The sequence below is a fragment of the Sciurus carolinensis genome, chromosome 9 (genome assembly GCF_902686445.1).
Source record: "Sciurus carolinensis chromosome 9, mSciCar1.2, whole genome shotgun sequence".
Taxonomy (NCBI): domain Eukaryota; kingdom Metazoa; phylum Chordata; class Mammalia; order Rodentia; family Sciuridae; genus Sciurus; species Sciurus carolinensis.
Window position 1 is genome coordinate 2,271,778 of NC_062221.1, and position 260,723 is coordinate 2,532,500.

The 260,723-nt window shown below is 46.1% G+C and overlaps 1 protein-coding gene across 20 annotated transcripts; it reads left to right on the forward strand.

Annotated features, from left to right (window-relative positions):
- The first annotated feature begins 62,471 nt into the window (after positions 1 to 62,471).
- Positions 62,472 to 242,207, forward strand: Mbnl1 (muscleblind like splicing regulator 1). Of its 20 annotated transcripts, XM_047563594.1 has the most exons (11): positions 111,565 to 111,688; positions 112,532 to 112,694; positions 205,063 to 205,233; positions 214,991 to 215,191; positions 223,636 to 223,893; positions 225,032 to 225,085; positions 225,934 to 226,087; positions 232,497 to 232,532; positions 233,218 to 233,312; positions 236,232 to 236,306; positions 238,817 to 242,207. In XM_047563594.1, exons 3-10 carry the CDS (start codon positions 205,165 to 205,167, stop codon positions 236,286 to 236,288), a joined length of 924 nt encoding a protein of 307 aa, XP_047419550.1. In that variant the 5' UTR covers positions 111,565 to 111,688; positions 112,532 to 112,694; positions 205,063 to 205,164; the 3' UTR covers positions 236,289 to 236,306; positions 238,817 to 242,207. The 20 variants fall into 20 exon arrangements, with proteins under 20 accessions (XP_047419552.1, XP_047419551.1, XP_047419537.1 ...); XM_047563596.1 differs by lacking the exons at positions 111,565 to 111,688; positions 112,532 to 112,694 and adding an exon at positions 62,472 to 62,558; XM_047563595.1 differs by lacking the exons at positions 111,565 to 111,688; positions 112,532 to 112,694 and adding an exon at positions 85,074 to 85,293.
- The last annotated feature ends 18,516 nt before the right edge of the window (positions 242,208 to 260,723 follow it).

Genomic DNA, 260,723 nt, shown 5'->3' on the forward strand with positions numbered 1-260,723 from the left:
CAGAGTCTCCTTAGGCTTTTTGTGCGATCATTAGGAAACAGGTGTTTTATTTTTTATGGACTTGCTAAACTGGTTAGTTCTAATTGGTCTCAATTTTGCCACCATTGGAGATGATGTACCCAAGTATGAACCCAAACAGGACAAAAAAAATAGTCCAAAGAGAGAGAGGATCACGACTGCACATCAGAAAACCCGGGTCCATCATGTCTGAAGTCAAAGACCTTAAATGCTCAACTATTATTGATCAATAAAGTCACTTATCAATTCATTTACAACTAAAAGAACATTGTAGAGTACTATTTCCAACATTAAAGAAAGGTAGAGTTTCCGCAGGGGTCACTGTGTGATGTGGCTGATCTTGTTGAAAGTTACTACAATTCCATTTCGCACACATTGGTTTCCTGACACCCTCCCCAGATACCTTGGATGCCACACCCCATTCTTTGGGCAATTGCATTTCAGTAGAAAGAGCCATGAGCTTACAACTTCAAACACCTGAGACTCTTTACTTGAGGGCTTCTGGTTATGGAAGAGGTTTCTGCTCCTATGTCCATAGGCCAAAACCCCTGGGCAGTTTATACCAGCTGGTAGCAGACTTCAACTCAGGGCTATGGAATCGGGTACCCCTCTTCCCTCACACCTCATCTGCCGTGGCGCTCAACCTGCCAGGGTCCCCAGCAGGGCAGAGCTGCTGTGGCCACAGAGGCTGTCTGCTGGATAATGAGCCCTTGCTTGGTTTCCTTCCCCCTCTCCCTCACCTCTCTTAACTCCTGTGGGCTGTGTAGATGGCCTGCACTCCGAGTCAGCTTGGGGCAACCCCACCTCAGACACCACACCGGTGTCCTCCTTCACACCTGCAGGGGCAGGGCTGAGGATTAGCACCCCCAGGACATGAGCTCCCTTGCTCAGACCTCCGTCCCCTGGGCTTCCAGAAACACGTAGCTAACACTGCACCCAGGCTGCGTCTCACCGGTCAGGTAAAGGCAGAGAGGACTTCTTGAGTTGTATCTTTCTTCAATCCTGAGACTCCCAGCCCCTCAGCACCTAGGAGGAGCTCATCCAGGTTAGCACCCTGGCTACTCTCCCCACGCCCCTTCCCAGAGGCCCCAGACAGGGAAGGAAGACAAGTCGCTCCTTGGGAAAGGAGAATCTCTGAACTGCTGAGCCTCTTCCCATGCCTACCTAGAAGAGAAATGGGTGACAAGTACATTTCCCTTAAAATGCACCTGCATTCTGGAACAGTTTTGAGAGTAAATGACTCCAAGACAGCTGAGTACCTCATGCATGCCCAAGGCCCTGGGTCCAGTCCTCAGCCTGAATGAGAATCAAGAAGAAGAGAAGCAGAATCCCAAAGTGAAATGGCCTTGGAGGTTTCCTCCCACCCCCAACAGGACATCAGTGGTTCCAAAGTGACCGCTGTCCTTGGTCAGGTCTTATATTGTAAAGCCACCTTTCCATTTTCCAACCTGTTACTAATACTACCATTTACTTTCACTTTCCTCAAACCAGATTTTTGCTGCCTGAGATAGTAACCAGCTCAGTGATCCTCCAGAAACGTTCCAATTTTAAAAGAGGATGTGCATCACATGATGGAGCGCGTTAACGTAGCAAGTGGATTCTCTCCACCTTCGGAATATGTTTGGAGACAGAGGAACTTTCATAATTTCTGTGGCGTCTCAGGTCCCAGGGTCGATGGGCTGCTCTGGGAAGGAGCCCCTGATGTTTCAGAGGCAGAAGGCCCTGCCTTGGGTCTTGCCGCCAGGATTAGGTGGGCAGAGCTAAGTGGATCTGTCTACACAGCAATCTAGGTTCTGGGATCGAGCGCCCATCCCTCCCCAGATGTGAACCCATCTGTCTGGTCAGAGACGGAGAGCGCCTTTCCTCCTGCCCCTCGATCAGGGAGCCAGTGCCAGAGCGTCTTTCATGCGCTGAACACAGGAATTACCTTCGTACCCCTTACTGCATGATCTGTCCTGTTTCTTTGCTATTTCTTTCTGTTCTATTGAACCAAGAAAATAGAAACATATCTATTAGCACATAAACACACGTTCCTTTTCTATGCCATTGAGATAGAAGTTCTACAAAAATACTACAATCAACTTCGACTCTCAGTCGATGTCAGTGACTCAAGTAACACTCTGATGATTTCTCGTGCGCTCTTAAGCATCTCTGAAAGCAGTAGCCTTTGCCTCAACTGCATAACATGTGCCTGGGGTATGTAACTGAAGAAAACCAGAGGAGGAGAAAGCTAATTGTGTCACCTAGGAATTGACCGTGGCTGCTCAAAAGAAAATGGACTATAGTGACTTAAAATTGGGAGGTTTTATTCTTTCATGAAGGAAGTAAAAAAATAGGCATAGGGGCTCCGTAAAGTCTAGGACTCTGATTCTCTTGTTTTGGGGTCACTATTTTTATTGTATGGTTCCTATTTTCAAAGTCAAAAGATGGTTCATGGAGTGCCAATGTCAAGGTCGCATCCCCGAAGAGAGAAAGGAGTGGAGGCCTTGGGGTTGGCGTTCCTCTGGGAAGCCAAGGGTGGCACGGTGAGCAGGTGACTCATCCTTCCTAAACCCTTGTGTAATGTGGTTGCTTCTAACCAGTACTCTAGGCCACAGCCATCTCTTGGGGGAAAGTTCTGTTTTTTTCTAGGATGCATTTCTGTCTATTTTCCTCTCCAAGCGATACGTGATCTCTGGAGGAGGAAGTATGACCCGAGGACAGTACCTTCAGCCATTGCCTGGCTTCGTGGTGGGTCTGCACTGACATCCACGCTCGCTCACGGCCCGCGACCCACTGGGTGCAGGTCAGCGAGTAGCTGTGGAGCGCGGGTGGTTCCTTGGCTACAGTGACACCGGCTCCCTCTGGCTCACTCTCTCACTTCCTGTCAGCTCCAACTGCGTGCGCAGCCGGGTGCCTTCTCCCGGTCACTCACACAGCTCCCTAAATTCTGCCTGCTGGACAAGCCACCCATCACCCGGCGTCCACCCTACTCGGAAACAGGAGGCTCTGAAGTGACCCAGAAACTCCGCGTGTCTGACCTGTGACACCGCTCTGCCCTGACCAGCGCGGGCTGCGGGCGCGATCGTGTGATGCCCCACGCGTTGGTCTCCTCTGTGAGGCACCAAGAAGGGAAGTAGGTAGGACTCCACTGCCCCTGAAATAGCACCCTGCCTCTCTGGGGCCCCCGCCGGAAGCGGGGAAGGCACGGGCAGCACCTGGCCTCCCGGGAACATGAGCGTGTTTTCCATTTTTACCCTTCTAAACACGTGAACTCATAAGCTTGGCACTAATAGACCTAAAGTAACCATCTGCTGGAGGAAGATTGGAATTTATTACAAAGGGAAGCCATTTGTTATGGCGGGAATGAAAAAGGGAAGGAGATATTCTGCTTCCGATATGCAAATGGGATAATGCAGCAAGAACAGGGCCTCCAGATCCAGGGTATCGCCTTGAACATGGTCTTCCAAACTTTCTCATCTGTTTTCCTCACCCTCCTGCATTTCAATACGGAGGCCTGGAGGATCCGTATCGGAGTTTCCTCTGTGTAGAGAAAATCTCCCCGTGTGGATGAAGGTCTGTGGGGGAGGTCAGAGTCGTAAAAGACTCCAGGACACAGGATGGCGGAAAGAAGCGCGAGAGCCATAAGAGAAAAGGAGAGAATGTGGATCACAGAGCGAGCCCATCGGAAGTGTTTCCAGGTCTTGAGGTCAGACGCCCACACCCACCTGTGATCTGCCAGCAGAGGAAACCCTGAGGCTCAGCCTCCTGCTCACCTCCGGCCTCTGAGGAGCAGAGAGAGAACTTAGGACGGTTGGAACCCAGCATGGGGCTCGCAGGAGGGGCTGGCTTGGCAGGGACATGGTGGCTAATAGAAAGAGCTACAGGTGGACCACCAGATGGGAAGCAAATGAGCCTCCAGCCTGGCAGGAGGAGGCGACAGTGCTGTCCAACACCAGGAGGGCTGGCTCATCCTTGGCTGGGTCCCACCAGACTCTTCCCTGACGCTCGGGTCAGAGGGTGGCACCCCTCCCCAGCCACAAGTGGGCACAGAAGGCCAGGTAGATAAGCTGGGCAGAGGGAGGGCTCCAGAGACAGGCGGAGGGGGAGAGGGGCAGAGGACACTGTGCCGGAGGACAGCCACGCCGCCCTCACCCCTCACCCAGGTACTTAGTCATCACCGCAAGGGAGACAGTCTGACTGCTCAGCTCTCCCTTTCTCCAGAGAAGCCGAGGATTAGTTAGCCAGCAACTGATATGAGTCACTGGTCGGCTAGTGGTGCTGGGTAGAGGCTGTCTTTGCCCATGTGGAATGGCAGGAGGAATTTTGGGGTCAGGGGACTCCTTGCAATTAGAGTTAAAATCCAATCCAGCCATTTGCTCCCTCATTTCAACATTCTGGAAAAAAAGAAATATTAGAGAACATTCTCAAATAAACTGACTTTGCACTGATTTTTAGGAATAACCAAATCTGCTTCCAAGTCCTCACAAGCTGTATTTCGGGCTGAACCCGAGGATGAGGAGGGTGGCACAGCTGGGCTCGGCCACTGACGGAATACGGCCTCCACTCCCCCTTGTCCTCTCAGCCTCCTTCTGCCTCCCCTCGTGTGCACCTTTGGGGGCTATAGAAGCCTGATGAGCCCCGCGTAGGGCACCCAACCCAGGAAGAGACACGAGAGGGTCCTCTGCAGGTCTGGCCCACGGCTCTGCTCCTCCGCAGGAGGACGCTGCTCCAGGCACTAAGCAGCACTGCCCCACCCCTTACTGCTCTCTCTCTGCTTAGTGCATTCTTTTTAGATATGCATGGAAGTAGAGCGTATCTTGACATGTCGCACGTACATGGAGCATAACTGCCCATTGTGTGGCTGTACATGGTGTGGAGTTGCACTGGTCGTGTGTTCATACATGAACATGGGAAAGTGATGTCCGGTTCATCCTACTATCTTTCCCATTCCCATTCCCCAGGTCCCTTCATTCTCCATTGTCTAATCCAATGAACTTCTTTTCTTCCCTACCCACCCCCCAACTATGAATCAGCATCCGCTTATCAGAGAAAACATCCGGCCTTTGGTTTTGGGGGATTGGCTTATCTCACTTAGCATGATAGCCTCCAACTCCATCCATTTACCTGAAAATGTCATAATTTTATTCTTCTTTATGGCTGAATAATATTCCATTGTGTATATGTACCACAGTTTCTTTATCTGTTCATCTATTGAAAGGATCTAGATTGGTTCCATAATCTAACTATTGTGAATTGAGCTGCTATGAACATGGATGTGGCTGCGTCACTGTAGTATGCTGATTTTAAGTCCTTTGGGTATAAACCAAGGAGTGGGATAGCTGGGTCAAATGGTGGGTCCATTCCAAGTTTTCTGAGGAATCTCCACACTGCTTTCCAGAGTGGCTGCACCATCTGCAGTCCCACCAGCAGCGTATGAGTGAACCTTTTCCCCGACATCCTCACCAACACTTATTGGTGCTTGTGTTCTTGATAACTGCCATTCTGACTGAGGTGAGATGGAACCAATAAATGGGCAAAGAAACTGAACAGTACTTCCCAGAAGAAGAAATACAATGGTCAACAAATACATGAAAAAATGCTCAACAGCTCTAGTCATTAGAGAAATGCAGGTTAAAACTACGCTGAGGTTCCCTCTGCCCTTACTTCTGCTTCTCCTTTGAAACGTACCTGGGACCCTCCTGAGGACTCGGGCTGTCAGGGCAGGGTGGCGACGTGTCAGCTACCTAGGGATGTTTGCAGGAAGCGCCTGGGAGAAGGGTCCTGATGTGATTCCACTTTCTAGTCAGGAAAGGCTTTCCCTCCTCTCCTCGCCAGGCCTTCCAGCTGGAGCGTGCGTGCCCACGTGTGGAGAGGGCCAGTGAGCGGGGACCTTGTCCAGCAAGCTTTCTGGAGAGTCACTGGTACTCGAAGACATGAATAAAAGTCATTCTTAAGCTCACATGCATTTGTGTTTCAATGGGACTTGGAGCAGAGAACTTCAGAAATGCTCCCCGTGTGCCTCAGAGACGCGCGGTCCCCACCACCGCCCAAACCCTCATTCCACAGAGTTGAGAAGGCGTGGGTTTCTTTGCGCAGACCCCGCTGCAGCTCCAGAGCGGTGCTCGTTCAGAGTGGGAACGCTCCGGGCATTAGTTCAGCAGGGAAGGAACTCAAAACCGTCAGTGTGTGTTCCAGATGGCGCGACAGACCCACCCTTCTCTGCCCCGCCTCTGCATCGGACCCCTCCAGCTCTACCTCCTGGTTCTCATTTGGTTGGTTGGCTTTTTTTTTTCCCGGAGATAGGGTCTTGCTGAGTCACCCAGGCTAGCCTCAAAGCTGCCATCTTCTTGCCTCAGTCTCCGGGTCCCTGCACTACCACACCTGGCTACGTGCCAAGTCCTCACGTGAGTGTTGACTGTTTAGATGTGAATCATCAGTACTGACTGAGCTAAGAACTACCAAACGGGGTTTGAAGAAGGTGAGATTAGGGGTTTGTATTCTTGTAACTTTTGCTATTATTTTGACATGGTGCATATGCATGCTGGGTGTGCATGCTGTGTGTGTGTGGTGTGTGTGTGTGTGTGTGTGTGTGGTGTGTGTGTGTGTGTGTGTGTGTGTGTGTCCTACTCCAGAGTGAAGTTTGTTCGGCAAGCCGCTGGCGTGGTGATGGAGCTTTGAAACATAAGGCCAGTCCAGTCACAACACTCAGACCTTCATTGCAATCCCATAATAGTTAGCTTAAGCTTTGTCTAAATATTTCTTTAAGCCACAATATCCTATTTCCAGCAGCAGCTCTAAATCCCAAGGCGTGCTATCTGCAGCTTTCCGACTCGGAGCCAGCCCCGGGGGCAGTGGTGGCGAGCTCCTTGGGACCTGGCCACTGTGCGGAGCTCTGAAGGAAGGCTGGCAGAGGAACCGTGACCGAGGCCAGGCCGACGGAACCACTCGGAAACCTCTCTCTGCTCGGCATCCAGCTGGGTTCTGGGCTGGCTTCTCATGGAGCAGCGTCGCCTCTGTGACCTGTCTTTGAAATTACGGTGATGTGCAATTAAGGGGGATGCTGTTTCGGTCATCAGCATGCAGAGACACAATTGGCCATCATTAGGAACGTGTATAGATTCCAGACATTCAAAACATCTGGCCTTGGACGCTTCTCTCCGCTATAACTGACGTGTTAGGCTGCTCAGGGTGAAAGCACACACCGCCTTTCAGTGACATCTGCTTCAAGTTAGGGTTAATTGGTTTCCATTTGTGCTTCTCCCGCTCTCTCTCTCGAGCTCTCGCCCCTCCTTCACGCCCCCATCCCAAATATTTCAGAAGATACAGATCAAGGAAGAAACCCATTTGCATATGAGGCTTTCTATATAAATATCCTACTTTAAAAGAAAAATATTCAATTTACATGAAGCTTCCTGAAATCTTTCACTCTACTATGACCCAATTGCGATAAGTGTCCCTGAAATCGTCATGAAGACAGTGAGTGATTGGTGTGTCCCTGTCTTTGTTTAGTAATCATCCATCATAATATCGTCCTTATCGGTCACTATTTTATTAATCGCCGTAAGGAGCTCTACGGGATCAGCCTTGCCATGGACATGATCTTCCAGATGAAGAAGCAGATGCTGAGAAGCACACGGACTCGTCCAGGGCACGGCTCTAGCTGGGGTCCCCGCCTCAGTGTGTGATAGTGAAGCCCACTCTGTCCCGCAGCTCGGGGGGGTTATAAAGTGCCTGGTGACCAGGCCATCGCACGGCAGCTGATGGTGCTCCCGGAGCCTCAGTGCACAAAGAACTTCCAGAATCAGAAAAGCTAGGCCCACTGTCCTCCTCAGCCCACAGCGACATTTAGCATGGGTTAGGGCTCGCCTTTTATTCCAGGAGCCCTTGTGACGTTCGTGCTGGGACTGAACCCAGGGCTTATGCATGCAAGGCAAGCACTCTGCCAACTGAGCTACATCCCCAGCCCTGTCCATGTGACTTTTCCAAGCCTCTGAACCTCTCTGAATCGGGTGACCAGAGGTATGCTGGGTCTACCCGCTCGGCGTATCTGGTAGGACCGTTGGGAAGAACCGGGGCAGTCTGTGTGGGAATGCTCGGAGCACACTGAAGAACGACTTACCCAAGAGCTAAGTCAAGACCTTACCTCCCTAAAAGCGGGAGCAGACATTACAGAGGGGAGAGTTCCCGGACCTTGGTTCCGGAGGCTCTGCCGCTGCTGGCTCACCTGCACGGAGGACGGGCTGCCCCGCGTAAGGCCTCTGCCCACTTCCCTGGCGAGGGGTGCATGCTGGGCACTGCCCCTCCTCCCCTCCTCATGCAGTCCATGTTGCCACTGCTCTCCTGGGGACCCCGGGGGCACGTGGCCTTGCACTCTGGAACGTCTTACCTTGTCAGCACTGCGCCACGGGGGGTCCAAGGCCCCAGAGCTGCTGCTGGCACTGCCCTGCCTCAGCAGCAGCGATGCAGGCAGACACCACCACCTCCCCCACCTCGGTTTGAGGTCTGCTCAATCTGCTCCTCAAAGACAGATCTCACTCTGAGAAAGACTAGAAAACACGGTCAGACTTTGGTGAAGCAGTCTTTGAAAAATCAGATGTACTAGGTGGATGTTTCTATTTTCATGCATTTAAACCACAGTTATTAAAGAAACACAAAAAGTGCCCCTTCACATGTCAGAAGCTGTAAGGCTGCATAGGACGGTCACTGGACTAGAGCTTCTCGGGAGCAAGCCAGCAAGAAGCGCGGGGAGCTGGAAAGGAAGTTGGCAAAACGACGCTCTTTGTAATTCTGATAAAAGGGGGAGGTTTTTAAAGGCTTATTGGTTGATTCTTTTACCAATATTCTCAGCCAAATCATTGACCTATGACAACAAACTGCCTTTTCTGAATACACAGTCTTCATTAAAAGCTCGGCACTATGGAAAAAGCCCGCCCAACCTTTTTGACTAATTTGTCAGCCATCACACCATGATGACTTAATGTGACAATGGATCCAAACGTTTCAGTAGTTTTGATGATCATATACTCACAACTTAAGCTGCTGTGATCTTGCCTTTAGAGCAGCAACTATACTATGAAACTTTCTACCTATCTTTCTTCCCTCTTCTCTCTCTCTCTCTCTCTCTCACACACACACTTTTGCCCAGTAGCCTATAGACTATTAAAAACAGTGGGACTCAGGTCCTTAGACTCCCACCTACCTCAATTCTTGCAACAATGTAAAATGCTCAAAAGCAGAAGGTCACATGCTGCACTGTTTATAATAGTATATTGGGCAAAAAACAAGAGAGACTCATAACACAAATAATTCAAAGACCATAGTAGCTTGATTGTGACTATATGATCATAAACATTCAAATATTTCCAAAAATATAGATATTTGGAATGATAAGAGTTGCACCTAGGTCTAACTTGGTCTTCATGAAAGTTCTAAAGTTTCTGTGGCAACTTTTAAAGCTTAATTGACAGTCTGTACACTTGGTAACAGGTACTGGAAAGAACAGCATCTTCTGCTATGAATTCACACAGCACTCTGCATAGAGACAGGTTTCCAGAACTGGTCACCTGTCTGTTAGCATGCTTTTAAAAAAAGTCACAGAGGACTCCAGCCTGCTGGGCACACCATAATCCCAGCTACTGCAAAGGCTGGGGCAAGAGGATCACAAGTTCAAGGTCAGCCTTTGCAACTCAATGAGACCCTAAATGACTTAGCAAGACCCTGTCTCAAAATTTTAAAAAAGGACTGGGGAAGTAGCTCAGTGGTAAAGCACCTCTGAGTTCAATCTGCAGTACCAAAATAAATAAATAAATAAATAAGATAAAGTAACAGAGGACGCTGCTTAAAACAGCATGACTCCTTGCCTCATGTGCCTGCAGGATTACATCGTTGACTCAGGAACCCGCACCTTCTTTCTAATTCCTCAACTCGACCACCCACATAACTGCAAGGGAACTGCCGCACCCCCAAATATTGTTCTTTACCCTCCCTGCCCCCAAAAAAAGAACTACAAAAAGCATGTCTTTCTATTGGGCCTCTTAATAAATATTAAGTTTTCCCGGCTCCTCCCAGCAAACTTTCCTTTATATTTCATTGGCTAGAATTGTATCATGTGATCATTTCTATTTCTGCTGCTGGAATGATTTGTAGTTGTCTTAAACTAATTGTACCCTTCGATGGTGAGAGTCCAGACTCCCTTAAAGTAAGTGCTTTCCCAGTACTTCACCAAAATAAAAGTTCTGTGTAGACAAAGAAGGATCAGAGGTGGGAGAAGCAGCGTCTGTCACAAATGCCTCAAAATAAAATGTTCTGGAGGACAATTACAGGAAGAAAATGACAATCAGAAAGAAGAAAACGTAGAGGTGAAATAACCTCAGAGGAAATTTCATGCAGGAATTACTTTAAATTTTTCAGTAAATAAATAATATTGTATTTTCAATTGTCACCAGAAATTATATTGAAAGAAAGCTGGTGCAGCTTAGGAAAAGGAACAAACTGCTTGAAAATTTTAACAGTTATATTAGGGGAAGAGAGAATTATGTAAGTTGACGTTACATAAGTAAATGTTCATAAGCTATGGAATGAGTTTCCATTTGGCATCTAGATGTTATGCTTGGTTAGATAAACAGATGGAAGTTTTCTACTGCAGCTAATGAACGCTCTCTAGGTAGATTCCATGCAGATGTGTTTGTGTCCCCCTGTACTCTAGGAATAACCCTACACTGGCTCTTCAGAAGCAGGAGCAGTAGCCAGGCTAGACTGATTTTGTTTCTAGAACATTCCCTGCAAGACGTCTTTTATGCACACGTGAGCACTTGGCCAGGCTGCCACTGCGCTTCCCGAGCGCCCTCAGAAGCAGAGGTTTTAAAATGAGAGCTTCCTGTCAGATGTCACAATAAGAGGGTGAGTGTGGTCCAGGGAGCAGGGCCACCACCTCGTGCCCTGCCGTCTGCGGACTCCAGTCCAGGTAGATCGCTTTGCCTCCAGAATAGGACACGCTCCCTCTCTGCACCCTCCCAGCGCCAAGGGCACAATCTCATCTGAGCTTCAGACTCCTCGGTCTGGTGTGAACTTCTTATCAGTTTAGACGGCCTTTGCCAGGCTTGGTGGTCACCTACGTGTCAGGGCCGGGAAGATAAGGACGGCCTGGTATAGTGTGAAAGAAAAGCCCACACGTCCTTTGGAGTGAGGGCATCAAGAACGGTGGTCCCTACGGTTCAGCAGCTCATGGCAGGGAACAACGGGACAAAGATGGCCGAAGATGGAGTGCAGCAGGAGGAGGTGCCAGGGAAGAGGCGCAGCGTGTAACAGGCCACGGAGGAGGACTCTCCCGGGCTGGGAAGAGAAATGGTTCAGGAACGGACATATTCATAGATGATTTAGGCTCACCATGACCCACTGCTACCAAACGGATGCACTCTCTTAACAGAGTAACGGCCGGGGGACTGCACTGGACTGGCTCAGCCTTGCCAGGTTGCATGGGTTCAAATTTCACCTTCTTCCAAAGCCATATTTTTAACCACTAACTTTCAGTCTCTTTGTAGCTCCTCAGAAAGATAATAAAGTCTCAGTCACTATTGAAAAGAGCTTTCCGCCACTATTGGTTGAACAGAAAGAAGTAGCTCAAGTCCAAGCTTACTACACAATGACTTTGACCACCAAGGTCCATGAAGGGCCTTCACAGAATAGACTTGGAATCTGGACTCTATCCATAGACAGTTCAAAGATCGGTTGTTTCATGTCGTGGTTACTCTACAGGCACCTTCCTCATTTGTGGTGGCAATATCAGACCTGGTTGTGAAATGAAATTACAAAAACGTTGTGTTAATGGTTCAATGCCTGAGGAAGGGATCGGTTCCCCTCCCCTCTTTGGCTTTCCCCAGGAGGGTCCCTACCTTTTGCATTGTCAGTAACTGCATTCAGAGTCTGACTACACCCTCCTGAAATGTTACAGATGTCTGCGAAAAGAGCCTTTCTTCCTCTCTGCTCTGTGAGCATGCTCAATGTTAGAGACCCTGCACAGGCCTTCAGCTGCATAGATGAGGATTTTTTTAAAAAAAAAAAAGAGGAAAAAACCCAATGACAGGATGGGTCTAAGATCATGTCAAATAACCTATAAATATTGTAAGAAACTGTGGATCAGGGCTCAAAATTTTGGAGTGCTAATCTCCTCTGGGTCCGCTGGCGTAAAATAAAGTTTGGTTTCTTCTACTTTCCAAGTGCCATCTCAGGGTTTCCACAACACATTTACACCTAAAGGTGACTATAAAAAAAACTCCTCTTAACTTGATAGTTCAAGCTGTTAATGGCACTAAGGATGTCATAATCCATGGATCATGTCCCAGACAGATAGTGATAAGTTCACCTGTCAACTTGAAGCTCAGTAAGAAAACGTAGACTGCAGTTTGGTAAACTGGCAAATCAGCTAAAAATCCTTCCAGATTCTGCAAGTGGCTTCTCAACTAGGGAAAGAGTATCTCAGTCAATAACTCCTCATATTTATCCCGGTCTTCCTCTCTAGACTAAGAACTAAACTAATTCTTTCAGGACCCCAAAGCCACAAAGCTTCAGCTCCAGAGAGTCCAACTCATTCATTCACTGCCAGACAAACATGTAATGCAGTTAATCCTTCCCAGCTGAAGGTCTGTGCTGCTTCTGCTTTCTCTGAAAATGTCTGTGGTTTCAGAGGGTCTTTAATGAGATGTATCTCTCTACACTGATATCTCTCTCTGACTTTATGACAAGCAGCGGGTGACAAGGAATTCATCAGACACAAAGAGAAGAAGAACCTAGAAAATAACACCAGGACTTTGACTTACCACTTCCTGGAGTGGGATGTAGATTCATGAAAGAACAAGCTTCAGCTGAGATTGGTCAAGAATATGTGACTAAGTCACAAGTGGCCAAATCAATACAGAATTCAAATTATTATTTAAGAAACAATGCACTTGGGGGTGAGGGCTTCTTTCGGAGTTTTCCCATTTCCTAGTCATTCATCACATGACAACTGATGCTTACATGGTGTACCTGGATTAAGGTAGATCCCAGGAGGAAAAACACCCCAAAGAACTGTTCCAAGGAGGTGCCTTGGGCCCTTCAATTCTTCATTCATACAGCAAGTCTGGATACAAAATTTGGAGGGCTCAGTGCAAAATAAAATCATAGGGCCCTCTATCCAAAGGGTATTAAGAAATTCAGGACAGGAGAACAGCAAAACAAGAGTGCACCCAGGCCTTGAAGTGTGGGTCCTTGTAACAGATTACACAAGTCAGTCCTACACTCAGGAATGCAGTTTCATATTTACTACCTACTGTGCATTTTGAATAATGCAGAGGATGAAATTGTAAACGGGGAGTAACTTGCCTCCAGGGAGTTTACTCTATGGGAGGGAGTTAGGTCCTGTTCAGGGTCTGGAAGTCAAGCATCACTAGTTCCACCAAGGAGGATTCAAGATGGTAGGCCAGAGGAAGCCTGCTCCCAGGCGGGAGTTCTGCCTCCCAGTAAGGTGGGTGAAACAGGGATTTTACTAAAATTCAATATTTGGCAGTCAGCATGTCTTAGAGTCTCAAAAATTTTGGTGAATTGAACAAAAAACAAAGAGTGCATTGAAGCTGAGCTGGTTGCAGCAATGGCAGCAGAAGCAGCACTGGGGGGCGGGGGTCACACAGAGAGAAACGGATTTGGTTTGAAAAACACGAGACCAGAGCAGAGGCCAGAACTCAGCAGATCCAGAGGTTGCACCGTGCACTGGTGCTTGAAAAGTGCTCTGTGTTTCTCAACTGGCCATGGAGAGCTGAGGTGGAGCCAAGAGGCCGCAGCAAACACTGCCACACTGTATCTGCAAGCACCTACCGTGTGGCCCAGGGTGGGAGCAGAAGGGAGGCAACAGGCACAGAGAAGGCTGTACCCTGGGGAGTCAAGTCAGAAAAGTGCAGGGAAGCCCCAGCCCTTTCCTTGGTCACGTGACCAGCTGAGCAGGTGGGTGTGAACACACTGGGGACTAAGCCTGGGGAGCCTGGGAAGGCCATGTTCCTGGACAGCCAAGTGTGTGGAGGGTGGGCTCCTCTGCCGCACGAGTGCAATCCAGAGCCCGGACAGAGTAGCAACTGCCAGGCCCTAGGGGTACGTGGATCCAGTCTCCCCAGAGCACACACCACCCAACAAAGCCCCTGAGGCCTGATTAGACCTCAGCCCCAACACCGGAATTCCCCTGCCGGAGTCTGCAGCGGCTCCACCCTGGGAAAGCGTAGATCTGGTCTGTGCAGATAACACTCCGCTGCCGGTGCCTCCCATCGTGTCCCCCCACACTGCTGAGCAGGAGAGCTGGGAACTATTTCAACCCCTCAGGCTGAGGCCACTCCAGCGGGCAGCTCAGAAAGCAACATAAGAGGAAGGGGACAGAACCCAGTCCTTGCTCTCACTCTTAGTTCATAGATGGAGAAGAGATGAGCCGAGTTTTGTGCAGGATGAGAGCTAGGGGCTTCATTTCATTTTGCTGCATATGGATTTCCAGATTTCCCAGCCCCATTGGTAGAAGAGGCTATCTTTTCTCCATGTACTTTTTTGGCACCTTTGTCTGGTATGAGATAACTGTATTTATGTGGGTTTGTCTCCATGTCTTCTATTCTGTTCCATTGGTCTATGTGTATGTTTTGGTGCAAATACATACCATTTTTGTTATTGTAGCTCTGTAGTATAATTTAAGGTTTCGTACTGTGATACCTCCTGCTTCACTTTTCTTACTAAGGATTGTTTTGGCTATTCTGGGTCTTCTGTTTTTCCAAGTGAATTTTACGGTTCCTTTTTCTATTTCTATGAAGAATGTCATTGGGATTTGAATAGGAATTGCATTAATCTATATAGTGCTTTTGGTAGTATTGCCATTTTGACAATGTTAATTCTGCATATTCAAGAGCATGGGAGATCTTTTTATCTTCTAAGGTCTTCTGCAATTCCTTTTTCTAGTGTTCTGTAGTTTTCATTGTAGAGGTCTTTCACCTCTTGTTAGATTGATTCCCAAATGTTTTTTGAGGCTATTATGAATGGGGTAGTTTTCCTAGTTTCTCTTTCAATAGATTCATTACTGATGTATAGGAATGCAGTTGATTTATGGGTGTTAATTTTATATCCTGCTACTTTGCTGAATTCATTTGTGAGTTCTAGAGGTTTTCTGGCAGAATTTTTTGGGTCTTCCAAGTATAGAATCATGTCATTAGCAAATAGGAATAGTTTGAGTTCTTATTTTCCTATTCATATCCCTTTAATTTCTTTCTTCTAAGTGCTCTGGCTAGAGTTTTCATTGTAAACTCTTTTGTAGCTTCCTATCACATTTACTTTTCTTTAGTGAACCATATTCTTACCATCTTTTAGAACTAGTTGGTTTATATAACTCGTGTCCCACCATTAATGCTGATGCAATTTTTATTTTGTGGATGACAGAGGTGACACCTGTTGATAGCTTTAATGCCAGGTCTAGTTTGTGGTTACTTATTGGTTTTGCTGTTGGCAATTGCTGATCCCACCGTTTCTGTTTTTTGGGGCAATTAACATTGTAGATGTCATAGTAGGAACAAAGTATGTATTTCAGTGCCATATATTTTTCTATCAGTTTCTGCTCTTGTCTGTTCGCCCTCTTCTGGGAGGTGCTGGGAACCTGCAGGGACACTACAGTGTCATAGGGAGAGACTCTGCTGCTGAAATTAACTCAACCAAAACACAGGGCATCTTGCTCCACCTGTAAACCAGTAACACTCAATCTTCAAAGAATAGAGGAGGGAAAAATGCAAACTAATGACCAGGTCCCGAGAAAACATGGCTAGGGGTGGCCCCCAAGTTCCCACCTAGGGACATCCGTGGCCACAACAAAAACAGAATTAACAAAATCTGTGGATACCACAACTATGAGGAGATCTCCATCTAGAACACTCTAGCACACTTTGGCGAGTGACGATTGTGCCCTGAAAAGGCCCACATACGAGAGTGGAAGAAAAATCCTTCCCAAAAGATGCATAAAGTCCAACACAGGAATACAAGAAATATGAAAAAAACAAGTGGAAACAACACCTGCTAAAGTTCATAATTCACTAGTAAATGACCCCAAAGATATTAAAATGGAAAAAATATAAGATAAAGAATTCAAAAAATGATTATAAAATGATCAATGAATTCCAAGAGAACACAGTAAAATAAATGAATGAATTAAGGAAGTTAGTATAAAGTATGATGAGAAATTTATAAGGAGATAGAAACATTGAAATAGAACCAAACAGAAACATTTGAAATGAAAGACACAACAAATCAAAGAAAATATTCAACTGAAAGTCTGTAATAGAGGAGACCATGCTGAAGACAGAATCTTAGCGTTTGAAGACAAAGTGTCCAGTCTTGGACGTTCAGACAGCATTAAAGAAAAGAAATACCATGGTCAAATATACAGGAACTCTGGGCCAACATTAAGAGACTAAATTTAAGAGTCATTGAAATTGAGGAGCGTTATGAGATGCAGGCTAATGGAATGGATAGCCTCTCCAGGGAAATAATAACAGAAATGTTCCCAAGCCTTCAGAATGAGATGAATATCCAGATACAGAAGGCATTCAAAACCCCAAGTAGACAAGATCAAAAAATAACCTTTCCATGATGCATTGTGATTAACGGGCCTAACATGTCAAACAAGGATAGAATTTTAAAAGCCTCAAGTGAATAACGTTTGGTCATATTCCCAGGCAAGCCAATAAGAATCACTTCTGATTTCTCAACACAAACTCTAAATCCAGGAGGGCTTGGAATGATGTGTTCCAAATCTTGAAAGAATCTAACCGTCAACCAAGATTCCTAGATCCAGCAAAGCTATCCTCCAAATTTGAGAAGAAAATAAAAGTCTTCCAAGATAAGCAGAAACTAAAAGAATTCATGACTACTAAACCAGCACTACACAACTACTTAAAAAAATACTCCACGCAGAAGAAATTAAAAAAAGAAAACAGAACTCACAAATGAGCAAATCTCATTTGAAGAGTAGCTAAGCAAATGAGAAACATGACTGAATTAAACATTATAAATAAATCAAAATGACAGGAATGAATAAACATCTGTATAATAAGACTGAATGTAAATGATCTCAACTCTCCAATGAAAAGACATATGCTTGCAGAATTACAAAACAAGACCCAACTATATGTTGTTAGCAAGAGGCCCACTTTATAGTCAAAGACAGCTACAGGCTGAAAGTGAACAAAATAGAAATTAACATAGCATGTGAATGAAGTCCCAAAACAAGCAGGAGTACCTCATGTCTGACAAAACAGACTTCAAACCAAAATCAATCACAAGAGACAAAGATGATCATACTGGTAAGAGGGAAAAATCCAACAAAAAGATAGAGCAATAATAAATATTTATGCCCCAAATATGGGTGCAATTAATTACATAAAAGAGACATTACTCAAATTGAAGCTTCATTTAAACCCCAGTACAATAATATTGGGTGATTTTAATACACCTCTCTCACCAAACTCAGTAAAGATGCTTTGGAGCTGAAAAAAATATTGTATATCAAAAGGTCTTAAAAGACATCTATAGAATATTTCATCCAACAAGAGCTGAATACACTTTTTGCTCAGTGGCCCACAGTCTTTTCCAAAATAGACAATATTTTAGACCACAAAGCAACTCTTATCTAATATAAAAGATTGTTACAATTCCTTGCATCTTATCAGATCATAATAAAATGAAATTAGACATAAATATGTCAAAACTCCTCAGAAACTATATAAACACATGAGAATTGAACAATACAATTTTGAATGATGAAAGGGTAATAGAATAAATCAAGGGAGAAATTTTAAAATTCTTGGATTCAAATGAGAATAGTAATACAACATACCAGAACCTCTGGGACACTATGAAGGCAGTTCTAAGAGGAATATTTATAGCTATGAGTGCCTACATAAGAAAATCAGAAACAACTTAAGTATGCACCTTAAAGAAAAAAGAAGAACAAACAATTCCAAAACCAGTAGAAGAACTAAAATCAATAAACTTGAGAATTTAAAAAATGCAAAGGATCGATGAAACAAATAGTTGTTACTTTGAAAAGTTAAATAAGATTGATAAGCTCTAAGCCAAACTAACCAAAAGAAGAGAGAAAACCCAAATTAATAAAATTAGAGATGAAAAAGGAGAAAACACCACAGACATCACAGAAATCAGCAGATCATTAGGGACTATTTTGACAACTTCTACTCCAATAGATTGGTAAACTAGAAGAAATGAATGCATTTCTAGACAAATACAATCTTCCAAAACTGAATCAAGAGAACATAGAAAACAGAAACAGACCAGTAACTTGTAATGAGATAAAAGCAATAATAAAAATTCTTCCAACAAAGAAAAGACCAGGATCAAATTATTATCAACTTAATTCTACGCAAACTTTAAAGAACTAATGCCAGTACTCTTCAAATTATTCCATGAAAAGAAGGGGGTAGGGATGGAACACATCCAAATTCATTCTATGAAGTTAGTATCATACTCCACCAAAACCAGACAAAGACACATCAAGTAAAGACAACTACAGACCAGTATCCCTGATTAACTTAAATGCAAAAATACTTAATAAAATATTAGCAAATCATCCTCAATAATGTATTAAGAAGATCGTACACCACTACCAATTTGGTTTTAATCCAGAGATGTAAGGATGGCTTAATATATTCAAATCAATCAATGTAAAAATTCATCCCATAAATAGAATGAAGGACAAAAATCACTTAATCAACTCAACTGATGCAACAAAATCCAGCACCCATTCATTACACAAACGCTGAAAAAATTAGGGATAGAAAGAACCTACATCAACATCTAAAAGGTTATTTATGGAAAACCCAAAGCCAACCTCGCAGTAAATGGGGAAAAACCACAAGCATTTCCTTTCAAATCTGGAACAAGACAAGGATGTCCACTCTCACCACTCCTATTGAACACAGTGCTTGAAATTTTAGCCGGAGCAATTAAGCAAAAGGAGGAATCAAAAGGGAAAACAATAGGAGAGGAAGAAGTCAACACAATTCCCAACAATTCACAACAGGCAAACTATAGAACAAGCATAGTGTCTGTCAGTGATAAATAGATAAAGAAGACAATGGAGTTGTATTCAGCCAGAAGGAAAAATGGAATTAGGTCATCTGCAGGAACTAGGGACCATCATGGCAAGCAAAATAAGTCAAACTCAGAAGGTTCAAGGGATGTATGTTTTCTCTCATATATGGAAGGTAGAGAGAAATGTGTGGGGGATCACCTGCAAATCAAAGGGAGACCAGTAGAGGACAGGGAGGGGGGAGGGGGAAGGGGAGGGAGGGGGAGTGCTGGGAGGGATACAAATTATATGGTCAGGCTGTGTATTGTGCAGACGTTCAAATATGTAATAACAAATCCAGTCGTTAAATGTAACTATAATGCACCAATAAAAACGTGGTGGACAAAGAGATACTAACTACGTTTAAAAGGATTGACTCTTCCGCCCTGAAGAAGGATTGAAGAGGGGATTCACGTGAGCTGTGGGAAGGGCGTTCTGCCTGGGTGCAATCCCTCTCTCCTGCTACGCGATGGACGCACCTGTCATCTTTTCCACAAAGTTCTTCAAAGCGTTTGAAAATGATATTCCTTCAGACCAGACGGATTTGCACCTAGGTTTGTCTGGCTCAGCCCGGCTGTCCTTCCTGGATCCTCACCGAGAGATCCTGCTCTGCTCTCTCCCCTCTCCAGACCTGTCTTCCAAATGTCTGGTCAGCGTTTAGCTTTTGTTTAATTTGGTGGCTTGGTCTTTTTTTGTGGCAAGCTCCCTGAGTTCAGGAGCCATTCTTCATTGCTGTCCACTGCTGACTGAGGCCTAGAGTCAGGGTAGCACTTACTAAAGAGCTAATGGATAAATATGGATCAAATTTAAAATCCTAACAGATGTAGACACAAGGAACCAGAAGCTGAAAGGGGAAATGTAAATAAAAAGGTAGCCACGCCTACAAGCTAAAAATTCCAATTTGCTGGAAAGTATTGTTCGACATGGTCCAGGAGATGGAGGGACGGGTCCAGAGAAGTGGATGGGGCCGCACCACCGAGGGCTTGAGGTCCTAACGGAGGACTTTTAATGTAACTAGGGAGGTCACAGGGAAGTTGTTGTAAAATGTTTTAACCCGCTAACTATTTTTGAAAGCAGAACACAAGAAAATAGAAAGTGCAGTCTGTTCTGAACAGAAGAGGCAATTGACTAGAGAACAGACTTAAGTTGAGGCAAGAATCGAACGGAGGAAGGGGACTTGGGGAGAGTGTGGGGTGGCAGAGACGAAGACCAGAAAACACTGAAAATAGTAAGAAGCAGCGGACTTAATCTTCCAGCTTCTCAATCCAGGGAAACGTTTAGAAACTACCTTTCCTCTTTTCTCTAATCTGTTTTTTTTTCTCTCTCTCTTTTTCTTTTTTCTTTTTTTTCCTCTCTAATCTGTTTTGACTTAATAAACTATTAACTACAGTACATTTGCCTAAAGCAGGAACTGAAGTTGAGAAACATTCATGAGTTCAGTCTACACTGACCACACGCAAAGTTTCACTTTCAGTCATGTTAGCGTAGGGCGTGTTTTACGGCACTGTTTCTTCTTTTGCTTTTGTTTTATTTTATTTTTTATTTTTTGGAGTCTTTTTTTAAATGGATATGAAAACATTACCATCACTGGAAGACATACCACCTGTGGATATCTGAGGATGCTCTGAAATGCAAGTGGTGTACAAATAAAATTTAAAGGTTTCCCAAAGTTGGGGACTTAGCAAAAATTGCAAAAGTAAAACATCCATCTTTGGAAAAGGTTTTTTTGTGTAAATTAGATGTATGAGTCAGAAAAACCTAATAAAAGGAATTTCGTGTCATGAAGCAGCTTCTAGCAGGTCTCTCTATGAAATCACCTGCTGATATTGATGATTACCTCAGTACCACTACTATCAAGAGAAGACAGGGTTAGATTAAAGTAGGGAAGAAATGATTTCCGTGCGCTCTGTGATGGGCAGCTCCTCTCGCCTCTTGACACACTGAATGTCGATGTAAAGTTGTCTGATAGAAAAGAGATTGCCAGGAACTTGATCAGAACACGCACTTTAAAATGGAGGAGCTTCTGTTACTGGGCTTATGACTCAGATGTCATTCCTAATAGGGTTATTTTTTGGTTGCTGTTCAGTTTTTAAACTCCTACTAGCTAATCTATGAAGATGAATCATAGCCTGCTTCAGCTCCTTCATCCATTTTGAGACGTTCCTTTAAACTGCCCAAATTATTCATCGAATCAATGTGTATTAGCAATCATTCGTCTATGCTGTCAACAGGCATTGTCTATAACGTGCCAAGAACTGCTCTGAGTGCAGTTGATGAAAAACAGTGATGCGACAATACACCCAAAATAATTTTCAGTGCTCTATCGACTACTTTGAAAATGTATTCAGAGAAAGACTGAATGCAGGGTCAGCCTTGCTATGTAAAGTAAAAGTACTATTAAAAAAATTTTTTTTTCTCTCACATCAAGATAATTACAGATACTATTACTGAAGTTTGGATAAGGAAAATATGTGCCAGGGATAATGTAAACAATATTCATAGATAGCTCTTCATATCTCTAGAGGGGAATACCGCTCTGCTATAGTCTCATGAGGAATGAGATGGAGAATAAATATCCCTTCTAGAAATAAGCTTCTGTACCTACCATGAAATTGCACTGATTTCCATTTTACTGTATTTAACTGCTATTATTTGTATTTCAGAATGCCTTTGCAAAATGTCCCCAAATCTCTCCTCATTTCCTTTTAAAAGAATTGAGGCACAGAATATAGATGGTCTACCTGGCCTTAGAAGAACAAGCCACACACAGATAAAAGAGCAAATCCTTTGAAAGTGCATCTCACATTATGTGCAATTAGAAAGCACTCGACAAACCGATTTTCACAGGTACCAGCATCCACAACAGTACAATCACTTCAGACTAAAAGACAATCTAGGTTCTGGCCGCTTAGTCCACAGTTTGACTAATGTGTCCCACATCTTGGAAAAGCAAATGGGACTTTTGATCAGTAGCATTAACAGCTTCCTGCCTTAGAAAGAAATGTGGAAGGCAGACCATATCAAGTAGAGCCAAATCAACATTTACAAATACAAGTCTAAAGAAAACTTAGGTCCCTTTTCATTTTCTAGTGCTTTACAAGCATATTCAATTTATTTCACATCCAAAATCTGTCTTTCCAATCGAGGACACTCAGGTGCCCCCTGGAGTTTGTTGATACTTTAAGTGCCCCATAAACCAAGGGATTGCTGACATGAAATATGCCTGTGTAACAGCCACACTCTCTTTGCTGGTCTGAAGCATCTGTGCTGTTTAGATCTTGGACACTTTAAGAACAGTTTTGGAGGTTTCCTGTTTGTTTTGATTGGTTGGGTTTTTGCTTTTATTTTTTAATCTATAAAGTGAGTCCCAGCTTCTTATCAAAAGAGAAGATTAAATTGCTAATGCTGCAAAAGAACACTAAAGTTAAGCCCTGTGCTCACGTCCCCGGAAGTCTGAAGGAGGTGGTAAGCGGGGGGTGGGATAAGAGGGAGCCCGCAGAGAGGAACAGACACACTTTGCAAATGATTGCTGTAAAGGACACTCTCTACATGTGCTAACCCGAGGCTTACAGGGCTGCTGCAGTGCCCCTTAAGAGCAATGATGACAAGGTCACATGGCCGAGTAAACAGATGCTGGACTTGCAAGGGGGGGAGTCACCGGATGTGGCTACTTATACTAGAACTTCTTGAAATTTAGCAAATATTGCTGCATAAGAGACCATGTATTGCTGGACTCCATTCCCAAAGCTCTGATTCACAGGTATGCAGTGAAGGCCCTAGAATTCCTAACTAGCGCTCAAGCGCCACTGCTGTCCCCAATGAGCCCATGGAAAGAAGAGCTTGAAATAAAACAGCAGCCAGGTAAGGAATGCAAATGTGAGAAGCTGCACAGTGGAAGGGCAGCGCTTAGAGACCAGAGAAGTGCCCTGGCTGAAGCACTCAAGTTGGAGAAGACAACAACAGCAACAGCAAAATAATAATGACAATGACAACAACAACAACAACAATGACAACAACAACAACAACAATAACAATGACAACAACAATACCAATAACAACAACAACAATAACAACAACAACAATAACAACAACAATAAAAGCAGTTCTGGCTCAAATTGAAGGACGTGACCCAGAACAATCCTGTCTGCCTCTTGAACTTGAAGATCTTTGAGTACTTCTCTATACTACTGAGATTCTCTCTTCTCCAAGTACAAACTGGATCATAACTTCATTGAATTTTATTCCTATATTTCAGTAGCATGAAACTAAGGTTCATGGAGAAAATTAGAATATGTAACAGGAAAACTGCAGTGAAAACTTCAGAGATTGCACTTTTTATAACAATCACACCCACCTAAAGATCTAAAGGTGGGCTGCCACCACTTGGGAGGCTCAGGAGCAGTGGCGAAGGTCACGGGCAGGAGCAGCTTGCAGGGTACACCAGGGGCCGGTGCTCAATGAAGGACAGCCCCACTTCCTGCAGGCCTACTGTGTGCCATGGGCTCTTCTGTGTGCAAGTGGCCCCTTGCACACTTCTCTCTAGTTCTCACAGCTGCTACGAAGGACGCATCCTTAAAACAGTAAAGCGTTTACCTGAAGAAGAGGAAGGAAGCCGAGATCCTGGAAGGCGAGTAACATTTCCGCATCACAGGAGCGAACGTGGTCCTGGGACTGCAGGGTCCTGGGCTGCCCCATGGCCATTCGGTCTCTGCTCTGGGGCTGGCTTTCCCTCTGCTGGAAAACTGAAGCACCTTGCTAAGACTGAGCCTCTCCCCAGTTGCCCATTTCTACCTGGAAAAGGAAATTAACAGATTCCCCTGTCTGACCACCCAAATAACACAGTCGTTACCGTTCCAGAACTCAGCTGTCCTTCGAACATCAAAATGATCTGGAGAGAGTGGAATGAAACGCAGGGTGGAATTTGGGGAACCCACAAATCTAGTTCCATGCACCCATGTCATTCCGCCCTCCCAGGTAACACACCAGGGTGGGGTCATCACAGCTAATCAACAGGAGGATCAATGGCCAATGACACAACTCAAAAGTTAAATGAAGTAAGTTAGTATGGGCGCACAACTGGCGGCAGGGTGAGGTGGCTCAGGGATGCTCCCTGCTCTGCCTTCTAAGCTGCGCCACGGGCAGGAGCACTCAGAACCGTCCCGACTGCTGCTTAACAATGCCCTTCGTTTCTCTCAGCTCTTTATCTTAACACTTCTGCTTGTGTTTCCTGTTCCACGGGTCTCTTCCGCTTTGCACTGCCCTAATCTTTTACTGAGCAAAAAATGTCATTTGTTTCGTGATCCCCTTCTGAGCTGCAGGCTAGCCGGGTCCCAGCATCCTCTAGAGAGCAGATGCTGCTGAGTGGCAGGCTCACGCACTCTGCAACGGCACATGCACCTTTGTATTCCACACTCTAGATCTTTTTATGGTTGATTTCATCTCTCCTGGTAATAAGAACAAATATTACAAAAAAGAATAATAAGTATCACAGGCACTTATTTTAAAAAGGAAAAATATGCTCTCCAAAATCCTGTAAGCCATTAAAAAAACATCCAGACGATATCCTCAGAGTATTTGTCACGGGCCTACAGGTGCAGATGCGCGTGCGTGCACACACAGGTCCCTCCCTGGGTTCTGAACGTTCTCTCCTGAGGTTACATGGTACTCTTTCTCCTGGTCCTTAGGAAACAGTTTTAAAATGTCCTGGTAGTTGCACAGTCTTTCATCACTCGGTCCTTCTCACTTTCTCGTTTGTTGGTGTGGAAGTCCCCTGGAGAAGGAGCCACAGTGGAATTGTCTGTTGAAATTGTCATCCTTCCAAAACAGGACTAATGAGAAGGCCGGGTCGCCATGCACATTTCACCTCACAGTTGTTCACCCAACACTCTGGAGGAAGTGCGGAGCCCGTGCAGCTGTGGCTTTGAGACAGAGTTACCTAAAGTAGCAAAAATGCTGCAGGGCTGGTGCTCGGGGCTGCCTACCCACACCAGAGCTCTGCTGCTTGCTATTATGGAAAGGCTCACCGAGTTCCATTTTGGCATGGTGGGAAGGCGGGCTTTTTCTGTAAACACTTCTCAGGGCAAATGAAAAATACAGGCTTCTGTCTCTTTATGTCCCTATAATAACAAAAAATATTTTTCAGGAGGGTTACTGAGTTCCTGATCTAAAACACACCATGTATGGCAGATTGACAGAGGTTCGCATAGTCACTGAAGCAATTTTAAATGGAAATTGGCTTAAATAGCAACTATTCGAGGGTTCATTTTCAAATTCCTCTATCAGCTCTACATTCACAACTGCTGTATGAATCCAAGCAGTTGCCTTCCAAGTGACCCTCTGTTTTCCAATCTGCAAAATGGAGGCAGTTGAAGAAGATAATTCTTAGGTCCACACTATCACTAAAATCCTGGATCTCTGTGTTCTGAAAGATGACTTCCTTTGGTTTTTAAAATCAAAACATAATAAAGTTGTGTGAGGGGACTTGTCTTTGAGGATCTGAAAGAATTTTCTAAAAATCTTTATTAATTTTTCAGACACGTTGTATATCAATGACATTAAAACTTTAGAAATTAAACAATTGCCTAAGGTATAATGCTCAACAATGACTGTTGATCATATAAAGTATGTACAGGCCCCAAACCTGCTGAGCTAAAAAAAAGAAAAAAGAAAAATCTTGTTGTCAGTGCACTATTGGTTTTGATAAGATAAACATTGCAGTAAGACACAATGAATGAAAATACCCCTTTATTTTGTTTAAGACAGAGGTTCACATGGGAAATGGCACATTATCCAGAATTCCAAGAGTTCAACATTCTTGACAGCACACAAGTGTCTCAGTGCGTCAGTGAGGTTGTACCTTAAGAACCTAGTCTGAGGAGTCCTTCAGCAGTTACAAAGCTCAGGTGTGAAGACAAACCACAGCGTGCATCCTTGCTAGCCGTGCCTCTTTGACGTCTTTCTCACTCCTTTACCTGACTCAGTTTTTGCCCTCTTTGTTTGCCTCTAATAATGCCAATCTGTTGGGTCGGAGCACAGAAGGTCAGCGCTCTCCCTGGTCCTATAGGTGAGCGCACGGTTGAAGTCCTCTGTGTTGTGGACACAGCCGAGGACCCGGAGGTTTGGCCGGAGCAGGGAAGGGTCTGCAGGGACCACCTCCAACACACTGCCACCACGACCCTGCTCACTCCCACTCCGGCTTTCAGGATTGCTCAGACCTTTGCAAGAAATGTCTAAAATAAGTGTGAGGCTGGTGTTCCTCTGGGACTCTGCAGACAGAGACCCTGGCGTGATTAGTCACCTTGGAGGAGTGGTTGTGTTTCACGGCAGGCCACCATGCCTCCAAACCAAGATCTTGCCTTGCACTTTCTGAGCGGTTTTTCTGTGGTGGTGTTACTGGTCACTCCTGTCTTCTGGGAAGCTTGGCCCTCGTGGCGTTTTGGCAAAGTGAACCTAGTTCAGTGTTTTCGGCTCCTGAATTATTTAAAATAAACAAAAAGTTATCACATCAATATTTCCTGGACTTTTCAAATGTACTAACTTTTCTGAAGTTTTTAAAGAGGTCACCTGATTTCAGAAATAAAAATAAACAGGAGGAAAGCATGGTTGTTTACCAAAGTTGTGGCAAAGGATCAAAATGTGTCAATGACCAGCCTGCAAAGCGGGTAGTTGAAATATAACCTGTTTAACATTAACTTTATTGTTACCAACCTCACAAATGCCTTCTCTACAAGCCAGGGCCTTGCAGAAAGCCATAAAAGGGAAGGAATATAATTTTGTTTGCTGGCTCTTACTGAAAAGCTAAAATAGGATAGTAACAGAAATCATATTGGCCAGCTCCGACCAAGGAGTTGTGAAATATCATCTCGGAAGATTGTGAGTTATGGTAAAAATGTTGTAGTTCCCATCCAATTGACTGGTTTGTAGGAGTCAAAACTCTTGTTTAACCAAAAATGATTTAAAGCAGCAGACAGCAATTAAGTAGCTACTCACTACTGAGCTCTAAAAATAACTTACAAAATGCATTATAAACAAGGATATGGAGTTTTTAAAGATAGGTCTCTGATTTGAAAGGTGATGGTCCATTTTTTACTTCCTGCTGAGAATGAGGATTCTTGGGATGATATTTTTCAAGTCTAATAATAGTATCTTTGTAATAATTCACTTCTTTTCCAGTTGATGGACTGAAAGGATAATAAAACCGTGTTATTTATTTCCAAAATCTTTAAAGCACATTTGGGAGAATGGAAGCTAGCAAAAGCACTTCTACAGTAAGAAATGACCTGGCTCCTCCTTGAATCTGGCTGTCTCAGAAGGTGACTCGTTGGCCACGTCCTGAGTGGCTCAACTCTTTGCAGTGCAAGTACATGTGTATACAGATGACACGTTTTACAAAATTCAGATGCATATATGGAATTGTAAGGCAAATCGGGAAAATTCAGATAAAATGTCCCTTAACCAGAACTCGAAAAATTGCCACCAGCTCCGGGAATTTTTGTTGCTGTAATAATGCACACTTGGTTCACCTTTAAAAATAAGTCCTTCAGTATGGAATTATTCTTTATTTCTTTTCTAATTATAATTTTTAATCAATGTAATAGCCAATGCAACATAACAGGAACATAAATCAATTTATTTCTCTGTATTTTTAAAAAGGAAAACTAAGCTTTTTCTGACTTTCTTTCTGAAATTACTTCCTTATTCTGTTGTAAAAAAAAAATTATTCTAGATTTAAGTTCAAATGTGAAACACTTTGTCAAGGTTTGCATGTAATTTTTTTCTCTTCTGCGCTTTGTTCCCCATCAGGACAATTTCTATGGTTCAGGCTCTAGTTCTAAAACAGTTTGAAAGCAGAACCAAGGTTTTTAAGGAATTCAAACACTGACTTTCTGTCTTGACTGGCTTTCCTCCTTTCCTCCACTAGCCGCTCATGCACCTCTCAACAAGCCCACCAGTCAGCAGATCCATACTTGTTTCCTGGCTCCATCAAGTCCTTTCCAGGTTGCTTGAGGGTTGTCCCTGGCCAGGGCAATACAAATGTTAGAGAATGAGTCCCTGGGATATTGAATACAAGCTACCCAGTGCAGTCTTGTGAGTCAGCTGGCTTCTGTCTCCACAGCTGAGCTCCGCCATGTTCAGCGAGGGTTCCGGCAGCGGGTGCGTTTACACACAGCTCTGTGGGGAAGTGCAGGTGATTTAGGATCAGAACAGCAAAGTGTGGCTCTTCTGAACCTGGGAGGGAACACAGACCCACCACCTTCCCCATTTTCACGGTTTGGCTAACCGAAGGCAAGTTCCGGAAGCTATTTGAGGAAGTAGGTTTTTGTTGGTCGGGGACTTCTCTACACTTCTTTTGCATGCTTTCCAGCTCCAAGTTGTGGTGTTCCCTGGTGGCTTTGAACATCTGAAAAGGCAAGAGCTCTTGTTCTCAGTTCTCTATCAACTTCTTCTCTCATTAGCAATTCTCTTGATCATGGTTGCCCATGAATTATTTGTTTTTTTTACCCATTTTATTTCCCAACTTTCTATGAGGAAGATCATTTATTTCTTATCTATTATCAAAGTGTATCTGATGCTCACTCTTCTTAAAAGAATGATGGGATAAGACATAGGAAGAAAAGGTTGCTTTACATTCCACCCAAGAAAATGATTGGCATTGCACCCAGCTGGTCAGAATCTCCACACTCAGTGTTCAGAAGACATCACACTCTTCCACTCTCATCATTTCAAAAGTCTAATGCTGCCCTGAGAAGACTTCTCTTTGGAATGACAGAAAGTTTGGTATCAGGCATCCTCAGGCCTTCCCTCCCCTCACTAGCACCAGAGTTGTCCGAGAGGACGGAGATCAAATGTGACCCAGAAGCAGTAAAAGGTGGCGCCTTTTCAAGTGACCGCCCTTCTCCATGTAGGACCACCTCAGTGTGGATCCTGCATTGACAGATGTTCTGTATTTCAACAAAAGCCACAGAGCTTGACTTTTTGTGGGTGAATTGTCCCAAATTGCAATTATTTCTTTAAATGATGCAGTTAAAATAAAAAATATCTTGGAGCCAATTCAGCCCAGTGGTCAACGTTCTTCAACTTCTGTCTTGAACTGAATAAAGGACAGATGGGCACTGGCCATCTGCAGTTTCTGCTTTCTGTCCTACGTGAAGGCAAGTGTTAGCCAGGACGGAGGGGCTCGGTGGAGACTCACTTCTAACATTCGGTGATCATCATTTGCTACAGAGCACTTTGTGCTTCAGGATTTCTTTGGTGCTAAGAATTGTGCACGCAAACACAGCAGTAATAAATTACTCATTGCAAATCATAGGTATTGCACAGGTCTGAAGAGGTGAAATTGTACAAAAAGTTTGGTTATTCTTTGCAAAGAATTCACAACTTCATTTAAATGGGGGATACGCTTGCAAAAGTAGAAACAGTAGAGGGTGCATCCCCAAAACCAGATGGGCTTCAAAAGTCCAGGAGAGAGCTGGTAAGTGAAGTCTGAATCTGGCAGGGAGGATGGGAGGAAAGGAAAACAAAGAGGCAAGAGACGATGTGGAACCCGATGGGTAGGATTTGGTGACAAACATACATGGAGTTGAGGGGAGGCAGTGAACCCAGTTACCTAAGGTTCCAGGACTGTGTGGTTGAGGGCATGAATTTTCCCTTAATAAAACTTGGGTAAAGGATGGGCTTCACAGGGTCTAGTCTCTGTTCTCTTTTGAACAATGATGCTCTGCATCCTGAAGCTCCGTTGGCTTTCTAACATGACTGGGCCCGCTTTTAACCTCTTCCATTTGGTCTAAAAAGTCCTTTAACATCTGACCCCAAACTCTCCCGTCCTCACTCAGAGCACAGAGGGCCCGGAGTCGGCTTCCGTCTTACCTGTGTTAAACGTCTCGTTGTTTCTGAAACGCCAGGCAAGTGCTGCAGGTACGTTGTCCCCGTCTGCCGTGCCGCCTTCCCTGTCCCCGCCTCGCAAGCCCGGATCCTTCAGGCACTGGTCCTTCAGGCCGCCTGGGAGAAGCTGTTCCCGGTCTGCATGGCCAGCCGGTCACGCTTCCTCTCTTCTCTTATGGACTCGCGTTCATCTTAGATGATAATTTTGGATGCTTAAAACTTCCTAGATTTCTTCCCACCTGTAGTAGAAGACTTTAACAGATGACAAAATATCTCATAGTAGTCCACTAAATTTAGTAGTTTTCTAAATTTTACTGAGTATATATCGTGTATTCAGCTCTCATGCTGTGGTGCTGAAATAGGTGTCTCTTTCAGAATGCTGAGGTTTTAAATTATTTTTAATCTAGTATGAGTATGCAAATAATATTTGAATATAATCAGACAATTTGGTGACTTTTAAAAATAGGTTATTTTGAACTTTAATCTTATTTTTAATAAATAACATTTATTGATGGCTCAAACATAAAAACAGTATTAAGGAGGTGATAAACACTTAAAGTGAAACTGAGTGGTTTATCAATTCTCACACGAAAGACTTGAATCTACTTTGTTTTAAACATAAGTACCTATGCTCTCAGAAGATTTGGAAAACATAGGTTTTCCTGTCACATTTACCATCATTATTATTTTAGAAATTAAATCATCAGGAATGTGTCTCTTTGGAGTTAAAGTAGAGCAGACCTCTGTCTTAAGCAAAACTTCTGGAGGTGTTTATGTTTGTTATGTCATCTGAAGATTTAACATATTTCAGCTTCTTAAATAGTATAAGTTAAAAATAAAGTCATTGAACCATCAGACAAACAAAAGACCCCGTTTGGAGTGTCGCCTTCCCTGCGGTGACTGTGGAAATCAGCCTTTGGCTCGCCGTGCACTTTCCCTACTGTCCAAAAGGGAAAGTGTTTCATGATTACACGACAAGCCTGCTCGCTCCCGTTCTTCTGCCTTTTGGGGACCCACGGTGTATGACTGCCACACCACAGAGCCCCTAGCAGACGTGGTGGGGGACGGAGGGGAAGGACGGGGAAGGTGTCAAGGAGCCGTGGTCATTGTTAGGCCGTCTCGGCTCCGTGAACGGTCACCGTAAACAGATAAACTCCATTGCATAAAAAATATTTCCCCACAAGTCACAAGGAAATTGCTCAACTGAAAACTCCGAGCTCCACGTTCTCTGATCATGTCACCCCCAAGGCTCCTTCAGCCCCGGGCACCGCGGACTCCCTCCCTCCACCTGGGTCCTATGACCACAGCCCGGCCGTGTACAGAATTAGAGTCACCGAATAGGGTGCTGCTTTTTTAGAGCTGATAGTTTCGTTCAGGAAAAATGGAAAGGCTGTCCTATCTTCACTGGCTGAATCACTCTGAGCGATCCTCATCCAAGATGGGGATGCTCGTCGTCAACACTGAGTAAAGCTGCGTTTGCGCGGTAGACACTCAACAATGGTTAGATGCTGATTAGCCGACCGATGGCTTGGCCAGAAGAAAATTGAGGCCACCAAAGCACAGGGAATGGGCAAGGGAGAGAAGGGTAGAAGGAGAAAAGGAGAAAAAAGGGATGTAGCCGCGTCCTTCCAAGGAAGTCCCCGTAGATGCTGTCTCCTGATAGGAAGTGGGCTCTTCCAGGAATATCTAAAATACATACTCACTCACTTACCAAGCGCTAGGAGTGCATATTTATTTAGCAAAATACTTCTTCAGTGGAAAGTTTGCTGTCCTTGTGAAACGTGATGAGATTTGATCCTCCTCGTCTGTTGTGTTGGGAATCTTTAAATTGGACTCAGTGCTTGTCTAAACCACGCTCGGGACCCGGTTCCTGCATGAATTTCTCTTTCTGACAACAGGAGGTGTGGAGTGCATAGACTTGAGGAAAAGGCTAATATTCATTTCTGGCCTCCCAGGAGGCTTCTCAGAGCTGACCTGTGACAGAGCCGTGTTTCCACAGCCGTGAGCTGGCTTTTGAGAAAGCCAAGGAGGTGAGCTCGAAGGGGTATGAGCCTGTTCTCCTGGCACCCTGGTTCTCAGTAGCCATCAGTTGCAAACTTTCAGTCAGGTCTTGCTGGTTCCTGTCTTTCTTTCTTTCTTTTTTTTTTTAAGTTGTCAACAGAACTTTTATTTTATTTATTTATACGTGGTGCTGAGAATTGAACCCAGGAGCTCACACATGCCAGGCAAGTGCTCTACCACTGAGCCACTACTCTAGCTCCTGGTTCCAGTCTTTCAAAGGAAAAGAAGGGAAAGGAAGAGAGACAGGTTGCCCCTGGCCCGCATTCAGTCCCCAGCGGCAGCTCGACCTTGCACTTGCCAACTCCCTGTTTCCAACGCTGCAGCTTCATTCTCTGGTTGACTTTGTGCTAGATACGTCTTGGTTCTCACCCTCATCTCCGACTTTGAACTGGACTAAAACCTTCTCTACTTATTCTCTTTTCCCCAAAGACAGTACGATATATGTGTTCATTTCCTGCAAATGACCTTCGGCCCAAGGTCGTCCAAGGACTCGATTCACACATCCTCCCCTGTACTTACAGCACTGTGGGCCATCCTGTCCTGGGATCTCTTGCTAGTCATCAGGAGGGTGTCTCTGGGGAAGACTGTGGGTGACTATGGAAAGCTCAGAGACACCCCTCTGCCCCTGAGCAGGAGCTAATTTATATCATCCCAAACCATCTCCGTCTCCCAAGCTCATTTTCCACAATTAGGACACAACGTCTGAAGAGATTGGTGGTCCAGCTCTTGCAACCAGGTGGGAATCTGCAGCCCAGGCTTGATCAGTTAACATGTGCAAACACCCGGAATGGGGGTGCGGGCCCTGACAGACGCTCAAGACGAGGCTTTTCCAGGGGTCCGTTGGAGGCCAGGCGGGGAGACTGCAGATGAGCAAAAGGTTCAGAGGGAAGGGGACAAGCCTCTGAGCGCCTTCCCCCCTGACCTGCCCCCACCTGGTGACGGGAGTTTAGGCCTTTCACACGTCGCCTCCGCTCTGCCCAGCCGTGCTGTCCGCTGCCTTTCACGGACCTTGCAGCAGCGTCCAGCACCCTGGACGCTGAGACCTCCCCCAGCTCCTTCGCTTGCTCCCTCAAGTCCTCTCAGGGCCTCCCCGCCGTCTGCTGCTCCAGATCTTCTGTGGTCCTCCGGTCCTTGTCCCTGTCCATCGGGATTTCCATCACGTGCATGGCTGAGACCCAGGAAAGGAGTCTTTTTTTTTTTTTTTTCAAACAAAACAAGAAATCCAGAAATAGTCACTGGTGCTGATTCATCAGCTCACAACGTTGGGACTTCGCTCCCGCGGGTCCCCTTGGCGCTCGAGAGCACAAGGCTTTTGCTCCAGCTTCAGTCATCGTTCAGATTCCAGGCAAGGAGAAGCGGGGTAAAGGACCGGAGGCCCTGACACCAGCTGCACCGGCTGGTTCCTGCGGCCTCCCCAAACTGTACCCCCTGAAGTCTGCTCCTGTCTGCCTGCCAACAGGAGCTGCAGGGAGGACTCACGTTCAGAACTGAGGAGGCCTCACTGGCCTTCACACAATAATGCCCCGCTCCCTAGGAAGGGAGAAGGGAGCAGGAGACAGGAGGGACAAGGAGTCCGCCACAGTGTGCCTCCTTTCTGCTCTAAGCCCTTATTTATCACAGAACAGTTTGGATGGGGAACCTGGTGTGGGGGTTGATTTTACATGCCAAAGTGGCTTGGCCGTGGTGGTGAGGAATCTGGGGGCGCATAGTCTAGGTGTCTCTGTGAAGGTGCTTTTCGGATGTGATTAACATTTGAACCCCTACGCTGAGTATCACAGACGACTCAGCATTATGGGTGAGCCTCCTTCAGTTATCTGGAGGCCTGAAGAGAGAAAGAGCCCGGTCCCCTAGAGGCAGAGGGAATTTCGTCTCCGGGCAGCCTCCAGGCCCCAGGGACATGTACATTCTTCCCCAAGTCTGCAGAATGCTAGTCTGCCTTTGCCTTGTGGGTTTCATACTTGAAGCCCCCACATCAATTCCTTAAAATAAATCTCCATTGAGAGAGAGAGAGAGAGAGAACACTCAGGATTCGTTGGAATAAATCTGGAATATTAAGACTGCGTGCCTTCTAAGGCCTTGAATAGGTGTGTGGATGGTGGGTGGTGGATGGGGGAAGATCTTGGATTTTCTCATTTCTGTTCTCTTATTTCGACTCTTTCTTCATTTCTTGTTACTTGGGCTTTAAAAAAAATGAGATTCCCCATTAAATTGCATTCGACAAAGTTGATCTAATTAAAATAACATACCAACTGATTCTGACATGAAGTATTAGACTCATTTCAAAACATGTTGGAATCTCCAACAGCGGGACCATTCAGGACTGTGGGTGCAGGAACTGAGCCACATAGATGGACTCCTTAGAAAGTGACCTATGTTGCAGGTGACAGGGTCCAAAAGAGTCGCCAACCCAGGCTCTTTAGTGTGAATGCGAGTGGCTCAGTCTAGTTTGGGGAACAGCAGCAGGGGTGGCTCGGCAGTGGTCGTGGGTGACCTGGGCTGGGCCCTGGGGTCAGGGGCTGACAGCATTGTTTGATTTGGTCTGAGGCTTTGCGAACATTCTCCACCCTCACCTGAGGTGGGGAGATGGTCCCACGGGCTAGTCTTGATAGACTCCCTCAGGGGAAGGGCTAAACTTGGCTGTCAATGTGGCGAATGTAGGACCAAGGCAAGCATGGACAGATACCAAGAACTCATGGCCTCTTGGTTGCCTGAAGTTCTTTGCCCACAAGAGAAACTGCATACAAATATGCTAAATATGTAAATGCTACAACTCAAAGGTCAAGTCCAAGGGTCATCAAGTGTTTAAGGTAAATGTATAATATGCCTGTTCTTAAGGATATGTCTTCATTAAATAGGGCTTCATCCAAAAGTTAAGAGATTATTTCCCCTCAGAAGCAAGTTCTTGTTTTTCCAGCTATAAGAGCAACTCGGGGGACGATGTTAAAGCAAAGGAGAATCAGTACACCTTATTTTAGACCATGCTACCCCAAACTTTCCTCATTTTTATTGAGGTACTTGAAAATGTCTTTACAAGGAGGGAAAAAGAGCCATCTTTATCCTAATAAGGTGAAATACAAGTAGAGTTTATTATTGGAACTTACTCTATTATTAATCCAAATTAATTCTCTGTGAAATGTGACCAGTCTATTTTCTGCATATTATTTCTTTTATCCTATAACAACTTTAAAAGAAATGGTTTTGACCAAACATGTTTCAAGATACAGCTTAAAATTCATAATTCAAAGTCTGTAGCAGTGTATGTAGTTAAGCACTTTATTTTCATGATTTATTTTATTTTGTTTTATTTAGCTAATAGGATTTAGTTTAAAGTCTTGGATCTGAATACTTACTACACGTGGGATGTTGGAAAAGCTGCTTAATTTCTGCAAATTCCACAATTCCCTTATATGTTAAACAGGGATAATAATAATAATAGCCTCATTTACTGATAGCTTTTGATTTTCAAGGTTATATAAAAAGCACAACTTCCAATGCTCAGCCAAGTACCTAACACAATGAGAACTGGAGAGTTAGATCGGTGTCAGTTACAATTTTCACATTTTATAACAAAATGATGGCTAGGTTTAAGAGACATAAATTGCTTCTCATTTTAAAATATATGTGAAATCTTGTAAGTGAACGTCATTATAATCACCTATGTGTAGAATGTCTCGTTCACACGTAAAAAATCTGCGGACAGTATTTTCGTCTAAACTGTCTCTCCTCACTCTGACTTAGGGGAGATGTTCACATGAAACAGAGAAGTTGCGTACTTCAGATCAATACCCACAGGACCCGGGAGGCAGTGGGGTCAGGAAAACCAGGAGGCAGAAAGACAGAGGGAGGCCAGGGGCTCCTGGGCTCGGTGAACAGGCTCTGGGTGTTGGGAAGGGAACCACAGAGCTGGTTTCTTTGCACTGGGACTCTGCTCCCTCCCCAGAGGCCTGGCTGCTGGCTGGCCCTGGAATAGAACCCTCAGGGTGGCCTCCAGGGGTTCACAGGAGCTGCTTTCAAAGCACTGAACAGGAATAAACTGCTACTGTGCTTATCGTATTATAATTAGGCATTCAAACTCAGAAAGAAACAAGGGCAGCAAAAGTTCTAAATGACCAGGAAACACCAAAATGAAACCTTCGGTCCACAGCTTAAGGATAAATTTTGAATTGGTAAATGCCTCGGGGTTGAGGCAACTGGTTTTCAGGCACAGGCAAAGGGTGACAAGGGGGACAGCTGACCACGGGGAAGGCAAGGGAGGAGTGGCTAGTGGGACTCCGGCCTGCTGGCAGGCCCAGGGAAGGGGCAGCCACGCTGGGCCAGCTGGCCAGCTGGCAGTGCCTCCAGATCAGCAGCGAGCCGGGCACGCGCTGGCAGTCTGCACTCCCCAGGACCTCGAAGAGCTGTGATCAGTACTCGGGGCCTTCTGCGGGGACAGGAAGTCTGCCTCTCCTGTTTGTGACCTGGCTTTGATCACACCTCGGGTCTCGATCGCAGAGTGCTCACCCATCTGCAGTGAAGTTGCGCACCTTCCTATTCTTCCTTCGCAGTAGCTGGAGTTGAGTTCCTGCCTCGAAGGAAGCGCTCACAGCTCTGGTTTTGTTTTCTGTTTGATTTTCATTCCTGTCCCCTCTGCCGTCACTCGTTCTGATGGAAACTCTTCATCACCCAGCTGGAAGAGTGCTTTGCCCAGTAACTAAGGCAGACTTTAGTCAAATGGCTGTTTTGTGGCGGACAGACCCGAAGCAAGAATTTCATAACAGACCGGACTGAGCCACATAGATGGACTCCTTATCCACATCCATGCGTTGAGTAGTAGGAGTGCAGCTTTCTCGTATGAAGATGTCATGCGCATGATTGTTCTCTTCTTGGTTTCCATTCTAGGGGAATTTCCATGCCATGCACTAGAAAGAACATGAACTCGCCGGCGCAGACCACGTTTCAGTCCTGACTCCTTCTTACACCCATCGTAACATTGAGCAACAGATTTGATCTCTTGCGTTCTCGGTGTTTTTCTTCTCACAGTGAGATGCTGCCCTCAGGATGAGGTGAGAAGTGCCCGGGATAAGCACTCACCAGCTATGCTGACTTGGTCATCCTCGGTATCGCCAACCACGTTTCCTGCATTCCGCAGTCGCTCTAAAATGCTAACAAGGCAGAGTTCATAAAGCGTAGAACTTATAGAAATGTTTGTTACGGTGCTGCTTATTTTCCCTTTCAGAAATCCTGGTACTCCATCCCTTTCTTTAAAATTTTAGTAGTTCATTAACTGCAACATAAGATACCATTCTGGCCCTCCAGGCAACAAATTCAGAGAAAACGTGGGGAAAAGATTCATCAGGTGCTATAAACACAATCAAAAATCAAGAGAAAATTGGATAGCTGGATGAGAAAGCAGATCCATTATTTATATGGCCACCTTACTTTTCAAAAAGCCTTCAGATCTCTCACTTGCTACCCCTAACTGGCCTCGTGGAACAGTTGGATAGAAGGATCTGGTGGCCACAGGCATATTCAACATGGCAGCATGGGAATCGGGTGAGGAGATGGGAATTTGGGATGCAAGAACCTGCCTGATAGTAAATACAGGAAATCACGGCACATTCGGTGATAGAAGTACAAGCATATTCTGCAGAGCAACTTTCTTCAAGTTCCTTTAGTGGACCACACTTCTTCCAGATAAAATGCCGCACAGAACTCTCCTGTAAAAGATTTCAGAGTGATAATTAGGATACAGTTATTTTATAGCTTACAAGTTGGCATAATTGCTCCTATCGTGTTCTCATCTAATGACACCTAGGCATTTGAACCCCAGGGTGACAGAGGACACTGGAGTCTCAGTATCCACTGCAAGTGAACCCAAATTTTGTGGAACTGCTAATAAATTTGGATCCTGAAGATCCCTGAGAATTTATTTGAAAACTACTAGAGTGGAGGATTTAAGGTACAGTTTTGTCCTTAACTCAGTTAAAAATGGGAGCTTTTGAAGGTTTCTTAGTACGGAGGTGAGGGATAGCTCTGCTCTAGAAAGATTAACATCATAAAATGAAGAGGGTGAACTGGAGGAAACACAGTTACTAAAGAGGCCTTTGTTCACAGACTGCTGAAATAATTCAAAAGGGGCTGAACCAGGGCCCGAAATTATGGTGGAGTAAGAATGAGGTATTCACTACCATTCTGCTTTAAACGAGTGCTTTATTCTCTAGTAAGAGACCTTTATTTTAGTTCCACAATTTTAATGGTACTGTAGCTCTTATTACTTCTACATTGAACACATTTTAATAAAATGAAAGTTCTCTGGAAGTTAATTGTTACCTAAGAAATGGAACCTTTTCTAATTACTCTGGAAGGTTGAGTTTTAAAATTGTATTTGGTTGAAAATACTTATCTGAAAAGAACTTTGATTTCATTTTCTTTCTTTCCTTTTTTCTTTTCTTTCTCTTCTTTTCTCTCTCTCTCTCTCTCTCTCTCTCTCTCTCTCTCTCTCTCTCTCTCTCTCTCTTTCTTTCTTTCTTTTTTTCTTCTTTCCTGTCTTTAAGATCTTAGTTCTCTCCTCTGAATCACTTGACCCAAGCCCTCGGGTCACTCTTTCCAGCATGAGCTACATTAGATAAGAAGCACCACATGCCACCCTTCACATGTATACAAATATTCATAACAGTCTTCAGTGAATGAACACCCTGGATCTGTACTTCTATTTTCTGTTACACAAACTTCATAAGGCAGAATTATGTTTTTCCTTAAAATCTTTCCCAAAGTGTAGGCTTTTCACCTGACACAGAAACCAAAGCTTAGAGAAAAGTTTATAATAGTTTTATTGCAAAGTTCTAGGACTTGGGCAAATATCTGGAAGGCACGAGCAGCTCTGTCTAAAGACTTCACAGCACCTGGCTTATCAGTCATCACCAGGAAAACCGACGAGCCACACAAATGAACGTGCCAAGTGGGATGCTCATCACTTGTCACTTACCGCAGATCTATTCTGTTTGCGTCCTTTTAAAGGAAGTTTCCATACTGCATTCCACATCGCCTTGCCAGTGCAATACCAGCGTTATCAACAAAATCTTCTTGATACTCTCTTTCAAATTTCAGATTCCTTCCTGAGTCTTAATTTTCCAATTCTCCCATTTCCTCAGATCTCCCACTTGGTGCCACCCTTTGGCCCTTAGGGAATATCAAACATTAAAGAAATTTTAAAATGTCGTTAGGATTACATGTAATGTAAAAACTGAAAGGAAATGATGGTTTAAAGAACATTGTGACAGCCAAGTGCCAATAAGAAATATTTTAACTCCAACTGGTTGAGGTTGTTGAATGATCATTTTTGATCAAATGGAATATTACTATAATTTCCTGGGACAATCGTAAATTGAATGCTTAAATTTGACTTGAGATGGTTCCTGTTAAAGGGTGTGACAGGCAGGACATAGGGAACGATTCCCTCTAAGTTAAATAAACCCACCGCTCTCTCCAGAGGCAGCCACAGGGAGGGCACCCCCGTGCCCATTTCCCTGGCCGTGGAGAGTCAGTTTCCCCATGGGGACCCTCGGGCCACACTGCACCCTGAGTCACCACATCATGGTCCTTATTTCCTTGTGATTATTTTCCTTAAAATCTTCCTGCCCTCTAGACTTAAGAAAGAATCCTAAGGGAAAGACGTGCTCGGTTTTATAGACACAAAATAGGTCCCAAAATATACCCAGTTTTCTGTCATGACTGAAAAGCACTGAGAACTCAGCGGACCAAGCAACCAAAGACCACCAGGAACGGCTGCCACCCACCCTCGCTGGACCCAGTCCCTGAGGGGTCTGGTGTTGTGCTCGCTGCACACACACACACACAAACATGCGCACACACACCTCTCTCACACACACATACCTCTCTCTCTCTCTCTCACACACACACACACACACACCTCTCACACACATGCACACACACACACCCCTCACACACACACACACACCTCTCTTGCATACACATACCTCTCTCTCTCACACACACACGCACACACATACACCTCACACACACACACACACACACCTCTCTCACACACACACACCCCTCTCTCACACATACTCACACCTCTCTCTCTCTCACATACACACACAGTCACTTCTCTCTCTCTCTCTCTCTCTCTCACACACACACACACACACACACACACACTCAAGCCACCTCTGCCGAGCCCCAGGTCCTATCTCATCATCTCTATCCTGACTCCCTGGTCTCCTCTCCAACACCTCTGAATAAGGACCCTCTGTCCCAAGTAGCCAGTCTTGACCCTGACCATTCCACTGAAGCTCTCTCCTGCGCTTTCTTTCCAATTCAGAGTCATTCTCTGCCTGTGACCACCTGCCACTCAAGTCCTACTTCAGAGAGAAAAGGACACTGAATGTGTGCATCATGTTGTCTTTGAAACTGAAGGTTTATAAGCTTAAAAGTGACCAAGAGACCACAGGATGCCCCATTAATAGCTCTGTCTCATCATTTCCTAATATTTGCTTAATACAAAGCTAGGCCTTCTCTATATGTCCTTCACTACCCTAGTAAGTTACTTTTAAATGCATTTCAAGATTAGACAACTAAAGACCAGAGAGGTTATATAGAGTTTCCAAAGACACAAAGGAGAATATTGTAGATCCAGATCAAAATCAGGTTGTTCCATCTCATAGTGTCCTGCCTTAGAGCAAATAGGACCGTCATGTTTCCTGGTCTCACCTCTCATTGCAAGAAAGTTTCCATTTTCAGAAGCAGCCTGGCATTTTCATAAAAGCTCCCTCTGACAAACTTTGTCCTTACTAATTGCCAAAGCCCTTTTTGTTCCAGGTTCTGTAAACCAAGGAGTATTTGCCTGTTAAGCTGCAAATAGCTCCATATGGAGACCAGCTTGGTGCACAGCTGCCAGCTAGAGACACAGCAACATTTCAGTAATGGACATGGAAAAAATGTAAAAGTTTTGAGGAATGTGTCAGAATTCCAGGCACCGTGACCTGCTTCCTGGGAGATGTTTGGGGAAAGGATATTCACTGAGACACATCAGAGGCAGGGAGGTGCTTCTGAGAGATCTGGTATACCCCGCCTTTTCTACACCCGTCACAGTGATCTGTAGACGTGGGAGAGGGCCGTGGAGGGGAATGGACGTCTCTCTAATGTGCAGAGCAAACAAGCGGGATGGACGACGAAAAGCACAAGGCAGACAAGGGGACACGACAACTGGATGAAATGGCAGAAGGAAATCATGGGCCCCAGAGGTCTTCTCACAAAGCAGTCGTGTCTCACAATGACGAGACAGAGGGCAAGGCTATCCAGTAGAATCTCTCTAATAATGGGATTTTAAAAATCTCAGCTGCCTCCCACTACAAGTGGCCATTGGGAACTTGACATGTAGCTTTTGCTGCTGAGGAGATGATTTTTGTTCTAAATTTTATTTAACTTAAATTTAAATAGCCTCACATGGCTAGTAGATGCTACTAAGACAGTGTGGAAGTCAAAATAGAAATTGAAACCATTTGTGCACCTTTGATTCCTGTCAGATTTAATGAGTTTTTGTTAAGTTTTCAAAGTATTATGAAAGACTCAAGGCTGTATAGCTTGGAATTCTGCTCAGCTTCTACTTGTGACAAGACTAAAGTGAGAGACACAGTCCAGCCTTCCTAGCCTGGATCCCCGAGGTCAGCAACCATAAAGAGTCTAAAATAAAATAACGTCCCTGTATGCATTAAGGAGCTATCCAGAGACACAGGTAAGGCCCCTTTACACAAAATAGCATGGGATAGTAGTGAATTAAGGTAGGTGTTATTCATGGTGGATCCCTTTGGGTCAGGAAAGAATGCTACCCAGTGGCCTAGGAAAACCTGTGCCCCTGACTTGGTCCTTCTTGTTCAGTGGTTGCACGTTGAGAGGAAAGGGAGAAGGAGTAAGAAGAGAGCCCTACCCCATGGTGTCTCCACGGCACTCAGGCTGCCTCGCCACCTCCGGAGCGACCACCGTGGCCGCTTGAGAGCCATCATACTAGATGATTTCTAAGGTCCCTTTCAAACTGGACCCTTTGGATTCTAGGATAATATACCCAGTATCTTCCACAGGGGAAAGGAGAGTCTTGGTTGAATCAAAATTCTAAAATCTTGGAACTCTGATGTAAGGATGACTTTACGACTGCTACAAGCATTTGTGGGAGGAGTTTAGAGATTATTATGTGTGAATTTTTCCCAGGTAAAGCACAATTCAGTTTACTTGCACACCAACCAAGAATCTCTAAAGTAGGGAGCCGCTATGGGCATAGCTTAAATAGTGGTGAGTGTTCCTTCAGTACTTTACGTGATGACACCATATACTCTCCCTCCAAAAGGCTGGGATCACAGGAGGTTCTCAGTGAATGCTCGGTGCATGAAGGTGTGGATTCCTGTCTTGCTCGTAAACATATTTCTGTTTGCACAGCAAGAGTTAGTACCCAACGTCTTCATGCTAAAAAGCTGCTAAACACTTTCCTGTGACAGTGTCTACAGCACAGCATTCATTTTACTTTTTGTTATTCTTTACTTTTAGTGCCAGACCAAAACACTTTGCCAGTGATTAAAGTCAGAGATAAGAATTCATGCCTGCCATGTACGCTTCAGTTATCTGGGGCTCATCTGAGCCACGTCCCTGACTTCACCTCCTTCAGTCTCCACATCCATCTCCAATCTCAGCCCAGCAATTTCCAACAGTTAGTTTATGATTGTTAGGATAGTTCTGTTGGGACTTATTTTGCTCAGGAACTGCAAGCTTTCTTGATCTGTAGGTCTCTAGTTTTCAACAAGTGCAAGAACTTTGTCCGTGAGTTCTGCCCCTTCCCCTCACTCCTCTCATTCTGGGTCTCTAATTACCTGTGAAGTAAACTGCTTCATATTGTCCCTGAGGTCACTGAAGTTTTCTTTTTCTGTGCTTATTTTCTCTGTGCCTCATTCTGAATGGCTTCTATTGCCATGCCTTCATATTTACTGAAATGAATTACTTCTTTTGACTTTATCAAGTGAAATTCTCACTTAAGATTTGATTTTCATCTCTACAGCTTCTGTTTCTTCTCTTTTATACCATTCATGTTTTTACTGGTTCATATCTTCCTTTCTATCCTTGAGGATAGGCGACATATTGATAACAGATCTTTTAAGTTCCCTGTTGCAGACCAACTTTTTGATTCAACTGCCTCTATTGAGTGGTTTTTCTCTAAGTCGGTTACAAGTTTTTAATCTTTTATACATCCAGTAATTCTTTGCTGGGTGCCAAATATTGAAGATTTTAGGTGACGGGGTGCCAGATTTAGTTTCATGTCTTTAAAGGTCATTAGACGATGGCCTTGTTTTAGGGCGTTGATCTTTTAGGCTTCTCGTTAAGTCATTTCAGGGAAGATCCAGAATAAGCGCTGCTCCGGGCTCCCTTTGCTCCTCGCTGTGGGCCTTGCTGAGCACCCTGCGTACTCCACGAGGCTCTCTGCTCAGCCTGCTGGGAACACGCAGCCTCCAGCTCCTGTGAGTTCTGTGCATTCAAGTAAAACTCCCACCTAATGTCTCTCTTCCTAGACGATGTGAGGCTCAAGGGGTTTCTGTGTGCCCCTGGGTATGCGGTAAGCAGCCAGAGAGGCACAGGGATTCCTAGTCAGGTGCTGGGGTCATTCTCCACCTGGCCTCTTTACCTCAGGGATTCCTAGTCAGGTGTTGGGGTGGTTCTCCACCTGGCCTCTTTACCTCAGGTGCTTCGTTCAGTGGCACCTCCTTGCCCTGGGTGACCATCTCTCCAATTCAGTGACTACCTGGCTTATTTTAAGCCACAATTCATTTGTTGATTCCCTCAGTGACTGTCCATCTACTCTGCCTGCAGTTCAGCTCTGGAAACAGAAATGCTCCCCACTTTGCCTAGTTTTCTCCCTGTGTGTGAAGGAGGGTTCGTTATAAACCCTGTTGCTGCTTCTTGGTCAGAAGCAGAAATGCCCAGGTTTCCACACAGACGTTCAGTTCTGCTTGGGTTTCTCTTCAGACCCTTTAGCACGCACGATCCTGGCTGGCCCTGTGCTCGCAAGTGTGCAAAGCACACCATCCCTGAATAGCTGGTTACCTCCTCTTAAACCGTTGCCTTTCTCTCTTCTCAGGAAAACCTAAAATATTCTTGATCTAAGATTTTGATGAATATATGAATGACTTTGGGGACAAGATGTGTTTGTACTTGAGATGGAGAATCAGATGGAGATGATGCAAAGACATAATTAAATCCTGTTGTTATGGTTTGGATGTGAGGTGTCCCCCAAAAGCTCACGTGTGAGACAGTGCAAGAAGATTTAGAGGAGAAATGAGTGGGTTATGAGACCCTTAATCCAATCAGTGATTGGATCAAATTTGCGTTAGTCCCCTGATGGGATTAATTGAGTGGTAACTGAAGGCAGGTAGGGTGTGGCTGGAGGAGGTGGGCATTGGGGTCGTGCCTTTGGGAAATACATTTTGTTTCTGGCAAGCGGAGTCTCTGCTTCTTGATCATTATGTGAGCAGCTTCCCTGTGCCACACTGTCCCGCCATGATGTGAACATCTCAAGCCCCGAGGAGTGGAGCCAGCTGTCTACGGACTGAGACCTCTGAACCTGGGAGCCCCCAGATAAACATTTCCTCCTCTAAAACTGTTTTCCTCAGGTCTTTTAGTTATAGCGGCAAAAAAGCTGACCAAAATACCTGTCCATTCATGGTTCTAATTACTAGTGGTGGTACCTGCAAATCCAGGCTGCCGTGAGAGTGAATTTTAAATGCCAGTGGAAATAAAAGTCTGACATTATTGAGATTTTTGTCATAATTCATTTTAAGATAATTAAGACAGGAAACTCTCCATTGGTTGACCTTGCCTCCTCTTCTAGAAGTTAACTGTGTCTTTAAGTTCTCAATTTAACTCAAGTTATTGACAGGTTTTTGTATGAAGTATTCTTCAAACCTGGTTTTAAATGTGACTATGAAGTTTGGCTGTTCTTACTTCTTACAATTCTGAAAGCACAGATCCACTTGGGCAAAAATGATCAAACTTTTTAACCCAGAAGATACAAACTATAGAACTATTGATCTCAATAGAATCATCATCATGCGGCATTAGTGAACATACAACATAGCACCTTGGTTCTGTTTGAATCAGAAAATTCACAGATTTTTATGGAATGAAAATGTGGCAAGGATTACGTTGTATCAGTGCTTTTATAATGTTGTTCCCATCTTTATAATACAATTCAACTAAAAAATTATTCTAAAGTGAAAAATTAGGATACAGTACGGGTCATAGAGCAAAAATGCCTGAATGATTTCTGCTATTGAGGTAAACATTCACTCAAGGACTCTCACAGTTTAATACTGTTGCATGGTGCACATCTTTCAAGTACAAAGAACCACATATTGCAAAATGCCTTTAAAAGTAAAATTCATAACTTATTCAGATACACAGTAAAGACCCTTCTGCAGCATATTTCAGGATGAAATACTCAGTGGTTTTCCAACTTCAAATCTCCAGCAGCTCTAATGTGGCAGTATGCTTAGACTATTTGGAAAATTGCCTGGAAGGAGTTAGGAAACTATGAATGATCTTGCTCAGGAGGAGATTCTGTGGGTTGGAGCTCTGTAGGGCCCGGGAGTGCAGGGGTTCACCTGCCTGTCTCCCGGTGTCAGGCATAGGGCCTGCTGGTAACCATCTCCCAGGATTGTGCTTGATGGCAGTGCACAATGCTCTCACATTTCAGTCTCTTGGGTACGGTTCAAGATTTTATTGTTTTTTTGACCAAGCTAAAGTAAAACAGATGCAAGTCACTCCAACAAAGATGTGAATTTGGCATGTGAGTGGACAGAGGGTAGAATGAGTGTCTCTTCCTCATTGTTTGCTTAAGCACTGTTAAACACATTCTGTTATTGTGAATGAGGGCTAATGTTTTAGTAGCAGAAACTGCCAAGTTTTGCCAATTTTGAAATTGGTAATAAATTAAACATTAGGAAAAGGGAGAAATGGGAAGAAACATGATACTAAAATCTGGGAAACCTACTAAACAATAAGACAGTTCATGCCCTGACTCACTTATTAAGCAAGTATCTATTAAATGTGTGTGTGTATGTGAATGCATGTGTATAATGTAAATTATGTCGTGCCATGAACATTGCAATAGGTTGAAATGCAGCTGTCACCATCCTAATGCTAAGGGTGAGGTGAAAGGGAAGTATTATTAATACACAACAAAGGAGAATTCACTTATTTTTATTTCTGAATAAATTTGCATTAGTATTTTACAAGAAAAAGAATAATTTCAAAATATGTCATTGTGATCAAAGTTTATAAAAGTCTTTTTGGGGGGGGTACTGGGGATCAAACCCAGGGCCTTGTGCTTACAAGGCAAGCACTTTACCAACTGAGCTATCTCCCCAGCCCCTATAAAAGTCATTTATCCATAAGTATGGGCAATGTTTACTCAGGGTGCCTAGGAAAGGAATCAACAGGCTGTGCCCAGAGGTTTATCATGGGAATTGGCTCGTGTGATGCAAAGGCTCAGAGGGCCCGTGATAGGCTCTCTGCATGCAGGAGACCCAGGAGAGCCAGGTGGGCGGAGTTGCATTGCCAAGGCAAGGAGGACAATGTCCATCACAGGGAGAGGACCTGCCCTCTCTCCCTCTGCCTTTGTGCTCTGGGCACTCAAGAGTTGGGTGACTTCCATCCACACTGGTGAGGGAGGGTGCTCAGGACTCAGTCTACTGATCCAATCTCAGTCTCCTCTGGAAACACCCTGCCAGATACACCAGAAGTACTGTTTGGGCACCCATCTGGGAACGCCTCAGCCCACTCCAGTTGGCACAGGAGATTAACCATCCCAGATGTTTTCAAGGGAGAAAAAACTATGGTTTTACCAAACCAAGACATAGGTTCATAGATTGTGACATCCTTGCTTTTCAAGAAAATCTATATACAGTATGTGCTCAAGCTGAAAGATGCCTGGACTAATTATGAAGAATCTGTGAGAGCTTAAATGGAAAACAAAACTTATTTTCATTCTAACAAAGTATTTCTTCTTTCTATTTTCTATTATATGCTGGACAAATTTTTCAATACTGATGCTTTATCTACAACTTTACCAAAATATAGCAATCTATTATGTTAGTTTTGCTTTTATTCATCATTATTTTTTTTAGTAAAATAGAGAAAAAACTGAACCATAGAAATGTTTCTTATTTTTTCTATTTCCACATAATTTTAAGCAAAAATCATTTTAAACAGAAAATTATGAGAAATTTGAATTCATGATGATTTTAATAAAATATTCTAATGTAAATAAACTAATAAAGGAAAGGGATATTAAAATCATTTATTCATAAAATGACTTACTAATACAACACAGGCAGGCAATCATTTAAGAAATGTATTTTGATGTTCTAAGTTTTCTAACTGAAGACCCTTCTTTCTTATTATCCTTCAAACCAAACAATATTTTATGTTGCTGTAAAGAAAGAACATGATTCAGCAAAAATTCAGTAAGTTTTATTGAGTTTCTTTGTATACATTTGGAATTTTCAATTAACACAGCTTAAATTCTTACACATGAAATAGATTTTGACATATTTTTAGTCCTCAGTCTTGCTGCCTAATAGCAAACATAACTTGACTTTTGGTCAATACTTACCAGTTGAGAATTGTTAATATTTTCCAATTCACTATGTGTTGAATAAAAAATTAGAAATCATTTCCTTAAGAAATAAAAGTAGATGATAATCTGCTTAGTACTCAAATGATACAATAAATACAAATATGATAAAATAAATAATATGATAAAAGAATATAACCTATAGAACAATGTATTGAATATACAAATCATTTAGAGTTTTAAAATTTTTCCATAACCTTTCATAGTTATTGAAGTGTTCACTTTGATAATTTTTTTATTGTTCTCAAAAAAGTCTATGAATGTGAAATGAATAGGCCTCTTGTATATTTCCACCATATATGCAAGTATTATTCCCAAAATGTGTACAATTGGGTTTCCAGTTATATTAAGGAGTTTCTACGAAAGTTTGAAAGAGCCACCAAGTATTTTAGCTCAATTCCATCACAAGTAAACTAAACTGATTATGTGCAAGGCAGAGGACTGTGTGCTGTTTACAGAACTGTTTCAAACAAACCACCCGTGTGTGTTGACAGGTCACATCTGTTATTCTCTTGTCTATTTTACCAAATTCTTGACTAATTCGACCATTGCCTTCCCTGTGCTCCACTTTACATATAATTAGTAAGTATTTAAAGGTAGTTTACCCCAAACTTTCTCATTTTATACTTGCAAAACTAAAGTCAAAAAAGGTCATGTGATTTTTCTTTTAAATGTTAAACCTAGAAAAGTTGAAATAGTAATGAACACATGGAATCTTCACCAAGTTGCATTTCCACAGTGTTTTGTTCTTTCTTCCTGATGATGCACAAGTCCGTATGTGTTCATGCTGAACTTTCGGATCCATCACCTGATGCTTCATCTCACATGTTTTGGAACACACCTCCTAATGAGGACAGGTGACATAGATCAGTGACACTGTGTAACTCTTCTTGCATTAACTAGGAATCACAAAAAGTTGCATTGCTCCCTATTGTTGATCCTAAATTAGATCTCTCCATTAAATAGTGATTTCAAGATCTCCCTGTAATAAAGTTTCATTTTACATTTAAAATTTTAAAATGATCTGGGGGGGGTGATATTTTAAAACTGTGTGAATATTTTGACCTCTGGTTTGCTTGTCTGCGATACCTTGGTCGCCACTACACCTTACATTGAGGGTGATGTCATGATGATCTCCTCACCCCATCCCTCCTTGCAGATTTATTGCTCTCTGCGGGCGACAGCTCCTCTTTTGCACGCCTTCTCATTTCCTTTCCTTTCTCGCCCTTCCCAGGGACCACTCGATCAAGTTGTCCAGAGATCTCTGTCTCACACTCTCCCCTTCAGCATGGAAAGTGCTCTAGTCTTGGTTCACACACCAACATTTTCCATGCTGTATATCCCAGATGTGACTTGAGAGCCACTCCATCCCAATTTCCCCGTGGCCCGCAAGAACTGAGGAATGACTGCAGGAGGGACTGACTCAAAAGAATGGGAACCAACGGAAAGAAAGATTTTGAGTTTAGACTTAATGGCTCTACTGATTAATGGAAGCAGAGGGCTAGGGTTCAGGGTTCAGGTTGAGAGGCGGCTTCTTTATTTATAACTTATTTATCTTTTCAGTTAACAATTTCAAATATAAAAGAAACAGAATGAATAGGAAAATAAACCCCCAAATATGCTTCATTCAGTTTCAACCAATCTTACTGTCTTTTCAAATTTACCACATCTACTGTTCACTGCATGTGTTTCTGGGTCAGTGCAAATGCCCTGCATACGGTACTCTATGCCTATGCATATGCATGTCAGCATGTGTCTTTAACATAAGGTCTGGGCCAGGCAGAATTTTAAGGGGGAGGCCTAGATTTCTGAGGATTGGTGTACCCCCCTCTTCTCCATTGTTCAACCAAATATCAATTTACTTGTTATTACTTTTGCAAGGGCTGGGGTCGTGGCTGTGTAGTAGAGTGCTTGCCTGGCATGCATGAGGCCAGGCACTTTTGCTTTTGCAAAAGTGATTAAGATCTTAAGTCAATGACCTTAACAGAAGAAGATTATTTGGGTGGGACTTATCTAAACATGTGGATACTTTAAATCTAGTCTAGAGATCAGAGACAGAGGAAGTTGGAGATTGGACACCTGAGAGGGACTTGACATGAAAGATGTTCTTCATCACCAACAGGAAGATGGAGGGACGGGGGGGTGGGTCGGGGGGGAGGAACATGGCCTCTAGGAGGTGAGAGCAGCCCTGGTCAAAAACAAGTAATAAAGTGGGGCTACCTCATCCTGTGTCCAAGTTCATACAAGTGAACAAGTAAGTTTCAAAAGGGAAGAGCAGTCCTGTCTGGTGCCTTGCTTTCAGCAATATAAGACCCTGAACAGAACACTCAGCAATGTTATGTGAAATTCATGTCCACAGAAACTGAAGATCATAACTGAAGATCATTGTACTGTTTTACGTCGCAAAGTTTGTGATAAGATGAAACTATAAAAAATTAACAGGAATATATATATGTATATATAATGTAAAACCATATATTTATATGTAAAATATAATAAAATAATAGAAAAACATAGAAGGCTGTGTAGTTTAAACATAGTCACCGTACCACTATGATATCTAACGAAGCCGGCAATCACTACTTACAGGGTCTGCCACGTGAGAGGTCTTAAAGGGGCTGTTGATTTTGGCTCTGCGGTGTGTTAGACTTTCATGAGCCAGTTAGGAAAGTTAAAAAAACAAAAAAGTATAATCTTCTAACTACAGGGGAGCAAATTTACACAACTAACATAAACTTCTGAATCACATCCCAATAAAACTCAGAGTCTGTCTGTATTTCTGAAATTAATTAGTTAAAGAGTTATAATCAAATGACTGTGGAAACTAAATTACTTAGAACATGTTAAATCATGTCATAGTTAACGTCTTCTCTTTGATGAGTATCTGCAATTTTAAATAATTTCAATGAGTCATTTATTCTAAAAGATTTTTAAGAGCGTGTCATTTGTATGACATAGTCTTCATTTCTCCCAAAGGTGCCTTTTCCTTTCTAGTCTATTTTAGAATATCCCAACACTTTCTTCAACCACCCCTGTAATTCAAGTTTTGATTTTTTAGCTGACCCTAGTGAAGAGGTTGCCAATTGTTAATAATTTTTCATTCTGATAGTGAATACACAGTGTTTGTGATATTATTTTCTGAACTTAATTTAGAATTTTGGTTCCAAATTAAAAGGAAACTGGGCATTTTCTAAACAATTTTCTCTTGCTTCTGACAAATTCCTTTGTGAATTTTGACCTCTCAATTGTCCTCAGTACTAAGTTCCCTGGATATTTCTTTTTTTTGTCGGGAGGGCAGGTACTGGGGATTGAACTCGGGAACACTTGACCACTGAGCCACATCCCCATCCCTATTTTGTATTTTATTTAGAGACAGGGTCTCACTGAGTTGCTTAGCAACCCTCTTTTGCTGAGGCTGGCTTTGAACTCATGATCCTCCTGCCTCAGCCTCACCAGCTGCTGGATTACAAGTGTGCACCACCACACCTGGCTTGGATATTTCTTAAATTATGACCCCCCCAATCCTCCGAAGTCTTCATCTGCCCAACTAACTTCCTGCAGTATTGTAGATCCTTCTTTAAAGACTTTCTCCACATCTCATCTCTTTCTAGAAGGCTTTCAAGGTTTTGTGGAAGGAAATTATTGATGCACGTCTCTCACCTAGAGAGTAAGAACCACTCCCACTTAATGCCCGACATCGCATAATTACCTATTTTCAAGACTGCCTCTTGCAAGCCGTGGCGTATACTGGTCTGCAGCAGATTGTGTGTGTGTGTGTGTGAATGGCAGAAGCTGTGGTACTTAAAATTGCTTTGAACGTAGAGTAATCAGCAGAAGCATACAAATTTGGCTTGTTGAACGATTTACGTCTAAACTTAGGAGTCATAGATTTTAATCAAAGTTATTCAAATCACATCCACAGCATTAAGTAGTCTAAATATGTATCATCTGTAAGAATATGTGCTACTGTTCAAACATTTGGAAATGTTGTGACTGTTTTTTCTTTTTTTCATTGCTAGGGATTTGAACCCAGAACCTTGAGCTTGTTGGGCAAGCTCTCTACCACTGAGCTACACCCCCACCCCACCCACAAGTAAGAACTCTGAAGTGTTATCAAATTTCTGGTAGCTCTGTTATAATGTATTTTCCAGTCTGTGAATAATATGAATAAAAAGTCAATTATATAGCATTCTGCTCTATTTTATATAATCTCATGTTTAAAAATGATCTAGATAGAAGACAGATATAGAAATCTAGATGGATGAACAACCAAATTGAATAGTAATAATCCCAAGCCGACTGCAATAGTGGTCTTTCTTGTCTTTCTTACAGTTTTTCCATATTTTCCAAACTTTTATGATGATTGCGTATTACTTATACAACTCACACCTACCAAAAATTTATATATGCATGGTTTGTATCTAAGTACTTATATGAATATGGGTGTGTGTATACTCCCAAAAAAATACTTCCAGGAAGCCAAAGTGTTTTGTATCCTGAAACTCAAGAAATCTTGCAAACCAACCTGATGCAGAATAAGCATTTAGTTTCCCTAGGGTTTGCCAAGGGTTTGAGCTCTGAAGTTTTTGTGAATTTTCAGTCACTGTGAACCATAAGTGACTTCATTTGAAGCCTTTTAAAAGCTGTGTAACTGCTGGTAATTGGCTTCTGGGAAGAAGAGGACGCATTAAGGCCCAATTTCTAAATGTTTTACAACAAAATGGCACGTTGTAAAGCTATCCAATATGACCACCAAAGGCTGTTGGTGGTGACCAGATGAGTGTCTGCACTTGCCCTTGACCCTCAGGATTCACCTTCTGATACTGAACAGGATTAGTTCTTTGAGAAAAACAGCTGCGTCCACAACACAGAGATCAGGGCCCCACCCCCTAAGGAATAGCGCTTCTCTTTTTGATGTTTACAGTCCCACAAACTAGGAGTCCCTGTATTTCTAAGTATGGATCTCATCACAACCCTGAACAAACAAAGTAAGAGCAATGAAGAAGCCCGTGTGTTCCCGTAGGAGAGCCTCCACCGCCCAGAGCTCTGCTGTTCTTTGGAGTTCCTGCACCACGGCAGCTGCAGCGTCCCCAGCAGCTCTGCCTGGCCGTGGCCTCCAGCTGTGGCCACTGCATTGCCTTCTCCAGGGCTCGGTGTGGCCCCTCCCCAGGCACTTCCCTCTGGAGACGTCTTCCCTGACCTGACCCCACTCTGAAACACGTTCCTGTGCTGTAGAGGTTGCATGCTGTTGAAGGAGAACATATCCTTCCTTTGTTTCAGTATAGAAATAACAAACAGAGCCCTCAGTCAGTGGGCAGAAAGAAAACACATTTCACCAGCTGTATAGAACGTTTCTTCTCACAGGCTGGAAACGTTCTTACAGAAAAGGGTGTTTCTTGCAAAAATGTTTTTGGTGAGCATGATTCATTTGTTAAGACAATACTAAGACTCTTATAATTCATATAACTGTTGATTGACATGGTGATGAATGCTCTTGAGTGAGAAGTGTTATATCTTTAAATGACTTTACATTTTTAAAACTAGAAAATGAAGTGTCAATCAAAAAATTAGTCAAGAAGTTATTCAAATATGTTAGATTAAAATGTGCAAACTATTTTGAAGAGTTTTATTTTATATTGATTATCCAAGATTAGAAAGACAATTATTTGTGCTTTATAATTCACTGGTTTCCTTAAACATAATTTTTTGAGGAGCTAATGGGAAGAAACTGAAATGCTTTATGGAAAATAAAGCATACTTTCCCCCTTTGGCATTGACCATAGACAGTATATTTTCTTGAGTCTAAGACTCTTATTTTTTTTTTTTTTCCTATTTGAATAAGTCTCAAATCAGAATTGGTCTTCTAGTTAACCCATACATAATAAAAATGTTTTTAATCATCTGTGCATCTTACATTAGACTCCAAGTGTCCACTGTGTCTGGTGACCTAAAAGTAGAAATGAGAAACTCAACCCCACTGAACGCCACGAGGGTATACCAAGCTTCATCACAGGCAAAGTGCGATGGATGCTTTGGGAGAGAATCCTGCTCAGTGTGAGGTGTTGGGCTGGGGCTGCAGGGCCGGGGCACCGGGGGCACCCAGCTCAGTGCTACAGTGCAGACCTGGCACCCGAACCGTCCCTGGATCAGTCCCCAGCACCACACCCAGAGCAACACAGGGCAGGACGTCTTTCTCCCATGTCACACTCTGAACAAATAGGTGTTTCTGCCCCTGGAACACCTGATGTGTGTCCTTAACTCCATTGGGAGGATTCTAGAAGAGCCATCTCTACCTTGAGGGAGAAGCCAGAAGACCTGTGAGGATCCGAAGCTGCCAGATTGTTTTTACTGAAACTTTTTATTGCATCATTTTCCAATCTCCTCCTCCTCGGGCTCTGAGGTTCTACTGCTGGCTCGATTTCTGCTGGGTTGCTGGCTGCTCACTCTGAACCCTAAGATCTTCCGTTTAGGGCTGAGCCATCTAAAGTTCTGGAACTCTTGAAATGTGGCTGGTGTGGTTGAAGACTGGATTGTTAATTAGTTCAGTTTGAAGTAATCGAAGTCTACATTTAAAAGTAGAAACAGTGTGATTTTCCATATTGCTACATATTGAAATGCTTACCTTCTTATATGTTGGGTTAAGTGTGATTTTTATTAAAATTCATTTCATCTGTTTCTCTTTAATGTAGTAAGTAGAAATTTTTTAAATAAGATATGTAGTTAGCATTATATTTCTATTACAAAATGCCAATTTATATATAAGAAGAAATATTGTTTTTCTTGATATTTTACACTTCAATTGAAATATGCCCCCTCCTCCAAAGTGTCCTACCTGATATAAAAGACTCTTTTGGTTGTGCATGATAGAAATCTAATTCAAAAAGTTTCAGGGAAAAAAAAAAACAAGAATTGATTGGCTCAGTAAATTAAAAGGGAGACAGGGTTCAGGTACAGCTGAAGTCAGGGACTCCAAGGATGCCAGCAGAACTCTGTCTTTTCTCCCTCTCTCTCTCTCTCTCTCAAGTCTGCTTCTTCTCTGTTGGCCTCAATCTTTTGCTGTTCCTCTCATCGAGAGGTCCTTCCTAGTTTCAGCCTACATAGTTTTTGTTTTGTTTTGGGCACCAGGGATTAAATCTAGGGGCACTTCACCACTGAGCTGCATCCCCAGCACTTTTTACATTTTATTTAGAGACAGGGTCTCACAAAGTTGCTTAGGGTCTTGCTAAGTTGCTGAGAATCTGGCTTTGAACTTGCCATCCTCCTGTCTCAGCCTCCCAAGCCATTGAGATTACAGGTATGTGCCCCTATGCCCAGCCAAGCTTCTAAGATTCTTAAAGTTAGCCAATCCCAGCAGAAACAGAGCTTAAAATTTCCAGAAAGTCCAGAATATAAATCTTATTCCAGAAATATCTTCCTGGGGTTCAAATCACATGCTCATCTCAGAGCCAATCACTGTGGCAAAGGAAAAGCATTCAGTTTACCTGCCAGACACTGGTCACGGCTTCCACTGGTGCTGGTGTATGAGAGAGATCAACGCCACTCACCTACACAGACTGTCCTAAGGAAGGCCAATGCCGCAGAGAAAAGTCGATGGACCTGATTGATACAGCAAGAGAGTCGGGGACGGGCACAGACGTGCACAAAGCCTGACTGGCCTCGCTCCAACACTCTTGTTTTCTAAAACCTTTGTTTGGTTGGTTGGTTTGGTTTTCTGTGCTGAGCTCGGAGCCCAGGGCCTTCCTCGTGCAGAGCACGTCCTCTACCACTGAGCTGCACCCCCAGTCCTTTTTATTTTCTGGGTCTCTTCTTCAGAGGACATTTTTCAAGACGCCACTCTTTGCGAGGCCCCTCAGTCGTCTTCTGTGCCAGCCCTTACCTGCCCTCCTGGTTTGTGCCCCACAAATGGCATACCACGTGCCACTCCGTGAACGTGGTGCCCTCCCTCTGCCAACCTGCCTCTTCTAACCTCGTGCACCTACTGGCTTCCACCTCCGCAGGTCCTCTGCAACCTCACCTTCCAGTGCATCTGTCTCAGACTCACGTGCCACTCAATTGCGTGACAGGACGGACACAGACCTTGAGTAAGGTCTTCCTGAGGTGTTACCTTTAAAAGTAACAATTTCAGGTGATTAAATGAAGGAATTATTATGGTTTAGGTCTGAGATTTCCCTCCATTTGCGAGATGATTGGGTTATGAAAGCCTTTATCTACTTAGTGCATTGATCCACTTGAATGGACTAACTGGAGGGTTGTGTAGACAGGTAGGTGTGGCTGGAGGAGGTGGGTCACTGGGAGTGTGCCTTGGGGTTTACACTTTGTCCCTGGTGAGAAAAGCTCTCTCTCTGCTTCCTGACTGCCACCTCCTGAGCTGCTTTCCTCCTCCACATCCGTCCGTCATGATGTTCTGCCTCACCTCGGGCCCAGAGCAATGGAGTCGGCCATCTGTGGACTGAGACCTCTAAGTTGTGAGTACCAAATAAACTGTTCCTCCTGTAAAATCGTTCTTGTCGGGTCTTTGGTCACAGTGGTGAAAAAGCTGACTGACACAAATTGTTTAGTGGTGTTGGCGTGATTAGGGATCGACAAGGTACAACAGAGCACCAGAGGCTGCAAAGGGGGCCAGCCATCACCCCTCCTTGCCCCGACAGGCAAAGGGAGCCATTTCACAGGAACCTACTGAGAGCCGGAGTTGAGGAAGAGGAGCAGAGGGACAGCAGCTGCAGATAAGGAGTCACAGCCCCTTTCAAAACCAAGCGCTAATGGGAAGAAGCAGATTCTCTCTTCTCCATCCAATGATGGTGCCTCCATTGGCCCAAGTCAGCCAGCAGGAAGAGAGCAGGCAGCCTGGTGATAGGCACAGAGGTCAGCTTCTAGACCAAAGGGTAGGGCTGGAGGGCACGTCGGATGGAGAGCCATCTGCCCGGTCCATTGACTCTGTGTTCCACACGCCTCCAAAACTTCCTTCACGACGTAGCTAAAAAATCTCAAACGGACGAATGACTCCTCACGAATCTCCTACATTTCTGTTTCTTTGAATTCATTTTTCTTAATAAGCACAACAAATGTAATTATAGAACTCTTTGTGATTTAACTTATAGAATTTTGTAATATTTTCAAATACGGAAATTCACGAAGTAGAAGAAATCTTTGGTTTGATTGTGTGTCTCAAATTAGATTTTGAAATTGTCAGCACCACCCTTCGGAAGAGGCACGTTCTTCTCGGCCCTTCACCTGGGGTACCAGTGAATACTCAGAGCACCCCACAAAGTTGCTATTCTCAGCTCCTTGTGGAAATGCGGAGACTGAAAGTTAGAGATACTCGAGAATGATTGGAAAATGACTATGTCTTCCATTCTCTAAATTCACAGAGACAAAACAAAAAACATGAATGTTAAAATATTAATGCTAGTTCTTTAATAAGTTAAAAATAAAATCAGTGAACCAGAAGTACTTTTCTCACCACTGAGCTGTGCAGATAGCAGTTGAAATATTGCTACTTCAGTAATTTTAAAGGCTATGATAAAATACCTTGGGAAAGAAATAGCGCTAAAGCCATGATATATTTATTTTATTTTAATTGAAAACTTTTTCCAGAGACATATGCACATTGCTTAATGCTTTCAAGGGATACGTTCGTACAGGTTCTGTATTGCTTATCTGAAATGTTTGGGCCCAGAAGTGTTTCAGATTTCAGATTTCTTGGTATTTTGGAATATCTGCATGCATGTAATAAGATATCTTGGGAGCAGGACTTCAGTGCCCGAAAAGTCTCCCATGATGGAGCACTTCAGATTTTGGATTTTCCTCATATAGATGCTCAACTTGTCATAGAGGAGGAGGAGGAGGAAGAGGAGGAGGGGTGAGGAGGAGGAAGGCATCAAAGAAGAGGGCGGAGAGGTTGGGAACCGCAGTGGTAAATATGGAGGAAATACAGACGCCACGTAATGGTTCTCCAGTTCAGATGATTTTTTAATATCTTTGGAAGGGTAATTTGAAAGTTCTAAACATGAATGACAACAATTATCACATTATTGCCTTTATTGAAAGAGAGGTCGATTTTTAATTAGAAACAAGTTATTTTGTTGTATCAGACATATTAATCTTACATTGTTTTTAACACAATCTAAGATATATTTACTCTTCACATGTGATTAAACTTCTGAATCTGTTTTAATATATTTTTGCAAGAATGTATTGCTTGGCATGTAGAAGAAATTTAACATTTTATTGACTAACCAAGTTCATTCCTAATACTAATGATAACTTAGAAGCAATGAGCACCACAAAGGTTTAGGTTGGGGTCCCCAAAAGCCCCGTCTCACTAAAAGAAACCACAATCCTTTAAGTAAATGGCTGATTTTAGGTCCAGGGCAGGAAATGCACAAAATTAGCCCAGCTATTTTGTTCCAGAAAGCAGGGTATTATCAAAGAATATGAGGGTCATCTCAAAAGGGTGTAGTGGCCGCCGGGAGAGGGCCTGCAGTGGATGCTGGGAGCACCAGCGCATCACCCAAAGCAGAGTGCTCAGGACACACTGAGGCCGCGGCCTCTCCGGCAATCAGGAAGTGGACAACCGTCCAGGGAGCAAGTGTCAGGTAGTTCATAAAACAGGAACAGGAAGGAAGGACACTGCGTGAGGACGTGCTCAGCCTCTGCTTAGTCAGGAAATGCAAATTGAAAATAGTAAGATGCCATTTCCTTACCCATCAGACTGGAAGATCTTTGAAGGTTTCTCCTCACAAATATCTACTCTTGGCAACAGTGTGGGAAAGCAGGAAATATTGGAAGTTCAAACTGGTGAAACAGTTTTGACCTAGAAGTTCGGTAGTAGCAATTAACACTTTAAGGTCTAGACTCTCTGGTCCAACAATTCTCTCCTGTATCCACCTTAGAGATTTGGGCATTCTATTAAAGAGGTCTTTTCTATGGTGTCGATTGGCCATATTGTTTTTAATTCATAAAAAGTAACACAAATTCATTCAATAGAGGAATTTTGTATGTATATGAAATAGCTCAGAAGAATGTCTTGGGAATATCTTCCAGTTATAAATTAAGAAAAAGACTCATAGTGTGGTGCCGTTTACATTAAAATCCCATAAATATTGAATTCTGGGTGGGCAGATAGGTAATTTCGGAGGAAATAGATCTTGAAATATACACACCAAGCTGATAACACTGCTTACCTCAGGAGAGGAAATCACCTCAAAGGGAATTAGAATGACCTTTGGCTCTTTCTTTATTTTTTCATATTACAAAACTCTAAACACGTATTCTTTGTTTTGTATCTTCCAGTGACCTTCTCAGGAAAGTAACGAAGGCCCCGTTTACAGGTGCAGAAACAGGGATAAAAATGATAGCTGGTGTGCCCCAGGCTTAAGTAAAGGTTGAGTTGAAAACTAACTCAGGCTGATCTTAGGGCCTTCATGCAAACTCTCCCCAGATCATAAGGAAAAATGGTTTCGTATTTTTGCACTGATCAGAAGTCTCCAGGGAGCTAGCTGGGTGGAAAGGGGAACTTCCGCAGCCATTGGCATTGGCCAGTTGACTGCATATTGAGGAGACTGGTAAGCAGGGCAGGCCAGACAGGGTGGGCCCAGCAGCAGCCTCTGGGGATGCACACAGGTGCAGACTTCTGTGAGAAGAGGCCAGAGCGCAAGGGCGGAGGCCAGATCTGCCACCCAGAGAGTGCTACCAGGAGGAGGAAGTGGTCTTCAGCCGGCCCTGCGGAGGGAGTCACCGAAGAGGGCTCTGAGCGTCATTTGACTTGGCAGTAAGGAGGTCTTCGGTGATTTCAGCAAGTCCTGATGAATAAAAAGGGCAGAATCCCAAGGCAGAAGCAGGCAGCGTGAGGAAGCCAGGTGGCCCTAGCAGCATGGCGGGTCCTCCACCTTTTGAACACACAACTGCCAGATGACCCAACTCCATTTCTGAGTATATACGCAGAAACACCCAGAGGTGTCTGTTCACCCGAGTCTACGGCAGCACTAATCACAATCGCCAGAAGGTAGGACAGCCCGCAGTTCACCCACAGAGGAACAGAAACACAGTGTGACACGTGGACCACAGAACGCCCTTCAGCCTTGGCAAGCAAGGGATGCCACCACGAGCCAGGTCCTGGCCGGACCAACCCCAAGTGGCAGGTCAGAGCCTACGACAGACAGGAAAGGACACAAGGGACAGCATGGGGACATACTTCACAGCGTCCCTGGAGTCGCCAGAATCAAGACAGAAAGCAGGGCGGTGGTTGCCAGGGCCGAGGGGAGGGGAAACGGCAGGGCGCTCTCCAGCGAGCACTGATTCAGTCCAAAGCCAAAGAAGGTTCTGGAAGAGGCAGTGCCGGTGACTGCACAGCGGGACCAACGTGCCCCAGCTGCACACTCAGGGGCGGTTCAAATGGCCCATGTCACATGATATACATTCTACCACACATACAAAAAAAAGCCTTCAAAAACAGTGTCGACAACTTTCTCAGAGTTCAGAAGAAGGGAAACAGGACTGCGGTCAGTCAGTCGCAGAGAACTTTTTTTTTTTTTTGGCTCCAGGGTGAGAACGTTTTAAGGCGGAGGACAGTGAGCATGTTTTCCATTGGGAAGTGATCATCAGGAAGGCAGAATTGATCGCACACCTACCTTTCGGGGACAAGGGACGCACGCTCTGACACACACAGTCACCTAGCACATTGACATCACGGTCGCCTCCCGTATCCACAGGGAAGCTGTCAGGTGCAGGCGTGAGAAACTGCAGCGTGACGAGCCTCATGTGATCAGGTTTTCCCTATTTTGTTCTCAAACAGGGCTCTTCACCTCAGCATATGAATTTTTTTCTGTCCGCATTAAATCAGGAGCCTTCACCTTTCCCCTCTAAGGAAGTGCTTTCTGGCTTCTCTCTGGCGTACTTGCATTGCGAGCATCGCTGCTCTTGCACCTGGGCCCTCAGTAAGCACAGTGAAGGCTACTTGAACACAAGCATTGCGATGCGCCCGTGGGTCTGTCGATTGCAGTGATGCTGGGTGACTAACGGAGGGGTGGCGCACGCAGCGTGGATGCACTGGACAAGGGGGTTTCATGTTGTCGCTGATGCAGAGCAGGTCGGCCCGAGGTTTCCTCATGTCAGTCAGGGCTGCGTGCCATTTTAAACTTATGAATTATTTCCGCAGCTTTCCGTTCGTGTTTTCAGGCTGTGGCTGCCCACTTGTAACTGGAACCTCAGAAAGGGCAACCACGTCTGAGGAGACACTACAGTACCCTCAGATATTGAGGACTGTACTTCCTGAAGCAAGACTGGGCCTCTGGGCCAGATGAACTTAGTGTTTCATGATACTCACATGCAGTGATAATTAAAATTCATCTAAATGTGCAGAATCTAAGAAGTCTTCATTATGTCAACAATGATTTCTTCAAAACATGTCCTACAATTACCTCACTAAAGAATTCAAATTAAATTTGATGTTGGCAACACTTGGGGATTTGGGTTTTTTGTTGTTCTGGCCTGCATTTTTTTGTTGTTTTCTTTTTGTGGTGTCCTTACGGGGCCGGTTTTCTTAGTTTGGTATATTTCTTTTTACTTCCTATCAATTCACACTGAATTTGAGGTCAGGTGAAATGAAAAATATTCTAATCACTCCCTAATCTATTGCCACTTTGGAAATAGGATTAAATAAAAAGCAAAGAATGCGATACTCCGAGAGCTGGCTGGTTGCTGAAGTCTTGCGGTGGGTGGAGGTTTGCATAACTCTGTCATTCTCGCTATCCACGCCCACCCACTTCCCTACTGACGAGGGAGGGTTGGAAGAGCTGCTGCCACTTGGCGCCCATGGCTTTTATCATCTAGCAGCCTGGGCATGGGAGAAACATGCCTATCTGTATATTTAGACAGACAGACAGCCTTTTATCTGAAGCTGACAACAGCATTTCCTTTGATCAACTGTCTATGATCTTTTTCAACCAACCATTGTCCCTATGGTCTTTTAAATATTTTCATTTACTTCTCAAACTTAACCAGTTAAATGCTCAACATTGCAAGAGCTGCACCTGTTTTTTGCTCTTGTGGCTTGAATTATGATAGATCATGGATAAGGAACAGTTTCAGTTTTGCAGTGCTTTATCTGTATGTAACAGACAACTACGCATGAGAAAGGAAGTTAAGACTTAAAGGTAAAAAACCACCACCAGTTTCCAGGAAAATGGCCACTTACTGCACTTGAACTTGGGTTCTCTCTCTCTCTCTCTCTCTCTCTCTCTCTCTCTCTCTCTCTCTCTCTCTCTCGCACTCCCTCCCCCCCAGATGTTTACAGTCAGATTATCATTTAGTTTACATCCCAGGGACTTTAAATTAACTACATATAAAAGTAAGCGCCTGCCCCATGTATTGGTTTCACAGTTTTCTTCTGCATACGGTTTTTCTTCCGCTTTTTTTTAATATCATTTAACCACATAGGAGATGTTTCCTCATGTACATGAGCACTACTTAACCAAGTATAGATTTTAAGAACTTAACTGTTCTAAAATATGCTTAACAGATAAATATGCATATACATTAATTATTTAGGCACAGATGCACAAATTATAGCCTGTTTCCATGATTCCAAGTGTAGGCTTTGTGAATAATTTACCATTTCCCATAGAATTTATAAAGCAGAATGACTCTGGTGTTTCACAACTTCCTCTTTTGGTGCACTATTCTTTTGCTGAGGAAAAAAAAAAGTAAAGTGACTAGAGAAGAGGTCGGTAGAGAAACAGATCTGGAGGGGCTGGGAGTTCAGCTCACCAATGAAGCAGCAGCTTGATGAGCAGCTCTAGATAAGACGAAGAGGTAAGAAGAAAGCGGCATTTTTCATTTTGTGATTTGAATTATTATTTATATACCCCAAATTTAAATGCTGACCAGTTTACAAAATAGGTTATATAGACCTGATTCTTCTACTCAAGGAAGTAGTAAATGTTTGAAATGAAAAAATTTAATAAATTTACAGTTTCAATTTCACTCACAGCCTTCTGAAAAGCTGGAAAAAATTTAAGATTGTCATTATCTCCAAATACGTTACCTGTAAAGCAAAATATTTTCTTTCTTGTGTGTGAAGAGGCTTCTGGATGAACAATAGAGAACTTTCTTTCTTCCCCTACCATCAGTTTATCCCTAATATGTCTCGATTTTCTCACATGATCTCTTGTTCATTTTGCAGAACCTTCCAGAAAAAAATACATTTTTTTAACCCACCATGAAAATTCATTGAATTATTTCAAATGTAACATTTCAGTTTATTTGTCATATCATCATATGATGATGATACTTAAATTTAGAAAGAGTAATTTGTGAAGATAGCATGATTTTAAAGTCCAAATAAGATAAGTAAATCTAACTTTAGACATGATCTTCCTAATAAGATTCATCAGTATTTATAATACTTAAAAATGGAGTAAGAACGAAAACCAAGATCATTTGAATAGCTGGAGACCAAGCTCGGCTGAAGGGGCTCCCGTCAGTCAGATCCCGGTGGGGACCCAGCAGGACTGTTTCTCCTTGTTTGGACAAGCCCAGGACAATGGCTACTCAGATCAGCTCTGCGTAATACAGCAGTCTTCAAGGGACAGCAATCTTTAAATCTTCCTTTTAAAAGCTGTTGGTTTCTTTATACTTCAGTGAAGACATTACCTGGCATTTCATTGAATGCAGCTTTTAAGAAAAATGGTGTTTTAAGTGAACCGTTCTTATCCTGCAGATGTGGAAGTTGTTCGCCCAAACGCTCTGTCTTTTAAACCTCGTGAGGTGAACACTATGCATTCGCTGTTTGAGATTTGCTAAAGTAAATATCCCAAGTAAGATATGAGAATACTCATTTGACTTGGTTTGCTTTTTAAATTAGACTAATCTCATGACTTTCTGGAGGAAAGTTCTTAATATCCCATCAATGAATGGGTTTACCTTTTAAAACATTTTTGTAAATTTTGTGAAATATGTAATAGAACTAATAGAACACACAGTCCTGTTGGTTGTATTACGTTACCTGGTACCCACTTTTTAAAAAAATCTATTTTCATGTAACATGCTATAACAATAGTTGGTATCTTTCGATTACAGGGACAAGGAAAGCAGATTGGTAGTGTTATAAATTCAGAAAATGAACTATGGACACGACTTTGACATTTTTAGCTAGATAAGAATTTTAAATTGTTGATCATTGTGAGAAATCCATTAAAATTGTGCAACTTCATCTTTACGTTTCACATAGTAATTAAACACTGCTTCCATTAGAACTTATGTTAATTTAGTTCCTCTCTTAACACCCATGTCTCTTTTTTCAAACAATGAAGTATTTCTGAATGGACACAATTTTGGGTATGAGATATTTTGACATCGTGAACTCTTGAGTGTTGTGGGGAAGTTACAGAGAATGGTGTGGCTCTATCTGGGGGACAAACAGCCCTGAGGAAATGGAGCCCAGGGACGGCAGCCTGCGTTGCTCTCCGCTGTAACTCAGGGTTGCAAGTGAAGACCAAGGAGGCCCAGAAAATGCTGTCCTGCAGGAAGGACAGATGTGCTGCTATTCTTGGAAATTGTGAAGGTCTGAGTGAGCAGCCTAGTTGTAGCTTGTTGAAAATGAGTTCAGAATTTGTTCTCTCTTTGTGAAAATTCTATTTACAGAAGGAAAAACTGAGGGATCCTCGGGCGGAGCTTCCAGGACACGCAGGGACGGTTGAGGGGACTTGCTCGTCAAGATTAGCATTGCGTATCTTCTCATGGGCTGTCATTTTAAAAAAGCACTCAGAATCTGGCCCTGAATCCAACATTTTTAAGTGAAACTGGATACATTGTAAATAATTTATTGCTCAAAACCAAATTTTGACTTTTGAACTGTGTAGTTCAGGACATTTCGTGAGAGTATATTCATGCAATGATATGCAGGACAGAAACTTTCTTTGAGTCTTACATAACTTGGAACTGCGCAACTGCTCAGCATCATGGTGAAGCCTGGGGTCTGTCTTAATAAGACATGGCTGGCCTTGGACATGTGGGCCATCTTGCTGGGGGTCTGTGTGACTGCAGAAAGCCAGGGGGCCCCAACTCTCTGTTAGTGGGTGTGTCCTCCTGCTTCCCAGAAGGACCTCCCAGTGTCCCCTGGAAGAAGACCAGCTTACAGAGGGCTCTCTCCCACCCTGACACATAGGCAAATACATTATTTTTCAAACAATGATTTCACTTGGGAACAACCCTGCTATTTGTTTTTGACATAAATGACAAGACTTTCAAAAGAACATTGAAACATTTATTTTTCACTTAGTTGTTTTGTTTTTTTCTTCTTCCCATCGTTTTCCCATTTGCACCAGTGAAGAGGAGGAAGTCGGTTGCCTGAAAGAAAATTTATGGTTTGGGTGCAAACTAGGAATGTTCTGATTTCAAAACCAAAACTCCTCTGAACCTAGATATTGTGGGTCTTTCCACCTTTTAAAAGCAAATTTGTGTCCTCCTATGTCTGTGGAACACCCATCTATTTTAATAAACGTGACTCCAAATAAGTGTCACAGTTACATTTTCATATCCACTCCACTAGAAATACATCCCAAAAAACAGGAAAATTACTGTGCTCACAAAATAGCAGCCATGAGAGCGAATATGCCCTGCAATGATAGATCGGCATCTCACTTTCAAACACAAAGTAGTTTGTGCAAATGTGAAAGATAAGCGCAAGCCATTTTGTGTTCTGAATATTTGTACATAAAAAAATAAATGAAATGCACTTTGGCTTATATATCTGCACTGTAAAAACATAGACTTTTAAATATACTGTTTGCTAATTTTTTAACCTTTAAATGTAGATTATTTGTGTTTGAGAATTATTTTCCATCACTTTCCTGACGGCATTGATGCTTTTTACTATTTTTTTATGAACTAAAATTTGGCACTTAGATTTAGTGTTTTCAAAATTCTTTGCAGTTTTATTTTTTGCCATCATACATGTATACCAAAAATAAGTTTTCACTTAATATTTTGTTATTTTTAACATTACCTAGGTAAATACCAGGTTTGTGTTTTAAAATCAAAATTCAAAGAGAAATGACATTGGAATCATGAGTTAACCCTGGAACCGTGGAAAACAAATTATAAATCAAGTTAGCCTAAAGATGTTGCTCCGTGAACTATTGTAAAATTTCACAGTTCAGTATTATTTTGCTTTAAAAATGTCTTATTATAAGCCTTTACCTTTTTTTAATTAGTAGTAGTTATCACATTCTCAAAATCATTCTCACCTTGGAAACAAATACATAGTAATACGATTTTGAAAAACAGCACCACAGTGTGTTCTGATTCTGGAAAAAAAACATAAAATTACTAGAATTTTATGAATTTACTTTCATTCATTTTATTTTCACTTTGCACAAGAAAAGAATTTAAGCAGTTGCATTTATTCTTTGCCGTGGTGAACAGATCTGAATCAGAGGAGTAGCAGAAACACTCTCCATGAAATTAGGCTGCTTTCTAAATAAACAAATAGAAAAATCCTATATGTATGGTGGCAATGGTTTTTTTTCAAAAAGCTCACCAGAAATTCTTATTAATTTTTCAAAATATTTTTATTTAGGAATAACTCAGGCTCAAAAAGTTGTGGAAAATAAAAGTATAATGAATACCTTTCTGTCCTTGATTAGATGTGCTTGCTCTCATTATTTTACCTCGTTTGATATCTAATTTGCTCTTACTTTTTTTTATCCATTTCTTCCTGTAACAATAATTCTTTTCCCCTGAGCCACTTGAGAGTAAGTTACTATGGCCTCTCACCCTGTGTGCAGCTCCCCAGAACAGAGACGCTTTCTTACAGACCAGTGGCTCATCATTGGCTGCCTCACAAATGTGCAGCACTTTATCTAATATTTGTCCATTTTCCAGTTTTGTTGCTTATCTGTTGATGCCCTTGATAGCGATTTCCCCGCTAGGGGATGATCCTGTCTAGAATCAGTTATCACATTTAGTTGCCACCTCTCTTTTTAAATTTTTAATTGACAAATAAAATTGCATGAATTTCCTGTGCATATCGTATTTGAAACATGTATACATTGTGGAATTTGAGCTAATTAACATAGGCTTTACCCCATCTACTTATTTTTTTTTTGTGGTGGTATAACAATGAAAATCTACTGTCCTAGCATTTTTCAATAATTCCATACATGTTGCTAACCATAGTGGTGATGTAGTACCATAGATCCTGAGTGTCCTGTCCTTTATTCTTTTCTAACGTGGAACATTTCTATATCGTGTCTTTGTTTCTTATGAAATTGAAGATTTTAAAGAACACTGACACTTTTTAATTTACTTTTTAAATTTAAATTTATTTCTAATGGTACATAAAACAGAAGACTCACACACACATGGGCCACCACGTGATGTTTCAAAACATATGTAGGTCATGGACATTGAATAATGTTCCAATCAGGGTGAGCCTGTTTATTTCCTCATGTTTATCTTTTCTTTATGGTGCAAACATCCGTGCTGCTCTTGAAATATACAGTAGAGTACTGTTGCCTGTAGTATTTTCCCATTTTAATAGCACGTTTCTCATTTTGTGCTTGTGAGATTCCCCCATGATTCACTTGCAATTCTGTATTTCTTGTTAGAGCACTGCACAGGTGACATGGCCTCTCATGCTGACACCTGTGGAGGCCCTCGGTGCTCACCTGTCCCGCCTGGTGAGGTGGCCTCTCATGCTGACACCTGTGGAGGCCCTCGGTGCTCACCTGTCCCGCCTGGTGAGGTGGCCTCTCATGCTGACACCTGTGGAGGCCCTCGGTGCTCACCTGTCCCGCCTGGTGAGGTGGCCTCTCATGCTGACACCTGTGGAGGCCCTCGGTGCTCACCTGTCCCGCCTGGTGAGGTGGCCTCTCATGCTGACACCTGTGGAGGCCCACGGTGCTCACCTGTCCTGCCTGGTGACAAGGCCTCTCATGCTGACACCTGTGGAGGCCCACGGTGCTCACCTGTCCTGCCTGGTGACAAGGCCTCTCATGCTGACACCTGCGGAGGCCCTCGGTGCTCACCTGTCCCGCCTGGGAGGATGCCCTTTGCTGGTGCAGACCTTGATGGTCTCGGTAGTGGAATGGCAACTCCTCACCAGCTCGCCCTGGGATTTAGCGTTGACAGCCAGTCTTTCCTATGAAGGTTACAAGATCATGCTCACTCGCGTCATCGCTCCTCTTCTTCCCATTCTACTGTGGACACGAGAGCTGCTCTGCTGTTTGTTTAATGACATTAATCTTATGTTTCTCTGTGCTTCTTGTCTGAACTCCCGAACTCCCAGTTCTTCGACGATTCTTGCTGCCTTAATCATGGGGTGTCAGGCTGCCCACACCAGCCGCCCAGCGCCCCCTGTCCTTCCGTCCTGTGGCCCTGCGGGTTCTGCGGGGAGGAGTGAGCCCCTCTCCTCCAGCTCCAGCCTGGGCTCTGCACTCGTGCTGCTGGTATCAGGGCGTGGCTGTGAGCCCCGAGGTCAGTGCGGAGGCGTCCTGCAGAGTCCCCCGCCACGCCGACCGCTAATCACAGGCCCACGGGCAGCTGGGAAGAGGAATGCGCAACGCCTTCGTGCCCGCCACTCGGTTCTCACTTGCATGCACACACGTGAGCCCGCTGTCCCCTCTCCAGTCCACCCTTGCGGGGTGGCTGCCCTCCCCGTCCGGCGTCCTCCAGGATGCTGACGGCATCATGTGGAGACCCCGTTCACTGGCGCGGCATCGCTAGAGCTCGGTAGACCCGCCTGGGTTAGGTCACCGCCTAGCACGTCTTCTGCAGGGGCGGTCGGGGGTCCCGCACCTCTTCCTGGTCGCACCACCTCCCGGGAACGCTCCGTCCGTAGATCGCCTGGATTCGTTCTTCCCTCTTCTTCCTTTCCTCCTTCCCTCCCTCCGCCTTTCTGGCTTTCTGCTCAGGGTGGCCACGGTGTTAATTTCAAATACAGTTAAGTCTGTTTCGGTTCCTTTCCAGTTTCAGGGCTTTTTCTCCTTACAACTTTTATTGGTTTGCTTTTATTTTTTGAGTAGATCGATTTTTTAAATCTTTCTTTTTAAATTGTGGAGTCAAAGTGCTACTGACTCTAGACATTTTTATTAAAGCTGATATGTTCTAATTTGAATGTTATTGATAGGATTCACAAATGCCTACTTGAGTTATTGATCAAAATTTTATCTTTGTATTTCAATTCTGCGCCGATCTACATTTAGTCTGATGTCCAAATATTTTATATTTAGCTATTTGATATCAAAGAATCTTGAATCTTGATTGCTCTTTGATATTCTAAAAAGTGACCATCAAAAAATAAAGTAGTTATTCATGGTCACACTGAGACTTGGTAAACCTTATAGATTTCAGAGGCTTTTTTAGAGTTAAAGATATATACAGCATCATATTTATAGAAAAAATAATTAAGGAAGTAAGAAAAAAGGAAACTGGACTTTTGCAGTGAACACTGGAAAACTTCTCTGCCTTTTGTATATGGTTATAGAATGTTCCTGTTCACCACCTCCCATGTTCAACTCCAGGAAACATGCTCTGATATTTGTGGTGGGAAGAGAAAGTGGGTCAGGGTCAAAAGTTTAATTTTCAGGTACCAGTCTACACTATCTGACTGTGGGTCCTGAATAAGTCACTTTTCTCTGGCCAAGTGTCGCGCCCCACAACTTAACTCGTAAGAAGTCACATGGCCTTGACTTTCCGCCACTTCTGGTCTGGCCCTCAGCCGCCTCTGCTCACCGGTGCCCCCGGGCACCTCACAATCCCCTGGCCCCAAGCAGAACTCAAGCCCTCGCTCCATCCCCGGTCTGCTCAGTAGAACATCGCCTCGCCCGGGCTATGCAGGTGATTTCTTTCTGCCTTTTTCTCCTCTTTATTCATCTATCAGCAAGATTGGTTCATATCCAAAATAGCTGCAGACGCTGGGCAGACTCTTCCTTGTGCATCGGAGCAGGAGGTAGGATGCTGCCCTCTGGCTGGTTTGTGTGTGGTGCTGGGATTGCACCCCGGGCTCCCACACGCCAGGAAGCCCTCCATCACCCCACCGCACGCCCAACCCTCCTCTCTTCCCTTGTTCAGCCTCCTGGGAAACTTTCTCTTCTCAAATCCTTGCCATGATCCAAGATACAAATCACATCACATGGCTCCGGCTCAAGATCCTTCGGTTGATTTTTATTTTAATTAGGATAGAATTCAAATTCCTCACTGTGACTGTGTCATGGTCTCTGCCTACCTGTGCTCCCTCCCAGCCTACCCTGCGCTCCTTCACTCACCAGGGCCTGGCTCCACTCCTCATTTTGCCCCCAGAGTACCGGGAGCTCATTCCTGCCCCAGGGACTTTGCAAATGCTCACTCCTCTCTGCTTGCCGTGCTCCTCCCACACCTTCTGTGACACAGCCATTTCCTTATTCAGGTCTCTGCCCATATGTTCCTCCTAAGAGGTGGTTCCCATGAACACCACATATTTACAGAGTCCCTAGCCCAGTCACTCTCTACCATTAATACTGCAAAGTTTTTGGCTTTTTTTTTTTAGTTCCAGGAATTGAACCTAGGGGTGCCGTAACCACTTAGTCACATCTCCAGCCCTTTCAATTTTTTATTTTGAGACAGGGTCTCACCAAGTTGCTGAGGCTGGTTTTGAACTTGCGATCCTTCTGCCTCAGTCTCCTGAGCTGCGAGAGTGGCAGGTGTGGCCAGCGTGCCCTGCACGAAGTTGTGATCTCTCTCTCTTTATTCAACAATTGTCTGTTCTTCCTACTGAAGACGCAGGTTCCAGAGACACGGGCTGTGAGGCCTGGGCCCAACTCCAGCTTCTACTCAAACACATGGAGCATAGTTTGTGCTCAATATGAAAATGATGATCAAGTCAAAGACCTTAATGTTTCTGACTCTTGTATGACAATAAAGTGGGCAAAATAAAAGTAACTGCGTCCCAGGCTGTCCCGAGGAGGTCCTGGCCATAGCAGCTCTGCAAATGGCCGTGCCTCTCTCAAGGGGAGACACTGTGTTCACGTCTGAGTCCCCAGAACTGAAACCCAAAAGTGGCTGCTGGAGAAGCACGCGGAGAAGCTCTCTCTGCTCTGTGTCGCCCTCTTCCCCTGAGTAAAAGAGACAAGCGCACTGTGGTTGCCCCTGATGTCTGAGAATCCCAGGGCAGCACTCTGAGCGGCTTGCCCCGCCCTCCTTGCCCTTCCAACCAAGGAAAACAGGCCAGGTGCTTGGGCAGTCCAGGGTCGGGCCTCCTGGAGCCAGATGGAGCCCCCGCCACCCAGCACCCTCCTGAGGAGCCATCCCTGGCTGGGCCGTCTCTGCATGTGGTCCACATGTTGCCTTGTGATGACTTCCTGCAGCTAGTCTCGATTTTGAAGTGGATGGTAAAGCTACTCTGGGAAAACTGGTTTCTCGTACATTCAAAATATCAAGCTCAGAGATGTGAGCATGACCTGGTTCTTGAGATGATCAGACCCTAAATGGTGAGACAATGACAGTCACAGAGTAACAGCATCGCTATTACAGGTTGCACGGGTTTTGGAGTATCGTGTGGCAGGCACCTCACAGGATCAACTAAAGCAGCGTCCTCAATAATCCTGCGAAAGGAGGATTGTTAGTCCCATTTCACAGATTTAACCAAAAAAGGAGAAATCCAGAGAGGCAGTAGTTTGAAAACGGTCACAAGATCCATCCCAGTGCACCTGTCTCTAGGCTGGCTCTTCCCCATGTGATCATGGCGCCTCCACTGTTTGTTTGAGAAGCTAAGAGGCAGATTTGTGGTTCAGATCCTGTTAAGAATTTGTAGATTTAATGGCGCAACCCTGACCCAGAAAAAAGAAACCTACACTCTAGTAGAAGAAAGATCAGAAGTAGATTTTCAGCCACAGCCTGAAAATATCAGGTGTCACATGAAAGAGTGACACAGAGGTACCACAGGGCCAGGGACAGCACACGGCCCTCTAGACGGGCTCCAGTGTCGACCCCCACTTCGGCTCATTAGTGGGAGAAATCTGGGATAAGAAAAGTCCAGAAAAAATTCAGAGAAATGAAAGCCGATGATACTGTTGCCTGAGTTTAACGTGGAACCCTTGCCTTCTGCTCTCCGGTCCCACCCAGAGGGGTTGGCGGCCTGTGGTTCGTCTCAGGAAGTGGGCTGTGCCTCTTGTGAGAGTTTCTGTTTCCATCTGAAGGCAGGCTGCTCCAGACCCGCCTGTCCAGCACTGGGCACGGGCCCCTGCGCCCCAAGTTGGGGAAAGAGCGGCAGAGGAGGTCCAGGAGCCCTCGAGGAGCCTTTAGTTTAGAGGGAGAGGCGATGAGCAATGTCCAAGAGAGACATTTTAAAGGGGCTTTCAATGCAATATGCCCAGAAAACGTAGCGGGATGGAAACTAGAGGAGGGAGGCTTTTCACCGCAGTGGCCTCTGAAAGGGGAAGGTTCCAGCCAAGCCCTGACAATGACAAGATGGAGTGCCCGAGGGCACTCAGACAGGAGCGACCCAGGGAGAGCCATCGCCAGCCCGGGGCAGGAAGGAGTGGCATAGCGCAGGGCAGACCGGAGGGCGCGTCTCAGAAGGAGGCGGCCATGGGGACACGCCATCCTCCCTGACACCAACCTGGAAACTGTCGTGTGAAGAGAGCAGACATAGCTCAACAGGCTTTGTGGAGATAGATTTTTATGTTAGCTGGGTCCTGAAAAGGCAGGTCTACCTTCAGAGGTCAACCACATTGACAAGGCAAGAGCCTGTCGTTTCAGGTCAGCTTTGATCAAAGTGAGAAGGGCTCCAATATTATTTAAATTTGTCACCCTAAGATGTTCAGCAGAATCGCCATGGAGTAATTGACCCTCGTCTTGGCCGGTCAAAGTGTCACACTGACGTCTGGTAGCAGTGTTGCCATGACCTTGATTTCTGCATCCACGAGAGGCGAAAGGACTGGATTCCAGTCCCCGAGACCTCGGATGTTCCTGTGTTCATGCCTCAGGCCCAACATCATGACACCTGGGCCTGTGTCAATATCAGCCTGTTCTGTAAATAGAAGCGACTTTGTCATTATCCACAGTAACTATGAATCTCCTCTGGCATTTTAAAATTATCCCAAGAGATCTGAATGATCCAAATCATTACCTAGTACAGCCCAGCCTTAGTTGGACGTGACTTCTTTGGGGGGTGGAGAGGTCGAGGGAGGTGACTTGGAAGGGACAGCTCTTCTAGAGCTGACCGGAAGGGACATGTTTTAATTGAGTAAATGGACTCACCGTGTTGGTCACACCCCACAAGTTAATGACAACAGATACGGATTCTTCTATTTCTGGTTTGGGTCAAAAGTTGGCAATAGAAAATCTGCCAGGGGCCCTAGGACTGTGTGAGTGAGCGCAGTGACCACAGGTGGAACCGGGAGAGGCACCATCGTGATCCCCAAGGCAAGCAGACGCACACATGGCAACTATGAGCTGGGTTTAGAGTGCTCCTGGTGACCCCAGCTCCTGAAGACTATGCTACTGGTACTGTGGGGATGCAGGTGACTTGGGTGCTGGCTGAGCAAGGCAGTCCACCTGCCACGTAGGTGTGCAGGTACGCCACACCCCAAACTGTCACATACCGCAGAGCGCGAGGCGATGTGGTTCCCAAGGCCAGGAACTGTGAAGGTCTGCAGTGAGTCTCAGAGCAGCAGGGCAGAGTGGGACTGCCAGCCTGCAGACTGACCCTTCCAGTAGGATTGCTGGATCACATGGTTGTCCCATATTTAATTTTGGGGGGACCCCCACACCGATTTCCATGGTGGCTACACCCTCTAACCAGTGGTGTGTGAGGGTTCCCTTTTCTCTACATCCCTGTGAACAACTGTTCTTTATCTTTCCACACTGGCCGTCCTCAGAGGAGTAGTTCATCACTAAGAGTTAGTGTACCCACCACAAAAACAGACGGCTATGTGAGGTGACACAGCTGTTAATAGGCTAGCTCCAGTCCTTCCTCAATGCATCATACTGCACCTTAAGACATCGCGTTGTACACGATAAATACACAGCACTCCTTATGCGGATTAAAAAATAGATTCGAAAGAATTAAAGAGTGGCCTGTGTTTTAGACGTGAGCTAGATTCAGGGAGGGAACGCGTGGATTTGGGGGCTTAGCTGATGGTCTGCTGGCTGCCCCCAGGAGGGGATGCTAAGGATACCTTCTCTGGAGGCTGGGGGCCTCCACCTTATTTGGTTTTGCACAGGAGACACTGGTGACCCCTCGTGCTAGAAGAGAGCCTTTCAAAAGCGTCGCTATTCCCTCTCTGGTTGATGCCACCGTTCCTGCGCCCAGGCTCTGCTCCTGAGCAGTACTCGGCAATGCATCCTCCTTACTCCTTCCCCTGTGCATCCCGAGCAGCTCCCGACTCAGAACGTAAGGGCGTCTCTGTCCTAGAGCGACACTATCTCGTAAAAGGTAGCCGTGTATCTCTTAACACTCGTAATTTGATTTGAATCATGACATTTTTGAAGTGACCTGAAGTTTAAGAGGAGTTTATTTTTTTTTAAAATGGTTTATATTTTAAAATTCACAATTACTTTGCCAACCATACCTCAGATAGAGCGCTAATTTCCAGAATCTATAAAGAACTCAAAAAACTCTACATGAAGAATACAAATAATCCAATCAACAAATGGGCTAAGGAAATGAACAGACACTTCACAGAAGAAGATGTACAAGTAATCACCAGATATATGAAAAAATGTTCAACATCCCTAGTAATAAGGGAAATGCAAATCAAAACTACCCTAAGATTTCATCTCACCCCAATTAGAATGGCGATTATCAAGAATACAAGCAACAATAGGTGTTGGCGAGGATGTGGTGAAAAAGGAACACTCATACTATCTATTAAATAATAACAATAGCCATAATTGATCAAAGACCTCACCTCTGTTAGGACAGTTTTCTTGAAGTCATTCATTATCCTCATTCCATGAAGAGGACATTGAATTCCAGAGGAAACTGCAACTTGAAGCCATCGTTCAGTATCTTGTGCTTAACAGACTCTAAAGTCCATCTTCATTACACAGGAGCGCGGCCCTGGGCAGAGGAGCAGCCTCTTAAACAATGCTGCACTTTCTTACGGCCTGACTCTTCTAAATATTTCGAGGCCACCCAGGCCATGGCACCACCCTGTGAGAGCGCCAGCAGCCGCAGCAGGACAGGCAGAGGCAAGGAGGCAGCCACACCTAGGAATGGGCCCGGGTGCCATGCCTGGCATGGGCACACCTGTTGCCAATGGCCCCAAAGCAGACAGTGTGCTCCTCTTAGTCACCCCGCTGTTCATTTAGTTATGAACTCAGTAGATTTACTTCATTTGGCTTCTTCTTCCATCACAGTGAGGAAAATATCCAAAGTTATGCCACAAATCATCCACGCTCTCCTTCTTCCCAATAAACACTGGGCCTGCCTCCTGTGAATCACAGATTGGTGCCAAGCATGCCCTTTCCCACGAGTTTAAGATGAATGGGCATCTTCCAGTGCCCACATGGCATGCCTGCTACTTAGGGGCCCTGACAAATTACTTACAGTGTCTTGGAGATGGACCTACCAGAAATCCGTAAGCATAAACAGACTTCAAGGGCCTCCCAAGGGGAAAACTGTCCAGGCTAAATCTATAATTTAGACTGTTTTTAGAGAGGCCCAACTGTATAAAGATAGAGGCTCAGTGTGGCCTGCTGTTTTGGGACAGTTAACTTTTTCTTTACTTAATTTCAAAGGCTAAAGGACAAGTAGAAAAGTGTTTTTGCAGGAACGTGGGAATCTGAAGCTGTAGAAGGAAGTTACACTGGGTGTGGGAGTTCTAGACTACTGCTCTACTGCTAGTCTAGAATAATCCCGCACAAGTGTCTTTACCATGCTATCTTTACCAGAATCAAGAAGTCCCTATTACAGGCCCTCAATACATTACTTAAATAAGCATGTAACACCTTATATCCAGGAACAGAAAAGTAACTTTACAACCAGGAAAAAGGATTTTTTGAAGATCATTTAACTGTGGCAGGACAAAAGATAATACAATTGGATTTTCTTTTTCTTCAAATATCAATTCAAAAGCTGACATGTTATACGCCTCCAAAATATCAGAGGCTGGCTTTGTCCATAGATGTCATTGCTTTATAAGATTAAGCCCAGGAAGAGAATAAAAGTACCACCCCAGAGCACAGTGAGGGTGTAGCAATAATATTAGCCACAGATTTCTTCCAACTTTGCCCTTGGGGTTACATGATGGACATCCTGGCCCTTAACAGAAATGAAGTCACTATTTCTGGCAACTAGTAATAGCATTTTGTCCTTACAAATGAAGAGGAACACAGGCAGTGTAGACAGGTAGTCTGAGTACTTAGATGACTCTCACTTCGCTGTAATTCTAGACATCTGAATTCAATCAAACAAAAGGGAGATTAGAAAACTTACGATAATTGTCTACTGAGTTTAGATTCACCACCTATACACTCTTAGTCTTCTCTTTTACCCCACTTGACATGTTTAGATTATTTACTGAACCGATCATCATTTACTAATTCACACTCAGTATCCTTGCTGGATTGTACGCTAAACCGGTCTTTCTAACCTGATGCCTTCGGACTCTCAGGATGGCTAGAATCATGCCAGTGTTGAGTGACTTTGGGAACTAGGTAGGAAAGTTGATAGCAATAAGGTTTGGAATGAAAATTAACCAATATCTGGTGACCCAGTGACCTATGTGCAGAAAAATTTGAAAAAGGAAAAGAATGTTCCACATTGCTTGAAAAGACGTTTATTACTGGGAAGGCTGATGGATCAGGCCCTGTTACCAGCTTCTCATTGCTAACCCCACTGCAAAATATGGCCTTTCAGATGCACCGAGGTGTGGGCAGGAGACCCACCTGGCCCGATGGTGAATTCACAAAGGTCACAAGTGAAGACTTTAACACCGACTTCAAAGTAAATTCAAATGTGGTGTGTCTTGTTCATTTGTTTGTGTTTATGATTTAACTATGTGAATTCATCAAAGGAATTTATAAAATATAGTCAAATTTGCAGAAGAGCATTTGGCTATCTCTTCATGTGAATATACACACAAGCAGTAGCCAGGGCTGGGCTGGGGATCGGTGGAGCGCTTGCCTCGCACGTGTGAGGCACTGGGTTTGATCCTCAGCACCGCATGAGAATAAATAAATACAATAAAGATTGTGTGCATCCACAACTAAAAACATATTTTTTAAAAAGGAGAAGAAGAGGTCCAGGACAAGCTGGATGTCTCAGAGGCTCTGACATTCTCACCGGGGCTCAGAAACACATTTTCTCAGCGAGGGATGAGGTACGAAATTCAAGCAAACGGCAACCTCTGTGTTTTAGAATATGTAGGATTGTCCTCTGTGATCCTGGCCACTTCTCTAGCTTTTGCTTAAGCCCAGAGACTATGAATGCTCACATATATTTTGTTTGCCTGAGAAGCACCATCTCCGATCAGGTGCATGACAAAATATCTTCTTGCTCCACCAATGTAGCTCCCCAGGAGTCCTGTGACTCCCTGGTTTCTAGAAGCACATGAACACCAGCTTATCCAAACCTAACTCTATTTGAGACAGATTTTCCTGCACATAACACTATTTCTACCGAACTGAATAAACTTTACTTGCCAAAGGGAGAAACGGAGCGGGTCAGTGGATTGCCACCGATCCAGAGGAATTTCCATTTTCTAAACTCCGGTGCAACCTTGCGGCATACGGAAATCACCTGAGGGCCTTAAGAAAAGTCAATACATGGGCCACTCCAGAAATTGGTCTAATTGGTCTGGATTGCAGTTCATTGATCCGGAGTGTAGCCAGAGTTGAGAACCACTGTGCTAGTTTCAGTGTTCTCATTTATAGCACAATTATCACCCCCTAGACCTCCTGCGAGGGCTCAAGAGAACGTGGGAAATTGGAGACCTTAATAATTCTGAATTCACCAAGGTCCATTCATCTTTTACCTCAGGAGGGAACTAGGAAGGGAAGGAAGTTAGGGTGGGGAGTCTAGGAAGGTGAGGAGGAGGGCTCCCTGCCCATTAGCAGGACATTAAGGTGGACAAGCTATCCTGTCAAAGCAATCACTTTTGGTGGACTAAGCCTCGTTCTCACCTTAGTGTGAATGACTGTAATCAAATAATCTCCCTTTACCTAATGGACTGGCCGAAGGTCTAGGGGAGGCAAGGAGGAGAATCTGCAAGGTCCTCCGGGATGCACTGGGGCATCCAGGGAGGCTGACTGTCTGGCAGCCCCAGGATCCTGGAAGTGGACTTGGTACTTAGTAGGTTTTCCACAGAGTAGTATAAAAAAATCTGAAAAGGAAATTTTCTCCACACTGCTGGGCAGTGATCTGCTGCTAGTGTTCATCTGACCAAGGCACTTGCCTAATGGCCCGTGGTGGTTTTCTGTGACTATCTTTCTGCTATGAAGCTGTTAACATGCGTGGGATGGTTTTACCACTTGCCAGCTGCTTAGGGTCCGTGAAGAGCAGGCCTGGCCCACCCCGTGGTCCTTGCCATCTGCTTGGCACATGGTAAGCGTGCGGGCTTGTCGGAGTGAACTGAATTGTTACATTTGCTACACTCTTGTCCAGCAGTGTCCCCGCCGTGTGTCCCCCCACCGCTAGACCAGCCTGTGAACACCTGGAGGAGGACTCAGTAATTCCTGCATGCCCAGTGCCAAGCACAGCTTTTGGCATATTTTCAGTGCTCAATAAATACTTGTTAAACAAATTAAGAAGCAAAAGCCAGTGTCCTGATGTCTAAGTTAGGATATTAAAATTAATTTTCGACTATACTACTCAGTTCCCACCCTGGTGAACGAGGCACCCAGGGAGATAAGAAAAAACAGGGACGTACGGAAGGCCGACCGGGGATTACTGGGACAAAAGTCATTTTTCTTCAAAGTCCTGTTGGAACATCTCTTGAGACATGGTTTGAAGGTAATTTCAGGAAACTAGTGCGGTAAGAAGAGTAAGAGGATCCAAGAACTGATGCAGAGAGAGAATGCGCACCATGGAGTGAAGAGAGAAATGGGACCTTAAACTCAAAGACAGGGAGCCGAAGAATGAAATGAGGGGACAGACGCAGGCGCCGCAGACACGGGAAAGAGGAGCCCACCTGCCACCTTGAGGAGTAGAGAGGGAGATGGCCACACTCGTGGTGGGCTTACTTCCCTACCTGGAACAAAATCAGTATGTAGAAATGTTTGGGTCCCAGTACATAACAGCTCCACTCTGACATTAATACCATGAGACCCGTCACTACTATTTTAAAAAGATCACGCAGGAATTCTGGGCTCAGCAACAACACACAATTTTATGAGATCTTGGAAAGGGTTTCACAATATTGCAGGTAATTACTATTTTATAAGCAAAAATAGATAACATGTATTCTTTGATGTTCAGGCGACCTGGTTACCATCTATTTTTGCATTTTATTGATTAAAAGACCATTATTAGAGCCTGTCACAGTGGTGCACACCTGCAATCCCAGCTGCTTGGGAGGCTGAGGCAGGAGGATCACGAGTTCTGGGCCATTCTTAGCAACTTAGCAAGGCCTTAAGCAACTTAGCAAGACTCTGTTTCTAACTGAAATATAAAAAAAGGACTGGGGATATGGGTCAGTGGTTAAGTGCTCCTGGGTTTATTCCCCGGTACCAAAAAAAAAAAAAAAAAAAAAAATCCCAGACATTTTCTTTTCCTAAAAACAGTCCACAGAAGAAGACATGTTTACATCCTGGATAGAATGTTTAGAAGTATGTTACACATTAAGCAGATTGATTTAGGCTCTTGGGATATAGGCTGTGGAACACTGTGAGTCAGGAGGCTCAGTCTCTTAGTAGCCATGAGGCTTTGTCAGGGGTCAGCTCTCCAACCCCATTACTTCACTGTAATGAGTAATATGGGGGTGCCATTTATTTCATAAGGTCAGGTTAAAAGAGTAAATTTAAATTTAAAACTGCTTACGTAGTACAGTATCAACTATGTTAAAAAAAAAAAAAAAAAAAAAAAGCATGGAAAAGCCCAGAGGAAATAAACTGTCTCTGGGACAAGGAATCACTGCTGATTGTCATAAAAATACTGCATCTTAAGTGACACTGAATACTCTACATTCTGTTGACTCTGAATAAGAAATCAGTCCCACACACAGGGTGGCCACCTTCTTCCCTTCCAGCAAGGCATGGCGCTGGCCAGCTAATGCGTCCTCCTCAGCCCCGAGAGGCAAGATTCCAACACCAGCCGTACTCACTGCTAGGAAATAAAATAAAGCCAGTGGAGGGAATGGGGAGGGCAAGTTGCTGTCAAGCAGGACAAAGATGGAGGTGACCACCAGAGGTGACCACCATAGGCAGGGTCCCCTGGCGACTTGCCGCTCCTTGCCCTCGTGGACAGAGCAGCTCCTTCGATTTGCTCTCAGGCTCAGCCGCAGCATACATTCTGGGTTCTGCTGTAGGAATGGACCATCAGCCTCATCCAGCAGTTGGGTGATCTGCTTAGGCTGGGGGTTTGGCTCACAGGTAGAGCGCTTGCCCAGTGTAGCAAGGCCTGGGGTTCAATCTAGCACTGGGGTTATCTGATCCTCTTTATGAAAGGCAAGTCTGGATCCTGTGCTATCCCACCACCTCCTCTAACATAACCATTAACTGAGGTCAAGGTCAAGGGCATAGCCATGCAGTTCTAGTCTGATGAATTTGTTTCTTTTGCTGCACTGTAAATTTCTTGAGCTTGGGTAGTCCTTTGGTTTCTCTTCACCACTGGACATGCGGCCCTCCAGTCAGGCCCCGGGCGCTTAGCCCCAGGATCCTGCTGCTTTGCCTGGTCTTTCCCCAGGCATTGCTCACTTCTGGAGGACCCTGCCTATGGTGGTCACCTCTGGTGGTCACCTCCATCTTTGTCCTGCTTGACAGCAACTTGCCCTCCCCATTCCCTCCACTGGCTTTATTTTATTTCCAAGTGCTTATCTCCATCTGAAATTGCCCAGAGTTTATCTTCTTTATTCTTCACTTGTTTATGGCTTGTCTTGTCCTAGGAGAATGTAAACCCCTTGGGGGAAGGGATCTGTCTGTTCCTTTCTGTCACCACAGGGGATAGAAGGGGACCCAGCTATGGCTGATGCTCAGTAAACACCTGTGAGGTTGAATAGAGTCATTATGTGAAGAAGTGGTTTCTCTTTGGAAAGAGGAAGGAAAAAATGGTGGGGCTTAGGAAGAATAAATGAAAGAGAAAAGAAAAGAAGTAAAATAACCATGCTCCCAGACGTGGACGATGCTCCCAGACGTGGACAGTGCTCCCTGTTGCGGTAAACTTAGCAGTTGCTAGGCCCACCTCTGGGCTTCCTGCTGTCCCCACTGTCTTTCAGGAAAAAGACACAACAATGGTCCGAAGAGTCAGAAGACATCAGTACAGGGTCGATGCTCTCCTCTAGCCTCACAGGGGACAGAGCCAGAGGGTCACCTGCACCTGTGCCTGCTCACACTCGAAGTTCTGAACTTTTAATTCTGAACTGTATTTACTTTCTCTTTCTCCACTGCCAGATCCCCAAGTAATTTAATTGAAGATTAGCTGCAACTTTTAGGTAAAATAGCTTGAATGGAATTTATACTTTAGCTGTTTTAATGTAATGGAATCGATACTTTAGCTGTTTTAATTCTTAAATCATTTTTAGGATAAATATATTGACTTCATATAATATTCCACAGTTATGTGATTTATACAATAAGTGGTATATATTTTGCACATAATATATTGTGTAATATACTATCTATACATAATATAATAGAATACGTGTTACTTATATTGAAATAATGAACATCATTTAAAGGATTTATTTTGCACATGAAATATACTTTCTTGCAGAAAAACAAAATTCATGTAATTCTATCCAGTATACTTAATCATATAGCTGAACAAGTTTGAATTCATACTCTGGAAGAGGATCCTCTCTCTGCCCCTGTTGTGAAATATTTAGCAAGATACACTTAATGCATCTGTTTAAAACTGTTTCTCCATACACGTATGTTTGCAATGCTTCATTGCTTTCTCTAAGTTTCTTCTCTTAACCGTCTATATTTAAGCATGATGAGGAAGCCAGGGACCTGATGCTGAGCCCCAGTTTTGACACTAGGTTTCAAGTCATTATTTCTATCCTGGTCTAATAAAAATGGCATTCCTGGATCAGTGATTCAAGACCTTTTCACATTTCCGTTTTTTAAAAGTATCTTTTTTGTGATATTTTCCCTTAGATGATTTGGGAGAAGGGGGCAGAAAAGGAAATTATATTTGGAAGCAGTGAGCACTTACTGAGCTGTGACTGTGGTGTATAGGACAGAAAGATAAAAGTCACACACACACACTTGCATGGTTGTGGTAAAGACTTGCATTTGACTGAAAAAAGATAAATGCAACCATTTCCTTTATCTGCATTATTGGTAAATGAAGTTGATGTTATCTCTAAAAACCATGTCCCTTACCTGTATTCCTATTGGGATGCACTGGTATAATGAAGACTCGCCTGGACTGACGTATTTCAGGAAAGTGCACACTCTTTCCTCTGTCTGAAAAAGTAGTTTTATTTCATCTGAAATTGTTTTCTATAATTTCCCTTTCTGCCCACAAATGACCTTCTTTTTGTACTTATGGATGTACTTACTCCTGGGCCTGCACTGTAACTACACAGAGTAAGAGAAACCAGAGCACTCTCCTGGCACTGAGGAAATATCAGTGATGTTCTAAATGGGGACTATTAACTTTTTATTACTGCAATGATTTCTTAGCAATTTCCACAATTTGAAATGTGGTTAGGATACCACTGGTAGTTGAAAGTCGGCAACCTGATGTAATATTTTGCCATGATCTAGTGTTTGCTACAGTGCTTCAAAAATTTAAATGTCATCATTTGTATTATATTATCAATGATAATAGATTAGGCTTAGCCAATGGTGATATTGTTTTATGTTACAATTTATTTTGGCTCATTTTGGGGTTCTAGATTTACCATTTTGTTTTAAGAGTTGTTTCCTCAGCCATTCTTTTTCCCTTTATCTAATGTAGAATAACATTCTCTTTTTTCCTTGTTCTTTGCTAGAGTATTTATTTTACCGTTCCTAACAGTCAAGGGTCTTTCTTGTATTTCTTTGTGTTCCATTAGGTGGAGCCGAAATTTTGTCTCAGTTTCAATTTCTCTTTTGTTCCCAGAAAGTTCCTCTCTGGTGCAGTCCTGAAGCAGAAAAATAATTTCCCCTCTTGAACCATTCCCAGGTTCAAAGTCCTGCTGTACACCATGTTGCTGCATAAAGCAAATTTCTGACTCACATAAAAAAAGAACTCTAACTTGGAAGTTGACGGGTCTGAGAACAATTGAAAATTAACTCGTGGACAAGCCCACGGCAGTTCTCCGGGCACCTGAGGAGAGGGATGTGGGCACGACCTGGGGCAGCAAACTGCCAGCAAAGGTGGCCCAGGTGGCTCTGCTGTCCGGAAGTCAGGCCTCTGCTGTCACAGAGAGTGGGCGGCCACAGAAGAAACGGAAGGGCAAGCAGCAAGCACACCAGTAGGCTAAGCCAGGGGCCTGGAAGTCTCCCAAGACGCCTCCCTTCCTCATTCCCCGCATGAGTCACTTCTCCAGTGTGTCCACACCCATGCACCCTTCCCTCACCACCACCCCACACCCCATTACTCCCAGCGGCCACCGCAAGTCTCTCTGCAAGTCCAGACGCCATGGACTGTCCTGACTGTGCAGAGTCTCTAGTTCGTCAGTTTTCAGAGTAAAGCTGCAACCCCTTGAACTGACACGTGTCTACTCTCAGCCTCATCTCCAGCCACTGCCCAGGGGACCCTCCCTCCCTTCTGGAAAGGTTGGCAGAGGCCGGGCATGTGCTCTTTCTGCATCAGGACCCAATTCTCCTTTTATCTTCTATATGCCTTTCAAGGTACCAGATGGCCTCCAAGAGGCCTTCCTGACTCTCCTCAGGGACCTCATGGCCATGCCCCTGCCATCAGCGCCGTCCCTCAGGCAGAATTAACTGGGTTGCCTCTGCCCTCTTGGAAGCATCATCCTGGAGTGCAGGAACTCTCTTATCCATTCTTGCGTCTCTGCTGTAGTGGTGGAAGTGAATGCTCATTAAGAAGAGAGGAAGTCCCCATAGCTTGGGGTGGTTACTGACTGGCAAATAGAAAGTACCCATCCCTGTTCTCTGAGAAAGTGTCCGTGTCCTTTTACTTTGTTTCAACTGTGTGGGGACTTGGGTACTTTTTAATGATTAACACTGAGAAGTGGCACCATTTCATCAACTTATTTCTTCCTTCTGGAAGCCATCCGTACAAAGCATTAACTTAGTGTTTGGTGGATGTAGCCACAGATCAAGACCTCAACTGTTATTAGTCCTTCTGGAAGGTTCTGTCCTTTAGCACCTTTCCTGATGTTTTCCTTTCTTCTCCTTAAGCTGGCCTCTTCCTCTTCCGCATAACCCAGTGGCTCTTCTGGAGGAACACTGTGCCACACTTTGTGTCGAATTACATCCCAAACCTGCAATAAACATTCTCAGAATCATCCTTGGGGAAGTTACCAAAATTCCTTAATTTTAAAGGAAATCCTGCCCCCCAATCTCCAAAACTTCATCACCTCACAGCAGCCCGGGATTCTTTCCATTGGAGGTGAAGCCACGTTGCCTCTTACAGTGAATTAGGATTCGAGGCGGTGTTGTCTTTAGCTTGGGCAACGCCATGGCTTAGTTGCCGGCGGATATTTCAGTGTTTTGGGGAACATTTTATTCTAGGGAGGGCTCTTTGCTTTCTGCACATCTCCCGGCACGGAGTTGGCGCTCCGGGGGCTTTTACCCCCCGAGGGTCACTTGCGAGCTGGCTGGGGAGCCGGTCTGTCTGTGCGTGGGGACCGGCAGCTCTACCCAGGAATTCCGAAGCCGCGCGCAGCGCAGCCGAGTGCAGACAGACGGCCTGGCAGTGCTGCAGGCGTGTTTCCCGCCCGTTCCAGCCGCCAGCTTCCAGCGCTGCGCGGTGCACCGGGGCCCCGCCGCAGCCTCAGGTTTGGGCCTAAGCCGAGTCTAACCTTCAGCCTAACCTTGCGGGCGCCCTCGCGGGGCCGCGTCCGTGGGCCTCTCCGCGAGCCCGCGAGCCGGGGTCCCGCCATCCCGGGGGCGGCCGGCGGCGGGGGCGCGGCGCGTCCGCAGAGCGCGCGGTGCGGGGCGCGGCGGGGCGGGGCGGGGGCGGCGCGCGCCGGGCGCGGGCGCGGGCGCGGGGGGCGCGGGTCGGGGCCGCGCCGTGCGCCGCCGCGTGCGCGCTGAGCTCCGCGGCCGCCGGCTTCCTGGTGGGGCTGGGCGGCGGGGGAGGGGCCGCGGCCGCGGCGGAAACGGAGCCGGCGATAAGAGGCTGCACCGCGACATGCCACAGCCTTTCCACTGCGGCGGGCGGGTCGCGGCGATGCTCGCGTGACGGGCGCTGACAAGTTGCATTTCCGCGCGGCATCCCGGAGTCATGCCTCCCACAATGCCTCGGGCCCCCGCGCGGCATCGGGCTGCCGCCGAGAACATGTGAGAGGTGAGTCCCCGCCGCCGCGCAGTGCGGGGCCGGGGGCCTGGCCGCGCGGGGGGCGCGCTGGCCGGCCGGCCGGGCCCGGGGAGGGGCGCTGCGGGCGCTGTCACCGCGCCGCCGGCCGGGCTGGGCGGCGGGGCCGGCGGGCGGGGGCGAAACAGGTGCGTGGAAGTGGACCGGCCGCTGGACGGCCGGGGAGGCGCGAGCCCGCGGCGCCCCCCGCTCCCGCATCCCTCGGCCCGGGCGGCCGTCCAGCCCGGCTTCCATCTGGGCCAAATATGTGCACGCAGAGGTTAATTCTCTGCCTGCCACCCATAAATTACGCATGACATGTTTAGCTGGGCTGCCTTATATGGAGAGTGCTGTATTTCAGTCCAGTTTGTTGTTGGCCAAGTTTACAGGGCGGAAGACGCCCTGCATGAGAAGGCTGCTGCCGCCGCTTGTTCTTCTGCTGCTGCTTTTTTTTTTCCACCGTTTTGTAGTGCGTCACTCAAAACTGTAAGAAAAGTAAGTATAGAGGCGCTCTGGGTGGAGCCGCCGTTGGTAGATTGCATTGCTTTCATGAAAGGTCGAGAAGAATGAAAAGTAGTTGGTACTTGGGTTCTGGTTTTTAGACAAAAGCAGGACAAATATGTGGCCCCCCTCCACCCACTTTTTTCTTTTCTTTTTTTTTGAACGGAGCCGGAATCTGTTATTGGTAGTAATGTGTCATGTGAGAATACTTTGATTCCGGAGCCTGTAACACGAGCAGGTATGTGGTGAGCTGTGCCTTCCCTTCCCGGCGGGCTCAGGGCGCTTTACAACCAGGGGGTGTTGATACAAGCCCAACTGTGTTCGTCCCGGGGCCTGGAGCCTCTGCCTCTGCGGCGGCTGGGACTCGAGGTGCATTTCCGTGGAGCATGATTAAAGCCGAGGAAGCAGATGCCCTAAAGGTGACTGCCGCTGTGCCTGCCGTGTACCCACCATCGCAGGACGTGGGTTGCAGATGCATCCTCAGCTCTGCCATACTCCAAGGAGTTTCTTAGACAAATTAATAAACCCAGAGAAAAGTCATAATGTAATTAATGTCTTTGGATTTGCAGGCCGTCTGCAACGTGCTTTGAAATACTACACCAGCGGACACTGCGTTCCTCCCTTCTGGGTTTGAACACAGTGTCTGTTTATACAAAGAGGGCATTTAGTACATAACTATTCTATAGCAGGCCAAGCCAGCCCCCCCACGGCCTCTCCCTGTGGGTTCCTGAGTGCTGATGTTGCCCCCTTGTTGCTATTGAGATAAAATACCACCCTGGTGGGTTAAAACGAAAGTTCAACAACTTCAAAATTTATCCCAAGAATATGAAGTTCAATACTGAGACTGTCTTGGACGTGGAGTTATAGCCAGAGCCCCTGATTAGGTTATTTTGTAGCCTGTGAAAGCACATTGCTGTCACTTGGGTCTTTGCTTCCTTGAAGCTGGTGACAACTGTGGCTGTGGACTGTTTTAGGAACCCTGCAATGTTCCCATTCTCCTGCTTTTTTGCATTTGCTGGCAGGTTACAGTTTTACTTGATTGCTGTGTTGTTAGGCCTTCTTTCAAAATGTAGACGTAATTTTTAGTCTCCTTTGTTTAATGCGGGGTTCCTCGCTGAGAACTACAAAAGTTACCTTTTGTGTTTTAGAGAACAGGTTAGGTCAGCGCCAGCAAACCTGTTCATCTGTCTGTAATTATACTGTCACTTAAGACATAATAATCAGGTTTTATTATTACTTAGAGACTCTGGAAAACCTCACATTTGCCTAGTTGAATTTTTTTCTTGTGTAACTAGAACAAATCTCTGTGCAGACGTACCAGTGCCGTGCCCTGTGTGGTTGTGTGCCAAAGAGAAACCGAAGTGCTGTGTGGTTCAGACGATATTGCTGTGTTTACACTTCCATATTTGAGGCAAACTCCGACTCCAAGTTGAATTCATTAAATTCGATTCCAACATTCTGTTCTTCCTCTGGGCACAGAATTCCTATGAAATGAAACACTGGGTTCTTTTCCAGAACAAGAAGAGATTCTTCCAAGGTTTCTCCTTGGGGGAGAAAAGAGTAAACTCGTATTTCTCATTGAGGAAGAGTATGTGACTTTGTTATATAAAATTTCCCGTCTTCACTGTAAGCAAAAAAAAAAAAAAATTGCCCTTGCATTTGTGACTGCCACCATACATTAGGCCTGTATTTGACGTATCTATTTATAGAATCAGAATAGTCTTCCTGTACCTTCTGGCTTTCTGCTTGGTTTTAGATGTGCAGACTAGAGAGCACCTCGGGTCCTGCTTGGAGTAAGTTTGGAAAGAAGAGGTGATTGAATTTCTTATGTGCTAAGAAAATGACATTCAGGTGGGCAGAAGACCTGAGGGTCAGGGGTGCGGAGGCAGGAGGTGAACCATGTTCACTGAATGATGGGTTCAGTATGAAGTCTGGCAGCCATGCCGTGACCACAGAGCTGTTCCCCAGAAAGGTGGTGCAGTGTCTGGCCTAGTGAGCCACAAATGGTCATGGTTTTGGGAATCCAGAAGGTGCCGTCCTGTCAGCCACCACTGGCCACGTGTTCCTGGAGCACTTGAAGTGTGGCTTAGTCAGATTGAGGCTTCCTGTGAGGTAAAATGTGTGGAAAACTTCTTACAGAGGAGAAAACTGGAACCTCTGATGAAGGTTTTTTATTGATTGTAGGTCGTGATGATGATATTTTGGCTGTTGGCCTCAACAGATCTTATCAGGTTAATTTCACCTGTTTCTTTTTACTTTTTTACAGTGGCTACTAGGAAACAGTATGATAAATGTGGCTTACATTATGTTTAGATTGGACAGTGCCATTCTAGAATAAAGCAGGAAAACAGTTTTTTGAGAGAAAGAGTTTGCTGGTCAAAGCATAATGAAATTGACTTATTTTGCAAGATAAAGAATTTATTATTCGTAGAAATGTCTTATTTTTCTTATCTGTTGTAACCAAAATTTGAGAAAACATACTACCTTACATCTATTTTTATTTCCTCCAAACTACTACTTAGTTTAGAGATTTAATGGTGAGGTCGTAATAGCAGAGAAAGGCTTATAATTAGGAGGATGAGTCTTAACACCTCTTAAAGGCCAGAATAGAGTATGATTGCTACTTGGGAACATTTTAGAGACACTATAGTTATCATTGTCCTGGAGTTACCAAACATAAACAAGTCACTAAAATTTATTCTAAAGTAGTGTTTTCAGTAAATAGCAGTTATCTCCAGAAGCTTAATCTGTATTTTCCTCTGCTGTGACTTTCCTTCCTTAGAAAATAAAAACATCGAGTACATCCAAAGGAACTCCTGACCCAGTGTTAGTTAACGCAGGATTCCCAGGAGTGAAAGCCTGTGGCCCGCAGGGGCTCAGGCCTCCTGGAGAGCTAGGAAGGTGATGTCATGGGCTCCGAGAGCCGTTGTGCGCAGGGACATCCTCTTGCTGGTTGGGAGGCGTTCTGGAGACAGCGTCTGGCTGTAAACAGCGCACGGTGGCACAGGTCCTGGAGACATTCCTTTCAGATACTTTCATAACTGAACTCCATTGTGCCTCGCACAGCCAATGTGAAGCCAAAAAAATGTGGTTCCTTCCTAACCATATAAAGTATGCGTGCTGTTATGTTCTTGAAAGACGTCAGAGGGACGGAGGTAGAGGACATGGTGGAAGCAGGAGGCCGGTTCCTTGGGGAGCCCAGAGAGGCTGCTTCCTGGCTTGGTGGCATCTTGAATCCGTCCTCCTCAGCTCGAGGCCTGTTCTCCTTGGCGTCCAGGAGTTGTGTGGAGGATCAGGGGACGATGATCCCATTAACTGTGTATCGTTTCTGATGAGTCATGGGGCATATTCACTGATGGTTGGAGTGTTATTGATTGAAAAGGAGAGGATTCAAGAAGAGCTATTGACATACAGCATTAAATGTCTGTGGACACTTTTATTTTTACATTTGGGGTAGGGAAATTGATTTTTCTGTAGTATTTTTCATATTTCAAAAATGTACATTTATATAAGCATATAGCTATATCCTTGAACACATACCAGAAATAACTAGCTAACACATGATTGTGGTTTTACACATATTTTTAGCTTTTAAAAACAGAAATCCATTACTTCTTTTTCAGATAATCACTCATGTTTCTAGAGAGGTATCTTGTCATATGTGCCTGTGACATCTACAGAATTAATCTCCAAGAGACTTGGTGTAGTGGGCATGTATTTGGCACTTTTTCCATTACTTTTGAGATCTTGCTCAAAGGTTGTTGCGACTATTCTTTGTTAAAAACATTACAGGGATAATTACTCTCAAGATTAAATGTAGACATGTTGGGTAGAATGAAAACTTTTCCACTGAGGTATTTCAAAAAGGTGGAGATGTTTCTAGAAGATACGTGGTTCATGTAGTGTGTCTGCTCCAGGAGAACAGCTGTCACTTCTGTTGATACTGTTTTAAGAAGTGGAGAGAGTGACTTTTGCCTGCCCCAAAGGTACTTACTGAGGTGTGGGGGCGTGCCCCCAGTAGGTGGGAAGACCGTGCTCCGGCATGTGTGGCTGGAGAGCCGGCCTTTGCTAAAGCAGCTGAGTAGTGCTCAGGTCCTCTGTGCTAAATGCTATGATATTATTAAAAAGTGCATAAATATAAATCCAAAGATCACTGCTGATATGCATACAGGTGTCAACTCCATTCTAGTCTCTCCTTAGTTAAAAAGAGACCCCTTATCAGGCATTTTTAAAAAAATTTACATTTGACACTGGATTTTCTCTGCACTTTCATTTTTAAAAATTTGGTTGTTATTAACTAAACATGAACTTGTTTTAAAGAGCTAACAAGATTGTAAGATTAGGGGACAAGCTTAATCTTGTGAAATGAACAGGATAAGGCTGGTTTGAGATATTAATTTAGCTTGTAAAGTTGATTTATAGGTGAGTACATACTGTGAAAAAGTACCCCACTATTCGTGAAAATCTACTGAATTTAGTCCACATAGCACCCCCCCCCCCATTGGCTATCTGCTGAGTTTTGAAATTAGGTGTAAAACAGAAACAACATTTTTGAGTCAGGTCTAGGAAACGTGGCACAGAAAAGTCCCCACACAGAAGAGACAGATCAGTGTGGCTCGGACCCGCAAGTGTGGACGAAAGCAGACAGTTCAGCAGTGAGGCATGCTTAGATTTGCCATTCCTTATTTTCACCTTTACCAAAATCGTGTTCTGTTAAGGAGGATTGGTGACATCTGTCTGCATTTGCCATGTTTACACAAACCATCCACACAGGGTTTCCCTCCATGTTCTTAGACCTTTTATCTAGCAGACATGCATCGTTTCCCAAGTGACCTACACTACAACGTGGACAGAGTTTGTCATTAGGGTTAGTGAAAACCATAAAATCAAAGCTTCCACAGACACTGCATAGTTACACATATCAGGAAAACTAAGTGGGAGGCTGAGGCAAGTAGCAGGTGCTGAGAGTTTGCCCAAGAGAAAGCGGGTCTGAAAGTAACCGGCTCTTATCCCTAGGTGACACTGGTAACTTCAGCGTATGCCCAGAGTCTGCATATTGAAGCTCATCAGTGGGGTGGGGGTCGGGGGAGTGGAGGAGTGTTGGATTGTGCAGAGGGGCATGGGGGGAAAGGAGGGCTGCGGGTGGGAAGTTGGGGGACTGACACAGACATCATCACCCCATGTACATGTGATTACACGAACGGTGTGATAGCATCGTGTACAACCAGGGAAGCGAAAAGTTGTACTCCATTTGTGTACAGTGAAAGAAAATTAAAGTTCATCAGTGAAAATGATACTGAGACATACCAGAGAACAGGGATTTCATTTTGGAAAAGAAGTATGCATCATGAGCAGCAAAGAGAGAAGGACGCGGGCAAAGTTCAAATCAGAAACAGCCTGAGTGTCTAATTTCCACGACTGAATAAAAGTGACCCTAGACCAGAAGGTATAGCTAATGGTTTTGGACACAGGTACAAGTGTCATACCTTGAATTCATATTCATGGTGTCTGGGAACCTTCGTGGCTCTTTAAGGGACCTGTCTGTGAGAAGTGGGATAGCAACGTCTCTAAGCTTTGCACTTACAATGCCTGTATGCAGACATCCTCCTACCATGACTTTGACCTGATAAACTCTTCCAGAAGGTTCTAAAAAGCATGGTAACAGTTCTGTATGCAGTGGGACTGTAAGGCAGTTAGCTGGTCTGTGGTGCAGGCAAGCACATACTGTGCAGGCCGGCAGGGGGTCAGGAGGAGACCTAGCCCTCCGTGGTCATGTGGGATACCCTCAAAGACCTCTTCTGAGCTTGCCTTAGTGTCCGCATCCAGCCTCTCCACAGCCTGTCCACCCTGTCAGAACCTTGCCATCATAGGTCCCATAATCTCTTTATCAGTATGGTGGATGACGGGAGAGATGATACATTAGCATTCTATTTGTTTCTGTCCTGTCCTGTTACAAGAGAACGTCCTTACAGGACATTTCAGACTCCCTGGGTTGGAGGGAGCCTCTCCGTTTCTAGCAGAAACCAGGAGGGCTGTCCAGGGAGGGTGGTGTGCAGGGGAGGGGCCGGGCCTTGCTGCTGGGACAGCCCGAGCTGGTGGCTAGACTCATGATCCCCCCCAGGGGCCCCTCGTGGCCCTCCGTGTTGACCGAATTTTGGATTCACAAAGCAGAGTCGTGACGATCCACCAGTTCCATGAGCACTCCAGGTCTGTTTCCTGACTCCAGTGTTTGTTGGGTACAGGTAGAACCACCGGGACAGACGTCAGGGGCGCGGCTTGTCTGGAAAGCCAGAGCTCCGCAGTGAGCGCAGGCGTGACAGCCGGGCGGCTTTCATCATTTCATTGCTTGGTCTCCAAACGTTTGTTAACTTTTTGTCGTTCGCTTGAATGGAAGACTGGCTTTCAGGGGAAAGGCTTTGCTCTTGCCTGCCTTGGTTTCTCCGTCTGCGGGCTCATAACCACAGACGGGAGTGCTGAGTCCCGCAGGCCTCTCGCTCACCATTGCTCCACCCGGGCTCATTCCGTGTTTGCTGCAGCTGTGAACAGGCCTTTCATCTTGGTCCTAAAGGTTCGGCAGCATGACTGGAGCCGCCCTGCTCGCTTGCAGAGTTCAGAGGCTTTGTTGTTTTCTTATTCCCGCATCAAGTTTTTAACCCAGCGTCTTGCCCCCTGCCCAGATAAATAAAGAACAGAGGCGAGATGACAGCACTTAGGCTCCTGTGCTCTCCTGCCTCAGGCCGAGGCTTCTGCATCCATTTGTGTATTCCACTCATGAGGTGGGCACTGCCAACACCCTGTCGGCACAGACGGGGAAACTGAGGCACAGGTGGGCCTCCGGCCCGAGGTTGTTGACCTAGTGAGTAGCACCGCAAGGAGTTGAACCAGGAGGAACCCACGTTTGTACTTAAAAGAATAGAAGCAGATTTTTAAAAAATGCTGTTTTGGCTGCCGATGGGAGATCGAGGGCATGAACGCTGGGAACTCACACCTGGGGCGGCTCCAGAAGAATGCGTGCAGAGGAGGAGGAGGAGGGAGGCTCCAGAGGGCGCCGAGGCTGGGGAGAGGCCGGAGCAGGGGGAAGGAGGCTGGCGCCGGGCTTCGGAGGCCATTGGGTGGGTTTAGCAAGTGCTGAGCAGGAGCGGACCTTGTCTAGGGACATGACCTCAGGGAGCTGTGTTCTGGTGACTTCGAACAGAGGAGGGATTGGACACACGGATAAAGTCCAGACTGCGGTTGGCAAGCAGGAGGTGGGACCATGTGGATACAGTGGCACAGGAATAAAGCCGAGCGTGCTGGGGACATGCACCAGGCCAATGGTCCAGAGGGTGGAGCTGGGGACGTGCGCCAGGTGAGGGTCCCCAGGATGGAGCTGGGAACATGTGCCAGGTGAGGGTCCCCAGGGTGGAGCTGGGGACGTACCAGGTGAGGGTCCCGAGGGTGGAACTGGGGATGTGTGCCAGGTTAGGGTCCTGAGGGCGGAGCTGGGAACATGTGCCAGGTGAGGGTCCCCAGGGTGGAGCTGGGAACATGTGCCAGGTGAGGGTCCCCAGGGTGGAGCTGGGAACATGTGCCAGGTGAGGGTCCTGAGGGTGGAGCTGGGGACGTACCAGGTGAGGGTCCCGAGGGTGGAGCTGGGGACGTACCAGGTGAGGGTCCCGAGGGTGGAACTGGGGATGTGTGCCAGGTGAGGGTCCTGAGGGCGGAGCTGGGAACATGTGCCAGGTGAGGGTCCTGAGGGTGGAGCTGGGGATGTGTGTCGGGCCGAGGGTCCCGAGGGTGGAGTAGAGGGGAGAGGAACATGGGAAGCTTTGGTTTACTACCAAGGATTTAAAATCATCCTCAGAATTCAGGAAGCTTCCCGTCCATCAGAATTCCTTATTTAGAACCCGATTGCTTTCCCTGGGCCTCACAGCTGTATTGGAATAAAGAATTATATTTAAAATACCAGCTAGAGAAAAACATGAAGTTGTGTCTCATCAGGGGTCCTAACTCGAACGGGTGGAGATGTGTCAGCCCCACGTACTGGCTGTACCAGGTGGGGGTGCTCAAGACCCCATGGGCTATGGACGGCCACCGAATTTCCATCTGGACTCAGTAATTCTGAAGTAAGCGCAGCCTTGTCCTCACGGTCTGTTGCTAGTTGCTGGGGCGTTCTCAGCGTCAGCAGGCAGTTGGGTCCCTTGCTGAAGTCCACGCGGCCTGCCTGTGTGACCTGTCCTCAGTGATAAACAAGGTGGCAGATAGATGCATGATAGAGTGAGTTTGCAATGTGTCAGCGTGGTTGACATTTGTCCTTCTCAGACCTGGCTATTTTAGGGAAGGTATCAGTGTAACTGTGTATTCTTTTTCCTGGAAATAAAAATCCTTGATGATCAGTCACTCTTATAAACAGAGCGATTTGCCTGTGGGAATAACTAAGCCGTTGCATTTGGCCAGTGGCTGTGAAGGGCTGTTTCCCGTGGAGCAGAAGCTCTGTCAGGAGGCTTGGCTTGAGAGACTTGCGTACTTTACAAGTAAATGACTTAGCATAGTTTAAGCAGAAGATGCCACGGTAATGATGGATTATCTTGTATTTAATCATATACAGAGAAATACCCATGAGATCAAGAGAGTGTTCAAGAAAAAGGTCCTATTTATAAATATTTACCCTTTATTATTAGTTTAGATTCTCTGTATCCTTGAAGAGTATTATAGGAATTATAGTATTTATATGTCTGTGAATATATAGCATGTTTATATGGAGCCAAAGAATAAGGCTGAGCTATCTTACTTGCTTTTTTACGCATTGTTAGTACTAAGCAGAAGCCACACTTTGGCACATGCCTGTTTCTGTTGTTAGACTCTTTTTTTCGTATTTGGTCTTTGCCTTGTGAGGTACAGTGAAAATCTGTTCTGTTGCGTTGAGAGGATGCTCAGAAAAATGTTCATTTTTAATCCACTAAGATGAAGCAGCATTAAAATGAGAATTCTTCTTGACCTTCTCTATTATTGCACTAATTTTAACTAGACTAATTGACTCCAAATGACTTCGAGCCATTGTGTGAATTTGACTGCTGCAGCATTCAGGGAAGGCTGGCTGTCGGTTGGGTGGCATTCCCAGGAGCGTGTGGTATTAAGAACCTTGCTGACGATCTTCAAACCAGTGGATGGCTGCAGTGATTGGCAGCAGCAGAGACACCAGGAAGTCTCTGGCCCAGGGATAGGGTCCCTCTGAGGCACCGTCGGACCTTTCCACAAGATGACTTGAAAAGTGCAGAATAGTAGTCCAGACTATTGAAAAATATGTGCCTCAAAGAGAATTCTGCAGAAGGCTTCAGGGCCGGCGGGGGGAGACTTGCTGAACCTTGCATAGCGGAAATGACTATTCAATAAGTAGAGTTTTGAGGACTGGGATTTTTAAGAGCATTTATTGTATTGAGAGCAATTAATATAGGAAGAAGAATATTACAGTCTACTTCTCAGTGATGGATTAAGGTTTACTAAGTGCCCAGGTCTTTTCCTCTCAAAAGTAACTTTATCATGTTAACAATGAGGCCATAGAAGGATCAATGCATCCTTTATGTTCTGCTCAGTAGTCAATTAACAAACATATTTGGAGCACCTGTTAGAGTCTAAGGATTGCAGCAGGTCAGGAGAGGAGGCTCCTGAACTGAGCACAGTTTCTGGCATTTTCTGACATATAATTGAGTTGGGGGAAAAAGACACAGATGTTAACAATGGGGACCACACAATGGAGACCAAAGGAGGAAGCTCAAAGCAGGAAGGAAATTCAAAGAAGTCGGGACTGAATGGCCAGGGCCTCCGAAAGCTCTCCCTGCAGAGATGGAGGCAGCGGTGAGAGCAGGCTGGAGCAGCCAAGCGGGCTGAGGCCTCCGAGCCTCTGCTGCGCTGGTGGGCTGCAGAGGGCAGCTGAGGGGGAGCACCTGGGCAGTGGTCACAGGGGCTCGTGGTACCGACCAGGACACTGAGACGCAGAGGCCCACCTGTTTGCCTGAATTCCCGCAGCTCTGACCTGAAGCCAGGTTCCTTCCCGCCCGGTGATACCCTCCAGAGTGCAATTTGGGAATTGAAAGACTTGACTTTTCAACAACTGACCCAAGTCTAGGAAGTACCAGCTTAATTTAAGTGGGTGTCGGAGTTTCATCTTTTTGCTTTAACCTTGGGATTAAAGACAGCATATAGTGTGGCAAATGCTTATGATCTTTGTTTCTTGGATTTGTAAGAACCCGAACAAACTTAAAACAAAATGGGCTCCTGCTTGAGCCTCAGCTTCTGCGTTTGGCCCCTGGCACCTGCCCTGGGATTCCCCTCAGGGAGGGACCTGGGAGGCTCAGTGGCCAGCACAGCATCCCCGGGCCCCCCTGGGAGGCCCAGCTCCATCTGTGACCTGTCTCTGGATGGTGGGCAACACCTAACAGTGTCAAGGTCGTCAGGGTCGTTAGGCGGCGGGGACAAAGGTCTGCATGTTCTGCACTGAGTGGACATCCCCCAGGTATTTCCCCAGTATTTTCAGCCCACGTTGGGTCGTCTGGGGACGCAGAGCACGGCTGCAGAGGGCCAGCTGCTCGGAGCCTTCATGGCGCTTGAGCTTTCCCAGGACACCAGGGGACTGCAGGGCACAGCCGAGCCCACAGGCCTGGGGTGCCCCATGCTCTCACGGAGCCCCGTTGTCACAGGGGGGTCTGCGCCCTCTGCGAAGGCCCCCATGACACAGCTGTGGCTTTGAAGTTGAGCCCTTCTGAGGACTTGTTCTGCTGAGACCTGTCGCTTGGCCAGCAGATTCCTCTGTTCAGGATGGACACCGGCAGAGTCAGGTGTTGTGCAGAGGAAAGTGGAAGAGCCTGTCTTGCTCTTGGCGTGGCTGCAAAGCGTCTCCTGCAGTGTTGACCAAGCACCAGGCCCGTGTGCTCCTGACCACGTGTGCTTTGGAGGGAAAGGGGGAAGAAGATGTGCCTGTTCTCAGAGTGGTCTCCAGTGCAGTGACAGAAACGTTCACCACTGAGTTAGGGCAAAACAGAGTGGGCACAGAGGAGCCGAGAATAGGCCGTTTGTGGGCAGAGTGTGGAATTTGCCTGAAACCATTCAGGGAAGCATCAACTCTTTAGTCACTTTGTTTTAGAGAAAAGCAAAATTCACCTGCAATTACTAAAATGAAGTGACTCATTGCTTATACTGTTTATTTTTTTCAAAGAAGTTTATCAATAAGCATAAACCAACCATAGTATCATCCTGGACTAGTCAGAAGAGAGAAATTTATTTATTTATTTGTTTATTTACTTTTTTTTTGCGGTGCTGGGGATTGAACCCAGGGCCTTGTGCTTGTGAGGCAGGCACTCTACCAACTGAGCCACCTCCCCAGCCTGAGAAATTTATTTTTGATTTTGGTGCTTATGGAGCAACATGGGGAACTCTAATTCCTCTGAGTTCCTTCCACGTTAACTCCCGATTTAGGGACAGATTCTGACACTCAGTATTGACAGTCAGGTTTCAGAGCCTACAACTTTTTCAGTACAGGAAAGAAAGTCGGTAAGCGGGGTGAGCTGTGCTTGGTGCCCGAGGGTTCCGGGCGAGCCCCTGGGAGGCAGACCTGGGCTCTGTGGGCCAGCCCTGACTCCCGGGGTGGGGTGCAGCTGTGCCTGTCCTTGAGACCACAGGCAGAGGGCTGTTGGTCCCTTGTTGCCAGGATCAGTCGGCCTTCTAAGTTAGACAACTAGCTCATTCCTAACTTCTCAATTTAGAAAACTAGATTTAATAGTAAATATTTGTTTAAAGCCCACTACATGAAAAGTTTCACTATAAGATTGTGATTAAAATATTCAAGAGCAAGTAAGGGTATGTTTTCTGATTTCCCGAAGTTTCTGGCTTAGAGAAAAATGACCCATTTATGGGTGAAGTAAAGCAGAACAGCATGAGACCTCACCATTAGCATTGTGATGTTTAAAAACTGGCTTCTCATCTGGACAGCACCCGTTCTTCACTTAGCTGAGCACAGCTCTTACAGGGGCTCCGAGAGCTGGGCACTGCTCTCTGGCTGGCGGGGAGATAGGGCCTGGGTACCTTCTGGGTCAGGCCCTTTGCTCGGGGTCAAGCAGCCCAGGTGCTTAAGGGCTGAGACGCAGCCAGGGGCCTTGCTGCTTGTGGGTGTGCTGTTGGTTTCCGTTGGTGTGGTAGAGACAGCGTCTAGAAATATCCAGAGCAGTGCAGATTTGAGGCCTGCTCCAAGTTAATTCTGGAAAGACTGAATGAAGGAAGTGCAATGTGAAAGGAAGCTTGTAAAGCATTGTGGTTGTAAAACAGCAGAGACTTGAACAGACTTTGAAGTCTCACCGACTTAGAAGGGAGCCCACGTCAAGTGGCCTGATCTGCCCGTGTGGTTTGCATAGTGTTCTGCTCCCACCTGATACCTCGGCCCTAGCACTCCCAGGATCAGCAAAATCTACTTTTAGACTGAAAATCATCACCACCTGTGAAGTTTCTAATGTCGCTTCTGAGTGACAGAGCACTCTGCCAATTGCTGTGCTGGATGGCTTGCTAACGTGGCAAAATTCCGTGCTTCTTGAGCCCCCAAAGTGCATAGCAAATGCTCCTGCACCCTGTTGAGCTACATTATTATAGGCATCAGGGTAATTGAGTTCATTTCTCTCATTATAAAAAAAATGCAGATCTGTGGCCAACATTAAAATAAGTAAACATGCCATTGAGAATTGATAGCTCTGTGTTCTCTTGGAGATTTCTGGTTGATTTTTCTCACGTACCCCCACATCCTTAGCAGAGTAGTTACAGCAAGCCCATGTGTGTGCATATGAGCACATTTTTGCATTATATACATATGTCCATGTATATTCCATAAATGATTATGAAGTACTGTATAAGTTGTAACTAAGTTTGAAACAGAATAAATGTATGAAGCTACGAGATTCATTCTTCAATTAATGGGCTAATTTATAAATTTGCTGTGAAACACATTTTATCTCATTTTGTGGATCTCTGCATTGAGTGGACTTGTGAACCTACATGTAGGCTGTAGACCCTAAGCAGAACCAAAAAAACTTCTAAGAGACACGTGCAAATTTGAATAAATTTTTCCTGTCCATGATTGTTGAGGCCTGAGATCAAACAGTTGATAGGTCGGTACTGTTGTTCAGGCCTCGGTCTGTGTCTTCACAGATTGATCACCTTTGCATTTTCTTCTGCTGGCGTTCAGTTTTAACCTGTGCACGCAGCAACAGTTCTGGTGTAGTAATTGCTTGATGTTAATGGATTAAAAATATTTTCCCTTAATATATCAAAAAATTTCAGAGATACATTCATAGAGAATGGTAAGTTTAGGAAAGGTTTTATGCTAAGGTGCTAATGTATGGTACTAATGTCAGGAATATTAAGCACCTATATTTCAATTCAGTATTTCTGCGGAAAATGAAATATATTAAATGTGCAGATTATGCGATGTTTATTGAAATATAAAATTGGGTTGTTTTATATTCTGGGTACTGTGGTAGGCATTGGGTAGGCATGAACAGCAAGGGCCGTTAGGAAATGTAGACATCTCTCAAGTTTTAAATTAGCCATTGCAGAAATAACGATGTTTTGTAAGGTCTTGCTGCCATTAAATTTTTGGTCATTAAAAAATGTTACATATAGATGCCAGGAAATATTTATTTTAAAGCCCCTACCAATGTTAGGTGTATTATGTATGCATAAGTGAAATATTTTCCTGTAAAGTAAAATGTCATTTTCTGCTTAGCATTATTACTTTGCAGTTAAGTAAGAGAAATGGCACCACAAAATGGTCCAGAAAGAGGAAGCTCGAGTTTGAGTGGCAGCAAATATTGTGGGTTTCAAAGGTTGGGCGGGTGCAGGAGCCCTGGTGTCGCCACTCAGGAGCATGCGGAACGGAACGCTGTGATAGCCGGGGCTGATGCAGCTGAAAATATCTGCAGCCCTGGAAGCCTGCGAGCTTCAGAAGGTCATCTTGGCGTCCCGGTAGGAGCACTGATTCACAGGCAAGGTCGAGCTGGGCAGCCGGGGGAGAGAGGGCCGAACCCCGTGGTTCAGCAGCCGGGCCTTCTCTTTGGTGATGGCCGTCTTCCCTGAACTGTCTGTAGAGCTTGGCTTGACAGGTGAATTCTGAGTTCTCTTTTCTCTCCCGGAAGTTTAGGTGTTTTACCTCCGGCTTTGTCCTGGTAGCTTTAGTGTTACTTCCGAGTGCCGCCACCCCATAGGGAAGGGCCCCTGGGAGGCACTGTGACCAAGGTCCCTCAGAAGGAGAAGGCGAAGCCAGCGCCGGAGGTGGACTGAGCTTGGGTCTCGCGGCTCCCGGCAGCTGGAGAGACCCGGGAGGAGAAAGATCCCTCTTACTCAACCCAAGTTCTTGGTGCCCCGAGGGCATACCGATTCTCCCCCGGACCTTAGGGTGCGGAGCTGGGTTTCTAACTGCCCTCCGATGCGAATCCCTGAGGACGTGAAGGCTGGATTCTTCAGCTGGTCTCCAGGCCACGGAGCCAGCCTCCTCTCCTGCCCGCCCGCTGCGTGTGGATGCAGAGCAGCCCCTGTGCTCACTCAGTCCTTCCCCCGCCCGCCTGCCTCTGTGGCCCGCATTTCCCCAGCCTGGACTGCCTTCCCTTCTTGTCTCTCAGCGGGGAAAAGTCACTGTCCGGGTCGGGCCGCCGCTCCCTGGTAGAGCACTTGCCTAGGATGTAGGTTCCACCGCCAGCACTGAAAAACCCATTTCTCCAGGTCACCCTAGGGGTGCCTGCCACCTCCATGCCATCTCTGACCTCTCTGCGACCCCACCGGTGTACCCCAGTTGTCCAGGCTACACAGGGAGGGGGATCAATCCAGTTAACACAACCAGCGCACATACCTCGTCTCACCTGCGTACTGCTTTTGGCGTTAATGCTTATTTAATGTATGTGTGGAATGTATTTGATTTTCTCTTGGGAAAATACTGCTCTAAGAGGAAGGGAAAAGAACTGGAGGAACAGCATCTGCACACTTTGTCCCAGGAGAGATGTGGGGACACTGGAACCAGGATTGTAATTTTTTAGCTTGTTTGCACTTTGGGTTTTCATTTTCTGAACCCGCATACCATTGACCATTTTTCGGGGCCACAGGTGGCTCAGGGAACGGGAGTAGGTTTGGCACCTACAGAAAGGAAGCTGTCCCTTGGGCCCGGCTGGCGCTGCGCTCTCCGGCACCGTCCTCTGTGGTTTTAACAGCTTCCAGTGTTGGAGACGGTCATGCCACTCCTCCTTCAGCCATGTCATGGTGGCCGCCGAGGTCCGCGAGCTCACAGCTTCCTGGCCTGGAGGTCCTGAGCTCTCCCAGCTGCGGGCCTTAGAGTGGTGTGCTTTCTGCTCTTGTGCTCAGGTTCCCCTGAGGGAAGCGCCATCCGGGCAGATGCAGGCCCTCAGGCCTCTTCCTCAGCAGCAGCCTTGCAGTCCGCAGCTGGGTCAGAACCCTGACCTGTGAGGAAAAGCTGGTGGCTGTGGTGTTGCGTTTCCCCGTCCCCAAGGGTGCCTGTTGATGCCTAGCGGCTGCCCCTGGATTACAGAGACAGCATGTCCTTCCCTCTGCTCATGAAGGGGACCATCTCATCTCCCTGAGAATCCGCACCCAAAGGCTGCCCTGCACTTACCCACCTCATGCCCAGCAGTGCGCAGGAGACAGTCGGGCCCACCCGCGTGCCCCAGGGCACACCCTCTCGCTCTGATTTTGGCATCTCTTGTATTTATAGTGCTTGTCATTTCCACAGCCTTGGATATGGAACTGCGGCCGTGAAGGTAGTTTTCTGCCTGGAACCCTCCAGACCTGATCTTGAGTCCTGGCTCTCCCATTTCATTAGCTAAGGGGTCTTAGTGAGTCAGTCTCTTCACCAGGCGGTTGATTTGTTCACAGATGATCTGTCATCGTCTCTGAGACTTGTGAAAAACAAAGTATTAGGATGGAAAGAAATTACAGATCAGTCTGTAAGGTGTTGTTTGCTGGGTTGAACAACAGTGGAATGTATGGGTTGTGGAGAAGAAGTTCTGTGCCCGGCTGTCCCAGGAGAACTTCAGAATTCAGGGACCAGAGGATGCCCTTGCCGGAGAGGCCTGGACACCCAGGCGCAGACAGAGCTCACCTTTCTTTCTTCTTTAGTACTGGGGATTGAACCCAGGGACCCTTTACCACTGAGCTACATTCCCAGCCCCTTTTAGTTTTTATTCTGAGATTGCTGAGGCTGGCCTTGAACTTGCAGCCCTCTTGCCTCAGCCTCCCAAGTAGCTGGGATCACAGATGTGTGCCACTGCACCTGGCTCCGAGCTAAGTTTTCAAAAGTTAATCTCTTTAAAGATTAGTACTTAGCAAAAAAGCATGCATTCTTAGTTTTATCCAAAAGAAAATGATTCTTATTGCAAGAAGATTACAGAATTATCCAAGTCTTTTTTCTTCCTACTAACTGGAACGTAGAGGGTTTACTTGAATTTAAATAAAGGACTGGGTTTTTTTCTACATAAAGGAAGGGATTCTACCAATTTCACGTACACACAAACACACACATACATTAATTCTTATGCATTAAATTTTATTTTTCAGATTATCCTTAAGTTCATTTGATAATATTTGAGTGATTAAATAGATATCTTAATTGTTTTTAATTTTTTTGTGGAATAATTTTACTATTATAAGTTAATGTTATTATTTTTTGGTGGTACTGGGATTGAACCCAGGGACTTGTATGCTAGACAGCTGCTCTACCACTGAGCTATACCCCCAGCCCTTATATTATTATTCTTATAAATAGATATGGAGCCTACACATCGCTGTCCGAAGCATTTCTCTCATGTGTATGTATAATAGGTATTTGATTCTGAAATGATTGGAAAATCTGGGTAGTCCGGGATCACTACACAAACGTTCTTCTGATTTGTCTGTGTGTTCGTTTAGATGTACTGGGGGATTTTTTTTTTACCAAGCTGGTTGCTTTTGCAATCTAATTCGTAGGGCACCCTTAGGCCTGGCTCAAGCGGATGCCCTGAGACATGAGGGGTGGCATCATACGGTGCGCAGATTGTAAGCGTGAGGCCAAGGGGCATGCGTGGTTTAGTAGTGAGTATTGGCAGAACTTTCCAGAACATTTTACAGGTGTACTAGTTTTCCAAAGTAGTTAGAGTATAATCAAAGTGCATGCCACTAAATATTTAAGCAAGCCATCTTTGCAAGGAAGAAAGTCTGTTTTTTTGAGGAAATGATGGGTCAGAAGGCTGTAAGCCGTCAGGTGTGACAATAACGTCTAGCTCTGGTTGACGGGGATCCTCGGAGTTGCACAGGGTAAAGAATGACCTCTGGAGTCTGGTAAAAGCCTGAGGTCCGGGTCTCGCGCCTCCGGTGTCTGGTGTCGTTAGTGGCCAGCCCTAAGCGCCGGGCCTCTTGTGGAGCACCAGCCTCCCCGAAGGTCAGCCTAGCCATTGACAGTGGACGGGCAGTGGCTGGAGCTTGCTGGCGGCTGCGTGGGTGCGTTCGGATGGCATGGCAGCCGCTCTCTGGCTGTGAGAGCTCAGAATGCAGAGGGACGGCCCGGGGCCTTAGTCATTGTCTCATTGGAAGGGTGTGGTTGGCTCTCGTGTGTCACAGCCCTTCTGGGATGCACAGACCCCGTGTGCCTTTGAAAGAATTAGGAAGAGGGCCAGTTTTGGCTTTTTTTTTTTTACTATTTAGCAAAGGAAATAAATCCCAAGCGGTCCTATTATTTGGTTCAATGTGTGTCTTCTTTTGTAAAGTAGAAAATCCTAAGAGTAAAATCTTTGATCCCATCTCCTGAGACACATGACTTTATTTATACTCTGACAACATGGTGAATCACTTTGTCAAAATGAGAATAAAACCCCTGGAAATGCCCACATCCTGCCATCCAGCCATTTCAAGTCTTTTAAAAACCGGCTTTCAGATACTTCTGTATTCTGGGAGCTGTTACTCACTCACCGGGAGAGAGGTTTGGAGGGAGCGGAGTCGGGAGGGAGGGACTCTGCCATCTAACAGGCTCAGGGGGTCAGACGAGAGGACAGGGCAGGGTCTGGGATCTTTTAATTGGAGGTGCATGCGGCTTGGGGAAGGACCCAGCGCACGTGGGTAAAGGAGTGCCTCTGGGTGCCCAGCCTTGGGAAGTTACCCATGTCTGGGCACCGTCAGCCTTCCAGAGTTCTCTTGCACCTTAGCAAGTTTGATAATAACTTACATTTATAGCGGCTGTCAGAAACCATTTCCTTTAGTCAGTTAGAATCTAGAGGAGGGGTCATGAGCTGTTTTCTTGCATTTGAAGAAGCAGTGTGTTGGAAGCATTCCTTTTAGTCATGTGACAGTGCCAGCAGAGGTCTCCCAAACGGAGCATGCCCACAGGCACTTGGAACTCACACATTGTGTTTTTATTAATATGAAAATAACAGTAAGCTGTGGATTGTCCATTTTGATGCTCTCAACCCCAAAATTTATTCAGACTTCCAGCTTCTGTTTTTTGGCAAGTAATTATAGAATACAAATGCTGTGATTGTTTTAGCAACCAAAGGCTTTTCTCTGAAATAACAGGAGTTTGAAAACAGGTTACAAATGTTTCCATTGATTAGCTGCCTTATATGAACAAATAGTTGAAAAGATCTTGCAAAATACAGACAGGCTTTAAGTTTCATTTATAAGAAAAAAAAGGCACATCATACTTTTTTGCATGTTCCTACAAGAGAAATTTACAGCGGAGATTTGAAGATGGTGTCTTTTCAAATTACAGCCTAGATTTAACAAAAACAGAAAAGCATTTTATTATTCATTGCTGGTGAGAGCATTTAAGTAAATATGTTCTTGAAAGAAGTTTGCTGTTCTAATTCAGAGTTAATAAGTGAATGCACTTTATGTTCTAAGAGTTATACTATTAAAAGCACTTAAATATGAACATAGTTTTATATATGCAAATGCAGCATTGCCTAAAATCGTAAAAAATCTAAGTTAAAGAAATGGATATATAGTATAATATCCCAGCAGCTAGGGAGCCTGAGGCAGGAGGATCTTGAGTTCAAAACCAGCCTCAGCAAAAGCAAGGTGCTAAGCAACTCAGTGAGACCCTGTCTCTAAATAAATACAAAATAGGACTGGGGAGGTGGCTCAGTGGTTGAGTACCCCTGAGGTTAATCCCTAGCACCCCCCCAAAAAATTACATTTATCTGTTTCTGTTGACATGGAACGATCATTAGAGTGTTTTATATTTATACTTATACTGTAGAATAACAACATGACTTGTTGTTATTAAACATTCCAGGCCCGGTGAAGCATGGGAGGTAATGTGGAGCCTCCCCCAAAGACTGTGAAAGGTGTACCAGGCGAAAGAAACCTGAGCTCAGGGCTTGTCTGACTCCTCAAGACCAGGGAAATGCACCTGAGACCCAGTCACTGTCAGGGAAGCTTGTGTGAATTTGGAACTTTTTTAAAAGAAAAACTCAAGTTAAGCTGATAATTTAATATTTTGTTATTTGGAAGGAAGTCTATTGATATTGGCATACTATGGCGAGTGTGTTTGAAAGTCTTTTAGATCAGACTTACAAGTCAGTAGAAATGCCACACATTTCTAAGACTGAACTGCAGCACCTGTATGTCTGTGTGTTTGTAAACTTTGGAATAAGAAATCCATTAGTGAAATAAAGGAGGGTTTTACTTATTATATGGGAATGAGGGAACGTTTGTGTATTGTGTTGGATCATGAGAAGTCTACTAAGTCATCTTTAAGGATGCATGCAAGTAATTCCACACTACGTTCACTCATAAAGGGTTTTAGTCATTACAGTTATTTTAGATCCTTTCATTTAATGATAAATATTTCTATGCTTTTCTCATATTGATTAATAATTAAGCAACTTATTTTGAGTAATCTTCACTAGAAAAAAAACTAGTAAATTCTTCTTAATCAAGTTTACTATATTAGATTTTAAATCAGACATTTGGAAATTCAAGATCTATTTGTTAGGATCAAGTTTTTGTACTCAGATTTAATTTTTAGTACTGAGAGCAGTTGCAGTAGAAGTTCTGTAAAGTATAGCAACAACTTTAGTCAGATCCTAATAGAGATAACTTTCTAGTTTGGGTGGATTTTAAAAATCATACCTGCCATTCCTTCATATGTTTATTTTATTATTTGTTCATTTTGGTACTAGGAATTGAACCCAGGGGTGCTTTACCTCTGAGCTATATCCCCAGCCCTTTAAATTTTTTAAAAATGCTTTTTGGTTATAGATGAATACAATATTTTTACTTATTTATTATTGTGAGGGGCTGAGGATCAAACCCAGTGCCTCACACGTTCAAGGCAAGCACTCTCCCACTGAGCTACGGCCCAGCCCCTAAAATCTTTTAAATTTTTATTTGGAGTAGGGTCTAGCTAAGTTCCCCAGGTGAGACCGTCCTTAAACCTGTGCTCCTCCTGCCTCAGCCTCCGAGTAGTGAGAGTGTGGGTGCGTGCCACTGCTTCCGGGAGACTTCCTACTCCTCTCTGTTGACTCGAGTCTGCGCAGTGAAAGTGGGACAGGTTATGGTGGTGAAGCTCTTCCCACCACGGGGTCTGGGAACGACGTCGTCTTGGAAGGAAGGCTGGAGTAGTGGGCAGAGCGGCAGGAGGGGAGCAGGTGCCACTGTCCATGTGCGACGGGGAGTCTTTGCTCAGTTCTGGTGGAGCACCTCTCTGGTCACTCCGGAGCTGTGGTGGTATTGCTCGGGAAACCTCAGGGACTCTGCTGCCACATTCTAAGAAGTCACCAGCTCCAGTGGGAAGCAGGGTGACGTTGTTCAGCAGAGACGTGCATGATAAAAGCGAGGATGGCAAGGGAGGCAGTGCACCTGGGCGAGCTGCAGAGTCCCAGCCCACGGTCGGGCGGGCCCTGTGGGGACAACAGGACCCTGGTGAGGGTGCTCCATTTGGCCATCCCAACTCGTTGGGCTCATTTCACACCGAGGGATTCCAGCTGGTTCTTTGTACCATTCTTCCTGAAAATTGGAAGGATGGGGACTTCTGACTTCTGGGATTTGGCTCTTGAGCACCCAACAACTTTTTAAACTCTGGGTTAGTCTGTGCTTTGATTTCTGTTTTTCATTTTGAAATATTGCATGTTTGGGAAGATCAGCTGTGATTACCTGAGGCTAACAAGAGGCCGTCTCTGTGTAGCGCAGAGAGTAACCCAGACCCCGAGGGAGCAGGCTTCTCCTGAAGAACCGAGCGTAGTGGCCCTGTTCTGTCCTCGCTCCTTGGTGTGGACTGGAAGGCCGTGCTGAACATGGCACCTGAACGTCATCGGGAGAATGCAGACGTTCTCTTCTTTTGCCAGAAATAAAGACTGGTTCTGTCCGAAATTTGCAGATAATTATTTAAACGTCTCAAATTTGCAAAGTCACACAAAACTGTTTTGAATTATTCTGTGGATCAGAAAATCTTCTTTCAACTCCACAATCCAGGAGGTATTTAAATGTGGTTCTATTTTAACTCCACTGCCTCCTGCTCCTTCGAGGGAGCGCCTTCCAGCACTGGCTTCGCTTAGTTACCAAGGTGGCATCCCCAACTCATTAAGCTGCGCCCAGACGCTGTAGCTCTTAGGCGGTGCTTACATCCAGTCTTCAGTATCCCAAGCACAACCTCCACTCCCGTCCCAAATGGGAGTGGTTTGCTTCCTCTGGGTGAGATGCCCAGGTGCTCAGCAGCCGCCCGTGCTCAGGGCTCCTGTGCTGCTGTTGCGGTAAGGGGACCAACCTGCCGTGTTTGGCCTGGAAGGACTGGAATGACGAGTAAATGGAGTTGACTGAGGAATCCAGCCTTGCTCAGAGAGGCCGCCTGCTCTTGGAACTGGAGTCCCACCCCCTTTCCCTGCTGTGGCGCGGCGGGTCCCCAGGGTGCTCACATGGGCTGCCTGTGCCCCTTCAGCGTCCTGCAGGGCGCATTGCTGGCCGCCGCCTCGACTCTCCACGAGTGCCATGACTCTCCTTTCTCTTTTACTTCACCTCGATCTCTTCTCAGGTTTTCCATCATTGCGGCCATCCCGTCGTCTTACATCTGTGCTAAAGAAGGCCACGTCCGTGACTGCTCAGGGTGACACTTGTCCTTGGTTCTCCGCACAGTGTGCGTGCTCGTAGGCTATTTCACGTAGCCGTGAGCTCTGGGTTTGGTCAGTGGGGTACAGAGGGCTTGTTGGAGGTGTCCAAAGGTTTGACTCTCACTGGCAGACTGTTAAATTCCCCAGCAATCTCTTTGTGATTGTTTGGGGAAGTTTATTATAATATATTGGTCAGGTCATAAATTTACTTGTTAATAAAGATCTTTAAAGTAGAAATATTTCCTTTAATAATTATTAAAAATAAGACCTGGGCTGTAGCTCTGGGTTCGGTCCTCAGCACCACATAAAAAAATAAAGATATTGTGTTCATCTACAACTAAAATAATATATTTTAAAAAACCCTTTCTTAGGGAACATGTGTTTGTAAGAATTGGCACAATCTGGATATTATCCACACATTTTTGAACATCATCTATATCTGGAACAAAAACTCGTTACTAGTTGAAGTAATGTTTTGAGAATTCAATATTGGCCTAAATTCTGTGAAATCTTAATCTACTAAAATAGTTAAATACTGATTTTAAGTCTTCCCTGAAGTTCTATTCTGGAATAAAGAGAAGGAATACAAGATAATAATCTGATATCAGCAGTTTAGTCAGATCAGCTCATAGGATATAATCTGAATTCCATATGCAAAGTGCCCTACATCAAGGACTGGTGCCCAGAACCTGGGGTCACCAGAGTGGCCACCATCTCACTGCTCGGTGTCTGTACTGACTAATGCTGGGTATTGTGATTCTCGCCTACACTTAGATCCCTTTTACAGTTAAGCAGTATATGATGAACTTACAAGTACATGTCTATAATACTTTCAGTAGCTCATTTTGAAATTAATAGAATTCTTCTGCTGCTGAAAATAAAAGTAACCAAAACACTGATCTGTGAGCATTTTAATAACTAAATATGCCTTATGCTGAGGGGCAGCCTCCAGTAGCCTGTTGCTGGCAGGAAGGAAAAATTATGAGCTCTGGAAAGTAGTTTTGTCCTTGTGCTTAGATAGAACCACCAGGGCAGCGTGCAGATCTCTAGAGTTATGGCTCTTTCCTCACGTTGTTTGGACCCCATGGATCATGATGGTAAGTTTCCTGGGAACTGGGAACACATCCTTAGGTTCACGTTTATTCCTGTTGACATGAGCAAACTTCATTGACCAAACATGTTAAAGGTCTTGGGTTCTCCGATCTGGGGACGGGGTTATTGGGCAGTTCACCCTGATGTCAGGGGGTTGGAGGGACGCAGAGGGAGGCCCAGGCTCTGAATGTAACAATGTTTAGCATAGCAGGCCAGCCTTCAGGGACGGTGGTATCCAGCAGCTTCAGCAAGGGGGAGGGATTGGCCACGTTGCAGGGACTGTGCACGAAGCCACAGGAGAGTGGAGGGCAGCTCCGCCCCTGGGGAGGAGAGGCTGCGAGGGACAGAGCTGGGGTAGTGTCCCCTCGTGCAGAGGGTGCCAGGTGGCCTTGGAGGGTCTGGGAAGGCGCGCTCAGCTCCCTCTGGTGTGGGCCTTGCAGAGCAGTGAAGTGGGGGTGAGGAAGTCGGATGAGGTGAGGGCGAGGAGGAGAAGGGCACCACAGAACCTGGGCGGGGAGGTCAGGAGCTTCGGGGGCCCAGGCCGTGAGCCCGGGGCCTCCCGAGGGATGAGGACAGGGTCCCGAGAAGCAGCCCGCAGGGTGGACGTTGGCGGAAGCTCCCTGCGCGGGAGGCGGAGAAGCAGGGGCGGTGTCGGGTCAGGTCAGCAGCAGGCCGGAGAGGACCGACTCCTTGCCCGGGGCTGCCGTCCACCTTGCAGCCTCTGCCGTGGGAGCTCATTGGCCGAGGACAGTGAGATACGCACCGAGAGGCCTTGGGAGCAAAGAGGTTTAGAGCAGTGACCCTTTGGAAGAGAGGGAGGACTGTCCGAGGCCGGGGAGGACCCTGGGCGGCGAGGGTCCGAAGGACCGCGGAACCGACACCTTCCAGAGGCTGCGTCTGTTTTAAGAGTGCGTGTTCATGCCTGTGTGTCCCTGTGAGTGCGTGTTCATGCCTGCAGGTGGTCATGGTCCTGCTGCAGTAACTGGTCACTAGTCCGCAGGTCCCTGAGTAATGCCAAATGCAGAGCAAAGACTCAGGAAGGCAGACGCAGCTTAGGGCTTTAGGCTGGAACTAGCTCGGGTTCCATAGAAGCATTAGCACCTGAACACGTTTATGATGACAAACTTATTTCTTGACCACTTGGATGAGTTGGTTCCTGTGTCCCTCTCAAAAGTCTTAGTTGAGGGAAAGAGGAAATACTGGGGAATGATATTGGCTAAATTTTATTATTATATTTGTGTGTGTACAAATATTTAACAGTGATCCAACCATTATGTACAACCATAATGCACCAATAAAATATGGGAAAAGAAAAGAAAAAAAATGTTTTAGTCTTGCTATAGTGTTTTCCAAAGCTTTTTGGAAGGTAGGTTTAAATATTTTTTTGAAGTTACCGTTAAGAGCAAAAGTATTAATCTTAAAAGAAAAGAAATGAAGTTTAGTAGATATTCTTATTTCTAATGTATACTCATATTCTATCTATTCTAATTCCCCAAATCATACATATCCAAAATACCAGTATAACATTTTGGCCCACGAAGTACTCCTTTGGAATGTGAGATTTAGTTTTTAAAGCTTGATTTTCTTCATTAGGAACCTTTAACAGGAAAAAAATAATGAGTACTTTAATCTCCCTGACTGTAAAATTTTCTGAAAGTTTTTCATCCTGATTGAAATAGAAAGCAAGTTGCCAGGCATCAGCGCCCTGCCCTGCGAGTGGTCTTGGGTGCCTGGGCACAGGCCCGGCAGCTCCCCGGGCCCTGGACTGGCGCTGGGCCGGCTGCCCGGTGGATTGCTCTCCCAATATTTAATGTTTCTGCGATGGAATCACTTTCTCCCCTGAGTTGACTTGGGATTTGCCAGACGCACTGACAACACTGCGCTCCTTATTTTCGCCACATGACCTCAGCCTCTGCTTTAAAAATGTTGGAATAAAGGATGCTTTTGTTCCCATCTCCCTCCTGTGATATATTGACGAAGTGTCTGCGGGCTGAATGGAATAGTTTTACAGTAGGAGGCTGCTGGCCGCGCAGGGCTGGCCTGGGCTGGAAGGAAGTGAATCCGATAGGTCAGGAGAACGTACCATCTGTAAACACCCCTTTCCTTTTTTATTCACGTGTCAGGACAGCAGGAGCGGGCTGCTCGCGTCCCTGCGCAGAGCCCGGAGCAGCCGGGGAGCGAGCTGCAGTTTTTAAACCCTGCCTTTTAATCCCCGGGCCTGATCTCCCAGTGCTCGGGCTTGTGTTGGGAGCTGTTTTGAAACTAACATGGTTTAGTCCACTAACTGCATGTTGGGTAAATTCAAAACCCACATGCTCGTCCTCTTGCAGTGGAATAAGTCACATCTGATGGACATTTTCTGTGCTTATAGCATAGTAATGAACGTCTGACAGGCGCGACCTTTCATAAGACAACCCACACTATTGGCTTTCTGCCCAGAATATTGCTGCAACACTCTCTGTGATTGGTTATCTCTCTATCATGCATTGCTTCACAAGGGGAAACGGCCCCTTTTTTTAATAAATCTACGATGGCTGGCTGCAATATGCCTCACTGTAAGTATCTGTGTGAGTGTGGCTGTGTGGGAGAGAGGCAGAGTTTGGAAATGACTTAGTCTGGCGTCCCATGGGAGGCTGTGAGACCTCGGACAGCAGTGAAGTGCTACTTAGTAAATCTTGACCTGTCTCTTTTTTCTACAGGTTGGTACTAAGAAGTGCCTTTCCTGACGTCTCTGCTGCTTGGAACCGCTTCTAGAGCAGCCTCTGCTTTTGCCTTGCTTGCTGCCAGCTAGACTGTGACGACAGCACGTCCACCCTCCACCTCTAGCCCAGACACCCCCATTTCTACTTCTAATCAAGAGAAAGGCTCTAAGTATCTGGCATTGCCCTAGGCTGCTTTAGTTTTAAAAGAAAAGTTTGCTGAAAAAGTAAGATATCTTCTGCCAGGAAATCAAGGAGGAAAACAAAATCATTTTCTCGATTTTGCTCTAAACTGCTGCATCTGTCTATGCCAAACTAATCAATACCGATTGCACCACCAACTCCATTGCAAATTCAGCTGCGAGGAGATTCCCTTTCAGACAACTTTGCTGAAAGCAGCTTGGAAATTCAAAGGGTCTGCCACGTTTTCATGCTTGCATTTTGGGCTCCAAATTGGCACTGGGAAGGGGTTACTGAGAGCACAAGGCTGATTCCAGGCCCGACTTTTAAACGTTTATCTACTTACAATCCTAGTATTTCTCTGAAAACCAAAACCTCTTTGAATTAACAGTTTCGTGCTGTGAATTTCTAGTGGGAGATCTTTTCCTTGATATTGACAACACAGTTTTCCATGTACTTTTAAAGCAGGGAGTGGGGGAAATATTTTGGAGGGGAAATTTTCATCATCATTTTACAGTTTTATCAGTTCGATTTTTTTTTTTTTTTTTTTTTTTGGGGTTGTTGCTTTTTTTTTTTTTTTTTTTTTCTTTTTCCGGGGGGGTCGGGTTTGTTGGTTTCACTGAAAAAAATTAACTACCTGTAAAATCTAAACATGGCTGTTAGTGTCACACCAATTCGGGACACAAAATGGCTAACACTGGAAGTATGTAGAGAGTTTCAAAGAGGGACTTGCTCACGTCCAGACACGGAGTGTAAATTCGCACATCCTTCGAAAAGCTGCCAAGTTGAGAATGGACGCGTAATCGCCTGCTTTGATTCATTGAAAGTGAGTAAACATTCTGTTATTTTAAGGATATGCAATAATTGAATACAGTACTCTGACTTTGGAATTGTGCATAGTCCTGTGGTGTGTTCTTATGATGATGTTGGGCTGGGGGACTGTATTAGATGTGATAGCGCCAGACAGGTCTGCTGAGAGCAGATTGGAAATTCCATGTCAAAGGGTCTGCCACGTTTTTGTGCCAAACTTTGTCTGGCCAATTCTGTTGTGAATAACTTTTTTTTTTTTTTTTAATTGGTCCTTTAGCTCCATGACTTTTCCTGGGGCAGAAAGTGTTGACGTATGTTTTACTTCCTAGTGGCAGCGTTAGTGTCTGTTTGGAATGGTAAATGTGCAGATGTGTGCTTCGCATATGCATGCCTTGTACATGTGAGACCCTGGTCACAGCTGAAGGAAGGTGATCTGCTGTGTTGGCACAGGAGCTGCCTGTGGTCAAAGAACGTTTGATTTTTAAATCAGTTAATTGTAGATAGACATTTTATACTTTTTTTTTTTTTTTTTTTTTTACTATTTTGAAAATTTAGATTGTCTTTTTATTTTCTGGGCATATTATTTTAAGGGCAGAAGCCATGTGTTGTGTGGAGAATATAACTAGAAGTGAGTTCCAGAACTTTTGCTACAGTACCTTGTTTGTGGCACAAGCTTTGTTGAATATGAATTTCATAGATAAGTACAATTATTCATTGGATTTTTTTTCAGCCTCAAAAATTCTAGTTTGAAGGAACTTAGCAGTTGATTTTGTATTAGATCCTGATTAGTTTTTATTTGTAACAGTCTCAACCAGAAATGTTAACAGTTAGCTTTTGTGGGCCCTCTAATACTAAGAGATTTACTTACGCGTTTCTTGACATTCAAAAATGTCATTGGATTTGCAATCCAGGTATCATATTTGAAAACGTGTCTCATAAAAGATAGCCTACATGTCTTTATTTTGACATGCAAGATCAAGACTAGAAATGTGTTCTTGGTTCTCTCAACCTGTTTTGATCAAATTGTTTTTGAATGTCAACATTGGTTAATTCATTAAACATTTGAGGAGGGGATCACTATCATATCTACTTACATACAGTCTCAAAGATCCATCTTGCCTTCTAAAAAACACGTAGTGCTTTAATACTACTTTTTAAAACAATGTCAGGGTGAGTTATGAGTTAACTGTTTCAGTCAACTGCTTCTTGATCCACTTTGGGCTGCTTACTCTGCTAAAGTTTTTGCCAGAGATTCCAAGGCTATCATCTTCAGAGCAGAATAACATTGAGACATTCACAACCACAGAAATATCTTGAGATGTTAGATTGTTCTTAACGTCATAACCCTGAGATCAATAAGCAGAGGTTGTAAATTACTCTCCGGCCTTCCCCCTTTCCTTTGACAGGCGTTGACGAAGGGCACGCTGGTTGTACCTTGTGAACACGTATTCCTAAACTGGTGCTGACCGCATTCAGGTGTCGGTAGAGATGAGGTCCCATAAAGCGAGGTCCGGAGGGCTAATTGCTCCTCTCAGTAACCAGCTGTGTCCATAAGTGACCCTGTTTTGACCCAATTACTAGTAAATCCAGTCTCTAATCCTATAGAGGGTTGATGGTGCCTTCGTAGCTGCAAAGTGAAGGACATTAAATTTGGCTGTGACATTGAGTCGTTTCGCAGAAGACCTGCCTCTACAGCGTCTGGAAACATCGTGCAACATTGATATTCAGTTGCTATTTTCCATCTGAAAATATTTTTGTAGTTGCTGCTCACTTGTGGCCACAGAACAGTTCCCCTTTGAGCTGAGCAGCAGCATTGCTCAATGACAGGCTGTGTGGCCGACAGGATCCAACTGCCACATCAGGGCTCTGTTAACTGACAGGCAGTTTCAAGATTTTAAGTTTATTTATGACATGAATTCACTGTAGCAGCTAATCAACATAAACTTTGTCCTTTTTCTTTGTCTAAGAGAAACTGAAATTTATGGTGTCTAAAACGTGGTGAAATATTTTGGGTCTGAGTAAAAGGAGACGAATAAACATGAATTTATTTATGGTGGAGCTTTGTAATCAGGACGAGAGCTCCTTAAATGTTCATGACATAACTACATTAAGAATGAATTAGAACAATTTTACATTTGCAGCGAAGTGTTCATGCCTGAAAGTCCATGTCTTGTATATATAACTGATACCGGTGTGATTTTTTTTTTTATACTGTGTTGGAAAGCCTACCTTTTAGATGGTAGCCTCCCTTGTCTTCAGTTTTGGGGCTAAAATATATCAAAAACATATTTTAAAACAGTTCAAGTTTAAACTGTGTGACTCATGTTTGAAGTTCTGAAATTTGGGAGCCTGATGCGGGTTCTGTGCCAATAACCGCTAGATGGCTTGCATTGTCTCAGTGAACAGAAGGAATTCAGAAAGCTCGTAATATCCTGACTTCTTCTGCAAAATGTGTTCTGTGTGTTCCTGCAATCCGTAGTCCAGCCTCTTCGAGTTCTTGAGCCACGAGATGGAGGTGGCCTGTGTAATCTGCTATTTTTAGAAAGTTAGGAAAGCAAACCAAATACTCTCTGAGAGGACCCTGTGAAATGGCTGTCCCCTTCAGCTGTGCTGTTTCAGGCTTTGGCCGGAATCCTGGCTGACTTACATCCACGGCAGACTTCTCCTTAGGAGAAGAGAATTCGTTTCATTAAAAAACACAAGTCAAACAGAACAAGAAGGTATTTATTTATCCAAAAGAAGTCAGTTGGCATGTTACTCAAGATGATAGGAAGAAAGTTAGCTAATGGTATTTCAGATGCATTCTGGTACGTTTAAGTTGCAAAAAAGCATCAGATTGGATATACTATGGGGAAAATGTAGAAATCTGTAACAATAAATGTGTTGCTAAGTAAAACAGCCATACATGGTGATGAGGAATATACATATACATACATATATATATATATATATATATATGTGGTGTAGCAGAATAATATGAGCAAAAGTTGTAATGAGTCGAGTATTCAAATTAGTATTTAATTACTTAAATTCTCTCCATTAATTTTACTTTTACATTTGGTGTTTTATTTCACAGTACTTAGAGTATGTTCCATCTGAGGCTCGACATGTTTACTTTCTGTAGGTTTGGGTGTTTTAGTGACTTCAGAAATCTAGGACATTTGGAATATGTATTATTTTATGCTGATGAGGACTTTTCCTGCTCATGGCCCATGAAAGCAGTACCAGAAGAAAGAAACAGGAGTAAAACTACCAGTTTCACAAGCCTCCTTAGAATGGCATTATATATCAGAAATAGTGTTTTAGATAATAACTAATTATGAGCCGCCTATTTTCTTTAGTTATGACCTTTCAAACTTAGGGAGTATATAGAAAGAGAACCTATAGGATATTTATGAATGTGATACTGAATTATTTATATTCTTGAAAATTAAGCTTTTATTATGTGATCCACAGACACAGACTTGTTGATTGAATTGTTCTCTTTCAAATCTTCATTCACTTTTCAGGTCCTGGGAATGAGGGAGAATAAACTTTTATGTTTAATTATCTGTCTTCAAAAAAATCTAGCAAAACTAATCTTCCCTTGAAACTTGAGTAATTCTTCTCTTACCAAACTAAACAATTTCCTCTAAGATAGTTTTTCATTTTGCTATTACACATGTCCACATATAAGTGTGCCTGCCTGCCTGCCTGTCCCCTGGTGAGGTGGGCCTCCACACAGCAGAGATCAGGTACCAGTGCAGTGGCCTGGGATCCCAGCACCACGGGCCGAGTCTGGAAGTCTGGCTCTGGGAGCTCACAGGCAGGGGAAGCTTCTCTCTGCTGTCACCTGTGGACCGCGTGGCAGAGCTAAAGGTGAGGAAGTGGTCCCAAAGGTGTCCTCGGTCAGCCTTGGGGTTGCTTCTGTTCTCGCACAGGGTTCTTCCACCCAGAGATGCCCTGTCACGGCCGTTTCTGAGCCACCAGCGTGGTCTTTTCGTCACATTAAACTTGTGTAGAACAAGTTTAACGAGTGACCCTGACAAAAGGGAGCTCCAGACACAACACCCACTTTTGAATTAAAATGTGACTCCAGCAATTGCCTAATTGGATGGCTATTACTGAGGGTGGTCATTTGCTCGTCTTGCCGGGGGCTGCTCCATGTGATATTGAAGCTCTTCTCGGGGCTACCTGCAGCCCTGCAGGCACGCTGCACCGTGCCTCCAGGGGCGAGTTGACATGGTGGCCCCTTGTGCCTGTGTCTGGAGAAGAGCTCACCAGAAGGCCTGGCGTGCCCATGCTGCTCTGGGCACAGGTGGCCCCCCGCCCCCCGCAGAACCCTCCCACCTCTGAAGAGCCCCATGCACACACCAAGGACCTTCCTAGCCAGGTCCTCAGCAGCTGCAGGCCTATGTTCACTGGCTGTTGGTGTTCTTATAGTTAGAAGGGTTTTGAGGAAAGATTTCTAAGTGATTTTAAAGATTTCTAAGTGATTTTTCTAAGTTTTAAAGTTGGCAGACAAACAAAACTCCAGACAGGTTTTGAATGGCACTGCATGAGGACCTAGCTCGACCCCCGGTTCTGCCTCCTCCTGGAGATTCTGGTTCATTGCTTCTACTTTGCTTATTCTCCTTAAACCTTGCTTCTGTTTGGGGTGCCAGGTGCGCCCAAGGCTGAGCAGGACTTGAGCAGTTAGGCTTGGGGTTAGTGGTGCTGCACACATCTAGAGCTGCTGGGGGTTCTCTTCCCATTGAAGAGCTCCCAGCAGTCCATGGAAGAGCTAGAGCAGTCTCATGGAAGAGCTCAGAGCAGTCCCATGGAAGAGCTCCCAGCAGTCCCATGGAAGAGCTCCCAGAAGACCCATGGAGGAGCTCCCAGCAGACCCATGGAGGAGCTCCCGGCAGTCCCATGAAAGAGCTCCCAGCAGACCCATGGAGGAGCTCCCAGCAGTCCCATATAAGAGCTCCCAGCAGTCCCATGGAAGAGCTAGAGCAGTCCCACGGAAGAGCTCAGAGCAGTCCCACGGAGGAACTCAGAGCAGTCCATGGAAGAGCTCAGAGCAGTCTCATGTAGGAACTCAGAGCAGTCCATGGAAGAGCTAGAGCAGTCCATGGAAGAGCTCCCAGTAGTCCCATGGAGGAGCTCAGAGCAATCCATGGAAGAGCTCCCAGCAGACCATGGAAGAGCTAGAGTAGTCCATGGAAGAGCTCCCAGCAGTCCCTTGGTTCAGCTCAGAGCAGTCCCATGGAAGAGCTCCCAGCAGTCCCATGGAAGAGCTCCCAGAAGACCCATGGAGGAGCTCCCAGCAGTCCCATAGAAGAGCTCCCAGCAGTCCCATGGAAGAGCTAGAGCAGTCCCACGGAAGAGCTCAGAGCAGTCCCATGGAGGAGCTAGAGCAGTCCCATGGTAGAGCTCAGAGCAGTCCCACGGAAGAGCTCAGAGCAGTCCCATGGAAGAGCTCAGAGCAGTCCCATGGAAGAGCTCAGAGCAGTCCCATGGAAGAGCTCAGAGCAGTCCCACGGAAGAGCTCAGAGCAGTCCCATGGAAGAGCTAGAGCAGTCCCATGGAAGACCTAGAGCAGTCCCATGGAAGACCTAGAGCAGTCCCATGGAAGAGCTCCCAGCAGTCCCATGGAAGAGCTCAGAGCAGTCCCATGGAAGAGCTAGAGCAGTCCCATGGAAGAGCTCAGAGCAGTCCCATGGAAGAGCTAGAGCAGTCCCATGGTAGAGCTCAGAGCAGTCCCACGGAAGAGCTCAGAGCAGTCCCATGGAAGAGCTCCCAGCAGTCCCATGGAAGAGCTCCCAGCAGTCCCATGGAAGAGCTAGAGCAGTCCCACGGAAGAGCTAGAGCAGTCCCATAGAAGAGCTCAGAGCAGTCCCATGGAAGAGCTCAGAGCAGTCCCATGGAAGTGCTCCCAGCAGTCCCTTGGAACAGGTCAGAGCAGTCCCATGGAAGAGCTCCCAGCAGTCCCATGGAAGAGCTAGAGCAGTCCCACGGAAGAGCTCAGAGCAGTCCATGGAAGAGCTAGAGCAGTCCCATGGAAGAGCTAGAGCAGTCCCATGGAAGAGCTCCCAGCAGTCCATGGAAGAGCTCAGAGCAAACCCATGGAAGAGCTCAGAGCAGTCCATGGAGGAGCTCCCAACAGTCCCATGGAAGAACTCCCAGCAGTCCATGGAAGAGCTCAGAGCAGTTCGTGGGCAGGCTCCTGCCAGAGGTTCTGTATAGGGAAGAGCGTGGCTCCGGTGGCATGTCCGGCTGGAGGTGAGCCCTGAGTGTTTCTGAGACCCGGCATAGGCTCTCAGGGACCTTGTCAGGAAGGGGATCCTGTCATTTCCCTTGCCCCAGAGGATCGTGGCCCAGCATGGCGGCTCCATTACCTTACACGGTGAACAGTGTCTCTGCCTTCCCATAGGTGTAGATAAAGCTGCTTATTTTCTTACAAAAAGATCCTATTGGGGAAAATTTGAGACTTTTTAAAAAAAATTCTTTAAAGAAATACGTTTTATGTTTTTATATAGAACAATTTCCTATGTTGACAGGTAGTTAACGAAGTAGAAATCGCTATCTAAATAGATGACCTTTGACTTAGCACTGCTGCATGATTAGCATGCAGAAGACTTAGTAAAACCAGCTGGGATCCTTGGTAGACATACTTGGTTGTTTGAAGTATGAGGTTATTAGGGTAGTAATTTATGAATTTCACCGTCAGATTAATGATAGCCAGGACTTCTTATTTGAATACTTGGGATACAATAAACTACTATTGAATTTGTCCAAATATTATATTTTTTATACAACTGTCATCAAATGTACATTTACATATAGCATTGTCCTTATTCCTCTGACACAGTTTTTAAAGATTTTCTCTCTGAGATAAAATTTCATTTCTTGTTTTCTGTTGTTTTTTTTTTTGTTGTTGTGGTTGATACTAGGGACTGAACTCAGGGCTGCTCAACCACTGAGCCACATATCCAGCCCTAGTTTGTATTTCATTTAGAGATAGGGTCTCACTGAATTGCTTAGCACCTCGCCTTTGCTGAGGCTGGCTTTGAACTTGAGATCCTCCTGCCTCAGCCTCCTGAGCCACGGGATTACAGGCCTGCGTGGCCATTTCTTGTTTTCTATGGTGCAAGAGTTGGTGTTTTGAAAGTCACTGACAGTTGTTAAACTGTCCAACTCCCTTATCCCTTATGACTTGATTGACAGGCTGTCCCTTGGATGTCTTTGGACCTTGTCCATCTTGAACTTCTGTTTTGCGTTGTTGGAGATTTCCGCAGCTTCCTCGCTGTCCAGTCTCAGAACTGTTGGTTGTGAGCACTCTTTCTTTTCCTCTGCACGGTCACACAGCATTGATTCAGACATGTTGTTTGTAAGGCATTAGATGCAGCATTGAGTAAGAGAGATGCTTCTCCTTCCCCAGCACTGGGCATAAACAATGAGGGGCTTATAGTTCAGTTGTTGTCCTGCCCTGTCTGGTGACTCCATCATCATGAGAACTCAGGTTCCTTAGTTCCACAGGTAGGCTTGCTTCAAAACTGTAAGATGGCTGCTGCAGCCCAGCCATCGTATCCTTGTTCTAGAAAACAGAACAGGAAAGGGCAAGAGGGACCTCAGCCCAGTCCAGTCAGGATCCCTTTCACAAAGGTCCTCTGAGCTTCACAAGCAGGGGTTTGTTCTGGCCTCTCACTGGTTGATTTTGGCAAAAAGCTTGCAGGGAGCAGTGGTCTCTTAACGGCTACCTTCATTAAAATGAGGCCTCTGGAAGGGCAGGTGAAAGGGATGTTTGGGGGTCAGTCAGTGGAGTAAGAGTTAGAGCTGTTTTTCCACTGAAAGCTTCTAGAATCAAACATCTCTGCAGGAAAGCAGCAGGCATGGCAGTGGTTGAAGGGAGACCTCTTCTCAAGAGAACCTTGAGTCTTGTCATGGCGGCAAGCCTGCGGTCACTTCCCGCCTGTCCTGGCTGCGGATCCATTCAACCTGGTGTGTCGCAGCTGGATGGATTTTTACTTTCATAAAAAAATAGAAGGACTTTGTGTTAGTTTCCTGTGCAGGGCCTCCTTGTAAATTTAGTTACACATTTGCAACTTGAGTATAACAGGCACGCCTACCATAAACATGACTGTATGATGCAAGGTTCTGTGCTTACTGTGGTTTCTATTTCTGCTTCTTCCAGAAAATGTTCTTCTTTATTTCTTCTATATAGAGTAAAATAATAAAATGACTTGATATTTACTGAAAGACAGCTGCGTGCGGGCGCCATGCCCAGTGCTCTTGGCTGATGGCGATCCTCGGTCTGTGTGGTGGTCCTCCCACGGACGCTGCTCCCATTTTATGGATGGGTAGCGTGAACTGCAGGGAAGCTGGGGGTCCCGGTTCCCCCAGTAAGACGGGAACTGGAAGCCACAGCTGTGCCTTCCCTTCTCCCTGTGAAGCGCTGCTTTAAACGTACATAGCCGTAGTCTAAGGAGCCACAAAAGTCACGTGGCTTGCTTAGGAGCAAAAATGAATATTCAGGGCATGTTTGCAGCCCAGGACCTCAAGCATCCGTGCCTAGAAGCAGTTACACTTTAAGTCAACAAACTAATCAACAAGTGAACACCAGGAAGGAGGGCCGGGGACCAGCTCTCCATGATCATGAATCTGCAGCCACGTGGGAAGAGAGCCTAGCGAAGTGGCTGAGGTAAGGAGCCGCTCTTCCGCCTAGGTAGCCGCCCCTCTTGTGTACAGAAAAATTCCAAAGTCTTAACTGTTCAGGAGCCATTTTCCCACAGAATCAATGTGGTCACATCATCAGGTCACGCTAGAGAAGCCAGAGTGACCAGAGGGTGCTCAGCTTACTGCCTGGAACAAGCACCTCCGAGAACTCTCCTGTTAGCGAAACCCCGGAGGCGCCCGAGTAGCCTGGGGAGAGCCCACCGCCGTGCATCCTCAGTCCTGCAGTGTCCTCGGCCCCCATGCTCTGGCCAGAGCATTTCCATGGGAACGAAGTGTCTAAAGTTCCAGTTTGCGATTCAGAAATGCACCTGGGCCCAGCTAGGGAAGGGTCCTACCTGGACTCCAGGGATGCTCTCTGCCACTGGTGTGAGGTCCCCAGTGTCAGCTCTGGGCTGCTCCTGCTCCCTGCAGCTGGCCTTCCCCGGCAGATGGTGTCAAGTTCAGTTTCCCCTTCCCGGCCGTTCTATCACAGTGACAGTTGGGATCGCTAATCGACTCCCATGGGGGCAGCAAGGACATTCAGGAGGTGACTACGGGCTAAGCACTCAACTGTTGGAAGACAAACTCAAGTGCTTCCTGTGTCAGGCGTTGGAGGCGCAGGTGTTAGAGCACAGGCCCCGCTCAGGGAGACCAGGGGTCAGGGAGGCGGAGGAACTGAAGCTTCCCAGCAGGAATCCCTGGGTGCCCGGAAGAGGAACTGGAGGCAGGCAGGGGGCCACCACTCTGGGGGTTTGTCCTGCTGTGGGCTTCCTTCGCCAGCCACAACTGCTCATTCTGAGACCCCTAGTGGGGCTAGAAGGATCCCCAGTAAGAGAGATCCCCTCCCACAGGAGCACTGTCCCTGGGTGGCCAGTGGTCAGTTGGGACCCACCTACATTTCAAAGCAGGCACAGTTTTAGGTCCAGCAGAATTCTTCTGAGACTCTCTGGGCTTATTTAACACTATTTGTATTTTAGAAGATGTTAATGTGAGTTTGAGGCTCAATGATTAAGATCCAGGACCCTGGGCTCTCCAGGCCCTGTAGGAACCCAGTGTCTTAAGTTAGAATTTATCTGCCTGCCTAAGATCCAGACCTAAGCACGGAGGCTTCTGGATTACAGAAACACTTACGCTAAGTCCAGTCTCTTCTCAAGTACGGAGGAAGCATCTCTAGCTAACAGGCGACAGTAAATTACATGAAGTAAAACATGGAAAATTAAAATCAGGAAAGCTGGGAAACCTTTCTGTCATTTCCATTTTCTGCACAAAAACAGACACAATCAGCGTTGAGGATCTGCTGGTGACAGATCAATCACATCTGTAATTCATTCTTTCCATGGTACTGCATTCAGACGACGATTTGCTTTCAGATACCTTTGCTCATCTAATATTCTAAAATCTTCCACAGACTGAAAATAAGTCTAGTAACATCTTCCAATCCCAGGAAGCTTTTATAACTCAACAGTGTTAGCTTGCAAAGTGGGCCAAATTAAAAAAAAAAAAAAAAAAAAAAAAAAAAAACAAGAAAAAAGACAGAAAGATTTTAGAGAAAAACACAGCCAAAATTATCTTGCTTGAAATAAGATTCCTTTTTGTAGACGACATTGCTTTTCATAAAACAAGTTCTCGTTTAAGGGAGGCAACCGAGAAATGAACCATGAAGAAAGACATACCTAAAGAAGTCATTATTTATATAAAGAATCTCGTTAAGAAAGATCTGTGTTCTGAATGAACTATTTTTCTTCACATTATCTCATATCTCTTCATGGCTAAGTGGAGGCTAATGAAATCCAAATCTAGCTCTGAGAAAAGATTATCATCATGATTTTATTTATTGAACTTTTTTTTTTTTTTACTCCTGTGAACTTTTACTCCCAGACATCGCCTCCCATGAATCATAGCAGAATAATAAATTGAAAGCAAATGTTCACATAAGAAAACCCAATATATTAAAAAAACAAAAAACAAACCTCAACTTGCATTGCAAAATGTTTTGTGTGGGATCCCCTGAATAGCTCCTGCAGTGCCTTTAAATGATCATGAAAGTACAGTAGTTTAATAGGTACTGGATAGTATAGTGACTTAAGTATACGCAGAATAAGATAAGAAATGCAAATAAATGCAAAGTGAAATTTGCTTTGTTTTTAGAATCTTTATTTGCTGCTCTTGGCTTTTTTCTTTCCTGCTAAGGCTGAATAATGCTAGAGGATAAATCTCATGGGAAATCCACACTTTTCTACTGAAGGTTTATTTAAGAATTTGAGGACATTATAATTTAAAGTATATGCCTCCTCTGCATCTCAGTTGCTGGGGAGTGATCCTTTCTGTCCCCTCTCGTTACCTGCTCCACATCAGACGTTGCAGTGGGCTGAATGACTTAGTCTTGCTGCCTCGGGTGTTGACACCCTAATGGTCGTTCTGAGCTTGCAGTCTTCTGAGAAGTATAATGAAGATTAAAATGACTGTAGAATAATAAAATACTGTTTTAGACTTCTCTAGTCTTTAATTTCAAAACGTTCCATCAGAAAACAAATTTGCCCACGTAAAACACAAGCAGGTATTGAATGTCTGCGTGTGTGCCTGAGGTTTGTCATGAAACGTGCTGGAAACCTCATCTGCTGACCGTGGGAGCAGGTGTCTTGGCTGTGGTGCAGTGTGCTGCGGAAGAATCCGGTGTTTGTGCCGGAGTGGGTCGAACCCTGAGTTTTCTAGGGCGAGAGATTTATGCCAGGCCCATCATCAAATTCTGTGACTCAGTGAGATAAATCCAAGTCACACTGATTTTTAGGTAATAAAAGTATTTGTTGCACAACCACAATTGTCTGAATTTAATTGTACTTTTAAAAATATGCTCATTTATACTTTATCTTAATTCAGAGAACTAGCCCCAAATATTTTCTTAAAAGATTTTCTCACGTAAGATGTGAAGTTCCCATTAAATTTTAAACTAGGCGTCTGACGGCATTGGGTCCGGTTGAATTTTAAGATTTATGCTGTGCGCAGGGAGTGAACACCTTAGGAAGTGGAAGGGGCCCTTCTGGGAAAAACCCACGAGGGTCATGGTTGCAGGATGAGGCCTGGAAGTGAAGTAAAGGAACCAGGTGAGGGGTTTCATTTCACAGCTGTCCTTCTGGGATTGCTTGTTCTTAAAATAGAGTGCCCCTTCTTTCAAGGAAATAGCATAATTGCTATTTACCTGCTGCATATAACCACGGGATTATTTTGTCTGACACTGAGGTGTCATCTTTTGTGAGTTTTAGTGGGCGCTTTCCTTTGTTTCCAGCATTATTATGTATGCTTAGACCCAGTTTGTCAGTCGTATTACATGAAGTTGAACGCAGGTGAGCGCATCCTCCTGCTTCTGTGGCAGTGACTCGTTAACTCTGCCTGTTCTGTGTTGCACTTACATATCTATGATTTCTAATGCTGCATTTCAAAATAAGCTGGGAATAAGACCATTGTAGGTAATTTTTATTCTTTGTGTGTCTGTAATATTCTATGGATACTATGACATGTAGATGCAGTGAGTGGGATTTTTTTTCAGATAAAGTATGAATTTTAATGATGTATTTTAAAAGAACTCATCATTTTTTGAGGTTTTTGTCCTATATATAATTGAAATAACTATATAAACATAAGGATTATTGTTTCCATTTTGTTCATGATATGGCAAAATGAGAATGTTTGTGCTCAGAAAAAACCATGGATTTGAGAAATCCAGGAAATTCCTGGTCTTGGCGAATGTTAGGAGATACTAGTTTGGATTATAATCCTGGACTCCTGCGAGATGTAGCTCAGGCCTTAGCGTATGTGATTTGAAGGGCCCTGGAAATGCATTTTTCTCGGGGCAGTTCTGGATGGAGGGTAGTGTGGAGAAAAGGAGCAGAAAGACCCTGCACCTTCAGCTGGGGCAGGACACTCTCCAGAAAGGTTAAAGCATGTCCCCTTTTAGCCTTTTTCTTGATTGTATCAGTTTAGTCCAACAGCTGGTTAGAAGTGTTTTTCAGAACGTTGCTGTACATAGCTTGACAGTTGGTGTATGAATTGGATTTACTTCGCTTCCAGGGCTGAATGGTGTTCCTTGTCCTGTGATTTCGTCTTGTGCGCCTTTTCTTCCTTGGTCTGCTCTGACTTCAGCTTTCCCTTCTGTTGCCTTTTGGTGTTTTCTGAGGGTCTAGGTTGGTCCCTGCTCTTTTCCTTGGGAGGAAATTCACAATAAAAGCTTAGGAAGCAAACGCATCTTGGTGCCAGGAATAGTGAGATTGTTAGTCCTTTTGCCACTTTTGGAGTTTTAGTCAGAGTAGGCTCTCGAGGATGGTTGCACAGAACTGGTGCAGAGGCGAGTAACAAATGCTTTATGGCGGAGAGTCAGGGCCTGCTTAGGAGCTCACACCTTGGCTCTAGCTGGATCTACTTTTGATCCCCAAAGACTTCCTCCAGATTTGTTTTGGGAAGTGGTTTGCTCCTCTGTGAGCCCAATACCTGCCCTGACAGCTGGCTAGGTTTCAGTAAGGGCCATTGTGTTATGTAAATCACTTGGTGCTGTGTCCTGCTCAGTGTGAACACCCTGTGAGTAGTGGCCATTGGTATTGTTTTGGTCTGAGTGCTGGAATTCAGTGGAGGTTGTTTCCCCTTCAGAGAGAAACTGCCTTAGATTGGAAGGTCACTCATGATTTTGCACATTGCACTATAGGTATGTAGGTGTTATTTGATTGAAACAATTAAAAACAGCTTTGTAGGGTGTATCTAAATACACACTCACACTAGCTCATTTACTCACCAGTTACCGAGAGAATATCTCACAAAGTCTTAACATGTCTATCACTCGACTTTAAGGTAATGAGGTTGGAATGGATAGAATAGCCCCACCTTTGTATTATTGTCTATGTCAGACCCATCTAATGAATGCAGTTATCCATGAGTGGAAAAGTAGTTATAACATCTGGTCCAGATTTAATTTCATTCTAAACTAGTGCCTCTTAGCTCTTTGCTGTTCTACAATAAATAAATCTGCATTTGATATTTCAAATGATATTATTTATGTAAATTTCTTCCCAAAAGACTTACCTAAAACGTTTTTAAACCCTGATGTTTATTCAGTAGAGCACTTGCACGAGGCAGGTTGTATTTCAAAGTCCATTTCTTAATGACTTACACTGTCCTTCTGTTGGTTTTTCACCTTCAAGCGCTTTCTCGGTAAAACCTCTGCCCCGGGCTTCCTCTGAGGTCTGAGGAAAGTGCCCAGACCCTTGTCCTCATCACAGCCTCAGTTTCTTCCTTTCTCTGCCACTTGGAATGCATAGGGATGCAGTTCTAGCCCATTGCAATCACCCCTTTGCATCAAGGGACTTAAATGCGTTTGCTTATTAACTCACAAGTGCGGGACTTTTGTACTGGTTAGAAGTACAAGAGAATCTGCTTTTTTTCCCCCCCCAGAAAGTGAACAGAAGCAAAACAAAACAATCACACAACACCGACAACTCGGGTCCTGCTTCTGTTGGTTCTTCAGACATAGCCCCGCCTGCTTGTTCTGGGGCCAGGTCTGACTTTCCTGCACAGCTCAGGTGCATGCTGTTGCTGTGAGGTCCTAATTCTGAATGTGAGCGCGTTTTGTCTGACTGGGCCGTGTCACGGCCTCCTTAAGAGGTTGGCTGTTTCCCGCTCTGGACTGCTGGGCACCCATTTAGTGTGTGGTGCCGAGTTAACTGCGTTACTTCATGTTCTAGAAGGATCCAGTGTGTGTGCAGAGGAGGGACTTGGGGCTCTTTAATGGAGGTGGCTATTTTAGTTTCTTACCATGTTGAGAAACAATTAGGAGAAAGTGCAGGGGACCTCTGAGGGCAGAGAACATAAAATTTATTTTCAGCCTTTTGGCAATTGCCAAAAATGGTGCAGTAAGACCTTCCTGGAATCAAGTAGTCAATTGGTATTTTGTTAGCAGATGCATAAAACCTAGAATTTCCCCTCTCTGTTTCTTTTAAAAGTCAGAGGAAGCAGCACCATTAGATACTTCCATTTTCTCAAGAAATATTCCCTTGTCTATAAGAATGGTTTCATATTGCTGTTGGATTTGTGAGTGAGGATAATGTGGGTGTTCATATTGGTGTTCACACTTTGGGGTACTGCAGAGGTAGAAAATTAAGCTTCATGATAAAGGTAGCCATCAAATGTGTATTTTTAACTGAGTTTTATTTCATGTTTCATAGTTTAAAATTTTCACATAAATAATGACATTTAAGGTAAGGCAGATACTTACTTTATTTGACATCAATAGTTTGATTTTCCAAACTTTAGTTCTCAATTAATGCAAAAAGTCAACCGTCAGAATGAGATCATGGTACCCTGTTCTACTAATGAATGTTACCTTTTGTTTTAGCACTAAGTTGGCTCTTATCCATGGAAAAGTTTTTATTTCCCATCAGCTCTAAGGTAGGAGCCAAACCAAAGTTAAAGAAACATTTTCCAGCAGACAAGTTTCTGTAGATAATATCTACAGTCGCGCACACGCTTGTGTTCGCTTGCTTCCTTTCTCAGACACATGCACACACTTCTTACGGGTCTGTCATATTAGGAAAAGTTGCTGAAATCGCGATCATCAGAAGTAACATTATGTCAATGAAGGTGTTCCCTACTCATCCCTTCTGTTCACATGAGGGTCCCAAAGCTTGCTTGCTTCACGAGGAATCCAGGAACTCCCCTCTCCTAACACTGATGCCTGGGGGTTTTCTGACCTGTAACTTACTGCCACCTTGGTTTCTTTGGTGAGGTTATGAATTTTGAAGGAGGAAAGAGCATAAGCAATTATGACAAGCTTTTCCTAAATGCCCCTTAAAACCCAGGCCTCAAAAGACCTGTCAGTTCAGAACTTGAGCTGTGAAAATATGGAAGCTCAGCATTCAGAGTGGTGTGTGTGGACCCCATTGTTACAGGTACCTGCTGGACGCCCACCTTGCCCTGGCCTCGTGGCCAGTGAGCGGCAGCCCACGTGGATGGCCACTGTGTGCTGAGCAGCTCCTTGGGCCCTTTTCCAAGCGCCCCCAGAAAGCATGGGGAGGGAAGCAGTCTGTTTATCTCCCTGCCCATGGCTGGCCCCACCCCTCCGCGGCCTTAGAATCTCTAGTCCAGTTGATAAGACCAGACAGATGTTCCTAGGAGCTGCGTGCTCCTGAGTAGCTTTAAAGCATCCGGGCAGGCCCGGAACCCAGCGTTTTGCTGTCATTTCTCAGTCTGCATACAAGGTGTACTTGTCTCCTAAGGATAAAACCATTTGGAGAACTTCACAAGCTCCAGACTCAAATAGGGCTAGCTTTTCTTTCCTCATTAGCACTGTGGGTAACTTCGAAAAACATGATTTGAAAAACAAAATAACCTCACCTATTTAATGAATTATTTTTATGTCTGCTTTAAGTTTTTGATTAAAAATGTATTTTTCTTCTCCAAAGACCATTTTTTCCTATGGCTTCTGTTTCCTAGAAGTGAACTTGATGTATACTGATTGTCTCCATTGAATACATCTTTAATTTTACTGTATCTTCTCTATGTATGATAAGCTAGCCAGTAGATAAAATAAACTGTTAACTTTTTAAAATTATTATAAAACTTTTCAACAGATGTGTAGTTCTAGTGAGTACCTCATATGACTGTTCTATTTTTGTAAAGAATTCATATTTTTACTGATTTTATTTCATTTTGATCTACAAATAACTCCAAGTGAAGTTATCTCCAAATGACTCTAATATATTAGAGTTTCTGATTGTTCCTTATTTGTAGCATGGAACTTGGAAAAAGAAAAGAGCTGTATGTTATAACTTAGGGATATTTTATTTTAGTCATTTGAATTTTTACCTTCTGATTGCAATGGTTTTAAATAAGTTTTCTTACAGAACAAGTAGCAGTCCTCAGGTACAGCAAATTAATACATTAACTTGTGTGTACAAGATGTTTTAAAATATCAACTTGTAACCGTGGTCCTAAACTCCAGGTGCTGTTAGTTTAGAACGTCATGCGTAAATGTGTGTGTTGTTCTAGGAAACAGAAAACTAATGGTCGATGTCAGCCTGTAGTGTGTTTTGACAGCATGAATGAGTCAGGCAAGCAATTTTCCAGACTGTTTAATAGTACAAAGGAAAGGTTTCTAAGGAAGTCATTCTTATGACTAGCTGAAAAATATTTTTTCTTTGTAACTGTTCTAGAGAAAAACAGGTCCCGATGGAAGGAAAAGAGAGATCTCCAGTTACATGCATTCAGAAAGTGACTTGATCACTTCAGTATGTGTATTTTAAGACAGAAACTCCTTAATGAGTGTTGCCTTTAAACTCAAACAACGAATTTTGTATCAGCATTAGAAGTTTTAGTTCAACCATCATGGTAGACCTTTGGAGCTTTTAATCCTTGAACTGTGTGTGTGTGTGTGTGTGTGTGTGTGTGTGTGTGTTTATTCCAGTAGCACAGATAACACTGCCTCATCACTACGACAGAGTGTTTCAAGTTGATGAAATTACTGCAAGTACATTCCAGTGTGTGGTTCAGAACTGCGTTTGAATTAAAATGGGGCTTGATAGATGGAAACTCATTTGTTTTGGGTTTACAGATTCTACTCTAGGTAAGGATGCATTGTCCGGCACAACCCTTCACCCAGAGACATGGTGGTTGGCCCAAGCTCAGTGGATTCAAACTACTGATGAGGGTTCATCATCATTGCACAGATCTTTGGAAAGACAGGCTGCAAATCTCATTCACAGACTGCAGACCAGCTGTCAGATGATGATATTCTGACTTGTGAAGTTGCCCTAATTATTGAGCCCTTTCAGTATCAGGTTGTTGTGCAGCTTGCTAGCCTTGTTTCTATTTGCCCTATTGGAAGTGTATGTAGCCTTTTCAAAGGGACCAGAAAGATGCTGATGGTTCGGTTGTGGTTCCACTCAGGATTTTACCAGTAACTGGTAGAAGCAAAACACCAAGTAGTCAGGCTTTCAAATCCTTCAAGCTGCATTAAAAATGTCAAGAGTGAAAACTCAGGGGTTAGCCTTAGTTCCAGGAACAGTCTGGCCTTTTTTTTCTTGGTCTACATTCAAGATTTGTTTATTCTTTGCATTTTGAAATACAGTTCGCGTGACCTTGGAGGGCGTGGTTTAGTGCTTGGAGGTGGTTTTCTTCTTGCCACGTTCAGCATGGAACTCCAGGGACGTGTTGGAGTTTAGTGCTCGGGGATGGTTTTCTTCTTGCCACGTTCAGCGTGGAACTCCAGGGATGCGCTGGAGTTGGCATTGCACTTGAAGATGTGTCAGAAGTGCTGTCATGTGTTGCTTTCATTTTACGGAGTAGGAAACCAAGGAGTGGGGACGGTAGGGATTAATGATATTCATGAGGATATTGTGGTCGGCAGGACCTTGTGACCAGTTGCTAAGTTGAAGGAAAAAAGTTGGAACTTGCGGGGACATTGGATTAGTTTCATTTCATGAGAATGGAGTCACCGGGCAGGTGGGAGTCCACGCGGAAGGCTTTCTGCTGTAAGCCTTCTCATGTCGCCTTAGATGTGCACTCTGTGTTTTGCTCTTCTCAGGAGAGAGCGTGCATGCGTTTACATCCAGAGTCTGTCACTGAACTTCCTAACATAAAGAATGTGTGGGACATGATTTAAAATCATAATTAAATGCACAGTGCTGGCCATTTTAAGTTCAGCGTGGCCAGCGGATTCCTACAGCATGCCATTGTGATCGTGGCCAAACCTTGCCAGTACCAGCTGGGTCTGCAGTGGACGGAGGGCCTGATTCTTCTCCAGGGAGTCCCTCACCCTGCTGAAGGGGCCTGTTTCTTCCTTCACGTTTCCTTACCCTTCTGTTCCAGAGCATAGATCCTAGCACGCCGGTTCATCAGCTCCTGAGAACGGGCAGCGTCCATTCATCGCCTCTGTCCGCGTGGCGTTTTGAACAGCCTTGGCCTTCATGGAGAGCTTAGTGAGGTCAGGCAGTGCGTCACCTACCAGTGGCTCTGATGTGCGCTTGAGTTCACCTCCACGGGCCGTTGGTTGGACGGCAACACCTGACTCCTCAGGTGTGTTTTCTCTGAGGGATCCGCAGCCTGCGTTGGTGGCAGTGCTCACTCAGTCCCGTTGCTGGGGTGCAGGCGGGGGTCACTGTGTTCTGCTGGCGCATGGGTGTGGAGCAGGCCTTAATCTGGCCCCCTGCTACTTTACGTGTTACCTTGTGCCGGTGGCACCTGAGGACTGGCCAGCCTCCCCGACACAGTGATTGGAGCCTGTGTGGCCCGGGTTTGAGGGCGGTAGACTGGTCTGTGGGTGGCACATCCCCGGGGATGCTGTTGTGGTGCCCATGCCCGTGTGCAGCGTCCTGCAGTTCGGTCCTGTCAGAGGCTGCAGGACATGGCCCTACCAAGGCAGCAGTGTGGACAGAGCAGCAGCGTTCTGTCCTCGGACCCTGTTGAGAACCTGGGGAACAGCTTTGATTAGTGGTGTTGGTTAGGAGAGTTACATCTGAAAGCCGGATTACCACGATGGTTTTGTTTTTAATATAGAACGAAGAATCGTGATGAAGATACGTATTTGTGGAGAGATGTAGTGCCATTACATTTGAATTTCTCCCCACTCTTAGTTGTGGGGAAAGAAAATGTTTTATCTTTCAAAAGTGAGTATAGGGCTGCCAGGCTTCCAGCTAAACTAGAAAAGCGAATCTGAGCTTCCAGAAGGGTAAATGCATAACACCTGCCGATCGTTAACCTGCTCATTATTTTTTCCCTCCAACAAACTTTAGGAGCTCTGTAATATGAGCTATATTTAAAAGAACTGGAAAGTTCTAGAGAGTTAAAGTAAAGGTTCCGGGTTGTGCATTGGTGCCAGCAGTACTGACAATTAAGTATCTGATTGAGAAGAAACCCACATTTATCCACTTTGAAGCAGGATCATCAGGAGGGATTAGACGTTTAGTGCTTGAGGCTCATTAAGGGTTAGAGTGGAGTGATTGTGTATGTAGCTGGTAACATGCAGCAGTCGCCCCTTGAACATGAAGATACTCTGCTGGCCCAGACTCCTGGCTCTGTCCAAGGGGCTCTGCAGTTTATAAAGCCATCTGCTTACAGAGTAAGGCCTATGGTCCCGTTATTCTAGCTCAGCCCTGCTTTTATGTACATAGCATGTTCTCAGAGAAGAGAAGCTTCAGAATGATCTTTTATGGACTCACAGAACAGCTTCCTTGGCCTGAGCAGTGCTTCATGTCTCGAGCCCTGGGTTTTGTTCACCCGCTGTCCGAAAGATGCGCGCCCGAGGACCCTCACGCTGCATTCTCTTGGTTTTTTGGTAACTTATGACTGGTCCAATTTTCTAATCTTGCAAGTTGGGAAATGATTAAAATGCTTTGAGAACTGCAGATTGAGCCTGTTGTTCTTCATAAGACTTTTAAGGGGTTTCCTATCAGTAACTCCGCCTTTGTGTATCTCAGTTCTACTTCCTAATTATATTGTGCACAGTGGCATATTCATTTCAGGAGAAAATGAAGTCAAATCTGCTTTCCAAACCACTGGAAGAGATAGTGGTATTTGTTTTATCCTGAGGATTTTTATTTCTTTTGTTCTTTCTTTTTAAAATCTGGGTGTATCAGATTTCTCCTAACAGAATCTCTTAATCCCTAACCCATAACCAATGCATTCTTATTTCAGAGAAGCCGGGTGATATTACTGTTGTTTAGATGTTTTAAAAACTGTGAGAGCACATGGCTACTGTGTTACTCTACAGCAGAAGAGCACAGGGACCTGAGGGCCACCTCAGAACTCTGCCCTGTGCCCACTGGACCCTTGCGATCCGGCTTTTAACTCCAGCTGCACTTTCTGGAAGCCTTTGAAAGCAGAGGTGATGCCTGGTCACTGTGGATGTTGCCTGCTGATACTGCCCCAGGGGAGGCTCCCAGAAGACATCCCTTGACCCTTGTGGGTTTGAATTAGATGGAGCAGGGAATGCCACCTGACACAACGGCACCCCACCCATGCCAAAACCTTCCTTGCTCCCACCCCAAATTTTAAAAAAATTAATCGCAGTCATTACCGTTGTGAATTAGGTCATTCATTTGATCAAAAACTGATGCCGTCACCTTTCTGAAAGACCATGTCAAAGATAGGAAAAGTAGCATTGCCTCAGAACCCTGAAATTGTTTGACTTAATCTGTTTTCACTTTGAACTAATCAGGATATCACAAAGATAAAAAACACATCTGCATTTTCTTCTCAGTCTCATAACCGTTTGGCTGGAAAAATGTCAATTTAGTTAAGTAACAAAGTGGTTATTTTGTGTACTAGACAGCAGTATCGCTCATTGATTGATTTTTTTCCATTTTTAATCACGAATTCTGTGAGTTTTTCTCCCCTAGGGCAATGGACTGAGAAGAAGTGACTTTTTTCCTGCCATTTATAAGTGTTAAGAGTAGAAATCAATAGTTAAATTGACCTGATAAAAGACTTGTATTCCCTGCCGTTGAGACAGGAAGGCTGGGGAGCAGCGTGCGTGTGCGGGACAGTGAACGCAGTCCGCAAGGACAGGGCTGGTGAGTCGCCTTTGTCCCTGGAGCTCCTTTAAACCAGGATTCCTTAAGTAACAGGCGGAGGGTTCTTGAGAGCCAGACTCCTCGAGGGGTCAGCCAGGGGCTTGCCACCTGCCAGCAGTGGGCCACGCTGGCCCCCTTCCCTGTGAGCAAGCTGGGCGGAACGTGTCTCTGGGTGCCTCTCTTTGACATTATTTTTGTGCTCCATGTGAAAGATGGATGGTACATTTAATTTAAACCTTATCTAAATATATTTATTCATTAGGTGCTTACTAAATGATAAAAAATCAGGAAGTGGTAGGGTCAGTGTATAAATCTGTTTTTTGTGCATGTACGGTGTGTGTCTGACTGTTCTTCTTCAGTGCTGTTGCGTGAGTGACCTGAAGTGGCATATTAGCAAGACCTTTCTTCCGTGCATTTATCTGTACGTGTGCTCACTGAGTCTGAGCAGTTGAAAGGGGTGTGTGGAGAGCGGAGAAACCCTGGCCCTGCGTCAGGCTTTGTCCTCACAAAGGTATTGGTCCACCTTTGGCATGGCACGTGGGTGGAAAGCACAGGACATACGAAAATCATTCGTTTCGGCTGCAGTATCCCTTGCTGGCCCAGGTCAGCCGGTTTCTTCCAGCCGTGCTTTGGTTTTCAGCGTCTATCAGAGATAAAATCCTCCAGTGAGCTTCCCGAGGCGGGCGCAGTGAGCAGGAGTCACTTACTAGTCGCAGTTCACGCGTAGAGCTCTTGAGTGTCAGCTGTCATTCCCGGAGAATGCGCGTTTCCTGGCAGAGCCTCTGAATCACCTGTTCATTCTCCATGTCTTTGCACAGTAGTAACCTTCCTCAGGAGGCTGACGGTTTCAGGGGTGGGTCGACTGGCACTTGTTTGGAGTCCTGTGTGGGCAAAGTCAGCTGCACCTTTTCTTTGCTTACCTGCCTCCCTCCTGCCTGGTGGCCCCACGCTGCATGTGGATGGCTCACTGAGGGCTGTAGGCAGGGTTGCAGGAGCTGACTCAGCCAGTGTCGTCTTGTGGCTGCTTACATGGGCTGCGGAGGAGTATTGACACAAGGGCGATGGGCAGAGGCTGCCACTGGGCTCTTCCTCCCGAGACAGCCTCCCATTAAACCCTTAGCAGCACTCACTTTGTCTTTTTTTTTTTTTTTTGGTACTGGGAATTGAGCCCAGAGACACTGTACCACTGAGTCACATCCTCTATCCTTTTTATTTTTTTATTTTGAGATAGGGTCTCTTAAAGTTGCTGAGTCTGTCCTTGAGCTTGGGATCCTCCTGCCTCCAGCCCTGAGTCACTGGGATCACAGGTGTGGCCCCCACGCCCGGCCATTGTACTCACTGTCTGCAGTTTTCTCTCTCCTTGAAAAAAGCCATACTTCTGTGTGGAATAGCCCTGGAGCGTTTTCTTTGCTGATTTTCCCCACACCGTTTGAGAGGCCCGCCCAGAGCCTTCTTCATCATACCGCGTGCCTGCGCAGAGCCTGGGCGAGGTTCTTCACCCTTCAGCTCCGCGTCCTCACCTGGCAGAAGGGAGAGGGCTGCCTGTCTCCACGTGATGTGAGGTTGGTCTCATTAGAAAAGCCACTCTCCCCGTGTCTCCCAGTGAACACTCCCGGAATGCTGCCTGTCTCTGGGTCTTGGTCACCACGTCCCTCAGTGTCCCTGGGGGTGGCTCGCAGGCCCTCACCCCACCCCCAGGGTGCCCCAGCCACCAGCGCTCAAGTGCTTATTTAAAGTCGTGCCGCGTTCGCACATACCGGGGGCACATCCCCGTGTGCTTTGCACTTTCTCTGGATTACTTATACCATCGAACGCCGCGTGCATGCTAAGTAAATCGTCACCATATTGTATTATTTAGGGAGCAGTGACAAGAAAGTCTGTCCGTTTCCAGGATGGACAGAGTGTCGCTTTCTTGTGTTTTTTCGGAGTTGGTTGAATCCGTGGATGTGGAGCCTAAGGATTCAGAGGCACGACTGTGTGTCTCCTGATCTCTACCAAGTATCTGGGATCTCGCTGAGTCCGGCGGGTCGTCTGTGGAGAAGCAGGGCTCTCACGTGGAGTAGCGTTAGACACGGGGACCTGGGGAGTGGCCTCTTGCACGCTCCTCCGGCGTCTCCTGCCTCGGCTTTCCCTCCCCACGTGAGCTCTGTGAACCTGTGTTTAGCTCTGGTTTGGAGCATCCCCACCTCACCCTCTGCTGAACCCTCTGCTCCTGCAGATCATGCAGGTCACGTAAGTGTGCTTGGAGCAGGAGTCATGGCCTGCAGCTCAGGACCGGAGTTCAAGGCCTGAGCTGTACTGCTTCTGTCCTTATCACTTGGTGAGAGGCCTGACACACAGTGGACCCACCGCAGACGGACATGGTCTGGCTGTGAGTCAAGGATAAGACCTGGACTTTGGCCCTAGAGACCGAGAGAGAGAGAGCTGTGTGCATGCACCTGTAACGTGAACACACAGGTGTGGTGATGACACCTGCGTTGTTACATTTTTTTAGTTCATAATTCATTTTCATGTACGTAAGACTTTTGTGGTAGTACACCGGTTATTTCCATGCTACACGTGTGAACATGCATGTTCCCAGATACGAAAGCATCGAGTTAGGCCAGCCAGACCAGACTGTCGATTGCAGAGCCTCGATCAGTAAGCAAGCTTCGTGACTTCAAGGCAGAAATATAAAGGAAAGCTTGTTACCTTCCCAGGTACTCACTCATTCTCTTTTTCTCTTTGTTTTTATTGTTTTGGTCACTTTTCCATCATAATGGCAATTTTTAAACACACAAAATTAGAGAAAACCCTGAGAGAGCCTCATGTATACGTGAAGTCGTGTGTGCCTGTGCGCAGCTGCTCATCTGCCGGCGTCCGGGTCTCTGCGTCCCTGCACGCCTCCTCAGCATGTGCCCTTCTTTCCTGCACTCCCTCCACCTCCACCTGCCTTGTGTCCCTGGCATTGCTATGCTAATCCAAAGTTCAGCCCCTGCACATTGAGTGTGTAAGTTCTTCAGTAGCAGCATCTCCAGCAGATAAGGACCTGCTTGAGTAACTCTCCAGATCCGTCTGAATCGACAGTTATCACTGTATCACTTGATGCACTTCTCGGTCCACTCTCCCTGCCCTGGAAGGGGACAGCAGTGTCTTTTGTAGCTGTGTCGCTCAGGCCTGCGTCTGAACCAGGTGTGCACATTCTGCTTGGATACGGAGTCTTTTAAGATTCTTTGACTCTGTGTCTCAATTCCTTCTTCTATTTTCCTCTTAATGCTATTATTGGTTAAAAAGTTCAGATTCTTTAGGGCACTGCATGTGGCAATAAAGACATTTTTAATTTATTCCAAAGAACTAAGAATTAGAAAAGAGAATAATGGGAGTTCCCCAACCCCCAAAACAAAAAACAAATTATGGTTTGTTTGTTTTTTTTAAATGAGGTTGAACCTAGGCCCAAACACTGAGCCACATCCCAGTCCTATCTATCTGTCTGTCTGTCTGTCTGTCTATCTATCATCTATCATCTATCTGAGACAGGGTCTTGCTAAATTGCTTAGGGCCTCACTAAGTTTCTGAGGTTGGCTTTAAACTTGTGATCCTCCTGCCTAAGCCTCCTGAGCTCCTGCACCACCACACCCAGCAAATTCTGTGGGTTTTAAGATTTTAATTGTATTTTTTTGAATTTAGAAAATGCATTCTTTACAGGTGTGTGAGCATCTTGAGTACCTGGCCAATATGAGCAGGAAGGGTCAGGCTGCTTTTTGCCTCAGCTCTGTGGTTGAGATAAGGAACATAATACCTATAAGTCTGGGTTAGGACCGTGTTGTGGCTTTACTAGGCACGTGGTTCTGTGCTGTGAATTTTAGGATACATTATTTAAATGATCACTATAATTCTAGAAGTCTCCTGAATGTTTTCTGTAGTGCAGAAACACACCTCTTACTTGAGTTTAGATGCTATAATAGCAGCATTGAAATTATTTGGGATTATAGAGAAGACAAATTCTTGGTATGAAATTAAGCTATATTTTACATTTGAAAATTAGAAAATAGGGAAAGCTTTATTTAGGTTGTACTCATAAAGCCTTGGTAGTGCATTTTATGATGTCACAGAGAAGTGACTGGGAGGAAAGAGGTCTTTAAAAGGATTGATGTTCTGCTTGCTTTTCTAGAGTACCTTATCAGGAAATTTGAAAGGAGAAGAAAAATCTAAACCCCTTAATTGTGGCATCTAAGGATTAGACTGAATTTAACTTTGAAGATTAACTAATGGTTATTTTTCTATGTCCATTGAAAGAGTAGTTGCATTTTTGACTTGGGGAAATAGCTTCATCTGAATAGCACAAAAGTTGACGAAAAAGTTTGCTAATGCATAAATATTGACTATTTTAATCTGTTGAGAACGGAAGGCTAGCACCAAGGAGATGGTAGTAAAGTTCTAAAAAGAGCCCCTGAAAAGTAAACGTTATGCAGATGAAAGAGTAGCAGGGGAAAAACTGACAGGGTCCAATAACAGGAAGATTAGTCATTTCTGGAAGGAAGGGGGCGGGGGAGGCGTGCCTTCAGCAGGAATGCGGCCTGGAAGTGCCTGTCCCCAGAGGCCCAGGAGGGCTCTCTTCAGAGCTACGCTGGCTTTAAACAAAGAACTCGGCAGCATTTAATATCAAATTATAAAGTTTATAATAATAATAAAGAGAACAAAAACGGAGAAGTCTTTCTCTCAGGGATTAAGAAAGCCCGTAAAAACAAAAGAATGATGTTTACCCCTTTGCGGAGCGGCTTTGGCTCCGCTCAGACAGCTGTGTCACATGTGGACAAAGGAACCGTATTTCTTTCAAAACAAGCTGAAGTTCCATCCTTTTCAAGTGTCGGATAGAGATAAAAGTGCTCTGGATGTCCCGGACATGTGTTCCCCTCAGGCCGAGGCATTTCCACTGAGAGAGCAGGTTCATCTGAACACCGAAAATATTTTAAGAATTATTTGTGTAAATTCTTACAAACATGAATTTTAGGTCTGTGTATGATGCAAAAGGTCACGTGGCTCCCTGTAACTGAAAACAAGAAGGTAAACAGCGAACGTGTCTGTGGACTCCCTTAACCTCCAGGAGCCGCCTGAGTTATTAGGGACATGCAGGAAACAAACTTTGCTGGACACCTTTCAACCACTCTGTTCTCAGGGGTCAAATGGAATGATAAAACACCTGCCTCCAAACTACCTAGTGGGAACGAGCTGGACCTTGGGCATGTGGGCATTCCTGACAGGGAGGAGGTGGCCATCCCCGTGAGGAGCTGTCCTGCAACCTGAAAGGTGTGTTTGGCTGGTCTTTGGAGAAGGCACAGCTGCAGAGGAAGCCCCCAGGGTGCCTTGGTTGCCCGCAGTGCCCTGTGGTCCACACCTGACAGATGGGACACGCTTCACTTCTCTCGACTGTCCTTGAGCAACTCTGGTAAACAGCAGGTTTTGTAAAATATGTTTTAAATACAGTAAATAATGTTAGGCTTATATAAGCAGGACACAAGGACAAAATTTCCTTTTTCTATCAGGAGGTAGCAAATGACTTGTGCATGTTGAAATAAAGATATCAAATTAATGTAGAATCCCAAGATCTGGAGTATAACTTTCTGTCATTGAGTTCACGGAAATGCAGTTGGCAGTGAGCGTCATCTGATGTGAACTGCAACACTTCCATGGTTCACGTACACAGAATCTGCTAGGTAAATTCCAACTCCTGCACACAATAGCCAGGTAACACAAACACCAAGTACTGCTTTGGAAAAGCCCTGTTTCTCTATTTCGCACTTCCTACTCTCTTTCTCTCTCTGTCCCCTCCCCAGGCATAACTGAGCGGGAAATGTTTATTTTCCAAGCTACAGAAAAACGTTATCTCAGCCACTGAAAGTCCTTCCTTTTCCTGGTTTGGAAAGACAAGGTCGTACCGAGTTTTATTTAGAGCATAAGGCTGTGAGGACAGGTCGACTCAGGAACATGAGGTGCACACCTAGAGCTGTTCACTTCCAGGTCGCCAGTCTGTGTGAGGTGGCTTAGCGTTAGTCCAGGTTGGCAGAGTGTTTAGTCTGCAACAGAAGCCCAGGCGCACACGACCTCACCTGGTCTGACCCACGTGCACCTAGGGTTTGTGTTTGTTAATTTATTTCCAGATAAGGCCATGTTCAAAGAATTAAATAAAAAGTAGACTCAGAGCTGATGAGAAAGAAGTTGTTATTTATCCACAGAGGCTTCTTTGATGGTGCTTTAAAGTTTTTAAATGATTGGGTACTTGAGTGTCGTTAATTGTGCTGTCGTTAGAATCAGCGAGGAAGGACTTGAATTGCCAGGATAAGTGGAGAAGTCAGTCTCGTCTGTATCTGTCTCTATCTTCTCTGTGTTTGACTCCATCTGTATATATTTGGATGACTGCGTAGATGAGTCATGAATTTTCCTAGTGTACCCCTTAGTAATGCCAAGGTCGTAAACATTGTTTGTTATGATCCATCTTCTATAAAAGCCTATGGGGTTACTTTGATTTTCTTACCCAAAGATGTCAGGATGTGCTTTTTAGAATTCTTGCATAATTTCAGTCTAAATTCAGTGTGGAGATTGGAGATGGAGAGAGATTTAAACCTGCTGTCAGCCAGAAAGTAAATCAAGCTTCTGCTGAGCACTGGGCAGCACCACTACCCGAGGAGTTCTGCAGAGTGGCAGTTGTCTGTAGGTTGGGTACAGACGGGCATCTTCCTTCTGCAGGAACCTTTGATTACACGTACAGTGGTAGCGCTTGGCCAAGTGCTGTATTTCTTAAAGCTATGGCTAAATTTTCACAGGGAAAGTGCCTTTGCCATAGGTATGTATACCCTCTGAAGTTTTCATTGATTTGTTGTTTTTGTGCTCATTTTTATTGTTAGACTTCAAATAACTGAAGATTGACAAAATTAGTCCATAAAGTTAGGTTTGCTGCCAAATTAAAGAGACAGGTTGGTTTCCCATTCTTCCTTGGCTTCTCCATCTTAGGTTTTGGACCCTGGCTGCTTGTTTTAACTGTCCAGTGGCTTTGTGTCCTCAAGGGGTCCTTCAAGGAAGGCCATTTCAGCTGCTGAATATGCAAGGAGGTACTTTGGTCCAAGGATAGTTCCAGACTGTGTCTCATGAGATGACCCTTGGATTTCTGAAGCTCTCTCTGAACGCATAATTTTTGTCTAAGCATATCATTAAATTCATTTGCCAAGATGGGAATGACTGGCAGCCCCCAGACAGAAGGACAGGCTGGTGGAGGTAATGATATTACTTCCTCGTTGGTGCCTCTGGAGAGCATGGAAATGTGAGGAAACTGAATTTGCCCTTGATGTTCCAGAATCTGAGAATCACATAAAATATTTGTGAATTCCTTAAGCTAGTAAACATCGTTAAGAGAAATGTGCCTCTATGAGCTGATGCACAAATTTTGTATTTTAAAATTTTGAGAAGGAGGTGGTGATTTCAGGTCCTCAGCCCACCAGGATTCTGGCAGCCTGACCCTTCTCATTCCCTTTCTTGAAGAGCTCTGACCCTTGGTCAGCTTTCCAGAGGCGAAAGCAGGTGAGCACAGAGCCACTCATCAGGAGCTGCGTTTCCTGGCTCCAGATTTTACCTTTGCATTTGTCAGTTGTGTGACCTTGGACAACCTGCTAATGCTCTGTGCCTCAAATTGATCAGATGTACCCCATGCAAAGGTGTGTCTCTGCCTTGGTGGACTTTTGTGATTCTTAAATAAGATAACGCCCATAAAGGACTTGCCGACCTTCAGGACAGGATAGTCCCTGTAGTACAAAAGCTACTAGTAAATCTTAATGTCAACGTTCTGTAATAACTGTCTTGTCAAAGATAAACTTGCAAATGAGCAAGTGAATAAAAGCCAGAACTAATGCTGTACTTCTAATGCGACGATGTAGGACTCCAGCCCTGGAACCGTACAACGGGGTCGATGGCTCTGTGACCTTGAGGTTACGTAACCCAGCAGAGCCTTGGTTTCCTGAGTTCCAGAATGGGCCAGACCTCCTCTTGGGTGGTGTGGTGAAGATCAGATGGGGCAGCACTTGGAGAGCCCGGGAGCAGCACAGGCAGCCCGAGCTGGGCTTGTGAGCGCCGCTGCTCCTCACGCAGGGGTGAGGGAGAGAGAGCAGCTTGAAGGCCTCTCTGCGGATCGGCATATGTGGGGATTTTCGTTTTCCTAATGAGGCTTATCCACTATGCAGGCGACACATGCCTGGTGCTGAGGATTCTCTAATAAATGATTAGGAAAACGTTAATCTTTTTTTTTTTCACTTATCCTCTGGTGAGCTACTTAAGTTACAGAAAAAAAAAAAAGAAAACAAAACCCCTCTTGGTACTTTTTATCCCCGTCGGATTCAGCTAAGTGAAGCAGAAGCGTTCTTCATGTTGTTACCGCTGAGCTCTGCTGTCCAGCAGCATGCTGACCCCTTGCTAATGCTGGATGCCACTGAGGAGAAAAACAGCGGATCAATAACATCAGATGGAAATGAAATGTGGGAGCGAAGGGCTCATTGCTTGTTCTGTGAAATGCAGGTCATGAGACCTGATATTTCCCCTTCTGTTGAGTGTTGTACAGATTAGGAGAACATTAGCATTTGCAAAGAAAAAAAATGATTCCGTGCCAGGAAGGCAGATAGGATACTATGCAAGAGGTGGCTGAAATGACTTGATGGCAGTCATTTTATTATTTAATAGGGTAAACACTTTCTTTGATTAGCAGGAAAATTTGGGGCAACTCATTTGCTTCTTGAGAGTGGGGAGGGGGAAGAAGAACTTAAAAGACAGCGTCAGCTAGGCTTCCTTACAGTAAGGCACACTTTAAACTTGGAAGCCTGCTCTCCCATGGAAGCAGAGACAGGACAGCTCCGCCTTGTGTGCGGAGCAGACTCTTAAGTAGGATCACAGGAAAACTCCCGTTTTGACACTCTGGGAAAGGTGCGGGTGACGGGAAGCTCCGCGCAGGTGGTACCCAGAAGGCTTTGGCTGGCAGCTGCCAGGAGGTGGGTCTGTGCTGCGGGTCCTGCTGGGACAGGAGAGTGGCTGACCCGGCGCCGCCCTCACTCCTGGAGCTCAGCAGTTCTCAGGGATGTGGTTAGGGGCCTTCGGCATCCCTCCACGGCACCAGCTGTGGTTAGGGCCCTTGGGCATCCCTACACACACCAGCTCCGGAAGAAGCCGAGTCTCCTCCACTGGAGGCAGTGCTGCCCTGGCCGAGGGGTGCTGGTGAGTCACTGGGCAGTGTTGAGTAGGGTGCTGAGAAACCCACGGGGTAGGCACTCTCTTCAGGACCCCGGCAGCACCCATGGGCACCTGGCCTCTGGTGCTCTGCCCACCAGGGCCTGTGCTTTAGAGAGGAGTCGTGGCTTTTCACGTTAGGGACCTGATCTGTAAACTCGTGTAAGTGTCCCATAAATGAAGTCCAGGTCTTCTGCCAGCTTCCCTACTGGAAAACGCGAAGAGTTGGTCGGCGACTCCAGTGCATGGAGTTTTCCATGTGATTTCTTAGTCAGTCATCAATCTCTGCTCTTGTTCTCTTACTTGACTCGCAGTGTTAAAAAATGCCTATTGTCTGAAAGCAGTAACCTGTTCTTTATAAATGAGCTCATTCTTTTTTCACATTAGGAGATTGTACAATTTTAAATTATTTTATATGTATGACTGTTGCCAGGAATACTGTTTTCAGTTCAGATGATGTAAGAAAATTAGTATGAAATACACTCGTATTACTCAGATAGTTGCACAGGATACACCTTTGACATTAGTAGTAAATTTTTTGCGGCTAATACATTCATGTACCAATATAAGTTGTTTTCTCATAGGTTCCTTTTTTTAATAAAATTAATACTTTGAACTATCAAAGATCTTATGCTTATAATTTCAAAGTAGAGCCCCTTTTTGACAAAACAATATGTGATTAGAAATATCTGTCTACATGTATGTATAGGTGATCTTCCTTGCGATTTGTATCAGACACAAGTACATACCAATTAATAGCTCACAGGTGTGTTTCATTAAAAAAAATCAGAGGAAATAGAAATTTTAAGTTTTCCACGAGGATGTAGACCAAATTATCCTACAAGAATTGTTCTCTGAGAGATAGCTATTTCATGAAAACCATGACAACCACCTTCGGGTGCTTTGAGTGAATCCTAAAGGCTCTGACAAGCTATGCAGGAGACTTATTGAACCTCATTTTGACTTCTGAGGAATCCGTTTGGCCCCAGGCCCCTCTGCACACACTCACTCCTCTGAGTGCCTTCTCCACGTGAGACAACCATAAGAATTCCCAGGACTTAATGTCACAAGGCAGACTGGGCACTGAGGGTACAACTGAGCCCAGTTTTTAAAAATTCCTCCCCTTGTGGAGGTTAAGAGTGGTTAGGGCAATTTCCATTTAGATAATTGGCTCTTAGGTAAGATATTTTCTTAACAATTTGATTTTTATTTAAAAAGAAACTAATACTGATTTTTTTTCGATTGCACTAAATGACATGCTGTATGGTATTTATGAGTTTGTAAATCAATGAATGAACTCCACTTGAGATCACCAACATTTATTTACACATTTAAAAAAAATATTATGTTTTAGTTGTAGGTGGACACAATCTCTTTTTATTTTTTTGTGGTGCCGAGGATGGAACCCAGGGCCTCACGCATGCTAGGCGAGCTCGCTACCACTGAGCCACAACCCCAGCCCTTACTTACATTTTTGAGGCTTGTTTTAGTTTGTTGTCTAGATTGCTTAAAACTGGTTTTCTGAAATGGGATTTTGGATGAGGACATAGGTGCAGAAGTACAAAAGACAGGTTTTTTTTGTTTGTTCATTTTTTTATTTCAGTTCAATTGATTACGTAATAAGAGGCAGCTTCCAGTTCACTTCTGCCACAGGGCTAGCCTCATCTTCCCCTGTCCCCACCTAGCACGTAGATAGGATGATGTTTTAAAATTTAAAGTTTTAGTTCAAAGCCATGTAAACTTAATTGAAAAAATTGTTTTTAAAGGGAAAGTCAGATTCTTTATCCTTTCCGGTTATGAAAATCCCAGTTCCTTTAGATTTAAGATACTAAGTGCTCAAGCAGTACTTAGGGTGTTGTAGTCTTTTCATTTGGTAACTCTCTGACACTTAGTTATCAGACATCATGGACTATGCCCCAGAAGGAGCTTCACCTATTTCCTACGTTGCCAACAACATATATTTTGACAGTGGGGGAAGGACGTTGACTTTTCTCAAAAAACGGTTATCTCGAGCAATCATGAAATCATTTGAGACATTCGGCACCAGGTAGAGCAGATTAGTTTAGTCACCTTGGATCTGAAGAAAACACAGGTCGCTCCGTGAAGTCGAGGTGCCACACATGACTGCAGTCAGGCCTTGGGGTTTCTTCTCTCCTGTTTCTGAAGCAAGTCTCAAACGCTGCGAGGCTGATTCTCTGCTAGTCTGCAAGAAGCGAGCGTCCCTGGATGGTCCTGACCCTCTTCATCTGATGCTCTTTGGGTCATGAAAGTCCTGCTGGAGTTTATTTAGTTTCTCACTTGATTTCCTCCAGCTCACCAAAGCAGAATTGCCATAGGATCTGTCCTTGAGCTGCCCGGGGTTCCCTGTTGGGTGGTCTCCCGAGCCTGGAGTCGCAGGGCTGGGAGTGGCTTGGGCCAGCTCTGGTCTCTGCAGGAGGCCTCGGGAGGGTCTCAAGGTCTCTCTGCCTCCTGGCCTCTAGGCCTCCCCTTCTTTCTGCACCCCTCCTCGTCTCATCTCCACACCCCTCGGCCACCTGCCCGTCTTCACACCCCTCCCCTTCCCCAGCCCTCTCATCTCATCCTTGTAGCAAGTGCTGTATTTGCTAAATTTCGTGTCCTGCTTTTCCACACAAGTTCTGTCCGTCTTTCCACAGTCTCCCCTAATTCCAGAGGGGTTCGCTCTGGTCTCGAGGCCTGGGGGCTGTGCCCGGGCCTGTTTTACTGGTGAATCTCTGACGTGGAGGTTGTGACGACAGGCCGTGGTCCGCTGTGTCACTGGCACGTTCTGATCTCTGGCCAGCAGGTGCTGCGTGCGGCGCGTCCTTCCTTCTTTTAGGGCCAGCTCTCCACCCCTCCTTGCGCCTTCTGGCTTCCTCGGGGTGGGACGCGCAGTGGCCTCCGTGTGTTTCTTGCTGTTCTCCCTCCCCCGGGTCTTGTGCTGCGGTCCTGGCTCCGCTTCTTTGGCCCTCTCTGTCGACAGCACCTTAGTCTGGATGGTGCCCTCGGCCCTGCGGGTGGCTGCTCCCTCCCCTGCTGGGTGCCCAGTGCCCCCTGCCCCCTGCACTTGCTTCCATCATGGAGGCTTCCCCAGCTCTGGCTGTGGCTAGCGGTCCTGCTGCCAGAACCCCGAAACTGTCCAGCCTCGACCCTCGGCCAGCAGCGGGTGTCCAGGCTTCTCCAGCCCTCAGAGCCGGGCAGGAAGAGCGTGGCTGTGGACACAGACCTCAGGAAACCCCGCAGAGGATACGTGCAGGTAAGACCAGATTCTCTAGCTGCTGTCCCAGAAGCTGGTCCCCGAGCTGCATTTACCGTGAGTGGATTTTAGGGCTTCAGGAGTGTGCTCTGTGTGATCCTACAGCCGAAGTCGTTCCCTGATCACAGCCCTAGATTGGGCATTGCTTATTAAAAGCACCTCGTTTACAAAATGTGTGTGATACTTGCAAATTCCGTTTTATTTATAATGAAAGTGGCATTGAACGGACTTTTAAATTATTTTACTCTGGTGTTTGAATTGGAATCTGTCGAGCACCTTTTTCTATCAGAATCAGCATTCTGTATCTAGCAAGAAAGTTTGTGTAAAGATTTAAAACGGTCAAAATTTAAATAGAATCTTCAAAATTTTACCCAACGCTTGTACTTCTAGTGACTTCTTTAACATTTAACACCAAAAACATTAAGTGAATATATCCTCAGATTCTTTAAATGTAAATCCCCAAATCCATAATTAATTGAAAGGGAATTTAGAAGAGCAGCTCTGCCCTTGGTGGTGTGGGGACACGTTTTCCTCCTTCATCAGATGGCCGCCTAGCGTTCCAAGGGCAGTGGCCTCTTTTCTTTTGGGCCTCACTTTCTGTTTTAAGGATGATTCCACCCACCCCTGCTTCTCAGGGGAAGAAGATCATGCGTGTGGTTGTGAGTCACCTGGGTGCAGGGTCTGTGTTGGGGCTGGTGCCGACCTCGCGTGGCGTGGAGAGGCAGGCCAGCACCTTAGAGGGGGCGACTCCCGTCCCCGCTGTCACCTCCACTCTGTGCCAGCCGTGACTTACGCACAGCTCCTTGCCCTCCGCCCTGCCTCTGTTCACAGGTGGTCATCCGTGAAGGGACGGCAACACTCCTTTTCTAATAGCGGATCATTGGTGGCCTCCCTGTTAACTCCCCTCTTCTTCTTTAACGTCTTTGCTTTCTTTTCAGTATGAACGTAATCCCTTCACTGATTCCCTGTAGCGGGAGAATCAAGGCTTTTAACTTAATGCCACCAAAAACCCTTAAACCTCAGTGCCCCAAACTGCAACTTGGTATTTAAAAGGAAAAGACAGTATTCACCCACAGCTACACAGAATGAAAAATACCTATGTTTGGTATTTATTTAGGATGATTTATAATAATGAACCTTATTTTCATTGATGTTTAACAATTTCAAACTAGGTCTGTATTCTAAAATGAGCAAAAGAACAGTATCCTCATGATCTAAACGTCATAGATTTTGGTGTTTTCACACTTTTTTCTGCGTAGAGCATGCGGTTTCAGGGCCCCGGTGTTGACAGCCAACATTTTCCCCCACAAGATTCTACGTGTACGTAGAGAAAGGAGAGGCAGCGTCCACATACAGGAACTCAGTATTAAGCTCTTGTGATACACAATTGAACCTCTTTAATGATAATGATTGATCTTGTCCCAAGTTCAGTGTTGCTTCTGCTTCTTAAAATGTGGGAATATGTGAAAATGCTGTGCTGCTTTCTCTTACTTGAATACATTAGGAGAGCGGAGGCTTGGAGCTTTGTAACTCTTCATGCACGATGGGACCTATTCAGAATTCATAATTCCAAGTCTGGTGACTGTCACCAAACTGACATCTGCAGGTAAACCTTCAGGCATACGTTTTCCACTAGAATCATATTCCCATAATCCCAGCCAAGGTCCCAAATGTAGCTAGGAAAACCCAAATGTTCCTTGGGTCCCTTGGCAGCTGACAGGCACCCAGGCTTGGTAAGACCCTGGACAGGGCTCAGAAGCTAGGGGCTGGTCACTACCTGCTTTGGCATAGCCAGTGATCCCAACTAAGGCCACTAGTGCTGGGCAGCCAGAGTAGGACCAGTGTAAGGCAGTAGCTGGCCAGTGTCCTGCTGTTCTGGCACACAGTCCCCAAAGAGAGTACCACAGCTGTACCCAGACCACTGTCCCCAGGCCTGCACTGGGTAGTGGGGGCACATGAGCCAGGGGATACTTATTTTTTAGAACCAAAAATATTCAATGAAGTCCTTTATTTATATTTGGGAATATCCAAGCTTTATTCCCTCTAGATCTCAAAGGATAATGAAATGGAATGTTTTGATATCTTTACCATGCATTAAAATGGGTAATTGGTTTCATATGTAAAAACAGAAAAGTGAAATTTTAATGCTTTTATTCTTAACATTTATAATGAGCTCACAATTTTTAAAAAAATGTAACCTTTTTTCCTGTTTTAAAAGGACGAGGCGTGGTCCCAGGCCAGGGCTCCCATGTTCTGGGCTGTCCCCTGCCTTTCCCTTTTGGTTTCTCCAGAACCTTTCCGGTCCCTTGGGGTGGGAAACTGAGTGGATGGAAGAATGTAAACTCTCATTTTAGGAAATTCAATTGAAAAGAGTAACTTCAGTGCTTCTGGAGTTATCGTTTGTAATACTTAGAAAGAATCCAAGTACTTGTTCTTCGGAAACCGAGAAGTAGGAGCTAGTTCTCAAAGTAAGGCGGCGGTATTCCCGAGTGCGACCTCCCGCGCCCTGTGTCCTCTCAGGCTGCGCCCCTGCCCCTCGGGGCTGCTGTGCTGGGGACCAGGAGCCCACTGCTTACAGAGCTGCTGAGGAAGGTCCAGAGTTGGCCCTTGATGACTTCTCACCTGGTTGTAGTAGTTAAGTTCTCTTCCCACTGGGCACGTCCATGCAGGAAAGAGCACAGGTCAGCTCCGCCCGGGCCAGAGCGGCAGGCGGGAAAGACAGGTCTGGGGATGGGACTCCAGGCTGAGGTTTCTGAGGGTTATGGGATGTGTACTCTTCAAATCCAAGGCATTCCTGTTTATCATGCATTCTTATGTGGAAATAAAAGCTGAATCGATTAACAATTAAAGCAGTCTCTAGTTACAGTAGTTTACTGACTGCCTGCTGCTCCGGCCCCGTTATCTATTCACTCTGCACCACACACCCTGAGGTAGTGGTGTTATTCCACCCTAACAAACGAGGAAACCGAGGCCCGAGGTTGGGTGGCCCGGCCCAGCCGCACACCTGGATTTAGCCCAGGGAGAGGCCGGAGGTCCTTGCCGTGTGGCCCCTGGGTGGCGAGCGCCCCTTCCTGGGTTCGGTCCTCACTCCTGCAGCCTGCGGCCCCCAGGAGCTCCTCCCGCCCCTCCCAGCTCACTCAGGGCTGCAGTCCCACCTGTTGACCTGGGGGTCCACTCGTGTCCTCCCTCGGCTCTCGATCCACCCTCTCTACACACGCATCGTGTCGTCTGTCAGGGTCTCACGACGACTTAATCTGACGTGCCGAGACGGAGCAGCACAGGGGCTGGGATGTGGAAGCAGCCAGGCAGGGGCTGGCGTGACACAGTCACACAGCTGGACAGCGCTGGGTCCAAATTCAGACTCAGATCTGATCGGAAAACCGAATAAAACTACAGCAAACACGCACACACACACATTCACACACTCAAACAGGCCCTGTTCCACAAACGGTAGAAATAGCAGAGAACGCTGTGGAGCCCAGGGTACCTCATCTCCGTGACGACTGGGCTTGGGGACCTGGCAGAAGTAAAGTGGTCAGTGTGGCCTGCTGATGTCGGAGTGAAGTATTCTCAATCATTTGTGAATGCTGCAAGCAGATGACATATTCAAAGAAGTAAAAGCTGTAGGAATCCACTTACGTTCATTTTTACATGCAGTGAAAAATATTTCTGGCACTAGAAACTCAATTTTGGTGCCAGAGACTTGAGGAAAAATATATTTGTAAATATGTCACTGATATACTGATGAATGCTTGTATTACTGTAGACTTATAAAGAGGTCATCAAAGCGTGGTGGTAGACCCGCACCCTTGTAAAGTCTGTGACAGGTGAGCACCGAGGGAGGAGCTGCGTGGATGTGGTCAGGTGCGCCCCAGAGCCGACGTCCCTGTGGGGTGTGGTTGGGGCAGCTTGTGAGGTTGGTGCTCACTGTTAAGTTTCACTACTCTTTTTAAGTTTATTCCTGGAAATAATAAATAAAAGCATCTTTCAGTCAAGGGCTGCACCACACGTAGAAGATACACCCCAGAAGAACGGCACTTTATTTGGTGTTGATTCAGCTGGAACCACACAGCAAACACGCATGACCCTTTGGAGCCTGGGCTGCCTCTCAGCGGACCACGCTGGGTAGGGTGAGTCAGGCTGCCAGGCAGAACCAGGAGGGCACCTGGTTCCAGAAGGTGACTGTGACTGGCCAGGCAGGTGCTCCTGTGAAGTGATACCTACCAAGGTCTCTTCCAGCCAAGCATATTAGCGCCTGGTGTTCAAATCCTGGCGAGTGTGTGCTGGCACCTGACAACGGTCTAGAAAACTTAGAGGAGGGCAAAAATCTAACCAAATGTTCCCGCGAACATTTGTGTCTTCTTAATTTGAAAGATGCCATATGTCGCAGATGTACTTCTGTGAGATGAAGATAGTGTGGAACTTTCCAGAGTATCTCAAGCACAAACTCTTATCAAGCGCTAAGTCATTGCACATTTAAAATTTTGTGTTATAAACAGCACACCTGGATGCGAAGGTGAACAAAAGGTTGAGTTTGAAAAGAAAAATGATCAGTAGCCCCTGTACTTTATTCTGTGGAGAGTGGGATCCCCCTTTGCTTTTTATTTTCGAAGGTGCCCCCACGTGGGCCCCCGCGCCTGCTCTCTCTGGGCACACGGACATGCCGCACCTGGGAGATTCGCTCAAACAGGTATTGGCTTTTTCTGTGAGTTTTGCCAGAACAGGAGTCACCAGGTAACGGCTTCTCCGTGTTCTCCGCTCTCCGGGCAGTGCCCGAGAGCTCCCGGCTGGGCATCCTGTCTGCCAATGGAAACCTTGTCTTGCCTTGCTAGGTTTTCCCGTTTCTTATTTCCCGAGGTGTGCTTTTTGTTTATTTTGGCACTCTGCGAATTTTGATCGGGCACTCATTTCGAGGCACCAAAGCAGTGCGAGTTAACTACGGATGTTGAACTCAGGGTAAAGTCTTTTCCACGTGAAGTCACTGAAGTACCCGGTATCGGCTCCTTTGCTCCCACCCTCGTCCTGCGCGTGTTGGTGACGGTTTAGTATGTCCTACCTCGCTCTAAAAAGCACGAGGGCAGTGGTGCAAGTGAAATCGCCTTCCTGAGGAGGATGTGTCGTTAGACGGAGGGGTCATTGCCAAGGGAGAAGAGGTCCTGAAGTGAGCCCCTCTGGACTTCCTGTGGGGACCCTGGCTTTCCAGGTCTGAATTTTCAGAAGAGACTGGCGGTTAAGAAAGGGGCACATGAAGCAGGCAAAGAAGTATTTAAAACACTGTTTTTACTTGGGTGGACGACTGTGCCCCCAAGCCGCCCGCCGGGCCGGAGGACCCGAGGTCCCCTCAGGATTTGCAGACGCAGCTTCCCACCGTTTCCGGGTGGCGTTGCAAACTGCTATCAGCCTTCTGGGTCTGAGCGCCAGCCCTGGGGCCCGGTAGCAGGTCGGACCCCGGCGCCTCCGTTCGCCTCAGTCCGTTCCTTGAGTTCCGTGCGCCCGGGGTTCTAATCTGTGTGGTGGGCCTGACGCCGGGCAGGACGGGGGCCCTCGGGGCGGGTCCGGGGAGCACCAGCTTCCAGAAGCGGCCTTTCCCCCGGCTGTTCCTCATGCCCCCAGCGGACCTGGTTGTTAGCCTCCTGCTTTATGGTGCGGGGCTGGTGGGAAGCAGCAGTTCCAGAGAGGTGAAACTAGAAGTCGAGAAGGTCTTCGTCACCAAGAAGTCCCATGGGAGGCGCCAAATCCGCGTGGCAGGGTGCGTGCTCGGCGCTCAGGCTCGGGTGGGGAGGAGGGGCCCATCTGGAAGCTGGGGGCCGCCCTCGGTCCTGTCCACCTGCCTTGCTCTGTATTCCCTGGGAATGCACGCCCGGGGCCCGAGCAGGCCACACTAGGGTCTGGACACGTCCCCGTTGTGCCATGGCTCCCGAGAGGAGCGTGTGGGGTTAATGCAGGAGCTGCATGACCTAGGAGCAAACGGGACCAGGCACAGGATGACCCCTCGGCCTCTTTCCCGGGCTCACTCCAGCGTCAGTTTTTCCCTGAGGCCTTGCGCTGCCGTGTCCTGCGGCCCTGCTTTGAAGTCTACCCGGGCTCTCTGAAGCCACCATTATCATCTCCATCAAAATGAAGGCTGCCCAGGACCAAGCAGGGAGCTCCTCCAAGTGAAGGCAGAAGTCGCCGTTTGCCTGACTGCTGACTTGGGTTGGAGGGCATCCTGTCCGGGCTGCCACGCGTCTGCCCACAGCCCCGCAGCTGGGTCTGGAGGCTGCCATTGGGAGACGGAGCTCCTGCCCCCTGGATGTGATTTTAACTTTGGAACTACGCTGACGTGGTTATGAACAGACATAACAAAATAGTAGGAACCACTGCATTGAGCTCACTCCACAAACACAGCCCTTTCGAAAGGATATCTCAACTCAGAGGGAAGTTTAGTTTACATTACATAATTCATTCTAAAACCAAAATTACTTTTTGAAATATTTTCACTAGATTGAAAGTAGTATTTAAAAAAGAGTTTGATGACTTAAACAGAACTAATTGACCCTTTATTTAAAAAAAGAATTTATTGAACTGAAATTCAGTTAGTTTATCCTTTTAATTATTTTTATGTTGCAATTTTCCATTTCAGAGATACTTTAAATTTAGGATTTGCATTTAAATCGAGAGATAGGCCATTTTCTGCTCACAGCTCCAATATGCTAACCCTTATGTCAGGTTAGTTTCCACTTAAGGTTTTTAATGTATTTGGTACTTTTGATGGAAGTCAGGTGTTTTAAAGCAAAGAAGACTGAAAGCCACGTAAGGAGACAGTGGGCAAAGCCTGGGTGGGGAACCAGTCACTTTCCGTTAGTTTCCTGTCTACTCACGATGTCACCTGTGTGTCCTGTGCCCTTTGAAGCATGCCCACCATCTTGCCTCCCTGGGCTGAATGGGGAGTTCCTTTTGGTAACTCTTCATCTCCCTGAACCCCTTCATGTACATGGAAAGCAGTAACAGGAAATGCATGTTTGGAAGCATACCATGAAAAGTCAGCCTTTCCCTGGAGTCTGCTTCTGAGTCCCATAATTGTTTGTGGCTTTCATGAACTTTAAAATTGAAAGTGTGATTATTTTATAATTGGTGATATAACATTTAATCTACTTAGAAGAATACTGGAATGGAGAAAGATTCCTTCAAGCTATGTCATAGATATTAGAAATGAAGATATTTAAAATTTAGTCCACAAGAGTTTCACATGTATTTCCCAAGTGAGAAAGTATATGTAATTGGAGGAAAAAGTAGGGAACAGAAAACCCAACCATCTGCCCCTTCTGGAGAAAATGTATTTTTAACAAACACTGCAGAATACAAAATGTACTTTATCAACAAAAATAAGTTTTTTCCTCGAATACCTGGATAATTCAGTGTATATTTATTAAGAAATAAGTGTACAATAATGAAGATGTGTGAGTGAATGAACGGTAGCACACTCCTCTTCCCATTCATCGTTTTAGGGAGCAGTCAGTACTGCACAGAAGTCATTGCAAGAACCTGGGTGAAATTCCCCATCTTCCTTCCGTGTGGTCAGAGACTTGTTAGCACGGGGTCAGAATTTTCAGTGAGGAAATGTTGAATTACCTCCATTTACAGAGCTTTGGGGAATAAGGACACGAGAAGACCCCATCATCAACAGGGCCGTTCCAAAGCCGAGCATTGATCCTTGGGGTCACCTCCGAGACAAGGTAGTCGAAGTGCGTGAAGGCGATTACATGGTTTAGAAGACCGATGTGCTGCTTGTCCCCACCTTCACTTGGTTTGATGGTAGTTCTTACGAAAGGAGGACTGAGCAGTCAGTACCTCGGGATGTTTGCCTGCGTGCAGCAGGAGAGCGCCAAGACCTGCAGGGGGCTCAGTCTGCGGCCACGGCCCTCCCCTCTCAGCTCTGCGCCCGCTCCAGAAGGTGGAGAAAGCGGGTGAAGTGCATTGCACAGGAAGGGCTTGTGAGGTGTCGGGAAGTCCAGCGAGGTCAGTAGACCTGAGCGCCCACCGGGAGCAGGAGCCGGTGCAGAAATGAGCAGAGGTGAGACTTGAAGGGAGAGGAAGCGCCTTGGCTGAGAGGGAGAGGACCTCTCAGCCCCCTGGGGCGAGGCCTGTCCTGTGCTGGGCGGGGCGTGTTCACATGCTTGAGCAAGAGTTGTGCAGGGTGGCTGCACTTTTTTCTCGCTGTGCATTTATTTGTCTTAGCGCAGAGCGAGTTTTTGAATTGTTACCTTCGCTGTCTTGTTTTGTAGTCAAAAAAAGTACATAAGCAACATCAAAGAAAACAGGCGGACATCAGGGTCTTCGTTTAGTGAACACAACGGCAGGAAGCTTGCCGCTGCGTATTTAGTAAATGATAGCTGAGTGTAAGAGTGCATTCGAGTCACGTTAAAAAATGAGGACAAAGAGAACGCAGGAGCATGGACGGCCTCCTCCAGGGCTTGCCATCGTGTCCACTCTTGACTGTGGAACGCTTTGACTCTTTACAAAACTCAGAGGAATCAACCGAACCTGAGAGGCTGGGGTCGTTTCTGATTGACCTGCTTGTCCTCTTGACAGCAGGAGGTGAGGCAGTTGCTACTTTTTGCAGTAGTCCATCTTGAACAGTGAAATCACAGCCCAAGGTGGCAGGAGAATTGAGATGTTTGAAAAATGCCAGCACCTTAAAAAGTGGGCAGAGTGGACGTTGTATCCCAGGCTGCTGTTTTGTCACTCGGTTCTCAGTGTGTAGGCGGGAAAGTGGAAAATGGTTGAGCTTTCCAGTTTGGACAATTACAGGTAGTGTTGTCCTTTGCCCAGGGTACAAGGTCCTCTTTACTTTAAGGGAGAATAAGCACGGGAAGTAAGACTGGTTTGGTTCAGAGTTGCTGAATTCACAGGAAAACCTTGGAGGTCATTGGTCTGGGACAGATAATGCCGTTCCAGAAGGTTCCATCAGAAGACATGATCTGAAGAGGAGTGCTCGTGCACCTCCATGTGACCGCAGCTAGAAGAGAAATCAGTGACCGCGCCTGAGCAAGTGTGTCCACGGTGGGAACGTGAAAGGCGTCTGATTAGGAGAGGGGAGAGAAGGCACCCAGGAAGGAAGGGAGGAAGGAAGGAGGACGGGGGCGGCTAGGGTGGCAGGTGAGCAGACCAGATTCCAGGAGCGTGAGTCACGGGCGGCTGGGCGTCTGCGGGAGCCAGCAGGCTGAGACAGCTCTCCGAGGAAGTCCAGCGGTGAGGGGAAGAGGAGCGGGCGCCTGGAGAAGGCAGCAGGGAGAGGACTGTCAGAGGACAGGGGACTCGGCCTCTGCTCAAAGGCAGGCGCAGCCGTCAGTGGAGAGGGGAAGGGGAGTCACTAGAGTGGGGATGGTGGCCGCAGCGCTGCTTCAGAGATGTTGGGAAAGGGCCAGCACAGTGGGCCCAAGAACCTGGGCTTGAAAGGAAGGTGGGCCAGACCCCCTGGGACGCGGGTGAGGACGGAGCCGCCCAGCCCTGGGATCCCCGCTGACCTCACCTCCGGGTGCCTGCCTTTCTCGTCCCTGTGTCCACATCCTTCAAGTCCTCCAGCTCGCTGCCCACAGGGCTTCCCTCCTTGACGGTGAGCTCTGAGGACAGTTCTTCCACCTAGGTGCCCGCTAGGTGCTCCCTGTTGGTGAGACGGAGGTATTTCAGCAACCTGCAAGGCTAGTCTTGCCAGCAGATGGGTTCTGCAGCCCTGCCTAGCTGTCCAGTGAAAGGCCAGGGACGGCTAGTGACCTAGCTGGACCTCCAAAGCCGTCCTGAAGCAAATCCGCTCCACACCAAAGGGAAGGTTATTCTATCAGACTCTTTAAGCCCCCTGTTTAAGAAAGTTCCAGTCTAAAAAAATGTAACTGAGAGCTCAGGACTGGGTCCTTCTGAAGCCAGGTGTATGATTTTCAACCATGATTCATTGTGGACGGTGGAAATGCTTGACCAAACACGAAAGTAAGAAAAAAGTCTTGCAGAACAAATAGCCTCTAAGTGCTATTCATATCCACCAGGTCAATTAGACTGTGTCCTCAACTCTGATCTGACCACACTCTGGTTGGTACAAGTCCCTTGTCTGGAAGAGTTGAATTAAATTGCTGATTCTTTCAAAGCAACCGACTCTAAGTAAAAATCTAAAAAATAAAGGTTGCCTTTTCCTTGAATTTGCTGTCCACTTTTTTCTATAAATTCAGTTTGTTCAGTTTTATTAAAAGTGTCATTTCATGGAATATGTTTTCCCAATCTTGACAGTACATAGTCTAACAATTTTAAAGACACATATTTGTGTGTAAAGTGGGAAGGATCATAAAGGGGGAGGCTTGGAAGTCAGGCCACTGGAGTTAAAGTTCTGGCTTCAGGAACCAATAGCTGTGGAATCACGTGAGAGTTACCGTAAACTGTAGGTGTCACACCTGTAAATCAGAGGTCCTTCCCAGAAGTGATCTTGGGAAATTTAAAGACATGAAGCCTTTCAGACACGCCAGCAGTTCTTGGACATGCTCAGCCTCCTTAGATGTTCTTCCTGCCTCCCGATTGTGTTGTAGGAATGCAGAAGCCCGGGCTACGTACCCGGCTCCCCGTGTGCACTTGATCTCTGCTCACCCACTTTACTATTTACATAAATGACTAATAATCCATTTTTCCCCCCAAAATTAGGTTTCATAGACGTAGAAACTATGAACCTATGAAACTATGAACTTTCATTCTTCTAGGTTCAGTACCAGGTTTAAAGTGAACATTGTAACTTTTTTTAAATTCCCGAGTGATGTAAAGCTATGCAGTCTGCAATTTTAGACACTAGATTTTATTCCTTTTATTTAATACTTAGTTTTATTTCTCTTCAAAATAAGTAGAGAAGGTAAAAATAGGGTGAGACAGGACATTCAGGTCGACTGAAATGTGGCTGAGGACAGCTTCTTGCGTTCTTTCCTGGTTTTTATTGATGAGCGTCGTTCTCACTTGAAACACTGATCATTTCAAGTATGCAGTTGCACAATTCCTTCTAGAAACTTCCGGGAAAGCACGAGGAGGTCTCTTATTGACTTTGGAATTGTCAGATGAAGCCTTCTCTTGGGCCCCCTTCCACCGTTCCTCAGGCCTCCCGGGAGTTCCTGGGACCCATCTCCTCCCTCACACTTGCCCTCCCATTTGGTCATTGCACACAGCTTTCCATCCTTGATTTCTTGGTTGTGGACTCGGAGCCGGGCACTGCTCTCTGGGGCCTCTCTCCCCCTCCTGCTTCCTCGGCTGGGGTCCCCACCGCACCCCGCACTGGTTCCTGTCACAGGCACTCACTCACCCGAGTCCTCGGGATGCGGCCAGCACTGTGACTGGCAGCTCTCCCCACCGGTGGTGGCTGGGACATTCTGTAAATGCCCACTTGAGATGTGTGGGTGATCTCGTTCATGAGCAGCTGTGTGGTTTTTGAAAAATGTTGGGGTCTTATCCTTGTTTCTTGGGGAGGTGCATAGACACACTTTCTGGATCATGTAGTATATTTTTAATGAAGCTTGAATTGACTTTATGATGGATAATATACAAAAGTAGAGAAATAACATTTGATTAGCATCATTTTAAAAATCTAAGCATAGACAGGCTTAAACTGCGTCCATCAGATGGAAAGTCTCCCCCTTGATGCTGGAGTGTCTGGGTAATCTGTGGTCGGTTAGCAGGAGGCACCCCGCTCTCTGGCTTTGCCCACCGGGGTTTTCTGCTTTCTTCTGTAGGGTATGTGGTGCTCTCCTTCATGCAGCCCCCCAGGATCCGCACTCGCTCCTCCTTCCTGCAGCAGGACCTGCGTGGCTGAGACTGTCCAGAGAGGGAAGGGGAAGAACACGGGCCAGTCACCTCTGCTCCAGTCAGGCTTCATTTATGCCTCCGTTCCCTTGGCTCTGGTTTTAGGGCACCAGCTGGGTGCAGCAGAGGCTGGGGAGGAGTCCTGGAGGGCACTCGGCAGACTGGACCCAGCCAGGCTGTGTCTCGCCTGCTTTTCCGTGTTCTTCTTCTTCTTGTCAGAACATCGGTGGCTAGGTGTCTACGATGAAGTAGACGCTGCTAGGTGAATGCAAGTGTAGGTCACGCAACACCACAGCTGTTCACGGACTTCTGCTGAATTTAGGCATACTCATTGCTAAAGAGGATGTCCCAGCAGATGCTAACGTCGTTCTGGGTTTATGGTCCAGTTTGAGGATCTGAGAGATGTTACAACACAGTGCACATCAGCATAGGACCCCAAGTCCGGCCTGCATACACAGGTGTAGACAGGATCTGCAGCCCACCCGTTGCCCTCCAAAATCCCCACCCAGCCCTCCTGGCCTCAGAGTGCCCGCAGGACTGTGCTGTGTTAATGGGTGAGGTGTTAGAAGAGATGAGAACATAAAGTTCTCCTGCTTTAGGTGAGCTCTAGGAGGTGTCCACAGAAAATCAGGGCTTGGTCTCCCAGTCCCTGTGGAAGAGGTAAATCTGTTGCTACCTATGTTCAGATGTATTGAGGGAGAAAGATGGAGACAGAATTATTGGTGAAAGTGTAATCGCGAGCCAGGTGGTGGATTGAGCACTGAACACAGTTGTTTTTTGTTCACGGCAGATCTCTGGCCAGTCTTTCTGTAGGAGGCTTTTGTGATAAATGGATTACTCTTCTATTGCCCCTGGCCGCAGAGCAGGGACGTCAGCGATCTGCAGTAGAAGACTGCTCTCATCACGGGTTAGTGACAGGTCGGGGTTCCACGGCCTGTTTCTGTGTTCAAGTGGCTTCATTCTTTAAAAGCTCAAAGCAGATATCTTTGTACGTCACTCTAATTTTACATTTTTTACCATATGAAAAATACGTCCGAAGGCTTTGGTTTATAAGGAATAAAAATGGGCATCTGTTGCTGGAAGAGAAGTCCACTGAGCACACTTACCCTCAGTTTAGGATTCTCTTTTCAGACGTAAATACTTCTTACGCCCATTTTATAGGTGAGGACTTGGGATTCAGAGTGGTTAAATGATTCTCCCCAAGTCTCTGCCTTTAGAGGAATGTTCACAGCGGTTTTCTGAGTGGATTGTCATCATTTCCTGAAACTGCCTCATGGCACTTGGAACTGGTGGAGGCAGGAGTTCTATGACCTTTGCCCTCGGGTGTGGGCACTTGTCCCTGGATCCACATGCACTTACTGAGAGGGCGTGAGCAGACGATCAGCTGACGTTATGGGGAGAAAACAAAGCGAGACCTAGGCCCTGCGCACGTGTCTGAGAGGTGAACCGCGTCCAGGTGTGGGTCGGGGCTCCAGAGCTGATGCCGGGGTCCAGCTGCCACTGGGCCTCACTGGTGTCCATGCGCTCCTCCCAGGGATCCGATGGGCGAGTGTGCCTACTGCCGGACACCTGTGTCCACATCCCAGTTTCATTTTGCTTTATAAATTTAAGCCCCAGAGATGGTATAATTAGGACATGGTTAAATATTTAAATTCTAAAATAAAATAAAAATCAGTGATTATAAAATTTGCCGTGGATTTAATCAAATGAAGTAAAGCATTTTAAACTTTGGTTTATTACTATGTGTTTGGTAGTCGTGGAAATGGACACTAAATTTGCATTTTAGTTTTAGCCTAAAATATTTGTTATTTAAGTTATTGTAAAGTGTAAAAACATTGAGGTTTTATAAGATCACAGAATTAGCACTTCTTCCATGTTTCATTTCCTTTCATTGTCAAATGAGCTTTCAGTAAGGAAAAGGCAGTGTTTAATTCGTGTGTAACCTGTGTGCTGCTGCTAGGCTGAGCCGTGCTGGTAGGTGGAGCCCAAAACAGGTGAAGTGCACTCTCTCTCCGCGATCACCGTTGCACTGTGGGAAAGTGGACATTCTGGAACTCACTACAAGTCTGACATTTTCATCTGCTCTTTGGCTAGCTGTGCTTTGGGGAGCACCTGCCGCGCCTGGTGAATCGGTCCCCAGCCTCACAGTCGTGGTCAGTACTGCCCTGCAGCCCGCCAGGGCAGAGGACAGCCTGCCTTTTTAGAAGAAAGGCACACAGATGGCTCCTGGCCTCTGCTGCACAAGGCTGTTTCTCACGGGAGGAAGCGAGAGTTCTAGAGTGGCGCGCAGGGACGGGCTTTTGGTTTCCCTTTGACCCGTGTGCTTGGCGATGCAGCCCAGTAGAACACCGGGTGGTGACGGTCCTGGGCAGTCGTCACCCACCTCAGATGTCCCGCGAAGTCGGCTGGCTCCCCGGCGTGCGCTTCTCCTTAGCCGTGGTCTTTGTCGCCACAGCGCTGGGAGAATGTGGGCCTCGGTTCCCTTCCAAGACCACCCCTCACAGTTGTCATGTGCTGCCAGCAGCACAAACAGGTGACCCCTCCTGGCCAGTCCCTGCCCCTCAGTGATCTGGGTCCTAGAACATGTCCCAGAGGGGAGGAGGCTGCTCGGAAAGGCCACACCACGAACCTGCCTTGCCTGTGCGCCTGTCCCCCACCGCCCGCCCGGCTCGGATTCCCAGGCTGGGAAACCCACATGTGCCCGAATCACAGGGGCAGCCGAGCCCCTGGCAGGGCCGGGCGGTTCCGTGCACCCCGTCTGGTGAATTGTGATTATTCATAGGGACTACACTGATGGAGCTGCCCTCACACCTTTGACCTCATTGTAGAAATGATTTGATTTTGTCTAATCATGGAAGTGCAGTTCTTTTGTTCTCTGTGCCAGGGGTGGTTGTGTGTGCATGTGTGTGTGTGTGTGTGTGTGTGTGTGCGCGCGCGCATGTGTGTGTGGTGTGCATGTGTGCGCACGCTCTCTCATGCCCTCAGGTGTGTCATTCAAAGCCATCGGGGCTCCTGTGTCTGTTTTGGGTCAGTGGGAGGATGGCAGCCGGGCATGAGCCGACCTGAGCGGATCCCCCGCGTCCCCACCTCTCCTGGAGTGACCCTCACGCGCTACCCCGAGATCTTCAGCCTTGAACTCCTGTCCTACCCTGTTTGGGCTCATGCCTGTCTCCAGGCTGCCGCCGCATGGCTGCAGAGACCCCGCCAGGACCCGAGGAGTGGTGGAGGTGGTCAGTGGTGTTCTTAATGACCACTGGTGATGGTGCTGCGGAAGGAGGCCGGGCCCAGCTCTCAGAAGGCCACGATTGCCGTCGGGCAGCCTCTGCCACCCGGCCAGACGTCCCGCACCGGGGGCTGCTTTTCTTACCTCCAAAATAAGGGAGCGTTTGCCTGGATGGCTCCAGATGTCTATTTTGAGGTTTGTAGAAAAGAAGGTAATCACGTGAGAGGCGAGCAGAACAGGGCTCGCTTTCCATGCTTCCTGGTGCTCTGTTCCTGCCTCCGCACTGGACTTTGGAGGAGCAGGGAGGTCAAGCCGAGGAGTGGCCACAGTGCCCAGGTGCCTGTGCGCTGGGTGGGGCAGCGGCAGGAGGGGCACCAGGGCTCCTAGAGGCCCCTAGGTTTCCCACCTCGTTCTCCTAAGTGTGGGTGCCCCCAGGACCCTGACTGCAGACGGGTGTAGGGTGGGCAAGGCTCCTGAGGAGGGAGATCCAGGCCCAGAGAGGACACTCAGCCATCCCAGCAGAGCTGCCGAGAGGTGCGTGTGAGGTTGGCTGGTGTCCTGTGTCATCTGCTCGTCAGGGTGTGAATGGAGGCAGAGCAAGGGGGGACCCGTGGGGTCCGTGGTGCAGAAGTCACCTGGGCAGTGGGGAGGAAGAGGACAGCTCAGCGCAGGCGAAGGTGTCCTGTCCTCGAGGGCAGTAGGGTCGGCAAGGAGCCTCTCGAATCCCGAATCTGGGTGGACTGCCCGGGGGTAGGCTGACTGGCATGGGGTGGGAGCCAAGCGTGAGTCAAGGAGGCGTCCTCACGCGGACACGACTTCTAGGCTGAGGAGCTGCGAGCCACGTCGAAGAGCTGCGCCCCCGCTTGTAAACAGTCGTCCTCTTTGGTTGCTGGTATAATTTAAGGTTAAAATGTGTCGGTATTTAAACACACATTTATTGATGACTTCTTAGGATTTGTACATCCCTGAGCTACAAACAAAGAAAGCAGTAAGTGATCAAGTAGGAGAAAAGAGGGGGCGACAGTCACCTTCCAGTATTTAAATGACTCCCTAGGAGAAAGGTTAGGAGAGAGGGCAAATGATACTTGGGATGTAGGCATGTAGGTCTGTATTGCATCCACTTCAGAGCGAATATCTTCACCTCACTGGTCTTTCCTTAAATACGTCTGTTTCCTTTGCCCTTCAGGTGAATGAATTGAGATATCTAAGTGATATCTTATTTTTTCTTCTATTCATAACAATAAAACATATTTTGCTGCTTTTCCAGTGGTGGATTGCACAAGAAAGTATGAGCTAAGTCTTTTCCCTCAAAGAAACTAAAGGATCCACATCAGTTAATCTCTGATTTCATAAAAGCCATCTTAAACTAATAAATGCACATTAGAGAAAGATACCGGTTGCTTAAAAGTACATTAACAAGTATATTTGATTGATTTCCTTTGAAGGGAAAACAGTTTGACTCCCCGAGAGAGCAGCTTTGCTACTTATGAACGGTGACTAATAATTTCCCTGGAGGTCAGACCCTGCATCCTCAGAATAACCCCGTTTAGGCTCACGCACCTGTTCTGTCATTTGACTTCAGCTCCATGTATACACAAGAAGAGGTTTTCGCTGCAGTCTTTGCTGACATTAGCAGGAACTATATATATTTTTTGACCTGGTCACTTGCTTGGGCAGGACAAATTACATTTCAAGTTTCAAATCATTTGATTTATAAAAGGCCTCCAAACCAATTTGATGACCGACAGATTGCTGCACTAAATCTGAAAATACAGTCGCATCTCTCTCTGTCCTGTAGTTTTTGTTTAGTGTTATTCAAGACCACATTTTGGTTGTTACTTATCATGAGGTGCGTGCTTGGTTCCTGCCTGTCCCAGTGGGGTGGGTCCTGTGGAATCTGAGGAAGGGGCAGAACACCTTGATCCCGTGGTGTCAAAGCTGACATGGCCACGGGTTTCAGACCACCTGAGCGGGGTCACTGGATGTGGACTTGGGAGGGGATGCCCACGCTGTGGCCAGCCGGGGCGAGCTGGCTCCAGAAGCCCCCTGAGGGTCCACATTACAGAGCAGGGTCTTGCCTCTGGGCCCGGAGGGGGAGCGAGGTGACAGTCCCGGGACGTCCTGGGACGGCTCTAGATCCCCCAGTGGCAGTGGCGAGTGGGACTGCCACCTCAGCTTGGGTGCTGCGGGCTCCTGGGTCGGCGGAAGGTTCCTCAGTGACTCAGGTTCAGCTGTGCCTGTCTTACAGACCTGCCTCGCCTCATCAGCAGCTCTGCCAGCCCGCCTGAGAACGCAGGCCAGGGCACACCCGGAACGTGGTCCCAAGGGGTCGGGAGGTCTTGATCGGACTGCCCTCGAAGCTGCTGGCCACTTTCCTCTTGCTTGGCCTCTTCAGGTCTCGGGTGGAGCCCTTGCCTTTTCATGGCAGCCGAGCACCAGGCCTGGGTCCTGCTGACGTCCATGGCTCGCTCTGCCTTGTGCCTGAACCACTGTTCTGTCCTCTTGTGGCATCTGCCCCGCCAGATCTTGAGTGGCTCTGCAGCTGCCCTTAGGTCAGTGGCCTGCCTTTTGTCCTCACCCGCGTGTCTTCCACACTTACTGGAGGCAGAGGCAGCTTCTCGTGATACCACTGGAGCCCGAGTGCCTCGTCCCAGACCGACTGGTTCGGATCAGTGATGGCTGAAGTCACAGACCTGTGCGGTCATGATCTCGAGGAACCACGTTCTGGTGTTTTCCACTGAAGGAATCCCGCAGGAGTGATCCCCCTGCCTGGGACCCCCCGCCTTGCCCATGTCTGTCCTTCAGCTCATCCCAGGAATTGCCCTAACCAGCCTCCCCTGCCCCCCGCCTGGCCAGGGGTTCTTCTCCTGTCCTTTAGTGACCCCCACTGTGTTGTGTTAGCCCCTCACTCAGTGTCTTCCACATTTCTTACAACTACTGGTGTTTGTTCCCCAAATTTTATTTTGAAAGATTTCACCCCCTCAAAAAGTTGCCCGGGCTGTTGAAGCAGTGGCGCCCGCCGTCTCCGTTCTCGTGTTTGTACTTCGCCGTGCTGGGGATTGACCGCCCAGGCCTCCACCACTGAACCGCACCCGCCCGGTTAGATTTCCAGTGTGCGATACGTACACACAAACGCATCTGAGTTCACACTGTTTTCTGATTCACTGCAGTGGTGAGTGGCATACACGTTCCTTTTTGCCAGTCATCTTTGCCCAGAGCCTGCTCTCCTGAGGTCAGTTATACTCAACCATTTTTGACAATTTACTTCTTGATTCATCCCTTCATCAAATAATTATTACATAGCTGTGTGTACATGACAGCGAAGCTGAGCCTGGACGGTCTCAGTGTACAGACAGCCTGGCTGTAGGAGAGTGTGTGTGTGTGTGTGTGTGTCTGTGTGTGTGTGTGAGAGAGAGAGAGATTATAATTTGATCAGAAGAGAGATAAAATGTGACCCTTCAACCCAGTCAGAGGGGCCGTGTGCCAGATCTCAGAGCACCACCACGCACCCTGCTCAGTGACGCCGTTCGTCACTCAGGAGGCGACCTCTGTCTTCTCTGCGCTGGGCTTGGAGGCTCTAGGGCTCGGAGTGGGAACGGATGACAGATGAGTCTCCTTACCGTTAAAGACTACTCTTTCACAGGAGAGGAAAGATGTGCAGTGCCTGGGCTGTGTTTACCGATGGGTACTGTGGAAACCCTGGGGAGAGAGGCCGGGGTCCTCCAGGGTCCTCCTGGTGACCTTGGCAGGGATGTGCAGTGCCTAGGCCCATAGAGAGAACCCTCATTCGAGACCTGGACATCGTTATTCCTCAAGTCCAAGAAGCCTGAGCAACTGCAGGGTCTTCCAGGAGCTGGCTGTAGCTCCCCGTAGGGCAGGGCTGTGGGCTGAGGAGCAGTTAGGAAGAAAGAGGGTCCAGGGCTGCGGGCCTCCTGAGGGCAGCTGGGGACACAGCCGAAAGGTCCTGGTCAGCAGCGGGCCACAGCAGGTGCATTTCAGTGTCCTATCCTGAACGCACTAAGAAGGACTGATCTTGATGGTTCTAATTTGGGGAGTGTACACCCATCTTTGGTAGGAGCTAACTCAAAAACATTTCAAAGACACACTTAGGTAATTATTAGCCATTTAATAAATTAAACAAATTATTTTTCTTACCTAAGAACTTTATTTTCTTTTAGGTATTTTTCTCCTAAAAAACATGATATCTAAAAGTTGTATATATGTATATGTAATATGTATTTTACATGTATATAAATATATCTTTTATGTATATCTTAAAAATATAAATATGCATATATATATATTTGATTATTTCTCACAGCACGGAGCACCTAGTCTCTGCAGCTAATACTGCCAGGAGAAAGAAGAAAGGAGTTGCTATAATTAGACACCTGGCTTTGTGGGGTACTGGATATCATTTAAATCATTTTATTTCTTGCTGCGAACTCTTTTCTTTTGAGTAAGTGAGTAGGAATTAATCAATGAAAACACGACAGTGATTCTGGAGAATTTATAATTGGTGTAATGTTTTTGTTTATTGGACCAATTAAGCCTGATTGACTTGCAGATCGCAGCACTGACAAAGCGCCCTGCTCACAGTTTCAGTGCCTTTGCTAATGCTGAGCAGATCCCCCCGGGGGCCCAGGGGCTGCAGGATCCTGGCAGAGCCAGCCTTAGTGGGGTCGCTTGTGCAGATGCTCGGTTATTAGACTTAGAGAGCTTCCTGGCTGGATCAGTTGCAGATTGTTTTACACACCCACAATCGGGTAGCATGATTTACATTTTAAGGTTGTGGGCTAGGAGGAGCATCAGTTTCATTTCTGAAGGACACAGTGTTATTAGATGTCCATGTTTTCCAGGGTTCCTCAGCAGCAGGACCGTGGCCTTTGGGGTCTGACCAGGCCCGGCCGTGGGGGTCCCCCCTTGCAGGAGAACGCTAGGCAGCGGCCCTGCCCTCCTCCAGCTACGCGCTCAGCAGTTTCTCCTGACCTCCTCTGTGTCTCCCCAGGTGTCCAGATGTCCTCTGGTGGGCAGGAGTGCCCCTGCAGGAGCCCTGTAGTTGTAGACATGTAAGAATTAGAAAAAGAAAGAAGGTGGTCCGTCCCCCTTCCCATGAACTAACTGCATTCATTCACTTTTGTATTTATGTCGAAATAGAGATAGTATTTGGATTAAGTGCTCAAACTTAGGGGCTATTTCATAGAATGAACAAATTCAAGCTCTCTGTGGAATTGTCTACACTTGACATGTATGTGAAGGTTTCATATTTTTAAAACTAAAGGAGATAGTCAGGAAAATGAACCATAGAAATATGTTTCAAATGAAATAGATGATGTCACGACAGTGTTCTAGGTTTTTACATGATAATAGCATAAATAGGACCAAACCTATGAAAACATGGTCAAAAGATAGTCCTTTTCAGTCATGGTTTACAATATTACACTTTTTGTTTTACAGTTGTATTTTTATTCACGAATTTAATATTCTTATTTTATTTTTTGCTTCTTAGGAGTCATGAGTAGCATTTGAGAACAGCATTGAGGGATGTGAATTGAAGGCGCTAGGACTTTGTAAAGACCCTGGGCACCAGGGGACGTGGTTCGTTCTAAGCCGAGTGTACAGACTGTGCCCAGCCTGTAGGGTGAGGGTGTGGTGGTGGCTTAGCAGGGGCTCTGTGCCGCTTCCCCCGGGTAAACACAAGCGTGCCATTGATTGTTCTAGCTGTTAGGAGGGCCAGTTCAGGGAAGGCCGCTGCTTCTGCAAAGACGCCGGAGGCGGCAGGCCAGTCCGCAGACCCAGTGACACTGGGCTTGGTCTCCGCCCAACCTCCAGCTACCTTGAACTTCTTCTCTTCCAGGAGTCACTCCCAGGAGGTGAGGCAGGGGCTCTGGGTGCAGGGTTTCCTCTGTTTGTAAAGCGGCAGCCCCCTGAGGCCTGGTGTGGGTCGGCCTGCCCGGGAGGCAGAACCGAGAGGTGCCTGAGCCCACGAGACAGGCGGCCGGTTCTGGACCTGGAGGCCAGGCGGCCTCTGCTGAAGGGTCCTCTCAGTCCGCGCTCAGCAGGCACCTGCAGGGCTCCGGCTGGTTCTGCCCCCCGGGGATGACAGTCGGGTCAGGCTGCCCTCACATGTCACCGTCTTCCATACTCTTCCTGAAGCCAGGGAGGAGTGAGGGCAACTCCTCGCAGAGCCCAGGGCAGGGAGCGTGGCCTCACAGGTAGCTCCAGCCCAGTTCCACCAAGGCCTTATCGGAAGCAGCGTGTGGGCCTGGGGAAGTTTTGTTCCCATGTATGCATCAATTTAAGATGCCCGTTCTTCCTGCTCAGTGCCCGGAATCCAGTTTCTTCCTTCTTCAGTATGATCACCGGAGCTCTGGAGTGGAGGCTCAGTGGCAGTGTGTCTTGCTTTCAGCCCAGTTGCAGTCTTTGTTTAGCAGGGCCTGCGTCTTTTCTACTTAAAATTCCTGAAGACAGGACATCTGTACACAATGTAGCTATAGTGTGACTTACAATAACGTTGTGTTTTTGTTATCTCAGCAAGAGATCACTTGCAAAGGGACAATGCACCCTTTGTAATGACCGGTCAGCCCTGTGTGGCTTGACACGGGAAGTTCACGGGCGGCACATAGAGCAAGATAGGTTCCTTCAGGTCAAGTTCGTCTAGAAGTCCACCGCTGTTGGAACCGGTGTGAAAGCTGAAACCTGCCTGCCCGCCCGCTCAGGTGATGTGTTCATCACCAGCATCCTCGGAATGGGACAGCAACACCGTGACTCTGCTTCACGTTAATGACTCCAGTAGAGGACACATTTGATCTGGAGATTAAAAAAGTCTACCTACCTGTAAAACATTGTGTTTGTGACATATTTATAGCTTCAGACTACTTTCTGAAGCCAGTCCTGCTAACACAATTTAGCTTCTCAAAAAAATATTTTGAACTGGAGACCAAGTTTTGATGAGAGCCTGTGACTGTGACCTGCAGGTTGGGGAAGGAGTCAGACCCAGCGAGAGAGGCTGCAGGAGAATGGAAATTGGTTATTACAGCAGAGAAAAGGAATCCCATTTGTTATTTTTTGACTCGTCTGGCCTTTTACTGGCATTACCACTTTTGGAGTTTTAAGTCAAGATCCAGGACAGACCGTGTTGGGACTTGGGTGACAGACGTGCCCCCTGGACAGGGACTGCTCCGCATGCACAGTGATCTGCCTTCCATCAGGCCGAGCCCCTGGTTCACCACTGACCCCTCCTTGAGGAATCTCTTCAGATAGTTTTATAGGGCCCACCCTGGAATGGCTGCAGATGGCCGATATAGAAACCATTTAAGGATGCTAGGTATTGGGAATAAATGCAGGCCGTGTCTTTAATGAACTTGGTACCCACGACAAGTATACTGAGATAAGTTTCCAGTGAGTTGCCAAAGACTTGAAAGTACAACGGATATGTGGCCTAACTACTTTCTGATGATTTCTCTAGGTTTGTGATCATTTTCTCTATATATAGATAGAGATGACATGCGTCTGCATACGTGGATGTATATGTAGCTCTCTCTCTGTAAGTTAATTTTGGCACTCAGACATATAAAGGAGGAGACTGTAAATGCCAGGACCCGGCAGCCTGTGTGAGGACCAGCCGGCAGGGAGGCCCGGCCTGCTGCCCCTGGGAGGAACACAGCCTCTCATCCCACGAGCCTTCAGCTCTTCCTGGGCAGAATGGGATGGTTGTCTCCCGTTCTGCCTTGTTTGTCGCTAAGATTCTGTGACCTGTTGACAGCACGACTAAAATGAAAAGGAAACAGCAGTTGTAGAGCTCACAGTGCAGCTGAAACGCTGCATCCAGGCTGCCCGCCGTAGCCAGAGGTTTTGTTGCTGTTTGAATATTGAGAAATGGCTTTCTGACCTTGAATTTAATTAGTATCAAAAGTGTCTTTTTCTGGAGTTAAAGACAATGCATTTCTGATTTAAGACGTAACTTTTAGAGCAAGTGAGTGTCATCACTTGTGAGTTTTACAGGTTGATTTTCACAGCACTTGATTTCCTTCCATTTCAACCCATTTGTCTTATTTTGCTGTGAGTCATCCTGCCGAGCTCTGGAATAGCAGGTGATACCCCTCAGCACCCGAGAAGCTGCCAGGCACGTTGCTATCTGAATGTATATGCTATGGAAAATGAACTGAGTCAGGCGGTAATGCCTCACTTACTCTAGAGTGGCCCTCATTGGAAGATTAATGCAAGAATTTTTTAGTTCATTGTTATATTTTGGAAATGTAGTGACCTGATGCTTTGGGGGATAGATTATAACAGGTGCAGAACTGCCAGTTAAATACACGGACCTAAGGAGGAGCCAGGTATCAGCCAGTTAGGAGGCGAGCGGACTTCTGAATGTCACCTTCTTTGATTGTTTTATTATTTGTTATGGAAACAAGTGACTTCAAATTAATTGCTTACTGATGACTCTTATTTTGGATGAAGAACAAAGGCAGATTTTCCTCTAGATACCATCTCACTTAACTGCCTTTAACAGTGACAGGGTAATTTTCAAAATGTTAGGTATTGGTTGTTTGATATAGCCAAGAGGATAAAATGATAGTGTTCATGATTCTGTAATGAATTAAAGATATGTCATATCTACTTAATTAAAGTTGTAAATTCCAAAGTGAGAATACATCATACATAATCTGTATTTTGTATTTTAAGTGATTTAATTACTTTAGTGAAGTAGTGATTTAATATGAAACTTGTGCACACTTCTGTATTTTTAAACAGGTCTTAAGTGAACAATTTCAAACATAAACATAAGTGAAATGAATACCATAATCTACTTTTGACAATTTTCAATATTTATTAATCTTATTGCTTCCATCCTCCCACTTCTTTCTGTTCTGCGTGAGGGTAAACTTGAGTATTTTAAAGTAAATTCTAATGGCATATCATTTCTAGGGTAAATGTTTCAATATTTGTCTTTTATACATAAACCTATTTTGAAAATGAGACTCTCTTTATCTTTTCTGTTTTGGAAACATTTAATCTTAGAAATAACAATACATTTGAATTGGAAAGAGCCTCACTATATAATATAGCAAGAATATTTATAAACTCAGCTCTTATTTTAAATTTACTGTGCACAGTGTTGTATTATTTATGGGTTATCTGATTTTTAAAATTCTAGTAAAAGGCATGATTTGGGTCGGGGTTTGGGTGGAGACAGGCCATTTTCAGATTCGTAGAGTGGACGCCAGCCGTGACCCAGTGAGAGCAAGCTGTTCTGAGCGTCTGCTGATGGAGAACGTCAGTCCCGCTCTCCCACCCTGGGATCAGTGTCGGCCACCAGCTTCTCCCAGCAGCGCCATGAAGCCTCTCTCCAGCTCTGTTAAAATCCACCATGTGGCCAGACCACCATGGATGAAACCCAGGTGGCTGAAACACGCCCTGGCATTTACCTTACGTGCCGTGGTTTCCGCCTGGGAGCCAGGAACACTGGAAAATGAAGGAAGCTGAATGAAAATGGGCAGGACAGAGAAAGTGATGTGTTAGTCATGGAAAAACTCCTATCGAGAGAGTGACAGCGTTCATAGTTGGAAGCAGAGGAGGGCTTCAGAGACCGTGCACTGTGGTGGACGGCCACTCCAGCTCCACACAGCCACAGGCTGTGCTCCCCGGTCAGCAGGGGACTCGTGAATGGGGGTTTCTCCCACTGGACGAGGAGATGGTGACTTCATCATGTTACCGTATGGTACCTTTTTCTTGTATTTATGTATTTAGAAAGAAGTTTTCTTCTAAGGACTTGAGGCTGTTCATTCCCTTTTCAGAACAGTTGCATTCTGTAGTAAATAAATACTGGTTTGCCTAAAAGCAACTTTTTTCTTCCTCATATAAGATACTGACACTAAAGGCTTCTCTCGGCAACCTGTTTATAGCTATCCGCACAATCGAGTTTAGAGAACTGCAGATTCATTCCATTGAAATCATAAATGCACTGCAATCTGTAGATTATGTTAGTCAAGATAAATACCACTGATTGCCACTGAATTATGCATACAAATATTTACAACGTCCTGTGTAATGAACTCGTAAAAATAAACAATAATTATAATAATAGAGATCTTGTTCTTAAATTTCCATATTTTTTCTCCAATTTCAAACGAAATATTGTCCAGCTGGCTCATGCTGTTGTATAACTTAATAAGAATAAAAATACTCTTATTTTTTGAGATGGCAGCATTAGCCGTATTCACTTTCCTTGAGGCTTCATACGCTCCAAGTTCAGACATCAATCTTTGGTCTCCTGGAGAAATTTCTACATATTCTTGTACTGGGAGGTGTCTCTGTGCAAAGCTCACCTGTCAGGCTGGTGTCCCGTGGTGTTAATCCAGCTAGGGGACATATTACTGTGTGCATAAATCAGCGGTGTGAAGGATAATATGAAATTTCATTTCACAAAAGAAGATTTTTAAATTTCAGAAACAATTCTTAGTGACTGAAGTCTTTAAGATTTAAAATGTAGGGTCTTTTCTGAGTATTTGACTCAGATGTCTTAGCATGTTCGCCTACTGAGGAAGTGACTGTGAACTGCCTTGCTCTCCGCTTGTCCTCTTGTCTCAGTCCTCACTGCTGTGGACCCTTCTGCACTTGGGGGACTCTGGAATTCTTTGAGGGTGCTGTGGGGGGTGCGGTCCCTGGCTGAGCTGAGGCTGGCTGAGAGGCAGGACTTGCTGACTAGCAGCGCCCGGATGCTATCCACTGTCTGATTGCGTGTGGACGCCCGCCTGTGGGATCCAGCGTGGAGGAGAGCCACGGCCCCGGGACACTTTGTTGGCTGTTGGTGCCTCTAGGCTATGGGCTGCGTGGGGAGGCGGGAGTCCCGTCCTGGGCCTGCTGCAGCCCTAGCAGTGGCCCGGCTGTGCCGCCATCGTCTTGGGAGCTCTGCCTCCTGCTCCAGTGTCTTCTGCTTGCCTTTCCCTCTTGTCCCACCTCTTCCCTGTTCCTCCCTCTCCCCATGAACTCACAGTGTGATTCGGAGTGGGACTGGCGGGTGGTGGTTCACAGGCCCTTCTTGTTACTTTAATCCAAAACCCCAGATAAGTCATGGCAGCGAGGGGGACACAGCTGCGGCAGCAGGGGTTCCAGACAGTTCAAAGCCGTCCGCGGGGATTGTGGTGGTTCTTTTCTTCAAAGGTGTCCTTGGTTTTGAAACTGCTCCACTATCCTTACTCAGTTTATGCCCAGATACGATGCGTGTTCCTGCGCGTGGGCCTGGTCCTTGTGCTTATGTGGGTCTTTGCATCTGGGTGGATTTGGAACTGTCTTTTACTCAACCATCTGCAGAGACCTGAAGGTGTAAATAGTGAAGAGGAAGCAGTGAGTTCAGAACCCAGAGAATGGCCACAGAGCTGTCAAGGTCAAACCCTGACACCTCCACATGGCCACAGACCATTGGCAAATTCCCATTTGTGCTTCCGTTATGTTATTTGGGGGTGATAATAGTGCCTGCTGTATAGAATTGTAAAACCTTAAATGAGCTATCACATGCAAAGCACTTAGAACAGTCCCTATAACACATTGTATGACAATAAATGTCATTGTGGTCATGTGTCCAGACACAAATGATGGATGGAATTTAAATCTAGATTGTGACACACATCAGTATATTTGGAGGCCATGCATTTGTGGTTCAGAATCTCTGGCATTTATTCATTTAGAATTCTTTAACATGGAACAAATGAGTTAATTTCTATAGTGCCCTGAATTTTTCTAGTGATTGACCTGTCCCATGAGTCAGGTTGTTGTGTGATGCAGGGTACGGCCTGCAATGATAGGCACACAGAATATTACAAATACTGTGTCTGTGAGCCAGGAGCGGTGGCGCACGCCTGTGATCCCAACTGGGGAGGCTGAGGCAGGAGCATCGCAAGTTCCAGGCCAGCCTCAGCAACTTAGTGAGACCCTGTCTCAAAATAACACTTAAAAAAAAACAGTCTGGGACTTATCTCACTGGTAAAGTGCCCCCAGGTTAAATCCCTAGTACCGTACACATACAGAAAGATTACCAAATCTATGTTCCATTTATCCAAATGAGAGATAGTAGCATATTCTTTTATATATCAGTTTTAATTGTGTTGTTTTGTGATACCTAAATTCATATTTTACTATATGAAATAGGTACAATAAAATGCAAATATGCTTTAATGCTGTTACCACTCTAAATTGGTTTCCATGTTTACTAGTGTATTCCTGCCTGATATTTATGACATAGCTACATAGCTTTTTGCAAAAATGTTTTTAAATGTGCCTTTATCATTGCTTTTGCCTGTGAAATGCATGTTTATAGGAGACTGGAAGGGTATCAGCTGCACTCTGATGTATAAAATGCTTATTGTGCATGCTTGTCATGTATCCAGTAACCTAAAACCAGGTTGGAAACAATGACAATTAAGTGTAACAGCTTGTTATGTAAGGTTGTCACTGCCATTTCTGATAGTTAGCCTTAAGTTTTTCCATTGAAGCCAAAATCCATGCTGGAAGTAGAAATCCTGTATGTTTAGCTCTCTGCTAATTCTTCAAGTGGTTATTTCTGAAAAATTTCTGGCAACCAAGGACCATGAATATTGGGTAATTCCAGCATTTTCCCTTGCAATAGAAGCTACCCCTGTGTGTGTAGCAGATTCTTTGAGAGGTTCAAGTGTAAGACTGTTTTAACATTTCTTCAAATTATTGTTTTGATTGAAGTTTATATTTTTGGCAAATACTGTTTCCTTTTCTGGTACCTTTCCAAATTGCTCAGAATTATCTTTATTAAATTTATCAGAACACAGATTTTTCTAAATAACATTAACATTTAATAATTGCTGAAAATACATATGGTTGGAAAGACTTTCAGATCATTAATTGATTACTAGGTATAAGCCTAAACAGGTATTGAAAGGACTCTCCTGGATCATGTCCCTAAAGCCTTAATTGACTATATCCAGAGCAGTGTGAGCTCAAAGAAATGAGAGTCAGATAGGTACTTTAATGTGTTCTGCTGACCTCTTCCTTTGAGAGTTACCATGGTATATTTTAGTGTAGTCTTTACACATTTTCCGCGTTGTATTTATTTTCAATCATTTCTGTTCATGCACACCAAACCTGTGTGTATTCCTCTGCATGTATCTGCAAGCATTGACTGACTCTTTTTCCCTCTGAATATTGATGTGTTTTTGTTTAACATCCCAGGCAGATTCTGTGAATCATCAAAATATGCACAAGACAATCCCAAGTGAAGATATTTTTGTTTTATTTTTAATAGCAAGTTCTTATACTACAGTTTTTGAGAAATAAATCACAAATAAAATTGGACATGGTAGATGGAATAGAATAAAGTCTGTGCTTCAGAAAACTCTTCCTTGTTTTTAGACAAGTCCTAATGGCAAAAAAAAAACCCCATGCATCTTTTCCCAAACTAGGGTTGGGGAATTAGTGTTTTCATTATACCAAGTTTACATGCATATTACATTTATGTAAATGGAGCTCTGAACTCCGACCACACTTGAAGTTATATGTAACAAAGCCTGGATTGGAAATGACCACATCTGTGCTTGGGGACAGTGTGCAGATATGGGTGTACGTGAGGGTGGCAGAAGTTCATGAACTTGAACTTGTTGGGGCTGGCTGTAAACTTCAGTCTGCTGCAGAGAAACCCCAGGGCCCATGGAACTGCTGTGTGTCTTTATTTGCTAGAAAGTAAACAGTAAGAACATTTTACCCATAAGTGCACACTGTTCTGTCAAGAACATTCCCATTTACTGTTTATTTTAAATTTTAATATAACATAAGCATGTGGGAGTACTTTGGATGGCGGTGGGGTGAAATCCCAATATTGAGCAGAACAGGTAAAGGTGTCTTGTGTTGTTGGCTGGAAACCCGCTGGCTAGGAAGCTCATGTTGGTGATGATCTGGTATATTCCATAGTGAGCAAATTTCTCTGAATTGATAGCTCTGTGAAAATTGTCCTTCATTTAATTTGCAAATAATTTTTTCCATTCACTTTTGTTAATTTCCACATCTGTTTCTGTGAAAGGTTTGTTTTCATCTCTGATTAAAAAATATTGATGTGGTTTGGGTTTGTGACTTAGGGTAAGAAAAGGCTGTTTGTCACGTGATTGACTCTGTGGCAGCGTGAGGACAGGGTGCTTACTTGATGCCAAGCAGTCCTGTGCCACTTCTCCCTTCCATTTCCAGCCACTACTTCGACATCCCTACCTGCTTAGTGCACGGGGCTGATTCCAGGGCTGTGTCAGGTGCTCGGTGTGTTTGTCCATAGATTTGGAAACAACCTCGGCGTAACTGAGTAGTCATAGCACGCTCCTCGGTTACCCAGGGAGGGTATATTTAGACTTGTTTAGTAAGCAGAGGTGGTAGTGTTTACCCGCGTAAGCAGACACACCTGAGAAGCAGCGTGACTTTAAGCCCACTTGGCGGTGGCAGGGGCCACATGAGAGCTAGCGGCCCACCTTCCTGCGCCTCTGCGTGGAAACAAGCTCAGTGCTGCTCACAGGTGATTTATTAAGGCAGAGGAAACACTTTTCTTTCCTGAAGTCATGATGTGGGATCGTAGGAGTGCAGTGTGAATCTGGATGGAGCCCTGTCCCTTGTCATGAGGTCAGGACACAGTGCTGTGTGTACAGGGGACCAGAGCTGGGACAGCCCCCAGGTGTGAGCAAGAGAAACTAGAGAGGGAGTGGACGGCCGCCTCCCCTGCCCTTGTCTTCATCTTCATCGTCGTTATCATCATGTTGACTCATTGTACACAAACGGGGTCGACTTTGGTTTCTCTGGTCGTACACGCAGTCGTCACCCCATCCGTGCAATCATGCGTGTACGTAGGGTGACGATGTCGGTCCCAGTCCCCATCTCTCCCCCCCTCCCCCCCCCACTGTCCCTCTGCAGCATCCACCTTCCTCCATTCTTGCCTGACCCTCCTTGTCTTCATCTTGATGCAGAAGACAAAACTTGACAATGCAAGAGGAGCAGGAAAAGCGTGCTGCTCTGGAGGCGTTTCACGTCTGCCTTCCTCCCTGGGGGCACGTGCTCGCGGGTGCGCATCCCAGGCCACCGGGCCGTCTGGATCTCTCGATCTGGAGGGAAGGTGTTCCTCTCCAGGAGCGGGACAAGACTGCTTTCCCTGGGCTCACGTGGGTCGCCATCTGCTGGCCCTGGGCCCCTTGCCGTGGGTCCTCACCCTGTGATTCCCATCGTGTCCCCGCCGTCTGTGGCGCTGTGCTGCGCTTTGGCCTGAGCATCCCTGGGTGCTGCTTGGCCTGGTGCCCCTCCGCTCCTTCTGGGGGGTTCCAGGTGTCTCCCAGACCCACCTCTTGGGAGGATCTGTTCTCTGCCAGGTTGCCCTCACGCCCGGGGAGGGCAGAGCCGCTTGGTACCATCTCTGGCCTGCCAGAGCCATAGGACGAAGGTCCCTGCAAGCCCGTCGGGCAGGCTGCAGCACAGTGGCCTGGTGCAGCGCACCTTGCCAGCTCTTGGGCGCGCTCTTGGGCCCTGTCTTCTGTGGTCTCTAGCAGGGAGGCCACCGGGGAGGTTGGAATTCCAGTTCCACCTTAAGCCCTGCTCTTAGAGAGCCTGCCTGCCCTGCGGAGGTGGTGGTCAGGCACAGGGGTTCTCAGAGGCCCTAAAACTTTGGGTGATTGCACAGGTACATCTTCTGGGGAGTCCACGGTATTTGGAGGGGTCTCTGTCATGACTCTCCAGGCCTGAAGAGCTGTTTGTATGCACTGCACGAAGCCAGAGCGTGTTCTGCAGACCACAGATGTGAGCACTTTGGTTTCAGGGGGCTGTTTGCTGTTACAGAAGAGGAACTGGTCCCCTGGAGCAGGATCACAGGGGTGGCCTCACCCTGTGGAACCATCTCCCAGGAGGGCAGTCGAACATGGGCCTGTTATAATCCGTTTCAGGGCCCCTGGCCTTGAAAGCCATGTTGCTTCCATCCTGGAAAAATAACACCTAACGAAAATGATGAATTTGGAGTCACCCTGAATTGGTGACTCAGAGAATTGGGATTTTACTCCCTTACCTCAGATTCCTTTTCTGTGTGATAGCTCTTGAGCAGATCTATACTGATGACGGATATTGAGCAGACCTATTTGATGATGGATATTGAGCAGATCTATTTGATGATAGATACGGAGCAGATCTGTTTGATGATAGATATTGAGCAGGTCTATATTGTACTCACAGCACTTGAGTAAATCATACTGTGAGAGGGGAATATTATTACACTTATAGATTTATTATTTATTTAGAAGAAATGAGAATTTGACTTTGCAACCCGTGTTATTTATTTAGGTAACGAAGGGGCAAACATTTTTGTGTTACTTTTCTTTACCTCCAAAGGGCATTACTCTCCTGTGTTTGCCTGTAGCTAGTGACAAAAACATACTGAAAAGAATCCAAGATAAATGCAAGCTGATTTTTAGAAGTAACACCCCTGCCAAAAAAATAAATAAATAACCTTTGTTGTCCATTTGAAGTCACAAAACTTTTATAAGTGTCATGGTTTTCATGACAAAACCACAGAACCACACATCTTGGAAGAAGTAGTGAAGGGCCGGTGGTCCGAGCCCATCTTCCTGGGGCCCAGTGCAGAAGGTGCTGGGGTCCTGCCGCACAGGAGGGTCTGGCTCTGGAGGCTACTTGTTTTCCAGCCTTTGATTTTAAAATGTTGAAGTCCAGGTTTCCAGAGGACCTTCTTGCTCCATGAAGCAGACATTCTCTGTGGTGCTTTGGGGTGGCTAATGTTAGTAGACTGAGCCGCCGGGAGTCCTCGACCCCACGCTTGGCCCGGGTGGCTGTGGCCCCATGATGGCCGGGTCCCCAGCTGAGCGCTGCTTGCAGTTGGGACCACCAGTGGGCTTGTGCTTGGAGAGATTGAGTGAGATGAGTGTCATTGTACTCTTTGAGCCTGAAAAGAAGATCAAAGGGTATAATGTGCTTTTCAGAGTTATTTATGCTTTTGACATAATGCAAGAGAAATGGCATGTCACCAGTAGGAATCTCAGGAGACCGCTGGGCAGGACAGCAGTTTCAGGTGCCATCTCCATGTCTGCTGTGGTTGGGAAGACGAAGGGCTGAAGGTGTGATTCTAAACGAATGGGGGAGGCAGCTTTTTAAACTATGCTTTTTCCTGAGACTCTTGTATTTCGGCCTTCCCTGGGTTAAGTCTTTCCAGAGCCTCTGCTGCCTTAAGGACGCGGGGCGGGCCTTCCCCTGAGAGAGGGAGGGGAGGAGGCCCTCGGGTGGGGGAGGACTGGGCCTCTCCACACTGCGGGGTCTTCGTGCTTCGGTTTTTAAGCTCCCAGCAACTGCTTTCCCTCATCCAGAGTGTGCCATGCTACAGTCTTCACGGATCTCAGCTGCACCAGCTCCTGCCGTTGCTGGAGAATCACCCGTGGACACTTCTCATGCTGTCAAGTGTCCTGCTCGGGCCTTTCCACGGGGTGCTTCTGCCCTCGACTGAGGGAGGAGTACTTGATTTTTAAAACGCCCATGTTTTAATTGTAAAATGACAATTTCAAAATGTTTCCAGGTAAAAAGTGATATTTGGATCTCTGAATACAGCATGGAATAATTAAATCAATCTAATTAACATATCTATTACCTCAAACAACATTTTTTTGTGGTGAGCACATTTGAAATTTGCTTAGTGGTTTTGAAGTATACAGTCTTCTATTAACCACACGTGCCATGCTGTGCAGCAAATCTCCAACAAAACAGCTCTTCCTCTAGTCAGGAGAATTCATTCTGTTTTATATTTTGCAGTTTAGAGGTTGAACCCAGGAGCATTCCACCTCCCCAGCCCTTTTCATTTTGTTTTGGGACCGTTGAAGTTGCTGAGGCTGGCCTCTAAGACCCCCCCAGTGTGGAGAGGCCCAGTCCTCCCCCACCCGAGGGCCTCCTCCCCTCCCTCTCTCAGGGGAAGGCCCGCCCCGCGTCCTTAAGGCAGCAGAGGCTCTGGAAAGACTTAACCCAGGGAAGGCCGAAATACAAGAGTCTCAGGAAAAAGCATAGTTTAAAAAGCTGCCTCCCCCATTCGTTTAGAATCACACCTTCAGCCCTTCGTCTTCCCAACCACAGCAGACATGGAGATGGCACCTGAAACTGCTGTCCTGCCCAGCGGTCTCCTGAGATTCCTACTGGTGACATGCCATTTCTCTTGCATTATGTCAAAAGCATAAATAACTCTGAAAAGCACATTATACCCTTTGATCTTCTTTTCAGGCTCAAAGAGTACAATGACACTCATCTCACTCAATCTCTCCTGCCTCAGCCCCCGAGTAGCTGAGAAGTATAGGCGTGTGTCACCATGCCCATCTCAAAAAAACAAAGTTTAAAAGTGTCACGTGGTTTTTAGATGATCTTGAAATGAGTACAATCTGGGACAGTATGATAGAATTTCTATAAAACATTAATATTTATCTTCTGGGTCACCACCCAAAGACTAACACACTGTGTCTGGAATTCTTGTCATGGACTGTGTTAGTAAAACAGTAATAAAAGTGATCGAGTGACTTGCTATTTTCTGTCCCGTGGCTGGTCATGGTCATCTGGCCAGAGCCTGTCCCATATTAATCCCTTGAGTCAACAGTCAGGAACATTCAGTGATAGACTCGGGATATTTTTTAACATGTGGCATTTAGAATGTTCAGAATGTCAAAGGATCCTTTGTAGTGATCTTCTCCTTGGGTAATTCAAAAGATATTTTTAAAGTTATTTGTCAAAGAACACAGTGTTTGAAGACTTTTATAAAATATAAATCTAGTGGAGTACTTCGGTTAAAAAAAAAAAAAAAAGAAAAACTCAGTGGTAGGGAAGAAAATTACAGCCTACGATGAAGTGATCTGTTAGGATATCTGTGAGAAATTCAAGGAAACAGTGTGTTGTTCATTTTTAGCCGAGGCAAGGAGCTGTGTGTGTGTGTGTGTGTGTTTAAATTTTAAGGAGCGGGGGCAGTGTCTGAAGCTCCCTGGGGGGCCCCACCTTGCTCTGTAATTCACGTTCAAAGGTACTCGGCCGAGGAGAGAGCATAACCGGCCGAGGAGAGAGCATAACCGGTTCGTGTTTTGCTGAGAACATATCACAGCCTGTTTCCATGGCAGCGGTTTTTAGTTGGCACGCCCTGTTCTGTCAGTACCCTCTACTCTCTCTCTTGGGTGCACTGAATGGTTAGAAATTCCTCGCACACTAGCAGTCGGATTTGGCGTTACTCTTGGGCGTGGAAGGAGGTCGTGGCCAAGGATTTCCCTCATGCGATGGCGTGGCCGTGGTGTGGCCGTGGGGTGGTCGCTCCTGTGGCAGGGCATCACTCCCCGCGTCAGGACTCCGGGATTGGTGCAGACACGTGACCACGGCAGCTTGTCTTGTTCTACACAAGAGGAGGTGGTAGCCGCCTCGCCTGGCAGGAGATCACCAGGTTGGAGAGAAATCACAGTGCTCTTGGGCCACCTTTCAGATGCTTTAAAAGCGCTTGTCTGTGGTTTTTAGTTCCTTATGGCCTGGACTCTAACAGCATGGAGTAGATCGACTCCTTAGAGACAAGCGGGGTTTAAAGCTTGCGTCCCTCGGTGCTTCCTTTAAACCAGCGTGCTGCAGAGCCTGGAGGCAGGTCGCTGGGCCCTGGGGCACTGCTGCAGTGTCGTAAACAGATCAGCGCGGCTTGGGCTGGAGTCCTGGGAGCAGTGTGGCTACCCGGGTGGGTGTAGGGTTGTGTAAGGAAGGCAGCGCTGCTCTCCCGCCTCGGGCTTGGCCTCTCCTGCGGCTGGGGCGGCCCGCACCTGCAGACTGGGCCGCGCAGCTCCAGCCTGCTCCCTGGGGCCTCTGCCTCGCTGCATTGGCATCCCTGCAGCAGCGTAAGGAGCAGCACCTCGCACAGGGCCAGCGGGACACCGTGGTTACTGGGAAGCCAGCAAAGCAAGTGCTGGGAAGGAAGGAGCCCTCTGCGTCCAAGGCCGGAAACCCTGAACTCGAACCTGTTTTCTAAAATTTAAAATGTGAAAGGAGGAAATGCAGTGGCGTGTCGCCTCCTTCCCAAGGTGGGACTTACTTAACCCAGAACCAGAACCTTGGGCCCTCATCCTAGTTATTCTCCCCGGCTGCAGATGTTGTGGAACACGTTCCCCTCTCGGATGTCGCCTTTGTCCACGAAGTGGTCCCCTTGCGTCTTTGGATTCTGTTCTTCATCCAAAGTCCTAGTACGCAAGCTTCCGTGGCTGGAGAGTTCAGCCTCGTCCAGGTGGAGGCGCATTCCGCTCTTCCACGCCGTACGTGTTCCCTGAGCAGTTGTGACTCTGAGTTTTATAATTACACATGTAGAAAACAAGGGGCGTGTGTGCGTGTGTGTACATGTGCACAGGCGTGCTTTGGGCAGAGTGGGCCATGCCTGCGTCTGTGTATTTCCAGTTTTCTAGGAAAGGCGAGAGGGCACGTCAGCTCAAGAGTGCTGAATGGGTTTACCGAGGCCAGGCCATGAACCGGGAGGAAGGAGTCACGGAGGCGAGGTGGCCTGCGGCTCCCTGTAGGCCCTGACCATTGTTTGGTGGCCAGGAGGGTTCACTAGACTTCACATTCTTACAGTTTGGATTTTTGTTTTGAATATTCGAGAACACCCTCCCGGGTGCCTGGCATCGTGGACCGAGGTGGTGCCTGGGAGGAAACCTGGACCCTGCCCGATGAGTCAGCCGAGAGGGCACCCGGCTGGCCGCCAGCCTCGACCTGTCTGTGTTGACTGTTCGTATAAACAGTAACTGCGGACGTGGGGAGTCAGTCCATTTGGACATTTACAGAGGTCAGGGGACATGCAGCATTCAAATACCACGGCTCTTCGTACCAGTTCTGTCTACACAGAATTTGACAAACGGTTCTAAGGCAGGTCGCTGGCACAGACGTGGGTCTCTGGCTTTTGCAGGCCCCGAAGTCCCCACATCATACTTGAGTGGTGCCGTCCACCTCGTCCTCTGCCCCAGCAATTCCTATGCAAAGGGCAGGTCCCTGCGTCCTGAGGGCTTCTGAAGTCCAGTTCTTCCTTCTGCCAACCACATCCAATCTGCGGTTTCTGAGGACATATGGCTAGGTCCACTTTGGGGGAAGGGTGAGGTAGGAGGACGCAGGGTTTCTGGCAAATGGCCAGAACTGGCCCAGGGGTTCTAGAGTATCTCTGCCAGCCAGGTGCACCTTATTTTCTCATGAATACAGGGAATGGACTGGTAGATTAAAATGAGTATTTTTATACTCTAAAAAACTGGCAAAGAAAGAAGGTAAGTTGGTGATGGAGTTTCTGGTTTAGTACAAAATATAAATAGGGATAGTATGAATAAAGTTTAATAATAAACCTTTTCTGATTTAGAGCCTAACTTTTCATCTTTGTTCATGTTTACGTGAACTGTTTCACAAACCTGGAATGAGGACCAATCTCCATAGTTCCCTCTTGAGGATGTGTACAGGATCTCTGTGTACACTCACAGGCACACATGCGCATGCGCACACACACGTAATGGGTAAAAACGTGCGGTACCATCTGGGGTGGGCCAAGGTCAGACTTTTGGGAATGAAATGTTGTGCCTTGTCTTGTCCTTGGGAAGCACCACTGTGGAGCAGGGACATCGTTATTGAGCTGGGATACTTGATACAGGGACAGGGTCACAGGGTCTGGGCAAGGACGCCCTTGTCCTTGTCTGTTGTCTGCAGAGTGGCAGAGCAGGAGCCAGTGCTTTGTGGAAAGACCCAGCCAAACCAGAACAATGGGTCCTGGCCTTTGAAACGCGCTGACGTGTGAGGGAGACCGGAAACTTGGATCCAGCAAACCTAAGTAAACATGAAACAAACAACAGTTCTTTCCTACCTGTGTTCTCTAGGTTGCTTGGTATTGGACCCAGGACTGTATGCAAATTTGCATGTAAATCGCATAGGTAAATAGGTAGATGGTACAGTCACTCCTCTTTATCGATGAGGAATCTGAGGTCCCGGGGTGAAATGACATGCCCTGGACCACAGGACTGGAAAGTGGCAAGCTGGGGTTTTAACTGGCTGTCTCTTTCTCTCTGCGAGCCCCCACAGTGAGGTCTCCTTTGCCAGGTTAAGGGAACATTGCTGCAAAATGTGACTTGCTGCAGGATATCTTGTGTAAAGGTGCTTTTCTGGGAGGAATGGAAGCCTCACCTGGAGTGAACAGGAGGGGCGTGTTCGAAGCGTGACGTCCTCCCAGCACACGCGTTCGGCATCGCAAAGCGTGTGCTCAGTGTGTTTGGTCCTGGCAGCCCATCCAGATTCCTGACCTGCTTCCTACTTTTGCTTCTTCCAGCTTCTTGTACCCGCAGACCTTTCTTGTTTGACCTTGCCGTTTGCGTTTGCACATTGAGTTCCACAGGACTTGGAGGAGGGCTGATAGCCTTGGGAGCTTAATTTGGCATGCCTCTTGGTTCTCTGCAGTTAGCTCCTGCTGAGAGGGCTCAGTTTCTACAGCATGTTGCTAAACATGTTTCAGGCACAATTGCAACAATGTTTCCTGTGGAAAACACCTTGGCTCAGTTCAGGATAAGAAACAGTGTACCTGAGTGGTAAAAAGGCACATTTGATCAGCAAAGTGCTGATGTTCTAATTGGAAGCAGTTAGAAGTAGCTGCGGTTTCCTCGGGGTGGGGGTGGAGTGGGGGGTGGCTGGATCTTTGGTCCTTCCCAGTCCCACCCCCAACCACCTCACAGGCTGACAGGGAAGCACATTTTGGAAATTCTGATGAATGCATGCCATTGCTGTTTTGGTGGGAAAGGCTGAGTTTGCAGGGAATTGGTAATAAAGTATCAGCACTCTTTGCTTCTGTCATCTCACTGAATTGAAAACCTCAATTCAAAGAAGTTTCTTTGACTGAGCATGGCTAAGAAACACAGGGAGAGTCATTAAGTCCTGTAGTTTGGGGTTAAAAAATACACTTTCATCCTGGGGAGGCTGTTGAGGGCTATAAATAGAAAGGTTTCTCTTTTCACAGTGCAGTGTAAACAAATCTTTCCAGAGGTGGCTGCAGATGAGCCTTATTGTTTAAAAAAAATCACAGTCCCTTGCTGAGGCGTATCATCCCTGCATTGATCTGGATTTCACGTTTCGCTCTGTACTGCCTTGGTAAAACCTTCCGAGTCTCTGAGACGGAACTTGAGAAAGCCTGACGTGACTCACTGGAATGGTTCTAATGGGGACAGAGTTCAACACATCGAGCCTTTTGTACATATTTACATTTCATGTGCTGTTTCAAAACTCAGAAAATGAATGGAATGCTTTTGAAAATCGGCATGCTTCTCCTACTTCTGCCTCTTTGAGTAAACAACTACCCCAGAATCTCTGCCTGTGTTAAGTAACAGCGAGAGGGACAAAGCGTCCAAAGTGCCAGCCATTCGTTTTTGAATAATAAATGTCTGCCTTAGCATTTCTTCTCGGCCCCTCTCTATTTTTGTCCTCCTTGGCAATATTGTGCCATAGCCTTAGCGGTGCAAGCCGTGATCTCAGGCGGGAGAGAGTCGCAGAGGGGACAGGCGTTGCCACAGCAGCGTGCCCTGTTCCCGGGTTCTGCCAACACTGTCGCGTTCTTCTGAAAGGTAGTCCTCCAGCGTTCTTGCAGTCATTTCACAAAAACTTGGTGTAAGATGCACACGCGTGCCTGAGAATGCATCTGAGTGGAAAATCCCAGAGGCCTCTTTTGGGTTTGACAGGAAGCGTGCCCGTGCGGAGGGCCTGCTGAGCTTCTCCAGCAGGCTGCGCAGTGTGCACTTGGCTGCTCTGATCAAGTTTCAGAGGGGTGCTCTCAGCGCTTCAAGGTTCTCCGTTATCCCTTGCCTAGATGCCTCGGCCACTGTCTGCGTCCCTGCCTTCTGTCAGTCCTCCCTGGAACCCCTCTGCAGTTGTATCTGTTTTCTGCACAGCTCCGAGCTGCTGGCAAATGCACGCTGTGCTCCGAGTCGAGAGCCATGCGGTGGCTGCAGGTCTGCAGTGCAGGTTAGGAGCACAGAGTCCCCTGCAGCTCCTCTCTTAGAGAGAACTGCTGATATCCAGGAATAACCCAAGGTTCAGAATACTTCTAATAGATGTGCAAATTCTAGGCCTTTCATTTTCTGAGATTTGAGCATACCATAAATTGGCAGCAATGAGCTAGAAGTCTCGAGCGGGACTGAGTCACTAGGCGAGGAAGCCCTGGCTTACCTTCTTAGGAGAAGGAGTGGCAGGTGCAGTATTCATGATCTCAGGCCTGACAGATGGTGCTTTGGCCGTTTCTCCTTCCACTCCCTTTGGTTCCTATTGGATTCTGTCTTTGGTTCCCAGGGGCACTTTATCACTGAGCTACATCTCCAGCCCTTTTATTTTATTTATTGGTTTTTGTGTTTGAGACAGGGTCTTGTTAAGTTACCCAGGCTGTCCTTGAATTTACGATCCTCCTGCCTCAGCCTCCCAAAAGGCTGGGATTACAGGTGTGTGCCAGTGTGCCTGGCTCCTCTGGCCATTGAGCCCATCTTACTCCCTCCTCTTCTTGAGCATCTCACAAGATTGCCCTCCATGGACATCCTCTGCACTAACTCCCTTTACCAGGTGGAATTGCATTTCACGTTTCTTTTACCATCCAGCATGATGATAAGCTGTCACATACCATGTCACCCACCATTCATCAAAACAATAAGCTAACAGAAGCCATATACACATATGGGTCCATGTAAAACAACAGATACTAATAAACTTGGTTATGTGTTCCCCTTACCTATGTGCCAGAAATGGTTGGCACAGTTTATTTGACTATTACATAGTTCGCTGGTTCTCTATAGAAATTGTTTTCTCAAAAGAGTCATTTCTTTGATAGAGTCCTTGTGTGGGTATTATCACTCTCTGTAGTGGTACGCAATTGCTTAAAATAATTTTTCTGAGAAAATAGCGTCTAACTTAAAGAACTTTCCTAGTAGTCATTAAGAGTAAGCACTTCAAACTTCATTCTTACCACTGGCATTCAGTTCATCCTACACGATTTTCCAAGGTGAACCTACCATTTTAAAGACTATCAGATAAAATCTCATCCAAAATGACAACTACTGAGACCTGTTACCATCTTTGTAATGCAAGTACTGATTCTTTGGGGCAAAACTGAGTGTTTTGAAAAGGCAGCACACACAAGTCCGCAGCTGAAGCGTCGCGGACACAGTCCGGAGCCCCTCCGGCTGCTTCTGTGCGCTGAGAGCCTTCTGCAGGTGCTTTGCTGAACTGCTGCCTTTTTAAGCCACCCTGGCTGTCTGAGTTGCGGCTGGAGATTGTGCTGGTTCTGAACACAGCCTGCCGACCTGGGTCACACGGGACCCGGAGCCGGCAGGTGTCTCCGTCACTGTAATTGTCCTGTGACCTTGTACAAACATTCAATTCCTCGGGATCTCGGCATGCTCGTCAGTCTTGGGGAGGGCAGCGGCGGCCACTGTCCCTCTGGCCAGCTCTCAGGCGTGCTGCGAGCAGGGTGAAGGGCTGCCTCCCAGGCCTTCCAAGGCAGGCAGGGTGCTGCCGGCCCTCGGCGAGCGCAGGAGCAGGCAGGTGGTCGCAACTGTGGTGACCCAGTCAAGGAAGGAGCTGTGGCCAGCGGCCAGGAGGCTGGTGGGGACAGCAGCCGAGCAGGGGAGCAGGACAGCAGGTGGCAGTGCGCTCCCCTGGCCACCAGGCAGCGTCCTTGCCTTGTGTTCAAATGTGTCCGCCCTTCGTGAAACACGATGAGTGGCTTGTATTCCGTGAAGAATCTTTTCTGCGGGTTCAGGGCTTCGCAGCAGGCGTGCTCCAGGCCGGCTCCTATCACTGGGCGCCTGCTTGCGTCTGCACAGCAGCGCTGGCCGGTCTGCTCGCCATCTTGTCGCGGTCAGGCCGCTGTCGGCCGTTTGCAGCCGTGGTCTGAGGGCTACCCCAGGTGAGCCCCGCCTGCACCGCCCCGGCTGTGCTTTCTCCACGACGTCCCTGCGAGCTCGCCCCACACCGGCTGGAATGCTCTCTGCGTGCACAGTTGCACTGGGAACCAGACACTCGCCTTACTCTTGAGTCTGCTTAATGAGGGCAGGGCTTTCCCTGTCCATAGCCATCCCCCCCGGGCAGGGCTTTCCCTATCCATAGCCATCCCCCCCGGGCACTGGCTTTCCCTATCCATAGCCATCCCCCCCGGGCACTGGCTTTCCCTATCCATAGCCATCCCCCCCCCCCCCCCCCCCGGGCATCGGCTTTCCCTGTCCATAGCCATCCTCCCTGGGCACAGGCTCTCCCTGTCCGGAGGCCATCCTCCCTCCTCCCTGGGCACAGGCTCTCCGTGTCCGGAGGCCATCCTCCCTTGCTCACCTTCATGAAATCCAGGCCTCAGGGAGGACAGCGGTGGGCATCCTTTGCTGACCCGTCCTAGCTTCCTGGCCTAGCCTTGGAGTTACTTCTGCTCACAGGCCACCTTAGCTCTTCTGAGCAGCATCCTCCCCGTAGCCGGAATGGTCCGCCTGTGTTGGGGTTTTACCTTGGTCCTTTTGCCCCTGGGGACCTCCTGGCTCTTTGGATTCCAGGGGGCCAGTTGTGTCATGAGGAGACAGTACTCAGACCAGGGTGCGTCCTGGATCTGAGCGCTCTTTGTTGCTCTTTGACCTTGCCTTGCTCTTCTTCGACCTTGGATGAGTCACTTAGCTGCTCTGAGCCTTAGTGTCCTCACTGGCATAAAGGGGTCAGGAGCAGCTGGGTCTCAGGTGACCCTGGCGAGCTTACCTGGATGCCTGCGAAAGTGCTGCCCAGAGCCTGCCTTCCCTGCCCTCTCCCGCCGTGGAGCAGGAGCTCCTTTCCCTCCATTTTCTTAAGTAGCCATGGTGGCAGCTTTGTGATCTTCCTCTCCAGAACTCCATGCCACCTTCCGCTCCGTTTGTTTGTTTTGATTTACTTTGGGTAGGTAGTCAGATAAGAGGGATGGAAGGGATGGGCATGGTGGCTCTTGCCTGTAATCCCAGGGGCTCAGGAGGCTGACGCAGGAGGATTGAAAGTTCAAAGCCGAGACCTCAGCAAAAGTGAGGCACTAAGGAACTCAGTGAGACCCCGTCTCTAAGTAAAATACAAAAATAGAACTGGGGGTGTGACTCAGTGGGCGAGTGTCACCAAGTTCAATCCCTGGTAACAGAAGAAAAAAACAAACAAACAAACAAAAAAGCCAAAACACAAAGAAACGAAGTCCGGGGGCTGTTTGTGGATGAGCTCTCCATCCATTTGGGTGAGCAAAACGTTGGATTTTGTGAACACTGGCGTGTAAGAGATGGCCTGTGAACTAACGGAGGCTTTTTAGTAAAGGGTCGACTTACGTACGTTAGAGGAAAGCACGTTGGGGTGCAGGTGGTCTCAAGCACTCTGGGAAAGAGAGGGGTACATCGCAGGCTGTGCAAGTCAGGGGCAGGGCGGCAGCACCTTGAACCTGTGCGGCAGGACGTCCTGCGGTGGAGGCCTGCCTCCGCCTCCCCAGCCCTCACTGGGCTGCTTCCTTGACCTCCTCTGCCTGGGTAGGTGTTGGTGGTGCTTTCAGGGTGATCTTGCCGGCTCCTTAATAATGCATCATGAATCTTTCTTGCTGGTGGACTTGCATGGAGAGGAACCCCCTCCTCTCCACCTTGCCCGCATGCGGTTTATTTCAGCAAACCCTGGCAGGTCATGATGTGCGGTACATACAGGTTCTAGAAGAAACTGTTCTTTGCAAAATTAGGCCATTTGATTTTTGGCTGCTTCTCTACATTTCACAATATTAATTTTAAAAACAAGTTATTTTCTTACTAAATGGCTTACTACAAGTCATAATTTATGTGTTTGTTTACATATTTGTGTGGGAACTGGGATTGAACCCATGGATACTTTACCATTGAGCTCTATTCTTGGCCCTTTTCAGTTTTATTGTGAGGCCAGTCGCACTAAGTTCCTTAGCGCCACACTAAGTTACTGAGACTGGCCTTGCAACTGGCAGTCCTCCTGCCTCAGCCTCCTGAGTCACTGGGATTATAGGCATGAGCCACTGAACCCAGCCCACAATTTAGTAAAAAAAAAAAAAAAAATGAAAACAAACCAAAAGAGTTTCTCCAACTATGGTACAGAAGAAATGTAAATTAGGAACCACAACTTTTTAAAATGAAAGTTGAAATTATTTTGGTGTGTAAATAAGTGCTAGCTACAAAAAAAAAAAAAAAAAAAAAAGCATGATTTATGAAAGAGCTAAAAAATAGTGTTCCATTTAGGTGAACTTGAACTTGATCATCACAGTTATGCTTCTTTGAAACCATTTTAGGAAACATGGTTTAAAAAATGGACACATCTATATTTTTTAATGTTAGTGCATTTAACATACCCGTTTAGCACTATTCTTTTATTTTGAAATAAAAGGACTTTTGTGTTTGAGTTCATGAAATGGTAGGTTTCTCTTAGGTTGAGTAATCAATGATTGTTTATAAATGTAGTTTAATGTGTCAATCTAGAAAATATACGTTAAAATTGCCTTTTTCAGCTACAGAGTTTAATTCTAATAGAATAAAATGAGGCAAAATAGTTTTTATTGCTTTTGGCTTTTGTGGAATTAAGAAACATGCAAACCAAATGTGGTAACAAGAAAGCGTGAATTTTCCCGGGGGTGTTGCTGCGCCCCTTGAGCAGCCCCTCGTGGACTGTGCCCAGCGACCCACCACCTGACGCCTCTAAGCCACTTGCACCATCCAGAGCAGAATGGGGTGTTCTCTTCTGAAGCGATTGTAGTGCGTGGTCCAGCTTTTATCTTGGTGTAAAGGAAACAACGAAATGTGGAGTAAATTGAAAGTGGCAAGAAATTCCAGTATCGTGGAGCTTAATTTGGTGGTTAATTCACAAGCGCGATCTGAACACCTTACGGGCCTTTGGAAACTCGCCGTTCTGTGTGTCCAGGGGTGCGCGCGTATGTGTCCCGCACCATGTGCTTCAGGCTTCGTGAGATTCCTTTGTTCCCGTTCTCTGAATTGGCATCTCCTGAGAACCTGGCACTATCCTAGGGGTTCTGGGTCAGGGGGACACAACCGAGAACGGGCAGCGAGGCCAACCATGCAGGGAGTGGGAGCCAGCGGGCAGCGCACCTGCAGGAGGGAACCAACGCGCCTAGCATCCTCCTGCTCGGAGGCTTAACACGAGCCTCTCGGAGGAGGTGACCCAACGCGAGACCCCAAGTCTCACCAGAAGTTAGAAGGAGAGGGGAAGAGCGAGAGGCAGGAGAGGGAGGACGCAGAGGGTCGTGGTAGCCAGATCTGCTGGCAGAAGGTGGGCCTTGTGCAGGGGATTGAGCATCGTGGGGTTTCCTGGGCGAGCGCGGGGACAGTGCAGTGAGATAGAGGTCCGGTGGTCCGGCGGGGCGAGGTGTGTGTGTGCGCGCGTGTGCATGTGTGTGCATGCTTGTGTGCGTGTGTGGACCACGCAGTGAGATAGAGGTCGGGTGGTCCAGTGGGTTGCGGTGCGCCTGGAGTCACCGTCAAGGACGCGCGGCCTGAGCTGCCTCCTCCAGAGGTGAGAGCGCCTACCGGGTGGGCCACCCAGACCTCTCGCGCCTGGGGCGTCAAGGAATCCGTGAGGCCTGGGCGGCTCTCCCTGGCAGCAGGAGTTCGTGGATGGTCAGTCACACAGTACTTAAAACTTCCCAAGCTGCACTCAGCTGCTTTTGAGGGTGTCCGCGTTGCTTGGGTTACAAACTGATGGTGCCCACTTTTGCCTCCATTCACGGCGTTCCTTCTACCTGGACAGTTCCCTGACTCCTGTGTGGACTTGGCTTCTTGGAGCTGTGATCTGGTTCTTGGGTGTGGAACGTTCCTTCTCCTGGAAAGTGAAAGTGTTGAGCCTCTTTATCTGAAGGCCTCTTCCACCGCTGCTTGCCCTCCGACCCTGCGCCCTCCTCGCTGTGTGCACCCCGCTTCCCATCCCAGGGTCTTCTCCTTCCCTGTCTCCCCTCTCCCACACCAAACGTGCAGGAGGGCTCGCTCGCCCAGCCACTGGAAGAGTTGTGCGGTTCCGGAGGCGTGAGGATCTGGGGCCCCGCCCAGGCAGGGCGAGGCTCCTCCCTCTGCCCTCCCCTCCCGCTCCTCCTGGGTTTCCTGTTTGCTGGCTTGTTTCCGCAGACTAGATTAGGAGGCATGAGTTCATTGTTCTGTTCTGCTTTCTCTTGCATGTATTCACACACACTCTATTTCTAACCTAGATATAGAAATTTAATTCTTCTAGAGTGATTTTGTAGGGTCAGTATGCTTGGATGTTATCCCAAGGAAAACAAAAGACTCATCCTGTTCAATTTTTGTTGACTTCTTAAAAGGGAAACACACACACACTTTTTCTGTCTCAGTGTAGCAGTGAAATGATTTGTTCTATCTGAAGAACAAGCTGAAACAACAAATCACACTTGCGCTCTGCCCCTGGCTGACCCCGGTGGGCTGCGTGCTCACCTGATGTGCTGGTTCTCCTGACACCACACCTAGACCTTGGCTTGGCCCTCGTGGGATGGGTAACGTCTGGAAACCCCAGGTGCACGTGAGACTGCTGAGCGGCTTCTCATGGGATTGTTGGAGGCTGATGGAGAGTGTGTGGTGAGTCCATGATAGGCGCTTAGTGACCTTTGAACAGGAGACAGAGGAGGGGATTCGCCCCACTCAAGTTGTTTTCCAAAGAAAACAGCAATTATCCTGGTGAGACATAACATCCTACCTGGACATTTATAATATGCCAGTTTACTTTTATGAACATGAAAACGTTCACTCAAGTTTGGACAGCTCGTAATCGCATGGTAAAGCAGTATTAGCCAGTCAACATAGGAACTCCAAAGATCTGCTGCAGACAAGGTGACACAGAAAATTCATCTTCAAAGTGTGCCGTCTAATATGGAGCATTTGTGAGGAACACCCAAGGGCTTTCTCGGGTACAGCGGTGACATACTACCCTCCCCTCTTTTTAAATTGTTTTGCTTCCTGTGCAAAGGTGTTTAGAAGTGATCCTCTGGTCACAGAGGATCAAACATGGCAAGCCTAAGGGACAGAGGAGAGCAGCTCTTCTCTGCAGTCCCTTGTCTCCAATGCTCCTTCTCCCCCTGGCTCACTTTGAACACAACCGTTTTAGGAGATGGACATTTAGAAATCTGCTTGTCAGTTACCTCCCAGAAAACATTAGCAGTTATCTTTAAACCATTGGTAAAAACTGGACTTAAAATAACTCTGGAAAATGTTTTGTTTGATGTACAAGCAAGAACATGTGTCAGTAGAGACTAACCCTTGACCTTCGGGGAATCTCCCAGTATGTAGCAGGGGAGCTCTTGAAATCTATGGATGCCTGGGTGCTCGGCAAGGCCGACTAAATCAGAACCTGGAGGGTGGAGCCTGCGTGTGGGAGCTATTTATTCAATTATGATTTTTATTTTCAGTCATGTTTGGGGTCCAACAGCTGAGGCCTTACAGATCGTCCAGGTAGTGTGGCAGTTGGGAAACCCAGACATCCAGACACGTCCTCCTGTCTCCCGACATCTCTTATTCGTTCTGCCAACATTCATAGAAAATGCTCAGCTTGCTGAGAGAGGGTTAGTCCTGTCCTTACGGAGCTCTTTGTCAGGAGACGCACACAGACTTGGGGAAGACATCCGTCCGTCTACGGTTGGACAGTGCTGAAGTCACCCCTGGTGTGCATCCCACCTGTCGGGAAGAGGAAGAGGAGAGGGAAACTTTGCCCAGAAAGTGACATCTGAATAGGGCTCCCTCTCATAATCAAATTTAATCTGAGAATGGTTCTTTATTACTGTCAGCTTCTTTTGAAATAGATGCCCAGTTTCTCAGCGGTCAGCGGTGTGGACTTGAGTTGGTTCTTCCTTGGGGCCCTGGGCAGGCTCTGGCACGGTCGCCCGGGGGTTACTGCTAGGCAGGCAGTTTCACAGCAAGGACACTGACTCCGCGCAGCCACTCGCTGGTGGGTGAGGAGTGCAGCCTCGGGTCCCCTGGCTCCTGGACGTGTGTTCCTTCTCCTGGACTGGACTGGCCATCTGCAGCCTCTGGGGCGTAGGGCGGGCTCGCTCACTGAAGGAGACCCTAACTTGCTAGGCAGCTGGGAGGACCCTGAGAGAAAGCAGGTTGAAGGAAGAGGTGAAAAAGAAGCTGGCGAAGTGGCCTGTGCGAGAGGAAGCAGGGCTTGTGAGGTTCCAGGGACGGGGAGGAGGTGCTGGGGTGACAGAGGCTCCCCCCAACCACGCTGGTGACGTCTGTCCACGTGCCCTCGTGTGACGCCCGCTCGGTCCCCGGGGCCTGTGCTCACCTTCGCGTCAGTGGCAGAGGAAGCTGCAGTCCCGTGAGCTGGGTCATCACCTTGAAGTCTCACTTCTGACAAATATCAAGTTGGGGTTTGAACTAGCAAGTTTTTGATTCCGGTTCATGTGATGCTGGCCGCTGACCTGGGGCTTGGTGGCTTTTTCATAGCACTGTTTGGGGCCACCTCCAAGGCTTGTGTTCCAGGAGAGACTTGTGAGCTGAGGATGCAGATACAGCCAGCAAGGGACTGTGTCCTAGTGGGCAGGAGCAAAGGTACAGAATCGTGCTTGAATCCCAGGAACTAGAAAGCCGAAGACAGGAGCTGGTGGGAGGAGAGGGCAGAGAAGGAACAGGGGTGCAGGCGAGGAGAGATCAGGGCTCCTGCGTGCGAGCTGACGGAGAGCCTGGAGGTGTACGAGGAACGTTCTGGAACTTCATTCCACAGAATGTCTCTTCTGCAGCATCCTCAGGGCTTGGCAGGGGCCAGGCTCCTTTAGCCAGAGCGTGGACCAGTGGCAGATCTGCGCTCAGTTGGCACACCCCGCCGGGCGCCTAGGGTCTGGGCTCGCAGCCCGACTCTTGTTGATAGGACAGCGGGAGAAAAACATCATGTGACCACGGCGCTTCCCTCCAAGCTCACGTCTGGCTGTCTGCAAGGCAGGGTTGCCTGCGGCGGCTGCCAGGCCCCACATCCCGCCTTCGCCCCGACGGGCTGGGGAGATTCAGCTCACTGCCTGGAACAGCAGCTCCTGCCGCGAAGCTTCCCACCAGCCCGTGATAAGTCCAGTCCCTGTGCCTGAGAGCCCGGCCACCTCGGGTTAGGAGAGCTCTCTCGTTCCTGGTTACTCGTTTTTACTGACTTGTGACTATCAATCCTTCCCAAAAATCTCTGTGAGAAAACTAGAGGCAGCCGTGAAATGTTCCTGACAGCTCTGAGCCTTTCCTGCACCTCCAGGTGACCACCCAGCGATACTTTGTTGGGTACTTGGGGCCCTGTCTGCGGCGAGGGCAGTGTGCAGAGGGTGACAGGCTCAGATGCCTGCCTAAGGGGGTGCCGCCCCCCTCCTGCCGAGTGGCTGAGGCAGCGTCCAGGAGCAGCATGTTCTGGCACAGCTGGTCGGCCCTCTCCCTGCCAGCCTCGCTCTCTGGCTGGGGACAAGGGCAGCACACTGCCGTGGACCAGGAGGCGGTATCTCCCCCGCAGGGCCCGTCCTGTCCTGGAGTACATCTCTTCAGGGCAGAGCTCCTGTCTTCAGGAGACCAGGGCCGGCAGCGATGGACATGTGTCACCTCACCTTCTTCTCCTGCCCTGTCACTGTCATTTATGAGAAGTGGTAGCACCAAGTGGGGGCACTCAAGGCAGGGTTTGTGAGGACAGAGTGACAACAGGTTTTAGTCAGAGCATCCCACAGGCCGTCAGAGGAAACACCGACAGTGAGACGTCAGGGCAGAGCAAAGGTCTCTGATACTTGGCGGAGACAGACGTGTTTCTGAAAGAGCAGAGAGCACGGCAGTGTGATGGCCTCCCGCGTGGCGGAGGCGCAGACCTCAGCCCTGGGCCGCGGCAGGACACATGGAAGCTCTCTCACAGGCATTCCCCGTGGGCCATCTCATCTAGGACTCTTAAGATGTGTAATGGAAACATGGATAGAAACTGTTGGACACGTTACATGACGTTACACTTTGACATTTATCATAACTTAAATAATGAATGTTCCCACCTTAGGCATGTGAAAACAGGGTTTGCTTTTCTGTGTTTGCAGGCACACGTAAGATCTAACAGGTACAAAGGTGACATTTATCAAAACGTCTACCTCTGACTGTTCAGATTCTTTTACTTCCTAACAGAAGACCTGCCCCTGACGCCTGCCACCCAGCACTACCATCTGACTTCACTCATGCGTTTAACTGTGCACCCAGCACTGCCATCTGACTTCACACATGCATGTAACTGTGCACCCAGCACTGCCATCTGACTTCACACATGCGTGTAACTGTGCACCCAGCACTACCATCTGACTTCACACATGCGTGTAACTGTGCACCCAGCACTACCATCTGACTTCACACATGCTTATAACTGTGCACCCAGCACTACCATCTGACTTTACACATGTGTGTAACTATGCACCCAGCACTACATCTGACTTTACACATGCTTATAACTGTGCACCCAGCACTACCATCTGACTTTACACATGCTTATAACTGTGCATCACTCTCCATTGTTCCTGACACACTCAAATCACAGAGGCTAGGGCAGCAGATCCACAGACAACCCAGTAACCTCTTGAGTCTCTGTGAAGCAGCAGTTTAACTCATTGGTGCTCAATGTTGTTTCTTTTACTCTTGATCCTGTAATACAAGTCCAGTCCCTTTGAGGGGGAAAAAGGCAAGAATGACAGATAAAGTGAAATTAAAAGAGCATCTGATTTTTCCCATTACACTGCGGAAGTACCGTGTGGATTTGTCGTCTTCAGAACTAGTTGCTTGAACCCCAGAACTTCTTCTCCTTTGTAGGTCTAAGAGGGAAGGAGCCTTCATTTGCTTCCGAGCCGTGTGGGTTGGTCCCTGTGTTTCTCGTGAGCCGTCAGTGGTGGGAAACTGTCCTCCTTGAAGAGGACAAGTAGGTGCGCTTGGTGGGAGCCCATCTCAGAACCCCGGCAGGGCACAGGCTCTGCAGCTGGACTCTGGGGCTGGCTGTGTCCTGGGCACTGTGCTGCGCTGATGGTACTTCAGCAGAAGGTGACAGACTCCAAGTGACCGTGATGTTGCGGGAACGAGTGGCGCAGCGTCCAGGGGTGCTGGAGCCAGGGGCTCGCACAGGAGCGCTGTGAGGCGGGCCCGTTCCTCTGCCGCAGTGAGGACTTCCATTTGGTTTTTATCGACACGTTGTGCAGGGAAGAGACCCAGAGATGGAGAGAGAGGCTTTGCCTGGAAAATGAACTAGGAGCCCCCTTAGGCCGATAAAGGACTGTCGAATCAGCGTCTGTCTCCAAGGAGCTTTCGTAAGGGAGCATGGCATGCATTTGACTTCAGAAGTGTGCCTCTTTCTCAGCCCCAGGAACGCCCCGGGAATATATTAGAGAGAGGCACGCTGTGTCCCCCTCAGGGTATGACCAAGAATTGGGTGCTGTTTCCAAAACATTTTATTTCTCAATTGAAAACCATACACTACAAATGGACCCCCAAGTTTTATTATGTAAATGTTAGGGCTCTGAATTATTAGCCAAGATTGAAGAGTGTCTGATTTGGAAGTCATAAAACTGGAGAAATGTTATGGCTACACACGGCTTCGAAGTCTGACAGTTGCTCTATCAAAAATAAATAAATAAAATAGTGAAGCAAGTGAAAAAAAAATAGAAACACAGTGACCTGGCATTTCCAATTTTATGATGCTATAAAGCAGCCAACAAATGTTGGACTGCTTAATGATACTGGCACCTAACAAATGTCACTGGACTTTCACAAGGTCATGAGACTCTGATTTGGTGCAGGGACGTTGGCCAGATCTTCTTCGGGGCCCAAGCGACTGTGGAACGGGAACTGACAATAGGTGCCAATGTGGCCCTTCAGAGCGCTAGCCTGGGGACATTTGCATGCTTGTGTTCAGGGCCCTCTGGATGGAGACCAGGGGTCCAAGAGGAAAGCCAGGTCATTGGTCCTGACAGTGTCCCCTCCAGGCAGCTCTGAGTAGTTCTCCCTGGCCCCGTCCTGTGAGCGCGGCCCCCCAAGAGAGCTGCTGGAGCAGGGGCATCTCACCACGCCCGAGCGGCGGGCTGCAGTCCTGTCCCTCTGTGTCCCCTCCTCGCTGGCCATGGGAGGCTCAGGTGGAGGTATGGTTTCAGCCGCACCATCTTCAGGATGATCAATGGGAGTTGTGTGGTCAAGGCTCCAAGCCCTCTGGGAGGAAGGTCATGGGATCCCAGTTTGAGCGCGCGTGGCGTTGTGTCAGCGCGAGGGTATTTTGGGATGGCGTAAATGTCACTGTTGGTTTTAATATCCAAGAATCCTCCTCGCCATCTCCAGAATGTTCTGCAGAACGGTGCCTGGGACAGCCCGTGCACTCTGAGAGGCCTGCCCTAAAGCCTCCCCCGTGAGAGCAGGTGGAGTTGGTGGGGAAGGTCCAAGGACTGGGAAATGGCTCCCAGGCCACTGTAAAGGGACACCTTCAAACCCCAGGCCGTGTTGAGTGTCGCCTCTTGGCCTCAGTAGGCCCCAAGCCAGCATGTCTGAGGGGGGACCTCAAGGGATCAGCAAGGGGAACTCTCAGCCAGCCTTGTGTTGTGTTCCCCTCGAAAGTGCATTTTGTGCACGGGGTGACCTGACTGGGAAGCCGGACTTCCTCAGGGACATACGCAGGTCACCACCTCCTCCGGGGGCCGTGGGGCTCTGGTGTGTTCCCCGGACGCGGGAAGAAGCCGTGGCCTGCGTCTGCAAGGCCAGGCTCCGAGCACCGTCCAGGACACTGTCCTTACCTCAGGGTCCCCTCGCAGGGTGGGGACGGCAAGCCTGGCAGTCCAGGGAGAAGGGACCTCTTCTCCTGCTTTGTCCCGTGCCCGCTGGCAGCCGTGGGCAGCTAGCACGCAAGGCCCGCGTGCCTCAGGGGCGGTCGCTTGCCTTTCAGATGACGGCTGTGAAGCAAAGACTGGGAGCTCGGATACTGAAGACGGGAAATGGTGCAAAATCTCCCTCACCGGGGAGTAGAAAGTGGACATCGGGGCTGGGGTTGTGGCTCAGTGGCAGAGCACTTGCCTGGCATGGGTGAGGCCCTGAGTTCGATTCCCAGCACCACATGTGAATAAATAAAATAAGGTCCATTGACAAATAAAAAATTTTGTTAAAAAAGGAACATAAAATTGCAGCTGATATTTAAATACTTGGTACTTACTGTCCCGTATGCCCCCGTGGTAACTGGTGTGCTGTGCTGCACAGCAATAGTAGAACCCGCCCCTCCTCAGTAGGCCTTCCGCAGCGTCACTGTGCTGCACCATGTTGTCTGTGAAAGGAAACAGTAACATCAGGAGAGAGATCCACCGAGGTGTTCTCAAGGAAAAAGTGTGTATCTGCCTTAACTGCCTGAGAATTTTTCTCCAGATGATAGTTTAGCATCCCTTTAGGTTTTATTCTAGAACATTCTGAAGTTTGAGTTTTTCCAAGTAAAACACAAAGTACAGATTTTAAGTCCTACCTCCTAACTTCCTGAATTTGGAGCGCAAGCACTGTGTTTGGAATGTATCTCCCGCTCTTGGAAATAGGTACGCTGTTGGATGACCCTGTAGGTATGTGTGCATGCATACGCATGGCCACGTGTGTCCATTTACAGGTAATTTAACCACAGCGGCTTCATTCCATGGGTCTACCAGAATTCTAGTCAGTGGTCAGAAGCCCTTTATCTGCGTGACTTCTCTGGCCATTTATCTTTTTTCTGGTAGCCTCTTGCACATATCTTAAGTTTTATTTATCCCAAAATGACCTTCTATAGGGAAGTGCAAGCCAAAAACTTGTTGTTTTCCCTTAAAAAAAACAATCAGCACTTTCAGTGTTCTAGTGAATGAACAGAGACATGGGTCTGATTCTAAATTCAACTTTTACTTTTTGATATACCTCAGTCTTTGTTTTCCTTGTAAAAAAAAAAAAAAAAACAAATAAATAGACCTGGACACTCACCCTCATACCTTGGAAGCATCACAAGTGGCAGCTGTGATCTGACAGAATTGGAAAGGCAGCTGGTCAGCACAGACTTCTTTTTGCTCAGGCTTTCGAGGACAGATCCGTTATCCATGTTTGAGGAAGTCTTCAGAATACAAGACCCTCCACTTATAAGTGTGAACATATTCAAAGCTCCACACACTGATTTTAGTTCATCCGCTGCTTTTCATCCCTGCTGTGAACGGAACGTTTGCCTGCAAAACGAGCGTGTTGCAGACCCCAGCCCGCTTGCGAGTTTGGAGATGGGGCCTCTAAGGAGGGAGCCAAGGCTGAAGGAAGTAACGGGCTGGACTGTGACCTGATGGGAGTCCTGTCCTGTCAAACACCAGAGCTCGGGGCTCACTTGCCCGCTCTGTCTCGTCCCATGTAGGGACACCGTAGAAGTGACCCTGGAGAGAGCTCTCGTGAGCTCAGGAGGTCTCCATCTTGGACTTCTAGCTCAAACCAGGAGACATTAATTCCTACTGCTGAAGCCACCCAAGCTGTGGTGTGTTGTCATGTGGCCCCGCTGCTTGATGCAGCCGCCATTCCATTCCACTGGCTCCCAGCTGGGGATGCTTCTAACACCCGCTCTCCCCAGCCCCAAACCGGGCCTCTAGTGGTGGAGGCCCAGAGGCCCGGAGTGCTGCAGAGCATGGAGAGTGTTCAGGACAGCTCCTGGGACAAAAGGGACAGAAAAATAAATCTGTCCCAAGACGTGAGGAGTGCTGATGAGCCTGAGAGAAGGTAGACACGACGCAGGATTCGTCCTTTATGGAAATGAGCAAGCGGTAGGAAAGCAGCAGCTAAGGTGCAGTGTATTCTGGGTTAGAGGCAGTAATTTATTTTTCATACTTGCAAAAGCCAATAAATCATGATTCCTAGAGGTGATGAAAACTCATATCCACCTAAATGAAAGCAAAAGAAGTTTTTATTTTTGTGTGTTTGAATGTTTTGGATGTATAAAGTATAGGTTTTTTTTTTTTCTTAAAGTAAATCACCGTATAGGCTTCTATGGATTTCCTACCACTAGATACTGCAAGTTGATTTGAAAACAAACATACTATGTTCATATCACATGATAATATATATATATATATATATATTATAGAATAGCATTAGATTCAATGACTAAACAGTATCACAGAGCCATAAGAAAGCAGCTTAGCTGGAAAAAAAAATTGGTAAGAATTTTCAATAGAAAGTTACCAAATTCCCTAGCTAGTTCCTGACTGAGATCTGAGCAGTCACTGTCTCCAGAAAATGCTTCAGAAGCATTTGCGTACCTCAGCTGTCCCAAAGGAAGTGCTGGCTTCAACAAGAGTCAGCCCCACCAGGAGCTGGTCTTGCCAGAAAAGTTGGAAAAGCCTTCTGAGTTGGTGCCCCAACCCCTCGTTGCCCCTTGATGTCCTGAGCGTGCTCAGATGGCCTGGTGGTTTGAATCCTCCTGGCAGTGAACCTCTGGCAGCCCGGGAGCAGTCTCTGCACATTCCAAGATTCCCGTTAGTTTAGGTGGAGGAAGTAAAATTTAAAATGCAAAGTCAGATTTTTTTTCTCTTTACTAAGTTCAGCCAACTAACTGAGCAAGTAGTTAGCTGTTTTAGCTAGGTAGTAGTTTTCTCATTTCTCTAAATTGCCATCTGTAGGTTCATTCGGTTTTATCCTTATTCTAGCTTATTGGCAGTTACCTAACTTGCACCATGTTCTGTAATTTCTGTCTTACTGAATATATCACATATATATGGTTTTATATAAGTTACCATATGTACACACACCTACAATTTTTGAAAAAATGTACTTTATTCAACTGCATTTATTTTGAGGATTGATTAGTGTAAACATGTCTTCCCTTATTATGATCACAAGTGATGATCCCTCAGTTCATAGTTGGACACCATTTAACATCAGAAATTGAGGACTTGGTGTCTCTAACCACTGTCATTGGTCTCATGCAGACTTCAGGACTACCGGGGGAAGCTGGCCTCTTTGGACAGGTTATGTTTACTTTAAAGATACAGAAAACTATTATAAAGAATGGACTCAGTGAGGACCAGTGTTGTCTAGAGCTTCTTGCTGTCCCTCGGAGTACGTGGTACGTGTCCTTGGACTCTTCCACCCTCCTCCACGCAGGCTCCCTAGTGCTGCCTGAGGAACCTTGGGCATAGGCATTGCGGAGTGGCCTGCTAGTCAGCTGGGCGGCTCTCTGGAAATAAGATCGCAGTGCAGTCAACACAAGCAAAGCCCCCAAGCACAGCGCTCTTAAGAAATGCACCAGAATGACACTTTTCCTGGGTGGATGTGTCAAATACAGAATGATGATTAAGGACCACGCTTGCGTTACGTTATCGATGACTGACAGGCATTGTTACTGGATGTCACCACCTGCGTTATATTTAGTGCCTTTAGCAGATCCGGTGCTGAGTTGAGCAACTGCTGCTTGTTCTTAACCTGAGCATGTAAGGAAAGAGGAGAGTGGGAACCGTTACAGGCTGTGTTAAGCCTGCGGCCACATGTGAGGGTGCCCCTTCCCCTTCCCCACACTCACACGTCACCACTGAGAGGGTTGCGGTCATTGCTGTTCCACGGAAGCTGTGGCCACACCCAGAATTTCACTCCCTTCCATGGGCCATGCAGCAAGTAAGTGGCAGGGCCACCATCCGAGCCAGGCTTTGTACAGGTGCACAGCAAGGGGCGACCGGTACCTGGGAAAACTTTGTGTGTTTTTGTTTTCAACTTAATCCTAGTAGCCCAGTTTAATGTAGGTGAAGGTGGGATCTCTAGGGGGCTTGGAGCAGCTCCTGTGTGGAATTTGAATCCATGAGCTACATAGGTACGAATTTACCTTGACTTTCAGAATCAGTGACCTGGGTGTGGATCCTAAGATGCCACAGGCCACACTGCGAGCCTCCTTCTCTTACCTTTTCTTTCTTTTTTTGTGGCAAGCTTTATTTTTCATTTCAGTGCCTGGCTTCTGATTAAAGACGTCATTAGGTCACAACTCAGAACCAGAATTTGGTGTTCAATTTAATCTTTATTCTCTTTTAGCAGATAATAGTTAAAAAAGAGAGGGATATCTTAACAGATGTCCCTGAAACAGAGCTAGATGGAATTCACCGCCGAGCAGGTGGTGAGGAGTAGGAATTGTCCGCCCCGCAGATGCTTGTGGAGATGCAGTGCTAGGAACTCAGCAGCGGGAGGACCCTCCAGGCTCCGAGGTCGTCCTTACCTCCGTTCTCAGAGCAGGGTGTTCTGCTGGTGGTGTTCCCTGGGTGTAGGCAGTCCTCTGCACAGGATGTTTACTCTGACTTATTCTTGACCTTCTCATTTGTGAAAGGACGATTGTTCAGCAGCACAGGCAGCTCTAAAGCAGCGCTGAAGTTCCTGAGAAGTAGTGGACTGTGCTGCTTCTCCAGTACAAGCCCACGTGGCTGTGCACGGTCCTGGTGGCAGTGTTTTCCCTGGGCCCGAATCACCTGCAGTCCTTGCTCCAGCACAGACCCCTTGGGCCTCCAGGGCCCTGCCCTGGCTGGTGTCACTGCGTACATTTCACAGCACTGGCTCTGTTGATTTTTACCACAAAGCTTTTTCAAAGTGAGGCCCAGTGTAGTGAGATCAAGCTGGGTAGCCTAAGTACCAAATGTAGCGAATGGTACTTCCCCAGCTCGTAGATGTAGTAAATACACAACAAAAGTCAGATCTGAGACGCACTGGGACAGAACACCTGGCGACATGTGTGATTCCTCGCCATCACTGCCTGCCAGGCGGTGTCCCTGGGTGGGAGTCCCTGGGTGTGTGTGTGAAGGAAGGTGCTGGATGAAGTGCTTTGGATGGCGCTGCTCGTTCTGGCAAGGCCTGGCTCAAGGCCCAGGGCCATCTCTTACTATTTATAGAACTCCAGAAACTGACCCAGTGAATCAGTGTAATCCTTCGGGTGGATATAAGCCCGCTTATCTGCACTCAAATAAATCCAGTTCAGTAAGAAACCTGACGTGGAGATCCGAGAACCAGAGTTTGTTCTTTGTGCTGAAATGGCAGGCTGTCTCTGGGAGGCCTCGACAGGGTATCCCTGAAATCAGACCATGTGTCATTCATGAGCTTATTTGTTTTGGCCAGTCATGCCCTGTGGCTTATCTTGTGATTCGAAGTTATTTTGTGGTTGATTTGCACCGAGGTGCTTGTAAACTTGTAGTAACGTGCCTGTGAGCTCAGCATTCAGCAAGCTTGGGCTTTGTGCATGGAAAAAGTCATATTTGTGTAAACATGGGTCTTTTAGTGATCTTATCAGAAGAGACTATGAATATCACCTTCCTGCCGGTGGCTTTGTTTGTTTGATGTGTGGGTTAAGTTGCAGTAGGAGTGAGGAGGTTTCTGCAGCAGCTGCTGGTCACAAAGCCTGAGGCTTAAAGTGGTCAGTGTCTTCCACGGCCCCTGCGTCTGCTGGGGGAGAGCTGGGCATGCGTCTCAGGTCAGGAGACCCCCGAGGTCCTTGCTCTCGGCCCTGTCCTCTGCTCCCTCCTGATTTCAAGTATGCCATAAGCTTGTTAGAAGGTAGTATCCCATGATATTAGCCCCATGCAGATACCTGTTTCTAGAAAAGCAGCAACAGGGTGGTCCTATAGAAGTGTGATGAGTTTCATCAAAGGAACATTCCTTTTCTGAGTTGCTTTACAGTATGAAGGCAAATTAAGGTAAATTGATTTGTGGAAAATTAGAAGAAAGCATAAGAAGTTGGTTGATTGCCATGTATATATATGTATGTATGTATTATCTATCATTATTGTATATATTTTTTACAAAGAGTTCTAGTGAGATTTATTGGTAATAGAAGTTGATGACGTCTATCATTACCCGTATGATTTGAGAGTGTCTCGAAAGAAGTCACTGTTGCACACTCAGGGTTGCGTGTTATACACTCTAATATTCTAATGAAAAATCATCCCAAAGGAAAAGTCTGTTGGTATTTATTACTTTAGAGTAACTTACTTCTTCGTTGTAGGTGATCCGTTGTTCAGAGGGCCACTGTCCTGCTTCTTAGCGTTCCTTAGTCTTGCTGAGGGTCCAGGCGTATCTGTGAGAGGTGGAAACTACTTTCTGCACCGTGCTTCATCGTCCTTACTCTCCTGGGCAGTGGAGCACGGGGGAGTTTCCCACTGGCTTAGCAGGGCTGGATCCTACTCGTTAGGAGTGATGGTGAAGCTGTAGGACTGAAGATTCAAGGAGCCTTAGGTTCTCCAGCTCGGTTCCTAGAAACTCAGTGCAAGTGAACGTAGGTGATGGAGCTTCAGATTCTTTCGGATTCATTGAAGTTCACCGAGAAGATATGGCGGGAGCCTGATGTCCTTTATTTGCCCATCTGTGTTTTCATATTACCCTGGATGTTTGTTTGTAAATTGAGTGTATAAATATCAACACTAAAATTGTTGAAATAAGGGCACCTTTTGAAGTGTGTGAGCTTCTTCAGATGTCGCAGTCTCTGTGTTGGTAACGCCATGGGGTGAACTTGTACCCTGAAGATGTGGCAGAACCATGCTGGGTGCGAGCACATGGTGGGCTTGGGATGGTTTACTGGGTTGTCACTGTTCACGGTTCACTGATCCTGCCTTTCTTAGCTGGTGTCTGTGCTTTTGTCTTGATAGGGTCGTTGCTCCAGGGAGAACTGCAAGTATCTTCACCCACCCCCACACTTAAAAACGCAGTTGGAGATCAATGGGCGCAATAACTTGATTCAGCAGAAGAACATGGCCATGTTGGCCCAGCAGATGCAACTAGCCAACGCCATGATGCCCGGCACCCCGCTGCAGCCTGTGGTAAGCCCTGGAGCCCGCGCTCCATCTGCAGTCAGAAGTGCTCAGCTGCTGGAGAAGGGGCTGCTCTAGATCAGCGGAGCACAGGCAGTTACCCACTCCTGGTATTTTCTAGCGAAATGAAGTATCAGTGAGACCCTGGATCAGTTTTCACACTGTGAACCCAGGGGTGCTTAACCACCGAGCCACATCCCCAGCCCCTTTTATGTTTTACTTAGACACAGGGTCTCACTAAGTTGCTGAGGCTGGCTTTGGACTCGGGATCCTCCTGCCTCGGCCTCCTGAACTGCTGGGATCACAGGCGTGGCCACCGTGCCCAGCATTGTAGTTGTCTTTCTTTTAAAACTTAAATTGAAGTGATTTCCTAGTCCCAAAAGCTCGGCAGCTTCTGACAGTGGCGAATCACCATCCTGGACCTGGAAGCCTCATCAGAGGAGGCAGAACCTCCAAGGGCTATTTAAAAAGAACCAGACGGTTGAGCCTTGGATGGCCGTAGAGGTTTGATGTCTGCCGAGCAGTGGGTGTGTGGCGCCTGCTTCTGAATACAGGCATCCGTTAAGCTGTTTGGATTTTTTTTATTATGTATGTGGCCAGTGTCTTTACGTCATAATTGATGTTCGGTTAAAAAGCTGTTTTATGTTAATTGTGACATAGTAGTTCTACATTTAAATGTATGAGGAAATTTATAGTGATGAGAATATACATATATATTATGCATAACATATATAATATGCATACACATATATAATAATATTGCATCTAAGTTATAACTGTAACTTATGGAGTCATGGGAATGTGAAGATCCACATTTTTCTGACATTTTTACCAGAAAACTGCTAACTCTTTTTTTTCTGGATGCATTTTAATGTCTGAACTCGATGTGATTATGATTCTGTCTTTGAGCTTAAAGCAACACTCATTCCAAAAGTTTGGCGGGGTCCGCTTTGGGGTGGGAAGGGCCTCGGTGTTACCCGCACAGTGATAGCCCCCAGTTCTGCACAGTCCAGGCGAGGGATTGTTATGATTGATTCTGTATCTGTCTCAACCTGATCTGTTTTTTCCCATTATTGGGGACTCAGTTAAAAATGTAATACCTTAAATTTATTTTTTGTGACATCTGCTAATTTCGTATGTCTGAATTGGGATAGCATGAAGAGTTCCGTTTGGTTAAAAGTTTGTTTATCATCAGCCTCTCCTTGATACTTCCCCTCGCGTTCGTTTCAGAGATCTGGGTGGCTGCTTCCTTAGCTGATACGACTACTCTCCCCGAGGGGAGGCACTCGGTTCCAGTCACACACTGAAAGCCTACTTACTGCCTCTCTCCAACCCAGAGCACCTCTCGGATTGGAGCGCGTGGTCACAGCCTTGAGCTCCTCACTGTGAAGTTGGGCCCACCTCCTGACCCAGCCCTGGAGCCCGACCTTCAAGGTCATTCCAAGGTCATCACACGCAGGATCCCAGTGCAGTTACAAGCGGTGTTCTGCTCTTGAAATGCTATAACAAATGCGTTGTTGATAAAATCACTCAGTCACAGCCTCAGAAACCATTAGAACACTTGCCACACTCTTTTGCTGCTCTTGTTGGAACATTCTCTGCTTCCAGAGTCAGTGCCGTGTTAGTTCTGCGCATATTCAGGCTCCAGGTTGTTTCCCTCACGTGACTGTTTGGATGTGGACTCAGCCCTCTGCGCAAGGCGCCTGAGACCAGTCTTCAGGTGCTGGGTATTCAGAGTGAAGCTTTGGTACTAAGTGCAGGAATCGTTTTGACTTTCAAGTCTGGAGCCCTTGGGATTTTAAGGACTTCGGAGAAAGCTTGAACCCGGCTTTCAGAGCTCCCCGAGGCCTGCCTTTGTGTTTGTGGTTGGCCCTGTGCTGAGGAGGTGGTGGCAGGGAGACTCGGAAATGCCGGAGGCCCTGAGCAGCTGCGCTCTGGGCTTCCATGTGGCCCACGGCGAGGGATCCAGCAGTGCTGGGAGCAGCCTGTGGCTGCCACGGCAGGGGCGGCCCTGGTCAGGTGGAGTGTGCAGGACTCGGACCCGACTGCGGGTGGCGCCCTAGAGGGGAAGAGCCCCAGCACGGGCGCCTGCCAGCAGCGAGGCCCCTGGACGAGTCCTGGACAGAACCTGGGCTCTCTGGGGCAGTCAGGTTAGTCGGAGCAGCAGGAGGAGCAGGGCTGGGCAGCAGCGTCTAAGCTCAGCTTCACAAGCCTCTGTTACCGTGGCTGGCACGCTCCAGGGTCCGCTCAGTGTCACTTGACAAGTGACGGGGCAGGGGCAGAAGGAGTGCCACAGACACCAGGAACACGGCAGCGGCCCTGGCAGGTCACCTGCCCGGACACCAGAGGAGTCCTGACTCGCCACCAGAGCCCAGCGTGGCGGCCGCTGTGTTAGCGGAGGCAAGCAGGGTTCCAGGCACTGTGGGCACCAACAGGCTCTGCCATGGCCCCCAGCGTGGGGACCCCTCGCAGGAACTGAGGTGCTGGGGCCGCGAGCTTTCAGGGCACGGCCTGGACTAACGGGGTTAGACAGGAGTCTGTAGGACTGTGTCCTGCCTTCATAGATGTGTTAGGTGGTCAAGAAATGCACCGCACCAAGAATCAGAAAGGATCGACATTTTTGAGATGGAGATAATATTGAGGGGCATTTACTGTGCTCAGCACTTTCTGTATATTAAATTCTCTTGACTGTCTTATGAAATAGGTAATATTATCTCAGATTTAGAGATAAAGAACCAAAAGTTCAGAGAGGTTAAGTCATTTGCTCCGTCACACAGCTCGCGAGCAGGAAGGTGCAGACTTTAACTCAGCCCGTTCACGCTCTGCACCTGCGCTGTGCAGGCACAGATTGCGGACAGGCGACCCCGCAGCCCTGGGTCCTTGGCAACTCATTTAAGCTCTCTGACCTTCTCCCAAATAGGATGACAAATCTGAAATCTGTTACCTGTGAGGTCCTGGTGCTCTTGTCCCTCAAACACAGTTACTCCCATTTCATAAGATGAGGAAAGAAGTAGTTGAAAATAACCAGTAGAACTTATGTGTCTGCTTCCTGAAAGTTAATGATAAATTCTTGAAGTATTGGCATTAGTTCTATTATTTTATTAAGAATCTATAGATTCTTAATAAAAGTGCAAAAGGTCATTTTTTCTTCTTTTTATCCTATGATCTTTGAAAATAAATAGAAGACCTCTAGCATTTAGTTATCCAAATTAAAAAAATAATAGCATTTCTGGTTTCTTGGTGTTACTTTTATCTAGTGTTACTTGGCTGCACATTGTCTGGTGCAGAGCAGTTGAATGAGGGATTGTGCGTGGGTTGCCCCGCCTGCGTCTGGTCAGACTGGAGAGCCTGGTGGCTTCCTCTGGCCCATCCCGGGAGGGCGTCTCCTGAGGCTCTGCTCGTTCTTGTTCTCAGCTTTCTTTTTTTTTTTTTTTTATTTTATTTTTTATTTTTTTTTACTGTAAACAAATGGGATACATGTTGTTTCTCTGTCTGTACATGGCGTAAAGGCATACCATTTGTGTAATCATAAATTTACATAGGGTAATGTTGTTTGATTCATTCTGCCATTTTTTCCCTTCCCCCCCTCCCCTCCCACCCTTCCCCTCCATCTATACAGTCCTTCCTTCCTCCATTCCTGCCCCCCTCCCTAAACCCAACTCCAACCCCAACACTAACCCTTCCCACCCCCCATTATGTGTCATCATCCACTTATTAGCGATATCATTCGTCCTTTGGTTTTTTGAGATTGGCTTATCTCACTTAGCATGATATTCTCCAGTTTCCTCCATTTGCCTGCAAATGCCATAATTTTGTCATTCTTTATGGCTGAGTAATATTCCATTGTATATATATACCACATTTTCTTTATCCATTCATCAATTGAAGGACATCTAGGTTGGTTCCACAATCTGGCTATTGTGAACTGAGCAGCTATGAACATTGATGTGGCTGTATCTCTGTAATATGCTGATTTTAAGTCCTTTGGGTATAGGCCAAGGAGTGGGATAGCTGGGTCAAATGGTGTTTCCATTCCAAGTTTTCTAAGGAATCTCCACACTGCTTTCCAGAGTGGCTGCACTAATTTGCAACCCCACCAGCAATGTATGAGTGTTCCTTTTCCCCCACATCCTCGCCAACACCTGTTGTTGCTTGTATTCTTGATAATCGCCATTCTAATTGGGGTTTGTTCTCAGCTTTCTACACATTGCCCTCTGGGGTCAGTGTAAGCCGTGGCTGAGGAGCTGGAGGGAGGCCGCGGGTCTCTCACTGGTGAGCGGCCTCATCTGTCCTCTTGGGCTCCCAGGGCTTAGCCACGGACCCCGTAATTTTGGATGACAGCTGTCCCCAAGTGCACACACCTGGCTCCTTAGACACGTATCTCCAGCAGAAATCCCTGTGCGTGTCATGAATTTGAGACGTGTCGCGGAGAGCAGCTCCGTCACCAGCCTCAGCTTCGGTTTCAGGAGCACCTTTGGCTCCTGTCACCTGACGCTGCTGTCCTGTCCTGTCCCAGGCACGCGCTGGCATCTGCAGAGTGCTTTGAAGCTGTGGTTTGTCCAACCTGCATCAACTCCTCCAGGTCTTCAGTTGTTTTTTGGGGGGCTTTACGTCCCAGTTGATGCTTCTGGGGGGTGAGATGAGGCCTCTTCATCCAGGGTGTTTCTGGTGAGGTGTTCCTGCCTCCGTCACCTCAGGGGGTGCCCGAGGTCGGTGCAGGTGCTGTGACCTGGGCGGGCTGAGGTGAGCCTTCTGTATTTAAAGGGTCTCAGTAAAACTGGGCCGAAGGGCAGAGTGGCCCTGAGAATGGAAGGTCCTCATCCTCACTGTGCGGCCCAGGCGGCCAGGAGCGGGGTTCAGGGCCCACTGGCTGTCCACTCCAGTCTCAGGCCGCCTTCCTGCAAGAGGAGACCGTTGCATTGGTGAGTGTGCTGTTTTTGGTTCCTCCGGTTAGCTTTGGGCACTGTTTATGTTCAAGATAACGGTTCACTGACACTCAGGACAGCTCTGGACACAGGGTGGTGCTTCCCTCCGTCTCCCCCTCTCCTACACACACACAATCTAGAAAAGCCTGGCTGGTGAAATTGGTGTTCCATAAGTCTCGAGTAATGCTGATGTTATGTTACCTGTAACCCCTTCATTTTATTACAGATTTTAAGCAATGTTTTCAAAACAAATGTTGTTTCACATAGTGTTTTGAAATAATCCCTGTGATAGCTGCAGCGTTACATCATCATCACTACAGAAACTTGGGCAGTTTAGGATTAAAAATTACAAAACACAAAACACATTAAATTTCCAAATAGTCATGGTCATGAAAGTGACCATTAAATTTTGAGGTGAAGAGAGGAAATATAAATCTTTTTTTTTTCCTTACACTCAGGTGTCTGTTCTTGAAAATATTTAACGTGTTTGCTAGTTAATTTCTGTGGCAAAGCAAAGCATTTAGCAAATCCACTCCAATATGTGTTAAGCAATAATCGTGGCGTCCTTGTAGAGATGCCAGTCACAGCAGATACATACGTGTATGTATTTATACATACATGTGTATGATGCACAAGGCGTAAGGCAAGGGGTTGCTGCCCGGGAGTCTGCAGTCTAGTTAGAGCGGTGGTCTTCCTTACACCCAGGCGTGGGTGGAGAAGTGCTGCTCTCAGGGGCTGAGGCATTTGGGGAACAGAAGGTAGGGAAAGCCCCCTTTCCCTTGGTGGTGTAGGCAGATCAGGAAGAGTCCTGATTCTTGAAGCGTGATTCAGAACTAGCCAGGTGGGTCAGGCAGCAGTAGCAGTAATGTGGAGAGAAACCATGTTGGGAGACAAGGACCCCAGGGAACACGTCTCCTGGGAGACCTTAGGTAGAAGCAGGGAGGGAACCCGTGTCTGTGGAAAGCCACGAGTGCGTGGGCTTGCGATCACCCGGGAACCTTCGAACCCTGCCTCCTCCTTGGTCCACTCGGGATTCAGAGGAGGAGTGGCCAGGCCTTCACAGACTGTCACCCAGGGATGGAAGGGGACCTGGTCCATTATGTGAGAGCCGCTGACTCCAGAACCACTGGAATCAGACACCCTCCAACTGGCAGCCTTCCAGTCACTTGTTTGTGACTCTGGACATGTGAGCTTGGTGAGTGGTACCCACCTGACAGTGTAGTGATCCACTCGCTCTTCCACCCAGGAAGGTGTTCCTTCAGCAAATGTCCATTGGGTACCTGGGATGTGCCCGTCCTGGAGAGTTAGCTGAGACTACACAGTCCCCTCCCGTACCTCCGCCCCACCCATCAGTCAGTCAATAGAAAAGCAAAAAGGAGAAAAAATGTGCCCAGAGCTGTGTGATGAGGATTGAATGCACTGCCACAGGTAAAGCCCTCAGCCAGTGCTGACACAGGACACATAGGGAATTACTAACGATAATCACGTTTGCTTAGTTAACTAGGTTTATAATGTGAAGTTGAATAAGGTTTTATTTATAACGGAGCTTGACTTAATGGAAGCATAATGCCTAATTTAAAACAAACAAGTGATTAACCCATAAATGGCCAAGATTAGTAAACTTGCCATTTGTTTCTCTCTGTGGAGGGTGTTCACGGGAAAAGACAGTCGTAAGTCTCCTTCCTGTGCCTTCTGAGAATGAAGACAACTGAACCATTATCACAAGGGTATCAGATACACCAATTTCACAGTTCCGTGTTGTCCTCGGGGTACTGTAGAGAAAACAGGTGCCACCTGATGCTCCTGGGCCCGGGCGCCGGTTCCTGCTGACGCCTCTGCGGGAAGCTGTGGCAGAGCGCAGTGCAGGAGGGGCTAGCTCTCCTCCCTGAGGGCATCCTCCAGGGTGGCTGGGACCCCTCCACAAGGTGCTTGCTGAGCAACACCTGTGCCCTATAACAGAAGCCAGGTAGCAAATTTGCAAAAATTGAAAAGAATGGAAGGAATGTGGTACTTTTTTTTTTAATGGCAGCTTTTGGAATCAAGTTCCAAAATGCAGAGCTCTTGTGACTGGTGGTCTTCAGTAAACAGCTCTACTTAGCCTTAGAGGGAGCTATTTGAGATCATGCTTATTGAATAGTTGATGTTTCTGGTCATTAAAATCTTCAGATTCGAATTTGTTCTGCTGAATCAATTCAGGAAATCAATTCACGTGACAGTATATAGAAACAATTCAGATGTGAGATTGTTGCCAGTTAACAGGATCAGTATTTTCATATAATAAAAGTGTTGTCTATAATGTGCAGCAGCTGCATCATATGTCTGTAGATTTTCACTTTATTTTGTTTAGTGAGATTTAACAAAGCTGAATTTTATTGGCCCGTTGGTATTTTGTGAAATGAGAGTGTTTTTCCTTCCCAAATAAATTTGTACATTTGACCTGTGCCTTTAAGAAATTGTATTAGATTGCGTGCAGTGACTTGAACATCTCAAAAACTCGCTGGAATAAATATTCCAAAATGTGCTATCTGCAAATAGTGCGAATTCATAGCAGCCAAATGCAAAGGGGAGTGATACTAAGTGGCTTCTTCCTCTTACTATGAACTGGCCTTTTTCTGAGCTGCCTCTTATAGTTCTGAAACATCTACTACAGAAATTGGACTGCTGCTCTGACTGGGTTTCACGACTGCATCTGACAGTGGTAACAGTGCACATGTCACAAGGAGGGACGGAGGGACGTTCTTAAATAGAAACTCAGTTTGAGCAGGAATTCACTGCGCAGGCCGATCTCGCGGCCAGTGGAGAGCAGCAGCGTGAGGCCTCTGCGGCCGGGGCAGGCGCGGGGGAGGGGGACAGCCCGCCCCTCCCTGGGCTGCTGGCTGCCTGATGCCCTTCCCTGCAGGGAGCCCCTCTTGGCAGGGATGGGCCAGGATTGCAGGTGTCATGTGGGCTCCAGGCTTCAGCAGGCAGACCAGCCAACCACGCCACTCACACATTCGGAGGCCTAAGTATGTTAACCTGAAGGTTGTGACAGAGTCTATGGTGTGTTGTTTCTTCTCCCCAGTGACTCAAACTGTGCATTGAATATCCTTTTTGTCACATTATTCTTATTAAAAATGTGTACACTAATTGCAAGGTTTTGTCCCGAAGCAGTTTGTGAAGCCAAGAGAATAGTCTCAGCCTTGGCACAGGTCAAGGGGGTTTGTGCTGGATGTGCTGCTCTGAGGACTGTCCTGGGGGCTGCAGGAGCCTACCAGTGTGCCAGGGCTCTGCCGCTGCAGGCGAACGCAGCTGCTGCTTCCCCTGGCAGAAGTAAGGCGATGCCAGAGCACAGGTAGTCTTCAGGGAGCTTTGGGTCTGAGCCTCATGCAATGTGGGTACATCCTAGAAAAGTAAAGTGGCTCCAGCCATTAGCTACTGGGGGACTCCTGCCACCCAGGGCATCTCCAGACGTCGCTGGACATCCCCTGAGAAGCATCAGCCCTCTGCTGAAAACCCCTGACCCTCGGCAAAAGGGAACGCTGGGTTCCTATTTTCACTCTTCTGCATATGGGATGAATGACAGCCAGGCTGGAAAAGGAAGTGTTCTGTTTTCTAACAAATTTCTTTTGTGCTATGAGAATTGCTTTTGTAATTCGACACCACATACTGCACAAAGCTGTAATCCAAAGCTCTCTTTTGAGTATTACATGTACTCTGGCATCACGTCACTTCTTACTCAGATCAGAGGGAAGAATTAGCTACGTGAGATGTAGTCTAATACAACCCGATGCCGCTTTCATTCCAAGAATGAACTATGAGACTGTTCCTTTTCATCAGGTAAAGAAAATAGCGTCACTAAAAATTAAAGGACAGGATCCATTTCGTCCATGGGTTTTTGTGTTTGAGAGACAAACATTAATTATACAGAGCATTAAACTTTACGAATCGGAACTACTGAAAGTGTTCCATCAGTCAAGGGCGAATGGTTAGACCAGACCTCAGGTAAACAGTTCAGTTCTGTGCAGGAACAGATGTGTTTGATGATAGTGCAAATCTGCATATCAGCAGATGGAAATAATCCTCCTGCATCTGACAGAAGTTGCACCTTGATCCTTGAACCACTCCGTAGTATTTCTATAGGAGTATTCTCTTTCAGACGTCACATTTCAGACTCTTTTCTCCCTAGTGACATAAATTTGTTGTTGAATGTCTCACAGGGATGTGACAGGCTAGCAGGACAGGACGCTTGCACTGACCTCAGGAAAACCCACATCCATGCACCCTCTCCTCTGAAGGCCGAGCTCCTGGCACCTGTCACAGCCCAGGGACTCGTGTACAGTTTACACTGCCATGAGACTCCTAACCCCACCCGTGACTTCTCTGTTTATTCCAGATAATAGGACATTTGACACCTGTTACCACTTATAAATGGGTCTTTCAGGCTCACCTAACATCGAAGTTATGAAATGTGTGTTTCTAAGGTTTCTAGGATTAAATCAGAACAAAGATGGAGATAAGGGACCTCAAGAAGTATTTGCATTGAATAGTTGATCTGATCTATTCCTTAAAGGAAATCCCAAGTATTGTGAACCCCAGACTTCAAAATCCCTGTGGATGACTTAATGGATTTTACCTATTATATTTTAGGGGAAAAAATACATTAGTTTGATGAATATTTATTTAACAGAGTATTATTCTCCTAAATGAGAGTAAACAAGCCCAGGATTTAAAGGGAAGTGGGGAGGAAGGAGGAATGGAGTAGGGATAGAGGGACGAATGGAAGGATGGGTGAAAAGATGAAGGATAGCAGGTTGAACTGTTGCTCACACGTGTTGAACTTGACTTTCTGTTTTACTTTTCAGCCAATGTTTTCAGTTGCACCCAGCTTAGCCACCAATGCATCAGCAGCCTTTAATCCCTACCTGGGACCTGTGTCCCCCAGCCTGGTTCCAGCAGAGATCTTGCCGACGGCACCCATGTTGGTTACTGGGAATCCTGGAGTGCCCGTGCCTGCAGCTGCCGCGGCTGCCGCACAGAAGCTGATGCGGACGGACAGACTGGAGGTAGGCACAGTTGTCAGTGTCTCGTGGTTTCCATCCTAGCGCTTGAACTCTGTCCCCAGCCCAGCAGGTGAAAACAAAGAAATCAGAACCAGAACTTGGTTTAGTGTTCGTAGCATTTTACAAGAAAATAGGCCTGCTGGATTTGATGAGGCGGTGGCGGGAGAGACCGGAGAGCGTAGAAGTGGCTGCGCGCAGGGTGCGCCTGTCACCCCACCGCGCGGCAGCTCCCTGCCATTCAGATCGCTGGCGACGATACCCTTGCCTCCTAGAGTTGGAAAAGTGTCTGGCACAGAGCGGGTATTTCCTAAACGTCGCTACCGACCCAGCCATCGAAGCCAGCAAATCGGACCAGTCCCCAAAACCCCGTTCTCGTGAAGGCACTCGGGTTAAAACATTCTAAAATTTGCCATGGCGAGTTTCTTCCTAAGCCGCAAATTTTGGTTGAAACCCCAAAGCATCCTTGTTAAACATGCTCTTCTCAAAGTATTTTCGATAGGAAATGGCTGGACTCTGAGTCCTGCTGTGAACGATGGTCAGATGCACGTGCTGTGCTGATGCCACATGAGAAAGAAATTGAAGTGATAAATCTTGCTCTGCGTGGTTGCTCAGAGTTTCAGCATGGCTGAATTAATGGGTTTGGTAAAGTACAGATATAGTTTGGAAAATGGTAGTATTAATTAAAGATGCAGACCTTTCTCCATGGGGGCAGGACCTAGGACCCAGAGGTCCCGCAGGTATGACCCCCGAGGAGGCGGCTGTCTGCGAGAGCGGCTTGTCAGTCTGCAGGAACTTAGCTAGAAAGCACCAGGATCTGACTTTTTAACTTTTGTCTCCTTCGTTGAAGAGGGTCTCGGCTTCCAGCACGTTGGAACCACGCACTCGACAGGCGCCCCCGCTGCGCACCTCAGCGCAGGCTTAGGAGGAGTACGCTGTGGCCGCCTTCGCTTACAAGGCAGTGAGGGGAAGAAGTGGCAGCAGCTTGTCCTTGCTAGAGGGACGCACCTGGGCTTTCAGGTGGTTTGTCATTCCCAGTCGTACGGAATGAGCAGCTCATTAACTAATTCTGTTTGCAAATGAATTGGGACAAAATGTAATGCATTTTAAATATTTCAGAACACTGGGTGCTCATCCCTCGAAGCAGTTGTGTTTCCCTGACCTTTCTAAAGCAAAGTGTGCACTCCGCACGGTTGTTGATTGGTTAATGGGGGCTGGTGAACGTCAGTGAATTAATTATCTGTAAGTGATGATATGTAAGAAACCGAGCCAGTGCAGCGGGCAGGAGGCTGGGCCGCGTGGGCAGAGCTCTTCCACGGCCGACCCTCCCTCAGCCGTGGGCACTGTGCCCCCGTTGCCTCGGGTGGTGTGGGGCGGGAAGGGAGACCGGGTGTTCACCGGTGTCTTTTGCTGTGGCCGTGACAGAAGCCTTCTGCTGCATCGGCTGCCAGTGCCCTGTGGCCTGAGTGCCCCTTTCCTCAGTCCTCGATGGTAGCACAGTGTCCTGTGTGACTTCGTCCACAGGATCAGAGTCAGCGTCGCTGTCCCCGCCCGCCAGGACGCTGAGCCTAACAGGGAGGGTGTCTTCGTGCTGCGCGGTGCTGTTCTAGGCAGCCGCTTCAGGTCGCCTCCCTGGCTGCCGCGGACACTGCAGGTGGAGGGTAGGGGTCCGGCAGGGGAGGCGGACAGTCCTTTACTCTCGGGCCCGCGTTCGGTTATTTGGGCTTGAGGCCTGTACTCTATTCTATACGTATTTTAAACTTCGTGTTTTGTCTGAGGTGAAAATGGTCTGCATCATTTAGGACATTACCTAATTCTTGTCACTCTTTTCTCTTTTTACTACACTGCTGTTACACAGCAGAGAAATTTAAAATACTTCTGATTCTTACGTGATTACTTAGAAGAACTGACATGTTTACGAGACCCAATGCCATGCTACAAAAAAAAAATCTTATATTGGAAAACAGAAAACTAAGCATTAATGCTTCCGGTATTCTGGTACTGTTAATTAGATGAGCTTGGGCTGAGATTCTCAAAACCTCCAGGATTCATATTCCTCGCATGTAAAAAGAGGGGCTTGTACCCCCTGATCTTAAAGTCACCTCCAGTTAGAACACTCTGTGGACATTTAGGCCATTTTCTTGCTTTTAGCACCAGCTGCAATGTATTAAAACATGTACTGGAAAATGTGTACACATACACCTATGTATCACATATGCCTGACTTGAGCTAGCCATCTGTCTGTCTGTCTATTCGTCTATCTTCCTTTCCTCTTTATTATTTTAAAAAGACTTTGTATCCATGCACTTCCTATATTCTAAACTTCAGACTTTGTAGTTCTCTCTGAAGACAGTTAATCTCTTAAATGTCAAATCACTGAAATGTGACTTTTAAAATTCCATCTGTGACCTTGTGATGCCTTTCTATAATCTCCTAGCAAGTTCACCTCAATGATTATTTTAGGGAATCACTACGATACATCGGTAGCTACTAGAAAAGACTGGGTCTTTAGGTCCTGCTGGTGCTTCATGCCAAAGAGTTGGTCATCAGGGAAGTCCTGGCTTGACCTACTTCTGAGAAGCACAGTAAGTTTTAGGATGCCAAAGGATGGTGTGTGCTTCGACTCCGTGGCATCCCGTGGAGAACCGCGGGGCATCCTTCCAGTGAGAGCCTCTGAGGACCAGCTGTGCGGCCTCCGCCACTGTCCGTTACCAGCCTTCGCGAGAGGGCCACAGGCGAACAGTGCTAGCTCCTGCCGCTGTGCATCCCTGGGTGCCTGAAGGAGGAAGGGGTCCTGCAGCCCATCAGCCCTCAGTCCATCTCGGACAGATAGGTGCCCTTGCTCAGAGCACAGGGTGGCCCACCAGGTCCCAAAACAGAAATCTTAACTTGAAGAGAAACTTTCAACACGTGCGAAGGTCCTCCCGGAAGCATGTCCATGATTCGCACATCCCAGCCGACCACCTGGTGTCCTGCTCGTGTTCCTGGGCCCAGTGCCGCGCTTCCAGGCTCCAGGGAGATTGGAACCACTTAGGGTGGTTGCTGACATCACCCCAAGGGCCTCCTCTGAGGCTTCTTCCGTAGGTCTGCCCTGCCGCTCGGGACGCTGTTCATTTTTTGGCAGAGATCAGCTGGTGTCTGCGGCAGGCTGGCTCTGGAGGGACCAGCACACAGTTTGCTTCACATACAGTTACCGTGACGCACCCGAGACAGGAGGCATGCTACACACTGCTGAACTGCGGAGGACGCACACACCTAGGTAGACTGACGATTATCGGAGTAGACCGTGTCCACGGCAGCGGTCAGTGGCCACAGACTCCAAGTGCTTAGGAGACCTTAGATGGCTCGTGAGTCAGCTACTTCTTTTTCACATCAAGGGTCTTCATGAGAAAAAGCCATTAGCTGTTCCAAGAAGCGGGCAAACCTCTTGGCTTCTCCTGTTTTCAGTTGAAGCTCCTTGTTGTCAAGTAAATTCTCCTCATGCTGCTACACTCTACTCCGTGGTCAGGACCAGCTGGACTCAGGCCTCCGACTCCTGTGCACTGCCACCGCACGATGGCCAGAGGCGTCCCCGGGCCTGCGTGGGCGGATGGTGAGGCGATGCTTACCACACAGGAAGGGGCGTTTCAGGCTGAAGAGCTGTGGGAGTCGGAGCTTGCCTGCGTCCACTGGATTCAGCATGAAGAGAAGCATGTAAGAGGAGATTGGAAAAGCAGAAGCTTCCCGTAATACAGGGAGGCTTACTGGCAGGATTGCTTTGCTTTTCTATTTTTGTAGGGAACGTTTGGCTACTGCTTATGTAATATTTTAATTTCCCAAGAAAATTACTGTGAACTCTTATAAGTTTTGTGCACAGGAGTCAGAGTCGATTTAGAAAATACAGTAAAAGCAGCCCTGGAGGTGAGCGTTCCCGCACCCGGGGGCTGGTTAGCGTTGGCCTCTTCCTGTCCTGGAGGGTTTGCAGGCTTCTTTCTCTCAGGAATGACTGAACCCCTGGAGGTAGGTTTAGTGATTCTTTTATTGGTCATTCCTGCATATTAACATTTGATTATTTTCATGAGGTCAAATGGCAAATTTGCACAAAACGTGTATATATATATATGCATGTGTATATGTATGTATATATATGTATATGTGTATATGTGTATATATATGTATATTTCAAACATGTAAAATATAAATTACACTATACTGAAGCATGCTGTCTTCTCTGGCATAAATGATAATTATAGGGTCCACTTTTAGATTTCAAAGAAAACTTCCCTTTGATCTTAACAGAAATCCTAAGAGAAAGTTAAAGTAGGTACCTTTATTGAATGGGGAAAAATTGGTCAGATTTGTATGATTATGTACTGACCAAAACTAGAATCACATCATTAGAGACTTAGAAACTTTATTGTACAGTAAATTAAATGCAGTCACTTCCACGAATCACCAGAATTTTAAAACGTGGAGATTTTAATCCTTTTTAAATTGAAAGCACAAAGTTTTTGTACTACAGTTTGAACTCATCACCAAAAATGCTGTAGACACTGATAAAATCATTGGTTATCCAATATTACTTTTTAAAGTGTCATGTGGCTCAAGCTTAATTGAAAATGAAGGTCATGGTGCTGATTGCTGAACATGTATGTATGTGTGTGTCTCTCAGTAAGTCCCTAATACTGATATTTAGTTTAAAAATTGACTGCCCCAAATATTAAAATAGACTGAGTTCCCTATTATAATTAGGTCTCTGTTTCTGTTTTGTGATATTATTCTTCAAAAATGACTGAGTTAATTACACAAATATTGTGAACACAAGGAATATTGCTTCCAAGGGATCTCTTCAGGAAAGAAAAAAAAAAAATGCAGTTGTCTGTCCAGTTTAAAATTAACCCAAACATTGACATTAGTTTCCTTAGACCCAAGCACCTCACTTGCAGAATTTAATACACCTTATATTATAAAACCTGTTGTTATTATGACCATTTTGAACCATGTTTGTCATATTTAAAAAGAGAGATCAAATAACAGAACTGTCTATTGTAATAGAACTTGTGTGGTGTGTTATAAGGTAAGAATGCTTTATCTTCTGCAATGATCATGACCTTTTAAAATTGGCCTTAATAGTGTTCTCATTTTGAAGATTACATAGCTGGCAAAGTGACAGAACTGGAACTCAAGATCTCTGACTCCAAGCTATCTTCTCTCTACTGTATCACTGCTATTTATTTAACAAAAAGAGAGTTATTTGTTTTTTAAATTGACTCTTTAGAGTTTATAATTATTCCATAGATGTTTTAGGACTTAAATGTTTTTGGAGAATGTCTTTATTGGAATACTGATTTTTACTTGAAAAGCAACCTCTTACACATTTTCTGTTGAACTTGATAAACCTGCCTGATGTATAAAATAAATCCTGCCTAAATGCCAGTTGAGTAAAAGACTCAATATTCCTTTTGACTGAGTCACATTTTATGCTTATCTAAATATATCTGATTGCTTTAATTTAGATTTGAAACCATTTATAAAACTTTAGAAAATGCTTTTATTTTTTGACTCACCAAGGCCATTTTTGCATATTCATCCTTAGAAAATTATTAGAATTCCTTTATCAGGAATGTATTCTTTGTGATATTTGTAGTATGGAAATATTGGAAATAATCTTGGCCTCCTCTGAATTACCTATGTTGTGCAGACTATTGGATGGTCACTCCAGACCACTTAGCAGAATGATTAAATGCTCATGCCATAAAGGGCTGCCAAGCAGTAACTATACCGTAATTACACTCTTGAAAAATAAGTGCATGTGGAAGAATAGGTAAGAAGACGGGAAGGAAAGAACCATACCATTAGGATTTTTAAACGTGCTCTACCTTCTCTGTTTCAGACTCCCCGTGTGTGGTAGATCTCATCATCTCTTATCCTGCTTTGAATTATGAGGTTAAGTTTGTTAAAATCATTTTTCAGTCATATATTGCTAATGCAGTTCTACATCTGAAAGATTTCTTTGGGCTTCGGCGCAGTTTAAAGTTTTCTTGAATTTATCAGAGAAAACAGGCCAATCCCTGTTCATCAGTCAAGGGATGGAGTCCGTTTGTCGATGGAGACTGGAGGACAGTGTGCTTTAGAAGCTCTGGGAAGCCCGTTCTCTGCAGATGGGACCACAGTGCAGACATAGGACTGGCCGCTGGAGCCCCTCCTGTCCATCTGTCCTGCAGCTCCCACGGGCGCAAGTTTTTACAGGAGGTTTCCTGTTTCTTCTTTATGTTTTTCAGAGGCCTAAGTAATGTGAGAATAACAGTTTTGATATGTTTCTTCTGTCCCATGTCTTATGTCAGGAGGAAATCAAACAAAAAATTAAAATGTTAAACAGTTGAAAGTGCATGAAAAACATTGACTTTGAAACCTCACAAGAGTCTGACTTTGGGAAATGCTCTAAACTAATCACTAATGATGAACTGTTTAATTATTTTCTAATTCGTTCCTCTACGTATCCCACAGAGGAGTGAAGAGTATGAATTCTAATAAGCCAGTCCTAAGCCTATAGAAATGACACACACAAAGAACTTACACAGACGGACTCTTGATCTTTCTTTCTTGTCAGTGTGCACAGAGCAAGTTAAACTGAAAGCCAGAGTGTTAGTTTCTCTGCTGCCGGTTCCTCTTGGAGCAGCTCAGGAAGGTGGGGATTACTCAGAACTAAGGACAGTGGGGAAAGGTCGCAGCTCACCTAGTCCAGGTTCCCTGTTGGCTGAGGCCTCATTGGCATGGACTTGCTAAACAGAGAAGGAGGCTTTGTGTTATGCTGTGGCATTTGCTCAGCATGAACTTGGTATTTGGGCGTCAGCTTCTTGTTCTCATTGAGCCTAGGTGTGCCTGTCTCCCGGCTCTGGTTAGGTGCTGGGAATCTGTTTTAGGAAGCCCTGCTGCCAATTCTGAGGCTCTCTCTGCCAGAGAGGACCATTGTGCTGCAGAACAGCTTGGTCGCTTTTGCTTTTTAAATTATGAACTTCCTGGTTATGCTTTTATCCCCTCCAATTCAATAAAATAAATACAGTACTAAAGTTGCTCTTTTATAACTTCCTGCGTCCTCTCTACTCTCAGTGCCTCTCAGGAGTGTCTGTCTGGCACATGGTAGTCAATTATTCAATAAATTTTGAAAAATTAAATAAATCGAAAGAGATGATGAATGGATTTGGCCTGGGGGCTGTGCTTGTGGAACATAAAGCCTCAGCCGCCTGTCCTTACCAGGTGCGTGGGTGTCATTTCTGTTGTTCTTAGGACGAGCATGGGGCAAGGGGTGGAGTCCTTCCTAAGAAGCAGTTTCCTCTGTAATAAGATTCGAATGTCATGGGGGAAGCAGCAGATTTCAAGGCAATCATTTCATTGATGAAAGTTCAAGAAAACCTTTACTTTTTAAATCGTCACAAGGTTAGCTTGTCTTTCTTGCTTGACTCCAAAATAAAGTGTGTGGACCGCATTGTGCGCTCTGTGGAAGATCCTTAAAGCATAGAGCTGTCTCCTTGGAAGTGTGTGTTTTCAAAGCTTTGCAAGTTTGAAATAGGAGCATGGAAATAGTGCAGGGGCTTCCTGTGAGTGAGACGGCCCCCTTGTGGTGAAAGTATCAAACTCTCCCCAATGAAGGTGGCAGACGTTAAGGAGTCAGGCTCTGGTAGACCAATGAGAAATGATCCATTTTCACCTTTTCCATGGGTTCCGCATGGCGAAATGAATATATCTAAAACAAGCAGGTGATGACACCACCAAGGATCTGTCCATATGCTTTACATAGCTCCCAAGAGAAGCCCTAGTGATTCCCAAAGTTCCCACCTACCATTCCCTGAGCTAAGTGTCACCATCTTCAGTCACTGTACTATTTATAAACCACAAAGCCAGCGGGATGCACTGCCTGGGTTAACCCACACACAGGCCCAAATCAGGGTCCGCCAGTTGTCCTGCCACCATCCTGTCTGCGGCTGCCAGACTGACGATGTCTCAGTCTTGCTTTGTTTTATGACCTTGACACTTCGAAGGGCACCCGGTGGTTATTGTGTAAAATGTCCTGCACCCAGTTTGTCCCATGTTTCCAGCTGGTGGATTTCACGTTGTGAAGCTGTGTCCCTCTCACCCTCAGATGTGTGATGGTGTCCTTAGGTTGTGGGTAAGGTGATGTCTGCCAGGCTGTGTAAGGTCCCTCTGTTTCCCTTGGTGATTAATAAGAATATCCACATGATGAGATGAATGCTTTGCCGTGGTTGAATCATGAACGCTTGTCCTTTCTCAGGGCGTTTCTCCTAATTTGCAGAATACACTAGGCACCACTGAGGTCGCTTCGTTGCATTGTCTGCAGTCACCTTTGCCTGTCACTCATGCCTCCAGTCACCCCTTTTGACCGCGACGGCACAGGCTCTGCCAGGCCCTGCTCATTGGTGTTGACTGAACCCCGTGCGCTTCCTGCCCCCCAGGTGTGTCGAGAGTACCAGCGTGGCAACTGCAACCGAGGAGAGAACGACTGCCGGTTTGCCCACCCTGCCGACAGTACGATGATTGACACCAACGACAACACGGTCACCGTCTGTATGGATTACATCAAAGGGCGATGCTCGCGGGAAAAGTGCAAATACTTTCACCCTCCTGCCCATCTGCAAGCCAAGATCAAGGCTGCCCAATACCAGGTCAACCAGGCTGCAGCGGCACAGGCCGCAGCGACCGCAGCGGCCATGGTGAGTGGGGCAGCGGCTCTCCCCGGGGGCATTGGGGAGCTGACCACAGGCTGTTCATTTATTAACCTTTTCCTTTTTGAATCTTTGCTGAAGATATGTTTGTTCAGGTATCCCAGACAATACATAAAGAAGTACCGCTCGCAGAAGGGAGGCTAGCCCTCAGCGGGTCGGGATTGCTCCTACTCTTGGCCCAGCTCTCAGTGTCTGTTGTACTCTGGACGTAGGGTTTCTGGAACCCCCGCTTTGTAGAGAACCACCTGTCTCCTCTGTAATTGAACGACCCTGCCGTTTGCGGTCTGACTCTGTGTGCCGTCCGATCAGCCACTTCCCTTGGTGTCTTCTTTTGCACACCAAACCTCCTTTTTATGTATTATCTTGCTTTTGACATAACAAAATCTGGAACCATTCAGGAGAACTGCGTCCGCAAAATCGTTTTCAGAATTAGCTGCAGGATTTGGAATAGCGCGCTCTCTAGATGGCCAGAAATGATATTGTGGCATGACCGTAATTACAGAGCTGCAGGCTCTTGACTATGCCATCACACAGACAGGGGCATGCAGTGCTCAGGGTTAGAGAACGGATCGTTCAGAGTAGATCCTAAGCCACCTTCCGAGGGTAAATTCTAATGTGACCGAGTAGCTTAGTTTAATGAGTCCCTTCTTTGTTCTTTGCTTAGCTGTTTTAATGTTGTCCTTTTTTGACATGAATATATGACTTAATCTCCAAAATGCCCATATAAAAAAAAACCACTGTGCAGTATTTTCTAGCACGGTGAAACGAGGCGAGAGAGATCTTTTCTGTGTTTGTTTCTGGATACTTGAGCAAAAATACAGAAGGCAGACTCTCTCCTGTTCTCTTCCTTTCACTCTTTTTTTTTTTCTGTTAGAGTATCTTGTTTGTAATTAACTACAAAGAGGAGTTATCTCCCAATAACAACTCAATAGCGCCTTTATTGTGCATGCTTAGTCTTGTTATTCGTTGTATATGGCATTCCGATGATTTGTTTTTTTATTTGTTTTTTCTCACCTACCCAAAATGCACTGCTGCCCCCATGATGCACCTCTGCTTGCTGTTTATGTTAATGCGCTTGAACCCCACTGGCCCATTGCCATCATGTGCTCGCTGCCTGCTAATTAAGACTCAGTCGGCTGTCAAATCACTGAAGCGACCCCTCGAGGCAACCTTTGACCTGGTACTATGACCTTTCACCTTTTAGCTTGGCATGTAGCTTTATTGTAGATACAAGTTTTTTTTTTTTGTTTTCTTTTTTTTTACCAATTTAAAGATATATATTCCTTTTTCTGTTATAAAGATGTAAAGTACAAAGTACAATGAAAAACTGAGTGTGGTTTCCTGACAAAATGAGTGGGAAGACTGTACTCTTAAGTTCAGAGGTGGATGTGGTGCAGAGACTCAGAGAGGCCCGCAGCCGCCCACATCCCGTTGAGGCCATTGTACATGTTCTGATGAGATGCTGGCAGGACGTTAGAGTGTGTCCTTGACCGTAGACTTATGTCCTGTTGGGGTAGCATGGCTCAGGCCATAGCCTTAGCTACTTTAGTACTCCTAGTTCAGCGTGGAAGGGAAGCAGTTGCATGTTCTGGGACATCTGCATGTGGAGTCAGGGGAGGAGCGGCGGCCGTGGTACTTCCTGTTGCAGTCACTCTGCACAATTAACTCTTAACATCGCTTGTACCTGTCGGCCCTCACGGAGCTCGCAGTACCGCTGGCTTCTTCTCCCGAGTCAGTGGCTTCTCCCTGAAAGCCTGAAGCATTATGGGACGTTAAATCTTAACACACCGTAACACGTGCTGTCCTACTGGTGGGGTTTGTTGTGGGCAAAAATAATGCTTCCTCGAAAGCTTTTATCTTGCTTTTTTTTATCTTTGATTTTGTTTGTTTATTGGACTCCCCTGGGTAGTTAAGTGCTCTGCTGTGTGCTTGCTCAGGCTTCCTAACAAGTTTAGCCTTCGACTGATTTTTCTTTTTTCTTTTTCTCTTTTTACTGGTATTTGTTTTTTATACTCATTCACTAAACAGGGAATTCCTCAAGCTGTTCTTCCCCCATTACCAAAGAGGCCTGCTCTTGAAAAAACCAACGGTGCCACCGCAGTCTTTAACACTGGCATTTTCCAGTACCAACAGGCTCTGGCCAACATGCAGTTACAGCAGCACACGGCGTTCCTCCCGCCAGGTAAGGGGGCCCCGGGGCAGGTGCACTGCGGACCCGCAGACCCAGCGCTAGATCAGGGAGCCCGCCCCACCTGTCTCCCCATCCCAGACAAGGGGTACGGTAAGGCGGTCAGCAGTGGAAACTAGCCACACAGTCTCAGGATTTCCCCTAAATCCAAGAGCGTTAGCTTCGTGGAACCTGCAGTCAGGATCAGTGTTGTTTTATATATCTGTTTGTGTTATTTGGAATTGAAATATGGTTCTCTTCTCTTTTTTCTCCTCCCTCGACCCTGTCGTATGTCTGTCAAGCTATTTTATGATACTTCTCTGCTGTAAGACCCCTTTGCCTTCATGATTCCGTAGGAGTTCATTTGAATAATATGAAATGATTCATTTTGATCATTTTTCAGCATTTTTGTTTTCAAAGTGGGCAATAGAAAAACCGATCATGTGTTTCAGAGCTCCAAAAACATGCTTTTCTTAGTACCAATGGGTACCCTGCTCAAAGTCATCATTGCTCACAAGCTGTCATGGGGAGAGCCCCATGTGACAGCAGCATTGATTTATTATTGTGGTGTAGAGGTGTGATTCCAGTTCACCTCCTGCTTCTCTCACAGACACACTCTGCAGCCATTCACACGGACCAAGGGCTGGAAACACAGGCTAGCAGCTCATCTACACACGGGGGAGTTTGCCGCTTTCACACACTCAGGGTTCATTTCAGAGGATTCATACTAAACTCTGTAATCTGCAGGTTAACCAGACAAGCACTCCAAATCTGATTTTCCTCTTTACTTCTTAACCTTTACTTTAAAAAATACCACAAGCCTTAGAGATTTTAATCAATAAAATAATTTTACTGATTTAATCAGTGCCCAGGTGTTTATGTCAAAGATTCAGTCCCTTCTACCATATTGGCAGTGTGTTGGGTTTATAATGCTAGGAGAGAATGCCAAACTTTGTTTTTCATTTGCTACCAAAAGAATGTACTCACGTTAACTTTTACTGGTTAGCACAACTTTTATATAGCACATCTTTGAAAACTGGCAGTCCACCTGTAGTAAGAGTCAGTTAGCTAGAATATTGTGTCCCCTGCACAATGAACAAAATGATATTTATACTCATGAAATAGCATCTATTCAGTTGCAGTTTTTCCCTATTAAATAGAAAGAAAACAAATTTGGTTTATAGCATATTTGTCATATTCTGAGGGAAAATTCACATTTTATGCCTTTGTTGCAACGTATATAGTTTTTGGACACTTCTAGAAATTAATCTTCTTGCTTCTTGATAAGTTTCTCTGTCCCTAGATTTTTGCTGTTTCCAACAAACAATCCATCAAATTTTATGAACTCAGATCACTCAACAAAGTCTGAAGGGATTGTAGGTGACTGTCACATAATCTCTTTGAAGCAACTTTTAATTTGTCAGTTTACTTCACAGAATAAAACATTATCATTAGAAATGACAGTTTCCCTATTTAAAATCTAAAAATGAAAACAAATTTATCTTCTTCCATATGTTATTTAAAGGGAACTGAAAGAACCTGTCTCCTCAGACGAGTTCTGCCTTAGTTTCTGCAACAGCATTCAGCTGGTGCTCTTCTGAGCGGAGCCATCAGAGTGTGAGACGTGTGACCCTAGATTATGACATCAGTGTCTCCCTTGTTAGCCTGTGGATAGAGCAAGGTAAGGTACAGAGAGATGTTAGGAAAGGGTCAGGTCAGGGCTGGGGCTGGGGCTCAGTGGTAGGGCACTCACCTACCACTAGCTTGCGTGAGGCGCTGGGTTCGATCCTCAGCACTGCATATAAATGAATGAATAAAATAAAGGTCCATCAACAACTAAAAAAAAAATATAAAAAAAAGAAAGGGTCAAGGCAGGGAAAACAGCAAACACATTCATAAACCAGAATTCGAACATCCCTCGGTTCTTGAAAGTTAAGCATTGCTAATTGAAATAAAATGTGCTACAGTATCTTGAGAAATTAGGATGGAGTTATACTTTTCATTTATGATGTATTTTGTATCAGGGATAGTGAGTTCTGGATGTTTGTAGTTAAAGTTTATAATTAATATAAAACTGTTTCCAGAGTAATATAAAATAGCATTTATTTGCAACCAAGTTTTAAAGTGCTAAAGCTTCAGGTTAACCTCTTTATTACTCACATAACTGGAAGTAGGTAGCTGCCTTTGTGAGTCTTTAAAAATGCTTTCGCTCTGACAAGTGTGCCTGAGTGAGTTCAACGTGGGCAGCGCACCCTTATTCTGCCAGAGCTCTGTGTCAGTCAGAAAGGACAGCGTAACCCGAGACCGGCAGGCAGCAGCCCGCCCGAGGGAGGGCTGAGTCAACAGTAACGGGAGATCAGTGTATTTCATCCCAGTAGCATGAAGCAGGGCTGCTAAGTCCTCACGGCAGGTGACTGCACACAGGGAGGTTGCTGGCAGACCGTCATGGTGCAGTGTCAGTCCAACCAGGTGACTAAGAAATGACCACGTACCATGACTTTTAAGAACAGAGGAGGTCTCGGTAGCATCTGCCCAGCTAAGCCCCGGGCATACAGGCATCCCTGCTGTCCATCCCTCCATCCGTCTGCTCTTCCATCGCTCCTTCAGTCCCAGCTCCCTTTCCCTCTCCTCTCTTTGGCCTTCCCTCCATCTTTCCCTTCATTCAGTCAGCAGACCCTGATCTTACGCCTTGCCATGCCGTGTGTCCACGTCCACTCGCAGCTCTAGGGGAAGGTCTAGGACGCAGACATGTTCAGAGAGAGTCTCAGTGTGAATCCTGTGGGAGGCGCAGATGCTCCGCACGCCCGCACTCCTGGCTGCTTCTCACCTTTTTCAAGGACACTCCTATTTTGTGGTCACACTGAGTCGCCTGTGCTCCATGCTTCACCTACATTATCTCGTTTTTTCCTGCCAGCAACCTCAAAAGATGGCCGTAACACTCCAGGTTTAACAGTGAGCTGTCCAGGGCCAACAGAGGCCCAGCAGTTTGCTTATTACAGAAGTACATACAGAATGACTCAGGAGAAGGGGACCAGCTCTTACTACTCACCTAAATCCTTGCATAATGTCTCACATCCTCCATTTTATTTAAAGATAAATATTATATGAAATTCACATTGAATTTTTTTTTTCAATTTTAAGTGTATACTGCTCTTTTTTTGAAGTGTTCACCCTTTAGGACTCAATTGATTATTGATACAGTTTGTGCATAATCTAGGGCCTACTTCTGATGTAGGTATGAATTTAATTTCACCCTATAATGAGAGTATGTCAGAAATATCGTTTTATTTACATGGTTTCTTTTTCTTGAATTTAAATCCAGTGCAACTCTCAACTCCAGGTTGTCTTCCTGGGGAGTAACAGGCATCTCAGGCCTCCTCTCCGATGTCCGTCCTCCTTGCTCCTGGTCCCAGGGTGGACCTGTGCAGTCCCCTGACATCAGCTGGCCCCCCTTTCCATTCTTCAGCCACCAGGGCTCCCCGCTGATGCTCTCAGTGCAGGCGGCCAGAGCTCTCTAAGACAGGTCCCAGGTCTGAGCCTGCCAGGCCCCAGCCCCTGCCCTTCAGGACCTGCCCCTCGCAGGCTGTAGTGAGAGCATGGGCTTCCTGCACACGCACACTGCCCTGGCCCCCTTAGAGCCTTGAGGACATCCGTGTTCTCCGCCCCCCAGTGCCATCTCTGCCTGCCTGCTGTCTCAGAAGCACACCTGTCTTCTCTGTCCCTGACCACACGTCCCTCCGTCAGCGTGGGCTGTGGCTCATGTTACCACTACTAGAAATAGGAACCCAGAAGGCCAGGGAACTTCCTTAGGTGGTGGGGAGGTGGAGTGGTGGGGAGATAAAAGACAAGGCAAAGATTTCCAGCTTGTTGCTTTTATTATAATTAGTAAATGTAAATACAATTATTTATAATTACATAATTATATAATCAATAAAAGTTTATAATAAAAAGTAGAAGGTGCTGCTTACTTTGGATAACTCAGTCTTGATAATTCAATTGGCTGTGAGTTTTTACTCCTAAAATGATATGCATTAATTTTAGGAGATCTTAAGTCAGCTTCATGATTCTCACAATAAACCTAAAGAGGCCTGAATTATTACACGGAAATTTCAGCTTCCCAGCAAAGCCCTGTTACAGTTCTTTTTCTTTCTTCTACTTCTTTCTTTTCTCCTTAAAGTACTTTTAACTGTGCATACATTCCATTTTAAATTAGCATGCTGTTGTTTTTCCTGCATCTTCACACACATCAATTAAAAATATAATTTAAAAAATTGTGTAACTAAAACAGCACATTCCACAGAAACACACCATTCTGCTGCACAAAGATCTTTGTAGAGGAAATTGGAGATTGATAAATACATTCACTTAAATTTTGCCTTGTACTGAAAAGCAAGGAAAAAACTTAAATTGGCTATTATAGTGCATCTTTATTAGTAAATGAAACCATTTGAAGTAAAGATGAATATTATGGTCATTTCCAAAATGCTTTTTGCTCATGGTAAGTGGGTCCTACAGCATTATGTCTCCATATCTGTGAGTTTTTTGCACCCTGGCTAGTATTTTCATTGCTGCCTTATGTTTATTTGCTGCAAATTCCCCTCAGAACTGTGTGCACTGGTTTTAATGGTAATGAGGAAGACAGTCAAATGAAAGTGGAACACTCTAGGTTCTAGCGAGATGGTGGAAGGTCACCTCCTTTCCATGGGCAGACTTACTCACGCAGGGTGGGATACACAGGCAGATTGCAGCATAGCGGTAAACGGTCAGTTTAGAAGGGCCAACCTGCACCGGATTAAACTGGCTTTAGGATTCCTTAAATACCAGGTTACTCTTCCCTTCAGCTTTTCTTTCCCAGTCCTCCTGCCCTACCACTAGGGGAAGAGGGTTTCACAAAAGCTAGACCTGGTATTCAGTTTTGCTTGCTCTCCTGTTTCTGATCACCTTCATTCTTGTTATTGGCTTGTCTCCGTTGCCTTTCACAAGTCTGGGACTCAGTAGTAGTAGCAAACACCAGGGTCGTCCCATGTCTTAAAGAGTACCTGCTCTATCACGGTACTCCTCCTGAAGGGGTGCTACCCTCCACCATCCTGGGCCTGATCACTGATCCTGTGGCCACCGTCTAATTGTGAACATAGACTAATTGCAGCTGGAACAGGAGGGCCAGTTAAGTGTCCCCACTTCAGCTGGCTCTCAGCGGCAGCTTTGTTTTATAAGGCCACCTCTCACAAAGCTCAGTTGGCAGATTTTTTCTCTGACAAATGTTCATCCCAGATGCTGCTAGTATTTAAACAGGATGTGCCAAGATTTAGATAGAAATATAAAATCATTTGATATTTTGAAGCCTAGAAATCTAAAATAATCTCACAGAAAGAACAGTAGATCTCCATATGGGAAAGTGCCCTGCTCTTGGTAAAAATAAATAGATTTTCAATATTTATATGTCAGAAAGAACAGGAGCTATACGTGGAGCATTTATTTTTACTTACCATGGTCAAACAATTGTGAACATCAGTGCTGACACCCTATATGTGATGCATGCATCTTCATTATCTCCCGTTCAGGGGTCTGTTGAAGTCTAATTAGCAATTTCTTATGTGTGGAATTTTGTAAAACATTGACTACTCCAAGAAGTCTTGATCAGGCTCTAAACCAGCAGTGAAATCCAGGTTCTTTTCCCAGACACCTACCAAGGAAACCCATTGGAGACTCCATTGGAGACTTAAAATAAATCCCCTTCCCTCCGTTAGTGCTTTTTCTACATTTTAATTCCAAAGTAAGGCAATAAAGAAGTTTCGCTTTCTTTTTATGTATAATTGATTGCTTGCTATCCCTCCAAATAAGATTTCTGTAGGATGATCGTAGCCCCTGTGGGTCTGTGTGGTTGCTGCGTCAGTGGACAGAGGGGAAAAGCTCAGGGAATTAAAGTGAATGTTTTGGTCTTGTTACATTGTTCAGTCAGTTTTTGTGCATTAATATTTAGCATTTTAGTAATACATAATACCTCGAATTATTTAGCATGTGTTCGATCTAAAGAAAACGTCAATATATTCATATGTCAGAGTCAGAAATAGCAAACAGCCAGATGGCTAGGAACCAGATTCAAGCAAAGCCAATTAAAATATTATTTTAAAAAGAATTAAGCAGGTTTAAGTTTTTCCAAAATACTTTATTTCTAGGTGGTAATTAAGAGAAACAAAGTGTCCTGGCACACAGTTAACTGGCCTTTATTCTTCCCTGGAGACTAGTTCTGATTGAGCACTGTGCTGTTGTGTGATTTGATTGTGCTGACAGTTACATGCCACTGTCCCATAATAACAGTTTTTCTTCTTTGTTCAAATGGATTTCCTAATGACACGTGTGATGGGATGTCTTAATTCTTTTCCCTTTTCAAATCCACCTTCCTGTTGCAATGCATGATGGGCAGGCTCAATATTGTGCATGACACCCGCTACAAGTGTTGGTAGGTGCCAGCTTTGTTTCTTGATTATCTTAAACCTGTGGTGCCCTCACAGCCCCTCAAAATCCACTGCCAATTTAACTTTACCTATTGGGCAAGTCCATTCCCTTTTACTAACACCTGTCAATTAAATGCCATTTCTATTTAATTGACATGGACTCACATCAATGTTTTCTTTACACACGACAGTTTCCTTGAGTCACCTTTAGTGGATTTTGATTGGACTATGAGTTCTGGTGTGTAAAAAAAAAAAAAAAATCTTATAAAAGTAATGAAATGTATATTTTTGTAATAGTAAATAATGAAAATAAGACTTTTACTCAAACGGATAACTGCATATATGAAGTAAATACCTGTATTTTGACTTAGATTTTGAATGTCTATTGAACACTATATAAAATTCTTGTTTTTGACTTAGCAAATTAAGCCTGTTTGTGTCAATTTTCTTGATTTGATGGTAACAAGCTTTTTTTCCCCTTTTTTTTCTCTTCCGTCCCCCTCCCCTTCTCTCCTTGGAATGTTGTCCTGCTTTGCGCTGTGGTTGCATGTCACTCGCTGGTGATGATGTCCTGTCACATGGCTTCTTGCTATGATAAATACCATGCCCAATGACCTCCTCCATGTTGCCATGGTTTCCATATCGCTACACTCTTCTGTATGTTTGCTTATATGATTTTCCCTCCGAAAGTTCCCATGGTGCACGGTGCTACGCCAGCCACTGTGTCCGCAGCAACAACATCTGCCACAAGTGTTCCCTTCGCTGCAACAGCCACAGCCAACCAGGTTTGCTAATTTACAGCTTTGTTTCTTAAAAACCAACTCTGACAGGGCTCGGTCCACCAGCCTTTGCGCACACCCTCTTGCCGTGTGCGGGAGGGCTGTGGAGGGTGCTTGAAGGAGCATGGGGTTTCAGAGATACCTCTTGTTGGCCTACACATTCTCTCTATGACGAGCAGCAGAATGCTTTTATGCCATTTATAAGTGCTCCAAAGTTGTCGCAGCTCCGTTTCTGAAGCTACTAAAATGGTATTTACACAAGCAATTCTCATTTGGTCTCAGCCGATTGTGCAGGCATGTTGACCAGTCAAAAGTGAAGCCAATTTTAAGAATTTTCTTTTTGGAAAAACATTTGGTATATTCAGTCCTCAGTTGTTAACTAAATTCTTACAAAACGGAAGGTACTTCAGTGTACTGCATGTGCCACAGATGACCGCTCTTGTAAATAGTTTGATATGAAATTATTATAATTTGATTTGTTTGACCAGCACATCGCATATTCAAAATTACTTAAGTTTGATTACAGCTTCTCTAAGCTGTGATTCTCTTGTGTTAAGAAAAAGAAAAAAGCTTAAGTGCCGTTATTTCTGTAATTACTCTGCATAAACGCTGGAGATGTATGAAGGAAAAAAGAAATCAAGTATGGTAAACTGACAGTCTGTGTTCCATACAAGTTTGTAGGGCAGGAGTTATGCAAGATACTTTTAAGTAAAAGGAATCTGCTTAAGAAATTTAACTGTTATTATGTACAAGAGTGACTATTTAAAATAAAATGATTTAGAACATTTGAAATTCAAAACCTGACACTGATTCCACCAGTATTTCCAAAGCCTGTTTAAAAACATGTTCTAGAAATTACTGGTTGAATTAAAGTCACATTGTAAAGTAAGTTTTGAGTTTTGAATATGTAGAATGTTGGTGCTGAAAGACTCAGTGACATTGGGAGTATATGGAAAGAGCTGAACCCAACTTCAGATAACCCAGCCACTGGGGTTAAATGGCACCAGCTAAGCCTCAGAAGGACCAGTGCCAGTTGAGATTCCACAGGTCGCCCCTTGGGAAGAGAGACCAATTAGGAGCTCTGCATCTGTGGTCACTGCTGTGAGGAGCCACCCTTACCCTGCAACACATCCTATAAAATTGATGAACTCACAGCTTTTAGTATGGCCATTAAAAACTTTGAAAAGCATAGTGCCAAAATGGATTCATTTAAAATTTCAGACAAACTTTGAACATTTCTTGGCAAAGAATCATTAGTTTTTCAGAAGCCTGTCAACATAGCCCTGGATTTACGCTAACACATCAGACTCATTTACAAGAATGCTGGCCCGTGCACGTGTGGCAGTTTAGTGAGCGATGTTTGGCCGTGGTGTCTTAATGGATTCGATGCCGTCCACTCAGGTACAGATCAGTGATGCTGACCTCTCGCCTGTGTACCACGTGTGACTACAGAATTGCTGGTGTAAGCAGAACTATAGCAAAGCAAATTCCAACATGCCTTTGGCCACCTGGGTTGTAGGGGACACTTTACTTTTTGCATTGTGCTGTGACCATTTCATGCATAATCTCGGGTCTTCATACTATTTTACAACCAAACAAAAGAAAAGGGAATGGATATATATATATACACACATATATGATATCTACATATACATACATATGTATATGCCTACAGTACATTAGCAATGCTGGAAATAGCTGATGCCACAAACTGCAGCCTGCATGCATGCAGAAGTTTATAGCTGGCCCTTCATCTGCATCGATTGGTGTTGAAGGTCCTTGGTATGTTTCGACAGCCCCATCCTTGATGCTTCTACACTGTTGGGTGCAACATCCTGTCCTGCAGCAGCAGGAAAAATGGTATGAGAAGCTTCATTATGCTTGGAGCACATTTTCGTGCCATTTGCCAATGCTGTAAAATTGTGTAAAAATGTCAGCTGAGAAATGGAAATAAAATAGGGACAGATTAATATGCACTCCAGACTGTGGGTTGTAGTATGGCGAAGTAGCTTAGGATGTCTAAATCGAAACAACGAATACTGCCTTCACGTATGTGATTTCATTATTCTCCCATGGACCCTGCTGAAATGGGACGTGCCATCTTACAGAAGAAACTTAAGCTTAGAGTAATTAGATGCTTTGCACGAGGTCACACAGCCAGGAGACGAATCCTGAGTGTCAGAACCCAAGCTCCCAGCCTCGGGACAGCCTCCGTCTGGGACTGCCTCTCCCGGCTCCCAGCCCTGAATTTGGGGTTGGGAGAAAATCAAGTCGCAAATTCGGAGCTTTTGGGACTACTGAAATAAGCAGCCCCTGTACTGTTCCTTTTTGTATTTCTCTGACGCTCTCCAATTCTCTTGCCTGTTTAACATACAGTAAGACGTGCAATCAAGATTCAGAGATGGCTCTGAGGCCAGCCTGGGCTCCTAGTTTTTTTGATACCCTCCTTTATGATTCTTACCTGGTATCACTAATTGGGGAAAAAAAAGCTACACACCCTAATTTGAATGAAAACGAGAGAAATTTGGTTGCACAAAAATAGGCAAGTCTTTTCCTACCCTGATTTCTGTTTTATTACTCAATAACCGAAACCACAGGGGTGAGTGTGTGTGTGTGTAGGCCAACAAAAAGGGCTTCTTTCGATTACTGCTCTGCATGAATTTTTGGTAGTTTTACTTCTCTTACTTCCTAAAAACTGGTAACATTGATAGAAATAGTATTTAACACAAAAATTAAAAAGACAAATCGAGTTGCTACTCTGGCATTTGAGTTCACATTAACTTACTGCTGTGTTGACCAGATGAGGACTGTCACCTCACAGCTGAATCTCACTTTTCTTTAAAATGTTAATAATAAGATGTCTTCATCTCTTGGTTGTTGGCTTGCTTGCATGGACCATTCATTAAATAATCTTTTATTCGCTAGATACCCATAATATCTGCCGAACATCTGACTAGCCACAAGTACGTGACCCAGATGTAGAATCGTCACCACTGAACAGTAAGTGCATTACATGACGTACAGCTGCATATTCGCGGTGGGTTTTCAGTGCACTTAAAACTTTTAAAAATCACAGAGAAAATATGGATATAGAGCTCACATCTTTATTTTAGGTAGGTTATAAAGAATTTTATCATACAGATTTAAAGTATGTCAGTATCACCTAACCATACAAAATACCATAGGATAATAAGTTCTTTAATTTTGTATTGGAAATGAGCACAAGCGTGAAGGAAAAAATGTGACTTAAAAGTAATTTGAAGGTGTGGGTCGGGAGTGGGCAAACCTTTTCCTAAAGGGTCCAGAGAGCAAATATTTGGGGCTGCTTGGTTCCTGTAGCTTTGTTGCAGCTATTTGACTGCCACCAGAGCAAGAAACCTGGATGTGGCTGTGTTCTAATAGAGGTCAGTTTGGAGTCATTTTTTTGTTTTTTTTGTTTTTTGTTTTTTCTCTTTTTAACAGGATAGATAGGAGGCTGGATTTGGCCTGGAGCAGAGATCATCATTAACTGTTTTTCCCATTCCCTGGCCAAGTCCTAGATGAGACTGTACCCTCCTCATCCCACACATCAGCACACCACAGGGTCCTTAGGGTGTGGTGGGTCTGACATGCTCATCTATGAGACACATCCACGAGCAGTCAGAGGCCTCAGAAGAGGTACCTTGGGGGTCCTGCCGTTCTGGGCATGCTGTCACTGCTCTAAAGCAGTCTGGAAGTCTTCTGTTTTGCCCTCAGGAATGTTACCTTACATAGTGGCGCAGGCTCCTGTTCTTCATTCTTACGGGATATTTTATTGAGCATGCAGGCATTCTAAATGACCATCTATCATACTTCTGAGCGTGTTGCTACTTAAATAAGTCACGTTTAGAAGCCACAATGCAGAACGGAAGCGGGTGAGAGATGGATGATGGTTCTTTGTGGCTTCCTTTCCTTCATTGTTTTGGTCATTAACATATTTACAAGTGAGTTTTTCGGTGCTACTTTGTGTAAGTCACCACGGCCTGGAGATAAGGCTGTAAATAATCTCTGTATAATATACTAAAATAAGAGATTTGAACAGATTTCTCCTGGAGCAGAGATGAAGGAGCAGCTCTTTCCAACAGAGTCAAGAAAGAAATGAATCCAGACACCAAATCTGTTGAGATAGAGAAGCGAGGGTAGCTGACAATCAGCGGGGAGCCCCTGCTGCTGACCACCCGTAGCCAGAGCCAGAGGCAGAGAGGCCTGGGCAGGCCCGAGAGCCAGGAAGATAGGGAGAGGCTCCTTCCCAGCTGCACTCCCTCCCGGAGATGCTGTCTTCACAGGCAAATGAGCGAAATTAGTTTTGTCTGTTCCCTAAGTTCCCGCAAAGCAGTTCAGATAAGAAGGCTCATGGTCCCAAACAATAGTCAGTCCCATTTTTAGAATGAGCACGTTACTTTGTAGTATGTAGGCTTAGAAGATTTCTCCTGTTTACCTGTCTGAAAAAATCTGTTTTCAGCCTTGATAGCTGGTTATGCTTGGGACATGTATACGCCACCATGTTCTATCTCTTAGCAATAAACAAGGCTGAAAATAAGTGATATAAGCGAACATAAATCCATCAATAATTAGCCAATGGGTTTGCTGGGGTGTAGGAGCTTACTCTATTTAAAAAGTATTTTCATGTGAACTTGCAATGTTTAAATAGGTTTTTGATGTGATTTCTTTCATATTCAAAGTTAAATTCTTAAGAATACTTTTACTATATAAAGACTCCTTAATGAATGGCACACACCTGTAACCTCAGTGGTGCAGGAGATGGAGGCTAGAGGATCCCTGGTTCAAGCCAGTCTGGGTGACATAGCAAGACCTTGTCAGAAAATAATCTTTAAAAAGAAAGAAAAAAAAAAGTTTCACTATTCAGAATAAAATTCATGGAAACACTCAAACTTTTAACTCTCAGGTATATTGTAATATCTCTTAAAGCTCAATTCATCAGAAATTATTCCTTCATTCATAAAAAATGATTTTTCATTTTTCTTGGCTTTAGAGGAAAAAAATCACTACAACTTTGAATGATCTAAAAAGTCATTCTTTTTATCATATACCATGTGAATTGGGCACGCAAATAGAGTGGCTCTTGTTTAACAGAACTTACTCTACTGGATAAATTTTATTTTGGAGCCCAAACAGCTCTTGAAACCTGTTGCACATTACAGAGGAAGTGAATTCACACTTGGCCCCGCAGGGTGCTGTCCGGAAGAGCTCTCCTGTGCTCTGCTCCCTGGCTCTGCATCTGTCTTCTGCACTTTCAGCAAATTTTAGAGAAAAGTCCCCAGTTTTTTTTAACTATCCATGTCGTTTCATTCATGTGGAGATAAAGGACACATTATCCATTTGCACTGGTGAAGTGTTTGTACCTGAAGCTCTGATAACATACACGTGAATAGTGTGTGATCATGAAATAGAATTTTCATGTTAAAGATGTGTTGGGAAGTGCCTGCGTGGTTATCTGTTTTAACGAAGATTATCTCTTTTTTTCCTTGTAGATCATACTAAAGAGGAAAAGACAGTGTGCTTGGTTAGAGTAAAGGAGAGGTCATTAGCCATATTGTATATACCGTCAAGCGCCACACACAAACCCTCAGCCACAAGACATCCATATATTGCATGTTACCAGAAGAAAAGACAACACGGATCCACCGCACACTGCTGCCTATACACTTTGTACATTTAATTGATATTTGTGCTGAGGTGATATTCCTGTCTAAAAGAACAACATTGTCTTTCTTTTCTAGCACAGAGTTATGCATTAAAATATGCATACCTAATTAGTTTCCTATATATTCATGCCATCTTGAAAAGACAGACTATGGTGTAACCATGATTCTATTATGTATTGGTACGTCTGTAGACCAAGATATAATTTTTTAAAAAAATAAGTTTATTTCTTTCAAGGTTTACAAATAACAAAGGTGCACCTTGTATTTAAAATTGCCATTATAGATGAGAGCGTGCATGCACAGTCATTTTTGTTTAAGAGTAATATTTTTAATGTAATAGATTGTAAGGCGTGGTGAGGGAGGGATCTGACAGAGATGAATGTGCCAAGCAAAACCACAACTGTGTATATTTTAAAGCACATCATGGCTTTAAGTACCATGTTGTTAAGGATTCTCATGAAGTGCCATAGACTGTACATCAAATTAGAGTATTATTTCTTCAGTGTTATGTTTTCAGAGCCACGTTTTGTTGCTTATTTGCTAGTACTAATCAATCAAAGGGCACCATTCTTTTTTTTTTGTTTTCTTTTTTCTTTTTTTTTTTTTGGAAACCAAAGCTGTCTCAGAAATGGCCAATTTAACTACAGTAACAATAGACAGCACAACACAAACTCAATACAGATAAACTCACACATACTGGAGATATATATAATAGATATATATAAAATTATTTTAATGCATTGTAGTGTAATATTTATGCATACTATACTGTATAACATTTTATTCAAAAGGGATATGCCATTTCTGAGACACAATAACAAAAAAAAAAAGTTTGAGGAAATTCTTTTGCTTCTATTTATAGCCTCTGTCAAAAGTCAAAAAGACTATAAATGCTTTGCAAAAATGGTTTCACGTTTGCTTAAATGCTTCATCACAGTCACATTCAAAATAGTGACTCTAAACAAAGAAGAAAGCAGCACTGTCATCAGATGCATGATAAACCAAAATATGAAAATGGGAAATGTTTAATTAACCTAGTAATCGGGTGGGTTAAGTACATGGGTGAATTTTATATGTGATTTGTTTTGTTTTGTTCAGATTAACTGCTTATAGCCTTAGAAAGCCTTTTACAAAATTAAAAAAAAAAATAGATGTGCATTCAGTTTTTAAGAATGGATTCATCCAAAGGAATTCCTTTTTTGTGGTTTGGGTGTTGCAGCTAGTAAAGGGTATTTTTGCTCTGTTCAGCAGTCCTCGCAATTGCTGAAGTAGGGGCCAGGTCACTGGTAGTTATAGTATGGAATGGGAGAAGTGAAAGTTCAGTTCTAGAACTTTCCATACTTCCAAGTTACTGCAAGTTTTTATGCTTGAGAGAGATGCTTTCTAATATAAGACTGATGTGTTGATTATACTGATTGTACTGTACATCTATTAAAGCCTTAGATTATTACATTACGGGTTGGAACCCATACCAATGTAATTTCAATCCTGTTAAGAGAGTAATGGTGACTTCACATGTTATTGTAGTTAGTGACATTAGAGAATATTACTTATTTTTCTTGTTAAAATGTAGTTTTTCATTTCCTACATTTATTAGATTTTCATTTTCTATTAACAATTGAATACCATTTCAGTTTATAGACTATTGTTTTATTAGATTTTACCAATGAATTTTTCAAAATACAAAAAAATTAAAGTAGTTTTTCCTTCATAACATACTCAGTTTTGAATTACATGTAGTGTCATATGAATATTCGTATTATTGTTAACTAAATGATTTATATTTTACTGATTTAATATTACAGTGTAAGAATGTCAGTCATTGTTAGTTCTTGTCTAGTTTTCATTAAAAGAACAAAGATCTTTTATATGGATATCTTATAAATATATAATCATTGCTAAGTAAGAAGTTAAGTTGTTGCTATCGCAACAATCCTGGCAGACAATTGAGTAATATTTTGATGATTTATTTTGTTTGTAATTAGTTATTATAAGAAGATCTAGATCCTAGATATTAGAATAAAATTTATTTTCTACTGTATCCATTTCAAATGTTAAAGTATTGTTTAATATTTTTGAAATCCCTGAATATCAGGCCTTGTTATAAATAAGCTGCATAATCAATAAATAGAACAAGGGACTTTTTGTTGATAATCCAAATACTCAAAGTTTACGTAATGAGAATTAGAGTGTGTGCAAACTCTCGAGGGTTGGTTATGCTGCAGTGGAGCATGCTGGGACGTCTGGAGAGAAGGTTGACTTTTTGCACTTCTGTATATAGTCAAAAGAGAGAAACCTGTATAATAGTAAGATCTTATTTTGAATAAAAACGTCTATAATTACAAGGAGTTTTGTTAAGGCTAATAAATGACAGACTGAGCAGAATCGCTTGCACAGTGGCTCAGAGTTAGCACTCCACCCCTTCACGTGTCGCTTTGCTTTCTGTGGACAGCTTGTAGTTTGCCAGGACCTTTTCAGCTGGGGAGAGGTGCCAGCCTTCCGAGATCTCATGACTGACAAAAACTCCACCGGGCCAGATCTGCCTGAAGATCATTACCAAAAACAGCAGGTACTCCGACCATTACGGCGAAATCATGGATCAGATGTTCCACACATTTCTCAAAACTACTGCATGTTTAAAACTTCAACAGACAAAAAGAGAAGGAACTGTACTAAGGACCTACATCATTCAGATCAGTTTCTGCCAATTTCAGTGGTTTATTGTTCACAAAAAGAAATCTTCAAAACGAGTATCGACCTTCACAGAATCTAAATCGTAAACAGGCAAACCAAACAGCACAGCGTAGCTATCGTTGTTACGTGATTGTTTTTAATTGCTGTAGGATCCTGTTCTTTCAGCAGGTGAAAAAGTAAGACACAGTTCCGATTTCACGGTTTTCATTTTCAACTCAGAAGCACTCAAAAAAGCCAAATGTGATGATGGGCACTTGTTCGTGAATTGAAGCCCCGCCCCGCACGGCGGGCAGTGATGTGCACTTAGGGCCACCGGCCACTTCATCTGCTGAAAGGACACATGTGCTTGGTTTTACTATTATGTAATCACAACTTACTTTCTGCTTGTAGTTGCTTAAAATTATGTATTTTGTCTTGGGCTGCAATTTGTTTTATGCTTATTTTATTATTACTGCAGTAGTTGACTTTGCTGTATGGAAAAATAAAGTGAAATTGCCCTAATAAAACTTCTCTTTCTTAAGTATCTTTGTGTATCTGAGATTGATAAATTCTTTCAGCGCATTTCATGTCCTCAGGCTTGTGCCTCCTTATCAACATGTGCGTGTGTAAATTAATTATCTTTTTTTTAGTGTCTAGTATTGGAGATTGAACCCAGCGATGCTTAACCACTGAGCCACATCCCCAACCCTTTACTGTTATTATTTTTGAGACAGGATCTCACTGACTCGCTGAGGGCCTCTCCTAGTTGCTGAGGCTGGCTTTGAACTTGAGATCCTCCTGCCTCAGCCTCCCAGGCTGCTGGGATTACAGGCATGTGCCACTGTGCCCGGCCACTATCTGGTTTTAAGGCATTTACTTCTTTCTCACTACTAATCTTTTTTTCCCCTGATTTACGAAAACAACTTTATGTTTTCCACATTTTTATTGGTGTACTGTAACTGTACATAATGGGGGATCCGGTGTTACATATTCATACGTGCATGCAATACATATTTGGCCAATTCCATTTCCCCTTTATACTGAGAATCCAAATTAGGATGTGTTGCCACCCTATGCCAGGGTGTTTTCTGAAAAATTCTTGTGCGCTTCTTCACTGATGCTTTAAGTGCTGACTGAAGTGGTGGAGAAGAAAATTGCAAGATAAAAAAAAACCAGTTCCAGATCAGGGTCTTTCTATTAAATAAAGGCTGTTGGCCTGACTGACCCAACTGACCGGTGCAGTGGCCCCATCTCTATGCCACAGCCATTAATGCAGAAAAACTGGCGAGGGGTGATGAGGATTGAGGAGAGAGAGAGAGAGAGAGGTGGGCGGGGGGACTCTGACCTCTGATGGAGGAGCGGTGACCCAGGCTAGTCCAGCACATTCATCATGACAGTTTCATCAAAAGGGGTCAGTGGGAGAGTTCCAGCAAAGCAGGCGATCTGCAGGACACAGGACTGGGCAGACTTCAGGGTCCTCTCCTTACGCTCAGGATCTCTATCCCTGGGAGTTGCTGTGTGAGCCCAAGGTCCCGAATGATGCAGCTCTGTGTCTTGACATGCAGCCTCCTCAGGTCACTATCACCATGGCAACAGGGCCACCTGGACCTGCACTTCTGCACAGGAAGTTCCCAGCACAGCGCAGCCACAGGGACCAGGATGGAAACCACCGCTCTCCACAGACTGGCACTGGAAATCAGGCACTCTAAGAAACTTTGCATGGTGAGGTAGATAATGGTGCCTGACCCAGGACCTTGAGTTTATGCACAACGCCAGCTGAGCCAGGCCATGACTGCGAGTCTGTGGGTGGGCGTCTGTGAGATTGGATTTATTAAGCAATAAATTAAAACTCTGGTTGACGTTAAACCTGGTGCCCATACCCACTGTGCACGTTGCGATTCCTAGTGAGGCCAGTAGAGGCCACAGCACCAGCATGAAGAAATACGTATTTGATCTTTTAATACCACTTTCTTTTGATTTTATCACTTGGTGTTTAGTCAAAGTCAGTACATGCTCCTTTGGAAATTGATGCCTTTTCCCTAAAGATTGCTGTAAGAAAAAGAAAGGCATTATTTGTAATTGATACAATTTATAGATTATCTTGGTTCTATGACTGATTGCATTATTCTCAGCAGGTCCAGCTATTCCAGATACCATTTGTCAAAAAGAGAGTGGCTTCCCTGAGACCGTTCTGTAAAGCAGAGTTCACAATTGAGTAAAGACACCAGCCGCGCTCCAGTTAACAATAGTATTTTAGGTATCTTCTAATTGAACAAAAATCTCATAACACACACTGTAACATTTGCAGTACTCTGAATGCAACTGCATCTTATCAATCACAACAACAAGTGCGCGGGTGTGAAAAATGATGTTTGAGATTTTTTTTCCTGCCGGGGACACTCGCTATTCAGGAGTTATCATTGCAGAGCCCACTAGGGGCCCTCAGTGAGCAGGATTGCTGCTCCCACTTCAGGGGACAGAACATCCCATTCACACTATTTCACAGGCCCTAGGTAACCTCTTGGGAATGACACCACGTGTCCGTGACGTGTGACCGCCTGTGAGCTTACCGCGGCACACCTTGGACTAGTAGCTTCTTTCATACAGTTAGCAGTCACGTGTCAGCTGCAGGCCGGGCCGAGGTTTGGCTCCCCTCTGAGGAGTCTCGGGAAATCACTGGTCCTCTAGACGTCCTGGGGAACACCGGTGTTATAGAATTGCTCAAGAATTCGGAGGCATTTGAAAGCCTAGGACGTGCCCATCCTGAGTGAGTAAAATCCATGGTACTGACCCGAAGAAGAGGAGCACAGATGTGAGATGCAGATCCATGCGGGGCGTGGCTGGGAGCTCCCTGGATCTGCCGAGCGACCCTGAAACGCCTCGTGGAAGGGCCTTAGCTTGGCTCCTATGCTGGTGGCCATCGGTGGCCAGCCGCTTTCCACGGTTGGCACACCTGGTCCCTGGAGGGGCCTGGGCAGCCGCAGCACCTGGCAGACCCTGGCCACACACACCACCGGCCTCAGCTCCCCTCGCCCCTCCCAGGAGGTGGTCCCAGTCTCAGGCCCTGTGCTCCCGAGTCGAGGCATCTCGGCGGCCTGGGCCCGAGGCGGGAGCTCCTCCAGGTCCTCTGCCGACCTGCTCAGTGCTGCCCACGCTGGCCCTGGACACTGTTCTCAGGCAGTGGCCCCATCTCCCTGGGCACCTGAGGAGCCTGACTCCACCTCACTGGGCAGGACTCCAGGTCTCTCTTTTTTTGCATAAGTTCGTTCTTTGTTGTGTATTTTTGTTTACTTAGTAAATGTTGAAAAATGGGGGAAAATACAGACTTTTGTCATTTTGGGAAAAAGCAGCAGAGGCAGGTTGGAACAACCCATAAAGATAAAAATCTGTCCCCCTTGGTGACCGGTTCAGGCCCTTCTGAGGTGACTGACTGCATCAGGGATGCTCAGTTCCATCGCTCCCTTTAGTTGGGTTTCCTAACGACAAAACCTAGAATTTCCTTTTAGACTGCTCAGGAGTAAACCTGAAATGTGGCCTATGGTGGTCGGGGGGCCACCAGGTGGTCATGTAAACTTAAAAGGCCGCTCTGAGCCACACTTGCCTTGTGGGCCCCTGCAACGTGGAAGGGTGGACCTCGGGGCCTAGCAGAGCTCGGCAGTGGGGCCAGAGCAGCTGCGGGCGGCTTCTCTTCAGAGGGGAAGCCGTGTGGCCCTCCGGCGAGTGGTGGCGAGTCCTCCAGGGCCGCAGGTCCTTCTCGAGGGCCATGTTTGTTAAATCTCTGCTGACTCGGGAGGTGCGGGTCCCATGGGGGAGCTGAATGATCAGGCATAACCCAAATTCCTGCCGAGATAGCTTGGATAGCTGTGACCGCGATGGCCCATGTAGCAGGCTGCGCTCTCGGAGAAGGCCGGCGTCCGAATGGACTTTGATCTAGCGGTCACGCAGGTTCTTGGGGTCCCCATAGGTATGTGACCTGCAGTAGGAGTGCATCCTGAATGTAAAGAGACGAATAAGAAGCAAAGACGCAGCTGGGATCCCAGCGTCCACTCCGAGTGGCACACGGTTCCTTCCCCTGGAGAGCGTAAGCGCTTTGGCAGGACCCAGACCTGGAACCCTGTAGCGTCACATGACGTCAGGCTCGGGATGAGGCTACCAAGAAGTGCACAGGACGCTGCCGCTGAGCGTGATCTAAGGCAGTCTCCACCATGCCCCCCAGCCGGCAGGACCTCCCTACTGCCAGGAAGGACCCGTGTTTGCCCTGCTTGGCTTTTCTGGGTCCCCACCTTTCGCCAGTCCCCAGACACGGGCTCGTGGGGGTTTTAAGGTAAAAGTGAAGTGGCATCTGGAGGGCTGAGCAACAGAGGCAGACAGAGGGCTGCTGTCCCCAACCGTGTGCAGGGAAGGATGGGTGCTGCCCAGAGAGGCCCAGGCCACAAATGCTCAGGACACTGAGCCCACACGGAGTGACTTCCTCAAGCCATGGTTTTTAAAGATGGCTACTGAAAATCAATCTCACAAGAACCAAGGCTTGTGAAGGCATTGGGGAGACAGGGCAGAGGCTGAGGCCAAGGACTCTGCCATCCGAACTCCTGGATTCATGTCTCAGCCTTTCAGCCATCTGACCTGGGCCAGGGACCTCACCTCTCTGTGGCTCTGCGACACTAATAAAATGCAAAGGCAAGGAGGGCTGTTGCGTGCCTTCCAAACCTCACTGCAGGTGGGGGTACTTTGAGGATCTTTGAAAATCATCCATACTTATTTCCTCCCCTGGGGACACTGATTTAATGATTATGGAGAAAAGTGCTTAAAAAGGTGCCCGGCTTACAGCAAGCCATTAATAACGATGACTATCTTGTCCATTTGGCCTGTCACCCCACTTAATCACTGACTTTTCGCCTAGTGCCTGGGTCGCACGTCCCCTTCAGAGCAGCCAGGTGCCCACCCGCTCCACCCTTCAGTGCTGTCTGTGAGTCTGTGTTCCCTGTTAGTAGGAGAAACCATTTCTCTCTAATTTACCACACACCACAGCAGGTTCTGCTCACTGCCTCCCACCTGGTGAGGGTTTAAGAACTAGAATCAAGTATTGTTTTACTCATCCTGAAAACTGTTTTTTTCTTTGTCCATTTGGTTCCTGTCCCAACTTGAGCTAACCCAAGTCAAATTGAAAGTAACCATTTATTGCTTGACTACTTGAATCTCCTTTGAATTTTTAAACGGTACTTAGGATGAACTAATAGAATAGCTGCATTAATCGTCATGAAAATTGTGTCATTATATAATGTATTCTAAATATGGTATCTGTCAGAATAAAATTTCTAGTGACATTTGAGCTGCACTAATATATTTCCATACACTAGTTTAGATTGGCACTGAATCAGCTCAACAGACTAAAAGTCTGCAGTCTCCAGCCACCAAGCTAGGCTCTGAGATGTGAAGATGAGTGACCAGAAGCTTGTGATGTAGTGGCAAAAAAATATCTGTGGAGCACGTGATCTCCCCTAGCCACACACCGACCCAGGTTTCCCACCTCCCACACCAGACCCAGTCTCTCCCACTGTACTGCAAAGTGCTTTAGAACAAGATTGAGTGCAAAGTGCTCTCTTCTTGGGTACAATGCTGTGACTACCCTCTCATTACCTACCTGGTTTCACCCTTAAAAATAACCCAAGTGTTGAAAAGATTCATATGAAAATTCACTCTAGCAATTTCAAAATCAAATTTGCTTATTAAGTGATGCATGCAAATCTGAAAGTGTGCCCATCACAGGGTCCCGTGTGATGTTTTGACAAGGATAAGCTGTGTGAAGTTCAACAGCTTAAACGTACCTATCTCTTCATACATTTGCCATTCTTTTATGGGGAAAACCTTCAAAGCCTTCCAGTCTTTCGAAATATGCAGGACATTATTGTTACCTGTAGTCACCTTCCTGTGAACAGCACACCAAGCTTCTCACTCCTGTCTAACCAATCTTCTTACTCCTAAGTTAGCATTTTTTTATAATAGCAAAAACCAGGAAAAGCCTTATGTTTCAATAATTAGGGAATGGCCAATTGAATTTCACAGAGTGTTATGTATCTGAAAAGCACTTTTATGACTTATTGACATGGAAATGTAATTTTACTTGGAAGAGTATAGGAGGCTTTTCTGAGTTTTCAAAATTTTCTGATTTTAAAATTTTTTTTAAATGAACACTGCTTTATAGTTAAGTTCCTTCACATCTTATTTCTTTATTTTTTTTTACTTGGAATTCATTTATATTATTTCTTACAACATTGTTCCACTTAAGTGGGTTTGTCAAATTTAGCATGTTAAAATGGCTAATAAAGCATGCACTTTACCTATCAAGGTTGGTTGAAAAAGTATATGGAACATCTTTCCAAATCAGTAAAATGCATATGTTGTTTTAGGGACTAGTAGCTGAAGGATATTAACAACATCCGGCTTCATCTTAGCTTTTAGTCTTCGTTCTCTGAAATTGTAACTCGTTTCCTGGCGAGGCATCTCCTGGTTTCTGTGTACTTTAGAGTCTCTCCCTCCCTACCCTCCAGGTGTCCTGACTCATCAGAATCAAGTTTCTATTCACAATGATTTTAGCCAGAAAAGACAGCTGGGTGCATCACACCTAGGGAGACTTGCCAGCAGGGTGACTGTATTAAGCAGGGACCCGAGGAAGACTCTGTCCAGGGCAGACCTCTGAGCAGTGACCCGGGTGAAGTGAAGGTGGCCGGCCTGCTCCTGGCTGCCATCTTTGCTGCCGGTGCTGACTCAGCCTCCTGCCAGATTAAAGGCCACACACCCAGACCCTCCTCCCTCCTGACCCCTGGGCAGCACCATTACGCCTGCTCTGGTTCCTCCTGGGACCTGTTTCAGTGCCCATTTTGTCCTGTGGACCCTGCAAGTGTGCTGTTTAGGACTTGGATTCCCTCCAAAGCACCTTGCTTGCCGGTCCTGCTCGGCTCGGTGGGACCCAGGCCCAGCACGGTGTTTTGCATTTCGGAGGCATTGGTTGATGGGTTGTTTACTTGAGTCTTAATTAAAGGTGTCGGGCAGCCTTGATTAAAAACAGACTGGGAAGGTGGCCTGACCTCTGTTTTCCAGGCTGTTTAAACCTGCTGCGAGGAGCGTCCGGGCCTGTGTGGAGACTCACGATGTCCTGCATCTTTTGGAGAAACAAGCTGGCACTTCCCAGCCCACAGCCCACCCTGAATCCCCTTCCCTGTACTACAGAGCGATTTAGAATGTGTTCAATTAAAACTTCCCTCTCTTCTTCCATAGAAAAATGTGGTCACCTAAGTTCTTGGCTATGGAGAGGAGACCTAAGAAGGAATATTCTGGAATTTGTTGGAAACATGAACGTATTCCAATAAAGAATCTGTGGCAAAAGAGAGAATGTACCTTTATAATCTTCATATCCTTCAAAGTATTTCTAAGCCTGAACGTGGAAGTCCGTTGGCGTGCACGCAGATGCCTGCCCTGGTCGTCTGTCGCACTGCTTTTATTTAGGTGCTCCTTTCCCAGACACCTTGGGCCTGAGAGCAGAGCAGAGCGGAGCACGCGTTTACGTAGGATCGAATGGTGACTATTGCAGTGCGGAACACACACCTCCGGCCCGAGTGCCAGCTGGCGCGTTTGTGTTGTTTAATTGCTCCCTTCCCCTCTCCCCTTCACAGATCTCACAGGCCCTGGCCTTTGGCCTCTGTTTTAGGCCCTCTCTGCTCCAGGAAGGACCCTTCCCAGGAAAAGCTGTTCTGAACAATTGCTTCCTTTGATATGATTTAAGGGTCCGGGAAGCCACTCCACCCCTGCGCTTTTCCCGGTCCTTCACTGCAACGAGCACCCCCTGAAGAGAGCGGGGTTAAATGCTGTAAGTAGTGAGACTCAACGACCGTTCCCTCCCTCCTCTCCCTTCACCCCTGCCTCAGCCCTTCCTTTGTCCTTTTTTCTGTTCTTTCTGGTCCTTGTCACAGGCTGTGTAGATGGTGACGACAGCTCCGCGCATCCAAATCAGTCTCAAGAACCCAAAGAAGAGTGCTCAGGGTCGACGAGGCCACAGAGGCTCCCATCAGTTGATGGGCTGCTGCCCTCCAAGACTGGGCAGAAGGTCATGGCAAGACGGAGAGGCCGCTGGCCCCCAGAGGAGCCGAGGCCGAGCTGGGAGCCGAGGCCGAGCCGGGAGCCGAGGCCGTGCCGAGAGCCGAGGCCGTGCCGGGAGCCGAGGCCGAGCCGGGAGCCGATGCCGTGCCGGGAGCCGAGGCCGAGCCGGGAGCCGAGGTCGTGCCGGGAGCCGAGGCCGAGCCGGGAGCCGAGGCCGAGCCGGGAGCCGAGGCCGTGCCGGGAGCCGAGGCCGAGCCGGGAGCCGAGGCCGTGCCGGGAGCCGAGGCCGAGCCGGGAGCCGAGGCGGAGCCGGGAGCCGAGGCCGAGCCGGGAGCCGAGGCCGTGCCGGGAGCCGAGGCCGAGCCGGGAGCCGAGGCCGTGCCGGGGGTCTGTGGTCACAGCACACAAGCTCCTCCAGCCTCACTGTCCCCTCGTTTTCGGTTCTCACGCAGCTTTCTTGTGCATTATCAGGCTCGTGAACAGATGGCAGAGGCCTGCCCTGCTCCTCCCACCGCAGGCAATGCCCGGGCCTCCAGTTAGTAGTCAGAACCTGAGGGTCGTCCACATCCTGAGCCCGTGAACTCAGGACGCTCTTCCTGTACCTTGACTGACAGACGCCTGGACACAATGACGCGTCCTTTTAAATTCTCTGGTTTGCTGACGTGGGGTGCAAACTCAGCACGTGCCTGTGTACATGGAGAACGCTTTGAAAATATCAGAAAAGTTACTAAGGTGTTTTCCTCATTGCTTTGTCCATAACTCCAAGAGAAAAGACTGATTGATTGGCTTATTGTGAGTCGTACTTTATACAGACGTGGGTAAGGATGATTAACAAACCGCCTCTGCACAGAATCCCAGCCTCCTTCTGGATCTTCTTCTCTTCGTTTGCCCTCAGAGTCGCTGTCCGTGAGGAGTGGGCCGGTTCTACGTGTTCACTGCCCCCTGTGCCCACCTTCCACCCACCATTCCCAGGCCCTAAATCACCTGGGGTCCTGGACGTCCACTGTCCCACCTGTGCCGTCCTCTCGAGGATGAACCGCTGTCCTCCAGTGACTGCGCTACACTGGGACACACTCATCAATTGTGTTTTCTTTAATGACATAGAAGAGCCAAACTTTTTCAAATAAAAATAAGTATTTGTGGTTTACTCTGAGCTGAGCATGTGCCAGCACAGGACCCGTGGAGAGGTGACCACAGAGACGCTCCTGCCTGGGGCAGCAACACCGAGGACAAGGAGCACCTGAAGGCAGGCCGTTGGTACAGCCCTGCACTATGGCCAGCCTGGGGCAAGCTGGGAAGCCTCCTGGAGGAGGCGCCAACCAGGCGAGATGCTCTGTGGAGTCAATGCGTTGGGAAGCTTATCCTGGACCCTAGCTAAGGTGCAGGGGAAACAAGGACAGGGCGTGAGTGGAAAGTGTCAGAAGATGTGGCACCGTCGTCACACGTGGTGTGTGGTGTGAGGCTGAGAGGCACAAACGGAGAAGCTGAAGGGAGACTGGAGAGGGATCCTGGAACCACCCTGAGCCTTAATCCAGGGCTGCCACTCAGAGCACAGCGGTGGACAGACGGGTCCCCGGCAGAGGACAGGTGAAGGCGGAGCTGGAGGCAGGAAAAGCAGCTGCTGGTGGGTCATGAGACAGGAGGCTGATGAATCCGAGTGCCGAGTGGAGAATCCCTGTTAGCTGAGTCTTCCGGAAAGTGGATGCCAAGGTGGACGGGAAACTCTAGAGACTCGGGGAAGGGAGCCAGAGACAGGAGAGGAGTCGGGGTCCCCCAGGCGTCGCACCTGTGAAGGGAAGAAGGCGGTCGGTCTCCGCCGAGCGCCCTGCCAGGAGAGTTTCAGCCACACCAAGAGGGTCTCAAAACCAGAGTGGCCCGTCGAAGGGTCCGCATCCTGAGGTGGTCTGCGTTCTGTAGCGCCCCCAGGGAACGGGGCCGGGCTCCTGGAGCCTGGCAGCACATCCAGACAGGGAGCCGGGGGACTGCCCCCCGTGCCTCTGCACCCCAAGACCGGGAGCCGCTTCTCCACGGCGCCGAGCACTGGGAAGAGACTGGGAGGCCCGGCCACGGGGCGACTGGAACCTGGAGGAGGAACTGGAAAGGAAGCGGACACAGGGCGGCTGGAAGCTCCTGAGTGCGCTCGTGGGAGGCAGCAGGGCCGAGAGAGGGTGAGAAACTGAATGCGAAAAGGAGAACGTGGCGTAAGACCAGCCCCTCAGGAAAGCGGGACGGCGCTGAAGGTGGAGGATTCACGCCAGGCAGCTGGAGTTGGGAGCTGTCATTTATTTATTTTTTAATCAGAAAACGGTTTCAATTACACTGAGGGGTTTTTTTTTCCCTCTGAAAAAGAGGAAAACAATTTTTCCTCAGAATTTTTCTCTTACTGAAAAGTTGTAGTAAATGAAAAGTAAGTATAGAAATAGTTTGCACCAGATTGTACTTAAGATTTATATACGAACGAGTTGAGGAAAGCATATTCTTCATTTTGACTATTCCCCCAACACCTAATTAGTAGCACAAGTCGCAGCAGAAAGGAACCGTGGGAGAGGGGGCAGAAGACCACACACCACAGCAGCCAGCCATCTGTCACACCGCTCTCCAGATCCCCGGAAATCAAGTCCTCGGAATGATTTAGGCTTTTCTGTCCCAGAGAGCACTTACCACACTATTTATGAAGCACGAGGAGATTAATTGAATCCCTTATATGCACACATATGCATTATGTTTTGCTGTAAAAATGTCAAATGCATTTGTCTGGGCTAAGGATGACTTATTCAAAAAATAAATTAGGAATTAGGAATTTGGAGTCATAAATCTGTGACCATGTGTATCTCTGAAAATTTGTTCGCCAAGATAATATTCTCAGTAAAAATGCCTGAGATTGTCCAAGTGCACATCTTTCTTTGACTCTGGAGGTGGTCCTTAGGGGACTCTATCATTTTGCTTCTGCGCCCCATTTTGTTGGAAGCCTACCAGGAACGGTGGGCAGTGTGGTTCTCCAGCAGGGGTCGGTGTTGAGGCCGATGTCGCTGGGAGTCCAGGTGAGCAGGGTGCCATGGGAAGTGAGGGATTCTGTCCTCTGGGGATGTTCCTTCAGAAATACGTTGTATTAGACTGGGAAACAGACTTGGCCTCAGCATTATCCTTGGGTCTACGAGATTTAATTGAACCTACATATATGTTAATTATCTGCATTTATGCTTTGTTTTGGTCCCCAAAACATATATACATACATATATATATATATATATATATATATATATATATACACACACACACATAGTGAATATATATATTCACTATCTAGTCCTCTCTGAATCTCTTTTCAGAATGACTGTTATTTATTTATTCAGCTTGAGGAATTTCAATGTGCTTATCCTAGAAAAAAATATATTTATTATTTATAAAGTATCAAAGAAATAGTGCTGTCTAGCTGCCTTCAAGGGGCATAATTATGGAGCCAAGTTCTGTCACAAAGAAGGAACAGGGTGCTAAGATGCACAGGAGACGTACGTGTGCAGTCCTTAGTATGTGGTGCATCGTAGGTGCTCAGAATGTCAGTCATTAGTAGTAGCTCTGTGCTTCATAGTCATGAAGAACCAAGCAAGAGAGTCTATGGAGTAGAGACGCTCAGATTTTTATTAAGAAACTATGTGAACGGATCATCTATTTGTATCGGTGGCCGACCAATGTCTGACATGCATTCGGAATCCGCTCCGCCCCTTAGGACAGAGAACCTGCCAACACTGACAGCCACAGAGTCAGCGGGTCCGTGTGTTCTGCTCTATGGTTTGTGTCGTGCTCACATGTTTTCCATGAGGTCCGCATGTTATCCAAGTCAGGTTTAAGGCACCCCAAGAGGGAGGTGGACTCAGGGAGCAGAATGTGAGGACCTCTTCCACCCAACCACAGTGCTCAGAGAGCCAGGGTCATTGAAGGGTCTGTCAACTCGAGCCTAGAAGCCAAAATTCCAGTGGAAAAGAGTGCTCACCCAGGAATCCTGCCTCCTCTTCCCTCGTGGAGAACAGTGAGGAGGAAGGAAATGATTTGGTTAGAATCACGTTATGTCCATGTACAGGTATATTTGATGGGTCCCACTTCTATACACGATTAGAATGCATTATTAAAATAATACTAATAGAAGGGAGATCAGCAGAGTAATGCAAGTGAATTGGGGAGGAAGAGGGAAGGAAAAGGGCCGGTAAGAGGGACAAGATTGATGTGTATTTACAACCACAACGTACGAACCCTGCTATTATATATGATGACAATGCACCAGTAAAAGCAACAACAACAACAAAAGTGTATGGGAAGATGAAGAAAGTAAGAATCATATCCTCAGCCCTCAAGTTGATTGGGAGGTCTTCATTGTGAAGCAGGTGAATTAGGGGCATCTTAAGGTCACGTTGCCTGCCTCATTCATATTTTTATTTATGTCACTGAGATTATAGGACTTAGAAATTTAAATGCCATGAAATAGGTTTTCCTATTTCCAAAACTTAGAGCAAACAAATTGCATTAACCGAGCAGATATATCTTACGTTGATTCTCCAAGTGATCAGAGCAAAAAGATCGAGTTAAAGTAGTCACATAAACAATCCACACGTCAGTCTCTCAAGGAAAACCAAGGTTTTGCACAAGGAAATGTTTTCAGTGAGCTGTGGTGTAGGGACTGAGAGTTCTGTAGTTAAGAGTGTTCCTACCAACCCTTCCACTGAGCTTCCTGCCTCTTGGCTTATTTGAGTATGTTTGGATGAGTGAGGCAGCAAAGTTGGGTTTTAAACATGGCTTTGAGTTCTGTTCTGCTTAGATCCTAATTCTAATCATCTGTACCGAGTGGTGCACCCTCTCTGCCTCTCCTCTCATCCCATCCCCTAGCTCTATGACCTTGAAACAGTCATTCAGGCCTGTGTGCCCTGCATGTTCTCTCACATGCAAACTGGAGACCAGCACCAGTGGTTTGGTGGTGGGAATTTCGTTGTGTAATTTTCCAGGCAGGAACTCATCTCTCTTTCCCATAAGACTAAGGATGACGATGTGAATGACAAGTTTCACTAGACCTGGAAGGTTGAACTAAACTCAAAGCAGTTAGAGGTACTGACAATGAGCTGTACGTTCCCTGGTTTAAAACTAGGAATGTTTATTAATTATTAATCAACACATGTAACTTGTTTGAGAGATGAAATAATTCATAAAGCAACAACAGGAGTTTTACCATTGAGAGCCTCACTTCCAAAAACCTGTTATTTCTAGGGTATAGAATATTTGCCTAGGCTCTAGGACAAAGGTCTGCTTGAGAATCCTAGCTTCCCTAAACCTGGCCTCAATTTCCTGGTATAGGAGGGGTGCAAACATGTACCTCTGTTTTTTCCTACAACAGAATTTTCTGTCTTCAGAAAGCTCCCATTCTGCAAACCAACTAACCCCAAATGCCCCCAAAACCCCCTACTTCTAGTCACCCACAGAAGCGCCTGTTCAAATTGGACAGCCTTCCCTCCAGCCACCTGCCTCTGGACTGACCCCATGCGCGCGGCCTCTCCGCCTGGCCGCAGCAGCTCCAGGTTCATGGGGTCTCTACCTCTTCCACCCAACTCTGCACGCTCTTCAGGCCACTGAGCTGCCCCGGTTTTCTGGGCACCTGAGCGTGTCTGGGAGCCACTGGTTCTCACTCCCTCATGGGCCTCTCCATTCTAACTGTGACACAGGTTGGTCCAGACCACCAGAGTTGGAGGGACTGGTCAGCTCTGACCCATCCCACAGTGATTCCAGGAGATGCTTGGGCGGCTCCACATGCAGTTCCAGCTACCCCCTGGGGCGCTGATGGGAAGTAGGGCAGAGAGGGCAGCCACATCCCAACGCCCCTCACCCTCCCTCCAGGGGAGTTTGGTCTGGTCTGGGTAGGAATAGAGGAGGAACTAGTTCTGGATTCTCTCCAGTCACTGAATTATCTTTTGATATACCTTGATGGAAGGCTGAAGAAAATGCTAGAAGTTTCCTTCATTGATATCACCTCCCTTTTTGATGCATCTTAACTGGGCAAGAGAGCTCAGATCTCTGAGCCCTAAAGATATGGCAAGATACTATCCTTCCATGTGAGTTTCTTAAAACTGGTCCAAAAATCTGGTGAAGTTGAAGAATCATCTCAATCACATTCACAAGTTAAACAGTCACAGGGTTTTTTGTGAGAGGGAAAGTTTCTCAAACCCAGCTTTATTTGGCATATACCTTAGGATAAAAGCTTCATGACTTATATATAGCATAAATTCTTCATAAATAATATATTCCCTCCAATCAAAACTTTCTCAGACCAGGAATAGAAGATATTATTTCCTTTTCCCCCTTCTCTTTCTTTCTTTTCAGCTTCTTTATATCACATGCGCCTGAACATTAAAGAGAGACAGAATACTGTGAGCATAAAGGATAAAGTTAAGATGTGCACAGCTCAAACAGATTTAAAAGTCATCTTGCTACCAAGATGATTTATTACTTTAGAACAATGCATACTTGTAGAGATGGAGAGGAAATATCCTGAGTTTTAGCATCAAGTGAAAAATACAATTGTACTGTAAGGACAGTTGCTCTGTGTCAGTGCCACAGTGACAGTTGTTGTATGGTAGGTGAGACCATCAACTAGGTGCTCTGCTCTGCTTCCTTCTGGAAGTCGTTTAATTTAGGTAAATTTTCACAAACTCAGGTGGGCATTTTTTTTTTTATCTCCATCTGGGAAATGAAGAAACTGAAGCAACTAGAGAACACACATCTCACCAAATATGCCATTAATAATTAATGAAGAATTTAAATGAGGTCTTTCTGAATCTATGGGTCTTAAGACAACTTGGGCTTCTCAAGAGAAATGTCATTGGACTTAATCAATTTTAAATTATTCTTAACCTAGCTGGGTGTGGTGGTGCATGCCCGAATCCCAACTACTTGGGGGGCTGAGGCAGGAGGATCTCAAGTTCAAGGGCAGCCTGGGCAATAGTGAGACCCCATTTCAAAAGAACCTCTGGTTAATGTATAGAGATTGATTTTATTTTATGTAAATTTGATCACAGTTATTTAAAGCCACCCACATATTTATAAAAAATATGCAAATGGTTTGCTCAGTCTTCACTAATTTGTGTTAAAGGATATATCAGGGTTTATGTCTTAATAACAATTCCTCTTTTTCAGGGAAAGAATAAATTAAATGCTGAATTATAAAGATGCACAGAGGGGCTGGGGCTGGAGCACTGGTCCAGCATGCGTGATCACTGGGTTTGATGCTTATCATCACATGAAAATAAACAAATAAAATAAAGGCATTTTGTCCATCTACAGCTACAAAATTTTTTTGAAAGATCATTATAGACATATAATATTTTAGATTCAAGGTAATATTTTTGACCTTTACATTTAAGATAGGTAAAACTGATGTTTGCAACTTTCTTTCTATAAAGCTACCTCCTAATATTTTAGCAAGTTCATCTTACATCTTATTCTTGAACGCTTTCTGCTGTTGGATAGCCCGAGGAAGCTCCTGCATTATGCAAAATACTAACTCCATCCCACGAAAGCCTGACAGGCTGTTTCCAAGACATATGTGCTGGGGTCTGGAGGCTGCAGAACCTGAATGAGGTTTATATTTGAATTATCCAACCTGCTAACAATCGGAGAAGACGAAGCTCCAGCAGGAGCTTCTGTGCCACTGGGCTCCTGGGGGGATCTGGTCAGGAGTGAGGGGGGAGGAATGCAGCACAGAGCAAGGCCGCTGTCCGGTGGTCACCACAACACTGTCATCAGTGTTTAGGAATAAGCCCAACCCTGGTGTCAAAATGACACCGTAGGAAGAGTAATGGACCTGACAGTCCCAAATTCCATTAGGGGATGCAAGATAGGAAAGTGTGTCTTACACAATAATCATTCAAATCCACATCTTAATGGAACAAACAGAAACCGTCAGGGTTTTGTTCTGAAGTTTGGGGGTTTTTTGGTTTGTTTTTGGTGCTGGGAATTGAACTGAGGGGCGCCTTACCACTGAGTTACATCTGTAGCCCTTTTTATTTTCCATTTGAGACAGGATCCTGCTGACTTGCTGGGGCTGGCCTTGAACCTGCGACCCTCCTGCCTCAGCTTCCCCAGTAGCTGAGATGGCAGGCATACGCCACATGCCTGGCTCTTTGGGGAAAAACTGTTAGAGGAAAATAGAAAAATTTTGAATACTTTCTGTATCCACTTTTTTTGCATTTTATACAAATAATAAAAAGTTAATTGAAGTAGATCTTTTGTGATCTTCAGTTTCATTTTCCAGGGGAACATCAGCGTTTCCGAGTCTCCTGAGTCTCAGACAAGTTAATGAGACATTTCCTGGTTCACCTTCAAGGAGAAACACCAGATTAGGAATCTGCATGAACGTGTGTGTTTGTGTGCTACCTAAACTATTTAATCTTGGGTGATTAAAGGGAGACAGGAGGACAAAGAATTTAGTTTGTATCCTACAGAAAGGGAAAAATAGACTTGGTATTTAAAGCCCAAATTCCTGTAGGCATTTCCGCCTACTAAGAGGTTTTGCAAATTCCTGCCAACAGTATAGTCACCTCTTCATTGCTCTCTTCCCTTGAATTATCACACTTTTGGAATGGCCTGCCACATACGCACATTTCTTATTGTTAGGGGTACACTTTCGTCTCTGTTGTCATCTGAGTCATGACGTGTCCTGAATTCTGCATGAACGGAACTGCACAACACAGTCCTGGGAGGCGAGACGCAAGTGAGAATCACAAAGGACCAGGAAGGAGGAGCCTGGGGTCATCGTGGCCACCCAAGCAGCGCAACCTCCAGGGACTCGTGTGGAGGCGGGGCGTGCTGAAGTGGGCGTGTCCAGTGCGCGCTGCGTTACTCAGGCCGAGCCCAAGAGCCGGGTTTGTTTCTGCTGTTTGCGGACAGTTGCGCGTCCCTCCCTCCCTTTCCTCCTTGCTCGGGTCTGGGCGGGATGGCGAGAGAGCCAGACCCCCTCCTCCGCGCGGGTCGCTGGGGTGCCCTGCAGCTCTGCTGCCCGCACGTCTCGGCTCCAGGCTGGCTGGCCGCCTCCGCGCTCTTTCAAACCAGCCTGGACCTGCCCAGAGCCCCCTGCTCTCCTGGGAAAGCCTCCTGTGTGAGTGGTAAAATGCTGCACCCTCCTGCTCGTCAGCATCCACATCCGAAACAGATCGGGGGTGTACTTGAGCCCCAAGTAGGGACGTGTGCGGGCGTGCACACAGTGAGACTTCAGATCAGGCTGGATTTCCACCGGGGAGGCGTGCTTTTCCTGCTCGCAGGAAGAGGTCTCAAAACTCAGGGTAAAGAGAGATCTGAGTAGTCTCAATGTGTCTCCGAGCCCCTGTCAGTAAATAGTCCAATGCCTGAAATGTACTTTCAGAATTTAAGACGTTGAGAAAAGAGATCATCGCTTTTGAAGAAGCACCTAGTAGGTACCTGTTTCTCTTTCTTCTCAACATCAGCAAGGTTTTACAATCCCAGCCATGGTTACAGAGCATGCCGTGGAGTCTGGACGGGCAAGCATGGACATAGGTTGATGCAGGTTCCTACGGGATCACCGAAATCAAGCAAGAGCGGGATAGACGGATGAGATAAACCAAGTGGGCGGAGTCCATGCACCCATGTGGCCCCTTTGCATGTAGAAAGCCCCAGGGTCACCATGTCCACCCTGGAGTTCAAGGTGACATCAGCTTGCTAAGGGTAAAGTTTTCTGATCAGGTACACCTGGTGGAATTGAATCACAACATGCCCATGAAGAAAGGCTTGTGGATTTGGTGAGATGATAAGTGAGGAAACTCAGAGAAGTTCCATGTTTAATATATGTCTTTCAAAAAAGGAACATTCCAATCATTTTTGTCTTCGGCTTCCACGTGCACTCTTTTAAAAAAGACAGTATTTCAAAAATCTACCCAGAGTGGCTTTTCTGGATCACTCCACTTCTAGAGGAATCTCTGAGGTTGAGGTCCTTGGATAGACTATCCATTTATATCTTAGTCTTTCAGAGAAATATTTGTTCCTTCTAAAATATGTTCCAACCTAGCCACGTCCCTCAGCATATTAGCATCTCATTGCTATGTAAATGCTGAGCAGAGGCGGAAGCAGTCATGGTATCCAGGACTAATTCTGATGGATTGCAGTTTGAGGTCTTGGTAAAGGTTAGTAAGGATTCTGTCCTCCAAATGATTTATCATCACAGTCCAGAGCAGAGATACCCAACAGCTTTAGAACTGAGCTCTGCCATTTTAATTAGGTGAGCACCAAGTTGTTAAAACCAAGCAGACAGTAATCTTGATCAATACTCAGTGGAGGCACTTAGAAATAGTTTTAAACAGTACAATCTGTGCAATTCGAGAATAGCTACTTAAGTATTTCTACTTAACACTTCTTTCTGCTTACTCTGAAGTATTCTTTCCACCATCTTTAAGCGAATGACGACAAATAGATACAGACGCTGCAGCTCCTCAGTGGGGGACTGTTTAAACTTTGCAATTTTTGAAGATAGCAAATGCAATAACTGTAATTATACCATGGGAAAGTTATGATTATGTGAGAAAGACCAAGCAGCTTAGAATCTGCTTGTAGAAGCGAAAGAATGAGAGCAAAGACAAAGCACAGAAATGTGTTTCACTGGGTTCCTCCTTAGAAAAATCAGGAAATCAGGAAACTGCAAAGCAGATTACTTCCAAAGAAGTCCTGGTGTCATATGACAGTGCTTGTAGCAGTATTGGATTAAAGAGTAATAACCCACTGTCTATACCTACTTTGAAGATAGTATCTGTAGATAATGAGAAGAAATAAAAGTCGAGGCTGTAGGTAATTGCTTTAAGAGACAGGAGGGCACTTTGCAGAGCTGTAATTAGGATTGTGGGAGTCAAAATCCAATTTTGTTAACAGTATGGGTTTTTTATTCTTTCCCTCAATCAATTATTTAAACCTATTTCAGGAATGT

What these genes read in the sequence shown, in the direction of transcription:
- Mbnl1 (XM_047563582.1), top strand. Translation starts at nt 112,521, where the DNA reads ATGGCTGTTAGTGTCACACCAATTCGGGACACAAAATGGCTAACACTG. An exon ending in CCTGCTTTGATTCATTGAAA is followed by an intron (nt 112,695 to 205,062) that starts GTGAGTAAACAT and finishes TTGTCTTGATAG; the next exon opens with GGTCGTTGCTCCAGGGAGAA. An exon ending in GACACCCGCTACAAGTGTTG is followed by an intron (nt 232,533 to 233,217) that starts GTAGGTGCCAGC and finishes TCCCTCCGAAAG; the next exon opens with TTCCCATGGTGCACGGTGCT.